At 40.2% G+C, this 233546-nt stretch overlaps 2 protein-coding genes and 1 long non-coding RNA gene across 8 annotated transcripts; 2 read left to right on the top strand and 1 right to left on the bottom strand.

The window, feature by feature from the left end:
* Window positions 1-37665: 37665 nt before the first annotated feature.
* RASA2 (RAS p21 protein activator 2) lies at window positions 37666-180364 on the top strand. 6 transcript variants are annotated; one of them, XM_032347149.1, is made up of 26 exons: window positions 37666-37834; window positions 62300-62417; window positions 69290-69393; window positions 80618-80712; window positions 90622-90698; window positions 119166-119249; window positions 121720-121792; window positions 125121-125197; window positions 126192-126293; window positions 134378-134534; window positions 134877-135025; window positions 136997-137111; window positions 137566-137640; window positions 138338-138461; window positions 140889-140995; window positions 146055-146138; window positions 146739-146816; window positions 151800-151873; window positions 152404-152510; window positions 154866-154877; window positions 163159-163241; window positions 164132-164340; window positions 165250-165353; window positions 165671-165860; window positions 172047-172139; window positions 179442-180364. In XM_032347149.1, exons 1-26 carry the CDS (start codon window positions 37702-37704, stop codon window positions 179455-179457), a joined length of 2640 nt encoding a protein of 879 aa, XP_032203040.1. In that variant the 5' UTR covers window positions 37666-37701; the 3' UTR covers window positions 179458-180364. The 6 variants fall into 6 exon arrangements, with proteins under 6 accessions (XP_032203040.1, XP_032203051.1, XP_032203046.1 ...); XM_032347160.1 differs by lacking the exon at window positions 154866-154877 and having other exon boundaries at window positions 179442-180363; XM_032347155.1 differs by lacking the exon at window positions 154866-154877 and having other exon boundaries at window positions 152404-152513; window positions 179442-180363.
* A 6524-nt stretch (window positions 180365-186888) lies between these two features.
* Window positions 186889-232751, top strand: LOC116593196. The gene is made up of 11 exons (XM_032347132.1): window positions 186889-186934; window positions 191323-191551; window positions 193347-193499; window positions 196862-197010; window positions 199768-199908; window positions 200306-200451; window positions 206480-206575; window positions 215846-215981; window positions 220869-220975; window positions 232015-232127; window positions 232585-232751. Exons 2-11 carry the CDS (start codon window positions 191372-191374, stop codon window positions 232594-232596), a joined length of 1233 nt encoding a protein of 410 aa, XP_032203023.1. The 5' UTR covers window positions 186889-186934; window positions 191323-191371; the 3' UTR covers window positions 232597-232751.
* LOC116593202 lies at window positions 212153-221602 on the bottom strand. The gene is made up of 5 exons (XR_004286816.1): window positions 221551-221602; window positions 219522-219679; window positions 213577-213647; window positions 213250-213437; window positions 212153-212718 (listed from the first exon to the last, which is right to left on the bottom strand). It is a non-coding gene; the product is annotated as an uncharacterized LOC116593202 (long non-coding RNA).
* Window positions 232752-233546: the final 795 nt, after the last annotated feature.

Below are 233546 nucleotides of genomic sequence, written 5' to 3'. Positions count from 1 at the left end.
ATCTGTCGTGTAGACTCTGGCCATGGATGATTTTAAGCCACCAGCGTGATGTCACTGAACGTGGAGTTGGGAAGGGAGACATCCGGTCAGCTCATGAGAGCTAGCACGAGCCTGCCCTGGTGGCTCACCTGGGGGATCTTGGCAAGAGTGGTTTCCATGTGGTGGTGCAGTGCAAGCTGGGCGTCAGAGGCAGGAGTGCAGGGGGAGACGGTGAGTGTGAATTCTGGCTTCAAGAAGCTTCATGAAGGGGGCACCTGGGTGGCTCAGTCAGTTAAGCGTCTGACTTGGGCTCGGGTCCTGGTCTCGGGGTCCTGGGGTTGGCCCTGAGTCAGGCTCCCACTAAGCAGGGAGTCTGCTTGTCCCTCTCCCTCTCAGTCTGCCCCTTCCCCTGCTTGGGTTCTTTCTGTCTCTCAAATAAATTTAAAAAGAAGAAGAAAAAGATGCTTAGCTATAAAGGAGAGAAGAAAGAAAAAGGTAGTAAGTAGAACCTAAGGTTTGGAGACCAGGTCCACCATATGGGAGACAACAAAGGGTGAGGAGGCACGGGGTTTGAGGGTATCGGCAAGAGACTTGGTTAGAGCCAACAATTATAAAGCCTGGGTTTAATTTAAGGAAATCCAGACTTCAGTGTCTGATGGACATACACAAATGGAGGAGGCCTTCAAAGCTCTTTCACAACTACTTGCCTATTTGTCCCTCACCATTGTCGTGTTGTGGTGGCAGTGACGACTGGCTTCTTCATTTAAAAGCTGTGGACACAGCATGGAGAAGTCAAGGGGCTCAGAGACTGGACCAACACTGGTCAGTTCTCAGGACCCATGTTTGACCACTGCCCACGGACTCCACATTGACTAAGGGGTACTCTGGGAGAAGGGGGACAGGAACAAGGACAACTGTTGGGCTTTCCTAAAAATTAGCATTTATTAGCTTGAGACTCTAACACCCTCAGAATGCCCTAGGTCATCCTTTGTTTTGGTCAGTGTGTCATCTCGTGGCAATTAGTAGCAGCAGACTTTGTGCTATTGAGACTCACTTTATTGTGCTTTGCAGATACTACATTTTCTTTCTTTCTTTCCTTCTTTTTCTTTTTTTTTTTTTTTTTTTTATTTGAAGGTTTGTGGCAACCCTGCATTGAGCAAATCTACTGGTATCTCTATGGCACGTTTTGGTAATTCCTGCAATATTTTAAACTTCCTCATTATTATATTTGTTATGGTCATTGGTGATCAGTCACTATAACTTGCTGAAAGCTCAGCTGAGGGTTAGCGTGTTTTGGCAATGAAGTATTTTTTAAGGAAAGTATGTACATTGGTTTTTTAGACATAACACTGTTGCACACTTAGACTCCACTCTAGTGTAAACATACTTTTACACGCACTGAAAAACCAAAGAATCCATTTGACCTGTTTTGTTGTGATATTCGCTCTATTGTGGTGGTCTGGAACCAAACCCACGATATCTCCGAGGGGGGTTCTGTATTACCAGGCCCTGTTCTCAGCATCTAATGAATATTAACTCACTTAATCTTGGTGTCAGTGCTAAGACAGACATCGATATGATCATCCCCATCAACACTTAATGTGGTTATCTCTGGCTGTAGAGTGCCACAAAACTTAGCGGCTCAAAACAGCCGTGTACCAGTATTATTGTCTCATGTGGTTTTGGGGTTTGACTGGGATGTGTTGAGCGTGCATCCCATGCAGGTGTAGACAGATGGCAGCCGGGTGGTGTCATCTAAAGCCTTGACCACACGGGGCATCCAGGCAGCCTAGCTCAGCCGAGATTCAGGGGTAGAGGAATGGACTACACTTCTCAGTGGGAGGGGTAGCAGGCACCTCCAGGCACAGGAGAGTCAGAAGACTTACCCAAGTTTAGACAGCTGGGATGTGGAGAAGCAGAGCTCATCCCAGACAGCTGAGTTCCAGATTCTGCTAAGAGAGGCAGAAGGGACCGAACCCCAGTGGTGCAGCACATGCTCTCAGGGCAAAGCTGTGGTGGTTAGGAACACAGCTTTATTCATGGTAGAACCAGAGTGTTCCTGGAGCAAGTCCTGAAGGAGCTGAAGAGAGGAAGAAATTCTAAAAATACTTAAATAAAGGAGGTGGGTACACGTTGAGTCAAATTTCAAGGACTATCTACACAAGGGTCTTTTTATGTTGGGGGTACAGTTAGGGTCTTGTGAGGCCTAAGACAAATGGAAGACTTTATGTATCTACTTGCCTTTACCCAATCATGAAAGAATAGAAATATAAGTGTGGTGGGGATGAGGGTTGCATTGTTTTTTTTTCTTTTCTTATAAGTAATCAAAATCTGAAACTTTCAGCCAGCTCCTCCAAAGGGTCAGATATGGAGGGAGACTATGCCTAGGACCATGGAGTTAGAATCTGAGGTGTAGACTGGCCTGGGAAAGGATCTCCAGGCTCCTTCTGTGCCCCTTGCTGTATCATGTCATAGCCCCGAAAGTCCGGGTCATCGCTAACTTTGACACATCATGGCCCCGCTAATGGAAGAACATCTTCCATTATGAAGGACATCTAAAGGAAATGAAATCTCCAATTTAAAAAGTTTACTCCCTTCACGGGAGCATTGGGGTATTGCCACAGAGAAGCTGACTCACCTCTGAGTGGCCAGTTTCTCTCCCCACATCTAGCCCCCGGAGACCCTGCGTAGCTCCAGCACTGTTAATTTCTAGCTTCTCAGTTTTACTGGACTAAAAGGCCAGGCCCCACCCATCGACGGGAACACGCTCCCTGTGCGGGTAAATGTGGTTAGTGGAAAGAGCAGCAGGCCATTTCCCAGGTCAGACCCCATCATTTCTGACGTTTCTCTTCCTAAAGAGAATTTCAGGACTGCTATTTTTGTCACTGTGGTGGGAACCTGCCTCCTCTGCCATGGCTCATGTTGACCGTGGCAACATTCCAGCCACTGGGAACTCCTCGCCATTCAACAGCATCCCCACACCTAAGCAAGAAGGAACCCCTGCTGGCCCTCCTGCAGAGGCTCCCCCCCAATTCTGCCCCAAGGCTGAGTCTACAAGGCCAACAGTGCCATCCCCACCTAGAGTCTGTGCCACTCTAATACTCGGGACCACCCAGAGAATTCTCGGCCCACTTGCAGGGTCTGCTCAGGCCTCTTCCTTGCCAGTGTCACTCCTCTTGTTCCCAGGAACAGGCAGAGAGCAGGGCTTTTGGGGACATGGACAGAGTTTGTGATGCACAGGTGTGTGCCTGAGGCCCCCAGCAGTAGGGGAGGGAGCAGAGTGGAGAGTAAGAAGGAATGAGGGGAGGACCTGGGCCCAGATCTTCTTGTGCTCTCGTGCTCCGTGCCCCCCACCCCCAGTCAGGAGTACTTGAGCCCGAAAATTCTCAGTCCAAACTTGGCCTCCCAGATGGTTATGAAGGTGTGTCTACCAAAGAAAGAGAATATAGCGTATTTAATTAAGAGCTAGTCACCTGATTTCTAACTTTGTTTAGACATATACCCTTGAACAGCACAACTATGTGAGTCCACTTATATGCAGATATTTAAAAATAAATACAGGATAGTATTGTGAATATATTTTCTCTTCCTTACGGTTTTCTTAACATTTTTCTACCTTACTTTGTTATAAGAATACAGTATATAATACATGCACAACATACGTGTTAATCGACTTTCTGTCATTGGTCACACTTCCGGTCAACGTAGGCTATTAGTTGCTAAGCTTCTGGGGAGTCAAGTTATATGCAGATTTTTAACTGGGCGGGGGCTCAGCACCCCAATCCCAGCATTACTCAAGGGTCAACTGCATAGCCCTCCATCTGAACACTTGCCTTCAACCCTGCAAAAGTTTGGGGGGCTGGCACCACTCCCCAGAGTGTCTGGTTTTTCATCACACTATGTAGAGTTCCTGTTCTGGGCAGTTTTGAAACGTTCATCCCTCCACTCTGCCCCCATCCAGACATGATGGTGTCTCAGTGTGTGGTTCCAAAGCCTCTTCTAAAGTTTCTTCCCAGAGATGTTTTGTGAGACAGACCCTCAGATGCCAGCTTGCCTTCGCCTCAGTCCCCCCACAGCTCTCTGGCCACACCCATTTCCAATCCCACATCTGCTCTCAGACGGCAAGCTCCTCCAAGAGTCCAGATCTTACTTATTTAGCTACACTTCCAGCACCAGCACAGCAGTCCCAAACATGAGTCATCTTCTGAGAGTAGTGATTCTCCCTTCCAGGGTGATGAACCATCCCAGTGTGTCTGGGAAGGAGGGTTTTCCCAAGATGTGGGACTTTCAGTGCTCAGACCGGGTCAGTGTTGGGGAAACCGGGATGACTGATCACCCTGATGGGGAAGAGGTTCTCCAGAACGGGAAGGGGCATCAGTAGCCACAACAGAAGTAGAAGTGGCCAGTTTTAGTTTGAAACAACTTGTGGGATTGTCAGCTTTCTACCGCCTCCTCCTGAGCAGTGAGGAACCATCTAGGCCACACAGGAAGCTGGCCAGGCTGTGCAAGTCTGGGTTGTGAGAATGGAGGGGACAACCGTGGGATCCAATCTCCAGAGTCCTACTAAAAGGCTTTAATTATTTCACAGAAACTCCCTCTACTCTCATTTCTGTGAAGAACCTCGGGGGGAGCTTCTAGCTGCCCACACAGGGCATTTGCCCTGTGAGACATTTATAGTGTCCACCTTGAAAATAAATGATGGTCTGTCCCAGGCCCCCCAACCAACTCCCATCTGTCCTGCTAACTATGGTGGACAGCTCTGGTTTCCCCTGCTGAATCCTTTTCTATTTTGATGGGGAAAACACTTGAATTTCCTTTAGAAATCTCCTCTCACTGCCTTTCTTCAGCCCTACCTTCAGATGGATGGATCAGGTTGGGGGTGGCTGGGGGTGGGAAACACGTGCCCTCGTATTAGTCTACGGTATTTCTACATCTTGGCACAAGAACAAGGAAAGGGCCAGGACCTTCTCAACTGCCATAAACAGAGCAGTTGGCCTTAAGCAAAACTGGATGTAAGGGCTCAAGAAAAGTTATATTGTCTCTTTCCTTTCCTGCTCCTTCTATCTCTTCCTTTTCTCTCTGCTCTGCTTTATTCTCTACTGGCTTTTGTCTCAGACTGGTTCTCTCCAGTTGATGGCAAAGATGTTTATGCTGGGTAGAATAAAACCCCCACTGCCCGTAAAATCTTCAAAGAGAAGAGAGATGCATCTAGTAATAACCTCCTCCAAACCGCAGAGTCTGAATTCAAACCCAGAACATCCAACATCATCGCTGACACACATAATCTCTACTAATGTAGGTTATACAGCTCCCCCCAGGACATGCTGAAGAGAATTCAATCAAAATGACCACAAAACACACGACATTCAGCCAAAATTAACTGAGCCAGACACCATGCCCAATGCTTTCTTCCGAACAAGAACCAGGAAAGAAGGTATCGTTTTCACCGTTCGAGAGAGCCAGAAAGGCGCAAGCCCAAGGACTTGACTGCGCAGGGTGATGAGAACCTATGTAGGAAATGAAGACCCAGTTTACTGAAAGACCCTCCAGCTTGGACAGTGACTGGCTGCCCCTTGGACTATCCCCCTGCCCTTTCCCTACCCACCCCCCATGCTGCTCCAGGGACACCGAGCCTTCAATCCACCACTTATATTGGATCCCTCATCGACTTTTACAGATGAATGCAAACACACAAGAATTGGTGAGCCCAGCAGTATGGACATTTATGAGGACCTTTCTACTTCAATTTCCAGGAACTCTCTTGGTTAACACAAATGACTGCTCGGTACTTCATAAAAGGGGAAAGCAGACTAATGCATTTGTATATGCTTATGCATTATGTATGTATTGAAAGAGCTAGCACATGCCCATGGTAAAAGAACTTTTTTTTTTTTTTCCCAAATAGAATGAAAGGACACACAGAGAAAAGTAAGTTTCCCTCCCACTCTGACCCCAGGTTTTCTCTCTGGATGCATGCACTGTTCCCAGTTCTGGGTAGTCCTCCGCAGACATCCATGCATATCCAAGCATATAATTTGTATATTAGCTATGTATATAGAATATGAACTTATATATTTTTATTTCCTTCATTTTTTGCACAAATGAGAGCACAGTACACATAGCATTCAGTACTTTATTTAGCTTAACAATATATCATGGAGAGGCTTCTGGGGAAGGGGGGAACATATGGATCTATCTGTCCTATTCTTTTAATGCCTGGATAGCACTCCATTGTATGTCTCTAACCACTGTCCTACTCATAGACATTTGTTTCCAATCTTCTCTTTGTTCATGCATTTTAGGCTAATTTTTATAACAAAGATGAAAACAAACAGGGAAAGAGCTTTCTGCTTATTTCTCATCCAGAAAATCCAATGAACAGAAGCCTCACTCTGTTCTAAGGTTCCTAGTAGCTTGGATGAACATTAACTCAAATTCTGAGCTTTCACAAGCAAAAGCCGTGAGAATCATTTTGCTCTGTATTAAATGCAAACTAAGCAGAAATGCTTCTATCTTCAGGGTCTTTTGTCATTTAGACAAAAATGGGATATGGGAAGGAAACAAGAGAAGAACCTAAAATGGGTGGATGACAGTTGGAACAACAAGGCCCCTTCATGCCGCCTTTCTTTGTTCTCTCTGTACTCCCCGCCATCTCTGCTTCTCCCTGGCTGCAAGCATGACGCTGGCCGGCCCCACAGGACCTTACTGGCAGTGTCCCTCAGACACTAACTGCCATACCTGGGTGCTAATTGCCAATTTCTGGAAAAGGATATCTGATTCCTGCTTTCCCCCACCCCTTATTGAAGACATTGGTTCCCCTTGGTCAGTTTAGTCCAGATCCAATTAACTCTGGTTAAATGGACCCAGCCCTTTTAGGAGATGGCTGCAGAAGCCTCACTCTGAGGGCAGAGCTGACTTTTGGAGGAGGCAAGGGTGGTCTGGGAGAGGTCCTCCAGTGCCCACCACGTGGTCCCACAGGGACTACAGCTGCTTTGTCAGTAACTGCTTCAGCAGGAGCCTCAAAACCTGTCATGATGGCTTCCAAACTTTGCTATCCCAAATCTCCCATGACAGATGTACCTAGACGGTTGTAAAAAGGTCTCCTGGCTTCGAGGCAGCATTTCACATGTATGACATGTGGGTGTGGGTGTGGGTGACATGGCACGTGGCAGCATAAAGGGTGTGATTTGGGTAAGTACTTGTAAAGGATGTCTCACTCCCCCTCCACCCCCAACACACACTACACATTAAAAAATAAAGTTGTTTGGGGACGCCTTGGTGTCCCTTGGTGGTTCAGTCAGTTAAGCAACCTGCCTTTGGTTTGCGTCATCATCCCAGGGTCCTGGGATCTAGTCCCGCATTGGTCCCTGAGCCTGGTTCTCCTTCTATCTCTACCTGCCACTCTGCCTGCTTGAGCTCTCTCTCTCTCTCTCTCTGACAAAGAAATAAACAAAAATCTAAAAAAAAAAAAAAAAAAAGTCAACTTGTTTTGACAATGCTTTCATCTCAGCCTGCCAATTTGCAAACATGTTCTTAAGAAACGTTATAAACTTGTTTATGCAAAACTTGTTTTTGAATGCATTCTTTTGGGGAAAAGATGTGTTAAAAAAGAAAGAAAGAAAGAAAACCTGTTTATATCTGGAAAGCGAGTAATGTAAACAAGCTGTCAGTATTTGAGAAAAGGCGGATGGAGGCCAGGGTGGGCTCTATCCCTGCATTGTGCCTGCTGTAACCTCCAACCCCCTGGTAGAAGTTTTAGCATGAAAACCCAGCCTTCCCTCCCCTGGACAAGCAGCAATCTCCTGGCTTCTCTCTCAAGAACATTGAACGGGACTGTACACCCACGGTGGAGGGGACGCCAACCTTTGCACCGTGGAGAGGGAAAAACCTTGCCAGCAGAGGTCACTGACGCTCCAGCTTGGGATTTAGCAGCGGCCCAGTCAGGAAAGCCTGTCCCAGGAAAGCTGTGCCCACCCCTCTTCTTGCTCCTGTCCATTAACTTGCTCCCTGCTTAGCCTATTGAAGGAAATAACCATCGGTGTTGCAATGACAAAGTGTGTGCATACTATCCACAGTTTTCTTCAGTAGTACCTACCCTTTCACATCCCTAAACTGTGAGAGTCTTCAGTTTGATATTAAGGTAATTCTCCGAGTAAGACGGGCAATAATCTGAGACACAGAACATCGGGTTCTGCGACAACCTTGGATTGTACCTGACCAGGTGTAGCTCATTCCATAAACTAGTTATATCTGCTTTTTGCCTGGAGTACTGGGAAGTGACCCCGCCACACATAAACATACACACACACACACACACACACACACACACACACACACTGGCTTGAGGTAACGTGGAAAGCCCCCTATAATGTAGGGATGGATGCTGTGGTATGGCATGGAGTAGTGCGACCCCGTGAGAAGGGTGAAAAGAGAAGGTGCCTGTGGACTGCCTACAAAGAATGAGAAGCATTTAAGAGCCATCTATGGGCCCAGAGCTCACCGCTGCCAAGAGCTGCATCCATCGGACCAACTTGCCAGCATTCCGTAGTGGTAAGAGATGCTAGGAGCGGTCAACTGTCCATTAAGGATGGAGGGGAAGAACTGCATCGTAGGATGGGGGAGAGAGAAGTAGAGAAGTAGGACCCCTAAACCACTGCATTGCCGTATGACAGCGCCCACCTCATATATACTGGTGGGGCTAAGATGCTCCCAGCCTCAGAGAAGGAGTGAGAAGACCAGCTTCTCAGGCCATTGGGGTGTGTAGCCAGTTCTCCACCCAGGCGGCCAGGTGATTGCACCCACAGCACCGGGGGACGGATACGTGATGGCCCTGGAAAATCAGAAGGAGGTACATGGGCATGGTTGCGGCTGCGAGCTCCAAACGAAGGGAAGGAAGCTGCCCATTTGTCTAGGAAGAGTTCCGAGGTAGAAGCATGTGACCTAGGCCTCAGCCAATCAGTTGCAGGTCTGCAATCACAGTGACTGGCTCGGCAACGTGCATGTGACCCACTCAGAGCCAATGAGACTTCAGACTCCTGGGCTTCCTCTAAGAGAGGTATCTTTCTTGCCGGGTTCTACCTGGTGCTGAAAAGGTAGTGCGGAAACACTGCCGCCTTTTTATTTATTTATTTATTTGTTTGTTTATTTATTTTAAGATTTTATTTATTTACTTATTTTTAATTAATTTATTTATGTGAGATAGAGAGCATGGAGGGAGAGGAAGAGAGAGAAGCAGACTCCCTGTGGAGCATGGAGGCGAGTTGGGGCTCTGTCCCAGCACCCCCCGATCAAGATTATATTTATTTATTTGAGAGAGAGAGAGAGAGAATGAGCAGTGCAGGAGGGGCAAAGGGAAAAGGAGAGAGAAGCAGACCCCGGAGCGAGCAGGGAGCCAGAGCTAGGGCTTGATCCCAAAGGCAGACACTCAACTGACTAAGCCAGCTAGGCATCCTTATACTGCCTTCTTCCTGTCATTAGAAGAAAAGACCTGAGCTTTGTGGAGCCACCTTGCAGCTCCTGAGTTTGTAAATGATACACTGGAAGAACCTTGAGGTGGAGAGAAATTGAGCGCTGATGGCATTGGTTGAGCCCTGAATCCAGACATACCTGAAGTTAATTTTACTCCTGGGTGTTCTGCGAGCCAACAAATTCCCCCTTGTGCTCATTGGAACTGCACCGCTGTGCCTCCTGGGGTGGGAGAGATGAGGTAAGTTTCTTTGAGCCACCACTGACATCTGATACCCTTAGGATTCTTTGTATTGAGTTTGACCTTGTATTGAGGTTGAGGTAAACCCAACTGGCCAAGACAAGCTGCTCTGGCTTAAAAAGCCCCCTGAAGATATTACACAGCCATCAAAAAGAAAGAGAGAGAGAGAGAGAGAGGGAGGGAGAAAGAAAGAAAAGAAAAGAGAAAAAAGAAAAAGATATCTTGCCATTTGCAATGACATGGATGGAACTAGAGGGTATTATGCTAAGCGAAATAAATCAGAAAGTTCTGAGCTCACTGATATGTGGAATTTAAGAAACAAAACAGAGGATCATAGGGGAAGAGAGGGAAAAATAAAACAAGATGAAACCAGAGAGGGAGACAAATCATAAGAGACTCTTAATCACAACAAACAAGCAGGGTTGCTGGAGGGATAGGGTAACTGGGTGATGGACATTAAGGAGGGCCTGTGATGTAATGAGCACCAGGTGTTATATAAAACTGATGAATCACAGACCTGTATGGCTGAAACCAATAAGACATTCTATATTAATTAATTGAATTTAAAAAAAATTTTTTTAAAGTCTCCTGAAGCTTGTCCTTTACGAACATCCAGACCATTCTGAATCTTTGTGAACATTCCTGACCGCAAAGTGGGAGCCAACAACTTCAAAGAATGAATCTGAACTCTAATATCAACACAGAGATGCCAGCATTCCTATCACATATCACCTACAGAAAACAACACACATTTGAAGCATCTCATTGACACTAAAGTTAAAACTTCAACCCTAGGTTTAGAAGAGCTTCTGTCAAGGGAGAGATGAGAAACTAGTTGGATTGTTCCCATAATTACTAATTTAAAGGTGTGAAGTATTGCTGGTTTTCCCTTTATGCAAAGTTCTATCTTTATTCCTTTCTTTAAGTGATGGTAAAATAATATCTAGAGTCGGCAGAGGTGAGGGGGCTGCCTGGCTCCATCAGAAGACGTTGCTGCTCTGGGTCATCAGTTTGAGTCCCACTTTCGGTGCAGAGATTACTTAAATAAGTAAACTTTAAGAAGAATTATCTAGGGCCATTTCTGCTTTTGTTCCTTTTTAGTGTTTTCTGTTTGGTTGGTTCGTTGGTTTTCTGCTGAGGCTAAACATACCTGCAGTACAGTGCACAAATCTTAAGTGTACACCTTGATGGCTTTAGAATATGGGAAACAAGTGATCTGTTCTCTTTGGGTCCATGTCCTCATCTGTCAGGTGACTTTTATGAGGCAGCAATTCTCAGAGATTTCTTCCAAGCCAATAGCTCCCGTTCTGGATGTTGTCATGAAATAGTGCCTGTGTCCCTGTTTCACTGCGCTTTTTTCCACACACCTAATGCCATGGCTCTGCATGGTTGGCTCCAGATCATGGCTGTTTCCCCAGGAGTGCCTCTGACACTGCCTCCAGCAGAGCCCAGCTTGGGAGCAGGAGGCTCCCTGTGACCAAAGGGTCCACAGCCCACAGTCCGGCTGTGGGAACTGTCATCATAGGGAACACAGCACCTGGCTGAGGGGAGTCAGGGAAGCCATCACGGCTGCACCAGTAAATGAGCACATGGCAAGGGATTAAGAGTTATTTACTGGATGGTTGGAGGAGTGGATGGATCTCCATTCCAAATCCTTTAGGGAGACAAAAGAACTAAACAAAGAAGAAAGCCAGTTCTGAGGCTGTTGTCTTTACAAGAAAGAGGATTCCCTAGCCATCCAGCCTGATGCGTATTGCTCAAATCAATTTCCAGTTTCACTGTAGTGTAACTGCGCAACCAAACTGCTTGGAAATCCTCTGGAGTCTAGCATCTTGCTTTAAGCCATAAGGAAACCAGAGCATTTATAAATTGTTTGCCGAAGGGCTTGTGTTATGCCTGATAATGTTAGCTCGGCTGGGAAAAACCATGTGTATCAGTTAAGACACTTTGGACAGAAATCCATAGAAAAACCAACTTAACAAGATGTCCCAAAGTGGGCAGTTGCAAAGCTCAGTTATATCAACAAGGACTTAGGCCTTTATTCACGTCTGTCAGCCGCCTATGGTACCGACACTCACAGAAGATGGCCAGAGCAGCAGGCCCTCACACAAATCTGAAAGCAGGAAGAAGAGGCAGCCTGGCGGCACTTTCTCTCTACCTCTCAGCAGCCCACAGTCCACAGGTATCCAGACCAATCCCTGGCAAGGAGGAAAGGCATGACTGTGATAAAAGTGATCCTCTGGGATTGATTCGTGGTCACTGATTTTAACTGTACAAAATCAGGGCTCTTTGAGCATGGAAGGAGAAGACATGAATTGTGGGTGGGCAACCAGCACATTTTCTATAGTATGTGGCCCCATGGGCAGTCATTGGCGATCATCCAGGCCAATCCAAATTCAACTAAGTAAATTATTTTTTAACTTTAAATAATCCACTTCCACAGTAAAATTTGGATGATAGCCATTGACCAGGCAACCAAGGGCTCTGCATGAAAAGCTCTAGTGGCTTCTAGAGGCTGTTGGTGACAATGAAGGCCTTCTTGCTCTGTTTACCACAGATTCTCTCCAGCTAATGTAGAGACTTGATAAGTGTGTCGGCCTCTTCCTGGGTAAAGGTCAGGGCTCTAGGAGAAAGCAGCTCATTGTGTGGCCTAGCAGAACAGTCATCACTTGTTCCTTCTTAGTGAAACTCAGCAGTCTGGGACCAGAACTGAGTACCCTTCCACTTCCCTCACTAGCTCCACCTCAAGAGCACACCCACACGAGCCTGGATAAATGGCCCTGTGATGGAGGCCTGTGGGGGTGGGCAATGACCCTGGGAGGGCCAGAGGTTGAGGGCAAGGGGTGATTTCCCAGGAAGTACCAAAAATGAGGTACCTAAGAGGCTCATGGACTAACAACCAGCCTTTTATTCCCACCCGTTCTCTGCAGTTGTGCAGGCAGGACCACGGCTACCCTGGAATGCAGTGTATATGTGTGTGTGCACATGCGTGCGAATGTTAGGGAGATCAGGATTGGTGTGTGGGCATGAGTAGGAGAGAAGTGGAAGGACCTGAGGTCCAGAGAGTGAGTTGTACCTTTTGTGATGAACTCACTGCCAGGGATCACCCTGAATCCACACAGTGCCACTCTTTTCCCTCTCTCCCAGGTTTGGGAGGAATGCATGGGACCCACTGGTGGATGCTGGATCATTATCTCCGTCATGGGCTCTCTTGGCCTCTTTTCTACCTTCTTCAGTGCTCTCTTGGCCTCTTTTCTACCTTCTTCAGTGTTCCGCTGTCTCTCTCATCCTTTCTCTTTGTGTCCTCATTTGCCTACAATACTTCCCCCAAGCCCACTTCCCCCAAAAACATGATATATGTTCCAGTAGAGGCACTCAAGATCATTTCAGAGACACGTAGACAAACATTTTTATGGATATGCGTTTATTTTACTTGTCGTTACAAAACAGAATTGTTGTATATTGGCCCTGAGAATTCCATTGGTTCTTGAGTTCTTCCAGGAAAGAATGTTGAACTCCCCCTAGAGGTTGGAGGAAAACCAGGCCCTGATGGAAGGAATTCAATGGCATCTTGGAACCTAAAAGCCTATGATTTCGCTATTAAAAAATCGTATCTTTGGCCTCCTAATCCAGTGCTTCTCTCTCCATATTATACATTTGTTAAATGTGCCTGTCTCATCTAGAACACTTTCTTTTTTCCTAATAACAAAAATCTTCTTGTAAATTACTCAGTGGAAAAAGCTGCTTTCTGAAGGACATGTAGGGAGCTGGTGATTTCTGGTTCTTCCCTGATTTCTCATTCAACTTTTGTCTGAGTCTCCTAACAAATCTCTAAATGTCTTTCTTTTAATTTCCTCATCCAGGAAATGACAGGATATTACTGATATTTTAATGAGTTCTTAGTTAAGAATCTCAAAGGTAATAACTATCTGTAGCCTGGTTTCAAAGAACGTTTAATTGAAATTAAATTCCAATGTCCCCAATAAAAATCTCCATCATATACAAGATTACATAGCTCACGCTTCTATGACAATCTTTTTTATAAATTCCTCTTTTCTCATTGCAGACTCAATGTAACTGAGACATCTAGTGTCCAATCCTAAGAAAAACAAATTTCTTACTGATTCTGGTTTTAAGGAATTCACAAGCTCTGTTCCACGGTACTTGTGAGTAGAACTATGAATTTCTCCACCATCCCCCATCCCCCCACCCCCCGCCTTAATTTCAGAAAGCTTCATGGTGCTTTCTGGGCTTAACCCTCTTCCAAGTGAAAATTATATTCATATCACAGATGCTCACAAAAGGTTTCCCCAATTGAATGTGCTTGTTAAAACAGGATTGCCATTCACATGGATAAAATCCAACCCTGAATCCTATCCCACCTCCTCCAACTTTTAAAGCAATTGCCCCAGATAGAAAATGCCTCTTTAACAAACACCCAAAGCACAGAATTTGGAGAGCGCCCAGGTTGGCAAACACAGCTGTGCTGGGAGAGTGGTGTGTGCCCAATGAGGGCATGCAAACTTCATGCCCTGTTCTCTGTACCTGGCCCTGAGTATCTCTTCCATTTGGTTGTTCCTTAACCATACTCTTTTATAATAATTACTCTTTATTAGTAGTACATTATTAGTAATCTAGTTAAGTGAAAAAAAGAACGAAAATGAAAATGCTTCTCTTCTTCAACAGCATTTGAATCTAAGGTCATGCCATGTTTTCTGGATTTCTAGTCACTAAGTATGTACAAATAAACTGAAGATATTTTACTTGTTGTGTACGTATACAAAATATATAAAATATAAAATATCTTATACATACATATACACATAATTATTTTATAATATAAATACATAACATATATATGTATACAAATAACATTAATTTTATCACATAATGAATAATATTTTCATATCACAATAACTTTTAAAAGTGAAATATATCTTAAATGTGACACCAAAAGCAAAAGCAACAACAAAAAATAGGTACATTGGACATCATCAAAATGAAAAATCTTGCACTTCAAAGGACATTACCAAGAAGATGAAAAGAGAATCCTCAGAATGGTGCAAAATATTTAAAAATCATACATCTGATATAGGACATATCTAGAATATATAAAGTGCAATTCCAACTCAATAAAAAGACACATAACCCAACTTTTAAATAGACAAATGATCTGTGGGGACATTTTTCCAAAGAAAAGATACAAATGGCTAACAAGCCCATGAAAAGATGCTCAACACCACTAATCATCAGGGAAACGTAAATCAAAACCACAATGATACCATTTCACATCCACTAGAATGGCTATAATAAAAAAAAACAGATAGTAATAAGGTAAGGGAGCATGTAGAGAAATTGGACTCAACTTCAGCAGTGTAGAAATACGCCCCACTGGTGGGAAAGTAAAATGATGCAACCTTTTTTGAAAGTCTGGCAGTTCCTCAAAATATTAAACATAGATTTACTATGGGACCCAGCAATTCCACTCCTAAGTATCTACTCAAGAGAAATGAAAGTGTACGTCTCCACACACACTTGTACACCAAAAAGTAGAAACAACCCAAATGCCCATCAACTGATGAAAGGATAAATAAAATGTGGGGTAACCACACTGCAGAATATTGTTCAGCCAAATGAACGAAGTAAGGATGCATGCTAGCACAGGGATGAACCCGGAAAACACTATGCCAGGTGAAAGAAATCAGACACAGAAGATCACATATTGCATGATGACATTTATATCAAGTGTCTGGAGTGTGCAAATTTTGTTTTTATTAACATATAATGTATTATTTGTTTCAGGGGTACAGGTCTGTGATTCATTAGTCTTACGCAATTCACAGCACTCATCATAGCACATACCCTCCCCAATGTCCATCACCCAGCCACCCCATCCCTCCCACCGCCCCCCATCCAGTAACCCTGTTTGTTTCCTGAGATTGAGAGTCTCTTATGGTTTGTCTCCCTCTCTGGTTTCCTCTTGCTTCATTTTTCCTTCCCTTCCTCTATGATCCTCTTCTTGATTTTCAAATTTCTCATATCAGTGAGATCATATAATTATATTCCTTTGATTGACTTATTTCGCTTAGCATAATAGCCTCTAGTTCCATCCACATCATTGCAAATGGCAAGATTTCATTTTTTGGTGGCTGCATAGTATTCGTGTGTGTGTGTGTGTGTGTGTGTGTGTGTGTGTGTGTGTGTATACCACATCTTCTTTATCCATTCATCTGCTGATGGACATCTAGGCTCTTTCCATAGTTTGGCTATTGTGGACATTGCTGCTATAAACATTGGGGTGGTAAATCTTTAAGAATAGAAAGTAGATTAGCGATTGGTTAGAGCTGCTTGGGAGGAAATGGAGAGTCACTCCTAACAGACATGAAGTTTCCTTTTGGGTTAAAGAAAACAGTATAAAATTGATGGTGATAGTGGCTGTAGAACTGTGACACTAAAAAGCATTGAATGACACACTTTAAGTAAGTGAGTTGTATGGTATGTGAATTAGATCCCAATAAAACTGTTATTAAAAAGTTAATTATAGTGGCGCCTGGGTGGTTCAGTGGGTTAAAGCATCTGCCTTGGGCTCAGGTCATGATCCCAGTGTCTTGGGACCGAGCCCTGCATCAGGCTGTCTGCTCCACAGAGAGCCTACTTCCTCCTCTCTCTTGCTCTGCCTGTCTCTCTGCCTACTTGTGATCTCAGTCTTTCAAATAAATAAATAAAATCTTTTTAAAAAGTTAATTATAAGTAGTAACACATTTTAAATAATCAGTAAAATTATTTTTAAATGCTCAGTAATCCACACCCTGAACACCTTTATAACTTTAATTTCTACCCATCTTGCAAAGGTTAAATCGGCCTCCCTGAATGTCTCTACAAAGGAATTTGTAGGGATTACCGCTGAAGTTAATCCTAGATTGTGGCTCATCTGTGAAAATAAAACTCATTCATTCTAGAAAAAAGAAACCAAGTTCTATACTGGGAAGGGTGGAAAGGCCTCAGAAATAAATCAACCAATCACATTAAGTAGATAAAGGATGTAAGAAAGGGGAATAAATTATAATCCAAATAATGATCATGGCCAAGCCATGAATAACTTCTCTGAGCCCTGCTGCCTCTGGTTATAGGAATGATAACCCTGCATACAGATTTCATACCAGGTCGCTACGGGGCTGTTGCAAAGGCCAGAGGATTACCTGCCAAAAATGGTGACTTCCTGCCCCAGTTTGCCAAGCCCCCCAGTTTTGAAACCAAAGTAGTCTCCAGAAAACCTAAATGAGTTGGATGTCTTACTACTGATTGAGTTTTAAGGTCCAAAGTAGATTTTGGAGCACAGAAAGAAATACACACAGTAACATGTGTCTGAATCAATATTCAGTTCATTTTTTTTTAATTAACATATAATGTATTATTAGCCCCAGGGGTACAGGTCTGTAAATCGTCAGGCTTACACACTTCACTGCACTCACCATAGCACATACCCTCCCCAATGTCCATAACCCCACCACCCTCTCCCTACTCCCTTCCCCTGGGCAACCTTAAGTTTGTTTTGTGAGATTAAGAGTCTCTTACAGTTTGTCTCCCTCCCGATCCCATCTTGTTTGTGTGTGTGTTTTTTTTAAGATTTTATTTATTTTGATAGAGAGAGACAACGAGAGAGGGAATACAATACAAGTAAGGGGAGTGGGAGAGGGAGAAGCAGGCTTCCTGCCAAGCAGGGAGCCCGATGCAGGGCTTGATCCCGGAATCATGATCTGAGCCAAAGGCAGATGCTTAATGACTAAGCCACCCAGGTCCCCCTGTTAATTTAAGTTTAAGTTAGAAAAATGTCAACTTAAAGTCATTTATAAACACAGTTGTTTTATTCATAAATATATATGTTCAAAAGTGTAAAAATAGGAATAATCATTTTCTCTCATCCTTGAACTAATGTTCTGTTAACTTATAAATTTAAAAGTTTATATTCCTCTGTCAAGTGACTATATAAATTGACCTAACTAAATACCCTTAGATATTTAAATCAACATTTACAAATTTAATGTCAGATCCTCTCAGGCATTTCAGTTATCCCATAAAACAGTTATAAATTCAACAAACAAGGGGCGCCTGGGTGACTCAGTCAGTTAAGAATCTGACTCTTGGGACGCCTGGGTGGCTCAGTTGGTTAAGCAGCTGCCTTCGGCTCAGGTCATGATCCCAGTGTCCTGGGATCGAGTCCCACATCGGGCTCCTTGCTCAGCGGGGAGCCTGCTTCTCCCTCTGCCTCTGCCTGCCATTCTGTCTGCCTGTGCTCGCTCTCTCCCCCTCTCTCTCTCTGATAAATAAATAAAATCTTAAAAAAAAAAAAAAAAAAGAATCTGACTCTTGGTTTTGGCTCAGGTCTTGATCTCAGGATTGTGAGATCGAGCCCCACATCAGGCCCTGTGCTTAGCGTGTAGTCTGCTTAAGATTCTCTCTCTCGGGGCGCCTGGGTGACTCAGTTGGTTGGACGACTGCCTTCGGCTCAGGTCATGATCCTGGAGTCCCGGGATCAAGTCCCACATCGGGCTCCCAGCTCCATGGGGAGTCTGCTTCTCCCTCTGACCTTCTCCTCGCTCATGTTCTCTCTCACTGTCTCTCTCTCAAATAAATAAATAAAATCTTTAAAAAAAAAAAAAAAGATTCTCTCTCTCCCTCTCACTCTGCCCCTCCCCCCAAACACTCCTCCTTCTCTCTCAAATAAATAAATCTTTAAAAAAATTCAACAGCCAAAATCTTGCTAAATCCAAACAATAATCAAAACTAAAAGGCAACCTATAGAATGGGAAAAGGTATTTGCAAATGACATATCAGACAAAGGGTTAGTATCCAAAATATATAAAGAACTTATACAACTCAATACCCCCCAAACAAGTAACCCAATTAAAAAAATGGGTAGAGGACATGAACAGACATTTCCTCAAAGAAGACATACAGATGGCCAATGGATACAGGAAAAGATGTTCATCATCACTTACCATCAGAGAAATGCAAATCAAAACTACAAGGACATTAAAAAAAACTACAAGGAGATATCACCTCACACCTATCAGAATGGCTAACATCAACAAGACAAGACACAACGGGTGTTGGTGAGGTTGTGGAGAAAAAGGGACACTCATAAACTGTTGATGGGAATGCAAACTGGTACAGCCACTCTGGACAACAGTATGGAGGTTCCCCAAAAAGTTAAAAATAGAACTACCTTATGCAATTGCACTACTGGATATTCACCTGAAGAATATAAAAATACTAAATTCAAAGGGATACAAGCCCCCCTGTGTTTATAGCAGCATGATTTACAGTACCCAAGATATGGAATCATTCCGAGTGTCCATCAGTTGATGACTGGATAAAGATGATGTGGGAGATATATACAATGGAACATTATTCAGCCATGAAAAAGAATGAAATCTTGCCATTTGCAATCACATGGGTGGAGCTAGAGAGTATTTTGCTAAGTGAAATAAGTCAGAGAAAGGCAAATACCATATAATTTCATTCACATGTGGAAGTTAAGAAACAAAACAAATGAGCAAAGGGGGAAAAAGAGAGAAATCGAGAAACAGACTCAATTATGGAGAACAGACTGATGGTTACCAGAAAGAGGTTGGTGGCGCGGGATAGGTGAAACAGGTGATAAGGATTAGGGAGTGCAGTTGTAATCAGCAGGTGAGGTATGGAAGTGTTGAATCACTACATTGTTCACCTGAAACTGAAATAACACTGTGTGTTAATTAATTGGAATTAAAATAAAACTTTAAAAAATGAATAAAAAATAATTTGCTAGAAAAAAACTTGCTAAATCCACCAAAAAGTAATAAATATATTAAATAAAACTTACTGATGTAGTAAATTAAATTCACTTAACTTTCAAATTCTGTTTACAAACTTAATTATGTTATCTGAGTTTCTAATTAAAATCTCTTTTAATTTAGCCAATAGAATAAATAACAAACATATACTATAATGATGATTATACAGCTTATATTTTCTTTAAGATTTTATCTTTTATTTGAAAGAAAGGGAGGGAGAGCTCAGAGGGAAAGGGAGAAGCAGACTACTTGCTGAGCAGGGAGCCCAATGCAGGACTCAATCCCAGGACCCTGAGTTCATGACCTGAGCCGAAGGCAGATGCTTAACTGACTGAGCTTCCCAGATACCCCTATACAACCACTTATATTTAACTCTAGTGTCCAATAGTATAAACTGTTGGTGGGAATGATTTAATTTATCATGCCCAAACTTCTCTCTATCTTCCTGCACAGGCAGTTTATCCAACCAGAGTTGCAGAGCTGTCGTCTCAAATGGGATGATGAACCCAGGACCCGAGATGCCTTCCACTGAGATGCTGACTCAGCACCTGTTAATACTCTGAGTCTCCTTTTAGAGTATGCAACTGTTTAAGTCTATGAATTCCTTTCCCCAATTTTTGCCTTAATCTCTTACATAATTTTGAATTTTGTGATTTGAATTAAAGAGATTCTGAATCCTATTTATACTCAACCAACCTGTTCTCCTCCTAGTTTACATTGAAGAGATTTTATTCCCCTCTCTAGTACCCGCCTTAATTGTCTTGTTTTCAAGTATTTTGAAACTTCTTGATGAACAGTATTACAGGAGATACCCTTTAGAACATTAAAGTGCTTTGCAATATAAGGAAACAGACTTATAAATCTACTGTCATTATTATTTGGTCAACATTGATTGGCTCCTCTATATCAATTCTTTTTTTTTTTTTTTTTAAGATTTTATTTGTTTATTTGACAGACAGAGATCCAAGTAGGCAGAGAGGCAGGCAGAGAGAGAGGAGGAAGCAGGCTCCCCACTGAGCAGAGAACCTGATGCGGGGCTCGATCCCAGGACCCCGAGATCATGACCTGAGCCGAAGGCAGAGGCATTAACCCACTGAGCCACCCAGGCGACCCTCAATTCTTTTTTTTTAAAGGGGACAAATTTATTTATTTTTAAAGTTTTTATTTATTTATCTGAAAGAGAGATAGAGAGAGATCACAAGCAGGCAGAACGGCAGGGAGAGGGAGAAGCAGGGAGCCTGATGCAGGGCTCAATCCCAGGACCCTAGGATCATGACCTGACCCAAAGGCAGCCACTTAATCAACTGAGACACCCAGGCACCCCACCTCTATATCAATTCTTAATAAATACTTGTTGAGTAAGATATAAGGGGGTAAATCAAAATTCTATTCATTGTATTTTGAGAAATGGCTAGATGATTCTAACAGTTCATCTGGAAGAAAAAAATAAAGAGGAATAGGTAAGAAAAATTTCATAGGGAATAGTAATGAGGGAGTCTACGATATTAAAATTTATTAAATAGTTATTGTGGTCAAATATATGTGGTATTGGCATAGTAATTGACAGGATGTTTAAAGGAACAGAAATGTAGGGTGCCTGGATGGCTCAGTCAGTTGGGCACACCACTCTTGATTTCGACTCAGATTATGAACTCAGGGTTGTGAAATCAAGTCTTGTGTTGGGCTCTGCATTGAATGTGGGACCTGCTTAAGATTCTTTCTCCCTCTCTCTCTGCCCCTCCCCACTGTGTGCATTCTCTCTCTCTCTCTCTCTCTCTCTCAAAGAAAAAAAAATTAAAAATAAAAAAGGGAATAGAAATGAAAGTCATAAAATTGGTAATTACATATAAGATTCTGTAGTTTACAACAAAAGAAGGACAACAAACCAATGAAAAGTAAATGGTCTATTACACAAATGGTATTGAAATTATTGCCTATCTGGGGGAAATGTGAAGTTTGGTTCCAACCATATGCTAAAGTAAATTTCAATAATACTAAAGAGTACAATGGAAAAAATAAAATTAGACAAATAAAATAAAAAAAATTGTACCTTTATCTGATATTTAAACAGAAAAGATATTTCAGCCCCAAAATGATGACAACAATTATCACAAAGAATGATATTGAGGATGGATCCATAAATATTGACAGTTTCTATGTGATAAAAATACTACAGACGAGACAACACACACACACACACACACACACACCATGGAAATATTAGTACAGCACATATAGACACCCAATGGCACAGATCTCTTGTATGTAAATATTTCCTAGAATCAACAAGACGAAACATGCTCCCCTTCCCATCCCTCCAAATAAAAGGATCATATAGAGGTTCCATTTCTGATACAGAACCAGGAGACAGGAAAGGAAAGAAAAGACAAAATATCGAATACCAAAACACAGAACTTTTTTATTTTTTTAAAAAGATTTTATTTATTTATTTGACAGACAGAGATCACAAGTAGGCAGAGAGGCGGCAGAGAGTGGAGAGGGGAAGCAGGCTCCCCGCTGAAAAGAGAGCTCAATGTGGGACTCGATCCCAGGACCCTGAGACCATGACCTAAGCAGAAGGCAGAGGCTTTAACCCACTGAGCCACCCAGGCGCCCCCCAAACATAGAACTTTAAAAAAGTTTGGGAATCTGTCCACAAGTAGAGTGACACAAGCTGACAACTCCACTTTAAAAGTGGCAAAATAAAGTCACTGACAAGAGACCAGGGCTACTCAACATCATTTGAGTCAATAAGTATTTCTCCTAAAATGGACAAAGAGGCCATATGCGTTTGACATACAGTGTTTAAAAACATGTGTCCCTATGAAGCATAATTAGTAACATCTTTGGTCAGGATCTGTTAACCATATGTCATTCTTTTCCAGCATAATAACAGATGTTTACAATAATGACTGAGGTATTGCATGTTCTTGAAATTTCTGTCCAGTAATCTATCAATGAAAGTGTTGCCACACCGTCACTGTCTAATGTACTTTCTATCACAAATATTTGTGTCTGTGAATGACTCATGCGTAGCACACAAGGTGATTTTATTAATTGCTCCATTCCCGACTGCACTTGTGTAATAAATATTTGACTACAGTTTATTACAGATTTCTTTATCCGAAGTGTAGAGAGTGGGATTAAACACAGCTACTATTTAAGAGAGAAGAGGTAAGAAAACAATAAGTTTGGCTGATGAAATGAAGCCAAATTTAAAAAGGCAAAAAATCGTAAAATGCCTGAAAGGATCCCGGATCAGCCCAAGCTAGGTAGGACGACCAGATGTTTGCTTGAAAAGAGCGTTAACTTGGGTAAAAGCTGGATGTTCTGTGTTCCCCCAACAGGTGGCGCTGCACCAGCGTTCTGCCTCGGGACCACGAGCTGGGGAAAGAAGGCCGCCCCAACCGCCTAGACCACTTCCTGGAGCTGAGATCACGGGATCCAGTCCTCGGCTGTGTTTGATTGTGGCCTTCAAGAACCTCACCCTCAAAAAACAGAACCCAGGAGCCCACACAAAGAGGCACTTAGTAAAGTGTACTTGACGAGGATGATTCTAATCATTCTTCCTAGAGGTAAATTCATGTACGCATTCACTCATTTACTCAGTAAATATTTACTGGGTGCCTATCATAGGTTGGGCCCCAAGTTCGGAGCTAGAGATATAATAGGAAGGAGATACGTGGACCCTCTTCTTTTGGGTATTATGATCTCGCGAACGAACAGACATTACGAAATGCTGACATTAATGATTTCTTACAGAGTGATCCAAAGGAAAAGTACAAGCCATATAAAGATACAGACGTTAGGACGAGATGAATCAAGGCAGAAAGAGTGCATCGATAGGAACTAAGCTCTGTACAGAATAAGACAGGAATTGTCTAAAATGTGAGAAAGCTACCCTGTGCATATCTATTAAGTTATGGGGCATATCTGTGACCCTCTGAAAATCACCCTTGCTGTGGTAATCAACAGACAATAACCAACAGACAGAGAAGAGGTGCCCCGTTACACTCTCATGAAATGTTACACTTAAGCCGGAGTATAGGATGGGTTCCATCCTTTCTCTCCAAATCTCTTTCTGTCCTCTAGTCCCTCATCCTCAAAATGCAGTGATTTTCATCAGAGGCTGCTTATAACCTATAACTTCAGTTTCCCAAATATGGTTTTCTTGATGGCAGTTCCCTTCTCATGAAGCAGTCAGAAACTCTAGCTCTCTCAAAGCTGACATTAGTCTTTCTCACTCTGTTACTCAAGGATCTCCATGACATGCTGTAAATTCCTGAATCCCACTCCCCACTGGTCCTGGTACAAATCCAGTGGGCAAGGAAGTATAACTACCATCCCTGGATTACACATTGCATATCTCTCTTTCCTGCCTCTGTTCCACACTTTTCCTCCATGCCATTCCAGGCCCTGCAGTGGCTTCCTCTCTTGTCAATAAATGATGCCTTCCTTAAAATCACCAACTTTTAGGTATTAAAAATCTTTTTCAAAAACAAACAAACAGGGCGCCTGGGTGGCTCAGTGGGTTAAGCCGCTGCCTTCGGCTCAGGTCATGATCCCAGGGTCCTGGGATCGAGTCCCGCATCGGGCTCTCTGCTCAGCAGGGAGCCTGCTTCCTCCTCTCTCTCTCTGCCTACTTGTAATCTCTCTCTGTCAAATAAATAAATAAAATCTTTAAAAAAAATAAAAAACAAACAAACAGAAACAAAACAAAAAAACATTGATGTGGTGCCTGGGTGGCTCAGTAGTTAAGCATCTGCTTTTAGCTCAGGTCATGATCCCGAGGTCCTGGGTTCAGGCCTCACATCAGGCTCCTTGTTTAGCAGGAAAACTCCTTTGCCCTCTCCCACTCCCCCTGCTTGTGTTCCCTCTCTCACTGTCTCTCTCTCTCTCTCTCTGTCAAATAAATAAATAAAATCTTTAAAAAAATAAAAATAAAAAAATGAACATTGATGATATAAATAGTGGCTTGTTCCTAACATTTTGTTAGGCAAAATAAAAAACCGATAACCCTACATTGGTCCTCACATTAAAAACATTTTATTATTTTTTTATTTTATTATCTTTTTAAATTTTATTTTTATTTTTATTTTATTATCTTTTGACTGTAGAGTCGGAGAAACACAACCCTACAAAGAAGTCTCCCTTTGCAAGGCCTGGCCTGACTCCATGTGAGAGAAAATGGGAGGACTGTCTTAGGCCTGAGGGCCCTGTGAGTTCAGGCCAAGAGACACTGCAGATAGCAAAGAGCCCTTTCTCCTCTCTGTTAAGATTTGCCCTCAGAATTCTGGTTTCCTCTCTGAGGACCTAGGTCTTCTTCCAGCCATTCACTGGACAGACGCGGTCTACCCACAGGGCTGCGGTCTCAGCCTTGTAGGCCTCAATGGAACGACCACATTAGAACATGACACGTGGTAGGAAAAATTATTAATGTATATAATGGTGCTAATAGAGTTTTGAAGTACCCAAATATGCTGCTTTCTCTTGTATATTCTTCTGTTGACCTCCCTCTACCTCCATACTTCCAGAGGTTTCCAGTTGCCTTAGGGAGGCTTAGGATTGTTGCAGGAGGAATGGAAAGAAAAAGAAAAAAAGAAAGGAAAAGGTAAGTATCAGCTTCCAAATAAGATTTTTGAGATTTTCGTCATCTTAAAAGCTAGACTTTGTAAAAGAGAAACAATGTTCTAGATTCTCTTCTCTCTCTTGTTAACATACCAAAAGCCAAACTGATCATAGAGTTTTATGAGGGAAGTCCTGGAGTAAACAGGAAGAGAAAGAGAAACACCCACCCTATCAGTTCTAGGGGACTATCTAGGAAAAAAGGGAGACGGTGGTAGCCAAGGCCTCAGAGGTGAGCCTAATCTCCCTTATTTTGATTCCACCCAAGGCAAGGTTTGTGAAGTAGGTGGAGGGAAGGTGGAGGGTTTCTGAAGACTTCATCTTTGGAACTCTGGAGGGCCTGGCCTTCCAGGTTGGCTGACACCACCCTGGGAGTGGCTGGCTCAGCGTTTACCTCAGCGTGATTCGGCAGGGAGTGAAGTAGGATATAATTTCCTGGGGTGTCTCCAGGACCAGTATGGCATAAATTGGACCAAGGAGTTCCCATCTGCCCCAGAGAAGAGGCCTGGAAAGTCACTGAGTTGAGAGACAATAGGCCTCCACACAGAGGCCAAGGAAAAGGTGAATCAGCGGTTAAGGCTGGGGGTGGACACCCTAGGCAGGAGCCAGATGGAGGATGTGGGGTCTGCAGCAGCAGCCAGAGCAGAGGCTGAGTCATAGGACTGATGATCCCATCTTTTTTCTGTCCCTGCAGGGTCTATTAGCCACAACTCCACCAAAAATCCAGACAGTGTCTTGAAAAGCCAGTAAAGAAGGGTGCTGATACTGAAGAGACTAAGCACGTTTTATATCAAGAGAAGGACCATTTACCTAATATGTCTGTTTAAATTGTGTGCCAGAAGATTCTTCTCTCTCTTCAGTGGTTGCAGGCTCATAAGGAAGACAAGAACTATTTTAGAGAAATGAAAATGCTGCATCTTCTTTGCACATTTGTGAGGAGGGTGAAAAAAATCTGCAACCCTTCACACATATGAGTGTTGCCAGCTTTTCCCGTCCTCCTCCCCGTTGCTAAATTTGGTGCTGCTTCGCTGCTCAGTTCCTCCCATCCACCCACACCCAACTGTGGAGAAGAGCTTGGAGGGTCCAGACCAGATCTTTGGGACTTTCACTGCAGAATCAGGGGGATGGAAGGGAGAATAGAAGTGGTATCAGCCACGCGGGTAGATCGCAAGGAGGAAAAAGAAAAGGCAAACTCCTCTTGCAAGAGGCCATGGAGAGTGGGGGAGCATGGATGTGTTAGGATGAATTGTGCAGGAGAGGGAGATGGAGAGAGAGAAGGGGAGGGTGGGAGAGCACACTATTTGGGAGAAAAATGGTGAGGAATGGAATGGTTGGATATTAGAGAAGAATAAAGGGGTTTTGGTAAGAGCTGCTCTGGACTGCATCCTTTTCATATTCCTTGAGATTAGAAGTAGAATTCCTCTCAGGATTTGCTCTATTTGAGCCCCATCCACAGGGTGGGCAGTTTTGACAAGCTTACAGACATGTGAGCCTGCCATCGGACAGCAGTGTAGTTGTACAGAGCAGGGGTTCTCACCTGGGCAGATGGTGCCGCCCAGATGCCATTCAGTAAAGTCTGGAAACATCTTTGATGATCACAACTGAGGATGCAGTTGGCCAGACATGATGCCAAACATCCTACAATGCACAGGACAGTCCCCGATGGTGAAGAATGGTCCCAGCCAAAATGTCAACAGTACCACAGGTGAGAAAACCTGATGCAGAAAGGTAGAGGAAAGGGCAGTTTTTTCCCAACATCTTCTCTTCACAGATATGAATTCTTTTTGCCATTTTAAACATTTTTTTTAAGTTTGTAATATTAATTCTTGACCAGCACCGAATACATACAGTAATATTAACCAAATCATAGATTTGGGGTTCCTAAAAACCTGTAAGTTAAGAGAATTCCTCTTGAAGAACGCCAGACCCTATAGAAAAATAAAGTTGAGTATTTGGGGGTTTCTACAAAATTCATGAAAAGCCTTAATACATATTTTAATTCTCAATATAAAATACATAAAATTAGGGACACCTGGGTGGTTCAATCAGTTAATCAGCTGCCTTTGGCTTGGCGCATGATCCCAGGGTCCTGGGATTGAGCCCTGCATCAGGCTCCCTGCTCACCAGAGAAACTGCTTCTCCCTCTCTGTCTGCCTGTTGCTCCCCCTGCTTGTACTCTCTGTTTCTCTGTGTCAAATAAATAAATAAAATCTTAAAAAAAAGAAGAAGAAGAAAAAGAACTCAGAGATAGGACACGTGCCAGAGGGAGATTGTCACCAGGCCTGGTCCAATAAAAATGCCACCCAAAGTAACTGCCTTTAAATAACCCCACCACTTAGGTGGAGACCCGACTCCTTCCTCTGGTAGCAGCAAATGGCATGTAGGGCCGACAAGTGATGAGCAGTGTCCATCAGGTGATTTATGAGTGAATAAGTTGGACTATAAGAAGATGGGTTCATATTATCAGCACATAATGTGCAAAAGTCAGACTTGTCACAGCTAAGATCACGCCTTTGGCTTCACTAACTGACAAATGGTACCTTAAAAAATAGGCGACCATTTTTTTTTTTTTTCTTTCACAAGGAGCCTGGAGGAATGCAGTTCAAAGCTGGTGGAGAGGCTCAAAGATTTCAGGGATAAGAATTCTCTCGGTCTTTTTGTCATAGTCACAAGACAGCAGCTGCATTTCCGGGCATTGTGTCCCTGTTCAATGAAAAAAGAAGGCAGAGAGCCACAAGGAGAAGGTGTGGCAACAGGCTCACTTATCCTTGTACCGAGAAAAGCAAAAGCCTTCTGGAAGCACAAAGAGGACACCCTCTCATGTCTTACTGGGGTCATGTAACCAACCCCTAGCTGCCAGGGTGGCCAGAAAGGCAATACATAGCTCTACTGACTTTATATCCATTGAGTTAACCATAATATAAAACTCTCTTCTTTATTCCAACCAGCATCTTAGATTAGTCGGAGGCCCAATGGAAAGTTATGAGAACCAGAGCTAAGAATTGATTTTAACAAGAGATTCTGAATCCAAGGGCACCTGGGTGGCTCAGTCGGTTAAGTGTCTACCTTCAGCTAAAGTCATGATCCCAGGGTCCTGGCATGGAGTCCTGCATTGGCCTCCCTGCTCCTTGGGAAGCCTGCTTCTCCCTCTCCCACTCTCCTTGCTTGTGTTCCCTCTCTTGCTGTGTCTCTCTCTGTCAAATAAATAAATAAAATCTTAAAAAAAAAAAGAAAGAAAGAAAGACTGGTTCTGAATCCAAGCAATGCTACTTCGGGTCCTAGCTGGGGAGGTGGCCATCCTTACCAGCTACATGGACACCGGAAGCATTTTGGGAGCTCTGCAGGACAATGTTCTTGGCTTGGGCCTTAACATTGCACAGCAGGCACCATAAAGTGATGAAAGTCTCTCAAGCTACTTCCTGGATAGACACAGTGACAAAAGGAAGTTAGGGCAGGAAAGGAAAAACATAACAAACCCAGCAACCTCCACTCTACTAATGGTGAGTCTCACTGACCCCTTTGGCACTCTTGGAAATAAATAATTGGGGAGAAGTTGAATTACTTGGGCAAATGGAAGGTGGATGCAAGATCAAGAACTTTGAGTTAATGATGTTAATAGGACTTCATGTGTAGTCATAGACTGATATGCCTGCCTGGAGATTAGATCGTAATGGCAAAAATGAAAAAACTTGGGACTTTGAAATCAAAGTTTTGTTGCTTCTACAATAACCCACCAAAAATTGAAGAGGTTTCAGTCTAGCCCACTACAAGACAATAGTTCCCAACCCATGAACTTTTGCTCTCCTGGCTATCTCTGCCAAAAATGAGCTGCTTGTGACATACACAGCCCCAGCCCAGGGAGAGGATTGCAAACCCCCAGGCCCTGCCTCCTTCCCTTTCTCCTTCCTCATCTGGCTTCTGAGATGGTGCCTTTTCCCTGCACCTAAGCTTTCTGCAAAGCCGGGGCTCAGCCCAGTATGGTTATGTGGTCTGCTCTGGTTTCCCTTGTGGGTTTTAGATTCAGAATTCTGAGCTCATTTGTTAGCAGCTTCTCTGAATAGGCCATCTCATCCATTTGCTCATTTGTTCATTCATTCAGTCATCGTTCATCAAACATTCAGTTAGTGCCTTCTGTGTTCTTCTGTGTAGTGCACAGTCAAAAACAAATTACTGTCCAGTCTGTAAGAATCTTAGGCTCTCTAGGCACCTCATGAAAGTAGAAGCATATGGTATTTATCATTTTGTGACTGGCTTATTTCACATAGGATAATACCCTCAAGGTCCAGCTATGGTGGACCATTGGTCAGAATTGCCTTCCTTTTTGGGGGCACCTGGGTGGCTCAGTTGGTTAATTTTCTGACTCTTGATTTTGGCTCAGGTCTTGATCTCAAAGTCATGCACTTGAGCCATGTATCGAACTCCATGGTTAGTGGGCAGTCTGCCTGAGAGTCTTTCTCTCTCCATGTTCCCCTCCCCCTCCCCCTACTCACAAGCTCTGTCTCTCAAATAAATAAATAAAATCTTAAAAAAAAATGAATTACCTTCTTTTTAAGGCTGAATAATATTTCATTATATGTATATACCACATTTTGCTTATCCATTCATCTACAATAGACACTTGGGTTTCTTCCATATTATTACTGTTGTGAATAATGCTACTATGAACATGGGTATAAAATCTCTTCAAGACCCTTCTTTCAAAAAGGAAAAAAAAAAAAAAAAAAAAAGGACCCTGCTTTCAATATGGAAAACAGTATGGAGGTTTCTCAAAAAGTTTAAAATAGAGCTATCCTACGACCCAGTAATCGCACTACTGGGTATTTACCCTAAAGATATGAATGTAGTGATCTGAAGGGGCACATGCACCCCAGTGTTTATAGCAGCAATGTCCACAGTAGCCAAACTATGGAAAGAATAGATGAATGGTTAAAGAAGATGTGATATATATATATATATATATATATATATATATATATATATATATATAATGGAATACTACTCAGCCATCAAAAACTGAAATCTTGGGGCGCCTGGGTGGCTCAGTGGATTAAGCCTCTGCCTTCAGCTCAGGTCATGGTCTCAGGGTCCTGGGATCAAGCTCCCGCATCAGCCTCCCTGCTCAGTGGGGAGCCTGCTTCCTCCCTCTCTCTCTGCCTGCCTCTCTACCTACTTGTGATCTCTCTCTCTCTGTCAAATAAATAAATAAAATCTTAAAAAAAAATGAAATCTTGGCATTTGCAATGACATGGATGGAACAAAAGTCTATTATGCTAAGTGAAGTAAATCAATCCGAGAAAGACAATTATCATATGATCTCACTGATATGAGGAATTTGAGAAACAAGAAGAGGATCATTAGGGAATGGAGGGAAAAATGAAAGAAGGTGAAACCAGAGAGGGTGACAAGCCAAACTGAAGGTTGCTGGAGTGGAGGGGGATGGGAGGGATGGGGTGGCTGGATGATGGACACTGGAGAGGGTATGTGCTATGGTGAGTGCTGTGAATTGTGTAAGAATGATGAATCACAGACCTGTACCCCTGAAACAAATAATACATTATATGTTAATTAAAGAAATTTTCAAAAGACCCTGCTTTTTGTTCTTTCAGGGTACATATCTAGAATCAGAATTGCTGGATCATATAGTAATCCTATGTTTGATTTTTTTTTAAACCTATAAGAGCTTCCTTTTTATAGACAAAATAAACTGAAATGGTTTAAGTCATTTTCTCACAGTTTTTCTGTTACTTGCAGCCCAAAGACTCCTAACTGGTTTGATGGGGGATAAGGTGCGGAGGGAACCTTTGGCAAAGGGAAAAGTCAGAGAGTACTCTAGATCTGTGGAGAACCACCTGGCAAATTTAGGGAACCACAAAGAGCTCAGCATATCAGTACATGAAGTGCAAGAATGTATCTCTTGCCCCTGTTGTTGAAAAGACAGAATGTATCCTAGCTAGTTTAAGAAGCAAAGAAATGCATTAGAGGTACTGAGCAAGTTAGAATCTCTCCAAGGGTCAAAGAGTCAAGCTGGAACATTTTTGATCCAAGAACAATACCCAAGTTACACAACTGGTCAACGCACACACACACACACACACACACATACACGCATGCCACAGTTTACACAGGATACGGTGGCCCGGGCCTTCACCTCTGCTGCTTGAGATCTTTCTGCTGTGCCTTGCTGTCTTTCTGTCCTCTGAATTTAAGTCTCTCTTGGCTGTAGCTCCCTGGGGGAAACTGTGTCACATGTATGCATCCTTGTTTCCAGAGAGACTTTGAACTTGAGAAAGCTGGACACATTGTTCTGAGGCTCGTTCAAATTCAGTAGACAAGAGTGCTGTGATTGACTGACTGCGTGTGCCATGGGTATGAGAAAGGGAGATCTAGGAGCTTGTTATGGACTGAATGTCTGTGCCCCCACCCCCAATTCTTATCTTGAAGCCCTAAAGCCCCATCGTGGCTATACTTGGAGACAGGACCTTAAAGGAAATAATTAAGGTTAAATGAGATCATAAGAGTGAGGCCCCCAATCATTGTAAGAAGAAATACCAGAGAGTTCATCTCTCTCTCCACGTGAACACATCAAAGAAAAGCCATGTGAGGGCATAGCAAGAAGAACCATCTGAAAGCCAGGAAGAGAGCTCTTGCAAGAAACTGAATTGACCAGAACCTTGAGACTTCTAGCCTCCAGAACTGTGAGAAAATACATGTCTGTTGTTTAAGCCAGCCAGCCTGTGGTATTTTGTTATGGCAGCTCAAGCTATCCACAGAATCATAGCACATGTCTCATGTGGTCGCCATCAAGGCCAGAAAATCTCCACTTCATTAAAGGTTTTTAGGTAAGAAAATGCTGATTTGCATTCTTGAAAGAACTCTGGTGGCAAAGTGGGGAGTGGTGGGGATAGGAAGAGTCAGGAAGTGGACAGCCTACTTAGGTGTGTCTTAGTAACTCAAGGGAAAGATGATGAGAAGCTAAGAGTGGCAGTGGAGATGGGGAAGAAGATCAGTCTGAAAGACATTAAAGGGGCAGAATCTACAGGACTTAGTTATTGAACCTGAAAGACAAGGAGGAAGAGGAAAGTGAAATAACTGGCCAGTTTCTGGCTTGGGCACTTGGGATAGGTGAAGGTACAACTCAACCAGGTGAATTATGGAGGGAGGAACACATGTGGGTAGAAAAATAAGTTCACTTTTACAAAAATCTCAATGATCACTCCACAAGATACTTATTAATGATACGGGAACATAGTGACTTTACAGGGGACAAATCTGACAGATATCATGCTAACCAAGGAATCAAAGTTAACATCACCAGTAATAGGATAGGTGGTCACCATGAGTTTCCTGATAAGATGTACTAAGAAGAACTGAGCTTAGAGACATTATTGAATAAAAGAGGAATAACAACAAAAACACCCATAAACAAAAATATCAAGCTACATGAGGAGCCTGGCACATGGCACTATTAGTTCCTGTGTTTTGTTGGGGGTGGGGAGATACTTTTCAGAGAAGGTCCCCTTGGGCATGCCTTGTCGCATCTCTCTTTTTATTGATGTTTCCCTAGCCTGAGCTTTGCTTCAAGAAGGGGCTTTGGACCAGTCCCGTAGTCAACTCCTTTCTAGTTCCACCTGATTTCCTTTCTTCTTCCTCAGAATTTAGAAGAACATGAAAGCATCATCTACGCAACCACCACCCCACTGGGCTCACATGGTCCCGGGGAGGGTACTGAAAATTGACGTCAATCTCCAACTTGCCATGAGTACAGCCACGTGGGTGTACAGCACCAGTCTCCTTCGCTGACCACTGTGTGCCAGCCAGGTGAGAGAGAGAGTTCTTGGCCTTGGGAGACCATAGCTATGTCTTCAGGGCATGAAAAGCAGCAGCGCCATGACCTCAGGTACTCTGTCTTGGTTTTTACCAACTGGCTGGAGCATGTCTCCAGAGTCCACAGAGAAATGACAGATCTGCCCACACAAGTATAGACATTTCTCAAGCACAGAGTAGCCCATGAAACAAGTACATGATTGCCCAACTTTTCCAATGTTCTTCTCAGATCTATTGATTCATGCATCTAAATTGACAAGAAAAGTACAGTGAAAGTGAAGTGGATATGCCATCAAGTTCAAAATGAGGGAGGCCAAGAGTCTGAAGTCAGACTGGCCTAAAGGCATAGACTATCCCATGTTCCAAAATTCAGACCTATAGTGTCCTCCTCCAGAGCTAAGCAAATGTGAAAATATTTTTAGTGCAAGAGCTGGAAGTTTTAAGATAAAGACTTGTCCATATTTTTCGACACATCCTTGTTATAGCCCTGTTTGATCTTAAGGTAAAATGTTAACTTTGAATATTTTGCAAAATACCCTATATATTTAACTTCTCACCTCACCTTCCTCTACTCCAACTTTATCCAAAAGAAAAGTATAAATTGGATTGAGGGGCTGCTTGTACAATGCAGCAGAGTGCAGAAGGTGTAATATACAAGCAGTACTCTAAAAGGCATGAAGAAATCAAGTTCTCAATGACCAAAAAGACTTCCCTTCCCACCCATCCACCAGAAATAGTTATGCTTCATGAGTGTACAGACCTCTGAAAATGATCTACATTTAAATATTTTAAAGTAAGCATATTTCTCCTCCTTGACTCGCCAGAAAGAAGACAATTAGTAACTCAGGATCAGGAGATAAGCCCTCACATTGCCATGTTATAGGTTGGTGCACGCTGATTCAAAACAATGCTGTATAACTGACAAGTTCTGAAATTAGTTTCTAGTTGCAGGACAGTCTTATTAGGAGGCAAGGCAGTTTCCCTACCTCAGCCACCATGAAGCAAGCCAGCTTATGGGTGAAAATGACAATGGGTTAAAAGCTGGTGAAGAAATAGGAAAAGACAGAGTAGTGAATGGTTGCTTGTCAGAATGGAGGGGGTAGAGATAGGAGTGATGGCCTTTAAACACATTCATTAATAATTTGAGGAAGGAAATGAAGTGCAAGTTTGTGTATGATGCAATATTGTTCCAGTTGCAAAACACAATGAAGAAATGGGAGGAACTCTAGATGAATTTAAAACACAGTGTAAGGGCAATGAAGGGAGGGAGGTGGGATGGGCTTCTCGTAATTGTACTGTGAGTAAATTTTATTGGTTTTTACAAAACGTTATTTCCTGAATATTTTACATTAAGGAAACACAGATTCTGCTAAAGATCTCTGCAGAGCAGGCCAGTATCAGTAAAGAATAGTAATATCCTTAAATGTTTATTCAGAATTAGAATAATTAGGAATGATTTTGGATGGAGGAAAAATGGAGTTTCTGGGTCTCAGTGAAACAATATGATAATTCTGAAACCTACCACAGAAAGACTGGGGAAAAAAGACTATAGGAGGAGTGTTATTTCATTTAAAATTGCCTTCATACCTTTATTAACAATTTAGTAATGGAATTATGGACTTGGGATTTAGCTAGTGAAAAAGAAAGGAAATGAAACCCTGGTATGGACATTGATATTTTATTTTAGTTTTTGGATATTGATATACTTTTTTTTTTATTTATTTGACAGAGAGAGAGAGAGGAGATGGTAGGAGAGAGAAAGCATAAGCAGAGGGAGCAGCAGGTAGAGGGAGAAGCAGACTCCCTGCTGAGCAAGGAGCCTGGTGTGGGGTTCCATTCTAGGACCCTGGAATCATGCCCTGAACTAAGGCGGTCTCCTAACCCACTGAGCCACCTAGGCATCTCTTAGATATTGATATTTTAAAGAAAGGAACAAATCTTTAAACACCAGCTTTTAACTTCAAATTTGAGGCTCCTATTAAAGTTTCCCATTCCAATTTTAATCATTTGGACAAGTAAGAGACTGAGTGATAGATAGAAAATAGAATTTTCAAAACAGGAAAGCTTCAAGTCTGCCGATTGGAGAAAGTACATGGACTAATATGATTCAATCCATTCATTCAACAGATATTTATTGTGGGAGTTAGAAATGAATTTCGGAGAAGAGATAAACAAGTACACAGATACATACTACTAGGCAGAAAATGATTAATGCCACGAAAAGGTACAAATAGGAACCTCCGTCTGTGAGAGAAAAAGACACATGGATGAGGCAGCATTTGGAAGGGCAGGAAGAAGGTCACTCCTAGAGGGCTAGTGGGTAAAGTGGCTCAGTGTGGCTGGAGTTACAAGGGGTTAGGTAGGCTGCGCCCAGTCTCAACCCTGAGCCCTTGCCTAAGAAATCTGAGCTCTGTCTTTTGGTTGTTTATAGCACTCTTTGAGACATATAGTGTAGCTTGCTTGCTAGCTGAAGGGATGAATGAAGCCACTGGAGTTTTTTTTGAGCAGGCCAAGTGACAAACTCCGATTTTTGCTTTAGGAAGATTAATTTAAGTGGCATGTGTAGGAGGAATGAGAGAGAGGAGAGATCTATTATAAGAGTTCCAGTCCAGGGGCAGCTGGGTGGCTCAGTTGTTAAGTGTTTGCCTTGGGCTCAGGTCATGATCCCTGGGTCCTGGGATCAAGCCCCACATCAGGCTCCCTGCTCAGCAGGAAGCCTGCTTCTCCCTCTCCCACACACCCCTGCTTCTGTGTTCTCTCTCTCGCTATGTCTTCAAATAAATAAATAAAATCTTTAAAAAAAAAAAAAAAAAAGAGTTCCAGTCCAGAGCATGAGTTGACTGACATTTACTGTGTTAATCCTACTACGTGCCCATGACTCTACCAGACACTTCATACACATACTCTTGGTAATTATTTCATCCTGACACTAAACCTTTGAAGAAGGAAGAAGTATAGCATTTCCATTTTATTGTTAAGAAACAGGTTTAGAAATGTTGAAGAATTTGCCCAATGCCACACACGTAAGAGTGGTAGAACTAGGCTCCAGTGCAAGTCTGTCTGCTTCATAAGCTCATGCCTTTTTAAAAACAAACAACAAACCCACATGTTAACACTATTCAAGTAAGGATGTACGTAAGTCAGTACAATGACAGGGAATGAAATGGAAAGAAGAAAGAGAAACGATTTTGGCAGAATCAGAATTATGCGGCAGCTGAAAACAGTATAAGGACAAGAGATGAAGAAAATAAAAGAGTCAGAGTCTAACCCGGATAACAGACGAGGGCTATGAACTCAGATTTGCAAAGGAAGACAGGGAGTTCAGTTTGGGACTTCTTGTTCGACATGACAGCAAAACCTCCAAATAAGAGGAGATAGGTTCACTTTCTCCAACAAATGTAATAGTCTCCGAGAGGGCCCCCACAGCACACATGGAAACAGCAGTGTCACTCCTCAGCGACAGAAACAGACTAAGGCCATTCTTTCTGGTTGCCCATACTTTGCACAAATGACTTCTCCTCTTTGGCACATGTGTGCCTTTCCCTTCTGACCTTCAGGTCACTCCTCAGTGCATTTCCCAGGAAGGCCTTCCAAGTCTCTCCAGTTTCCTCATCTTAGGGCTTTTCTCTAGTGCCTCTGTCCTTTTCCTGTATCTCTCCCAGACTGAGCCGCTGGATTGCTGGAGCTCTCTCTGAGGCTATCATTAAGTCTGACCCTCAAAAAATATTTGTTGACAGAGGGAATGATTCCTATTGTAGCCCTGGAAAACAACTACCCTGCCCTATTAAGTCACAGTTTCTTTCCTCTTAGGGAAGTGCAGTTAACAACCTCAAGACCAGGAAATCATCTTCCTCATCTCATACCAGGGTATTATTCATGCAGTTTACTCAGTGTAAAGAGTTCCTTGAAATAAAGCTAACAGCTAGTCAAAGATTTACGAATGTCCTAGTGTCAATCAACTCTTTAGCAAGCCCACTGATGGGGGCGCGGGAAGGGATGGGACCCGATCCTTCTATGCGCTTTCTGTCTCCAAAATACACAAGTGGTGGTTAGAGCTTCAGAATTCTTCCGTGGGAGGATCTCCCATGCTGCTCTCCTGTTGTAATTGCGGGCTAGTATCCTTTTTTTGAACCAGCTTTTGTACTCAAAAGCGAAGATTTGTGTGTGTGGCGGTGTGGCTTTCGGGTAGGGAGCACGCGGATGTTATTAGGGAAATCTCTAGTACACCTCTTGGTTCTTTTTGAATAAGGTAGTTTTGAGGCGCTCTCAACTGTCAAATTCCACTCTGTTATCTTTCCACAGGGAGTTCCCTCGAGCGTTAGAAGCTGTGGTAGTCCGCTTGTGGTGGGGAGCCTAATTCCCAGAAGGATTTGGGGATCTCGAGAGGGCTGGGGTTTTCCCTCATGGGGTTTCAGGGCTGCTCTGAGCCACAACTTGGAGCCGCACTTGGCTAGCGCCTGGGCTTTTATGGGGGCAAAGAGCAGGAAAGCCAGCGCTTGGATTCGCGCCCGAGCGGCCCCGCTTCGGGGAGACTGAAAGTGGGGGTGGGGGGCGGGCGGCGACTGCAGGGACCCGGGTGGGGCGGGGGCGGGACAGGGGCGGGGCGGGGCGAGCCAGGCTGCGGACCGGGGGCGGGGCCAGGCGCGCGGCTCGCCCCAGCCTAGGCCGCCGCTGGGCTCCGCCTCGCGGGCTACGCAGGCGGCGGGGCTGCGGCACGGGCCGGGCGGCACCATGGCGGCGGCGGCGCCTGCTGCTGCGGCGGCTTCCTCCGAGGCGCCGGCGGCGGCTGCGACGGCTGAGCCCGAGGCCGGGGATGAGGACAGTCGAGAAGTCCGAGTGCTGCAGAGCCTGCGGGGCAAGATCTGTAAGCCGGGGCCGGGCTGAGAGGACCCACCCGGCGGCCGGCGGGGGCCGCCGCGGGGCTGAGGGGGCGGCGGGCGCGCGGGGGTGGCGGCGCCGAGCCGGACTCGGATGGCGCGGCTGAGAGGGGACCTGGGCAGACGGGGGCTGGGGCCCGTACCGGGGCCGGCGAGGCGCGCGGGGAGGGCCGGCACGGCTGAGGTTGGAAGGGGGGTGTGTTGGGGGAGTCGTCGCCTCGACGGGGCGGCGTGGGCTGGGGCTGCTCTTGTCGGAGGGAGTGGAAAGCCGGGAATTTGCGTGGAGGGGGGCCCCAGGGGCGCCGGGAGCAGCGCCGGCCTGAGGGGCTCGGCTTCGGGGCGCGGCCTGGACGTGGGGACGCCCCAGCGGGGGGCTGGGGATGGGGGCCGGGGGCGTGAGCCGGGGGCGTGGGGAAGTTTCCGGCAGCCCTGGGACGAAGGCCTCCGGGCGGCACGGGCGCCGGGGAGCGGCCCCGAGGTGGGAGCGGAGCGGTAATTACGGGAGGCGCGGCCGGAGGAGGAGGAGGAGGAGGAGGGCGGGGAAGTGGGGCTGGCCCGAGGGGAGGGGGCTGCCTGCTTCCTGGGCTCACGAGCCTGTTCGAGGTTGAAAAAGGCGCCCTGAGCTGGAGGAAACAGGCCGTCCTGGGACTCTGGCGACCGCAGCTCCGGGTGTTCGCGAGTGAGCGCGCTGGGAGGGGCTCGGGGCCGGACACCTGTACTCGCCCCACCTCGCTGCGGCGGGGACTTGGATTGAGAGACAATGTGACTGACAGGGACTTAAGACAGGATGTAGTGGCTTCCTGTGTGCAGGTCTCAAAACACAGCCATCCAGCCCGCACTTAACCCACTTAATTCCTTTCTTTCTCTTGCATTTAATTGTTACTTTTGTGAGCGAGCCATATTAGTTGACTTAATATAGAATTTTTGCTCAGAAGCTCCGAGCGTTACAATAGACCATTTGAATTCAGTCATTTGGGTATTTGTTTTTAAAAAAGTGACTCTGAGAGTCAGAGTTAAAATTTTTTCACAGTAGTTTATTCAGGGGAAACGCCTTTTCATTTTCTATTCTTTTCTTCTTCTTTTTCTTTTTTCTTTTTCTTTTCTTTTTTTTTTTTTTTTTGCTATTTGTAAGATATATCAGTAAAACTAATTTTTTTGTCAAAAATCACCTTCTTAAAAATTCAGTATCTCAGAATGGAAATATGCTTCATCTTTCCGACAAATAGCCCTTAGTAAGAGGAGTAGTTTTTTACTTTTTTTTTTTTTAAAGATTTTATTTTATTTTTTTATTTATTTGAGAGAGAGACAGGGAGAGAGAGCATGAGTGAGGAGAAGGGCAGAGAGAGAAGCAGACTCCCCGTGGAGCTGGGAGCCCGATATGGGACTCGATCCCGGGACTCCGAGACCATGACCTGAGCCGAAGGCAGTTGTCCAACCAACTGAGCCACCCAGGCGTCCCAGTTTTTTACTTTATAAGAAGAAAATCGAAGTGCAGTAAAATGGCTAACAGTGCTCTTTGTTGCACATGATGTAAAATTTTCCTCTTCCTGAAAAATATTATTAATTGAGCTTGGATTCTCCCCCTTTCCTCTTTTCAAGTTGCTCCCCTCTTCAAGTACTGAGATTTTATTAAATCTCAGAGGCAGGCGTGTTAAATTTTCTCATCTTTTTGTTCCCAGAAGTAGTCCTAGGCAACTTGAGATCTTGAGTTTAGTTCTCAAACCTGGAAGATGACATCAGAGAAATAGATCTGGTCCATATCTATGTTCCCAGTATTAAAATTACTTTCTAGGGTATAAAATCTTTTCAAAATTCAGATTAAGTCTTATATTTAATATTTATTTATATCTTATTTAACATTTGGGAAAATTGTAAATGGTTTGACTTGATCTAATTTTCCAAATTTTACCACTTTTTCATTTTACTGTCATGATGCTAGGCAATATCCACTGGAGCCTCTGGTTTATCGAGCTGCAGGTTATACTATGGAACTACATACACACATCTTGGAATTGAGAGTTAGGGTTGGGCTGTTTCCAGAAGGATTTAGCTGCCCTGCACCTTCACCTGCTCCATAGCAGAGATATCACAACAGCAGATACCACTGTGAGTGAAACTCAGACATACAAGTACAGAAACACAGCTTTGTCTCTGTGCTTTATAAAAGCCCCACTACCCAGATTTGGGGATTGATCGTCCAGTTGCTGGGAATGGTATTACCGCTTTAACCATAGTTGAGGTATCCTATTTGTTATTTCAGGTCATTTCTTCTTTTGGAATTGCTTGGCTTAAAGCTCAGGTCACTGAATATCTGCTTTTTAGAAAAAAATGTATTAGGATACTTATATAAATGAAGCTTCTCCCCACCTCCCTCTCCATTTCTTTGCCCTTCTTTTAGCTGGTATAATCCACAGTTGGTTGATCTTCGGAACCCTGTGAAGAGATGCTGTTTTCTGTTTCCCTGAAACTGACATATGGGTTTTACAGGGTGGGGGCTGGAGGAGTCATCAGCAGGTGCTAAAGTCACAGATATGGGATGGTGGTGATCCTGACAGTGAAGATACTAAGCAACTTGAGGGTGTGGGTAACCACGTCAGCTTTCCTTTTCACCATGTTGGGAGACCTCAAGAGGAAAGCCTAGTAGTACCCACTAGACTGGAGATGTGCTGGCAGATTTCAGACTGCTGTTTGAGAGCCTCTAATCTGGAGAGTTAGAGTTCAGTAGGATTCAAAGTGAGCCTCAAAGGAACATCCTTTTTCCTAGACCTGGATAGGACCCACCAACTCCAGATGCTACCACAAAAAGTGAGGATGGATTAGATTTATGTATCTTTAAAGTTGTAGAGATAATAGTCTACAGTCTTCTTTAGGGGTTTCATTCCAGTATTTTCTCATATCCTTCACAAGTGAAATAACCAGATTGACAGATTGGAAACCCATTTTGTGGTCAGTCAACTAACATTAGCAAATCCAGTGTTGCTGATAGTATTTTGTCTTCTGTGCTGATCCTCAATTCCCAGAGGTCATTTGGTGCCCTCGAAAACCACGGTCATTTCAAATGGTCAGCTTCCCTAATATTCAAGAGGCAGGGATGGTTTTTGAAGTCCCAGAGTTGTCATATGAACCCTTGATAAAGGAAATTAAGGTACTACAGACTCCATCCTTTAGTGTGAGCTGCCATGCAGTCAGTGGCAGGTATGCTTACATGTACCTGAAGCACTTTTGCATTGCCCACCTCCCAAGCTAGAGAGAGGGATTGGAGCTTTCTTCTTTGTGCTTTTCAAGCTTCGTGCTGTTATTTTATGTCTTTCTGGTTATCACTTTTTGTTAAGTTTGCTTTCATCTAATTAAATCAGCTGGTAATCAGAATGTAAGAATGTTGCTGAAAGAGCCCATGCCACCTTCTTCGTGGGTTTACCTACTCAAGGGAGACCAGAATCTAAGGATTGGTCTCCTCAGATTGGTAAGGGAGCCAAATCTGAGGATTTATGTGAGTATTGAGATGTGTAGTACAGTGTGAGACCTGTGGCATCATGATGTGATCCAGAACTTACTTGGTATCCTCAGTCTCTCTAGACCAAATGATGTAGAGCTCTTAGGCAAAGTAGGATCTTTGGGGTCTGGTTAAGTGCTTGAGTTTAGAAGCTTGGTCAGGTTAGTCACCTGGATTTGAATCTTCTCTTAATTCCCAATTGTTAACCTTTTTGTGCCTCTGTATTCTTTTTTTTTCTTTTTAAGATTTTATTTATTTATTTTAGAGAGAGTGTGCATGTTCTGAAACCAAGAATCAGATGCTTAACTGAGCCACCCCTGCACCCCGTACCTTTGTATTTTTGTGTGTATAATGGGTATAATAAAATTACTTATCTCACAGAATTGATTGGAGAATTAAATAAATCTACTCCTCCAGTCATTTCTCCCCTTCTGCCCAGGATCTTGGTCAGACATGGACAATCTCTTGGGAAGGAATAAATAGGAGTAAAAATTAATCTTTATCTGATGTTCTTGTCAATGCTTACTGGCATTTTCTGGTGTACAAAGCTGATTAAAATCAGAAGGATTGTATTCTGTTTCCTACATTGTTATTATTCATGTGATTTTAGACTGCTCACTTTCCTTTTGAGCTTATCTTCCTCATCTATTTTATTTTATTTTATTTATTTATTTGACAGAGATCACAAGTAGGCGGAGAGGCAGGCAGAGAGAAAGAGGGGGAAGCAGGCTCCCTGCGGAGCAGAGAGCCCGATGCATCCCAGGACTCTGGGATCATGACCTGAGCCGAAGGCAGAGCTTTAACCCACTGAGCCACCCAGGTTCCCCTATCTTCCTCAATTTTAAAATGGGAATAAGGCTTCATCACTAGCCATTTTGTACATGTCCCCCTGCCTGGAATTGTCTTTCTCCTTTCCTCAACCCTGTACTTATGTCAGGAACTCCTACACATCCTTCAAAAGCCTGCTGCATGTGATCTCCTGACCAAAGCTGCCTTTGGGGCAGGGCATCACCACCCCCATCCCTGGAGAGAAAGTGTTAGGCCCTAGTATCACTGGGGAGTTGTAATTCTTTGTCCTTACTCTAGCACATTTTATAGAAATTGTTCATTTATTTTCTCCCATTAGACTGCAAGCTCTTCCAGGGTGGAATTCATTCTTTTTTTTTTTTTCTTTTAACTATCCCATTGTCAGCATAATGCCTGGGACATAATAGGCCTTTAGAAAAATGCCCTATTTCTCATTATGTTATCCTGAGGAGGATTTGAAATACTAGATGTGAAACTGTTTCGTAAATTTTACAGATAAACTAGAAGATAATAGTATTGTTGAAAGAAAACTATATGGGTTTGTGACAGGAAGTTCATTCCTTTCAAAATTACAGTGCCAATTGAGCTTATGTTTGAACTGATGCCAAAGTTGCCTCATTAGGAAAAGGATTAATTTTTTTAAATGCTGTGAGTGCTTATTATTAGGAGATTTGAATATTGTTACCTGACTGTACTCCATGAATATTGCTACTAATTGTTCCTGAGCATGGAAAAGAAAAATCTTATAATCATACCTGATACAGTAAGTGTTTTTGTCTGTCATGAAAGGTTTGAATTTTTTGGTAGTAAGATAAAAATCAAGACATTTTATTGATGACGCAATAGAATTGAGGGAGAGATGAAAAAGTTTATTCATGCTAAGAATTTATTACTATCAGATATTTGAAATTAGATAAGTTATTTAATAAATTAATAGAGGGAAAGCTGCTAAAAGGTTTGTTCATGCTAAGAATTCATTATTCTCAAAAATTTGAAATGAGATGATGAGTTATTTAGGATTGAGGAAGAATCCATCTTTCAGATGGATAGAAATGAGAGAAAAGGGTTCTTTGTAAAAGTTCACAGAGCAGTCTGCTAATCATTTCTCTGAGGAAGACAGGAGGTAAACCTCAATAAATTCATAGAGGTTTTTTTTTGAACTCTTTGAATAGCTTCTAAGAGACTGTGGAACTAATGTAGCTGAAATAAAATTATCATTTTATCCTTTAATCTTAAATACCAATCCTATTTCCTTTTTAATGTGCATTATGAAATTATTTGACAATAATACCAGATTATATCTTTTATTTACTAATAAAGTTCTGTTCTCTTTTAAGACCTGCTAACAGTTTTGTGTAGTCATCAATGTAAATTAAGACACGTCATGTATATTAAAAAATTTTTATGATTTGTCCTTAGTTTTGTATATTATTTCAGTCATCAAAAATTAGTAGCTAAAATAATATGCTTTATAACGTTTTACCAGTGTACATGCAAACATCAATGAACAGTAATTGACAAATTTGTTATTGTGGACTTGGTGCTAGGAATATCATTAATGACAGAATGAGTTTGGGCAGATTCATTAGCTTTGCTGACTCCCTCTTTTTTCACTTGTAAAATGAGAGTGGTCTTTAGCATCCATTCTAGCATTAAGTCTTAGTTGCTTTTTAAATTGAACCATTTGCTTTAAAACATTACATGAGATATTTTTATTTTAATGCTTAAATGTTTTTATATGCCTGTTTTGTATAAGATGCACTGTTTGAAATGTTTTTGTGAGACTTATTAATGAAGGTTGTTTGAATCTTAAATTTTTTCTGTGACTATTAATTTAGTCAGCAGTACATAATAGCTAATGTCTGTTCCCTCTGGGCTGTGAATTGAGCCTAGGCTGTGAATGGGATGAAAAAGCCCTTACTAGTTTATCCTAAAGTCTATCCTAAATAATGATTGGCTTTAGAGAATTATTGAGGTTTAGAGCTGGAAGGTGGGGAACAAATTGCATCCACTCATTTTACAAACGAAGAACTTGACACTCGGCTATTCGAAGTGTTACACAGTAAATGCTTGTGCCTGTGGAGCCCTAATCCATTACTATCAAAGTTCTTTCTGAAATGCTAGGTAGAATGAATTCGTCTTTAGTATGAATGTTGCAGATGTACTACATTTAATATATGAAGCAGTTGTATTGCCTCTGTAGTAATATATCCAGAAGTAGTATTACATTTTCATTCTGCTATCTACACACTCTCATTTGTTCCTTTTTTTTTTTTTTTTAAGATTTTATTTATGTATTTGTCAGAGAGAGAAAGAGAGAGCAGACAGAGGGAGAAGCAGGCTCCCCGCTCAGCGAGGAGTCCCATACAGGACTCGATCCCAGGACCCCGTGATCATGACCTGAGCGGGAGGCAGATGCTTAACCAACTGAGCCACCCAGGTGTCCTTTTTAAGGACTTTGTGAAGTGGTTAGGATTAGTGATGAAACTGTGCTTGTGGCCTAAATGGAGATTGAGCCTGGTTGTTTACCTGTTTGTGTAATTCTTGCTATAACTCAGCTGTTTTCAGTCCTGACTGCCTATCAGTGTCACCCGTGAACTTAAAAAATTCTGGTGCCCAGGCTGTACTACCTACTGAATCAGAATTTCTCTGGTGGTACTTGGACATCTCTGGGTTTGAAATATTCCATAGGGAGTGATAATGGATCCCGAGGATGGAGAACTGCTTTTGTCAGTTGAACAGACTAGCCACAACTACTTGAGTAGTTTAGCAACCTGACCATTTTATTTATTTATTCATTTATTTATTCATTCATCCATTCATAAGAGAGAGAGCAAAAGAGGGTGCGTGAGCATCGGAGTGGGGAGGGATGGGGGTAGAGAGAGAGAGGGAGAGAGAGAACTTTAAGCAGGTGTCATGTGGGGCTCAATCTCACACCCTGAAATTATGACCTGAGCTGAAATCAAGAGTCAGACACCCAGCTGAGCCACCCAGGAGCCCCTGTGACCATTTAAATAGTACCAGCAGAAAGTGTGGTGTGATCACAGGGAGGTTTTAATTAATTTAGTTTTAAAAAGATTTATTTACTTATTTGTTTGATTAGGTAATACAAATACCTGGAATATAATACCTGGTACAAAACTGTGAAAAGGTGCTAAGGAGTATACATTTAAAATTAAGTTTACTTATTTCTGTTGCCCCTAGCTATTCCCTTTCCACAAGCAAGCAGTATTAGTTTCTTATGTATGCTTACAGAGATCATTTAAGCATTTATAAATATAAATGTATGAGTATTAGTCTCTCTCACCAACATGTAAATTGTAGCAAAATATACGTTGTTTGCATCTTTTTTTTTTTTTATATACTTAGTGATAGTAGCTTGAAGATTTGTGGTATCTGTCTATATGGGGAGCTGCCTTTTTGTTTTGTTTTGTTTTTTTTAACAGTTGGCTTAATAGTGCATCATCTGGATATACCACAGTTTATTTGACCAGTCCCCTATTGATGGACATGTAGGTATTTGCAGTTTTTGCTATTACAAACAGTACTGCAATAAATAACCTTGTTGTTAATGTCATTTTTAAAAAAGGTTTCATTTTATTTATTTATTTGAGAGAGGCACAGCAAGAGTGGGAACACAAGCAGGAGGAATGGGAGAGGGAGAAGTAGGCTTTCCATTAAGCAGGGAGCCTGATGCGGCGTTCGATCCCAGGACCCCGGCACCGTGACCTGAGCCAAAGTCAGATGCTTAACAACTGAGCCACTCAGGCACCCCCTGTTATGTCATTTTTTATATGAGTGTATGTGTCTGTCTGTAGGGTAAATTCCTCAATGTTAAATTGATGAATTGGTATGCGTATTTTTATTTTGGAAAGACACTGCCAAATTGCTTTCCACAGAAACTAGCAATTTTTGCTCTCACTAGCAACGAATGAATGATTCTTTCTTTGCTCACATAGTGTGTATTTTAAAATGTCTTGATCTTTACTGGTCTAATGCAAAGGAACATTTGACTTGTAGTTTTAATTTGCACTTCTAAATGAGTTTGAGGATCTCTTCATATTATTTTTAAATTTTTTTTAAAAGATTTTATTTATTAATTTGACAGAGAGAGAGATATCACAAGTAGGCAGAAAGGGAGGGAGCAGGAAGCAGGTTCTCTGCTGAGCAGAGAGCACTATGCTGGTCTCGATTCCAGGACCCTGAGATCATGACCTGAGCCGAAGGCAGAGGCTTAATCCGCTGAGCCATCCAGGTGCCCTCTCTTCATATTTTTAAGGGCAATTTTTATTTCCATTTTTTGGGTGAACTTGTTTATTTTGTTTGTCCTTTTTTTCTGTTTGATCCGTTAGTCTTCTTACTGATTTTTGGGAATGCTTTATGCAGTAAGGAAGCTAGTTATTTTTTTAGTAGAAAGATGTTTAAAAATTTAGATGCTTTGGCTGATGTCTGCATTTATTCTTGAGAAGTTGGTTGTGAGATCCAGTGAAGGGAGTCAGTTTGTTGGTTTCATCTGCTTATATAATTTCTGATGTTAGAAGAGAGATGGAAAAAGAACTTTTTGAGGAAAGATAAGTGAGGATTTATAAACAGGGGTTAAGAGACAAATAGCAGATTGTAAGAGGATATTTACAGTAAATCCTGTTGACAAAAATAAAACACTGGCATGTCACATATTCTGTGTCAGGTACTGTTTTAAAGCCCTTTAAGCATATCAAATTATTTATTTATTTTAAAAGATTTTATTTATTTATTTGAGAGTGAAAGAGTGAGAGAGAGAGCACAAGACCTGGAGAGAGTCAGAGGGAGAGTGTGAGGGAGAAGCAGACTCCTTGCTGAGCAGGGAGGCTGATTTGGGGCTGGGATCATGACCTGATCGAAAGGCAGATGCTTAGCCAACTGAGCCACCCAGGTGCCCTGGCAAATTAAGTAATGTAATCCTTATGGTAACTCTATAACATTTATTATCCACATTTTACAGGTGGGGAGCTGAGGCACAAGATAGCTAAACTAAGTAACTTGACCAAGATCAGACAGTTAGTGAGTGGTGGAGCTGTAATTCAAACTGAGCAAACTGGCTCCAGGGTCCATCCTGTTGCTCCTAATCTATATGCTGTACTGCCTCTGTATTTGTTAGTGTCCAGAATATATAAAAAGTTCATGAAGATTTTTGAAAGGAAAAGGGCATTAGGAAAATAAAATATATGGACAGACATTTCACAGAAAGAGATAAAAAAAAAAGGCCAGTAAAAATAAGAAAATACTGGTCAGATTTAATAAAAATTAATCAGGGAAATGCAAATTTTTAAAAGCTGTCAGTTTGTGAAAAGAGAAAAGCTTGTTAATTTCAGTATTTGGTGGGGGTTTGGGGATATATGTAACTTTGCTCACTGTTACTTAAATGTGTAAAGCAGTTTTGGAGAGCATTTTGGCAAGATGTTAAAAAATGTAAATGTTTATTCCCCATGCATTTCTACTGCATGTCTACCCTACAGAAACACTTGGATATTTGCAAAAGAGGTATATATAAAGGTTTATAATGTTGCCTTGTTGGTGAAACAATTAGAGACAACTTAAGTGTGCATTGTAGGGAAATGTAGTAATATGTTAATACAAATATTCCATAGCAGCAAAAAAGAATGAGGGTTTTCCAGAGTATGAAAGGAAAGAATGTCAAGATGTATCATTGAGTAAAAGGAGCAAGCTGTTAGAATGGTCTGTTTTATCTTTTTTTATGTGTGTTTGGGAAAACGCACAGAAAGATGTTTGAAAGGAGATAAAACATTCGTTACCTCAGTGGTGAACAAAGTGAATCAGCTTTGCTTATAATGGTTTAATTTTCTATAGAGTATTTGTGTATTACTATGTTATGAAAAATGACTTCATATAAAAGAATTTCATACAATTTTAGTCCAAGTTCTTTTGCTCTACTGTTGAAAATTATTCCTGTCTACAAAAATAAGGGTAGCCAAATGTTAGGCTTGATAACATTTTGAATGTCCCTGAAAGTAAGATCAACTTTTTGTCTTTTTTTTTTTTTGTAACCTTTTATTTTTATAGAATTTCTAGCAAAAATTTTAAGTGAAATCCCATATACTTTGCCTATTTTCACCAATTGTTTGTATTTGAAAAGTGACTTTTTAAAAAATTCAATGTTTTGTTTCAGAGGAATGAGGTAAAAAGAATAATTTTGATCCTTTAAAATATAACATTTGTGTGAGTGGTACAGAACCTCTTAGTTTGAATTTGAACAATTTTATTTTTATTTATGTATTTTTTAAAGACTTTATTTATATATTTGTCAGAGAGGGTGGGCACAAGGAGGCAGAGTGGCAGGCAGAGGCAGAGAGAGAAGCAGGCTCCCTGCTGAGCAAGGAGCCCGATGTGAGACTCGATCCCAGGACTTTGGGATCATGACCCAAGCTGAAGGCAATGGCTTAACCTGCTGAGCCACCCAGGTGTCCCTGAATTTGAACAATTTTATATAAAATATTCTTAGTGGATAGGGGAAGTGAACTAATTTTTTTGAATATATTTCCTTTTTGCGAGTACTGTGTCATACTTTGCAAATTATTTCATTTAATCTAAATTCATGAAAAAGATTGTATGCCAACAAAAAGATTTTTTTGCTCAGGGTTTAAAAAGGCAGAGCCAGGTTTTCAGAAGATCTGTAAGTTACCGAGGTCACTATCCGTTTGTCTACCAGTTTGCCTGTCAGATGGTATATTCAAAAGAACTGATGAGTGTATTTCTGTTGTCAGAAAGTTGGTAATTATCCCTAAATTGGTTATGGATATTCAATAAAATTAGAATGTTGGGATGCTATGAAATTTGACCTTTAATACTGTTTAGGTGATTTACAAAAAATGTTACTTTTCTGTCTGCCTGACTATGCTCATATGCTTTCTGTGCTTGTAAATGGTTCTCCTGGAACACATAACATGCATATACTTGTACATGCACATTTGTAGGTACAACTTATTTGTATCTGGGTGCTACTTTTTTTTTTTTTTTTTTTTTTTTTTTTTTTTTTTTTTAGTACTGGATCATAGTGAGTCCTGTTTTGCATTTGGGCCCCCAGGATGCCATTATCAGAAGGAGCCACCATGTCCCATATGTGTCATATCTATTTGCCTTTAGTTTTACCACCACCTGGCTTTTCATTTGCTTGCCATACTGGGTTCTGTTGGTCAGCTTCGGAGACTTGCTAAGTTTCACGTAGCTGTAGGAACCATTGGCCTCTCAGGAGAGATTCCTACCACATGTGCTTCAAAGTTTGGTTTGCTACTTGAGAAAGGGGCTGTAGGGAGCTTAGGAATCAGCACACGTTCAAAAGTGAAACCTGAAGTGGGCAAGACAAACCACAGGAAGATCCTGCCCGCAACTTGGTGACGTATCTGTATACCCATGGACACTTCCTGGCAATACCTTGCGAAACTTGCCTTTTTATGTACAGCAGTTTCCTAACTTCTTGTTCTTGACTAAACTTCAGTGAGAGGTGATTAATATGATAGCAATATAGATAACTATGATTTATGATAATTATCGTGCATATGACTTGTGTAAAGCAAGAGGCTCCTGATTATATTCTGTAGACTTTTGCACTGAGGAGTTGCATCTTACCTACTAGGGCATTTTTGAGGAGTTGCCCTGGAGTTTATGCTTTAACTTTGTATGCTTTCTCAAGAATTGTACTTAAAGGGGCGCCTGGGTGGCTCAGTCAGTTGAGCGTCCAGTTATTGATTTCCGCTCAGGTCATGATCTCAGGTCATGGGATCCAACACTGCATTGGGCTCCGTGCTCAACAGGGAGTCTGCTTGGGATTCTCTTCCTTTGCCCCTCCACCTCACCTCTCTCTCTGTCTCTAAAATAAATAAAATAGTCTTAAAAAGAAAAAAAAGAATTGTACTTATATATTGTTGATGTTTTATAGCCTCAACGCAAGTTCTTTGCTTACAGCATCTATGCTGACCCTCTAAACTCTGCGGGATTCCTGGAGCCCTTTGCCCAATCAGGTGCTTGCTAGTGGCATTACCTTGCTTTAGGCATGCTGATGATTACACGGTGCTTTATTTTTACGATGGAATAGGAGTTCAGTATTACTGAAACTATTATTCCTGATTTCTTTAACCTTCCAGGTTCCATGTTAATATTATAGTGCCTGTTGTTAAGCAGAACCAGGTTTCTGTTAGGGATTATGCAGCGTGTCGGTTTTTTATGATTTATCAGTTGAATGAGATTAAAGATCTCAGGTTATATATATATTTTAAAGATAATTTATCATTTACTGGGAGTGAGAAAAATTGCTGACAGTCTAGTTATCTGAGTTAATTTATGCATTGAAAAGCCCTACTGTACTGAGTAGGAGATATTCTAGCAGTCACCATTGCCTGTTGGTACCGTTTCTCATCCTGTGCCAGAATAATATCACAAATTTATAACTTCTCAGTGGTACTTTCAAGGTGACAGCTAAGGAGGGAAATAGCAGCTTCGTAACCATGTTCTCCTCTGCAGTTTTTAGGCATCTTCCCCACTTTTTGTTACCATACACCTAGGGCAATCTGACATACTTTGAAGAGGGTGAGGAGACTCCTGGGAAGGTCAGATGTGATTATGGCAGTTCTTCTCATTTAAGATTTCTTTATCCTATACAAAGTATTGATTAGATGTATAGAAGTCAAATGAATGCTAAATGATAATGTAGCATGTTGAAAGTATTTTTTTTTCTGCAGCTTTTCTAGTAATCACCTAACCTCTCTGAGCCTCAGTTTCCTCTTCTGTAAGTTGGGAATTACAGTCTTTCTAATCTTTCAGAGGGGTTGTGAAACAATTGGATGACTTAGTGTACTGCATGGCGATGGTACTGTTACGTATGGGCTGTAACATAAGTAGTAGTGGTACTGGGTAAAGTATACTTTCATAGTTTTGTTGATGAACAATTTAATTATGTCCACCTTTTATCTTCTTGCAGAAATAAAAACTGAACTTTGTAAGAAAATTTGAAAGACCTTACAGTGTGTTAATATACAGGATTATCTTATTATGCATAATTAAATAACATATTTATTTATTTGAGAGAGAGAGACACGGCGAGAGAGGGAACACAAGCAGGGGGAGCAGGAAAGGGAGCTGCAAGCCTCACGCCGAGCAGGAAGCCTGATGCAGGGCTTGATCCCAGGACCCCGAGATCATGACCTGAGCAGGAGGCAGATGCCCAGCTGACTGAACCACCCAGGCACCCCTAGCATAGCACATTTTAATTTTATACTAAACTTGTCAACAGTGAGACTATATATTTTCAAGTGTATTTTGGATTCATTTTCCTTCATTTTTTTTGTTATGAATATAAATGATAAAGTTTGCATATTTTTTTCATTTCCCCTTTGGAAGTTCTAATCCACTGTTCAGCTTGCTGTTCCTGTTTAGAACACCATATTCTGAGGCACTCAGGGCAAATTCTGTCAATTCTATCTCTGTAGTATTTCTTCCAGCTTTCTTTTCCTCCCATTGCTCTTTCAGTACCTTAGTTTAGGTCCTGTATCCCTGAAGCATTGGATCCAACCACACAGAAACTTTTAGTGACACTTGTGTCTACTGAAGAAAGTTAAAACTTTTTAGCTTGGCATTTCAGATTCTGTTGATTCCACCCTTTCTTTACAGTAGTCTTATCTCTTCTTTTTTTTAATTTAATTTTATTTTTTTTTTTAAAGATTTTATTTATTTATTTGACAGAGAGAAATCACAAGTAGATGGAGAGGCAGGCAGAGAGAGAGAGAGGGAAGCAGGCTCCCTGCTGAGCAGAGAGCCCGATGCGGGGCTCGATCCCAGGACCCTGAGATCATGACCTGAGCTGAAGGCAGAGGCTTAACCCACTGAGCCACCCAGGCGCCCCGTCTTATCTCTTCTTATTCCCCTTTTATCTCCCTTTATGCTTTAGTCACTTTTTACTATTCACTGCCTCCTTGGAGGTGCTTCCCTTTTCCCACCTTCGGAACTTGCTTGCATTGTGTCTTACTCCTGGAATGTCATCACTCTACCCCCAATTTCTATATTTTGAAAAAAAAAAAAATCATTCGGAGGAAGTTACTTTGAAGATCGTGAAATAATGTATATGAAGGCCCTTTAAAAACATCTGCCATATATAATGTATATATTTATTCAGTAAATGATAACTGTTATGAGTCAGCTTTATTCTCACCCCAAATAATCTTTATCTTTGGATCATCTAATTTAGGACCCTGGTTTGCAGTTTCTCTTAGGGGTTAATCTCACTAAGATCTGTCTTGGTTCTTAACTTTGTATCCTTTGAAGTTTATTTGGCCTTCAGGGCACGTTAGGATAATTTCAGAAAGGAATAGGTGTCTGTTCCTCTAAGCACTGTTATATTCAGAAAGACGTTAAAAGTGAAAAGGAGGGTCACCTGGGTGGCTCAGTGGGTTAAGCCTCTTCCTTTGGCTTGGGTCATGATCTCAGGGTCCTGGGTCAAGCCCCACATCGGGATCTCTACTCGGCAGGGAGCCTGCTTCCCCCTCTCTCTGCCTGCCTCTCTGCCTACTTGTGATCTGCCTGTTAAATTAAAAAAAAAAAAAAAGTGAAAAGGAAAGATTGGGCTTTGGAATTTTATTTCTATTAAATCACCTTAATAGCCATGTAACATTTTTTTTTAAATTTATAAAAGATAACAGTAATGCTTCTAAAGGTCATTGTACACATTGAATAAGATATATGAGAAGATATTTAGCACTGTCTTGACTACTTCATAAATATTTGTCTTCTTTTCTTTCTTATCTGAGCATTGTCCTCCTCTGGGACACACACAAACACACGTACAAACTTAACAGTATAAATGCATGCACACACTGCCATCCCCAACCCCCAAGTAAGCACATATGTGCAAACTCACATACATGTCTAGAAGCGTATGCACCAGAATCTCTACCCCCAGCCTGGTATTTGGAATTCTAGTCCTATGTAAAATTTGTATGGTAGAATCTGCATACTGTCTAGTGACCTTTGCATAGAACCATTGATCCTGTAAACAGAGAGTTGGCCATCTTTGGTTTTTTTTTTGTTAATCTACGTTATCTTATCGGTTTTGATTCCCAGTGGTGTTTATCTTCTTGGTTTAAATTGTTTACTTTTGGCCAATAACTGAAAGCACTGTTTTCTCTAAAACACTTAACTTTTCTCCCTCTTTGTTTAGATATTTGTGTAGAAGTTACTTTCTCAGTGGAACCTTCTGGGCTACGTCCCCCCCCCCCCCCCCCCCCCCCCTGCCTCCATTTCTGTGGTGATTCGTTCCTGCCTAACAATTACTAACATATCATCTTTACTCATTTATTGTCCATTTGTGTTGGCTTGCTGAGAACTCAGCGTTGTCTGTTTTTCTCACTGTTCTATCTCTGGTGTCTTAGGGTAGGTACTCAGTAAATATTTGAATGTGTGAATTTCAGGATTGGTTTGTTTTCAGTATGATCTTTCTGTTAACACTAAAGATTTTTACAGTTAGTGCTCTTGATAACTATATATAGGAAACTTTTTTTAACCTTTGGTACAGTTGACTTAGATCAATTTACATCAAGTGGAAAAAAAAATATATATGCTGGTTTATAATTTGTGATGTGATATTAGAACTTCCTCTTTGTCCATGCTAAAATTCCACACACGTACATGCTCAAACTTATTCAGTAGATACTTCATTGTCTATTACAAGCTAAGCGTGCTAAGAACCGGTGCCTTCCCTTAATAAGTTTGTAATTCAGTGTAGGAAAGTATAGCAGTCTCCTTTGCTGGATCCTTCTCATCTCTGCTAACTCAAAATAGTTGGAGAACTTTAAGGCTGACTTTAAATCTCTTTTCTTTCATATCCATATTTACTCTCCTTTTGATCTTGTATAGTCTGGTGGTTTTATAAATAGTATGCACTTGCTGATGATTCTCTGATTTTACTCCAGCTAGGTAGGACTTCTTTGTCCTCTTGACATCTGCACTTGGATGTGTAATCAGCTTCTCAGACTTAGGATGCCTAATACAAACTCTTGCTCTCCCTCTCCCAGCAGGAGGCTCCTCCTTCTGGGAATGACATCTCTATTCATTCAGCTGCATAGGCTGAAACTCTTAAGAAGTCTTCCTTAACCCCATTTTCCATCATACCCACATCCAGAATATCAGAAATCCTGTTGGCTCCATCTTCAAAAATATGCCCAGTTCACCACTTCTCTTCATGCCAGGATTGCTCACTTGCTCTAAGTTATCTCTAATCAAGGTCACTACAGTAGTTTTCTGTCTACTTTCCTACTTCTCCCCTTCCCCCTCTGCAGTTTTTCTTCTGAAACAGAAGTTAGATCATGCCATTCTTCTGTTTAAAATCTTTCAGTAGCTTTCCATGTCACTCAGAAAAACCCAAGGTTTTCCTATTTAACCTGCTTCCTTCCTCAGCCCTACCTCATCTCTTACTGTTTCCTACCTCGTCCCACTATTGTTTTACAGCCATTCTGGCCTCCTTGCTATTTCTTCAGTGTCAGATGTCTTTTCTAGTCCCTTTGTATGTTTTATTCGTTCTGCCTGTTCCCTTTTTTCTCCAGATATCTATCTGCATGGCTCATTCTCTCATTGACATCTTTCAGGTATCTGCTCAAATATCTTAACAGAAAGGTCTTCCTTGATTCCCTATATAAAATAACATTGCTGTCCTCCTTTTCTTTACCCTCTGGATCTGGCACTCCCTAACTCTCTTACCCTACTTTGTTTTCTTCCAAGGCAATAAATTTACATACTTACTGAAGAGTTATGATGTTTGTATCCCCTGTCTAGATTGTATAACAGGTCCATGTGGGCAGAGACCTACTTTTATTCATTGTTACATCTCTTGGATTTAAAGATGTGCCTGGCATGTTGTAGGCACTTAATTTTATTTGTTGAATGAAATGCAGTAAGTGCAATACAATATGATCATTATAGTCAAAGTACACGTAAGATGCAATAAAGAATAAAGAGTGACATGACTACCTAAGAATTGAGGGTAAATTCTACAAAAATGCCTTTAAGCAGAGCTTTTTGGAGGGAAAAAAAAAAAAAACAGGTAAGAGTGTTTCGTACAATGAAAATAGCACTGCAGATGTACAGAGGCATGAGAGAACACAGCGTTCAAGGAACCAAAAGTGTAGTACTGTTGGAGTATAACTTGTGGGGTAAAGATTAAATAAGCAGATGAGGCCAAACGTGTAGTAGACAGTACCAAACCATGACGGGTCTTTAGATCTTTATCCTGTGAGATAGGTAGTATAAAGTCATTGAAGACTTGAGAAAGGGGGAATATATGTTTACATGTTAAAAAGGTAAGTGGCAACAGTGTGAAGGATGGGGACCAAAGCTAAACTCAGCATTTACTTAACATATTTGTGATGTTGCAAGGTGTATCTGATGGAGAGAAACAGTTACTTCCATGTGAATGGGCAAGAGGCTATTTTATTTTATGATTGGACAAAACCACTAATGTATAGTGTGAAAGTTCAGTTCTTGGCATGTTTGCAGTACATCTGTTAGGGCGAAGAAATACCGGTGGATGATTAGTTTATCAGTTATAATTTCAACAAGAAATGGTGTTGTTACAGTGTAAAAGATAATGTGTTTGAAGGCCATCCTCCTTTCTTCAATAAGGAGCAGTTGTTTTGTCAATAATACACCTCCTGATCTTGATTCATTGTTAAAGGAAATAGTGACAGTTATAAATATAATCAGATTTGTACGGTTTGCTGTAGGGCCAACACAGCAGCTATCTTTGTAGGACAAATACCTGCCTTTGCATATTGTAGTACTGGCATGCACAGAACTCTTAAAACGAGGGAAAACTAAAAATACTTCCTTTTTTCATTTCCATTATTTCAATTGTCTTGCTCTAGTATCGTATCTTAGCAATATATTGAATGTCTTAAATCCTTAATAATCTTATTGCTTTAGGGTCAAGATCTGTTGTGTAAATTTAAGGATGAGATGGAGGTACCCAACATGGGCTACATGGTGTCAGTATTGAGAATTTGGCACTCTCAAATTCATGAATGTGGTACTATATTATTGAGCATGTTTTTAAAAAACACATCCAAATACTGCAGTAGGAAATGATGAAATGTTTTCAGAGGCAGATACAACAATACAGAGAGTTAAGATCCATTTGTCTCCTTTTCCCAAATCAAAGCTTTCGCTTTTTTAGTGTGTTGTGCTATTCAGTTCATCTAATGGAACAATAAAGGTAGTTTTCTGTGAGGCATTGCTTTATAATTTCTGAGTCCATGTTTGATCCAGATTGGCACATGTAGCTGAAAGATTTACCGAACTCTGATGACCAGTAATGTGAGATGGATTTTCTAATTTGTTAGAGATAAAGGGTAAGAAAACAAACCAGTCAGGATTAGGTTACTGAATCAACTGTAGCTAGTTCAAGCAGAAAGAGATTTAGTAAAAGATTTTAGGGGTGCCTGGGTGGATCAGTTGGTTAACCATTCAACTCTTGATCTCAGCTCAGGTCTTGATCTCAGGTTTGTGAGTTCAAGCCCCATGTTGGGCTCCACACTGGGCATGGAATAAATAATTTTTTAAATTATTATTATTTTTATTATTATTATTATTTTTAATTTTGTTTATTCACTTGACAGACAGAGGTCACAAGTAGGCAGAGAGGCAGGCAGAGAGGAAGGGAAGCAGGCTCCCTGCTGAGTAGAGATCTCGATGTTGGGCTCGATCCCAGGACCCCAAGATCATGACCTGAGCCAGAGTTAGAGACTTTAACCCACTGAGCCAGTCAGGCGTCCTGGAGCCACTTTAAAAAGGTTTTCTGGAGGGTTTGGGAGGGAGTCGCCTGATTGGCTCAGTCGGTTAATCGTCTGCCTTCAGCTCAGGTAATGATCCCCGGGTCCTGGGATCAAGCCCTGCATTGGGCTTCTTGTTCAGCGAGAAACCTGTTTCTACCTGTCCTTCTGCCTGCTGCTTCCCCTGCTTGTGCTCTTTCTCTCTGTCTATCTCTGTCAAATAAATAAAAATCTTTAAAAAAAAAAAAAAGGTTTTTTTTTTAAAGTGGTCTATAGAATTGTTAGAAATTCTTACTGAAGAAACAGATTCTAATGTGAACTTTCATGAGTGAAATTTTAAAGGTACATTGCAGCTGAGCTACCAAGGGAGTTACTATCTCTTTTAGGATCAGAAGGGTACCTGCAGAATTGGAAAGCTGTAAGTTTTAGCTGCTTGTCTGAGAACCTTGCCACCTCTGCTGTGATCAGGAACCTGCCGCTATTAGGAAACAGCCATCAGCATGCAGCCATCTTCATCAGTAAGCTGTCGTTACTATTGCTGCCTCTAGAGCCAAGCCACATCTGCCACAACCTCTATGGCAGAACGGATGTCTTGTTGATATCCATGAAACCTATGACTGGATAGAAGGACTTAAGAAAATGCTACTGGGGCGCCTGGGTGTCTCAGTGGGTTAAGCCTCTGCCTTTGGCTCAGGTCATGATCTCAGGGTCCTGGGGTGGAGTCCGGCATCAGGCTCTCTGCACAGAGGAGGCTGCTTCCCTCTCTCTCTCTGCCTGACTCTCTGCCTACTTGTGATCTCTGACTGTCGAATAAATAAAGAAAAATCTTTAAAATAAAAAGAAATCTAAAAAAAGAAAACGCTAATGAATAAAACTTGTCTGACATCTCCATGGCGGTGCTTAATAGTAGCAGCAGCTTCAGTACAGCCTCCCTTCTCTTCTACTCTCCATATTTCTAGCGAGTGCATCTGACTGGTGGAATTTAAATCATATCCATAACCCTAACTAGAAGAAAGACTGGAGAATGTAGTTTTTAGCTTTCTAGTTTTTGTGGTACAGGAAGTCATATACCAAAGCATGTTGAAATGGATGATGACCACTGACTAACCATATCTACCACAGATACAGATCCTGATTCTCCTTAAGACTAGCCATTATCAAATGGTCTGTATAGATAAATTGAGAAAGATTACAAATAATACTGTCAAATATTATGGAGAAACCTTTAAGTACTTGTTTCTCACTATATTTTTATTGTTTATAATGACATTAAAAATGTCTAAAATTTGTGCTCCACCTATGTGATGAATATAGTGGTCTGTGGATGCCAGAATTTCTTCACATTTAAAGTGTTGGTAGCAGATGAAAAGTCTGAAAAAACCGTTAGAATGAGTCATTTAAACTGAGGAAAGGTTGGTGTTATCAAACACTGAAGTACGATCAAGTAAGGTAGGAATTGACAGCAGTCTTTGATTTGGTGGTACTTAATATTGTTATCATTCTAGGGGAGCCTAGGTGGCTCAGTCAGTTAAGCGTCCAATTCTTGGTTTTGGCTCAGGTCATGAATTTGGGGTGGTGGTATCCAACCCGGCCTCAGGCTCCACGTTCAGCACAGAGTCTGCTTGAGATTCTTTCTCCCTTTGCCCCTCCCCCTGCTTGCATGCGTGCTCTCTCCCTCAAATAAATAAAATACTAAAAAAAAATTATTAGTGTTCTTGAAGGTTCTAGTAAAGAACTAGAATCAGATGCTGAATTGTAGGTTCAGGCTGTGAGTAGGAAGGAAAGGATTGGAGCAGAGGTTATAGAATAAGTTTTCAAGGAGCAGTAGTTGTATTTCCTTCCTTCCTCCTTCCCTCCCTTCCTTCCATTAGAACATAGGGGAGGCTCTATGCAAATACCACATATGAGACAAGTACAGCCTTTCAAAGTTCCTCACTTTTGTCTCTGTGTAGCTTGATGTAAAGTGTGCACTATTAAGGTAATCACTTTCTGCTTAGAGATATAATGGGTGCACCATTTTTTATTAGTTCTCTAACTGTTTATTATTTCACCTTCAATTATTTTTGTATTGAGTGGCAGTTAACTATTTTGATTTACGTTTTTTATACAGTGCCAGTTAATTACTATAGTTTAAAGTGTTGGTAGCTGACTTTATCAGCATATTTGTATGATTAGTGAACTGGGCACTGATTAGATGAATTCACTTTCAGTGTAGTTTTTTTAAACATAGCCTAGTGACAGGTATTCAATGAGTACAGATCATGAAAACTTTTACAGGAAATAATGTTGAGTGTGTTTCATATATTACAGAGACCTTATGTTTTTACTTATTCTAAGTAAATATCTGATAATGGCAGATTCATTGGGTTCTGCACACAAAATAATCCCTGTTATATCCCCCTTAAAAAGGTGGGTGGTAGAATAGGTATATATTTATACAATGTGGTTTTCTCACGCTGCACTTAATGTGAATGAAATGAGAACATGTTCAAGGGCAGTGATTTAGTGTTCCACATTCCCTCATTAGATATAGAGCATGTTTATTATGATTTAATTCTTAATTTGTTTACATTCTAGGCCCTTTATGGTGACCTAGTGGGATTTTGGGTTTTTTAAAAAAACACAACACTTTGGATTATACAGAGAAGAGACATCAAAGAAAAAAGACGTAAAGGAGAAGAAGGTTGAGAGTAATGAAAACTGAGTTTGTGGACAGTGTTGTGGAATGAGAGTGAGGGAATCAGATTTGGATAAGAGAAAGGGACATGTCTTTTAGGGAGAGGAGAATGATGGATATAAATTCAAATAAATATTAGTTTTTCCTGTTTGGAAACTGGTTTATTTGTAAAGGCCAACCCATATTGTCAACTTTTGAGTCATTTGAAAGATTCCTGATTTTGACTTGAGTTGAATATAGTATGTTTATTCTTTTTAAGTGGTAACTTGATTTTTTAAAAATGTCTCAATGACAAACTTAATGAGTGTCTTGTCTTTCACTGACTTTCTCGTTGTAATAAAAATTGGTTTATTGAGTTTTTCATAGGTGCTTCTCAAGTTTCTGTTATGCTTTGTTAAAATACATTGGTTTAAATGGCCTTTAGTTTTAAAGTTGATAAGCAGACAAAGACCCAAGTTTATCTAGCCCCAATTGTCCTCAGTAAAGCTGTGCTTAAGTGATTTGTCTGAAGCCATTTAGCCACTTAGTAATAGAGGTAAAGCAGGAATGTTAGTTTGATTCTTAGGACAATGCTTATGCCAACTGCCTTGCTTTCCTAATTGAGTACACTGGAGTCTGAATTCAGCACACATTTTTCTGTGTGCTTTTGGCCCATGAGCATCTCATAAGAACTTCAAAACTAGACTTACTAGCTTCCTTAATGGTCATTCAAGAAATATTTCTCAAGTGTCTGTTGTATGACAGTCACTATTTCAGATTTTGATGATTAACAAGTTCTTAGGCCTCAAGAATGAGAAATGCAGAAAATAAATATGCAGAAATAACTAGTTTTGTATAGTTATAAATGCTGTCAAGAAAACAGAAATAGAGTATGGCAGCAGGATTATCTGCTTGAGACAGAAAATCAGGGAAGGTTTCTATGAGGAAGTGACACTTAAGCTGAGACCTGTGGTAAGCAGAGCCAGCCATGTCAAGTTTTAGGGTTAGAGCATTTCAAGCAGAAGCCCTAAGCTTGAATGAACTTGGCATGGTGATGAATGGAAAGAGGGTGAACACTGAGGAGAGTGGGAAGGAAAGAGGTTGAACACTGAGGAGAGTGGGAAGAAAAGAGGTTAGAGAGGAGAGGACAGTGGTGCATTGTAGACCATGAAAACAGGAATTTAGGGACGCCTGGGTGGCTCAGTTGGTTAAGCAGCTGCCTTTGGCTCAGGTCATGATCCCAGCGTCCTGGGATCGAGTCCCACATCGGGCTCCTTGCTTGGCAGGGAGCCTGCTTCTCCCTCTGCCTCTGCCTGCCACTCTGTCTGCCTGTGCTTGCTCTCACTTCTCTCTCTATGACAAATAAATAAAAAAAAAAAAAAAAAAAAAAAAAAACAAAAACAAAAAAAAAAACCCAGGAATTTAGAAATGGGATTATATCTAAGTGAAATGGAATGGTTTTGGAGCAGGGGACTGAATGCCCTGAAGAATATGTTTAGATGGTCACTCTGGTGGAGAGTGGGTTGTAGGGGGATACCAGTGAAGGCAGGGAGAAGTGGTTGGATTTGGGATATATTTTGGAGTTTTGCTGGATTTACTGGATGGGGGAGGTTTGGGGAGGATGATGAGAAAAAGAAAGATAATGGTAGCCTGGGGGAAGAGCATGTTTTAGGGGAGGAAATCAGATGGTTTGTCTAGGACTTGTTAAATTTGAGATGCCTACTGGATATCCAAGGAGGCAGTTGGATATTCATGTCTAGTGTTGAGGAGAAGAGATTAGGCCTGGAAGTGCAGACCTAAGAGGCATCAGCATTAACACCATACTGAAGGAGTTTGCACAGGGAAAGAAGAGAAGATGGTCCGGAACTGAGCTGTGAAGCATTGCAACATTTAGAGGTGAGGAGGGAAAGAAGTAGGCAGAGGGCCAGGGATATAGGAGGAATGCCAGAAATACTGTATTGTGGGAGCCAAGAAAAGGGCATTTTGAAGAAGGGATGTTAGTGTTCACTTTTACTTAAATAGGGCCTCCAGATCATCAGGTATGATGAGGACAGAGAAATGGTCATTGGATTTGGCAACATGGAAAGCATTGGCATCCCTTGCTAGAGCATTTGCCATGTCATCATAGAGTTAGAAGCTGACTGGGGAGAGGGTTGAAGAATGGATGGAAGGTGAGAAATTAGAGACAGTGTGTCTAGAGATTATTGCTTTTAAGAAGATTGGCTATGAAAGGGAGTCTAGAAATGGAATGATGCCATAAGGGAGGAGGAGTCAAGGGAGTTTTTTCCTTTCTGTGCTTTTTTTAAAATTGGGAAATAGTGAAAGCTTATTTATGTGCTAATGGGAGTGATCTACTAGTGAGGAAAATTAATGATGATAAAGGAAAGGGATTAATTGTGGAGTCAGTCCTTGAGGTGGCTGGTGATTGGGCTGGAGAGCACAAGGGGTGGGGCATTGCCCTTTCTCGAAGCAGGGAAACTATGATGTAATATGACCTCACACTCCCCTTTACACACAGCTCTTCAGTCTCACTGAACCAAGTTTATCACCTTTTTTCTCTAATCAATGGGGTTTTTGTGTGTGTGTATGTGCTGTATCTTCCATGTTTTTTTGGATCGAATTCATCCTATATAAGGTTTAGCATGAAGCATTTGGTGGTACTTAACACCAATTTCAATTTTTCTGTCAACAGGTGAAGCAAAAAATTTATTGCCATATCTTGGACCCAACAAAATGAGAGATTGTTTCTGCACCATAAATTTGGATCAGGAAGAAGTTTATCGTACCCAGGTTGTTGAAAAGTCTTTAAGGTTTGTAAAAAATTGATAAATTGTCTTTCATAGATATGTATTGATTAATAAATTTTATACATTTTCCAGATTGTCCTCCTACACTCTTGGGGAAATGCAGGCTGGTGCAGCCACTCTGGAAAACAGTATGGAGGTTCCTCAAAAAGTTGAAAATAAGCTACCCTGTGACCCAGCATTTGCACTACTGGGTATTTACCCTAGAGATACAAATGCAGTGATCTGAAATGGGCACATGTACCCCAGTGTTTATAGCAGCAATGTCCACAGTAGCCAAACTGTGGAAAGAGCCTGGATGTCCATCAACAGATGAATGGGTAAAGAAGATATGTGTGTGTGTGTGTGTGTGTGTGTGTGTGTGTGTGTGTGTGTGTATTTAATGGAATACTATGCAGCCATCAAAAATATGAAATCTTGGGGCGCCTGGGTGGCTCAGTGGGTTAAAGCTGCTGCCTTCGGCTCAGGTCATGATCCTAGGGTCCTGGGATCGAGCCCCACATCGGGCTCTCTGCTCAGCAGGGTGCCTGCTTCCCTTACTCTCTCTCTGCCTGCCTCTCTGCCTACTTGTGATCTCTAGCTGTCAAATAAATAAATAAAATCTTTAAAAAAAAATGAAATCTTGCCATTTGCAGCAATGTGGGTAGAACTAGAGGGTTTTATGCTTGGTGAAATAAGTCAGTCGGAGAAAGAGAATTATCACATGATCCACTGATATGAGGAATTTGAGGGGGGGATGGGAGGTTTTGGGGTGTAGGGAGGAAAAAATAAAATGGGGCCGGGGAGGGAGACAAACCTTAAGAGACACTTAAAGTCAGGAAACAAACTGAGACTGCTGGAGGGAAGGGGGCTAGGAGGGATGGGATGACTGGATGATGGACATTGGGGAGGGTATGTGCTATGGTAAGTGCTGTGAATTGTCTAAGACTGATGATTCACAGACCTGTACCCCTGAAAGAAATAATGCATTATGTGTTAATAAAAAAAACCTTTTTTTAAAGTGCCTAGGGGCACTTGGCTGGCTCAGTCAGTAGAGCATGTGACTCTTGATCTCTGGATCAAGAGTTCAGACCCACTAGGCATGGAGCCTACTTTAAAATAAAATAGAATGGGGTGCCTGGGTGGCTCAGTGGGTTAAAGCCTCTGCCTTTGGCTCAGATCGTGATCCCAGGGTTCTGGGATCAAATGCCACATTGGGTTCTCTGCTGAACAGGGAGCCTTCTTCCACCTCTCTCTGCCTGCCTCTCTGCCTACTTGTGATCTCTGTCTGTCAAATAAATAAATCAAATCTTTAAAAAAAAACAAAACTATTCTGACTCTTAAGACAGTTCTTACATTTAGTCAATTAATATCTATAAAACAGAGAACCTACTATATGCCAAGAGCTTGTTGGCTGCTTTTTATTCATACATCCATGAGAGCAAGATAGATGCAGTGCTTGCTTTCATTTGGCTTTCCATTGCCTCAAAATATATAACTCAAAATAACACTTCCTTTTAATTGTTGCTAATTCTATCCCTTGGATTTCTGGAGAAACCTCAAACGATATTTGACATGACATCGTTCAAGTTTTTGAAAACAACTATCATATATACCTCAGTTTGTTCTCTAGGCTAAATTTTGCCTGTTCATTTGAACTTTTCTTAGAGTACATCATTGTTTTATTTCTCTTGAGAATAAATTATTTCTTACAGTTATACAAATCATTGAAGTAGGGCATTGTAAGGAAATGAATTCTTGGGAAAATTTCTCATCTTTTGAAAGTGTAATAGCATTCAGTATCCTAGTAAATTCTAATTCATAAAATTGGAGTGTGCCACCTCCCTGTAGTAGTGTTTGTGGACATAATTCCAGCACAGACCTGTGCTGGCAGGATGTGGTCTTGGTCAGAGATAAGAGTCAAAACAAGGGAGTGGGGAGTTGTTGGAATGAACATGTGGTGGATGAAGTACTGAGTGTCATGACTCCTTTAAATTGCGTTTTGGGAATTTATTTTCTGATGCTCTTTTTCTCATAATCTTTTTTCATTACACTTCCCTTCTTTTCTTCCCCCTCTGGAGCTTTTCCCTTTGTGTCTTTATTATCAGTGTTTGTAATTTTGAATGTCTATAGTGTTCTTCAGAGGAAAGACATTGTATAAAGCTGAAAATACTTTAATAGGCCCCCAAAATTTGAAGTAGTACACTTAACATCTTTGGTCATAAATCACCTGTCCCTGTTTTTTAGAGTTCTATTGTTATTTATATGTTATACATGATGAAACTGAGTCACCAAAAGTTTGAATAATTTGTGCATATAATATTGGAAGTTAGGAGCAAAGCAGAGATTGGAACCTGAAACTGTCTCAGTCTCAATTTGTTACTCAGTGTACACTGATACCATATCACACAAAAATCAGTGATAAAGCTAGTACTTGTCCATAAACTGAATACATATGGTAGTTTCTAATATGTAGCTTTGTAAATTAGTGACTAAAATTAGCTTTTTCTTTTTTAAACCCTTGCTTTTCTAGATATTTGTGTTGGGAAAAGATAGTGAAAATAATAATCCTTACCCATCTTAAGTTATTTTTTTAGATACTTAGCAACTTGGAAGATATTTTAAGGTTAATCATGGTTATCTTAGGTTATAGTTAGATAGGTGCTTCTTGGATTCTCAGTTTCCCCTAGCACTTTTCCTTGCAGAATAAGGTGAAAGAGTATGCCTTGCTAACCTGGCTTTCATGTCAGTGTTTTCTTCCCTTAATGCGATAAGCTGTCAAGTCAAGAGTCAGTAGATACCATTTAGATATTAATGGGTTCTGGATATTACAGTTTTTATAGGTAGTCCGGATATAGAGTTTTCATAATGGGTAAGGAAGGGTAACATATGGGATCTATAGTTTTAAATTTTTACCTCAAATCCTTTTAAAAAGTGAGTGGTATATAAACAAACTGAGAAACAGCAATACTGCTTATGCCCAGTGCTTTTCTTCCCCATGCCAAGAATTTCCTTAGGAGTCATATGCATGATCATACGTCAGTGATAGCAATATAGAATGTTGTTTTTAAAGCTGTGTAAGTCTTGTCATTGCTCCTTACCAGTCTACTGAAAAGTTTTCTTCAGGGGAGTTGATCAGTTAATTAATAATTATTTAAAGATGTGGGCGCCCAGTTGTGGGGGAATAAGTTGTCCACATTGTGGTGATGTAGTGATCCAGATGACTTAGTGAATAATTCTGTAGTGTTCTCACTTGGTTTTAGAATCTGTTTTTTTTTTTTTTTAAAGATTTTATTTATTTATTTGAGAGAGAGACAGTGAGAGAGAACATGAGCGAGGAGAAGGTCAAAGAGAGAAGCAGACTCCCTGTGGAGCTGGGAGCCCTATGCGGGACTCGATCCCGGGACTCCGGGATCATGACCTGAGCCGAAGGCAGTCGTCCAACCAACTGAGCCACCCAGGCGTCCCTAGAATCTGTTTTTAAAATAATATTTGAGGGGCACCTTGGTGGCTCAATGGGTTAAAGCCTCTGTCTTCGGCTCAGATTGTGGTCCCGGGGTTCTGGGATCGAGCCCTGTGTTGGGCTCTCTGCTCAGAGGGGAGCCTGCTTCCCCCACTCTCTCTCTGCCTGCCTCTCTGCCTACTTGTGATCTCTATCAAATAAATAGAAAAAATAAAATAAAATAATATTTGAAGCATATCTGGGTGGTGGTCAGTTAGGTGTCAGACTCTTGGTTTTGGCTCAGGTTGTGGCCTTAGAGTGGTAAGATGGAGCCCAGTGGCCAGCTCCATGCTCAGCCTGGAGTCTGCTTAACACCATCTTTCCCTCTCCCTCTGCCTCTCCCAAATAAATAAATAAGTTAAAAAAAAAATAATATGTGAATATGTACATGTGTTGTATAAAGGAAATTCTCTATTTTCTAATTGTTTTATAAAATGATGCAAAGGAGAAAAATACTTAAACATGCCATGTCTTTGCTTAATAGTTGTTTTTGTGTCAATATTTATGTTGAGATTAATTAGGGGTCTCTGGTTATTTTGATAGATCAACTTTTTTTTAAAGGTTTTATTTATTTATTTATTAGAGTGCACGTGGGAAGAGAGTTGGGGAGAGAATCTGGAATAGATTCCGTGCTGATCATGGAGCCTGGAGCCCTGTGCTTGGGCTCTATCCTATGACCCTAGATCGTGACCTGAGCCAAAACTGAGAGTCGTGGGATGCTTAACCCGCTCAGTCACTCAAGTGCCCCATTGACTGACCAGCTTTTCAAAGTTTATTTTGATTACATCTGAAGTAAAAAATACATTGACAAGAGTTGATCAGGCATTAGAAACAACTAAAAAGCTCTGTTAACTGTTTTCTGGATAAGATTAGAAATAACTTCTGAAGGATATTTTTCTTTGCATTTCAGCTTGTTTTTAAGTTGAGACATCCTAAAGAGATTGCATTTTATGGTGACATTTTCAAAGTATCCTTTAGTTCTTTAAAAATTCTCAGGAAAAAGGTGCTGTTAACAAAAGATGTTTACTACCACTTTAGAGATTCATGTCTTCATAGAATCTAAACATCAAAGTACATTCTTAAACATCTAAAAATGACTTGTTTCGGGACACCTGGGTGGCTCAGTGGGTTAAGCCGCTGCCTTCGGCTCAGGTCATGATCCTGGGGTTCTCGGATCGAGTCCCGCATCGGGCTCCTTGCTCAGCAGGGAGCCTGCCTCTCTCTCCGCCTCTGCCTGCTTCTTTGCCTGCTTGTGTGCTTTCTCTCTCTCTTTCTGACAAATAAACCTTAAAAAAAAAAAAAAAAAACAAAAAAAAAACTTAAAAATGACTTGTTTCATAGGAAAAAATCTTAGCTTGGGCATAGGCAAGAATTTCTTAACTCTGGATATAGAAATCACTAGTCATAAAAGAGGAAAATTGATAAACTGGATTTCCTCAGAATCAGAGCCTTTTGCTCTTCAACAGACACTGTCAAGAAAATGGAAACAGCAAGACACAGCTAGGAGAAAATATTCTGGACAAAGGACTTGCATATAGAATTTATTTAAAAACAAAAATAAAACCAATAAGAAGAAAGATAGCCAATTTTAAAAAGTGGCAGGAAAAATGAACAGATATTTCCCAAAAGAATATATATACAAATGACCAGCAAGCACATGAAAAAATACTCATCTTCATCAGTCATCAAGGAAATGCAGTTTAAAATCATTTCTGTCATTATAGATTCTTGAACATAATGTATCATGATCGAAATCAGATCACTGGTTCCTGTGACAGTATAGAGGTGATTTCACAAGGGAACTGTCTGGGGAGATGTTCTTTATCTTGATTGGAGTAGAGATTACACAAATGTAAAAATTTATATCACATTGAGTAAAATGGCTAATTTTAAAGACTTTCAGTAGCAGAAGTTGACGATGATATGGAATAATTGCAGCTCTCCTGCACTGCTGGTAAAAGCATAAATGGTACACATTTGTTTGGTGTACAAATGTTGGAAAATAGTTCGACAGTTTCTTATAAATTAAAAATTCACCTACCTTTTATTTTTTAAAGATGTTATTTATTTGAGAGAGCGAGAGAAAGAGCACTAGCAGGGTGAGGGGTGGGGGCGGCAGAGGGAGAAGCAGGCTCTCTGCTGAGCAGGGAGCCTCACCTGGGACTCTGGGATCGTGACTGAGCTGAACGCAGACACTGAACCAGTGTCACCTGACACTGTCGTCTGAGCCACCCAGGCGTCCCTCACCTACCTTTTAACTTAGCAATTCTACTCTTTTAGTTATCTACCCAAAAGAATTGAAAACATATATTCAGAAAAAGCCTTGTATAAACCTATTTATAGCAGCTTTATATTTAATACCCCAAACCAGAAACATGACTACTAGGAGAAGAGATTGTAGAATATTCATGAATAGAATGTTATGCAGCAGTTAAAACAAATTAACTATTTATATACACAACAAAATGGAAAAGTCTCACGGTTGTTAAGCTGAGTAAAGAAGCTAGGCACAAGAGTACCTACTATTAAAGAGATCTATATAGTAGAAATGAGATCGCTAGTTGCCTATGGCGGGCATGGCAGGGTAACTGTAGAGTAGTATAAGGGAACTTTATGGGGGATAGAACTGTTACTATATCTTGATTGGGATAGAAGCAACACAGGCTTATAAATTTATCAAATCGTTAAACTCGGTACTTCATTTTTTTTATGATTTTATTTATTTATTTTAGAGAGCACACACATGAGTAAGCAAGGGGAGAGGCAAAGGCAGAGAGATTCTCAAGTAGGCTCCATACCCAGCTCCTAAGCCTGATGCAGACTGATCTCATGACCTGGAGATCATGATGTGAGCATAAACCAAGACTGATGCTCAACTGACTGAGCTACCCAGGCACCCCAGTCATTTAAATTAGATTTTATTGCATGTATTTTATACCTTAATAAAGTTGATTTTTTAAAAAAAACCTGTGTTTTTAAGACTTGTTTTAATTTCTTAGAAATATTTTAAAATAATGCTTTATATAACATTACCCATTTGTGTTATATATTATTGGGATTAATGTAGCTATACGTATTTCTGAGATAGTGATGGTGTGAATGACACTGTTCTGAGCTCTCATTTGTGTCCACTTTAGGTGAATATGACCCCAGGTAATAATTGGTCTTCTGTACTTAGGACTCCTGAAAAACTATTCAGAGCTTAACTTGGCAGTTGAGGTCCTCTCAGAGTTCACCTTAGTTTGTACAGGATTTAGTTGAAACAGCCTAGAGAATAATTGTGGAGCTTTTGAAACTTTTCTCTATGGTGTTTTAGTCTGTGATTTATTTCATTGAAAATACTTTATGAAGAAACTGTCAGATTTAAATTTAATGAGCTTTCTTCTTTTCTCTCTAGCCCATTTTTCAGTGAAGAATTTTACTTTGAGATTCCAAGAACTTTCCAGTATTTGTCTTTCTATGTTTATGATAAGAATGTTTTACAAAGAGATCTTCGTATAGGTATGTACTATTCACAATTATCTTTAATCACAGCATTGGTGTTTATATTCATTTTTTCACTAAGTATAAAGTGTTGAAAACAGAATAGTACATGCTCAACATTTCTGATCCTTTTCTCTAGTGTTCAAGTTCATTTGTGAATCTTATTTTTAATTTGTATGCTCAGATGCAGTAACACTTTTGAAGTGTCTTGACTGATCTCTCCCGATCATGGTGTCATATTCATGTTTCCAAAATTTCCTGATGGGGAATTTTCCATAGTACTCTTTACTCTTGTTCATTAGTTTGTTGTTTAATATCTGGACTCTCTAGTTGAACACGATATTTATGAAGGTAGAGATTATTGCTCACAGAGTGCCGTACATTTCATAGATGTTTGGTAAGTATTTGCTGAATGCTTCAAAGAGTGTTTTTACCAAAGATCACAGTGTTTGATCCCCCAAAGAACATTTATTTTTTAAGGTTTTCTGATCGAAGTAATAAATCGCTTTAATCTAGACATGTGTTCTTCTCTCTGGCTGTGTTGGTGACCATTAACTCTGTTTCTTAAATAACTGTCTAAGGCTGGGATGTGATCTGTGGGCGTGTAGTAGAACAAAAGGAAATGGACATGTATGTGTCACATTCATGGTCTTGCTCCAGTGTCTAGATTTTAATAAAATGTGGTAGAGGTCTATAATTTACTTGCCTTATCCTCTCACTTTTTAGTATCACGAATTTTGTCATCTCTCTCTGTCTCCTGATTTGAAATATATTTAGGTCTTCCACAGTTTAAATGATTAAGCTTTATTTGACTTTGTCCTCTTAACTACCACCTAATTTGTTTCCGCTTTTGCTCCTGAACTCCTTAAGAGGTAGTTTGTTTCCTTCTTCTGCTTACTGCTTCTTTCTTTTTAAATCATCGAAATCTTGCTTATACATTTTTCTGACAAGCCGTTTTTAAGTTTGTCAGAATCATTTTATTTTATTTTATTTTTTAAGTATTTTATTTGTTTATTTGATAGACAGAGATCACAAGCAGGGAGAGAGGGAAGCAGAAGGGACAAGGGAAGCAGGCTCCCAGCTGAGCAGAGAGCCTGATGCTGGGCTCAATCCCAGAACCCTGGGATCCTGACCTGAGCGGAAGTCATAGGCCTTAACCCACTGAGCCACCCAGGCGCCCCTGTCAGAATCATTTTTGAGGAAATCAAATAACCTTTAAAACAGTATATATTTTTTTAATTCTTAAACTATTAGAAGTTCTTAGTGACTAGTAGTGACTGTGTACAGAAATAACTACAGTTAACAGAAATAACTACAGTTAATAATTTTTGTATTTCTTTCCATTCTTTATCATTTGTATTATTACATTGTACTATTCAGTCTTTTTTCATCTAATGATCCTATTCCCCAGTCATAGTAGTTTTAAAAAATATTTGTTAAATAATAGCCTTTGAAAAGAAATGTATTCTTTGAGCTACTTCTTTGTTGGTGAACAATTATGTTTTGAGATTTTTGGTACTCTTAATGGTGTTGCTATGAACATCCTTCTTGCATACACTTTTGCATGTCTCTTTTTCTTAGAATAAATTCCTAGAAGTAAAAATACTGAGTTAAAGGGTATGAATAATTTTTAACATTTCTTCTCTATTTTTTACGTTGGCCCCCCAGAAATACTTTGCTAATTTAAATTCCCCCCAAACATGACAAGGGCATAACCATTTTGCCATACCCTGATTATTCTTGGATGTTAGCATTGAAAAATTTTTTTTGCAATTTGATAGGTGAAAAATAGTATTTTCTAACTTGTCTTTTTCTGATTATCAGTGAACTTGAGGAATTTTTTCATATGTTTATTAGTCTTTTACATTTTTCTTCTATGAACTAGTTTTTCATTCTTATGTCCATTTTTCATGTGGGTAGATTTTGTTGTATTGCATACTTATTTGTTAAATATGTTAACTTTTCTCAGCTGTATACATAACAAGTATTTTTTCTTTGTCACAAAAGGCATTTTTGGTAGTGTTGAATCTTTATCTGCCTCTCTGTCAATTTTGACTCTTTTGATTGCTTATTCAACTTGTTGAAAGCCAAGGAAAATACAATTTAATAACTTTGTATTTTCCTAGTTCTGTTTCTTCTTTTGACATTTTATTTATATGCAGACTCTTGTCTCTTTAGAAAACCCTCAATTATGAATCACCCCTGAGGCCCCATCCTCAAGTCAATTAAACAACCATTTACAAACACTTCTGTGTGGCATATAAAGGATGGGAATACTAAAATGAATAAGACTCACGTTATTCCCAGGCTATCAAAGAGGCACACTTATAGTGTAATTCTGATCTGTTATAATTGCATCTGTGCTAGAGGTCTGAACAGTACTTGGGAGCACAGAGAACAGGTAATCTTGTTTGGTGGTGGATTAACAGACTACTTATCCTTAGGAAAAGGAAGAAATTTCCAGGGAAAAGGGATTAGCAGAATTAGAGGAGAAAAACGGTGGTGGTGTATCTGCTGGAATATATAATATTACTTAGGAAGAGGGCAGTAGAACTGAAGCAGGGAATATAAACTGGAGACAATTTGTGATGGACCCTAAAGGTTGTCTAAGGATAGTAGGGCTGAGCCTTTTAAGAATGAGAAACCTCGGGGCGCCTGGGTGGCTCAGTGGGTTAAGCCGCTGCCTTCGGCTCGGGTCATGATCCCAGGGTCCTGGGATCGAGCCCCGCATCGGGCTCTCTGCTCAGCAGGGAGCCTGCTTCCCTCCTCTCTCTCTCTGCCTGCCTCTCTGCCTACTTGTGATCTCTCTCTGTCGAATAAATAAATAAAATCTTTAAAAAAAAAAAAAAGAATGAGAAACCTCTTAAAAATTATATGTAACTACATATACATGAATAGTTTTGTGGTTTAACAAGTTCTGTGTCATACAATGGTGACTGCCAGAGTCCAAACTCAGTGTCTGTAGATAACGTATGTCAAATGTATATATTTGTAATTACATATAACTATATATATTGTTTTAAACTATATATACATACACTTTATGTATGTAATCTGTAGTTTATGGTTGAGAGAGATTAGAGTCAGGGAGGATATTATCAAATGAGATGCAAAGGGCAATAGCAGTTTGAATGCAAATGAAGGAATATACTTCAGTGGAGGAGCTGCAGGTATGCTTTAGGGACTAAGAAGGGGAAGGAGAAAGGAAAGAGTTAAAAATAGTCTTGTTTCTATGGCTGTCATTAACTGGGATAAAAAAAAAATAACACAGGACCATTCAGCTTTGAGTGGGGGGTGAGAAGAGGAGAGGATGACTTTGATATCAAACAAGTTAAACTTGTATTACCTGGGGAACATCTTGGTGGACATGTTGGTTGACTGTTGGAAATACAGATCTGAGGCTTAGAGAGAAGAGCAGGAGAGGTGAATTTGAGAGTGGTCAGCATCAAGTGATACTTGAAACCTCTGCTGGAATGAATGAAATTGCCCTGGGAGCAGATAAGGAAAATGAGGCTTCAGTGGAGGCTGATAAAGTTTATTAGAAGGGTAGGAAGGGAGGAGAGATTCTTATCTCAGAAGGCCAGGAGACTTTTTGATGTCAACGGCTAGAGAGAGAGCAGGATAAGGATCGGGTAAAGGCTCTTGGTGATTGTGAGCGACCCTTGAGAGTGTGTCTCTCTGATTATCATGTCTTCTTAAGAAAATGTTTTGTAATTTTCATTGTTTGCATATCATGTTATAGTCATCAATACAGTATTTGTTGAAAAGGCCTTTTGTTGAGATTTATTGTTTTGATTTCCAAAAATTCCCCTGTGCTTTGCTTTTGGTTTTTAAAGTAAAAGTCAGTCGTACTTTAAATAAAAACATTTTTAAGTAAGAATCAATTCTTTTTTTAAAATATTGCATTTATTATTTGAGAGAGAGAAAGAGAGCACAAGAAGGGAGGTGGGGGAAAGGGGCAGAGACAGAGAGAGCAGCAGATTCCCTGCTGACCTGAGCTGAAGGCAACTGTTTAACTGACTGAGCCTCTAAGTAAAAATCTGTTTTTTGTGGAGTGGTAGCAGAAATCCATAATTTGGTGTGAGAACTTTTGTTTGGAAATAAGTTTACTTTCATTAAGAGAGAAAATATCTACATTTAATAGTTTTTTTTTCCCCTTTTACACATGGGAAATTCAACGTAAACTCCATTTGTATGTACCCTTTAAAGTTGAAAAATGGTTTTCATTTATGAATTTTTATGTTTTTGTAGTTTAACGTTTTCTTTTGTCATTAACTCATAAAGTTGGGTTGTTGCTTTTTTAAAAAAAAATCTGAGCTATTGAAAATTGGGTTCAATCAATTATTTTTAACTCTTGGTTGCCAAATTGTAGATTAAACAGTGCCGTATTATTTTCTGAAAGTGAAATTTGAACTTGAGAGAACATTTTTCAAACTTAAGAAGATCTGAGAATGTATGCTGGTCAAATACAGTTTTAAATGTTCATCATCATTAGCCATCAGGGAAATTGAAATCAAAACCACACTGAGATACCACCTTATACCAGTTCGAATGGCCAAAATTAACAGGATAGGAAACAACAAGTGTTGGAGAGGATGTGGAGAAAGGGAACCCTCTTACACTGTTGGTGGGAATGCAGCTTGGTGCAGCCACTTTGGAAAACAGTGTGGAGATTCCTTAAAAGATTAAAAATAGAGCTACCCGGGCGCCTGGGTGGCTCGGTGGGTTGGGCCTCTGCCTTCGGCTCAGGTCATGATCTCAGGGTCCTGGGATCGAGCCCCGCATCGGGCTCTCTGCTCGGCGGGGAGCCTGCTTCCCCCTCTCTCTCTCTGCCTACTTGTGATCTCTCTGTCTGTCAAATAAATAAATAAAATTTAAAAAAATATAGAGCTACCCTATGACCCTGCAGTTGCACTACTGGGTATTTATCCCAAAGCTATAGATGTAGTGAAAAGAAGGGCCATATGTACCCCAGTGTTCATAGCAGCAATGTCCACAATCACCAAACTGCAAAGAACCAAGATGCCCTTCAGAAGATGAATAGATAAAGAAGATCTGGTCCATATATACAATGGAATATTACGGAGCCATCAGAAAGGATGAATACCCAACGTTTGTATCAGCATGGATGGGACTGGAGGAGATTATGCTGAGTGAAATAAGCAGAGAAAGTCAGTTATCATATGGTTTCACTTACTTTTGGAGCATAAGGAATAACATGGAGGATGTTAGGAGAAGGAAAGGAAAAGTGAATTGGGATAAATCAGAGGGGGAGACAAACCATGAGAGACTGAACTCTGAGAAACAAACTGAGGGTTTTGGAGGGAAGGGTGGTGGGGCAATGGGTGAGCCTAGTGGTGGGTGTTAAGGAGGGCATGTAGTGCATGGAGCAGTGGTGTGGTGTGTAAACAATGAATCTTGAAACACTGAATAAAATGAAATAAAATAAAAATACATAGTTTTTAAAAAGATTTTATTTATTTATTTGACAGAGATCACAAGTAGGCAGAGAGGCAGGCAGAGAGAGAAGGGGAAGCAGACTTCCTGCTGAGCAGAAAGCCCGATGGGGGGCTTGATCCCAGGACCCTGAGATCATCACCTGAGTCGAAGGCAGAGGCTTAACCCACTGAGCCACCCAGGCGGCTTGTTTTTAATTTTTTTTTAAGGTTTTTTATTTATTTCACAGAGAGAGAGAGGTCACAAGTAGGCAGAGAAGCAGGCAGAGACAGAGAGAGGGGGAAGTAGGCTCTCTGCTGAGCAGGGAGCCCGACGTGGGGCTCAATCTCAGGACCCTGGGATCATGACCTGAGCCGAAGGCAGAGGCTTTAACCCACTGAGCCACCCAGGCGCCCCTTGTTTTTAATTTTTAATTGAATAATATATGAATTTTTTTCTTTTTGTTGTGGTATTACAGATAATCCTAATTAATTTTGACTACTGACTCCCTCCCCTTCCTAGAAGTAATAATATGGGGCATAATATTTTATATGAGGCATCTTCATATGCCAGGTAGTTAGTGCAAAAACCCGATTAAATAGATGAGTTAAAAACTTGAGACCTAGGAACTATGGTCAACATAGTTGACCATAAATTATGTATTTAAACTAAGACCTAGGAATGTAACAATATGGGGCATAAAATTTTATATGAGGCATCTTCATATGCCAGGTAGTTAGTGCAAAAACCCGATTAAATAGATCAGTTAAAAACTTAAGACCTAGGAACTGTGCAATAAAAAAGAAAGGAAATGGGGCACCTGTGTGGTTAAGTGGGTTAAGCCTCTGCCTTCGGCTCGGGTCATGGTCCCAGGGTCCCGGGATGGAGCCCTGCACCAGGCTCTCTGCTCAGCGGGGAGCCTGCTTCTCCCTCTCTCTCTGCCTGCCTCTCTGCCTACTTGTGATCTCTTTCTCTTTGTCAAATAAATAAATAAAATCTTTAAAAAAAAAAAAATAAAAGATAGGATGTTGCAAAAATACCGAATGACATATTGTCCTTAGGTATAGTGTCTTCTCTTGAAAGAAAAAGAGAAGAGAAAAACTTTATATGTGAATGTATTTCCATTTCCAGTGAGACTAATAATGTGAAAATTAAAACATATATTTTACCTTATATGTATTTTCTAGGTATTTTAGTTTAAGAGAGACACACTCTCTCAGATAACTAAACTGTGGTTATCTTAGTAGACTTTGGCAACTTTTTTCTTTACCCTTGGTTCATAACAGTATAAGAGAATAAATTACTGGGGTATCAGACCTGAATTCCATTCATGACTCTGTCATTTACTAGCTGTGTGACCTTAAAACCGTAGCTTACCTTCTTAGGCCTGGTTTATCTATAAAAATAAAGCTGAGTTTAAGATTGCTCAGGTCTTTTCCAACTCCTTAATTTGTAAATTTTGCTGGCATTTAGCTCTGAAGTCAAACTTAATTGTTTAAAAATTGCCTAAGACTGCACTTTCATATCCGTTTGCATAGGGTCAGTATCAGTTATCTATTGCTACATAACAAACCATTCCAGTATTTGATGGCTTAATACATCAGCCATTTATTTGGCCATGATCCTGAGGGTTGTCACTTTGGGCTGAGCTCGGCTGGTCTCACCTGGGGTCACCGATGTACAGTTATCTGGGAGATTGACTGGACTGAATGGCCTGCCTCCTGTGTCTCATGGCTGGTACTGGCTATTATCTGGGTCTTCCTTTCCACAAGATATTGGTGTTTTAAGAGGCTGAACCCTACTGCACAGGTGTTTATTAAGATTCTGCTTGCATCACATTTGCTGATGTCCCATTTGGCAAAAGCAAATGACATGGTCAAACCCAGAGTCTGTGGTAGAGGGGACCACACAGTGGCATAGACCAAGGAAGTATGATTTATTGGAGACCATTGATATACTGGACTGCTACCACAGAGAACAAAAGGTATCTACCTAAACTCTATTCCCGAGTCATCAGAGTTTTGCTGTTGACTGAACTGCTATTGTTGACTATCTGCCAGACTTTGTCTTCTGGTCCTTTTTTATCCTGTATAGGCAGTCACAGTTGTCACTGCTTTTATCTGCTCTTTCAGCCATTTCTACTAATGTCCACATAGAACAGGACTGTTAAGATTTGCCAGTTGGTGATCTGTATCAGGATGAAATTTCCAAGGATATGTTGTGTCTAAAAATGGGGCCCAAATATAACACAGCTTTTACAGATGGCAAAAAAATTCTGCTTAGAAGTGGTGCTGGAAAGCTGAGAATACTTTTTTTGTTTTTAACTTAGAGACCAAGAGAGATGGTTTCTGTGCCCACAGTTCCTTCATTTCTTACGGTGTTTCCTCTCCATGTCTTATTTTAAGGAACCAATACAGCATCTGGTGTGTGTATGTGTATGTATTTATGTTCCGTTTAAGCTCTTGCTGTCTGTGAGTTTGTCAGGACAGTGGGGAAATGAAAGAGTACCTTTAAATTGTTGGGTAGTTTGTTCCTGGGAGGTTTTGTTGCTGTTGTTGTGTTTGTTTTTTTTGTTTTGTTTGTTGTTTATTTTTAGTGGTTGATTTCATAGCCACTAAATAATGATTTAACTTTGTTCAAAATAGTAAACACTAAACTATCTTTGGGACCATCAGAGGCACAAAATTCAGGCAGCTAATCAGAGAAGGGTTTCCCTCTGAGAAGACAAGAACCATTCAACTCTTTCATGATAGTGAGTACCGTGGATGCATGAGATCTGAAATAGGAGGAAGAAGGTCCTTGGCTTCTGGGAATTTTTGCCCATGAACTAAGGGAGTATTCTCTTTTGGGAAAGGCATCTGTGACAGAGAAGATGTATATCCAGTGATATGAATTGTGAGTCATAAATTGAATAGATAGATTCCTACTCTAGGTTTTAGAGGCATGACTGGTGAAGTATACTTTGGGGGAGTCTGGAAATCACATCAACATTTAAAGCACTGTGCCATTGTGATTAGTTGTTGAAATGAGTAAATGAATCAGTCAAACCAGTAAACTTTCACATAAACTTTTTAATTTTATTTTATTTTATTTATTTATTTATTTATTTATTTATTTATTTATTTATTTGACAGAGAGAGATCACAAGCAGGCAGAGAAGCAGGCAGGGGTGGGGCAGGCTCCCTGCTGAGCAGAGAGCCCAATGTGGGGCTCAATCCCAGGACCCTGAGACCATGACCTGAGCTGAAGGCAGAGGCTTAACCCACTGAGCCACCCAGGCGCCCCCCAAATAAACTTTTTTAAAAACCCTGTTTTTTAAGTTGGGAGCTTGCTTTGTTGATACTTTTAATATCAGCACATATACACACATGTATATTTGTGTATATAGTCATAAATTATGTATAAATTTAAAAATCCTGAAAATTGTAGGATAGGGCTCTTAACCAGGAATCTGCCAGTTAGTTTCTGGATGGTGAGTAAACTCTTAAAATTATGTGCCAGATAACATCTGTGCATTTTTTCTGGGGAGAGAACACAAACAATGCATAGATACCAAGATTCTTAATGGGAAAGAACTTCAGCTATGGGATTTATAGATCTGTTTCTGTAGGTACATGTGTGAGTATATATGTATCGAACTGTTACACATTGCCTTAATGTTTATACCTGAAGTGAAATCAGTGGTAAATGGAACTGCTTGAAAGAATTATATTAATCATGATTTATTGTGATATGAGATATTTAATACTTTGTCATATTCTATATTCTAAGCCATTCCTGGTATTGTATTGATTTGTCAGGGATTTGATAAAATCTGTAGGTAAAATTATCAAGAGATTTGTACAGTTTGACTCTTAACCTAAATAGTATAAAGAATATTTTGGTGTTGCAGTTAGTACCTAAATCGGCTTTTAGTTTATATTTGGTACTGGAAGAATTTCTGTTTTCCCATCATTTTGTATCTTAAATTTAACCAAACAAAGGCTGAAGTATATTATTTTCATGATGCCATTTCTTAACAAAATTTGAATGAATTATAATTCCATATATTCACAAGAAGATTTTGGCCTTTACATTAGATTACATCCAGTATATTTTAAAGGAATTTGGAAAGATTTGTGCTTATTGTGAGGCCAGTTTATTAATTTTAAAAATTTTATGTGTTTTAAGCTTTATGTGTTACTAGATCTAGTTTACGATTTTTCAGTTGTTCTCTTTTGGGTTGTATATTAATACAGTTGCCTCTCTAAAAAAAATATTTGTAGCTGTGTATTTTAATGTTTTCCTTAAAATTACATGTATATAGATAATGTTTGTAGTTTGAGTTCCAGGTCATGAAACGAAAGATAAGCTTATCAAAATTTTAATGTGGTTAAATTTTTTTGACAACAATTTTTTATTGAGGTGTAATTCACTTGCCATAAAACTCACTCTCTTAACATACAATGCACACATCGTATATATTCACAGATTTGGGGAACCATCACCACTGCCTAATTCCAGAATAGAATTTTAAAGGTTTTTCTGGGTTTGTTTTCTTGTCCTGTCTTTCCTTTCCACTTGATACACAAAAAGTTGGTATATCTTGACAGAAAATTTGTTACTGTCCTAAAAGTTTTCAAATGTGGAACTAAAAGACCAAGATAGAAGAGAAAGGAAATGAAGTATAATTAGGGCCCTTAAAGCAAAAATTCTTATTTTATAGAAGAAAGCGTACTTTGACTTTGACATACATCTTTTGTTGAAGCTTTGGTGTAGAATCTTGAAATAAATTGTCAGTCATATGCAAAATCTATGTCAGTTTCTTAAAACTTGAATTGAGGAAGGAAATGCTTTGTACCAACATGGCAAATACTTTATTATAATAAGAACATTTCTGTTTCTTCCTCTCATACAACTTTGTTCATTGTACTGTATCTTTCTCTGAGAGGTGGAAACTCTTTCGGGAACTGCCCTGATTTTTTGTGTGTGTGTGTGTGTGTGTGTGTGTGTGTGTGTATTGAAGCAGCGTTGATAGTGTTTTGATAAAAGCAGATTTTAAAATTACTGTTTTAATCTTCCATAATTTTCAAGCCATTTTTCAGTATTGTTAGTGATGTATGATACTGTTTTTCTTTTAATTGAAACTTGTGAACTCTTTTTTTAAATTTTTTAAGATTTTATTTATTTATTTGACAGACAGAGATCATAAGTAGACAGAGAGGCAGGCAGAGAGAAAGGGAAGCAGGCTCCCCGCTGAGCAGACAGCCTGATGCAGGGCTCGATCCAGGACCCTGGGATCATGACCCGTGCTGAAGACAGAGGCTTTAACCCACTGAGCCACCCAGGCGCCCCTTATGAACTCTTATTAAATGGAGATATGTCTCCCTAAATATACGGTTTATTCATTGTGTTAACTGGTTGGGAGGATTAGTTTGCACTATCATTGTATATTGCTTTTTACATGGGATGTATTGTGGGTGAGAATGTGAATCTGAATAAGTACTCAAAAATGCAGTTGCTTGTAAATATAACTAAGTTTTTGTCAAATCCCCAGTGACCCAGAAAAGGGTCTGCCAAGGGAAAGGGGGAAATGAAGCACTTTTTCATTCCTTAGAATATAAAAAACTCCTTGACCAAAAATCTGTCGCAGAGTTTTGAGACCCATTAAAACAAAAGTTTAATGAGGAAAAAAAAATACTTTATAAAAATGGATTTTTTCTAGTCAATAGGTACAAATTATTTTAAAATATTATCTGTAGAGTATTATACATTATAGTGCTAATGATGATACAAAATATGTTTTCCTTATATTTTTTCCCTGTAGGAAAAGTAGCCATCAAAAAAGAAGATTTGTGTAACCACAGTGGCAAAGAAACCTGGTTTTCACTACAGCCTGTTGATTCCAATTCGGAGGTTCAGGTAAATATTAAGGCTTAGCTGATGTGAGAGACTGTCAGCATACAGAAAGTAAGTGGAAAACAAACTATACTAGTTTCTGTAGACAGTGCTTGTTATACATTAGTTTAAATTCTGGGAACAAATATTATAGACCTTTAGGTAAAATGTAACTGGAAAGAAATGCCTTGTCACATGAATTAAAAAACAATGCACATTGTGGGTGGGTGTCTGAGTTTGGGGAGGTTATACTGGGGGGACATTTCCTGTTTTAGTTCTTTTGTTTGAGTCGCAGTGACAGATTATTAATTTTTTTTAAGATGGGAAAATTTTTTAGAGAAAAAATGTGTTTTATTAATTCTGACTTTGAGGAGAGTCCTAGAAGTCTGTGATTTCATCTCTTCTAACCAGGATGCTCTATTTACTCTTTTAATAAACTAGTCTTGGGAAAATGTTATTCATTCAAACCATGCTTGAGCCCACCTTGCAGAGCCTTTCATTCTTACACCCACTCTTCCTGTTCCTCACCTTTCTATTTGAAAAGATGTCATTACTCTTTTTAAAGCTCTTCTTTCCTCTTGCCAAAATAAGAGGTCTTACAGATCTATATGTGAATAAAGATGTATGTTTAGCCAAGTAGCTTAACTTTTTGTTTGTTTTTGAAAGTCTGAGTTGCTCTTAGAAATTGTTATTTCTATCTAAAAGGAGTCCTTTTTTTTTTCCCCCAAGATTTTATTTATTTATTTATTTGACAGGCGGAAATCACAAGTGAGCAGAAGCAGGCAGGTGTGGGGGGGGAGGCAGGCTCCCTGCTGAGCAGAGAGCCCCGCTTGGGGCTCAATCCCAGGACCCAGGGATCATGACCTGAGCAGAAAGCAGAGGCTGTAACCCACTGAACCACCCAGGCACCCCTAAAGGGAATCCTTTTTTTGGTAACTGTTTATTTATAAAATACGGTAAGGATTGTGAAACCATTGTGAAACCTGAAGACGACATACTGCAAGCAGAATTCTTCCTCTCAAAGAAGTTATAATTTGCCACTGTGACTCAAACAGAAGTTTAAGACAAGAAAAAAGTGCTGCATATACACCCACAGATATTTGCAAATAAAGTGCCTGTGTCTCTGTGTCCTCCTAATGTCTCAAGCATTCTCTTTAATTAAATTCTCAAAAACTTAAGTATTTGTATATAAAACCCCTTCTTAAGTACAAAGTACAATTGAAACTTTTACTGTTTTTTGTTCACTGGACCTCATTTTAATGTTCTTTTCTTCCCATTTGGCAATAACTGAAATTCAGATCACACTTAGCCACTATTGTGTACAACCCAGGTGAGAGGCAGTTTGACAAAATAGAAAAACTTTTACACTAGAAGTAAAAAAATTTAGGTCCTAATTTTCATATGTGGTTACTTCACTGACCTTGAATTTTAGTTGTATAGAATGGAAATGAAAGTTGCAACGTTGACTTGTATGATTGAGAGAATTGAGTGAAATATCTTTAACAGCAGTTGTGAAAGCTGTCAGTTGCTACACATATGTAAAATACCTGTCTAATGGCAGTCGCTCAGGTGGTCCTTTCCATTTCCATAAAATAACTTTACCCAAAGGCAGATAGGAAAGTTTTAAAGTAGCAGTTTTCCTTTTTAATTATTTTAACAGAAAGCAAGATAAGGAGGTTACTGGGTGACTCAGTCATTGGGCGTCTGCCTTCGGTTCAGGTCATGATTCCAGAGTCCTGGGATCAAGCCCCACATTGGGCTCCCTGTGCACCAGGAGGCCAGCTTCTCCCTCTCCCACTGTCCCTGCCTTTGTTCCCTCTTCTGCTGTGTCTGTTTGTCAAATAAATAAAATCTTAAAAAAAAAAAAAAAAGTAAAATAAGAAAAGGCTTTAAGAATTTGGTATAAAATGAAATTTGAGGATTATTTTAAGATGTAGTTTATTGAAGTTCCAATAAAAATATAAACATAAACTTGCTAAAAGATTTAAGGCCCCCAACTCTCAAAAAGTAGAAATCTCTCTAGAATATTCTGTGTAATTCTTGGAGATGGTATTAGAGATTAGTATTGGATGATAAGCTTTTATTTAGTGATGTATATAAAGCTCATCTCTGAAACATAAAAATTCTGGAAATAACACTTGATTGTAGAGATAATGTCAGCATTTTTTATTTGATATAAGTGATTTTCGTGACCATGAGTTATTAACCTTTACATGTCTTTTGCTTAAATGATAATTAGTAAGTTTGAATTCTTTAAAAATAAATTTTAGGAGGAAGAGTACTTCAGTGGGTGGGAGGGATACAGAACACCTTTCAAGTTAATATGGTACTATTGGAAATGTTGTTCAGCCCCAAAACTGATCTAGAAATACCACATTAACTTTGTGAGCCTAGAAAAGGTAGACTAAGCAGCCTATGATTCATACACATCCTGCTTTTTAATAAATTTGTTCACTTGGATAAAGTTTATAAAATTTTACAAAAATATGGAAAGAATAGCAGTTGGTGGAGCCATAGTAGAAAGCTATGGAAAGAATTGAGTTCAGTAGGAATTCCACCTAATAATTACTATTAGTGATTAAACGGTATATATGAAGCACAGTATTACGTACTTAATGTACATTTTTTCATTTAATCTTCAGAAAAGCGTTATGAGGTGTAGGTAGCATTACCCCATTTTATAAATACAGAAAATGGATTGAAAGAGGTTAAATGACATCTCCAAAATCAGAGCTTTTAGGTGATGAAGTTGTGGTTTCAATAGTGATCTAGTCTGAGTCTAAAATTCCTAACCACAGTGCTTTACTGCTTTTCACTCTTGTAATTTTGGTCGTGAAAAGGCTTCAGCATATTATTAGGAGGGGACACGTCGAGTATAAGGAACAGAAGCCTACTCAAATTAGCTCCAAGAAAAAGGGAGGGGCATTTGAAAGTTCCTGGGGAACTTGTTGGGGTATAATTGCAAGAACTTCAGTATGCTCAGTAAGAGCTGACATTTACTGAGGAGCTGCCTTTGAGGTGGAGGTCAGGTATTTATTACAACAATAAACTAGATACAGTTCACAGAGTCAAAATTGTTTATAAGAAGATTGTAATTTCTCATAAAGTATCCTGAAATATTGGGTGGTTTGTTTGTTTCTGCTTGATCACTACATAAAATAGTTGACTTGCATTTGGGACCAAATAAAAAATATATATTGTATTTTTACACTGTGGACTTCAACTCAGTGCAGCCTTAGATACTGCAAGGGGCACCTGGGAACTGAGATCCCCTGATTGATTTCTTCCCACTTGTTTGCTCACTGTGCTCATTGAGTAGAAGTACTCACTGTTTAAATAGTGTTTTTTCCTCTCTCTCATTTTGTAAAATGAATAATTAATATTTTCTCTCTGTTTTGTCCTGTCATTTTAATATTATTCACTTTGCAAAATGAAAAGGAAAAAACATTAATGATGATATTCCCTTGTATTTTTGTACATCTGATGAGATTATGTCTTTCTCGCTTCTACTTCTCTTTAATCTCTTGTTGACAGCTAAAAAAAATGCCCACATCAGTCTTTGAGTTTACATGACCATACAGCCCCTCACTTTCTGAGGTCTAATTTAGTTTTCTGCCACAATTTAGAGAATTTGACCCAACTAGGGTCAGATGTCTGCTGCATTCTAATTGGTATGATGGGGGCGAAGCGGGGGGTAAGGTCACTGTAGTGCAGTCTGTTCTGGGGCTTTGGGAGGCATGATCCCTAAGAAGGCGGTTTAAGTAAAGGAAATGATTGGCATATCTACTTCAGAAGGGAAAAAGATGTTTCATTTCCTAGCTCTACTACTAATTGTCATTTGTATCTAAAACAGTTGCTAACCTATTGTTGTCTGAGGCATGAGAACTTCAGTGTATAGGATTCCCTTCAGTTCTGAAGTTGTAGGGAAGTAACATGCAGAAACGTAATTTAGCCTTGAATTGAAAAGATCCCAATAGTAGGAAAAAACGGGTTTTATACCAAAACAGTTGAAAGTTACAAAGAACACTAAACCTCTTAACTTGGACTGTTTCCCAGATCCTTTATTATTGCTGTTAATAATGTCAGTTATTTTCAGTTTTCTTTCCAGACATTCAAGACATTATCAATATTTCATGAGTGCATTTTCCTACACTTCTTTTTCTGTTCTTTTTTTGTTTTTGTTTTGTGGTTATTCCCTGTATATTGAAACATTCTCTTCTGAACCCACTCTGATCTGCCTTCATACCCCACAATGAGCCAGAGGGAGAGCACAAAGGGCTCTCATTAATGTTACCCATTAGATTGTGTTAATAAGTCTGGTGGACATTTTTCAGTCCTCCTCATACATGATCTTTCAGTAGCTTTTCATAATGTTGACCATTCCTTTTTGAAGCAGTCTTTTCCTTAATTTCTGGTTGTGGTTACTGTCCTACTTCACTTGGTGTTCTTTCTACTATTCTTTGCCACACAAATGAAGTTAATTTGGATTGTGTTGGTGCCTCTATTTATACATCCTCTTTTGGCTTCAGTTATCTGCAACCATGCTGTTAGCTGTGTAGTGCTGGAACTCACAACAAACATGAAATATTTTTCCTTTCTTTAGTTCTTAAGTACTGTGATAAAGAGCATGCCTTCACATAAGACTGATCAAACCACATCTCTTATATGGAGAGTTGGTACTCTTATTAGGGCTGTATGTCTCACATAACTTGTACAAGCAGTAAATCTAGATATGCTATCAGTCATGTCTTCGAATTACCTCGTTACCAACAAGCTTATCTTGAACTTCTGGATCATGCTGTAAGTTATTGATTGTTTTATGGTTACTGTTTCTTTTAGTATATCCTCTCCCCTACCTATTTAAACAAGTGTTAAAAATAACATGCAGTGATTATACCTAATAATACATACATCTGTTTTTTTTAACATGCCTGATTAAAATATAATGAATGTAAAGGTGTAATTCATTGTTTCATGAAGAAACTTCATTTGTAAATTTGTAAACATGAAATAACAAAGGAGCCATTCTAGATTGTGATAAGTTAAGTCTTCACAGAGGAAAAACAGATTTGTCCGTAAATAAGAGAGATTAAGTAAATCCTTTATTTTGTTTTTTATCTGCTAGTCAGTTGTGTCCAAAATGATCTTATAGCTAATTACTATATATGAAAATATGTGGAAATTACAAAGTTGGGATTCCCCCCCCATGAAGAAAATTTCTCACCAGTCGAAATAATACTGAGTTCTTTTATGTGGAATGGTTATTATAATTCAGTGTTTTGTGATAAAAACTTAAAAAAAAAAAAGCCTAGACCGAAGTGTGTGCATTGGGTTTTTCCCAGATACCTATAATATACCTGAATTTCCCAAACTGTATGCAGAAATTCATATGATATCTTCTATATGGTACCATTAAAATGATCACAGATTTTTCTGTGTGAACTTTTAAAAAGTATTTGAAGTAAAGCTAGCATATTATGAAACCTTCAGACAGTGCCAGAGTAATATAAGTTCCTAAATATGCTGTCTAGTATAAATTAATGTGATATAATTGCATGTATCAACCTAATGTAGTCATTGCTATAAAAGGCATGTAGTATTATAATAGTTCCCAAAAATTTGGTTTAAATAAAACGTTTAGAATACAGTGCCAAGTAATTTGGTCTTCCAATATTTCCCGACATATGAAAGTAACTTTCATCATTGAACCTCCCTTAAGAGATTGGATAATAAGAAAGCAGTTGTGGGGTGATGGATGTTGGGGAGGGTATGTAGCTGTGGTGAGTGCTGTGAATTGTGTAAAACTGATGGCTCACAGACCTGTACCCTTGAAACAAACAATACATTGTATGTTAATTTAAAAAAAGGAAGCAGTTGTGGACCAAATCACATTGCATGTATATCATCAAGCATAGTTCTTGTCAGAATCTTGTAGTTGCTTCGTTATAGCTAATGTCTCCTTTTTTTCTAGTTGCTTTTAAGATTTTCTTTTAATCTTTTGCTTTTACTAGTTTTACTATGCTCTGCCTACTTACGGTTTTCTTAATGTTTTTTCCTGTGGGTGTTCCTAGGGGCTCTTAAATCTCTACCTTGATGTCTTTCTTTGGTTTTGGAAAATTCCGGGCAATTATTTCTTTATTTTTTTTTCCTTCACTATTTTTTCTGTCTTCTCTTTTGAGACTCCCATTACATGAATAATAGACCATTTTCCTATGTTTCTTATGTCTCTTATGCTCTCTCCCTATCTGTGCTTCTTTGTGGATATTTGCCACTGACTAATCTCCCATTTCACCAATTCTTATTTTGGCTATGGCTCATTCATTGTTAAATACATCTTCATTTTGGTTATTTTGTTGCCCAGTTCTAAACTTTTCATTCGATAAACTTCTTCATGTTTTTTGCTGGGTTTTTCATTTTGTTGTCTACCTTAAAAAAATGTAAGCATCTATTTTAACTGCCTCTTGTCAGTTAACTCCAGCATCTGCATCTCCTGCTTTTTGTTGGTTTTTGTTTTGTTTGGTGTATGGTCTTGTATGGCATGCTTCATAATTTTTGATGGAATGCTAGACATTTAAAAATATGAAATATTTTAGAGATAATTTGAAGCTGTGGATGACAAGGTCTTTTTTTCCTTCTGAGAAGATTCACTTACTATCTACAGGTGATCACCTCAATCTAGTTAGAGATTCAGCTGATTTTAGGCCAAGTTTTAGTTTTTGTAAAGGCTGGTCAGTGTTGTTCACACTTACTCCTTAGGCATAGTCTTTCAGAGATTGCAGCAGAAAGCCTGCCTTTTTGCCAGTGGCACTCTACCTTGGTGGACCCTGGACTCCAATTTTTATATCCCAGCGTCATTAGACTGTAGACTGTTTTATTTAAGTTCTTCAGCCTTTCAAGCCACTGCTGAAGTTAGGGAGTCTTATGCAACAAGCTTCTTCAGATGCTCCACCAGCAACATCTACTTATATCTCATTGGCCGGAATTGTATGATATGACTGTCCCTGGTCACTATCACCTGGCTTCAGAGGAGACTAGGAAATGTTTTGCTGAACTCAAAACTACCCTGTCCAAAAAACAAAAACAACCCCCAGAAAAACGAAAACCACCAAACTTGTTTTGCTACAATCCATATCTATAAAATGGTAACAGATATAAATGAAACTAAACTTTTGTGTGAATGTATTAAGGAATTCTAAATATTTTTTCCTAAAATGTTGATAGATTTGGGCTTCTAACACTAAGAAGTAACTTTAAATAATTTTTTAAAGTTTTGTTTTGTTTTGTTTTGTTTTTGCTAAATACCAGGACACATTGGTAGTAGAAATTTTAAAAATCTGGGTGAGCAAAAAATTCTGAAATCCTACCAACCAAAGTTAACTTCTAGCAATATTTTAGTAGATGACCTTATAGTAAATTTATATAGTAATATATATAGTACATTTTATTTTTACAGATTAACATTATATTATACAACCTGATTTGTATCTACTTTTACTAAGTATTATGTATATATTCCCATGTTTAAAGTATACGGTGAGGTAGTGTTTTACAGTTTAGAAATTATAATTTCCTTGATTTTAGTTCGTAGTGCTTTTTCATTTTAGTGTCCCACCCTAATAATAAATGTCTTGTATCCTGTCTGCACTCTTTTCTTGACCCAGTTAAATATACAGTTACGTTATTGTTGACTAATACCAAAGGAAAGGTCTTTTTAACAGCCAGTAGGAATAATGAACATAGTAGGTAGGCTGTGACTCAGTGATATTGATTCCTGGTAGAATCCCATTAAGTAGATGCTTTTTTTTTTCTTTTAATTTCTAGACTTTGCTTGATACAGTGCTATGATTTTTAGTTGTGCATGAAATTATTATACTTCTACTCTGTTTTAACAGTTTCTGTTGTTTTAGAAATAGAATAGATACTAGACATTTCCTGAGACACAGTTGGGAATGCCCTGTTAGCATTAAAATTTCTACCATACCAATACTATACCATACCAATTTCCACCATACAGTTTCTACCATAAAATGCATACATGTTAAAATAGTAAAACTGCTTTGAGATTCAAATGTTGATGCAGTTGGCTAGGCTCATTCACTAGGCAAGTGACAGCATAGATGATTCAAAAATCTAGTTGAGAAATATGAAAAATTACTACATATGGACTTCTTCTGGGTCACTCTTAAATAGCAGGGGTCTTTTTTTTTTTTTTTTAAGATTTTAGCTATTTATTTGACAGAGAGAAATCACAAGTAGCCAGAGAGGCAGGCAGAGGGAGAGGGGGAAGCAGGCCTCCCTGCTTAGCAGAGAGCCCGATATTGACCCTGACACCATGACCTGAGCCGAAGGCAGAGGTTTAACCCACTGAGCCACTCTGGTGCCCTAGGGGTAGTGAGTTTTAAAGCAGGATTAATGAAAGACCTATTTCATAAATTTTATATGATTTTATAAATATTTGTGCCTGGATTTTTTTTTTTAAGATTTTTATTTATTTATTTGACAGAGATCACAAGTAGACAGAGAGGCAGGCAGAGAGAGAGAGAGGGAAGCAGGTTCCCTGCTGAGCAGAGAGCCCGATGCCGGACTCCATCCTAGGACCTTGAGATCATGACCTGAGCCAAAGGCAGCGGCTTAACCCACTGAGCCACCCAGGCGCCCTGTGCCTGGATTTTTAGTGGAAAATTTGCTTGATTTAGTTCCAGTTCCACCTAACTGCCAGTTTTGCTCCTACTGTTGCCTTTGTTTCTTTAGAGTTTAGCTTTCTCATGCAGACTTTTGCATTGAGATCCATCAGTCAGTGTTTATTGCTCATCACTTAGTATCCGTCTAACCTTGAGCTTTGTAGTTAGCAGACCTCAGATTCACTCTCACGGAGTAAACACCCATAAAATAGTGAGGCTGATTCAAGTTAGATGCCTGTGAAAGAATGTCTAAAAGGGGTTGTTCCAAAGAGGAACAGTAGCTTGATAATGAACTTTCTTACCTCTGATGAAATTACTTAACGTCATCAGCCCCTAGACATCACAGCCCTGAAATCTCCGCCGTGGCAATTTGTCTTGTCAGCTGGGTGGAGGTAATCCAGGACTGATCTTAACCACTTTAGAATTGCTCATAACCAGTTTAGAATTGCTCATTGCCAGTGGCTGGGTGGAAACCTCAAGCTCTCTATTATATAGTTTCTAAACCTTTGTTTCATGAGTTTATAGTTTACTTTAAATTTATACTATTGAATTTTTTAAAAATCCATTTATTAATAGTTATTGAAGAAAGCACTTACTTATTTTCAGTATCCCATTTTTTCAGTAATGCTTTTGGTTGTATATTGTTATCTTTATTTATTGTCTCCTGAACTAGACTGTGAGCTTCTTGTAAGGAGTGATTGTGTCTTATATATCTGTTGATTCCTGGCCAGTCCTACAGTGCCTGCTAAAATATTATAGATACTCCATGAATCTTTAATTTTCAGAAAACTGTTGACAAATTAAATCTTACTAGCTTTAACCCAGTTTTATTGTTTTAGAATTGTATTTCTCTTGACCTTTAATGATATTGCCTCTGTTCTTATTGATGGTGTATCTTTTCTGGAAAAAACATTCTACATTTTATAATCTGCTAAATCTTCTTAAAACATAAGTACTGTCTTTTTTTTTTTTTTTTAAGCCATGGTAATTGAGATTCATAAATATTCTTTGAACTGGGCTTTAAATTCTTTGATTGGAGTACCATGTCTGATATGAGCATTTGACTTCTAGATCTACATTGTTGGTTATTAGTCATTTAACAAGTACTTTATGTGGGCAAAGCCATGTGCTAGGGATCACTAAAATATAATTAGTGAACAACTAGATATTATTGGTACCATTGGAAAAAGTACTTACCTTTAGTATTTGGTCAGTAAAATAGACCGTTTTGTTTTTTTTTTTCTCATTTTAGGGTAAAGTTCACCTTGAATTAAAACTGAATGAGCTGATAACAGAAAATGGAACTGTGTGCCAGCAGCTTGTTGTACAGTAAGCATATTTCTTTTACCAAAATCAGTTGGAAGTAATTCTGCATCATGTATGCTTTGAATCTTAAGACAACACCTTATTTTATATACTTCAGAAACTTTTTTTGAGAAATGAAATTCTGCTGTGTCATTCCTTTATTAAGTTGATTTCCAGTTTGTCTTCTCATAGCCACTCAGGCTGTGATAGGTCATTAATTCGTTCAATTTTATGTATTGAATGTGGGTTAAATGATAGAGATAGGCAGTAGGCTGTTACAGGATCCTGGGTAAGCATAGCTTATGCTCTGGCAGAATGGAGTTGGAAAGCCTTCCTGGTGGTGGGCCTCTCAAGATACTGAAATTTTAATCACAGAGCTGAGCATTAGGAACCCTGAGACTTAAACTAAATGGCTACCTTGGGATGTACCAGTACTGATTCTTACCTACTTTAAAATACCTCTTTTGCCCTCAAGTCATTTTTTGTGTCTCAGACTTTAATCTTCTAACTTCTCTGGAAGTACAAATTTCCAAGCCAAATCCTCTGCTTTTCTTGTCCATCCAGACTTTTCTTGTGTTATCAGCAAACTACTGGATGTCCCTGACTTCTTCTGAATGCTTTTTCTTTGTCTTAACTGATGATCTGAGTATCCCCTGAGTTACTATTTCCTCTACTGCCTTCTCAGTTAGAGGCTGTTTCCTACCGTGCCCACTTAGCTTAGGGTGGGGTAAGTGTTCCTCTCCTATTGCTGCTCCAGTCTCTAATTTCTTATCCTTATTATGAACACCCCAGCTCCTTTGAGGCATTTTCCCTCTCTCTCTCCTTCTCTCCTTCTTTCTTCCCCTCTCTTTACTTATTTATATGTATTATATATCTAATATTACTTTTTTAGAACTCTATTTAAAAAGGTTGCATATATGCAACATGATCCTTATTAATGTATTAGTGTATTTCCCAAGAATAAGGATATTCTTTTAAATAACTCTAGTACAGTTATCAAATTCAGGAACCTTAACATCATTACACTAAAGGTATAATGTACTTTTATATTCTAATACTTTATATTTTTATATTCTAATACTTTAATCTACAGTTATTATATTTACTTTTGTCAACTGTCCCAGTAATATCCTTTAAGATAGTTTTTTTCTCTGCAGGAAAGGATCCAGTCTAAGGTGTATTACATTTAGTTTATGTGTCTCTTTAATCTCCTTAACCCGTAATAATTTTTAGCTTTTCTTTGTGTTTCATGTTATTGAGATTTTTGAAGAATACGGCCAGTTTTGTGGGTTTTTTTTTAATGTTTCTCAGTTTGGATTTACTTACTAAAAACAGCTCAAGATTTGTTTGTAGTATTTTTCCCCCAGACTGAGAGCATGTAGTCAAAGTGTTTGAATTAGTCCCTTCTACCACTCCCTCCTTGCTCACTTTGGTTATATGATAACATTTGAAATAGTTGGTTTGTTTGGTCTGTTTACAGTCAGTTTAATGGGGTTTAAACCTCAGACAGGGTCTCGGAAAGGTTGGGGAGGGGAGTAGCCCCAGGCCACGCTGCCAGGGAAGGAGGGGGCAGAAACCAAACAGGAGCCTTCTCAATCCACGATCTGCATCACTATGTCTTCTGCTCCCCTACCAGCTTTTTAAAAATTGGTTTGTCCCTCCCATCCTTGCTATTTACTTTTATTTTTTTAATATGTAGAATATTAGCATAACTTCAGAAGTCAAAACTCTAGTAGAGACATTAGTCAGAGATATGTATAGTCCTCTCTCCCTACACTCAGCACCAGGAAACCATGACCTGATTTTAGCCCTATAGTTTTGCCTTTTCCAAAATGTCATATGAACAGATTCATGTAATATGTAGGCTTTTGCAGATGGCTTCTTTCACTTACGATAATGCTTTTGAGATTCATCTGCATTGCTGCACATATCCGTAGTTACCTTTTTTAAGGCATTACTTCTTGTCATAACTTGGTATAAGACACTGTTATATGACAAAACAATGCATGAAACCCAAATTCATACAGAAGTAGTAGAATCTGGATTTGAACTCTGACAGTTTGATTTTTTTAAACTTTTCTTCTGAGATAATCATAGGAATTGCAAAGTAGGGAGGGGTCCTGTGTACTTTTCACTCAGTATACCTTATATAACTTATATAAGTTATATCTTATATAACTATAATAAAATTTAAAAACCAGGAAATTGACATTGTGCAGTGTCCAACATATTGTATGTCTTTTATCGTATTTGTAGATTTGTGGTAACTGCCTCAATCAAGATACAGAACTGTTCTGTCACCATAAAGATCTCCCTTATGCTACCATACTATTATAGTCACACCCACTCCTTCCCTCACTACCATCTGTAACCTTTGGCAACCTCTGATCTATTTCCAGATCTATAATTTTGTCATTTCAAGAACATTATGTAAATGGAGTCTTACCATATATGACCTTTTGAGATAGGCTTTTTTCAATCAGATCCATCCAGTCATGTGTAATTTCTTACAGATAGAATATAGTTGGGTGTCACTTTCTAAAATCCATTCTGCCAATCTCTTTTATTTAGTGAATTTATAGCATTTACTTTTAATGTAATTATGGACATGTTAAGCTTAAATCTGGCATTTTTTGGTCTGTTTTCTGTTCTCTACTTTTTTTTTTTTTTAAAGATTTTATTTGTTTATTTGACAGACAGAGATTATAAGTAGGCAGAGAGGGGAGGGGATGCAGACTCCCGGCTGAGCAGAGAGCCCAATATGGGGCTCGATCCCAAGACCCTGGGATCATGACCTGAGCAGAAGGCCGAGGCTTTAACCCATTGAGCCACGCAGGCGCCCCTGTTCTCTACTTTTTTCCTGTTTTCTTTTTCCTCTGGGTTCCCTGAATATATTTTTAGAATTCCATTTAGATTTTTGTGTACTGTTTTTCTATCTGTAGCATATCTCTTTGAATAGTTTTTCTAGGTGTGATTTCTTGGTGTTTTAGGTATTGCATTGTACATGTATAACTATTAAAGTCTACTGGTATTGCCATTTTTTAGAATAAAGTGTAGAAACCTTACCTTCTTTTAAATCCCTTTACCCTCTACCTTTGTAATGTAATTGTCTTATATATTTTCCCTTTGTACATTGAGATCCACATCAGTGTTAAAATTTTTGCTTCAGCAATCTAATATAGTTTTAAAAAATTAGAAAAGAAGGGAAAACTAAGTTCATTGTATTTACCCATATTTTTGCTCTTTCCATATTCATTTTTTGCTTACTGTTATTTTTGGATTCCTTCTTTGATCACTGTCTTTATGTTTAGAGAATCTCCTTTTACCAGTAGTTCTTTTAGGGTAGGTCCATAAGTGATATACATACTCTTTTAATTTTCCTTTTTCAAATTTTCCTTTTCCAAGACATTTTAGAATATCTTGATTTCTTTATTCCTGAAGGATATTTTCAGTGGATACAGAATTCTTTACTAACAGCTCTTTTTTTTTTTAGCACATGAAAAATATGTCACTTCCTTTTGGTCTTTATGGTTTTTTAATTCACGGTAGTTATTGTCCTATGCAGGTAATATGCTTTTTCTCCCTGGCTGCTTTCAAGAGTTTGTCTTTGTCTTTGGTCTTCTATGTGTTTCAGTTGGACTGTAAAGTATTTTGGCATAGATTTCTTTGGGTTTATCCTGTTTGATGTTTGATCAGCTTCTTGAATCTGTTTGTCTTTTGCCAATTTGGGGTATTTTGGGCCATTATTTCTTCTAATATTCTATCAGCTCTGCCATCTTTCTCCTCTCCTCTTGAGATTTAAATGCCATTAATGTTAGATCTTCTATTATAATCCCACAGGTCCTGAGGCTCTGTTCTTTTTTTTCTTTTCTATCTTTTTTTTTTTTCTCCAGTCTGTTTTCTCTGTTCATGTTGGGTAATTTCTGTTGTTCTGTCTTTTAGGCTCACTGATATTTCCTCTGTCCCCTCCATTCTGCTGTTGAGCCCATCTATCAAGTTTGTTATTTGGTTTTAAATGTCAGAATTTCCATTTAGTTCTTCTTCATATATTTTATATCTGAGGACTTTCTATTTTTTTTCCTGATACTTTTATTTCCATTTATTTCAGATGTTTTTGTAAATGCTCATTGAATCATTTTTATGATGGCTGCTTTTAAATATTTGCCAGATAATTCCAGCATCCATGTTGTCTCAATGTTGTCATCTGCTGATTTTGTTTGTTTTTTGGTTTTGGTTTTTTCCATTTAAAGCTGAAGATTGGTATTTTGGTATGATAAGTGGTTTTCAGTTTTACTCTGGACATTTTGCATATTATGTTATGAGACTCTGGATCTTATTTAAGTATTCTGTTTTAGCCAGACTCCTTGACACTCTCCTAGTAAATGGAGAGGAGTTGCCTATTCATTACTGTTAGGTGCAGATAGAAATCCAGGTTCCTGGGGCAGCTGGGTGGCTCAGTGGATTCAAGCCTCTGCCTTCAGCTCTGGTCATGATCTCAGGGTCCTGGGATCGAGCCCGGCATCGGGTTCTCTGCTCAGCAGGGATCCTGCCTCGCCCACTCTCTCTCTCCCTGCCTCTCTGCCTACTTGTGATTTCTGTCTGTCAAATAAATAAATAAAATCTTTAAAAAAAAAAAAAATCCAAGTTCCTGACTCAGCCTCTGCTGATACCCCTGGAGGAGAAGTGAGAAGAGTTCCTTATTACTGCTGAATGGGAGTGGTAGTTTAGGCTCCCCTTAGTCCTTTCATGTGGCCACTCTGCCCGGCATGGGGAGGAGGGCCTCATTACTGCTCCATTGTGGCCTCCACTGACATGATGGTTGAGAGGATTTAGTAGTTAACCCTGTAGGTGGTGAAGGTCTTGCCTTCCTACTAAGCCTTCTCTGACATCACCCCAGCATGAAGGGAGAGGAGTGCATCATTGCTACCAGGTGGGGATGAAAATGGTCTCTGCTGACACTATTGGGGGAAAGGGCCCATTAGAGCTTGTTAAAGACAGAAGTCTAGGCTCTCTCCTCAGCATTTGGTCTTTGTTGATGGGGGTTTGGGTGGAGCCACAGTATTTTTAATGGTGTTTGATTAGAGTAAGAGGTTTTTTATTTTTTAAAAATGGTTTCTCTCTTGGTAAGCTGCCCAGTTCCTAGTCCTTTGGCTAGAGAGAGCTAGCTGGCTTTTTCTTAGGACACTTTTTGTCTGTGCCCACTGGTGGTGTTCCAGGTTGGTGGCTTCTAGCAAGCAGTCTAAGATACATAAAGTACAAAAAAAAAAAAAAACCAGGGAATTCACTCCCATATCTTCCCTTGGGTCCCAAGATCTCTTAACTGGTTTGCTTCTCTTCACTCCTCAGAGTTTTCTTATGTTTGTTATATATTTAATGCCCAAGATTTTTAGCTATGCCTAATGGGGGAGGACTAGAAAGGCATGCATCTACTCCATCTCAACTTGGACCTGGAAACCAGTTTTTTTCTTCACAAGTAGTACTCCATTTGTTTACCTATTCACCAGTTGATGGATATGTGAATTATTTCCAGTTTGAGGCTGTTATAAGAAAGCTGCTCTAAATGTTCACAAATAGGTCTTTTTATGGGCATATGGTGGTCTGTATTTTTTCCTTCCTTCTTTTCTTTTTCACTTAAACCCCCATGATCCATACTTACAGGCCTGTAGTAGCAGAGCTCCAGTAGCAATTTTGTGGAATTTATTGTTGATTTCTCAATTTTTAGAAGTATTTTGGAGTCCATGGTACTCTCTCTTCTTCAGTAATGCTGCAGGTGTAGTTTTTTTTTGTTTTTTTTTTAAGATTTTATTTTTTTATTTGACAGAGATCACAGGTAGGCAGAGAGGCAGGCAGAGAGACAGAGGGAAGCAGGCTTCTCACTGAGCAGAGAGCCTGACGATCCCAGGACCCTGAGATCATGACCTGAACCAAAGGCAGAGGCTTAACCCACTAAGCCACCCAGGCGCCCCTGCAGGTGTAGTTTTATGTGTTGTTTTCTCTGTGTCGTTTGCTAAACTTACAGTTGGGAGGTAATGTGTGGGAAGGTTCATATCCTAGCAGTTGCTACTATCTTCAAGACCTAGAAGCTCCCCACTGCAGCATTTCTTAAATTTCAGTAAGACTTCTGTCTATCGATCTTTACCACATTCTTACCTGCTTTTATTTTTCACTTCCCTCCAGGTTGTTTTCCATGATCTATCACTGTAATCATTTTTTTCTTACAGGTTCTCTAACTTCCTTGTTCTTTTCTTTATCTGTCTTCTTTATCTGGAACAATCCTAGTATGAAGGAACTCATTCTCTTCCTTTGCATTCAGTCTATAACCGATTATTGATATAGAATGTCACACAGACTGATTTTACTTTGAACGCATGATCACAGACCTTTCGTGGGTACCTAAAACTTCCTGGAGTTTTACTGTGCTTCTCTAGTAACACCTATGAGATCCTCCATCACTTTAGACTATAAATTGGTCACATTTTCCTGATTCTAAATCTGCAAACCAGTATTGGCATCCATCTTTTTGTCCTTATGTTATAGTAGAAGAGATGCCCCCTTTCTTTCTGAGAGTGAATTCTGAGTTCTTTTCTCCTACCTAAGGACTTTCCTTCTTCAGTTATTCCTTCTTCTGTTTCATCAGCTTCACCTTCTCTTTTAGATTGTTCTCATCAACATGTAAGACATGTGCTAGTTGGGGGGAGGAGTCAAGATGGCGGAGAAGTAGCAGGCTGAGACTACTTCAGCTAGCAGGAGATCAGCTAGATAGCTTATCTAAAGAGTGCAAACACCTACAAATCCATCGGCAGATTGAAGAGAAGAAGAACAGCAATTCTAGAAAGAGAAAAACAACCACTTTCTGAAAGGTAGGACTGGCAGAGAAGTGAATCCAAAGCAACGGGAAGATAGACCCCAGGGGGAGGGGCCAGCTCCCAGCAAGCGGCGAGCAACGGAGCACAAAATCAGGACTTTAAAAGTCTGTTCCGCTGAGGGACATTGCTCCAGAGGCTAAACCGGGGTGAAGCCCACGCGGGGTCAGCATGGCCTCAGGTCCTGCAGGGTCACAGAAGGATCGGGGGTGTCTGTCGCAGAGCTTACAGGTATTAGAACGGGGAAGCCGGCTACAGAGACAGAGCTGACAGTGAGCTCACAGCTCAGGTTTACCTTGAACCGGTCACAGGCTCGGTGAGCTCGGAGCACGGCCGGAGGTCAGGCAGACGGGAGTTACTGGGTGCTGTTCTCTGAGGGCGCACTGAGGAGTGGGGCCCCGGGCTCTCGGCTCCTCCGGCCCAGAGACCAGGAGGCCGCCATTTGTATTCCCATCCTCTGGAACTCTACGGAAAGCGCTCAGGGAACAAAAGCTCCTGAAAGCAAACCCGAGCGGATTATTCAGCCCAGCCACTGGTAAGGGCGGTGCAGTTCCGCCTGGAGCAAAGACACTTGAGAATCACTACAACAGGCCCCTCCCCCAGAAGATCAACAAGAAATCCATCCAAGACCAAGTTCATCTATCAAGGAGTGCAGTTTCAATACCAAGGAGAGCAGCAGAATTCCAGAGGAGGAGAATGCAAAGCACGGAATTCAGGGCTTTCTCCCTATGATTCTTTAGTCTTGTAGTTAATTTAATTTTTTTTCTTTTTCATTTTTTTTTTTAAAGATTTTATTTATTTATCAGAGAGATAGAGGGGGAGAGAGCGAGCACAGGCAAACAGAATGGCAGGCAGAGGCAGAGGGAGAAGCAGGCTCCCTGCTGAGCAAGGAGCCCGATGTGAGACTCGATCCCAGGACGCTGGGATCATGACCTGAGCCGAAGGCAGCTGCTTAACCAACTGAGCCACCCAGGCGTCCCATCTTTTTCATTATTTTTTTTTTTCTCTTCTTTTGCTAAAATTTTTTTTTAACTTTTAGCCTTTTCTTTTTTAACGTTTTTTAACTAGTTTATCTAATATATGTATATATTTTTTTCTTTTTTATATTTTTCTTTATTCATTTTCTTTTTTCTTCTTCTTCTTCTTCTTCTTCTTTCTTTCTTTCTTTCTGAACCTCTTTTTATCCCCTTTCTCCCCCCTCATGATTTGGGATCTCTTCTGATTTGGCTTAAGCATATTTTCCTGGGGTTGATGCCACCCTTTTAGTATTTTACTTGCTCCTTCATATACTCTTATCTGGACAGAATGACAAGGCGGAAAAATTCACCACAAAAAAAAGAACAGGAGGCAGTACCGAAGGCTAGGGACCTAATCAGTACAGATATTGGTAATATGTCAGATCTAGAGTTCAGAATGACAATTCTCAAGGTTCTAGCTGGGCTCGAAAAAGGCATGGAAGATACCAGAGAAACCCTCTTGGGAGATAAAACAGCCCTTTCTGGAGAAATAAAAGAACTAAAATATAACCAAGTTGAAATCAAAAAAGCTATTAATGAGGTGCAATCAAAAATGGAGGCTCTCACTGCTAGGATAAATGAGGCAGAAGGAAGAATTAGCGATATAGAAGACCAAATGACAGAGAATAAAGAAGCTGAGCAAAAGAGGGACAAACAGCTACTGGACCACGAGGGGAGAATTCGAGAGATAAGTGACACCATAAGACAAAACAACATTAGAATAATTGGGATTCCAGAAGAAGAAGAAAGAGGGGAGCAGAAGGTATACTGCAGAGAATTATTGGGGAGAATTTCTTCAATATGGCAAAGGGAACAAGCATCAAAATTCAGGAGGTGCAGAGAATGCCCCTCAAGATCAATAAGAATAGGCCCACACCCCGTCACCTAATAGTAAAATTTACAAGTCTTAGTGACAAAGAGAAAATCTTGAAAGCAGCCCGGGAAAAGAAGTCTGTAACATACAATGGTAAAAATATTAGATTGGCAGCAGACTTGTCCACAGAGACCTGGCAGGCCAGAAAGAGCTGGCATGATATATTCAGAGCACTAAACAAGAAAAACATGCAGCCAAGAATACTATATCCAGTTAGGCTGTCATTGAAAGTAGAAGGAGAGATTAAAAGCTTCCAGGACAAACAAAAACTGAAAGAATTTGCAACCACCAAACCCAACTCTACAGGAAATATTGAAAGGGGTCCTCTAAGCAAAGAGAGAGCCTACAAGTGGCAGATCAGAAAGGAACAGAGACAATATACAGTACAGTCACCTTACAGGCAATACAATGGCACTAAATTCATATCTCTCAATAGTTACCCTGAATGTTAGTGGGCTAAATGCCCCAGTCAAAAGACACAGGGTATCAGAATGGATAAAAAAACAAAACCCATCTATATATTGCCTACAAGAAACTCATTTTAAGCCCGAAGACACCTCCAGATTTAAAGTGAGGGGGTGGGAAAGAATTTACCATGCTAATGGACATCAGAAGAAAGCAGGGGTGGCAATCCTTATCTCAGATCAATTAGGTTTTAAGCCAAAGACTATAATAAGAGATGAGGAAGGACACTATATCATACTCAAAGGGTCTGTCCAACAAGAAGATCTAACAATTTTAAATATCTATGCCCCCAACGTGGGAGCAGCCAACTATATAAATCAATTAATAACAAAATCGAAGAAACACATCAACAATAATACAGTAATAGTAGGGGACTTTAACACTCCTCTCACTGAAATGGACAGATCATCCAAGCAAAAGATCAACAAGGAAATAAAGGCCTTAAATGACACACTGGACCAGATGGACATCACAGATATATTCAGAACATTTCATCCCAAAGCAGCAGAATGCACATTCTTCTCTAGTGCACATGGAACATTCTCCAGAATAGATCACATCCTCGGTCCTAAACCAGGACTCAACCGGTATCAAAAGATTGGGATCATTCCCTGTATATTTTCAGACCACAGTACTCTGAAGCTAGAACTCAACCACAAGAGGAAGTTTGGAAAGAACCCAAATACATGGAGACTAAACCAGCATCCTTCTAAAGAATGAATGGGTCAACCAGGAAATTAAAGAAGAATTGAAAAAGTTCATGGAAACAAATGATAATGAAAACACAACGGTTCAAAATCTGTGGGACACAACAAAGGCAGTCCTGAGAGGAAAACATATAGCAGTACAGGCCTTTCTCAAGAAACAAGAAAGGTCTCAGGTACACAACCTAACCCTACACCTAAAGGAGCTGGAGAAAGAACAAGAAAGAAACCCTAAACCCAGCAGGAGAAGAGAAATCATAAAGATCAGAGCAGAAATCAATGAACTAGAAACCAAAAAAACAATAGAACAAATCAACGAAACTAGGAGCTGGTTCTTTGAAAGAATTAATAAAATTAATAAACCCCTGGCCAGACTTATCAAAAAGAAAAGAGAAAGGACCCAAATAAATAAAATCATGAATGAAAGAGGAGAGATCACAACTAACACCAAAGAAATACAAACAATTATAAGAACATACTATGAGCAACTCTGCGCCAACAAATTTGACAATCTGGAAGAAATGGATGCATTCCTAGAAACATATAAACTACCACAACTGAACCAGGAAGAAATAGAAAGCCTGAACAGACCCATAACCAGTAAGGAGATTGAAACAGTCATTAAAAATCTCCAAACAAACAAAAGCCCAGGGCCAGACGGCTTCCAGGGGAATTCTACCAAACATTTAAAGAAGAACTAATTCCTATTCTCCTGAAACTGTTCCAAAAAATAGAAATGGAAGGAAAACTTCCAAACTCATTTTATGAGGCCAGCATCACCTTGATCCCAAAACCAGACAAGGATCCCATCAAAAAGAGCTATAGACCAATATCCTTGATGAACACAGATGTGAAAATTCTCACCAAAATACTAGCCAATAGGATTCAACTGTACATTAAAAGGATTATTCACCATGACCAAGTGGGATTTATTCCAGGTCTGCAAGGTTGGTTCAACATCCGCAAATCAATCAATGTGATACAACACATCAATAAAAGAAAGAACAAGAACCATATGATACTCTCAATAGATGCTGAAAAAACATTTGACAAAGTACAGCATCCCTTCCTGATCAAAACTCTTCAAAGTGTAGGGATAGAGGGCACATATCTCAATATTATCAAAGCCATTTATGAAAAACCCACCACAAATATCATTCTCAACGGAGAAAAACTGAAAGCTTTTCCGCTAAGGTCAGGAACATGGCAGGGATGTCCATTATCACCACTGCTATTCAACATAGTACTAGAAGTACTAGCCTCAGCAATCAGACAACAAAAGGAAATTAAAGGCATCCAAATCAGCAAAGAAGAAGTCAAACTATCACTCTTTGCAGATGATATGATACTATATGTGGAAAACCCAAAAGACTCCACTCCAAAACTGCTAGAGCTTGTACAGGAATTCAGTAAAGTGTCAGGATATAAAATCAATGCACAGAAATCAGTTGCATTTCTCTACACCAACAACGAGACAGAAGAAAGAGAAATTAAGGAGTCAATTCCATTTACAATTGCACCCCAAACCGTAAGATACCTAGGAATAAACCTAACCAAAGAGGCACGGAATCTATACTCAGAAAACTATAAAGTACTCATGAAAGAAATTGAGGAAGACACAAAGAAATGGAAAAATGTTCCATGCTCCTGGACCGGAAGAATAAACATTGTGAAAATGTCTATGATACCTAAAGCAATCTACACATTCAATGCAATTCCTATCAAAGTACCATCCATCTTTTTCAAAGAAATGGAACAAATAATCCTAAAATTTATATGGAACCAGAAAAGACCTCGAATAGCCAAAGGGATATTGAAAAAGAAAGCCAAGTTGGTGGCATCACAATTCCGGACTTCAAGCTCTATTACAAAGCTGTCATTATCAAGACAGCATGGTACTGGCACAAAAACAGACACATAGATCAATGGAGCAGAATAGAAAGCCCAGAAATAGACCTTCAACTCTATGGTCAACTAATCTTCGACAAAGCAGGAAAGAATGTCCAATGGAAAAAAGCCTCTTCAATAAATGGTGTTGGGAAAATTGGACAGCCACATGCAGAAAAATGAAATTGGACCATTTCCTTACACCACACACGAAAATAGACTCAAAATGGATGAAGGACCTCAATGTGAGAAAGGAATCCATCAAAATCCTTGAGGAGAACACAGGCAGCAACCTCTTCGACCTCAGCCTCAGCAACATCTTCCTAGGAACATCGCCAAAGGCAAGGGAAGCAAGGGCAAAAATGAACTATTGGGATTTCATCAAGATCAAAAGCTTTTGCACAGCAAAGGAAACAGTTAATAAAACCAAAAGACAACTGACAGAATGGGAGAAGATATTTGCAAACGACATATCAGATAAAGGACTAGTGTCCAGAATCTATAAAGAACTTAGCAAACTCAACACCCAAAGAACAAATAATCCAATCAAGAAATGGGCAGAGGACATGAACAGACATTTCTGCAAAGAAGACATCCAGATGGCCAACAGACACATGAAAAAGTGCTCCATATCACTTAGCATCAGGGAAATACAAATCAAAACCACAATGAGATATCACCTCACACCAGTCAGAATGGCTAAAATTAACAAGTCAGGAAATGACAGATGCGGAGAAAGGGGAACCCTCCTACACTGTTGGTGGGAATGCAAGCTGGTGCAACCACTCTGGAAAACAGCATGGAGGTTCCTCAAAATGTTGAAAATAGAACTGCCCTATGACCCAGCAATTGCACTACTGGGTATTTACCCTAAAGATACAAACGTAGAGATCCGAAGGGGCACATGCACCCAAATGTTTATAGCAGCGATGTCCGCAATAGCCAAACTATGGAAAGAACCTAGATGTCCATCAACCGATGAATGGATCAAGAAGATGTGGTATAGATACACAATGGAATACTAAGCAGCCATCAAAAGAAATGAAATCTTGCCATTTGCGACAACGTGGATGGAACTAGAGCGTATCATGCTTAGCGAAATAAGTCAGGCGGAGAAAGACAACTATCATATGATCTCCCTGATATGAGGAAGTGGTGATGCAACATGGGGGTTTAAGGGGGTAGGAGGAGAATAAATGAAACAAGATGGGATTGGGAGGGAGACAAACCATAAGTGACTCTTAATCTCACAAAACAAGCTGAGGGTGCTGAGGGGAGGGGGGTTGGGCGAAGGGGGGTGGGGTTATGGACATTGGGGAGGGTATGTGCTATGGTGAGTGCTGTGAAGTGTGTAAGCCAGATGATTCACAGACCTGTACCCCGGGGGATAAAAATATATTATATGTTTATATAAAAAAAAAAAAGACATGTGCTAGTATCTCCTATCCTAAAAGGCATGCCTCCCCAGACCTCATCTCCACCTGACTCTCCGAGCTACCATCCCCATTTCTCTATTCTCCTTTGAAGGCAGATTTCTCAAAGTAAAATTGTCTGATAGGTACAGGGTTGTTTGTCTGTGTGTGTACTAGCTCTATTCACACAGAAGGCCTAGAAGCAATGTCAGCCCAGGAGCAGTGAACATAGCATCCTTACCTTGGTTCTTATTTTTATTTTTAAAAGATTTTATTTGTTTGATAGAGAGATCACATGTAGGCAGAGAGGCAGGTAGAGAGAGAGAGAGGGAAGTAGGCTCCCCGTTGAGCAGAGAGCCTGATGCGGGATTCGATCTCAGGACTCTGAGATCATGACCTGAGCTGAAGGCAGAGGCTTTAACCTACTGAGCCACCCAGGCGCCCTTTACCTGGGTTTTTAAATATCATTTTCCAGGCAGTATAGTCCAGTAGATATTTTTGTGATGATGAAAGTATTTTATAACTTAACTGTCCAGTATGGTAGCCACTAATATGTGGCTATTGAAAACTGCATTTTTTTGGCAACTAAAGAATGGAATTTTTAATTTCGTCCAGTTTTAATTAATTTAGATTTAAATAGCCACATGTTGGCAAATGGCTGCAATACTAGAGCTATTCCAGTTAAAAGAAATCTGAATTTTTTTAAGCATTGGCTGATTCAGGACTTGAACATGGAAAAATACAAGATGAGCTCAGAGCATCTGTAGAGTCAGAAAGTAAGAAAGTGCTAATAATAATAATGATGATGATAATAATGCATGCAGAAAAGACATTGAAGCCAGCTTGAAAGACCTCCAAGTAACTAAACTGGGACAATTTCAGCATCATAATAAATAATGAAAATTACAGAAGAAATCCATGAGGCAGTGCTATAGAATAAAAATCCATGAGCCAAAGCTGATATATAAATAAATAAACACATTGGGGAGAAAGGATTACTTTTTCTTTAGTAGAATTATAATTAATGAATGTAGGACAGATCATGGAAATAAAAAATCAACATTGGCATACTACAGTAATATTGCATCTTTGGATGCTAAATAAGTGGGCATACGTATGAAGGCAAACAGCATATTTGCATAGTCTCAAAGAATCTCCCCGTAGATGTCTGATAGATATAAACTTACCTGTGTGACCCAAGTTAATATCTTTTGTAATGAGACATCCAGCCTCCTAGTATGATGCATTGAGAAGGACACCAATATGCATAACTTCAGATCATCATGAGGAAACATCAAATTCAAATGAAGGAGTATTCTACAAAAGAACTGTCTAGTACTGACAAGATCATGGGACGAAGAAGAAAAACTAAGGAAGTGTTTTAGGATGAAAGAGACTAGGAGGACATGACAGCTGAATGCAATGTGAGATCCTTTATTGCATCCTGGATGAGAGAAAGGACATTGGCAAAATTTGAGTAAAGTCCAGAAGATTAATATTATCATTAACATTGTATCAGTGTTGTTTTCCTGTTCCTGTAGTTTTACTCTAGTTAAACAAAATGTTAATTTTGCAAGTTTTTGAAAGTCAGAAATTATTTCAAAATAAGAAGTTAAGAAAATTGTCCATACCTGTGCATTTAACTCAGGTCTTTTTCTGAACACTGCCCTCATACGTCCACCTATCTTTTTTGGCAGTTCTGCTTTGATGTCTCACATCATTGCAAATTTAACACCTTTGAAACTGAAGCATTGACTGTCATACCTGTACAGCTTCTCCCCATAGCCTTAGCAGTTGGAACCACCATGGACCTAATTACCCAAGCCAGAAATCTGAGAATCATTTAAAATCTTTTCTTCTCTCTGCCCCACACACATTGGATCCCTTTCTTATTGATGATATGAAATATTTCTTGAATTTTCTGATTTTTAATATCTAATGACATCTTTCTTCAAACCAGCAACCATTTGTTACCTTGTTTATTTCAGTAGTCTTAGCTGGCCTTCTACTCTGCAGTCCTTTCACTCCATAGCAACCCAGAGCAGTCTTTTAAAACTTAAATTAGGCCATGTCATTCCCCTGCTGAAACACTTAGTGATTCCTATTTCATTTAGGATAAGACAAGCCCTTTATATATTTGTTTGTTTGTTTGTTTGTAGGTTATTTATTTATTTATTTATTTGACAGAGAGATCACAAGTAGGCAGAGAGGCAGGCAGAGAGAGAGAGGGAAGCAGGCTCCCTGCTGAGATAGCCCAATGCAGGACTTGATCTTAGGACCCTGAGATCATGACCTGAGCTGAAGGCAGCAGCTTAACCCACTGAGCCACCCAGGCACCCCAAGACAAGCCCTTTAACTTGGCCCATAAGGTCACCCATGTTCTGGCACTGCCTCTCTCAGATTTCATCTTGTGGTACGCTTCCTCTTGTTCATATGTTCACCAGCCTTCTCTCAATTCCTCAAATGTGACATATACTCTTCCTGTTCAGAGATCCAGATCTGTGCTTTTTGCCTGGCATGCCTATTCTTCTTCTAGCTTGTTCCTTCTCATCCTTGAAGTTTTAGCTTAAATATCACTTATTTTAAAATAGGGCACCCTGTTCTTTTTTCTTCATAGCACCTTGCCACTATTTGTAATTACTGTTTTATTTTCATTGCTTGTCATCTGTTATTTCAAGTAGACTCTAAGCTCCATGAGAGTAGGAACATATTTGTCTTATTTACCTCATCACCCCCAGAGCCTGGCACTAATAGGTGCTAAATAATTCTTTGAAACAACTAAATGAAGAAAGAAGGTAACATTTGTCTTCTTAAAGTATGAGTAGAAAGTAGCTTGCCTAGAAGAAGTGAGATTTTATTTTTTTCCGGAAGGAAAAAACAATACAGGCAAAAGTGTGGAAGAAGAAACATGGTGAAAGAGGGAGAGAGAATAATTAAAAACAGTCTGCTGTTGCTGAGCATATGAAGCTCAAAGATGGGTGAGATAGACTGAAGCCAGATCTTGGAGTCTCTTAGGTACCAAATGAACTTACAAAGCTTACAAGAGCACATGGAACTCTTGAAAGATTTTAGACAATAGAGTAATATGGACAAATTTACATTTTAGATCAGATTTGTGACAGCAATTAAGTGTAGAAACTGGGAGGTGAATTTGAAGGGTGTTAGGGTGATCCAAGTAAGAGATGATGGATTCTGACCCAAACAGTTGTTACAGAAATGATAGGATAAATGAAGAAATATTTAAAGAGTAGATTCACTAAAACTTACAGAGTAGATATAGAAAGTGAGGAAGTAGTAATGAATCTTAAGTGTGGCTCCTAGATTTCCAGATTGTGTTACTGGGCGGATGGTGATGTTTACAACAAAGAGGAAATTCTAGAGGAGGAGCTTCTTTAATAAGAGATGGTAATGAGTTGAGTTTAAGCTGCTCTTGAACATCTGGGTAGGGATTTCCATCAGGCATTTGGATATAAAAATCTTAAACTCTGTGGTGAGAACTCAAATAGAAATACAAAGTTGATGGTAGTTGTAGCCATAAGAATAGATATGATAAAAACAGCCTTAGAGGGAGGTTATATAGTGCAAAGAGACCAGCTGGCTGAGAACAGATCCAGCAGTAGAAGTAGAATAGCAGGAGAGGAAGACACGAGGGAGACAAGAGATATGACGAAAATTAGTAGAGTGTAGGCCAAGGAAGCGAAGAAAGAGGATGTCTTTAAGGAAGGAGGGAGTGATAGGAAGAATTTCATGCAGCCAAGAAAGCTAGTAGGAAGAGCCCTGAAAATAAGGATAGCATTTGACACTTAGGAGGAGTTTAACAAAGAGAGTTTAATGAGGAGAGTTTCCATAGAATGATGAACATAGAAAAAGTAGATTTCAATAGGGTGAGGAGTGAAAGGGAGGTCAAACATTTGGAAAGACATGGGGTACCTGGGTAGCTCAGTGCGTTAAGCCTCTGCCTTTGGCCCAGGTCATATTCTCAGGGTCCTGGGATCAAGCCCAGCATTGGGCTCTCTGCTCAGCAGGGAGCCCGCTTCCCCCTCTCTCTCTCTGCCTGCCTCTCTGCCTACTTGTGATCTCCGTCAAATAAATAAATAAAATCTTTAAAAAAAATAAATTTGGAAAGAGAAACAGAAAAATTAAATAGGTACTGGGTGACATGAAGTCCAGGCAGTGCTTTTTATATTAGAGAAACAGGCTGAGAGAAAAAACCTGGTGGGGAGGGGTGGGTGAAGAGAGAAAAAAAACAAGTTGAATAAATGGTTGTTTGTTGCTAGTATATAGAAATTTTTTTAAAAAATTGTTTGTATTCTGTAACCTTGTTACATTCACTGATTTGTTCTACTAGTTTGTTTATAGATACCATTTTCTGTAGGTGATTGTGTCAACTGGATAGACAGTTTTACTTCTTTCTTTTTAGTCTGATACCTCTTATTTCTGTTTCTTGCCTGATCGCACAGGCTAGAACCTCTAGTACTATATTGAATAGAAGGTGTGAGAACAAACGTCTTTGTCTTATTCCTTATTTTAGAGGGAAAGCATTCATTTTACCATTAAGTGTCATGTTAGCTGTTTATCAGATTGAGAAAGTTCCCTTCTGTTCCTGGTTTGCTGAGAATGTTTGTATCAAGAATGTGTATTCACATTATCTTACTCCTTTTCTGTTTTCATCTGTTCATATGGGGAATTTTGTTGATTGAATTTTGAAGTTAAACCAACCTCCACTTGGTCATGTAATTTTATCACTGTTATATTTTTTTGGCTTTGATTTGCTAAAATTTTGTTCAGGTTTTTATGTATCTGTGTTTATGAAGGATGTTGGTCTGTAGTTTTCTTGTAATGTCTTTGTCTGGTTTTGGAATTGGGAATAATGACCTCGTTGAATGAATTGGGAAGTATTCTGATCCCCCCCCCCCCCGGTTTTCCGGGGTTGTATATAATTAATATAACTTGGTTTTTACATGAATAGTGTAAGAATTCACCAGCGAAGTCTTCTGGGCCTGAAGTGTTTTTGTTTTTTGGTGGGAATGTCTTTAACCAGGAATTTAGTTTTTTAAGTAGATACATAACTATTTAGATTGTTTTTTAATGATTTTTTTTTTTTTAAGATTTTATTTATTTATCTGACAGAGATCACAAGTAGGCAGAGAGGCAGAAAGAGAGACAGAGAGGAGGAAGCAGACTCTCACCAAGCAGAGAGCCTGATGCGGGGCTCGATCCCAGGACCCTGAGATCATGACCTGCGCTGAAAGCAGAGGCCTAACCCTCTGCGCCACCCAGGCACCCCCTTAAATGATTTTTGGTAATTTGTATCTTTTAAGAAATTTGACCGTTTAATCTGAATTGTCCGGGTGTTTGGTATAAAGTTCTTCAAGTTACTCCTTTTTATTCTTTTAATATCTGTAGAGTTTGTAGTGGTGTCATATCACTCATTCCTAATGTTGGTAATATGTGTCTGTACTCTATTTTTCCTATTCAGTCTAGCTAAAGTTTATCAATTTTAATGACCTTCTTAAAGAATTACCTTTTGATTTCATTGATTCCTGTATCTTTTGTTTTCTGTTTCAGTTCCCATTCTGTTTTTGTTTACTTCAGGTTTAATTTGCTTTTCTAAGTTTCTTGTGATGGAGGCTAAAGACAGTGACTGAAAACCTTTCTTTTTTCTTCATACAGGTTTTTACTGCTATCTATTTTCTTCTGAGTCCTGCTTTAACTGCCTCCTTCCAATTTTGATTTGCTGGGTTTTCATTTTAATGTAATTCAAAATATTTTATAGCTTTTCTATTCTTCAACCCATGGAATGAATGAAAAAATATATATATATATATATTTATATTTATGTAGTTATTTTGCTTCCAAGTATTTGAGAATTTTCCTGATACCTTCTTGCTTTTTTTCTTTTTTTAAAGATTTTATTTATTTGACACAGAGAGAGAAATCACAAGTAGGCAGAGAGGCAGGCAGAGGGAGAGAGAGGAGGAAGCAGGCTCCCCACGGAGCAGAGAGCCCAACATGGGGCTCCATCCCAGGACCCTGGGATCATGACCTGAATCGAAGGCAGAGGCTTTAACCCACTGAGCCACCCAGGCGCCCCTACCTTCTTGCTTTTGATTTCTAATTTAATTCTGTTGTCCACATATTTTCTATGGTCTTTGCCAAGACTTGCTTTTTGGCCACAAAGTGTTATTTAATCTTGGTACATGTTCTGTGTGCATTTGAAGTGTTTGTTCTCTTCTTTAGATAGAGAAAGTATTTTTTTTAAAGATTTTATTTATTTATTTAAGAGAAAGTGAGTGAGAGAGAGTGAGCCCATCAGCAGGGGCACAAGGAGAGGGAGAAGCAGATTCCCCACAGAGCAAGGAGCTCTATCCCAGGGATAGATATGGGGCTCTATCCCAGGACCCAGGGATCATGACCTGAGCCAAAGGTAGACACTTAACCAACTGAACCGCCCACATGTCCCTAGATAGAGTATTTTTAATAAATGTTAATTATATCAGGTAGGTCGACAGTCTTACTTAACTTTCATTCTTGCTTTATAAGTTATTGAGAGGAGTGTTGCTATCTCTATTTGTGAATTTGTCTGTTTCTTCTTTTTTTTTTTTTTTTAAGTTTTTATTTATTTATTTGACAGGCAGAGATCACAAGTAGGCAGAGAGGCAGGCAGAGAGAGAGAGGAGGAAGCAGGCCCTGCGCTGAGCAGAGCCTGGTGCGGGGCTCGATCCCAGGACTCTGGGATCCTGACCTGAGCCGAAGGCAGAGGCTTTAACCCACTGCGCCACCCAGGCGCCCCTGTCTGTTTCTTCTTGAGTTCTGTCAGTTTTTGCTTCATTTGTTTTATAGCTCTAATGTTATGAGCTTAACATTTAGGATTGTTATAACTTCTTAATAAATTGAATTCTCCAGTATTATAAAATGACCCTCTTTGTCCCTGAAAATATTCTTTGTTGTGAAATCTGCTTTGTTTGATATTAATATAGCCTCTCTGGCTGGCAGGCTGGCTTGCTTTGCTTTCTTTTTCTTTCTTCCTTTTGACTACTTTTCTGTTTATTTCCTTCCTTCCTTCTTCCATGTTTCTAATTTAAATTTAATATTACAAGATTTTAATCTAACTTTGACTTTATACTGTATCTCTTTCCTCTTACATTGGAAATCTTAATCCCTAACAACATTAACATAATTATTATCATTATCTTACAAAATATAGCATATAGATTTGAAATAATAATGCCGGTATTACCACTGGCAGGGAGGTTACTGAATGAAATTTAAAAGGTCTTACTGTATTTGTTCTAAGGATGCAAAGTCAAATAGTATGCTCTTGTCTCTTGAAGTAGTTCTCTTATTGGTTTCTCAGAATTGTTTATTATTTTTAAGGATTGCTTAAGTTTAATTTTACTTTTGAAATATACAAGTTTCTTATGTTTCCACAGTCAGAACTCAGTTGAAGTATGTTTGGAGAGGTATTACATTCATTCCCAGCCATCTACCCTCCATATTAGAGTAATTAGAGAATAGAGATTTACCTTACTCTTTTTCACAATTACATAGAATTCCACCATTTAGATTTACTATGAGTAACTTGACCAGACCTTATGGATGAGCATTTGGGTTATTGTCCATAGAATTAGCTTTCTTTTGATTTGTATTAGTATGTATTTTTCCATTCTTTTAACCAGAACCTCTGCTTTTTAATTGGTGTGTTTAGCCATTTACATACATGTTTATTGTTCTGTCTTTATGTTTATCTTTTCTTCTGCCATATCAAATCTTTTGTTAATCCCATTCAGTGTGTTTTTTCATGTCAGATGTGTTTTTCATCTCCAGAAGTTCCAACTTCTTATGTTTTCTGTATCTCTATAGAGAGATACAATTTATGAACATGAATACATGAACATATGAGTATAGATTTTAAAATCTATTATTTTTAAATTCTTGCATAATTAACACAGTGTTATATTGGTTTCAGTTATACAATACAGTGATTCATCAGTTCTGTACATTGTTCATTGCCTATCATGATAAGTGTACTCTTAATCCGGTTTACCTATTTCCCCCATCCTCCCGCCCACCTCCCCTCTGGTAACCATCAGTTTGTTGTCTAGTTAAGAGTCTGGTGGTGTTTTTTTTTTTTTTTTTTAAAGATGTTATTTATTTATTTGTCAGAGAGAGTGAGCACAGGCAGACAGAGTGGCAGGCAGAGGCAGAGGGAGAAGCAGGCTCCCCGCTGAGCAGGGAGCCCGATGTGGGACTCGATCCCAGGACGCTGGGATCATGACCCGAGCCGAAGGCAGCCACTTAACCAACTGAGCCACCCAGGCATCCCAAGAGTCTGGTGTTTTTTATTCTTTGTTTGATTTGTTTCTTAAATTCTTTTTTTTTTTTTTTTTAAGATTTTATTTATTTATTTGACAGAGAGAGATCACAAGTAGGCAGAGAGGCAGGCAGAGAGAGAGAGAGGAGGAAGCAGTCTCCCCGCTGAGCAGAGAGCCCAATGCGGGACTCGATCCCAGGACCCTGAGATCATGACCTGAGCCAAAGGCAGCGGCTTAACCCACTGAGCCACCCAGGCGCCCCTGTTTCTTAAATTCTTAATGTGAGTGAAATCATATGGTATTTGTCTTTCACTGACTTTTTCCTTAGTGTAATATCCTCTACATGGATCCATCCATGTTGTTGCAAATGGCAAGATTTTATACTCTTTTATGGATTAGTAATATTCTGTATGTACATACTACCTCTTTATCCATCCGTCTATTAATGGACACATGGGTTGCTTCCATAATTTGGTTATTGTAAATAATACTGCAGTAAACAGGGGTGCCTTGGTGGCTTAGTTGTTAAGCATCTGCCTTTGGCTCAGGTCATGATCCCAGGGTTCTGGGATCGAGCCCTGCAATGGGCTCCTTGCTCAGCAGGAAGCCTGCTTCTCCTTCTCCCACTCCCCCTGCTTGTGTTCCCTCTCTCTCCGTCTCTCTCTCTCTGTCAAATAAATAAATAAAATCTTAAAAAAAAAAACTGCAGTAAACATAAGGAGTGCATATATCTTTTCAAATTAGTGTTTTCATATTTTTGGGGTAAATGTTCAGTAGTAGAATTACTGAATCACATGGTAATTCTATTTTTGTATTTTTGAGGAAGCTCCATCCTATTTTTCCTGGTGGCTACACCAGTGTGCATTCTCACTAACAGTACAGGAGGGTTCCTTTTTCTCCATATCCTTGCTAGTGCTTCTTGTTTTTTGTGTTTTTTATGCACAGGTGGTATCTCAGTGTGGTTTTCATTTGTATTTCCTTGATGATGAGTAATTTTAAGCATCTTCTCGTGTCTATTGGCCGTCTGCATGTCTTCTTTGGAGAAATGTCTGTGCGTGTCTTCTGCCCATTTTTAGATTCGATTACTTGTTTTTTGGGTGTTGAGTTGTGTAAATTCTTTATGTATTTTGGATACTAACCCTTTATTGGACATATCATTTGCAAATACCTTCTCCTGTTCAGTAGATTGTCTTTTAGTTTTGTTAGTTCCTTCCTTTGCTGTGCTTTTTATTTTGATACAGTCCTAATATTTTACTTTTGCTTTTGTTTCCATTACCTGAGGAAACTTATCTAGAAAACTGTTGCTGCAGCCAGTGTCAGAGAAATTACTGCCTATGCTCTCTTCTAGAATTTTTATGGCCTCAGGTGTCACATTTAGATTCTTAATCCATTTTGAGATTTTTTTTTATGGTATAAGAAAAAGTGGTCCAGTTTCATTCTTTGTCATGTATCTGTCCAGTTTTCTCAACACGTTTGTTGAAGAGACTGTCTTTTTCCCATTTCATATCCTTGCTTCCTTTGTCGAAGATTAATCATATAATAATGGGTTTATTTCTGGGCTCTCTGTTCTGTTCCATTAATCTGTATGACTTTTTTTTCTGCCAGTACCCTACTGTTTTGATTACTATGGATACATAGTGTATCTTGAAATCTGGGATTGCAGTACTTCAGTACTTTGTTTTCAAGATTGATTTGGCTAGGGGCACCTGGGTGGCCTCTTCCACTGACTCAGATCATGATCTCAGGGTCCTGGGATCGAGCCCCTCATTGGGCTGTCAGCTCTGCAGGATGCCTGCTTCCCCCTCTCTCTCTGCCTGCCTCTCTGCCTACTTGTGATCTTTCTCTCTGTCAAATAAATAAAATCTTTATTTAAAAAAAAAAAAAGTGTAATGTGTAAGCCTGATGATTCACAGACCTGTACCCCTGGGGCAAATAATACATTATGTGTGAATTTTTAAAAAAAGATTATTTTGGCTATTCAGAGTCTTTTGTGGTTCCATACAAATTTTAGGATTGTTTATTCTAGTTCTGTGAACAAGGCTGTTGTTGTTTTGAAAGGGATTGCATTAAATGTGTACCTTGCTTTGAGTAGTATGGATTTTAGCAATATTTGTTCTCCCAATCCATGAGCATGAAATACCTTTCCATGTGTTTCTGTCATCTTCACTTTCTTTCATCAGTGTATTATAATTAACAGAGTACAGATCTTCCACTTCTTTGGCTATGTTTATTACTAGGCATTTTATTATTTTGGACACAATTATAAATGGGATTTTTTTCTTAATTTCTCTATTCTATTTAATTATTAATGTATAGAAATGCAATGAATTTCTGTATATTGATTTTGTATTGTGAAACCTTACTGAAATCATTTAGGAGTTCTAGTTTTTTGGTGGAGTTTTTAGGGTTTTCTATATACAGTAGTGTGTCATCTACAAATAGTGAAAGTTTTACTTCTTCCTTACCATTTGGATGTCTTTTATTTTTGTTTTCTGATTGCTGTGGCTAGGACTTCCAGTACTGTGTTGAATAAAAGTGATGAGAGTGGACATTCTTGTTTTATTTCTGATCTTACAGGGAAAACTCTTGTTTTTTTCCTATTAAGGATGTTGTTAGCTGTGGGTTTTTCATAGAAGGCATTCATTATGTTGAGGTATGTTCCCTCTAAACTTATTTTAATGAGGGTTTTTATCATGAATGGATGTCCTACTTTGTTCAGTGCTTTTTCTGTATCTGTTGAAATGACCGTGTGGTTTTCATCCTTTCTCTTGTTGATGTGATATATCGCATAGATTGATTTGTGAATATTGAACCACCCTTGCATTCTGGGAATAAATCCCACTCAATCACAATGAATGATTTTTTAAAACATATTATTGGATTTGATTTGCTAATTTTTTGTTGAGTATTTCTGCCTCTACTTTCATCAGAAATTTTAGCTTGTAGTTCCCTTTTTTTGTAGTGTCTTTATCTAGTGTTGGTATCAGGGTAATGCTGGCCTCATAGAATGAATTTAGAAGCCTTCCTGTCTCTTGTATTTTTTGTAATAGTTTGAAAAGAATAGATATTAACTCATCTTTACAAATGTTTGATAGAATTCACCAGTGACACCGTCTGGTCCTAGACTTTTATTTGTTGGGAAGGTTTTGATTATTGATTGGATTTCATTGCTGGTAATTATCTGTTCACATTTTCCATTTTTTCCTAATTCAGTTTTGGAAACTTGGATATTTCTAGGAATTTGTCTATTTTCGGTTGTCCGGCACATAAATTTTTCATACTGTTCTCTAATTATCCTTTTTATTTCTGTGGTGTCAGTTGTTATTTCTCCTCTTTCGTTTCTGATTTTGTTTTCAAGTCCTCTCTTGCTCTGTTTCCCCCTCTCCCCCTCTGGGGATTCTGGCTAAAGGATTATCAATTTTGTTGATATTTTCAAAGAACCAGCTTCTGGTTTCATTGATATGTTTTATTTTTTAAGTTTCTATTTCATTTATTTCTCCTCTGATCTTTATTTCCTTCCTCTTACTGGTTTCTTGAGTGCTGCTTTTTCTGGCTCATTTATGTGCAAGATTAGGTTGTTTATTTGGGATTTTTATTGTTTCTTGAGATATCATTATGGCTCATTTTTTTTTATTCTTTGTGTTCTTGGTTATTTTCTATTTGATCCTAGGCATTATGAAGTTTCTGGATATTTTTATATTTTTATCAGTATACTTGAGGACCCAGTTAAGTAACTTAGAAACAGTTTCATTCTTTCGTGGTTTGCTTTTAAACTTTGATGGATGGAATAAGAACAGCTTTTAGTCTTGGACTTACGTTTTCTCAGTCCTGAGGCAGCATCTATAAATTACCAGGTTTCATAATATGGCTGGTAGGACCTTGTGCTATTTGTGCGCTTCAAGAATTGTTCCTTCTGCCTTTTTTTTTTTTTAAGATTTTATTTATGTATTTGCGAGAGAGAGAAGCAAGAGAGCATGAGTGGGGGGAGAGGGAGAAGCAGACTCCCCACTGAGCAGAAAGCCCTGATGCGGGGCTTAATCCTAGGACCTCAGGATTACAATCCAAGCTAAAGGCCTTCTGCTGTTTTCAGATGATTCTTTCTCTAGTCTCAGTTTCCTTACATACACATGCTTATCAACACTCTGCTAATGACTCCAGAGGGATTCTTGTAGCTCTCTGGAATTTTCTTTTTGTGCAGCTCTTCTTTTCTCTGGTACTCTGCCTTTGAAACTCTAGTTCCCAACTAACAATTCTCCCTCTAGCAATATGGTGGGAGAGTTAGGGGCTTACTTCATTTCTTCTGCCCTCAGAGATCAGTGTATTGCACTGCCAGTTTTTGTTCTTTTTTCCCCCCAGTTATTTCAGGCAGGGAGGTAATTCTGTTCCCTCTTATTCCATCTTAGCTGTACATAGATATTAACACTTGTCTTCTAGTGTAAAAACAAACCTCAAGGAAGAGATTCAGGCCATTCTGTATTTTAAACAAGTTTGGACTAAATTTATTTTCCTTTGCAATTTCTAGAAAATGTATTAATATCAAATGTCATAGTTAAACAAAATGTAAGATCATTTGGTATACTAAGCTCATTTTCAACATTTGTTTTCTGTTCATCCATGGTTTATGGTATGAATTTGCTTGATTCACTGATTAGAAGAATAGTTTAATCTAGGTAATTAGAAAAATATTTCATGACATGCAGTAAATAACATAATTTGTATTTAATAGTCTTAAGTTTGTCAGAAAGCAATTTTTTAAAAGATTTTATTTATTTATTTGACACAGAGAGAGAGAGAGAAAGATCACAAGTAGGTAGAAACAGGCAGACAGGGGAGGGGAAAGAGCAGAGAGCCTGATGTGGGGCTCGATCGCAGGACCCTGAGATCATGACCCGAGCCGAAGGCAAAGGCTTTAACCCACTGATCCACCCAGGTGCACCCCCCCCTTTTTTTTAACTTTTTTTTTTTTTTTTTGTAAGATTATATATTTATTTATTTATTTATTTGACAGAGAGAGAGAGAGAGAGAGAGATCACAAGTAGGCAGAGAGGCAGGCAGAGACAGAGAGAGGGCGAAGCAGGCTCCCGGCTGAGCAGAGAGCCTGATAGTGGGGCTCCATCCCAGGACTCTGGGATCATGACCTGAGCTGAAGGCAGAGGCTTTAACCCACTGAGCCACCCAGGCGCCCCTGTCAGAAAACAATTTTAAAACTGTCTTATATTTAAAAATTAAGACCACTTCTGATGATTTCTGTAGATTCATACTTTTGGCTTATGGGCATCATTGTTTGGCTTTGTGGAATATTCTTATAGAAATCTTGGTGTAATGAACTGCATTTCTCTCAGGTTTTTTATAACTCATAAAATTACAGTGGCTTTCTGGGGCACTTGGGTGGCTCAGTTGGTTAAGCGGCTGCCTTCAGCTCAGGTCATGATCCCAGAGTCCTGGGATCGAGCCCCACATCAGGATCCCTGCTCAGCAGAGAGCCTGCTTCTCCTCCTTCCTCTGCCTGCTGCTCTGCCTACTTGTGGTCTCTCTCTCTCTCTCTCTAATAAGTGAATAAAATCTTAAAAAAAAAATTATAGTGGCTTTCTGTAATTCAGATTTCTTAATTAATACATACATGAGATAAATTTGGTATTACAAGGAGAGTAATACAATAAATTCAGGCGCAATAGGGAATGTGGAAAGACACTGGACTTGAGAAACAGTTAAGAAAGTAGAAGTTGGGTCTTGGCCCACTTTGTACTAGTTGTATTACCTTTAGCCTTTTTTTTGTTCCTGTGTTACATAATCTTTTTTGGTCCTTACTTTCTTCTTTAAGGTGTTTTTTCTCAAAGGCAGTTGTGGGAGTTAGATACATTTTGTGAAAATACATTGTAAACTACAAGTGCTGTGTAAAAAACCAAGTATCATTTTGAGATTCAGCCTAAGGATTATAAATTTCAAACAGTATGTAGTTGGAAAATTTGACTGTACCTGAGCCTAACATTTTAATAACCAGAAGTATTATCTTGGCCTGTGCTTTCTTTGGTTAGTTTCAGAAATTTTTTAAATTTGATTTTTGATATGCAGTTTAATAGACATGAGTCATATTATCATTTCTTTCTTTGCTTGGCAGCACGGCATATACACTTCACCCACATATATGATCTGTGGGTTGTGGAGAGAAATAAGGATGTTGCTCAGTAGCCCACGTATTTCAACAAAGAATACTCTTCAGTAACTCTCATGAGTTTCTCTTAAACATTAGGAAAGGCAGACCCTTAAATGTTAAACTAAATATGTGAACTCAATATTGAGTGAGAAAATGTGAGGAGCAGACCATTAAGTTAAATTCTATGTCCTCTGTAAATACCAGGGACTTTACCTGTAGAGCTGAGTAGAAGACCTTGGTTTTTAAGTTCTGAAACATTTCTTGTAGAATGATACAGGAGCTGTTACTGAGACTCAAAATAAAAGGCTACAGAATTGTGGGAGGCTTGCCCTCTATTTATGAATCAGATTTTAAGTGGAAACCACAGTCGTTTCCTTGTTTCTCATTCATGCTTTAGCAGAGGATGTGATGCCATAGATCTAGCTTGGTTTGTAGTTTCTCCTTTAAGGTTCACACCACATTCTTTTCCTGTTTAGAAGCCACAGCAGTTTTAATATATTATCAAACCACAGAATGTACCTTGCTGGATATTTACTTGGGGAATGTGTGCTACATATTATTTGGTAGAGCCAATACTGATCGTGGCAGTCTAGTTTAAGTCATATTTCGGAAATACAGCATAAGTAGATAAAAGTGCACAATATAGATAGATGGATGTGGGGTAGGTGTGATATATAGGCATACATCTGCACACTTGTGGAAAACAATTTTAACCCTTTGATTATATTAATTTTATATTTTAAAATAATGCTTTATATTGTTTAACTTGAATATATGTTAATTTTGTTTTTTCTTTCTTAGCATCATGGCATGCCATGGGTTGCCTCTCATAAATGGACAAAGCTGTGACCCTTATGCAACAGTTTCTCTAGTGGGCCCTTCTAGGTAATGTTTTGTTTTGTTTTTTAAGTTTTTATTTAAATTCCAGTTAGTTAACATACACTATAATACTAGTTTCAGGTGTATAATACAGTGATCCAACATTTTCATACAACACCCAGTGCTCATCACATGTGCACTCCTTAATCCCCATCCCCTATTTCTCCCACCCCCCATTTCTCCCATGCCCCCACCCACCTCCCTGCCGGTAATCATTAGTTTGTTATCTGTAGTTAAGAGTCAGTGTTTCTTGATTTGCCTCTCTTTTTTTTTCCCCCATGCTCATTTGTTTCTGAAATTCCACATATGAGTGAAATCATATGGTATCTGTCTTTCTCTGACTGGCTTATTTCACTTAGCCTAATACTCTCTAACTCCATCCGTGTCATTGGTAGGTAGTGTTTATTGAATTATTATTAGATTTTTTTAAACTCTAAACACATAATTTCAAACATGCCTTTATTTTCCATAAGTACACTGATTTTAATCCAGAAATGTAAACATCTCTGGATCTGAAGACTTAGTATGTATATGGGCTTAAATGATTTCCTTCTTCGACAGTAGATGCTTCATTACATTGAAATGATCACTGGTTGGCTTCTATTTGTAACCTGGAGTTAGGAATTCAGAGTAGGAGAGCAAATTATTATTAGATTTTTATGTTTTAAAATGTGACTTTAAGAATTACAAGATTAAGATTTTAAGAATAAATGCTAAATGGCTATTTATGACACAAAGTTAATGAATGCTTTGAAAGAAACATTTTTAGTGAGTTCTGTTATACATTTGCAAACAACCAAGTCCTATTCTTTTTTTTTTTATTTTTTATAAACATGTGTTTTTATCCCCAGGGGTACAGGTCTGTGAATCACCAGGTTTACACACTTCACAGCACTCACCAAAGCACATACCCTCCCCAATGCCAAGTCCTATTCTTACAGAAAGAAAGTAGATGCCATTTCAGATATGCTGGACTCTTAGACTGTGGGGAGCAATGTTAGTTTTATAGTAGTTAAAATGTTCTTTAAAACATAAATTTGACCTTCCTCACTCATCATTGGCCTTCCTACCTTCAAATGTCTTAGATTTTATATGGGTAAATCCTGTTTTAAGAAATGCTAGCTCAGATTCCCAAGGCAGTTTCCATATTTTTATCTGGAAAACTGCTAGGAACTAAAAATGCCTTTTCTGCTCATGGCATCTGTGCTCTGCAGAGAGATTCCAAGCTGTAGACAGCCTGCTGAAGTACCAGAACATGGTAAAGTGCACCATATCATTGATTTAAATTATTTCTAATGATTTATGGAAAAACCTATAGCAATTTATATATTTTGTATTTTTTAACTTCATTATGATTTCTTCCAGCGCCTGACTAGTCTGAAATTTGCCTACAACTTTGAAGGTTTAAAATCAGGAAACAAAGAGCAAATATTTGCTTTATACCAAACTCATACATACATACACAGACACATACCCCTTCTCCCCAACTTCAGGCTCTCTAGGTATTCTTTTTTTAAAATTTATTTTTATTAATTTTTCTTAATTCCAAAATAGTCAGCATACAGTGTTACATTAGTTTCAGGTGTACAATAGAAGTATTTTTTATTTTTTAGAAAATCACCAGTAAGTCACTTTGAAAAAATGTATTAATACATGTATATAAAGTACCTAGTGCCATGACTAGTACTTACTGTGTGCTCAAACAGTATTGCACTGTTAGCACTATAGATGCTTCTAAAGTTGAAAGCAGATACTCAGTCCTTTAACATTCATGTTATCAGAGGGATTAGTTCTAGATGTTAAGAATGTTTAACCTAATTGAGCTATTTTTTTGTTTCCATTTATAATCTGTAGCTAAAGACAAATTCTTTAGTGTAATCATTTAGTAACATACAAGTGGAAACCATTTGCTTGTGAATTCCGTTTTAAGAGTCATTATTAGTATTGATAGTGTACTATCATCACATAAGATGTTAAAATTGGGAGAGGGTGGGGAAAGACTGCATGGGATTTCTGTGTACATTTCTTTGCAATCTTCTCTAATTATTTCATAAGAAAAAGTTTTTTTAAAAAGCCATATTGTAAGCCCAAGAAATAAATTTAGTTAAGAATGCTTTTTGTGTTCCTCAGGTATTTTTCAGCATAGATAAAGGTACTCTGAATCTCACTGTCTTCCTTTTACCATTCTGATACAAAATAAGCTTGTATATGTAAAATAAGCTCGATAGTCAGCCTAGTGTAGCCATAGAGAGAAAATACAATCTGGTCATATATCGCATATACAAACTTGTATTTTCTTTGATTTGGGTCTTTAGAAACATGTCAGATTTTTTCCCCAAGTAATATTTAAAACTATAGTTTTCCTTGAGTCATCTTAACAGCTAAAGGGAAGTCAGGCTCCCTGGTTGGAAATAGCATGTTTTATAATTGTGTACCATTAAGTTCTACAAGGTAAAACTCTACCACATTGGAACAGGAATGACCAAAAGAAGACAAAAGTAAAGAAGAAAACAAGCAATCCGCAGTTTAATGAAATCTTTTATTTTGAGGTAACTTTTTATTTTATATAAATGTTGACATTGAATATTTAATATTGAATGCTGGTTTACTTCTTTTTTTGAACTATAGCCATAGTAATCAATTAATCAGCTAATGCAACTAAGCATTTTTATTCCAAGAACAGTAGAACCATGATATAATGTGGTAGAGGACCAGTATATAAAACAAATAAAGGCAGAACTACAATCGATTTGGGGATAGGAAGGACTAGGGCCACACCTACTCTCTATTCATCCCTATTACCACATCCTCCTTCACACACCCTCCCACCTTATCCAGCCCCCCACCTGACACACAGTGGCCACTGAACTCTTATACTGAGTACTACTGTTTGAAAATCACTAGTAAAGTAAGTATGACATCAGTTGGTTGGAGTTCTTGTCCCAGTTGATGTGGAATAAATCACTAAATGTGAGGTTTAAGTTTATCTTGTGAAAAGATAATTTTGTAAGAGAAAACACTAGCTACCTACCTGACAGAGTTTTTAGGAGGCTCAAATGTGAGAATGCGTTGAGACCATAAAGTGCTATAAGATTAAAGCCTTATTATTAAGTTCTTTTTAGCTAATTGCCTCTATAGACAAATGCTTGTTTTCATAGAGATCTTCAACTGCCTTGAAGTTGCCCCAAAATATAGTGCTTTGGAGTTCTTTACTGTGGAGCATTTGTTAAAGAAATCCTTTTTCATATTATTTGAAAACTACAGGGAAGAAAAAGATCTCTGATTTCTAAAAGATTGTGTTCTAACCATAGAACATGTCGCAAGTGAGATTAGTTAGCATGTAGGAAGATTTGGGGAAAAGTTCCATTGTGTGCTTTTTCCTCTTTTGTATGTGTGTTTTTCTTGATAATTCCAAGTGGAGAGGAGTGAGAGCACATCTAGCCATGCCTCCTTACTATATAAAGAAAAATAGGTTGAGGAAAATACCAAAATTGAAGTAGGAAGAATTGTGGGGGTAGAGGCAAGGGAGAAAGAAAAATAAAAGAAAAAGCACCAGTATGAGACTTTTCCATTTCCTGGCTAAGGACTTCGGTGGTTATATATTTATCAGTGGCTATTAAATCTAGCCTGCAGAAAACATGGGGCAACTTGGAGCAAGCAGATGGCCTTTTGAAAGGCAAGGTCTGACCTGCTTGCTGTATTCAGGTGTACATATGAAGCCTTAAAATATTTATTCAAAAAGCCCTTTGTTGAGCAGATTATAAAGATGAGATTCAATCTCTGTCTTCGAGCTAAAGCAAGAGACACAAAGCACATATATGCATGCATACACACAGCAGCAAAATTCAGTAGATACAGGGAAGGTTAGATGAGTTTTCCAGCTGAGTTAAGTTAGGGAGGAGTATTAGAGAGAAAGAACATTTTGAGCATAGACAAAGAGACAGAAAAGCAGTAAGTTACATCCAAAGAATAGCAAATAGTGATTTAACTGGAAGGGTTCTATAAGAGAATAATTGGAGCAAAGCTTAAAAGCTAGACTAGGACCAACTATGAAAGGCCTTGACTACCTGTGGCTAACATGCTTACAGAGTAGCTGTTGAATGTTTTTGAGCCTGGAAGTGGTAAGAGTAATGCAGTGTTTCAGGAAGAATTAACCGTGATCTGTGGGCCAATAGCTGAGAAAGAACAGAAATAAGAGAGAGACTCATAGTTTAGGTGGGGTTTTTTGTTGTTGGTTTTTTTTGTTGTTATTTTTTTAAAAAGGAAGGTGGAAGGGCTTCTGATCCAAGAGAGTAACATGGGAAAAGAGAGGAAGTGACAGATGAGAAAGAAGCTGTAGAGGGGAGGATAACAAATTGATTATAGAAGAAAAGACAAAGGGAAAAGTCAGTTGTCCTCATGGTTTCAAATCTGGAATAAGGGAAAAGTTAAGGAAAACACAAATGGTTCAGTTGGGGACATAATGAACTTGAGGTCTGATGTGAAAACGCCTCAGTAGGGAGTTCATGACAAACATAAGATGGCTGATGGCTGTAGATAAGCACTCAAGATTTGCTTGCCAGAGAGTCAAGGAAGCCAGGGGAATAGAGGCATACAACATAGGAGAAAAGTGAGGAAGCTCAGTTCTGCCACTTACAAAGTATTCAGCTTTGAGCATGTCTTAATTTCTGTCCTTTAACTTCCTCATTTTCAAGATGAGGATAATAAATCTAGCCCTGCCTGCTTCAAAACAGCATTCTGATGAACAAAGAAGATAATGGATGTGAAAGCACTTTGTAAACTGTATAGCCCTTTGCAGCTCTTAGAGCAACATAAAAGTTAAAACCGCGGAGAAAACCAGTATTTATAGGTTCTGAAGAAGAAGAAGTCCCACAGGAAGAAGCAGAGAACAGGAGGTTGCCTGGGTAGTGCATGGGTAAATTCAAAACAATGTTTCTGGGAAAGGAGGTATGGTTGTACTCACTTGTTCTGGGCTCAAGGAAGATGAGAACTAAGGACTCATCATCAGACCTGGTGACTAAGAGAGGAGTTTGGGGAGGGTGATCTGTGAGGAAACCAGATCTTAAGGAGTCACTGTAGTGACTGGGTGTGAGGAAGTGGCGGCTACAAGGATGGATTACAGTTTTGAGATATTTGTCTGTGAAAGGAAGGAGATAAATAGGAAGACCATAATTTAAGTATAGAATTTTTCTTAGACTTGAGTGAGGTGAATAAGCTGGTAAAAAGCTTTAATTAAAATAGATGAAATGTTTTTGTTTTGTTTTGGTGCTGAAACCTGGGAATAGATCAAATGTTTACTGCATGCTTACTGTATGTCATGCATGGGTGGAATAGTCTTGGAGAAGAGGAGGATCATCTCATCTCTTGTTCAGAATAAATGAAAACTCATAAGTAGAAGGACCATGTGAGAAGAATAAGTTCAGGTGGATGGTAGCAGAGGAAGTCCCTGCCAGTTGCCTTGGTATTTTTGGTAAAAATGTGAGAAGGAAGTGTAAGGATAGAATTGATATCTTGAGAAATGTAGGAAAGTCTTCAAACAGTTCTTCGCATGTGCAGCTTCGCCAAAATAGAACGCTTTCACTCTTTGAGCCACTATGAGATTACATATGAGTCATAGAACCTAGTGTTGCTGTAGATTGAGTTGATAAGGAAGGGCATGGAGGCAAAATTGCCTTTGGTGTTTTTGTACTGCCTTACTCTTACCTCCCTGCTACTTCCATAACTATTTTTATCTTTAGCTTTGGGAGAACTATTGCCTAAGCATTTTCCTCTGTTTATAATAAACACAATTGAACATTTTAGAGATGATAGTTTTTTAAGTTCATGTAGGAAAAAATATTTTAAAATTTTTTGTAAACTAAAATGTTTTGTTCACAGGTAACCAGATCCAGTAGTTACACAAGAAAGTCTCAGTTCCAGGTAGAAGAGGAGGACATTGAAAAGCTAGAAATTAGGTATTTGTCTTAGAGTTTTAAAGATCTGCTTTTTTTGGTGCCAAAAGAAAATCCTAAATCCAAAATAGAAAAACCATAAAAAGAAAATAGGTAAACCAAGCTTAATAGACTTCTCTTTAGCAAGATGGTTGATGAAACTTAGAGAAACAGGCATCTTATTTAAATTCATACTATCTTTTCAAAATCCGTTTTCTTTGCAGAAGTAGTCAAGGTATATTTATTTAATACCAAAGATGACCTGATTTTCACCTGTTTTATTATATTTTTAATTTTCACAAATTTAATTGCTCTTTAAATTTCTTAATCTAACATAATGGATGCAAAGAATATATAGAAAAGTAATTATATATTAGCCAATTTAGAAATAATTTTTTTATTCTTCTTAACATATCTGCTGTCTAACAGAAATTTCAGTGAGGTAAGAAGTCTTGTAAGATAATTCAACAGGTGCATGTGTTTGAAGTTTGTGCTATTTAGGTCTTAAATCTCTGCTGTTTGGGAGGGCAAAGTTCTGTAAGTGCATGTACAGGTGTGGTGTTAACAGTGTGTTCATCTAAAGGGTGTATTAGTCACATGTTTGGAATGATCAGGTAATGTATTTTTTTAAAATCACCTATCTTTACATATTAACTGGCTCTAATTGAGAAAGAAACTGTAGTCTTGTGTTGGTTTCTTTTCTCAAATTCAACAAGGTTAACTCCAGTTCTTACTGCTACAGGTTAAAATAAAGCCTAGACTTTGAAACTAAGAAACTTAAGTGCTTTCTTTTAGACTATTTAAAATAGTTATACTCTGTGCTTATAAAATAAAAGCTACTGCAATATTTTCTTTTCTTAGTTTAGTTAGTGAGGTATATGACAACGCTAACATCTCTTACTTTTAAGCATGTAAAATTAATGCTTTAATGCAATCAAAGTGATTTGAAGCTACCTGTTGGCGTGTATGCTCTTAAACATTGTTCGCAAAAAATAAAGTTTAATTTTTAAATTTTCAGAATCGACTTGTGGAATAATGGAAACCTGGTCCAAGATATTTTCCTGGGTGAGATTAAGGTTCCTGTGAATGTGTTAAGAAATGATTCTTCTCATCAAGCCTGGTAAGAAGACAAACATTGTAGTGAACTCTACAGTAGGTCATCCCCTTTAATAAAATGGACAAGCAAATAAATGCTTACTATATGCATATTTTTAAAATTTGAGATAGAATAAGCCAGAAGTCATTAACTTTAATTGATTTGGTTATTAATTTATTTTTGCAGAAATAAAAGTACATTCATAGTTTTATGACTTGACCTCTAGTACTGAGATGTAAGAACTGAATTATCTAGGAATATTGTTCTGTTCAAAAATGAAATCTTAACTCTAAGGAGAAAATGAAAATCATTTAAAACATTGAGTAGGAGTTGCCCATGTGAGAAGATGCTTGGTCACAGATCAGCATCTGCAGTCCAGAAGCCTTATTAATGGTGATAGGAACTGTGGATGTTTGAAAACAGAGGATTTTTGATAGGGAATCAACTGTTAATGGGCTTTAACCAGTAATTTTTTTCCTTTACCACACCCCGCTGAAATGCACTGTGAATGGCCCTGATGTTATTTTAAATGTCTAGGGTCAGTGCGCCTTGGTGGTTCAATTGGTTGAGCATCCATCCAGCTCATGATTTCAGCTGAGGTTATGATCTCAGGATTGTGAAATCAAGCCCCACATTGGGCTCTATGCTCAGCTGGGAATCTGCTTGAGATTCTACCCCTACTCCCACTCCTGAGTAAATAAATGTGTGTCTAGGGTTCAGATGTTGAGCCGATTCAGTAAATACTTTCTTGAGGTGCTCTGGTGGCTCAGTAATAGTTACTTTATTATTTTACCTATTCATGTCTTTAACAGTGACATTAAACTGATGGTAGATAAAACATACTGTTCATACATTAAACTGGTGTTATTTTCCTTAGCAGAATTGATGCAGAACTATCATTTTTTTCTGCTGAGAGCACTTATAAGCACGCCTGTCCTGCCCCTTCCAGTAGGTTGCCCAGCAGCCCTCATGCTAGACTTGGGTTTCCACTGAGCATAAATAAACAGGCCTTTCTCTTTGCCTCTAAGGCCTGCTATTTAGAACTCAGTTTCAGTGCCTAGAAGAGGAGTTGGAATTGTTGGAATTAAGTGTTTATTTTTTTTTTTTTAAGATTTTATTTATTTATTTGACAGGCAGAGAGGCAGGCAGAGGGAGGGGGAAGCAGGCTCCCTGCTGAGCAGAGAGCTGGATGTGGGGCTCGATCCCAGGACCCTGGGATCATGACCTGAGCCAAAGGCAGAGGCCTTAACCCACTGAGCCACCCAGGTACCCGGGAATTAAGTGTTTAGAGGTTTCTTACTGTGGGCATCAATCTCATTTGTCTTTAAAAGAGCCTCCCTTGGGCACCTTGATCAGTCAGTTAAGTGTCTGCCTTTGTCTCAGGTCATGGTCCCAGGGTCTTGGGATCGAGCCCTAAATTCCCGTTACCAGACCAGCAGGAAGCCAGCTTCTTCCTCTGCCCTTCTTTCTCCCTCTGCACCTCACCCTGCTTGTTCTCACTTGCTTGCTCTCCCTTGCTGTCTCTTGCTATCTCTCTCTCTCTTTCTCAAATAAATAAATCTTTAAGAAAAGTTTATACAACAGGGAATAGAAACATCTCCTAATTCATTTATACTTCCATAGGTAGAAGGGAGTATACAAATGTGAATGCCATTTTCTTTTAAGTCAGAAATTAAATTCTTGGGCTCCTTTGTCATTTGTAGAGTTGTAGCATCCCCTTGTGGGATTGATGGTAATTGCATGAAAGCACAGGAAAAGCTTGCTTTACCTTCAGAATTTAAGGCATATTCTTTCTAATCTTGGTAGTAGGAAAGAGAATAATTATCAGTAATGTAATCCTGTTGTTTGAAAAGTTTCAGTTTGCTTTCCTTTTTCACGTGATTTCAATTAATATTTGTCTATTATAGTCTTTTCCAGAAAACGGTTTTTAATGGTTCCAATTTAATTTTTTTCTCAGATTACAACATGATCCAGTCATTCCCCCTTTCCTTTCTTGGCTTTTCAGTTCCTTAGCAATGACATATGTTCTTTATTATGAAACTTCTGTCAGGTGTTAGGAGTAGCTTGTTAGTGTTGATAGTCACTCATTTTAACTTTAACCTTATAGATAGTAGAATTTTATATGATTTTCTTAATCGATAATATACCCACACGGTTCACAGTTCAAAAGATAAAAATCTTTGTCTTGTCCTAGTCCCTCAGCTAATCATTTTCCCTCTTCTGAGGCAGTCACTGTTTTGACTTTCTGGCAATATTTTATGGAATATAGTCAAATGTGTATATATCCTTTTCCCTACTTTACACAAACAGGCACATACTGTATCCTGGTCTGTGCCTTGCTTTTCTCACTTACCAGTGTAGTATAACTTCAGTAAATATTTGTGGAACCTTGATGGTGGTTAAGAGTGGAGTCTGGAACCAAATTGCCTTGGTTCAAATCTTAACCTTTGCCGTAACTACCTTTGTGACCTTGAGCAGGTTACTCTACCCCTTGGCTTTGCCTTTCTCTGGCTATAAAATGGGAGCAGTACAAATTAGTACCTGCCTCCCAGAGTTGTTAGAGGATGAAATGCATTCATCCTCATCAATGAGACAAGCTGCAAGTGCATTGACCATGGATATAGCTCATGGCTCTCATCATTACAGTGATCGCTACTGTCATCACCATTCCTCCACCATTCCTCCACACAGAATTTCTGCATCCTTTTTGTCATGCCAGTGTTCCATTGTTTACAATGTTCGAGAATCTCACAGGCAGTCTAGTTCAATCTTATTTCACCAGTTCCTATCATTATCTTAATGTGCGCAAAACCTTTGTGTGATTGTACAAATTGGCACAATTTTCCCAAATATTCAACATGTAAAAGTGGATATTAAGAAAAGGTAGTAGAAGGACACTTGGGTGGCTCACTTAATTAAGCATCTGCCTTCTGCTCAGGTCATGATCCCAGGGTCTGGGATTGGAATTGAGTCCTACATCAGACTGCTTGCTCAACAGAGTCTACTTCTCCCTCTGCCTGCCGCTCTCCCTGCTTGTGCACACGCTCTCTCTCTCTGTCTCTCTGACAAATAAATAAAATCTTTAAAAAAAAAAAAAAAAGACAGTAGATTCACATAGTAGATCAAACAAATGATTGGGGTTTTAAACATAAGCACTTTATGCATATTTAAAAATATATTAATATTTTACTTGAGATGAGTTGGTTGTGTAGTTTGCTAATTTTGCCACCTATCTTTAATCTCCCATCTTAAGTAAAAATCCATTTATAATGCTTACTTTCATGGAACCAGAAACAGCATTCAAGTGTTAGTAGAGCTGCCTCTGAACAGTTACTCTCCAGCTTCTGAACATTACTTCATTATGTTTGTTTTCAGCATTATGAATAAATAATTGTCGTTTTTACCTGCCTACTTCAATTATGCACACCTTGTGGTTAAAATTTTTCAAATGCTAGATTTTTTTTTTCCCCTATTAAGGAGCTGTCACAACAGCTGAATCTTGAGAGCATCAGGCTTACTTTTATGCCTCTCCAATTGTGAATTAAAAAAATATATGTAAAGCAACTGAATTCCACTTTCAGTTAATAATTTCTCTTTTTCCTTTTTCTTATTCTTTCAAACTAAAATGCTTTACTCAAAAACTGAAAAAAATATATTTGATTTGATTTTTTCTTTTAAATCCCTTGACCTTGTATACATGGCCATGTATCTTCATTTAACAAATCTCGAGAGTTTACTCTTTACCTCTAATTCATACAGATTACTTTGTCCACAGGGGATCCTTCAGGGTTTAAACGGTCTTTGTAAATAATGTTATAAAATAACAAATCATGTTTATGTAGTTACATTAATAAGTACATTTATCTATAGTTATTTCTATATTTAAGTGGTAATAGTTATGTATAAATCTTACATAAATAACAGCTGCATAGTGTTTACTGTGTACCTGGCACTCTTCTAAGTGCTTTACTTATATAACCTCCTTAGAGTTGTTGTAAGGATTCAATCAGATAGTATTGTTACACCTTATATAGAGTAATAATAAGGTAAGGACATAAGCGCAGAGAGATTAAGCGGTTTGCCCAGGGTCATACAGCTGAGATTTGGACCAAATACTCTGACTTCAAAGTTTATGTTCTTAACCAATTACTATAATAAATTTACCTTAATGTACATTTATTTTTTAAACATTTTGTTTTCTTATTTGAGAGAGACAGAGCACAAGTGGAGGAAAGGGACAGAGGGAGAAGCAAACTCCCTGCCGACCAGGGAGCTGATGTGGGACTCCATCCCAGTTCCCAGGACCCTGGAATCCTGATTTGAGTGAAGGCAGGCACTTGACCAAATGAGCCACCTAGCTGCCCCATAAATATTTTTTATGTGTTTAAAACTCAAAAATCTTCGGGGTGCTTGGATGGCCCAGTCAGTTAAGGGTCCAACTCCTGATTTTGGCTCAAATCATGATCTCAGTGCTGTGAGATGATGCCATCTAAGATTCTGTATTCAGTGTGAAATCTGTTTAAGATTCTCCTTCTCTCCCTGTCCCTTTGCCCATGCTGCCCATTAGTGCACACATGCTCTCGTTTTTAAATAAATTAATTAAAAATGTTTTTTAAAAACCCTCAAAAATATTCTCTGTTTTAAGCTGAAATCAAAGACTTGAGTGTCCCTTGCTTTATAAAATATTGTTAAAAGTTGAAGGAGCATGGGGGAGGTTGTAAGTTGAGGATATTTTGAAATTTTATATTTTTGCAAGTAGACACAGATGAGATCCTGTGCCCAGAAGGATTTCTTACCCTTCCAAAGAACCCCAGGGAAACAAGCTTAAAAAGCGAGGCAGGAGTGAGGCCTTCTGAGGTTCCTGGGCATTCTAAAGGAGTGGTACATAATAATTAGTAACTGGTGTAGCATTGCCCTAATTCCTCTACACAGAACATCCCATGTTAGGATTATAGATCTGTTTTGCTGGTAATTTGTAATTTGTGAGAGTAACAGAAGGACAAGACATACTCCTTCCTCCAGTAATTTGGAGATAAGGGAATTAAAGTTGCCTTCTGAATAAAATTCCTATAGAACAAACCAAAACAAAATCTGTAAATCTGAGTAGAATATGGGAACACTGTTTAAGATTTAAAATGGGTTAGTGCATCTTAGGAATGCAGAACCAAGTTGTAACTATAATACAAGTATTTCTATTTTTATATCCCATATATGGAAAACACTAGTTAAAATGGAAGAGGAATATTGGAACAATAAGAAAGGATCCTAGAGAGGCAAACGTGGGTAGGAACTACCCATTTAAATACAATCAAGAGGGAAGGAGATTCTGCTCTAGAAGCATGACTACTACCTTCATAAAACTGTTATCTTAGCTGAGAATTAAGACCACCTCAGTCTCTGTGTTGTATCTCTGTCTCACTATAGTCCCTCTGATAATATGGCATTCCAAATAGCTTACCAGTACGTTAAAAAATATATTAGTCAAGCAGATGAAAGAATTGCATTAACACGTTAAAAAAAAAGTGTATTAGTTGCAGCAAGGAAAATAGATGAAGTGCCACGCAAACCAGTGATAGTTGTTGAGGCTGAGTAGTAAGTGCTGGGGGAGGTGCTGAGTTGAGGGTACTCTTTATTAATATAACCACTCTTCACCCTACTTTTGTGAATGAACATTTGTTTGCATAATAAAATGTGTTGGTCACAAAAAAGTCCAGGTATTTTAACTGCTTGGCTGTTGTATTTCTTTTCACAAATTTAGAAATTGGCTTTCTGCTTTAAAGATACCAGTCTCTATGCTCAGTCATTGCAGTTAGGTTTGCTTTTAGATAAAACTAGGTATCTGAATTTGCATATCTACAAAACATTTACTAGATTGTGGAACTTGACCAAAGTAATGTCCTTTTCTGGATGTTTGGTGATCAGCGAACTAGACTTTTCCCTTAAAGGTACTTCTGGGTCACTTTGCTAGTAGGCTTATATGCAGTTATTTTCTCAGGCAAATCTTTAAAACATTATTTCTCAAATCAGAGAATAGAAATTCTGAAGGCTGGGGGTGCCTGGGTGGCTCAGTGGGTTAAGCCTTTGCCTACAGCTCAGGTCATGATCTCAGGTCCTGGGATCAAGCCCCGCACCAGGCTCTCTGCTCAGCAGGGAGCTTGCTTCCCTCTCTCTCTCTGCCTGCTTGTGATCTCTGTCAAATAAATAAATAAAATCTTAAAAAAAAAAAAATCTGAAGGCTGGTGTTTCAAGATAGAGATTCTGCTTTCTTAGATAGTGATATAATTTCTTCTCCCATTATTGTCATCCCTTCATCTTTTTAAATTTTGCTTGGTTGATTATGTAGTTCCCTTTTATATCTTTAATTAGATCTTTCTCAAAACTAATAAATATTCCATTAAATCCCCCCTGCCTTCTGTTTTTAAAGTGGTGTAATGGAGAGGCCATAGGTGATAAATATCAAAAGTAAATATCAACACTAATGACACTACTTTATAAAAAGTATTCCAGGTAGTAAGTAAAGGAGGAATGATAGAATTCTAAAACTATCATTTTGGGATGCCTCGGTGGCTCAGGTCATGATCCCAGGGTCCTGGGATCGCGTACCATATCGTGCTCTTTGCTCAGCAGAGTCTGCTTCTCCCTCTGCCTCCCGTTCACCCTGTATGTGCTCCCTCTCCCTGACAAAAAACTAAAGTCTTCAAAAAAAAATACCTATTGTTTTATAACCTGTGAAAGTTAATGACTCTAGGTGGTGCTTATCAGTGACTGCTAATATCACAAAAAGAGAAACAGACATTAGTGCCTCTTTGTGGTACTGTACAACACTATCAGTGAAATGTTCTTACCAGCATATCAAATTTGAATATAACCAAGCCTCTAGATCTAACTGCCAATATACAGAAAGTACAGAGAAGACAGAACATGCTAAGTGACGTCATGGAGATAGAGATAGATTTAGCATAATCCCAGATGTAGAAAATTCAATTCTAGCTACCTGATTTCTTAGGGAATAGAGAGAATCTGTAGGTTAAGTATCTTGGTTAAGATACCTTGATACTTAAGTATCAACCAGTTAAAATCTATGGACCTTGGATATAAACAAATTGTAGAAAAGTATTCATGATAAAGTTTGGGAGAGTTTGAATACAGACTGGATAATGATGATTTTTAAAAGTTATTATGTAGTTATATAACCTGGAAATTGCTTTAAAATAATGCAGGAATGGGATGGGAGGAGTGAGTACAGGTATGGCTTAAACAAGAATAGCCTTGAGTTGATGATTCCTAAAGCTAGGTGATAGGTGCATGGGGATTGAAAAGATGTACTGTCCTCTTTACTTTTGTATGTATTATTAAATTTTCATGATAAAAATTCTTTAAAAATAACAGATTCTGATTTTCGTCCTACAAACTCCTCTTAATTTCTAAACATTTTTCTTGGAAAATTTTAAAGCTATCTTTGTTTGTACATATATTTTATGCCTTGTATTTACCTAAAAAATTTTCATATAAATCTGATTTTTGCAAATAAAAATATTTTGAGTATGGTTACATTGTTTCTCCTTTAATAATATAAATATTATTTATAAACCTTCAATCACTAACTTTTTTAAAAAGTAAGTTTAGACTTTTACATATATAAGATTTACTTTAAAACAAGATCACTTATGCCTTCTTGTGGTATTTCTTACCTATTGCAGCTAAATATGTGTTTCTTAAATTTAGTGAGATGTTATTTTTTATTATACATTGGATTTTAAATATTTTACTTTTATTATCTTTTCCTAAATCTGCAAGCTAATCAAACTCATTCAGCCCCTTTGAGATCTTATTTTTTACTTTTAGTTTACTTTAATTTTTACTTTTTGCTTCCCAGATAAAAGTCTGTTTATAGCTTTCTAGTTCAATACATAACTGATATTATGCCTCTGAAGATTGATGGTTGGCTACTTATAAAGTGTCCTAACCTTAAATACTAAGTTGACTTTTTTGGTTTGGGTTTTGTTTTTTGTTTTTTGTTTTTTGTTTTTGCAGCTTAACTGTTTATTTACCTCACCAACTTGGATGCTCATTATCATCTCATGTAGTCAGTTGTATTTTTACTTTAGGTACTTGTTACAACCAAGGGACAATGGAAATAAGTCATCTAAAACTGATGATCTGGGGTCTCTTCGATTAAATATATGTTATACAGAAGACTATGTGCTTCCATCAGAGTACTATGGTCCTTTGAAAACGTTGCTGCTAAAATCACCAGATGTTCAGGTACTTAAAAATCTTAGGGTATGATTTAATATGAAATGGCTAATATAATTCTGTAAATGATGTAGAAAATATTTCAGAGTATCAAGGTTTATTAAAATGGGGTGTGTGTGTGTGTGTGTGTGTGTGTGTGTGTGTGTGTAAAATTTATCTGGACCACAGTACTGTGATTCCAGGACATGCTTAAAATTTTCATCTCTGAGAAAAGTTTTAAAAAATTAAGTATTGTTCTGTTCAACAGTAGTAGTCAGTAAATATGCTTGAATTATTTATACAGGCTAGTGATTGGACATTTAGTCATATTTCCTTGATTTTGTGCTTGTTTTTTGCCTTTCTATATTCTAGCCGATATCTGCCTCAGCTGCTTACATTTTGGGTGAAATTTGTCGAGATAAAAATGATGCTGTTTTGCCCCTTGTACGACTGCTGCTGCACCATGATAAACTTGTTCCTTTTGCCACTGCAGTGGCTGAATTAGACTTGAAGGATACACAGTAAGAGTTATATTAAAATGTTAATTATGTGTGTTGAGATTGGATTTTAGTTTGCCAAATTTTTTGTAATTTCACTTCTTTTGTGTTGACCAGCCTTACTGAATAGGATTCTGAAAAGAACTGCTTAGCAAGAGATAAAAGGCAGTTCTTTAAGTTAGCAAACAGAATCCACCAACAGCAACATTAACAGTTAATGAAGGGTTTTTTTTATTCAGTGTCAATATTTCCTGTTACTCATCTTTGCTGCTGCTTGTAGTGATTCACGTGTCACAGATTAAGTACTAGGTCAGAAGTTGGGCTGGGTTTTTTTCCTTACCCATTATGTATCACCCCTATATACATATATGTGATACCATGAAAAGCAGTCAGGTGGCTTTCCAGTCCTGTCATAGCACTGTTTCATACACATACAAACATTCTACTTTTGTAGTTCATTAATATCATTTGCCTTTTTTTTTTTTTTTTAACTTACTATTTTAGATAAATAGTTTTGGTAAGTTTGAAAGGCCTAATGGCAGCAAGTTTTTTTTTTTTCTTTAATTTAAATTCACTTAATTAACATATAATATATTATTGGTTTCAGAGGTAGAGGTCAGTGATTCATCAGTCTTACATAACACCAGTACTCATTACATCATGTGCTCTCTTTAATGTCCATCACCCAGTTACCCCATTCTCTCCACTCCCTCCCCTCCAGCAACCCTCAGTTTGTTTCCTATGATTAAGAGTCTCTGATGGGGGGGACGCCTGGGTGGCTCAGTTGGTTAAGCAGTTGCCTTCGGCTCAGGTCATGATCCCAGCATCCTGGGATCGAGTCCCACATCGGGCTCCTTGCTTGGCAGGAGCCTCTGTCTCGGCCTGCCACTCTGTCTGCCTGTGCTCGCTCTTTCCCTCTCTCTCTCTGACAAATAAATAAAATCTTAAAAAAAAAAAAGTCTCTCTAATGGTTTGTTTTCCTCTCTGATTTTGCCTTTTTTTCCCCCTCTCTTTCCCTCTTATCCTCTGTTTTGTTTACTAAATTCTACAAATGAATGCAGTCATAATGGTAATTGTCTTTCTCTTATTTTGCTTAGCATAAAACCCTCTGGTTTCATTCATGTCATTGCAAATGGCAAAATTTCATTCTTTTTGATAACTGAGTAGTATTTCCGTGTGTGTGTATGTATGTGTGTTTATATACACGCCACATCTTCTTTATCCATTCATCTTTGATGGACCTCTGAGGTCTTCCCATAGCTTGGCTATTGTGGACATTGCTGCTATAAACATTGGGATGCACGTGCTCCTTCTTTTCACTACATTTATGTCTTTGGAATAAATACCCAGTAGTGTAATTGCTGGGTCATAGGGTAGCACTATTTTCAACTTTTTGAGGAACCTCCATACTGTTTTCCAGAGTGCCTGCACCAGCTTGCATTCCCACCAACAGTGTAAGAGGGTTTCCCTTTCTCTGCATCCTCCCCGACATCTGTTGTTTCTTGAGTTGTTAATTTTAGCCATTCTGACTGGTGTGGGGTGGTATCTCGTGGTGGTTTTGATTTGTATTTCCCTGATGCCGAGTGATGTTGAGCATTTTTTCATGTGTCTCTTGGCCATCTATAGGTCTTCTTCATCTTATATCTTGGCAGCAAGATTTTTAAATGGATGGTAAAGGGGCGCCTGGGTGGCTCAGTGGGTAAAGCCTCTGCCTTCAGTTCAGGTCATGATCCCAGGGTCCTGGGATTGAGCCCCGCATCAGGCTCTCTGCTCAGCGGGCAGCCTGCTTCCTCCTCTCTCTCTGCCTGCCTCTCAGCCTACTTGTGGTCTCTGTCTGTCAAATAAATAAATAAAATCTTTAAAAAAAAAATAAATAAATGGATGGCAAAATTTACTAAAATTGTATATATAGCCAAAGTCATATATCTCATGTTATGGATTTCACAGCGTCTGTTTACTGCTCTTGGTTTCATCTTATTTCTGTTTGTATTTCAGAGATGCAAACACAATTTTTAGAGGAAATTCCTTGGCTACCCGATGTCTGGATGAGATGATGAAAATAGTGGGAGGGCACTACCTGAAAGTCACATTAAAACCTATTCTAGATGAGGTATGGGCTATACCTCTGATAATTGAAGTCTCTGTGGCCTCATGATATAGCCTCTCTTTCATCAAGTGACCTAGTGATAGGGATGATACACCTGTTCATGTAATACTGAAAGAATAAGGCTGAACCTTTCAGATGTACCTTTCCATCAGTGGATTTTTACTGAAAGGGCATGTTTAGTATAATCTACATAATTTTGGGGGGGTGTTACTGATTTCTTTTCTTTTTCTTTCTTTTTTTTTTTTAATTGTTGTTACTGGATTTCAGTTTTAACTAGAGTTTCAAATACATGAGAAATTTGATAGTTCTTTTGCAGTATGTATATATTGTCTCTGGATTGGAGATATAAACTTTGTTATGGTTTTAATTTTTATAATTGTATTAGGAAAATAGTTATTTTCATTTTACCAAATTATTTATAAAAGAGCATTAAATGAAAAATTAATCTGTCTTCCAGATATGTGAATCCTCAAAGTCCTGTGAAATCGATCCTATTAAATTGAAAGAGGGAGATAATGTAGAAAATAATAAGGTAAGTCCTTGTTATCTTTATAACTGCCTTAAAATGGGCTTTCTGCCAAACATAATCTTCCATAATACTATATGTTGGATGTAGTGCTTTTTATTCTTTACTTAATGCTTATACTATTAGCATTTCCTGTGTCTAGTTTTTAGAATGTTGTTATTTCGTCATGGGGCTTTACTTTATTTTTATTCTTGATTATCTCTCTTTGGCTCTGGTAACAATAATGGAATAAGGCTGTATCTAGTTGCAGCCTCCATTCTAGCCATTCCTTTGGAGTTAGACTGACCAAGCTAAGTGGCACAATGACTTGGTCAACCAACATTTTAGTCGTGTCCGGGAAAACAGTGACTGTTGTAGAGTCACAGGTTTTCATTGCACTGAATGAAATTGCCACAGTGTCCGTGTGCCTGCATATCTGAGTTATTTCCCTGATTTCCCTTTAGATCATTTTATTCTCTGTTGCTTCCTGTGAAATTTATTCCATACGTTCACCAGTTATATTTGGCTAATCTCATTCGAATTTGTTAAACATAATCAAGATATAAATTGTCCTTTAACTGAGTGAATTTAGAGAAGGGAAGCAGAGCGTTAGTATACTGGATAGTAACTGCCTACTCTCATTTTCACTGCATTGTTTTCCATAAAGGCTATGGAAAATGTATAAGAGTTAAAATCCTGATGTTTACCTTGTTAAATCCTACAGGAGAATCTGCGCTACTATGTAGACAAGTTATTCAGTACAATTGTAAAATCAAGTATGAGCTGCCCCACTGTAATGTGTGATACCTTTTATTCTCTAAGGCAAATGGCTACTCAGAGATTTCCTAGTAAGTGCCTTGTTTACTAAAACATGCCATTTCTTTTTCTGTATTTGATTTTTTTTTAATAGATTTACTCTGGATTTGGCTTATATGAAATGTTTAAAGTTTATAGGTACAGTCTTCTTTGCAAAATAGTTACAGCTTTTTTATGAAACATCCTGTTTAATTTCCTTACCATCTCAAAACATACATTGTTTATTTCAGTGTAATGACAACTTATTACAAAGAGCAAATAAAAAAATCACCATTATTCTTAAGAAAGGTAAACATTTATATTAGGTACTTTTGAGATTGTTAAATATAATAACACCTCTGTTATTTTTACCTTTTTCACATCATTTAAATAATGTGAATTTTTAGTTCAATACAGCTGGCTGGATTTGACAGTTTGAGAATGCTAAGGTTTTAGAAAATGCTAAGGACATTTTTACAGACATGGTTCAAGACATTAGAGACATCTCTGTTGCAATAGACATAGAATTTTGAGGACATATATCAGTCAATACATGCTTTAATTTGGTAAAGTAGCAGTGTCAAGGCTTTGATTAGAAACATAAAAATAAGAGTTGCTGTCTCTGATTATCAGTATTTGGAATTATTCTAATTACATGCATCTCTGATAAGTAAATAAACTTGCTATAACTGTCTTTCCAGATCTGCCTATTGTAATAAGGGGGAAGGGGAGGAAGTAAGGTGACTACTTAAATTAATAGTCTTACCCAGATGTGTGAGACTATAAGTGTACTTCTGTAACCATCTGAAGAATTTATTTTGTTCTTCTAAATGTGATACATAGTGTGTGCATTTATCAGCCTCTTGAATAAATTTACCAGGTGCTAAAGTCATAGGGCTGAGTTGTCTAACTAACATGTATAAATTCAGACCTAGATGCCTTTGCTAATTCTACTAAAGACATAAACAGTAAACTTCAAATAAGTATACTAAATCTAGTCTTTTTATTTTTTAAATACTTTATTTATTTGACAGAGAGAGATCACAAGTAGACAGAGAGGCAGGCAGAGAGGAAGGGAGAAGCAGGCTCCCCACTAAGCAGAGAGCCTGATGGGGGTCTCAATCCCACGACCCTAAGATCATGACCTAAGCTGAAACAGAGGCCCAACCCACTGAGCCACCCAGGTGCCCCTAACTCTAGTCTTTACAACACAAGTAAAGGGAGCAGAGATGTTAATACAACACTGAAGTTACGTTTTTAAATAGTGAGTTAAATCATGACAAGCACATTGAGTATTTAGTGAGTGAACACACAGTGCTAGCTTGCATTATCTCCTACTCCTACTCTAACGCTCACACCACCTCATGAGGTGTGAGGTACTGCTCTGCTTAGGTAAATAATGAAACTGAGGTTTAAAAATGTTATATAACTTTCTTGAGGTCCAAGACATGGCCAGTAGACAAGAAGGGTCTCCAACCTGGGTTTGGCCTCTTCCAAAGTATATTGCTAGTCATTGGACTCTGTACTACCCAGTGATCTTGGCCTTAAAAAATATTTTTACTTCTGCTTATAGAAATGATCTAAATTACTTTTTATGCCTTTTTATAAAAGTGTGTCTCTTTTACTTTTTTGTTGGATTAAATATTAATATATTTTCATATCTTCGGTGGACTACAGTAGTGATAGTTTTGTTGTCATAAAATATTTTCATACTTTCTCATTTCTGTTACCGTGGGAAGATGAATAGAGAGTAGGGAGGAGACAGTGGGCAGCAGGTATTATTGAAGAACTACAAGTTAAATGGCTTGCACATTGAGTGACTTTTGTAAGAGTTAAAACTCAAACCAAACCCAAACTTTTTTTCCCCTTTACTGCCTGCTTCTCTGTCTTCTGATGTTAAGTATTGACTCCACTTTGAAACAAAAGCAGTAGGTGAATGACAAAAACCCCAAGTTGTCTTAAGTTCATCTTCATTTTTATGTGGAATATTGATCGCTTTTTTAAAGGAAAGATTCCTGTTAGTTGTTTTTATTGCATTGTCTTTGATATTATCAAGAGGGGAAAATTGAAGCAATATTCTAAAACTGAAAATAACCTATCCTGGTCTTAAAGGATTCAGTATCACCACTAGGTGGTGCTAGATGCTACTTTATTTTTGTTGAAATTTCAGGAGTCTCTCCTTGCAGATGAGGAAAGAGGTCTTTTTCCTAATTAAGATATTTCTGAAAACCTGGTAGCTTTTTTGCCTTCCTTTTTAAAATTTTTTTTATTATTCCTTTCAGATTTTTTTTAGTCATAGGATTTTTTTTCCTTTAATTTAGTCATAATCATTACTATCATTTCATCAGCCCAGTCTCCACTAGACAAATTATATTGATCTCCTATTTAGCTTACATGTTTTTCAATATTTTTCATTTTGTCATCTTTGTTTTTTAATTCAGTGTTTTTGTGCATGACATTTCACCATTTTTTTCCTGCAGATGACCCTCATGTTCAGTATTCTGCAGTGAGCAGCTTTGTATTTCTTCGTTTCTTTGCTGTAGCCGTAGTATCACCTCATACTTTTCATTTGCGACCTCATCATCCAGTAAGTGTTGTTCTTCTCAAAGCTTTATTCCATTTTTATTTATTTTTATTAAAATTTTAAAAATATAAGAGGCCAGTTTCACTTAGCTGTTTTCTTATAACTGGTACTTAAATTTACTGGGCATTTTCCTTGGCTATGTCAATCTTTCAGATAAGGCTGAAAATTCCAGTTTTTGTTGCTGTTAAAAGATATTGTGCAAGAGTAATAAGATGTTGATAGTTGTTGAAGCTTGATGGTAGGTATGAAGAGGATCCATTGTATTTACCCTCCACTATTGTGTGTGTTTGTAAATTTCCATAATACTAGAGTTGTTTTTGTTTTTGTTTTTTCATGAGTTACAGGTTTAGTTTAATCTCACAGGTATTTTTATATCTCACAGAAGTTTGAAGAGGCTCATTTCTGAAAGGTGTAGAAACCTTGATTGGAACATAATTTGGTATCTCCACATTTTTTACTTTTTATTCACCTGATACTATAAATATAAGAGATATAAAACTTTAAAAATGTTCTAGAGTCCTGTTTAGTTGTTTATATCTGAATCTACTGCATAGATGTACATGTTTCTTAAAACTCCTTTTTTTACTCTTTCTTTCCTCCTAATATGGAGTATTTTTGCTGATTCTTTAACTTTTTTGTTTTAAATATTTTATAATCTTATCTAATTGCTATCCTTGCTGATTGGTGTAACACATAATAATAATAATAATAATAGCCAACATTTACTTAGGGCTTTTTAGTAGGCCTTATTCTAAGTACTTTGTGTGTTTTAACTTACTTGGTCCTCCCTGTGAGGTATTCTGTTATCATCCCCATTTGCAGATAAGAATAACACAATTCAGCAGTTTCTCTGTGGTCACACAACTGGTCACATATGATTTGATCTCACTCATTTTGAACTGGTTAAACTGGAATGCTGTCTCCTTCAGTCTTCTCAATCTTTGAGCTCACCCCTGTTCTTTCCGGCCTCTTGGGCAGTAAAGTGTTCAGACATCTGTAATGTTTCCATCACAGTGCTCAGTGCTAGAAATGCAGTGATGAGGAAGACACTCTTTGCCCTTAGGAAACTTACATAGGGTAGAAAGGACACATGGGTTTTGGAGTTAAACTGGGCTTTGAAGGCCACTCCTCTTCACAGCTGCATTACATTGCCACTCATTTCACTTTGAGAACTGTGTAGAACCATGCTACTTTTGCAGCAGTATATCCTTTCTTGCCAAAGGACAGTCTGTGAATAGCTGCAGCAGAGAGTGGGACAATGTCCTTTTGATCACAGGACTCTCCTTTCTTATGGCTATGTTACTGAAGCTGTGCAGAATTCTGGGTCTGAAAAAGCTTAGTAACAGCATTTTAGATATAAACAGAACTACCTCTGAGCTTGTGACCCTGCCTTGTATTCAGACTTGGATTTGTATATTTCCATAACAGATGTTGCAATAAAGTCCTTCTAGCCACAGACTTCATATTTTAGGTCACTTTTCCAATCAGTATGCTAGAAGGACTAGTTTATACTGTGTCGTATAACCTTATTATTTGCTTTTAAGTGTAAACTTAACCCCCTTTTCAAGAACTTTTCATTCTAATTGGGAAAATCAGACAAATATGAGATACATCATCTAAAAGTAGTACCTGATTTTTACCAAGTTAAGGCATACTATGGAAATTGAAAGCAGGGAGTAATCCCAGGAACCTAGGAGTAATGGGATTATCAAGACCAGTATTGAAAGGTAGGGTGGTTTTCGAGGAGAACTGATTAACGGTTATTGGATGTTACATTTAGACATTCTTTGAATTTTGAGAAACCAGTTCTTTTTTTTTTAAGGTTTTATTTATTTATTTGACAGACAGAGATCACAAGTAGGCAGAGAGACAGGCAGAGAGAGAGGGGGAAGCAGGCTCCCCACAGAGCAGAGAGCCTGATGTGGGGCTCGATCCCAGGACTCTGGGATCATGACCTGAGCTGAAGGCAGAGGCTTTAACCCATTGAGCCACCCAGGTGCCTCGAGAAACCAGTTTTAATAGAGCACCAGAAAATCAGATTACAGAAGATTAAAAAATAAATCAGTAAATGTAGTTTTTACCCAGGAAATGTATCAAAATTGAGCTTGCCCTATTGCTAATAAAAGGTGTAGATAAATTCAAACAAGTACATGCGTGTACATACACACGAGTGAATAATCTTTTTATTTTTTTTTTATTTTTTTTTTTTTTAAGATTTTATTTATTTATCAGAGAGAGAGAGGGGGAGAGAGCGAGCACAGGCAGACAGAATGGCAGGCAGAGGCAGAGGGAGAAGCAGGCTTCCTGCCGAGCAAGGAGCCCGATGTGGGACTCGATCCCAGGACGCTGGGATCATGACCTGAGCCGAAGGCAGCTGCTTAACCAACTGAGCCACCCAGGCGTCCCGTGAATAATCTTTTTAAAATGCTGATTTTTTAAATATGGGTTATGTTAACATGACATGGTAGACTACTCTTTTTTTTTTAAGATTTTATTTATTTATTTGACAGACAGAGATCACAAGCAGGCAGAGAGACAGGCAGAGAGAGAGAGAGAGAAGCAGGCTTCCTGCTGAGCAGAGAGCCCTATATGGGGCTCGATCCCAGGACCCTGAGATCATGACCTGAGCCGAAGGCAGAGGCTCAACCCACTGAGCCACCCAGGCGCCCCGGTACACTACTCTTTTGAGAAGTTTCATGGTGGGGGAGAAAAAAGGATTGAACCATTTTTCTCATCATACCCCTCATTCTCTCATTGATAGTGTTCCTTCAGGACTCGGTCAAGGCAGACTTCTCTAATGTCTAGTCTGGGTTTGGTTCCTCTCTTGTGTATACCTATAGCATCCTGTGGCTTTCTGTGTCTTGACATTTGTCATACTATTCTATAATCTGTTTACAGTCTCTGAATGTGGAGTATCAATACCCAAGAGCAAGGGTTGAATCTGTTTCAAGTTTGCGAATCCCAGGCACAATACACAGTTTCTAGGATAAGTAGACACTTGGTGAATGTTTGGTAAGTGAAAGATAGTAGCTCAGAGAGGGAGCTGGTCAAATGATGAGTCTTCTCCAAAATGGGAAAATTGATATGTAGTTTAAGCAGAAGAGAAGAAACCAACAGAAAGGGAGAAATTGAAGAGAGAAGAGGGCTTGCTAATAACCAGATCAGTATCCTGGAGGATTTAGATTGTTTGAAAAGAAAAAATGACGGATGTAAACTTTAGGAAAAGAGTAATTCCTCCTTTCAGATATGGTGAACCCTATGAAGTTGTTTTATGTTTGTAGATCAAAAGTAGTCAAATAATAGTGATTCCATATGGTTCAACCTAATATAAGGAAAAGAGGATAAGATAGTTGTTTTGAGGTGGAAGTCAACATTTTAGTTGAATTTAATAAAAGTTATAAGGCATCTACTAGATGTCTGTGTCAGGCTGTGTGCGAGGTACCAGATGTCTAAGGTACTGGACAGCCGTAAAAAATTAAGATGGCAGATGGTAGCAGGGGAAGAATTTAGAACAGCTTGTATGTGGAGTACACCAGGGAATCAGTAGTAGCTAAATGATATGATTGTCACATAGTAGTAAGGGCTGTGTTAATGTAAACAAATGTCTGATGTGCACTTATTGTATAAAATGCGCTTTGCTCTTTTTAGTTCAGGGAAATCATAACCTAAAACAATGATCTTAAAACCAAATTTGAACAGGGAAGTTGGTGAAATTCAGTTCAAATTCATTTTATTAGCCATTGTTAAGAACCTTGGTGTGCCTCAAAGGCAGAGAATTGTAGGGATTTTTTTTTTTTTTTTTTAGATTTTATTTATTTATTTGACAGAGGGAGAGAGATCACAAGTAGGCAGAGCAGCAGGCAGAGAGAGGAGGGGAAGCAGGCTCCCCATCGAGCAGAGAGCCCACAGACAGCCTGATGCAGGGCTCCATCCCAGGACCCTGAGATCAGGACCTGAGCGGAAGGCAGAAGCTTAACTCACTGAGCCACCCAGGTGCCCTGTAGGGATCTTTTATACATATGATGGAATTCTGGATGTTCTAGCTAAAATATTTCTGAATAAATTTAAATTAGTGTGTAACTATTTCATAAATATATCATAATGATCATATCCCCGATATTCCTTTTTTTCCAGATTGCCTTATATCCTGGTCATCTCTTCTCCTTCACATTCACTGTCATTTTCAATGTGGGGTTACTAAAATATTAAGGAATGTAACCAAAAACTAAACTAAAGCAATTTCTTTATCTAAAGTTTCTTAAGTCTGTGTTTTGGTGGAAGATACTGTTTATTTGAATCTCCAAAATAAAGAAATTCTATATGTGATAGGAGAATTGGTTATACAAATATATGGATTGTGGAAACTCATTGGGTTATGTACATTTAAAATCTGTTCATTTCATTATATGTAAATTATACCTCAATTTAAAAAAAAAAAAAGGGAGCAAGGACTCATCAGGGGAACTGCTTAGTCCATTTTATTTATATTTAGATTTTTTTGGTAGGCAGGCCCAAAAAATACCTTGGATAACAGACCCAAATAGTTACCTTCTGCTAAGATCCTACACGAACCAGGTAACTTCTCATTTCTTAAGTTTAGTTAGGTCTTTGCTTCCATGATGAAAATAATTGATTGTATAAGCTGTATCAGTTATTGAATAGGGTTAGAGGTGGATTGAGTACAGAAAATTTGGAAACTGCCATTTTAAATTACAAGGTAGAAGAGGTAGATGTGATTCAAAAGTGAATATAGTTTGTTAGGTAATCCAAGCTGCCCTACTGTACAAAACAACATATGTAGTATCAATTAAAGTGCGGCTTTCAGAAGTAACACATTGTTGAATACAGTTACTTTGGGTGGAATTATAAATGACATCTGGCTTCTTCAAGTCTCTTAAATTCCTTAGTCTGGTGAGTTCTGCCCATCATAAACTAGAGTTTGAATGAACATTTTTGAATCACTGTATTAAAGTAATGTAGCCTATTCACTCTCTTCTACCTCTTACACAAATTCTGTTTCTTAAAAATTTAACAGAAATTCTGTCTTTTTTAAATTCTTTAGGATCCACAGACAGTTAGAACATTAACCCTCATCTCAAAAACCATTCAAACTTTGGGAAGCTGGGGGAGTCTGTCCAAAAGCAAGGTAAGTCTTTATATCTTTTGCTTTGTATTCACACTTCTAAATCTTGTTATACCTTAGGATCCCTTCTCTCTCACTTATTCCCTTCCAAATTAAAAAACAAAGCAAAACCAAAAATATGCATATACATATGCAGTAGTCATCTTCTAGATAGCTCTTGTCTCTTAGTTACCTGTTATGATGTTTTATTTGAACAAATACATCTAACTAAAGATATTTGCATAAAATATAGTCAATCTTTTAATTTTTTTGTTTTGGAAAATGTTACTTTCATTTAAAAATGTAATTTACATTAACCTAAAATGGGATTATTATTTATATCAAAATCAAAAATGAATTAGCAAGCATTTAAATTTGTAAAATAATAGAATAAACTGAGCAGAGGAGAGAGTCTGGTGAACAGATCTAAGAACTGTCTATGAATCTGTGCCATAATCATCTAACAGTTGTTGAAAGAAATCCTACTCCAAAGCCTATAATTCTCTTGAAATACATGAGTGAATCCTTTAAGGCCTTAATCCTCAGCTTAGAAATGCAGTTCATTATAATCTTAGTTCTCTATTTAACATATATAAATTCTGTGTGGTTTTTTTTTTCTCCTAGTCAAGTTTCAAAGAGACATTCATGTGTGAATTTTTCAAAATGTTTCAAGAAGAAGGATATATTATAGCAGTTAAAAAGGTATGATTGTTTTACTCTGGAAAATTAACATTTCTTATCATATAGCATTGGGGAAATGTTAGCATTTCATGTTACTCCTAGAAGTCAAGTCTCAGTTTTTAAAAAGTAATGTTTAAATTGTACATCGGATACAAAGAAGCTGTCTTTTTCTTCCTTTCTTCTACCATACAAAACTGTGGGATTTTTAGCTGTAGAAATACCTAAATGTTCAACAACAGCTGCTGTTTGCCATTGTCTTAGTAACACAGGTGACAAATAGCTAGAGTAAGGGTTTCTTGACAGCAGCAGTATGGACAATTGGGTCAGATAATTTTTGATTGGGGCCCCTCACAATCAAAAATTATCCTTGTACGTTATAGGATGTTTAGCAGCATCCTTGGCCTCTACCAATTAGATGCCAGTAGGATGCCTCAAGTTTTGATAACCAAAAATGTCTGTAAACACTGCCAGGTGTTCCCTGAGGAATAAAATTGTTTTCTGATTAAGGACCTCTGGTCTAAGGAGGGTAAAGTCTTAGAATGGTCCCTGATACGTAGTGGGTACTTGTCATAGTAAAAAAATACATGAATTATTGAATAGTTTATAAACTATATAAGCTGTAGTAGTAACTTGAGGAAAGTTACTGTAAATTAAAATGTATTGTAAATGCACAAAAGACCACAGTATATAATAGCCTAACACAAGGCCTATAACATACAAAAATTGCTATACTTAGAAATCAGGAATGTTTTGAAAAGATCTTTAATATCTTGTGTCTTTAATTCTGAATCATTCTAAACAAAATGTAGTTTTATTATAAAATGCTAAAATTCGTAAAGTTACTTTGAAGTACACCTAAATTTAGCTTGAAGAAATACTGTATTGTATTTTATCATAATTCTGATTTAATGAATCAAAATTAGCAAGGCCAAATTTTAAAGATTTTACTCAATTTCTGTATCATGACTGATTCACAGTTAACTGCCAAGAGTATATTTTTGTTGAAGTATATATCTGTACTTTTTGTGTGTGTGCTTAGAATTCTTACAGGAATTCAATAAATGGAAAAGGGTGATTTTTTTTAAAAGCCAGTTGGAATATTTTTCATTTAGAATAGTGCAATTTCAACTAAAATCTTTTTAGGCAACCACTGAAGGCTTTTGAGGAGAAAGACTTTAAAAAGAATAGGCAAGGGAAAAGCTGCCCTTTTATTTGTAGGACATTGTTGAAACATTTGTGGGACAGTGTAGGCAGACTTTTATTGGCAAGATTATAATGTACTATCTTTTGTTTGAGGGTTGTTTTGCCATTTTTTTTATGACCTAGGCTATGGGAGCTGCTGATTTTTTTTTTTTTTTCCTATCAGAATGTGTAGAGTTGATAATGTCAGTGAAGGAAATACTTAAGAGTGCCAGGAGTTGAGCCTGTTCCTGATCTGTCCTGTGTCAGCTATTCACATTCTCATGGGCTATCACCATACTACATTTCTTGTTTTAGATGTGGATCTAGACACCTAAACTAGGATAGGATATTTTGTCCTAATCTGAGAGTTTTCTTTATTGTTTGCTAGCTAAGTCTGGATATGTACATTGCTAGAAACTGCAAAAGCCTATGAATTCCAGTTTCTCATTTTGTATTGGTGTACTGTTCCCATAGACTTTAGGAAGGGCAACATGGATAGTTCTATTAACAGAGTGACCATAGAATTTAGTGTCCAAACCTGGGTACTTTAAAGAGTGAAAATGAGTACTATTGATAATGTTGGGACCACAGCTATAGACAGGGATGGCCCTGAGCAAATTGGGACCTATATTCACCCTCCATAAAGTTCATCTTAATTTTTATGTTTTCTTTCCTTTTTTTTTTTTTTTTAAGATTTTATTTATTTATTTGACAGACAGAGAGAGGCAGGCAGAGAGAGGGAGGAGGAAGCAGGCTCCCTGTGAGCAGAGAGCCCAATGTGGGGCTTGATCCCAAGGACCCTGAGATCATGACCTGAGCCGAAGGCAGAGGCTTTAACCCACTGAGCCACCCAGGCGCCCTTCTTTCTTTCACTTTATATAATTGTATTTACCCCATAGTTCCTTATAAATATAACAGATGATAAATCCAGTAATTATAAATAAATGATAAATAATTTTCAAATAAATCAGTGCCTTCAGGCAAACACTAAGAAATAAAATATTCAAGTATGTCTCTTACCCGCCATTAGTGGATGGTCCATCTATAAGAACTGGTCCATCCTGTGTGATAGGACACTTGTTTAGTTCCTTTGTATGCTTTTAAAATATTTTTTTATTATTTTTTAATTAACATACAATGTATTATTTGTTTCAGGGGTACAGGTCTGTGAATCATCGGTCTTACACAGTGCACAACACTTACCATAGCACATACCCTCCCCAGTGTCCATAACCCAGCCACCCCATCCCTACCCCCAGCCCCCCAGCAACCCTCAGTTTGTTTCCTGAGATTAAGAGTCTCTTACGGTTCATCTCTCTCCTGATCCCATCTTCTTTCTTTTTTTTTTCCCTCCTTACCCACCACAACTCCCTGCCCTGCCTCTCAAATTCCTCATATCAGAGAGATCATATGATAATTGTCTTTCTCTGATTGACTTATTTCACTTAGCATAATACCCTCTAGTTCTAAACACATCAAAAAAGTTGCAAATGACAAGATTTCAGGGTTTTGATGGCTGCATAGTATTCCACTGTGTATATATATGTGTGTGTATATACACCACATCTTCTTTATCCATTCATCTGTTGATGGACATCTATGTTCTTTCCATAGTTTGACTATTATGAACATTGCTGCTATAAACATTGGGGTGCATGTGCCTCTTCAGATCACTACATTTGTATCTTTAGGGTAAATACCCAGTAGTACAACTGCTGGGTCATAGGGTAGCTTTATTTTTGACTTTTTGAGGAACCTCTACTGATTTCCAGAGTGGCTGCACCAGTTTGCATTCCCACCAACAGTATAGGAGAGCTTCCCCTTTCTCCACATCCTTGCCAACATCTGTTGTTTCTTGTTAACTTGAGCCATTCTGACTGGCATGAGGTGGTATCACACTGTGGTTTTGATTTGTATTTCCCTGATGCTGAGTGATATGGAGCACTTTTTCATGTGTCTTTTGGCCATCTGGATATCTTTGCAGAAATGTCTGTTGGTTGTGTACTTTTTTTTTTTTTTTTTTAAGATTTTTATTTATTTGGGAGAGAGCAAAGAGAGAGTTGGGGGAGGGGTAGAGGAAGAGAGAGAGAGAATCTTTTTCTTATTTTTTTTTTAAAGATTTTTATTTATTTATTTGACAGACAGAGATCACAAGTAGGTAAAGAGGCAGGCAGAGAGAGAGGAGGAAGCAGGCTCCCTGCCAAGCAGAGAGCCCGATGGGGGGCTCAGTCCCAGGACCCTGGGATCATGACCCGAGTGGAAGGCAGAGGCTTTAACCCACTGAGCCACCCAGGTGCCCCGGAGAGAGAGAATCTTAAGCAGGAGTTCTACCTCACAATTCTGAGATTATGACCTGGGCCAAAATCAAGAGTCAGGCGCTTAACTGACTCAGCCACCCAGGCGCCCCATTTAGTTCCCTTATATACATATACCTATTCTGTATCACCATATATAATATAATGCAAAAGAAACTTTGTTCTTAATCCTGCACTTAACCAAGATTTCTTTCTTAGGTGCTAGAAGGAAACACGTAGTGTAGCTTCTAGTGGGCAGTCTTAAGCCAGTCTTGAGACAATATGACTCCACGTGAATTCTACTTTAGATTAGGTACTTGTGCCTTTGTGCCTCAGTGTCTTCGCTATTTGAATGTACTTTTTTTTTTCTTAGTCCCAAGTGGGACAACATAGAAAAGTATAAAGGAAAAAGCAAGGGCTAGACAAAGAGGCAGTTCATTTATGGGACAAAATAGAATTCCTCTCTAAGAACAAGAATTGTTCCTTGAAATACTAATTTCTCTTTCCTGTGAAGAGACAGCCATGTGCCAGGAAGCTCTTGACCAGTCAAGGTAGCATGTTCATGAAGCTAACTGCTCTTCACAGGTGTGGCTTTCCAATGCTAGAGATGGCTACTCCAAATTTTCTTGAGCCACCATCTTCCCATTCTCCCTAGGAAGTTTATAAATGGTGATTAGATTTCCACTTTCTTCCAGAGAACCCAATTACATTTCAGTCATAATCATGAAGTACTATCTCTCAGGGCTGCAGTCAGTCATACATAATAGAATTCAGCAAAATCTTTCTGTGAAAGGCCAGTGAATAAATATTTTAGGCTTTTCTGGCCACATAGGGTCTTTCCCATATTCTTCTTTGTTTTTGTTCTTGCAGCCCTTTAAAGATAGAAAAACTGTTCTTAACTCACAGGCCTTGCAAAAAAAGCAGGCTGCAGGTTGAATTTGGCCACTAAGCCATAATTTGGTGATTCTGACATATAATATAGGTTCACAGTCCTTTATCTAAAATCTTTGGGACCAGAAATATTTCAGAATTCAGTTTTTCAGTTTTAAAAGATAATAGGTCTGTGCTGTTATACCTATTACACCCCCATGGGGCCCGAGGTAACACACCATAATCAAACACAGAGAGTACAATGTATAAATATTCACACTAAGTAAGATAAATACAGACTATAGATAGCCTTTGATAGTTCAAATTAAGTTGTGCTCCCAGATGAGTTTACTGTCAATCAAAAAGCAAAACAACTCTTTTTATTCAGAACTTTATAGATTTCAGAATGGTAGTTTAAGGACTGTAGATTGAGCTATTTTTTAGGGAAACATATTCTGGGTTTTAAGTGACTTGAGAATAAACTCTTTAGAACACCTATCCAGTGTGTAATTTAGGACTTCCTCTACAATTAAATATGTGTTTTGCTTTATAAGTTATAATTACATGTATTCTTTAAAGAACTTTATATATTGAAGATAAACTGAATTTTTGATGTATGTTATCACAAAGTGTAATTTTTGCCCATTTCTCTATTTAGTTCTTGGATGAAATTTCATCTACTGAAACTAAAGAATCCAGTGGTACGAGTGAGCCTGTGCACCTGAAAGAAGGGTAATTTCATGAATTTAGAGATTAAAGTCATGTCAGTGTAGATGTGATGTGAGTACAAAAAGCATGGGTCTGGAAGTGAGGAAATCTGGGGTTTGTTCTGTATTAGAACTGCTTAAGTAACATCGATTAGGTAGGTCACACTGTCGTATGAACTTTATGCCACATGGGAATGATTCCTTGTTCATGTGGTCCTGGAGTAGTTTTGTAACTGTAATGAGATTATGGATATTAGAATACTTTGAAAAAGTAACAGCACTCTTCAGTCTTGAAGCAGTGTTATCATTGGAAGTTAAAGGGGAACTTCAGTTAAAGTTTGGTCCTTTCAGTTCTGAATAGCACAATTATAAGTATTAAATTAAGACTTTATTCCCTTAGCATGACCAAAATAAATACAGAAGTTATAGATAACAAAGACATTTTCATATACTTAATATGATCTTACATGGCCTTTCATGTCAAAGAACAGTTTTTGTTGTGGATGAACTATTTTAATATTTGTAACTAAATTTTCCTATCTGTTGTTTTGGCAGTGAGATGTATAAAAGAGCTCAGGGAAGAACTCGGATTGGGAAAAAGAATTTCAAGAAACGGTGGTTCTGCTTAACAAGCAGAGAGCTCACCTACCACAAACAGCCAGGTAGTTGTGTTTATGCTTTATTTTGGGGCTTTTTCCTTATTTTCGGTGAAGATGGCTTTTTTTTTCTTTTTTTTTCTTTTTTTTTTTTTTTTTGCTGCTTAGTATAATTCTGGCCAAGCTTTTCACCAATAATTACTGCAGTGTATAGTTTCTCACAGTGATGCACACACATTAAGGATACAGTAAATACCTGGCAGGCGACACCATGTAAATTCCATTTTTTCCCCTCACACATGCTCTGTTTTCTAAAAAATCCTTGGTAAATTCCAGTTACCTAGAACTTGGGAGTTTCTTTTAACTCTCAGAGCCAAATTGGTAAGAATCCGTATCTAATAAATTAGAGTATTTCAGTGATTTGCTGGATAGCATCAGCTAAAAATTCCCGTAGTCATACCATAGATTTTGATTCCTATATAGTTATCAGATTCATTCTAGACTTTTGGCCAAGCTGTCTTCAAGATGGAAATTTTAATGATTTGCCTCCTGAGAAAGCACAGGGGGTTGTTCGGATGAAGAAAGCCATCTTCCTACAGTGTGATTTGAGGGATTTAGAAAGGCACATTTTGTCCCTCAGTGGACTGACACGCTGCTTAAAATGCCCATATTTTAAGTTTATTCCTTTGGGGTAAAGCATGATCCACAGAAGGCCATTAGCTCCTTCTGGTATCTTAACAAGAATATAATAACTACATCATGAATCACATTTAGTAGAATCCCTTACATTCACAATGATCAGGACACAAAGATGTTCCCTTAAAGCAAAAATCATTTAAAAACAGACAAAAAGGTACATATGTATCTTAAATATTTATATATTTATTTACTAATCTTTTGATAATCAAGATCTTTTCTTTGAATATGGATCTATCAATTGGATTTATTACCCTTTGTCTTTCTTGTGCAAATATACCCATAATGCATCAATTTTCTGGTTGATTTCTCCAAAGTGAATCTAGAACTTAAATACTTGAAAAGCAATTCCAATACAGAATCCAACTAGATTTCATGGTAGTCACCCCTAAACTTTTATAGATGTCTCACCCCCATATAAATCAACTTTATTTATATGGGTATGGATCTCCTCTTTTGAAGCTTCTCAAAACACTCACCTGATTTTCAGATAAATAGTAAACCTCTTAATGGGGGGCATTTATTTTGTCACTTTACATATATTTAAATAAGTTATTATAACATGGAAAAATTGCATAAATAGGTTTGGGAACAAACCCAGTGGAGTTGGTAAACAAAACAAGCCTAGCCAACGGAAACAGAAGGAGGCAGTCTTAACAGATAGAAGCCTAGTAACCACAAGCATTCTGCATCCCATGAGCATCATTTGTTATGTTTTACAGTGTACATGGAGAGCCTCAGTTAATCCATTAGCTCTGTTAGGTAAAGATCTGCTAAAGAGAGCTTCTGCTGTAAATTCTGAAATGATAGCAAACACCAGTCATTGGGTGCTTTCAAGAGAATGTAGATTCAACTAAGTAGAATGTTTCAGTGGACATTTTTGAAGAGTAGAGTGAGAAGAAAAATTGTTTCATAATTCTTTATTATGGCTCTACCAAAATGACTGCATATAGCCAAGTGTATTAGTAAGATATAAGAAATCAAAGTCATTTTATTTTTAGGCATCCGGATAATTTGTTATGTAGTCAGATGACAAAAGAACATAAGCTACATACTTCACCTTCCAGGCAAGCATTTTTTAAGCTAAATATATTTTGAGTATTTTAGAAGTCATAGCTTATATTGAACACTATATAAATGCTTTCACATATATAGCAGCTTTAAAAAAGTAGCTGTCATAATATACTAATTATATTGACATTCATAGTACCTTGAAATAAAATATAAATTAGTCATTCTCCATGAATAAATTAGCTGTTTTTTCCTCATTTAAAGTATTTTCTAATCCAAACTAGTATTCTAAAGTCTTTTTTGGCTTTAGAATCAGAATCAAGAATCAGGTGATAGCTCAGGCCTTTTTCCTCCAGAAAAGTGTACATTCAAACTAGACACAAAATTTTGCATGTAATTTCAGTGAGTTTGTAGATCCAAAGTTCTTTAGTGGTTTTTAAGAACCTCTGTTTTAGCTAGTGATCTTATGAGGATAAAATTCTATAGAGTGATTAGGCTGCTCTAAGTATAAAAAAGGCACATTAGAAATTACATTGTTTTCAGGCCTTAAGGAATTTAACCTACTGGAATGACATTGGAGGAATAAGCTCTATTATATGAAGTTTCAGGATTACTTATCAAAGCCTACAGTTTTAAGCATCCATGGTTTTTGTTTTAACTATTTTGATGGATTTTTCCAAAATGTATTACATGCTTCCCTGCCTTCTAAAAAAGAATTCATTGAACGTAAGTTACCATTTTCTAGATGACTTGGGGTTGTCATTGATAATATTACTTATTATGTAGTGCTTTGGTTTAGTGGTGTTTTCAGGGCTGCTTATGGGTATGTGCAGCTGTTTACTCCCCAGCTAAATGCCTTGGACTGCTGTGCTTTTATGTTCCTGTGTTTGCTTTATACAGTTTTTCTCTATCCCCTTTATATGCAGGCTGTTACATTAAATTTCTTGTGCTGTCAGCGAACCATAATGTAACATCTCACACCCACCTTCATCACCCAGCTCAATATTTTACTAAAATATACTGTGAATGAGGATACAGGTATTGTGTTTGTTAAAATTGTACATTAAGATGCTCTTATGTAAGACTTAACGACTTTCCTCTATGGAGGAAATGCATGGGCTTTGGATTCTCTGTTTAAGCAGATGTTTTGCTTACTTCCTGTTTCCTTGCTGTTCCTGGATAGCCAAGACTCCTAGTTAAATCTCTTGCTACATTTGCTGTGTGACTTTGGTGTCTGAAAGCATGTCTCCCAGATTTTCTATAAATGGCTCTAAACCATTGATTGGGTCTTTTGCTCTGCCTCTTACTGGACGCTAGTATTCTGAATCAAGAGGCACCCTTCATGTTCTGGATCTTTTTTAAAGATAGTACTCAGGTGTTTTGCTAAAGGATCAGATACCAAGAGTGAGAGAAAGGCAAGGCAAGGGTAACTCCAAGGATTTGAGCTTACACAACTACAGTGTTGAAGTTGCCTTTTTGAAAACAGACCCATGCGTTCTCTATAGTGAAGGAACTTGTTTAGCCATAACCCAGAGATTTGGTGGGTTTGGTTCCAGACCATAGCAGTAAAGGTAATTAACAGTAAGGTGAATCAAATGAATTTTTTGGCTTCCCGGTGTGTATAAAAATTATCTTTATGCTCTACTGCTATCTATTAAGTGTGTAATAGCATTATGTCTAAAAAAGACAATGTACATACCTTAATTTAAAATACTTTATTGCTAAAAAAAAATGTGAACAATCTTCTGAGTTATCAGCAAGTTGTAATCTTTTTGCTGGTGGAGGGTCTTGACTTGTTATTTGGCTGCTGGCTACTCAGGGTGGTGATTACTGAAGGTTGGGTAGCTGTGGCAATTTCATAAAATAAGACAACTGTGAAATTTGCCACATCAATGACTCTTCTTTCATGAATGATTTTTCAAGAGTATGTGATGCTCTTTGATAGCATTTTACAGACAGTAGAACTTCTTTCAAAATTGGAGTCATTCCTCTCAAACTCTTCCATTGCTTTATCAATTAAGTCTTGGTTTATCATTTCACCAGTCTTCACAGCGTCTTCACAAGAATAGATTCCATTTCAAGAAGCTACTTTCTTTGCTCATCTGTAATAAGACTCCTCATCCATTGAAGTTTTATCTTGAAATTACAGCAGGTCAATCACATCTTCAGGCTCCACTTCTAACTCTAGTTCTCATATTCCTTCCAGCACATCTGTAGTTACTTCCTGCATTGAGGTCTTAAACCTTTCAAAGTTTTCAGTGAGGGCTGGAATCACCTTTCTTCCAAACTCCTGTTAATGTTGATATTTTGACCTCTTCTTACAAATCACAAATGTTCTTAATGGCATCTAGAATGGTAAATCCTTTCCAGAAGGTTACAATTTATGTTGCTCAGATCCATCAGAGGAACCACCATCTGTGGCAGCCATAGCCTTAAGAAATGTTAAGTATTAAGACTTAAAAGTCCGAATTCCTCCTTGATCCATGGGCTACAGAATGGAGTTGTATTAGCAGGCATGAAATTAATCTCATTGTATATCCTCAGCAGAGCACTTGGGTGACCAGGTGCATTGTTAGGAGCCTTAATATTTTGAAAGGAATGTCTTTTCCTGAGCAGTAAGTCTGAAATATATGCTATACTATGTTGTAAACCGATGTGCTATCATCCAGGCTTTGTTCTAGTTAGCAAGGCAGAGTAGATTCAGCATAATTTTTAAGGGCCCTAAGATTTTTAGAATGGTAAATAAGCATTGGCTACATTTGTTCCTAACAAGAGAGCCTGTCTTTTGAGACTTTGAAGCCTTGAAGCCAGGTATTGACTTCTTTCTAGCTGTGAAAGTCCTAGATGACATCTTCTTGCAATGTACATGGAATATCTGTTGTTTAGTCTTGCTACCTTTCTCAGTTATCTTAGCTAGATCTTCTGAATAACTTGCTGCAGCTTCTACATTAGCACTTGCTGCTTCACTCTGTACTTTTGTGTTACGGAGACAGCTTCTTTCCTTCTTTTTCTGCTAGCTTCAAGAGACTGGGAGCAGGGGACAACAGTCGAAAAGACTGCTGCCCTTTCTGCTAGCTTCAAACTTTTCTCATGCAGCCTAGCTTTCGGTGTATCTTGGCTTTCAGCATTCCTTCCTCACTAAGCTTAGTAATTTCTAGCTTTTGATTTAAAGTGAGATGTACAACTCTCCCTTTGACTTGAACACTTTGCCACTTCCAGTCGGCAATGGGAGAAGAATTGGCACAAACAAGCCAGCTGCAAGAGACTGGGAGCAGGGGACAACAGTCGAAAAGACTGCTGCCACAAGCAACTCCACAGTCTCACTTTTATTGGATAGAAACAATAGCCAACAGAAGGACCGATGAAGGTCAAACGTTAGTCACACATCTTGAGGACAAGTAAGGAGGATAAAGTTTATAGTTAACCAAGCACATTCAAAGGACTCATCTAAAAATCAACGGGCGCTTCTGGGAAGAGAAAGGAGCGATAACGGAAAAGGGAAGCAGGCTGTATTTCGTTCCACCTTGAGCTGACCCAGCGTTCCCCGGTGCTCGGCTTCAGGCTTCCCTGAAGCGGGTGGCGTTTTGCCCTGGGCTGGCCGGGCATTCCCGGCTGCCTGGCTTCTGTGAAGAGGCGGAGTTCCGCTCTGAGCGAGCCAGGCATCCCCAGCTGCCCAGCTTTACTGTCGTGTATTGTCCTTCTCCCAAGACCTGTTGCCAGTATATGTTTTTCTTAAGGCCATATCTAAATGTGCTTGGCAACTAGTAAAATCCTCCAGGGGTTATAGTTTAAGTAACAAATTGTTCCAAGGGGCATTGCTTTATCAATTAAGTTTAGATAATATTCTAAGTCTTTGTTTATCATTTCACCAGTCTTCACAAGAATAGATTCCATTGTAGGGTTATTAATTAGCCTGATTACAGTATTGTGTCTCAGAGAACAGGGGAGGACCAAGGAGTAGGGAGACACGTGGGAGAATGGCTGGTTGGTGTAACATTCAGAACACGCATAACATTTATCAGTTGGGTTTGCTGTCTTATATGGGCATAGTCCAAGGCACCCTAGAAGAATTACAATAGTAATATAAAAGATCACTGATTACCATAACAAATACAATAATAACGGGAAGGTTTGAAATATTAGGAGAATTACCAAAATGTGACGCAGACACGAAAAGAGCAAATGCTGCTGGAAAAATGGTACCAGTAGACTTGCTTGATGCAGGATTGCCACAGACCTTCAATTTATAAAAACCATAGTATCTGTGAAGTGCAATAAAGCAACACAATAAAATGAAGTATGTTGGTATTAAACTAATTCTTTCATAGAAAACAGTTAACTTGGAAGAATATAAAAGACAACTCTGAAGGATTTGACCCTCAAAAATGGGAAACATGTTGGAATATATTACTATATACCTTTTCTCTCTCTGAGGCACTCCTAGCCTGTACAGTGTGAGATGGCTGAAATTTAAGGAGGAAGCCACAGTTTTACTGGCTTGAGGTGTTAGAAGATATAGTTCAAGGCTGCCAGAGGAGGTAGAAGTTGAGGAAAAAGAGGATGAGCCTTCCAGTCTGTATATGAACTCCCCAGAAATCCTTGGCTGACTTCTTCAACTGCTTATGCAAGGGAATTTCAAAGAAGCTGCTGAAAAGCAGTAATAGGAAGGATTTAAAATGGTGAACAGAAATTTCAGTTTCTTTTCTACCCAGAAGAAACATTTTGGAATTTTAGAAGGGCTTAATGAACACGCTGGGGTTTTCATTGAAATAGCAAAAAGGCAGTGGCTCAGCAGTAAAGGCTGTTCTAAGATTAAGAATAAAGTATAAAGCCAGGTCTCAGAGTGACCAATTAATATAACTGTTTAAGGTAAGGTAACTGAATCCAGGCTCTACATAATGTCATTTATTATGTCCAGTAAACAATGAAACATTAACAAGTTTGAGCAGAAACAATAAAACAAGACACATAGTCAAGAGAAAAAGTAGTCAGTAGAAGTAGACCCCTATGTAATTTTCATGTTGGAATTGCAGACATGAATTTTAAAGGTATTACAAGTACTTCAGGCACTTAATGTTACAAACAGTCCTGAGTAAAGAAGGATTTCAGTAAAAGAAACATTAGAAACTATCAGAAAGGATGAATACCCAACTTTTGTAGCAACATGGATGGGACTGGAAGAGGTTATGCTGAGTAAAATAAGTCAAGCAGAGAGAGTCAATTATCATATGGTTTCACTTATTTGTGGAGCATAACAAATAACATAGAGGACAAGGGGAGTTAGAGAGGAGAAGGGAGCTGGGGGAAATTGGAAGGGGAGGTGAACCATGAGAGACTATAGATTCTGAAAAACAATCTGAGGGGTTTGAAGTGGCGGGGGTAGGAGGTTGGGGGAACCAGGTGGTGTGTATTAGGGCACGGATTGCATGGAGCACTGGGTGTGGTGCAAAAACAAGGAATACTGTTATGCTGGAAAAAAAAAAACCTACTAAAAGGAATCAAATGGAAATCTAGAAGTGCAGTATTTCAGTTGAAATAGTAAAGAGAAGTTCAGGGAACTTGAATGTAGATTAGTAGAAATTATCCAGTCTGGAAACACAGAGAAAAAAGATGGAGAGAAAAAAAAAAAAGAAAAAGGAAAAAACAATAGAACCTTAGTGGCTTTTGGAACAATATCAGACAGTCTAACATGGTTGGTGTCAGAAGGAGAGTAGAGAAAGCAGAAAAAATACTTAAATAATGGCCTCAAATGTGGTGAAAAGCATTATTTTACAGATCTAAGAAGGTCAGTGAACTCCAAGTGTGATAAATACAATGAAAATCACACTTAGACATACAGTAATTAAACCAGAGAAATACAGAAAATCTCAAAAGCAGAAGAACAGAGGACAAATTGCATACAGGAGAACAACAATACATTTGTTGTATGTTTATCTTAATGTCTGCAGTTAATCAAAGTCTCCATTCAATTAGGAAAAGAATAATAGGATGCTTTCAATATGTTATTTTCCCAGGCATCTCCCTAATGAAGTCATGTGGCTCTGTAAGACTATTTTCTCTTTTTCTTTTGCCTTTTTTACATTATACTTTCATAATTTTCTATCCATTTTGTCAGTTTTGCTGATTTTTTTGCCCAGCGCTATTTCTTACATATTTGCCTTTTCCTGCATTTATTATTTATTTTGCAAGAGTGCTTTCCTCAAGGAATTATTTCAGTAGGCTTATGGCTGATAAATTTTCTGAGTCCATGCATAATTTTTTAAAAGTCTATTTTACCCTTACTCTTGAATGATAGGCTAGATTTAAAATCACTTTCCCTGAGAACTTTGAAGATACTGCTCCGTGGTTTGCTGGTTTCCATTGTTGCTGGTGAAAATTTTGATGTCAGGCTGATTGTGTCTTGATTCTTCTCCCTAGTAACTCTAAGAATTTCTTTAGCCTTCAAGTTCTAATATTTTACTGCCCAGTGTGAGATTATGGACTTTTTCCTTCCATGCTGCTCAGCACTTGTTGGATTCTTTCAGGCTGGAGGGTTTTTTGTTGTTGTTGTTTTTGTTTGTTTGTTTGTTTGTTTTTAATCTCTGGGACATTTTCATGGGTAATTTTCTCCTGAACACCCTGTTCTGTTTCTGGAATTCTTATTAGGTACTAAAACTGATACATCCGTCCATCATGGCTCTTAACTTTTTAAACTTTGTTTCTTTGTCCTTTTGTTTCTTTCTCCTTTTTTACAGTATTTTTGTAGAGTCATCAGTAAAGTCTTCTATTTTAGTAATCACCTTGTAATTCGTTTCAGTTAACACTAGTAACTGTGAAGTTAACTCTTTTGACATATGCCTGGGAGCAATATACTTTCTCTACATATGTTATGTTATAACTTGCCCAGAATGAACAAATAAAGCAGTTCTAGGGTATGTGATTGTGTATTAAACAAATCTAAAGATAGAAATTCCTGCAAAACTACCAAATTCTCTGGAATCTCTGTGGTGCTACTCCATGTAGATCAGTACCCAGAGGTACTTTATTGTATCCCTCATTTCCTCAGATGTTATTCTCTTTGTTTTATCTGTGTCCCTCTTTCAGGGTGCTGGTTTCTCTCATCATTTGGTGATCTTTTTGGTGATTTGTTCATCTTTGTGTTTTTACAGTCTGTTCACCTGCTTGAGTGTTCAGTAGCTCACTGCCAGTGATTGTGAGGGAGGGAGGTACAGGACAAACTGCTGAGGGGCAAGGCTGCTTCTTGTCTTCTGGTGTGGCTGTTTTCCTTCCCTCCCGAGGGATAGCAAATACCTGTGACATGGCACTGCTCTGCAACCCCAGTAGGAACATTACTGCTTAGCCTGGGATATAAACCTCTGTTGACTGCTGCTTAGTACAAGCTAAGGGAGGGGGAGCTCTTCCAGATGCAGCTTACCTGTTAATCATCCTGATGTATGTCTGAGTGTGTGTGTCCTTGTGTCCCCAATACCCAGCTTTCTGTGTCCAGTGACTCTGGCTTGAAGCTCTCTTCTGACTACTCCCACTTCTGCAGATGTCTTTTCCTACACGTAATTTGGGCTGTGGCTTCCTTCAGTTTACTCTCCTCCCCCACTCCCCCACCAATGCCATAAATTTGATCTTGTCTGCCTCCAGGAGACTGCTGATAGTCTTTTCTTATTTTCTTATTCACTTAGGATTTGTATTTGTAGATTTAATGTTGTTTCCTGAGAAAAGTTTTTCCCTAACCATCCAGTTTAAAGTAACTTCCCAGCTACTTTCTATCACCTTAGGTTATTTTCATTATAGCATTTATCTCTACCTAATACTTGTCTTTTGTAAGTCTTTCCAGACCTAAATGCAGACTTCATTAGGGGCCTTATATTTTTTGTTTACTGCTGTATCTCAGGTGGTTAGAAGACTCTCTGGTATATACTAGACATTAAATGTATGATAGTTGAATTAAGTCAATTTATTTTTTCTAAAAAATTATACATCACATCTGCTTGAATTACACAAATTTTAGATTTTATACCAGCAGCTGGACTTAATAGATATTTTAGGTTAACCTCTCTGTTCAAGACCCAAAACATTTCTTAACCAAGTAATTTTCCTTGACCAGAAAGCTGTATATGAACCCATGGACCGGTATGAATGTAAAATTCTTAACTTGCTGCACTTCAAATACAGGTCATTAAACAGTGGGAGGATTAAAGCAAAGCTTCAGTTTTTCTAAGAACATTACAAATGACAAGGAAAAGCCATAATTATATTTGCTTTTAGTTTCTATGACTATATGAGATACAGTATATTCTCAGGTAAATTGTAAATCGAAATGCATCATATCGTCATGCCATATTATAATGGAGTTCCTTTAAAAGGCAAACTCAAATTTCTAAATTAGGTGTAAAGGATTCACTTTACCAAATAAAGTTTTTACTCTTGTTCCCTATATTTCTTAAGAGTAAATTTGGTAGTTCTAGTCATCTGACCACCTAGTATATGATAGTAATAAACAGTTTTTCAAATTAGAATCATTGTTTTCAGGGTTAGTCCTTTAAGTATTAGACTGTTAAAACAGAAAAATCTGCTTAGCAGTCTGATTCACCCATTAACGTGAGAGAACTCCCTCAAAGAAAATTACGTATCTGGGCAAGGTACGTAATTGACCAGGCCTCTACTACTAAGTATGGTATTTTTATAGTTCCCATATAATTGTTACAAAATACAGCATTTTAATTTTCTACATCAAGATCAAATTTATTCTCACATTTTTCCTTAAAAATGTTTTTTTTTCCTTAAAAATGTTTTAAATTTTATATTGAAAAAGGTGAAGAGAAAGTAACTTATAAAAAACAAGCAAAATTCATCAGTTCCTTAAAACAAAGAATACTTTCATGTATATCATTTGGAAATCTTTAGGTTACTTATATTCTTGCTGTGAAGAGGATGGCTTAAACCTTACAGAATTAATCTCTTATAATTCTTATGGAAATCATTTTAATTTTGTTCTACTTCTTTTATTATTTAGGCAAAGATGCAATTTACACAATTCCAGTGAAAAACATTCTTGCTGTAGAAAAACTGGAAGAGAGCTCTTTCAATAAGAAAAATGTAAGTTACATGAATAATCACTTAAACCTTTTTAAATTACACATATTCCTTGATTGAAAATGTTCAAGATTTTGTATTTGCCATTAATCATTAATATTTTCGTCTTTGACTAGAATTTTCTTAAAATTGTCCATTATTTTTCCTGAAACTAATGTAACATTGTGTGTTCACTATACTCAATTAAAAAATTTTTTAAAGAAAATGTTTTAGGGGCGCCTGGGCGGCTCAGTGGGTTAAAGCTTCTGCCTTCGGCTTGGGTCATGATCCCAGGGTACTGGAATCAAGCCCCACATTGGGCTCTCTCTCTCTCTGCCTGCTTCTCTGCCTACTTGTGATCTCTGTCAAATAAATAAATAAAATCTTAAAAAAATAATAATTTTTTTTTATATAAGTAACAAAGTACATTGTTGTTGTTGCTTTATATAGTCTGCCTAGCCTATTAAGTTAAAGGTACTTTTCTCAGTACTTCTCTAATCTGACCTTTCAAATCTTTAGTAATATTATAGTCCTAGCCAATCTGTGCAATCTTATATACTGTATACTCAAACCAATCGGGATGATTTCCCATTTCTCTGTATTCTCCCACTGCTTTGTCCTTACTCATATTTTTTCCTCCATCCACAGTTCCCTTCCTTTATTCCTATTTATATGATAGTCCATTCTTTGGACATGTGTGACTTCTAAAAATTACATTCTGTTGTACTGCTTAGTACCATGTGACTCAGATTGTCCTTGGAACTAATTTACTTGAAAAGTAACTATTTGTAAGATACCAGAGCTGCAGTTACCTAGCCAAGCAAACTGTATTTCTCTTATATACCTTTTTCTGTTTGTACTGTGTTGGTTTTTTAGACTCTGTTTCTAACTTTTTATCTTAATTGCATATGAAGATGTTCCAAGTAATACATATGGAGAAACCACTCTATGTCCAGGCAAATAATTGTGTAGAAGCTAATGAATGGATAGACGTACTCTGCAGGGTGAGCCGATGCAATCAGAACAGGCTCAGCTTTTATCATCCCTCTGCGTATCTCAACGGAAATTGGCTCTGCTGTCTGGAGACTAGTGAAAACGCTCTTGGCTGCAAGCCATGTACTGCGTAAGTTTCTTTCTGATTAAAAAAAGCAGTGTTTTAAGTATGGTGTATCAATAGAATGGAATATTATCAGCCATAAAATGGAATAAAGTATTGATACATGCTGCAACGTGGATGGACCCTGAAAACATACTAAGTGAAAGAAGTCAGAAACAGAGGCCATACTCTATATGATGACTTTGATATAAAGTATTCAGAATAGGTAAATTTATAGACAGTAGATTAGTGGTTGTGATGGCCTGGAGGGAGGGTGGTTTGGGGAGTGCTAATGGATACTGGGTTTCTTCTTGGAGTGATGAAATTGTTTTCAAATAAGTAGTGGTTAACACAAGTCAAAAAAAGTGGGGTTGGCATAAAAAGACTTAATCTCACAAAACGAACTGAGGGTTGCTGGGGGGAGGGGGATGGGAGAGGGTGGTTGGGTGATGGACATTGGGGAGGGTATGTGCTATGGTGAGTGCTGTGAAGTGTGTAAATCTGGTGATTCACAGACCTGTACCCTTGGAGCTAGTAATACATTATATGTTAATAAAAATTTTTTTTAAAATAGTGGGGTTGGTGGGGAGCACCATCGAAGTAGAGGCACAAGCCTGAGCAAGGAAAGACTTCACATTCTCTTACTAATTGTATGGAAAAGCCATTGTACCCTTATGCACTTAAGAAGAAATGTATTGCTTTTGTGATGAAGCTTAGGTGTTACAAAAATGATTTATCTTAGATTGGATTTTGGATTAGATTTCCACTAATGACCTCTCTTGGCCCCATTTTATTAAATTGACAAATGAGACTAGATATCTGAGTTTCCTTCTGCAAAGTTCTGAGGTTTTGTTTTTTAATCTTAAGTCATCAAAAGTTTTTGACATGTTAACAAAATGAAATGTTTCAATGTCTTTAATTTCATTTTTACCATAGAGGGGTCCCTGCAGACATCCAAATAGATATTGATGAAGACAGAGAAACGGAAAGAATTTATTCCCTTTTTACCCTCAGTTTACTTAAGCTGCAGAAAATGGAAGGTAAATATACTATTAGAATATTTTTATATAGCCATGATCCTTCATTACCAATTCCTGAAGTAATTGCATAGTTTTACCAAAATGTTACTTATGTGGACATTGATAAACTCCCAAAGGGGTGTTTTTCGTAGATACTCACGAAGATACTGTTTTTGCATAAATGTGTTCATAATTAATGAAATTAAAGTATGTGGGTTATGTGTGCATTACCAGGGGGAAGTCTTCCTAGCTTGAGACACTCAAATAGTTCTTATTATACTGAAAGTTACGTTTATGGAATTTAGATTTCTGATCAAATATTGTACTGCTCCTTTTAGAGGCTTGTGGAACTATAGCAGTCTACCAAGGACCACAGAAAGAGCCTGATGATTATTCTAACTTTGTAATCGAGGATTCTGTAACAACCTTCAAGACAATTCAGCAAATAAAAAGCATCATAGAGAAGCTAGATGAACCTCATGAAAAGTATAGGAAGAAAAGATCAAGTAGTGCAAAATATGGGAGCAAGTAAGTATTTTTAAGATACTTTAAACATGTTTTTAAACATTGTTTGAGATTCCAGCTACTACTCTTTACTCAAACCTGACAGGCAGGTTCCTTCAGGTTTACCTTCGTCTTTCAAGACCCCGCTCAAAACCTCTCTTGTGCAGAAGCTCCCCAGGCCACTCACCCAGTGATCTTTGTTTTTACAGTTCTGCTGTTGTTTCATTATGTTGGTGCTGTACTTCATCACCACTTTTAAGGTTAAAATTAATTATTTCATTAAATACATAGTAGCTTTTGTTTTTGTTTTGTTTTTACCCTTACTCTTCCAACTTAGTATCTTCCACACTGTCTTATATATACTAGGACAGAAAAAGAATTAGCCAAGTCACATTCTAATTGGTTCTTTGGGTCCATCTCAGATGTAGGTGACTGTTAGAGCGGATGACAGCAGGAGCATCTAACACTTCATCAGGAGCTTAGTCCACCACCAGGCACTGTACCTATTTTACATCATATTCTGTAGAGTATATTTAGAATCTCCACTGAGATGGCTTAACCAATAGGAAAAATTTTATTTTAATTCTTTTTTAAGATTTTATTTATTATTTGAGAAAGAGCATGAGCTGGGGGGAAGGACGGAGGGAGAGGGAGAAGCAGACTCCTCATTAAGCGCAGAGCATGAAGCAGGGCTCAATCCCAAGACCCTGAGATCATGACCCAAGCCAAAGGCAGACCCTTAACCAACTGAGCCACTAAAGCATCCTACAAGAGAAGAGGACATTTCTTAATATCACAAATTAAGTCCTAACTTCTCTAGTCAGTTAGACCAGCAACTCAGTATTGTTATCATAGACCATCTAGACACTTACCTGTCCTCAAAAGGTGATTTCTGTCATCCTCAGCTTTGTCCCTTCATGGTCATGGATGAGCTGAAACAGTTCATGATCTTTTGTGTAGTAGTATCCAGAGGCAGAAAGACATTATTTCCTTCTAAGAGAAAAGAACCTTATCTAAAGTACCTCCAGCTTTCCCTGGAACATAGGGCTGCACAGTATCAACACTAGGATCAGAGTTCCGTTTGCACGAGGTCAATAGGGAGGAGATAGTTCTTAGACCACAATGTACACTGTCTCATTCATCCTCACATCAGCCCCACGTGGTTATATTCCCACTTTACAGCTGGAGAAACTGAGGCTTGGAGATGTTAAGTACTTTGCCCAAGGTTTTACCGCTAATTAGTGAGGGGGCTTTGAATCCTGGCCCCACCGTTTTAAGTGTTCTTAAAATAATGTGATCATTGGGGCACTTAGGTCGCTCAGTCATTTGAGCATCTGACTCTTAGTTTCAGCTCAGGTCATGATCTCAGGGTCGTGAGATTGAACCCCACCCACCCACCCACCCAGGCTCTGCTCTGGGTGAGGAGCCTGCTCGGGATTCTCTCCCCCCTCGCCTGTTCGCTCCCTTTTAAAAATGTGATTATTAATTATATTTGTGATTTATGAACAATAAAAATCAGTTTGACAGATACAAGTGCTCCCTAGATAGAAGGTTCAGTACATTAGAAAGTTTATTGTAACCATCCGAATCCCGTCTTCTCTACAGTAGTATAATTGGTTCTCTTCCCACAGTGCTAATACAGTTTTCTTGAAGTCCCCAGAAATTTCCATTTGAAGTCCTAGCCAGTGCTTGACCACTCTTCTTAAATAGTACCTGTCCCCTGCCCCTGACAGACACACACACCCTACCTTTTCCCACCTTTATTTTTCTCTATTAAAAAGTATCAGTCTTGGGGCACCTCAGTCGATTGGGCATCTGCCTTCCGCTCAGGTCATGGTGCCAGAGTCCCTGGGATCCACCCTGCCTTGGGCTCCCTGCTCACTGGGAAGTCTGCTTCTCCCTCTGCCCTTCACCCTACTAGTACTTTCTCTCTTGCTCTCTCTCTCAAATAAATGAAATCTTTAAAATATATATATATACACATACACACACACAAATATACATATCAGTCTCTCAGGGTGCCAGGGTGGCTCAGTAGGTTGAGTGTCCAGCTCTTGATTTCCAGTTGAATTGAGATCTCAGGGTTGTGTCATCGACCCCCACCTCCATCTCCCCACTCAGTCAGAGTCTGCTTCTCTTGCCCCTCCCCCTGCACACATAGGTGCTCTTGTTCCCTCTCCCTCTCTCTCCCCAACCAGAAGTAAGTAAGTAAATAAATAAATAAATTTTTTTTTTTTAAATCAGTCTCTTGTGCAAAGTAGTTTCCTTGTTTGTTTTACTTTCCCTATAGCAGAAAGTAAGCTCCATGAGAGAAAGGTTTTATCTATTTTGTTTACTGCTATATCCACAGCTCCTAAAATAGTGCCCAGCATTTAATAGGTGATCTATAAATACTTGTTGAATTAATGAAATAAGACTTTGAGAGAGATGCCTGGGTGGTTCAGTCAGTTAAGCGTCTGCCTTCAGCTCAGGTCATGATCCCAGGTTCCTGGGATTGAGTCCCACATCAGGCTCCTTGCTCATCAGGGAGACTAGTGCTCCCTCTGCCTTTGCCTGCCGCTCCCCCGGCTTGTGTGCACATACTCTCTCTCTCTGACAAATAAATAAATAAAATCTTTAAAAAAAAAAAAAAGAAAAGAAAAGACTTGACATGAGAGATTATCAAGGGAAAATTACAAATACTTAATGGATACTGTAAAATAATTTGTTACTTTTTAAAATGCTATATATTGGGGCGCCTGGGTGGCTCAGTTGTTGGGCGTGTGCCTTCGGCTCAGGTCGTGATCCCAGGGTCCTGGGATCAAGCCCTGCATCAGGCTCCCTGCTCAGCAGGAAGCCTGCTTCTCCCTCTCCCACTCCCCCTGCTTGTATTCCCTCTCTCACTGTTTCTTTCTCTATCAAATAAATAAAATCTTTAAATGTTACATATTCTAACTTTTGAAAAATTGTTTTCTTTTATTTTCTAGGGAAAATCCAATTGTAGGAAAAACATCTTAGAGTGTGACCAACTGGTTTAGAGGAACTGGAAAATACTATTTTTGTTGGAGTTTGTCAGTTCATCGTTTATTTTGTTCCTGGTATTTAAGAATGAACATTGGCTTCAGTGTCACCTATATTCACATTGTATTTAATATTTAATAATTGAAAGTAACTGTTTGGGAATCCTGCTATTGATGCATTACTAGAGAGTTTGAAACTCAAGATTCCTTCATATCTTTTATGTCAAAAGCCATGTATCTGCAGCTTCTTTTTAATAGAAAGAATCTTCCTAAAGAAGCTTTGTAACAAAAGGAGAACTCCTCCATAGCAAGAAACCATCTCTTCTTGTAACACTCCATGTTCTGTGGACTTTTCACTACCATTAGTGCCTGCTCTATACTGCCAATGTTATGTTTTACTAGAAAATCCAATCCATGACAATTCACAGCTTTCCATTTAGTTCATCTAGACCCTCCCTCTTCAAAAAGGAAAAAAAGATTTTTCCTTCCATCTGTTAGTCATGACAGATTATAGTAGGGACTTTTAAAAACTGCCAGAGCATCCTTGAAGGTTGGTAGATCCTTTTGCCTATTTAAAGATGTAAACAGAACTCAGGAGGAATCAGGGAACATGTACTGTTGTGTGCATCTTGTTTACATTTGGGATGAGTGATGGCAGATAAAATACAGTGAGACCACTAATTTTTTTTTCATTATTTTAAATATCAGGTACTCGTTTTCTTGATTTGAAAGTTCGAGTTCACATGACTTGTAAGGACATCTCTTCTGAAAAAGAAGACACAGTAGTCAGTGAAAAAAGGTGGTGGGAAAATCACTTGACTTCACCTGTTATTCCATGTTATTATAAGGGTCACCATAAGGACACCCTTCTCCTAGTGTGAGGGTGAGAGCTAACTCAAGAACAGTCACTAGGCGCACTTTAATAATCTGGGCTGCCCCAGATTATACTTTAGATACTCTGTGGTATCTAATCTTTATGATCAGTTGAATGATCAGTGTTTAAGTCTAGAAATAGTGCTTTCTTGAAAATGTTTATATTTCATTGCTGTTTTCTTATTGCCTGCTAGCCAAATGGAGTTTGGGCAAGCAACGTTTGAATCCTCTTTTCCCCTAATAATTTACTTTTATCCTAAAACCCGTAATTGTAAATAAGCAGTCGAAGCAAGTTGCCTCCTTGAAGTTAAGAGGGATACACGTTGCTTCATCAGTATTAAAAAACATGGTACTCTTATTTTGTCATTTAAAATTTAAAATATTTTCTAAATGTGGTACTTTGAACCCTGGAGTATTTACATATTTCTGTTTAAAACTGTGACTTATTAATGTAAGTCTAGCTAGTAGTGCTTTTTTTTTTTGTTTTCCTGAGCATAAGCTATATATCAGGATACACTTTGCCAATTATGTTATTGGTGAGTAATTGTTTTTAAATTATATTGTTACTAGGGAATTTTTTTAAAGACCATTGACACACAATCAAAGTTCGTAAGTGATTATAACTGAGCAATGTATTTCTCTAAATGACTTGTGAAGATGATTCTGTTTTATTTAAGAATTGGTCCTAGTCTCCATTATGGTAGGTTTATTCCTAGCCCACCTTAAAGACAAATAAAATTCATAAATTTTATGAGCTTGTGTGTTCCATAAATTACACTGATTTATAAATGTGAAAGAATTTAACAATTTAATAAATTTCTCATTGCTGAATTTCATTCAGATTGAAAGTTTCTTTTAAGAATCTGAGATGCCTACCTGAAAAGGACATGTGAGCATTGCCAAGTACCGCTTGTTATTCTTTAGTGGCTGTTTTAGTCCTCTGCTCTTTTTCAAGGCAAAATAAATATTTTTTAAGTATTTCTAATACCAAATCCCCAGTCATGATTGCTTTTAAAGATCATGGCATTGTCAAAGGGACCAAGGCTATGTGAACACATAACTCTGAATTTGAATTCACATGACACTTTTAAACAGCCTGTTTGACTGGAACTAATCAACTTAAAAGAGGTAATGTGAAATTAATTTTTTTTGAAAGTCTACTGAAATAAGAGACCGTGTCAGTAGGACCCTAAGATAACCTAGGTACTTGCTTCCAAGGGTGTCATTCCTCTGCTGTTACTTATGAGTACTTTGATCTTTGCTACCAGATCTGCTTTCTCTGCCTTTTCCACACTTGAAGAAAATACATGACAGCTCACTTCACCCTAAAAACCTGAAAACGCTTAGAAGGAGAGAAAAGATGATTTGGAGAAACTCTTTCCGTAAATGCCAGTTCTGGTTCTTAGTTTAGCCATTTCCATCAGTTGCAGTTGTGATCTGTTCCTGTTTGTTGTGGATTTTTTAAGGTTGGTTTTTAAATATTCATTTAATAAAATGATGGCAATAGCAAAGTTTTTTTACCCCCAGGAATATAATTTATCAAATTGAATGATTTTGTTTGCCAAAGAAATATGTTTATAGTGTCATGGGTAATGGTTAAATGTCAAGACTAAATTTTCCTTATTATTAAAAAAAATGATGAATGATATGGCTTTTGTTTGTTTCTGAAACCTAATTTCATTCATTTATCAGAAAGGCTCTTTCATGCCAGATTTTAGAAAACAGGTTTTTTTCCCTTTTTTTTTTTTTTTAAAGTAAAAGCACCTTTAATTTGCTCTAATGGTACATCCTGTAATGACAATGCTACAAAAAGCCTTTTTGGTGTCCTTACAGTATGCTAAAAATACAGGACTCATTCTAGAGTTAAATTACCTGTCTTGACCGATATTATCTGCTTCCATTTTTATTAACTTAGAAATTAATATGTTGCTAGTAAATATTGATTTTTACAGTGTCCAGTTTGAATATGTAAGTTATCAAAACTTAATGTAGTGAATTTGTGTAACCATGTTGTATTGTTGAGAATGTATTTTTATTTAAATTTTATTTTCTTATCAAGAGTATTATAAAAATTAAAAACTTTTGTAACTGTCGCTTGGAAATAACTCAAATAAATTACAAGAAGCCTGTCTATTCTCTGTGAGACCTTACTTTCTTACTGATTTAAGAATTCTTAAAATTATTGTACCTTGCCTGTTAGGAAGGGAATAGCAAACAAGAAGTCTTCAATAACAAAGAAGATCAAAGTCATCTGTTTTAAAAGGGCTCAGGATTCTTTTCTTGCACTTAACTTGGCTGATTTTTGATGGACTGTGGTCCTTACTCATTCATTCAACAGACTTGTTTTAAGGACCTACAGTACGAAGGGACTGTGTGGGATCCCTTCATTCCCAACAGCCATTGTGTGGGAATGTATTCCACCCCTCTCTGGGTAAGTAGTTCAGAGCTGACTTTTTCAGCCTGTGTTAGACTTTTTGAAAAACCCCATTTCTACTTTTCTCAAAAGCAGTTGACATCAGAGCTTCTGGTAACTCAGGTCCTATATTGACTCCTGTACATTACCCTGCCCGGTAGCTTGACCATCAGTGCAGTCCTTCTCGGTGTTAGAATTTGATCATGTTGTGCCATTTTGCTGAATTGTCTAGAGAAGATAAAGTAACAGCACCAAAGACCAGTTTAGTGGGTAACTTGTGCCCCCAAGGAGAGAAGCCAGAATACTTCCCTGTTAGTGCCACAGCAGCCCTCTTAGCATTTCTAAATAAACCTCCATAAAACTTAGCCCTTGTAACTCCAGAAGAGTTTAAGGTTAATAAAGAGGAAGGAATCAGGATCCTGCTTTTATCGAAATAACAGAATCCTACTCAGACTAGCTCATGTATTAGAAGAAAACTGGTCAGGGGCACCAGGGTGGCTCGGTGGGTTAAGCCTCAGTGGGTCATGGTTTCAGGATCCTGAGATTGAGCCCTGCATCGGACTTTCTGCTCAGCGGGGAGCCTGCTAACACCTCTCTCTCTCTGCCTGCCTCTCTGCCTACTTGTGATGACCTCTCTCTGTGTTAAATAAATAAATAAAATCTTTTAAAAAAGAAAACTTGTCAGAAACTTCAAAGACTTCACAGTATATTCTATAATGTAAACAAGCTAGTTCTTTAATGAGAGAGGGCGCTATACTTCGCCCTTCCAAATTGCATGATTCCAAAAGAGGAGACCCCTGAGGCCAAATAAAGTCCCTTTTTGTGTACACTAAAGTAAGAGGGCATAGCTACCACTGCTGGATTCTGATTGCTGACACTGCTACTCCCAAGTCAGTGGCCTTCAGAGAATAACCTTTCTTAGACAGACATGACATGCTTCAACCTCAATCACTGATGTTCAGAGACTTTGGCCTTGTTTCCTCTTAGGCATACTTACCTGAGATTTGGCCACTTCTGTGGCCAAAAGTTTCATTCTTCATCCATTTGACTTCTTAGCTTCGTGATACCATTTGCACCGTATTTTAAGTTTATGCCTATATTTTATGTTAGCCCAGAGGTAGTGTAACCTGTTGACAGTCCTTTGAAGATTTGTTTTGTTTTTTGCCTTGTATTTCAAGTTCTCTTTGTTTCATACTGTCAGAAGCTTTGTGTTTTCCTTGTGTCAGTCTGCTTTTTGACATGGAGTTTAGTCCTCAAATACATAAAGTTTTTGGTCATCAAGGAAGAATTCTGTTGCCTATAGTGAACAACATCGTTTTCCAAATTTAGCATATTTCTCAGCTGAGAACTGAGAAAGCCACACTGCCCATTCAAGAACCACCCATCATTTTAGATGGATTCTCAGTGCAGGATGGAGTGCTTTATCTGTGTGCATGGCAATGACTCCTCTGATAGGCCAAGAGGCCTATCAGAATCTCCCAAAGGAGACAAAGAGCTCAGGGGAGGCAAGGTATATAATTTGAAAAGGCATAGTCAATGTTATAAATTTTACACTTGAAAATACACCTCTTTTCATTATTCGAACTACTGAAAAAGCTCAACAAAATCTTACTGATACAAATGCATAGGAGACTGATTCTCACCCGGAGGCCCTTTTCAAAATGGAGCCTGAGATACTTGTGTTAATGAGGATCACTTTTTTTTTTTTTTAAGATTTTATTTATTTATTTGACAGACAGAGATCACAAGTAGGGAGAGAGAGAGGAGGAGGCAGGCTCCCTGCCAAGCAGAGAGCCCAATACGGGGCGCCATCCCAGGACCCTGGGATCATGACCTGAGCTGAAGGCAGAGGCCTTAACCCACTGAGCCACCCAGGTGCCCAGGATCACGTTTTTAAAGTTTGAGAAACACTGGAATGAGGGCTGATGTATTAAATCCCAAATCCTGAGCCTGAATCTCAGTTCTAAATTCTCCATCGAAATACGTGTCAGGAGTGAGGATACTGCCAAAATCACTGCTTTGCTGGAGCTTACAACCCACAGGGAGAAGGAGGCCTGAATATGTATAAGCTGTCAGATGGTAGTATGATGGGGCACAACAAGGACAGGAGTCAGGGAGTGCCACGCATGGGGCCCAAAGATGTGGGGTGCACTTGGAAATTAGGTCATCAAGGCAGTCCTCCACCAGGAAGGAGAGATTTGAACGAGGAGGTGAGGAAAGGAGTTCGATGGATGTGTGGAGAAAGATCCTCACAGAAGAAATAAAATGCAGGGTGTGCTCAGAGGCAGCAAGGACCTTAGTGTGGCCACAGCAAAATGTGTGAGGGGAATGGTAGGAGCCGGGTGGTAGAGGGTATTGCACAGTGAAATGACATGACCAACTGACCTTCTGTGGGTTGTTGGGACTGCCGAGTTGAGAGAGGTCTCAAGGGAGGTCTAGGAAGAAGTGGGAAAGCCAGTCAACTAATATCCTAATCCTGTGAGGGATGGCAGCGGCTGGGCCCCAGGGTGATAGCACAGAGCATATAAGGAGTGATTAGATTCTGGGTAGAACTGAAGGTATCAATAAGATTTGTTGACACAGGAACGTAGGAGAAAGGAGTCTAGAAAGATCCAGTAGCCTAAGCAACTGGTTACTGAGAAGCGAAAGACTGTAAGAGGCGGTTGGTTTGTGCTTTATCTGTGTGCATGGCAATGACTCCTAGAAAAGATTCATTTAAATTACTTTGTACCTGCATATATTGTATCTAGTTTTGTACAGTTATCATATCTTCCTCAGTAGATTGTAAATGATTCTTCCTGAGAGTGAAGAGGGGCTTATTGTGCCCCACAGCCCCTCGCTCTTAGATGAGGAGACTTAATGCACATTCCATGAATGAATGAATGACAGTGGCTAATGATGGAGGAGCAGTGACGCTGATTGGAAGTCACGACTCAGCTAGAAACTACCTTTATGATCTTGGTCGGCTAACATCTTTAGGTTTGGTTCCCCTATACATGTAAAATGTTTAAGTTTTTGTCTTCAAGAACAAGGTGTTAGGCCCTTGCACTAAGCACTCTGCTAAACACGGGAGCCCTAAGATGAAGCCTTTAGGTTGTGGTCAAGCTAGAGACTGGACCAGAGTGACCTGAGGATCGTTCTATAAGTTCCATATGCAGACAACCCCCAGGGTCCCTCCCACTCACCCCTCCCCAACAGTTTGTGTAGATAATTTAATTCCTTCAGTGGATCTTTCCTGACAGAATGTGCCTTGCTTTCCCCCAGGGTTCCAGGACTATGGACCAATTGAGCAGCATTGACAGACCCTATAGACTGTATTATAATCCTCTTCCTGTCATCCTTGGAGGAATTAATGAAGTCCCAGTCATTAATCAAGTCACTGATTTACAAATGAAACATCCTGGTGTAGGAAAAGAGCCCAGTAGCCAATTCTGCTTAAGCGTTGAATTAATTAAAGAGACCATTAGACTGAGGTGGCTCTATATCATGGCGGCCTATATAAGCAAACCAAAATCTAAGCCTATAAATGCCTCAAGGTTACAAAAGCAAACCCTAAGGACAGCAATGACAACCAGTAGGCTTTAAGCCATAAACCAGTCAATAATGTCCCTTCTTCACTTCCGCTTCTTCCCATATCTCTCCCCAGACTCCTGGTGCAGAGAGCTCCTAGCCACTTCCAGCCTGGCGTTTCTGATTGGAACTGATTTTTGCTCCGATAAACTCTTAACATTTTTCATATGCTGCAGTTTATCTTTTAGCAATTTTTAGACAAAAGGCAGCCTTCAAAGAGCAAAGCTGTACTGACTTGTGACAGTAATTTTTATTCAGATTCAAATAAGGAGCCAAAGGGACTGACAGTTGCATTTTAACGTCACAGAGGGTAGCATTTTGGCTGATCATCAGCCCTTCCAGTTACCAAAAAAGATGAGGCACAGATCCAGGCCTTTTCCCTCTGGCTGGCTTTATGTCTTACAGCAAGCCCTCCCCCTGGCCCACCCATTATTTATTAGGAAGGAGGAGGAAGTTAAAACCTGTAGCCCTTAGTAATGTTATGATCATTCTGAAATTCAACTGGCACTTTTTGGTGGTGGTGTAAAAGAAAATAGCTGGGAGCACCTGGGTGGCTCAGTTGGTTGAGCATTGGACTCTCAATCTCAGCTCAGGCCCTGATCTCAGGGTTGTGAGTCCAAATTCCGCATTGGGCTCCATGCTGGGTGTGGAGCCTACTTTAAAAAACAAAAAACAACTAAAACTAAAGTGCTAAATTTCGAAGTCCTTTGTAACAAGAAAATGAAGCAAATCATTCACTGTCACAGTTAAAGGCCCTATGGAAATTTCCATTTTAACATTTGAATTTGACATTAACATTTATTTTTCTTAAATGCTTATGGAAATAAAAAGACTTGCTCAGTTTAAGAGGGACACAGGGTTGCCTGGGTGGCTCAGTTGGTTAAGTGTCTGCCTTCAGCTCAGGTCATAATCTCAGGTTCCTGCGTTCAAGCCCCACCTCGGGAGAAGCCTACTTCTCCCACTCCCTCTGTCCTCTCCCTGGCCTTATGCGTGCACTCGCATTCTCTCTCTCTCAAATAAATAAGTAAAATCTTTAAAAAGAGGGAGTGATGGAAATGCATAAATTAAGCACTGCTTGAAAGCATTTTATCTACTATATTTGAGAAATATACAAAAACCTTTACAAACAGACCATGAAAATTCAATATGGAAGTAAGTCACATACCCAACAAGTCTTAAATAGCGGTAACTAGAAGTGCCAAGATTCAGTAAACTTTTGTTTTTTCAGCCATCCTTGCAAACGTGGGGAGGGATTCAAGTTTCCATCAAGGGGTGTTTTCTCAAACCCAGACTGAATTTTCCTGCAATTTCCTGCCGTTCCAGTTCAACCAGCCCCATGAGGTAGAGGATAGGGCAAGAGCTTGTCCTTTAGTCCCCTCTGCCCTGGAACCCTTGACTTGTCATTGTAAGGAGACAGAATGGGCTTGGGGAGGGGCCTCCCTGTGCAGGTACCCAGAAGAGCCAAAGAGAAACTCTCCTTTCTTCAGACCTGCTTCCTCTAAGAATAATCCTTTTCAGGGCATCTTCTACACTTTTTCAAATTCCCATGTCATTGGAACTTTATGAGCCAGGGGGAGAGAGTCCAGGCCACCCTTCTAGCCTCACCTGGTTCTGCCTCAGTACAAACCTTCCCTTCCAGCATATCGCTCAAACTCCATACTGCCAACTCGAGGGCCAGGTTCTGCTGCTAGACAGGAGGCTCCAAGCAGACCACAGTTCTGTAAGGGGGGGTGGGCATTGATATGCATTTTATGAGCAATCTCGCGTAATTCTTATAATGATCCTGACATGAAGGGAGAATGTGCTGCCCAGAGAGGCCAAGTGACTGTCCCACTCATCAGTCCAGCCAGTGGAAGCCAGAGCAAGGCTTAAAAGAACTTGGAAGCAGGGGCACCTGGGGGGCTTCTTAGGACAAGCGTCCAACTTTTGGTTTCAGCTCAGGTTATGGTCTCAGGGTCCTGAGATCGAGCCCCAAGTCTCCCAGAGTCTGCTCCAGATTCTTTCTCCCTCTCTGTCTCCCTCCACTCCCGCCCCTTCTCCTGCTTCCTTGCACATGCAAGCGTTTGCTCTCTCTCTCTCACTCTCTCTCTCTCTCAAATAAATAAAATCTTAAAAAAAAAAGAAAAAAGAAAAAAAAAGAACTCGAAAGTCAGCTAATGACTGGCTGAGTGGCAGTAAGCTCTAGCTGCCACCCAGAAGCAAGGAGCAGAATCACAGGACGTAGCCAGGTTCACAAACCAGTCTCCAAATGGGAGGGGCCCAGTGTGGGCATCAAGGACCAAGAAGCTGGATAGAGAAACAGGAAGTGGCAAGGATAGGCCCCTTGGGGTGGTCTGACACCAGACAATCCAGGAGTGCGCTCCTCTGAAGCCCGAAAGGGCCTAGAACTAAGGTAGGCATGGGGAGAGGACTGTGAAGGATAGCCATGGTAAGGATGGCCTGTGAGATGTCAGTGGCTGGGGCCGGGGCCAGAACCCAGAGAATCAGGTGGGCCAAGGTGGCAGCACTAGAGCCTAGAGCCCTTAGGTCAGGTGAGTGCTCCGGGAGCTGCACTGTGCCTCATTTGCTAGGCCCAGACAGTGTACTGTGCTGGAGAGCAGCCCGAGATACCCCTGCCCTCAAGCTGGGAAGCCATCTCCACCCTCATTTCCCCCACACTGCCTGCTCGGCTGCTCAGGGTGGCCACCCGGCAGGCTGCTTGCCCCCCTTCCAGGCCCAGGTCTCAGGCTGACTAGGCTCCCCCCGCATGACGCTGGTTCCTAATAGCCATTTTCTTCCAGGCCTGTGGACACTCTCTTAGGCAGCCAAGGTGGACTAAGTTCCCAGGCTCAAGCCTCAGGTTCCTTCCTCTCTCTGGCTGAGTCCTGAGGTCTGGGCTCAGACACCCTGAACTTCAGACAATCACAGAGAATCCTGGATAAATCCCTCCAGAGTCATCTCCATGGAGTGACCAAATCTGGGTACTTTCCATAAGGTTGTCAACTACAGGCAGACTCTTGACCCCTGAGATAATTCCCCTTTCTGCAGACCTGAGAACCAGCAAAGGGACCTTTCTTATACCTCCCAACTTATCCCCCCTATTTAAGCCCAAACCCCCTGGGGAGGGGTCTCTAGTCAGGTCCTGCAAGTCAGTTCCCAGCTGTGAATTAACATTTTAGGGGGTTTGGGGAGAAAGAGAAGACATTAGACTAGTGGTTCTCAAAGTGAGGGGACAGAAACCCAAATCCTGAGGCCCCGCCCTGACCGAGTCACTCACAGCTAGGAGGCGGCCGGCCCTCTGGTGTCTGGTCAGCGTGTCCTCTGGGGGATTCTGACAGTCTCTATTCAGACGGACAGCACCTGCTTCAGCCATTGGTGAGTGTGGGGGGCTGCAGGCGGCTGTTCTCCCTGACACTGCTGACAAGGGGAAACTAGCCTCCATGTCTGGGTGGAGAAGGCGATTCCTGGAAGCACCTGGTCATCTGCCGAAGCCCTTCTGACTTATCCTAGGTGTTAACATTGAGGGAAAGGCTCAGAGCCGCATCAAAGTGGCGCAGAACCATCTAAGATAAAAAATTCAAGTTCCCCAAATATTATCATTGGGAGTACTTAGGAAGGCTCTACTGTGGTGTCTTTTACACAAATATTGTGAGTCACAATAACTGTGTTTATCTTCTTTTTTCCTTCAGCAAATAAGGAAACATCTGCGGGGGTGCTGATATTTATTTATTTTTGGATGAAGCATGATGATGTTGGAAATGTTTCGTTCAGGATTCTAGAACACTGAAGCTGCCGGCAGTGCCCCGAGGAGGTAACTGGTAAATAATGGAGACCGTCCCTTTTACTCAAGGAGACCTCAGTGTGTTCTTCCTTGTTTAAAGTGACCCCGCTTCAGGCATCTGGCTTCTCAATAAAATGTGAGTTCAGGCCGGTGGGAAAGGAAAGGCAGTCCTAGTGGAGGGCGCCTGGCCTGACAATCCCAAATTAAATTGTTCTTCTGTGCCTCAGTTCCCCCCTGCTTCTCTGCCACGTGGTGAAGCTAAGAAGCCAGGTGCAGCTGCAGACTCTGCGTGTGAGCTCATTAAGCCAGGCCCTTGCTAGGGTGCTTACCGGTAGGACCATAAACCTCCTGCCTCAAAATCCTACTGATCTCCACGGCTCCTGCACTTCATGTGAAAAGAAAAGAGTTGCTTTGTATCCTGTGACAATAGAGCACGAACAGCCCTACTGAAAACCTAACCCAGAGTGTCTGACCCAACAGCATCCCCTGACTCTGTGTTCCTGAGAAAAAGGCTGGATGCAACCAACGTTTGGAGAGAATACTTATTTTTTTTAATTGGATTGGAAGAAACAAGAACATATATCCACACGCAGACTTGCAAGGAAGGCTCATTTCCACTTTACTTGTAATAGCCAAAATATGGTAACAACCCGCATGTCTGTTAACAGGTGAATGGTTAAAAAAAAAAACATGGTTTATCCAAACAATGGAGCACTCACTGCTCAGCCAGATAAAGAGATGAGCTACTAGCACACGGAACACTAGGACTGACTCTCAAAGTAACTGTTCTGCTTGAAATAAGCAGGGCAGAAAGAATATGAGCTGTGTGATTCATTTGTATAGAACTATAGGAAGAGCAGGGGCGCCTGGGTGGCTCAGTCGGTTAAGCATCTGCCTTCAGCTCAGGTCATGATCTTGGGATCCTGGGGTTGAGCCCCATATCAGGCTCCCTGCTCACTGGGGAGCCTGTTTCTCCCTCTTCCCACTGTTTATGCTGTCTCACTCTCTTTCTCTCAAATCAATAAACTCCTAAAACAAAAAAGCAAACTCATCTATAGAGGGCTGGTCATGCGTGTAGGGAGGCCCGCGGGAAGGAGCACAAGGGCACGAGAGAATGCGGGTGCGGCGATGGTTTCATGAGTGGTTTTTCACCAGTTAAAATTCATCGAGTGGTACACGTACAGATGTACAGTTTGTTGTATGACAACAATGCATCAATAAAGTTCCAAAAGAATGGGCTGGCAATTCTATTTCTTGGAGAAACTGGTCCCATTTCTGCTCGAGTCCCTACTCTTCCCAGCTGGGTTAGAAACATGTGGATTTTTGTGGTGAGCTGTTGACCCCAACAGAGAGATGAAAAGTTTTCCAGGGCAACTGGACATAAAGTGACAGGGAAAGAAGAAATGGATCTTCTTTACAGCAACGGTGATATTGGTCATAATCAACGATGAGGCTGAGTGTTTCACAAACATTACCTGATTTAGCGCTCACACAGCCTTATGAGAAGGTACTGTTGAACCCACTTCACAGAGCAGGACATGAGATCTAAGGGAGGCTGGGTAAGTCCCTAAGGTAAGGCAGGAGGTTCAGGGTTTGAATGGGTCTGTAAGACTGTCCCTGCCTGGTGCGATCAGAAGTGAATTTTATTTCATAATTTTTAAGTACTTCTCAAACTTGCTATAGTAAACATGTACTACGATTAACCAGCAGTATTTGAAAGCCTTTAAAATTATTATAGCCACTTTGTAACAATACTTTTAAAATTCTTCTCCGGTAAGAATAATTCTGTTTATTAAGCCTGTCAAGTGTCACCTGATTAATTTCTTATTTATTTTTAAAGATTTTATTTATTCATTTAACGAAGGACCTTAAACTTGAGCATGCCTCAGGATCACTTAGACAGCTTGTTAAAACAGGTCATGGGGGCCAGCCCCAGAGTTTCTGATTCTATTTATTCATTTAACCCCTATTCTGGCAGGCAGTGCTGGAGGAAAAAGAAACAGAAATTGCGGAGTTACTGGAGGCCAAGGTTAATGAACTAACAACCATTCCGACTAAGCCTGCACCTGAACCTCTATTGGAAACACTAGAAACGGGAGGGGCTTAAAGCTCCAGCTTTGGGAGCACCGGGGTGGCTCAGTTGGTTAAGCAACGGCCTTCAGCTCAGGTCATGATCCTGGAGTCCCACATCAGGCTCCCTGCTCGACAGGGAGTCTGCTTCTCCCTCTGACCCTCCCTCTTCTCCTGCTCACTCTCTCTCTTTCTCTCTCTCAAATAAATAAATAAATAAAATCTTAAAAAAAAAAAAAAAAGCTCTCCAGCTTTGGAGTGTTCTGCTAAAGGCTGCTCACCACAGATTTCTAGGAGCTCACTTGCAGTAAAAGAAAAAAATATGTTGGGTTTATGGACTTAAGAGCAGGTGCAAAAGCCCCTAGAGACTCAGGGAGCTGTAAGAGGCTTCTAACAGGATGGGCCACCTGCTGGATGACTCCTGCGGGCATGAGGGACAGGGGAGGCAGTCCTACAGTGCATGCTGTCAAGAAGAATGGAGCAGTTTGGTAATTGGACATCTAATCTTACCTGGAGGGCAGGAGCACTAGAGTCTGTGCAACTGGCAAAGGAGCAGAAGTCACTCCTTTTCATCAGAAGAGGGGGTCATTTAATCACTTTTGTGTTTGGGGAAATGACCAGGTCTGTCTTGTTCCAAACACAGGAGAGGGGAGAGGCTTGTCTCAACATTGCTGACCTGCAGTTAGGAAACCACCATCTGGCTGCCAGCAGGGCTGGTTGTCACATTTTCGGTTCAAAACCCAGAGTCGTTCTCAAAACCCCAAAGAGACTGTGTCTTTATTTCTTACCTCCAGAACCGCTGTTCTCTTCACAACAGTTACTGTGTGCTTCAGAGAGGGGTCAGCAATACAAATTCTAAATAAAACAATCCCAATAAAAAATGTAAAACTGGGGGACACCTGGGTGGCTCAGTTGGTAAAGCGGCTGCCTTCGGCTCAGGTCATGATCCCAGTGTCCTGGAATCGAGTCCCACATCAGGCTCCTTGCTCAGCAGGGAGCCTGCTTCTCCCTCTGCCTCTGCCTGCCACTCTGCCTGTACTCGCTCACTCTCTCTCTCTGACAAATAAATAAATAAAATCTTAAAAAAAAAAAGTAAAACTGGTTCACTGCCTGCTTCTTAAACTTTGGAACTGAATGTCTGCACAGTTTCCAAGGATGCGTCAGTCCAGGGATGGTTGAGTGGCTCAGCCATTTGAGCATCTGACTTTTGGTTTTGGCTCAGGTGGATCTCTGGGTCCTGGGATCGAGCTCCAAGTCAGACTCCCCATTCAGCAGGGAGTCTGCTTGTCACCCTCTCTCTGCTCCCCTCCCCCTGCTCATGCTCTCTGGCTCTCTAAAATAATCAAATCTTAAAAAAAAAAAAAAAAAAAAAAAGATGCATCACTCCAGGAGTTCACGTTTCCATAAACCTCTATTCTACTGGGGGTAATAGAAATCAGAGCAGCTTGGCATTAAATAAATCAGAGTGCTTTTCTTATGTAATGAGAACACGCAGAGGGCAGCCCAAACAGGGTCAGCTGCTCTACGACGCTCTCCGAGACCCCGACTCCTTCTATCCATCTTCTCAGCCATCCAGACTGTGATGTCTGATGATCATGTACCAGATAGCAACTTCACCTTCAGCGCAATGACTGTATTATCCCAAAAGCTTTCTGAGGGGCATCTGGGTGGCTCAGTCAGTTAAGCGTCTGCCTTCAGCTCCGGTCATGATCCCAGGGTCCTGGGATCCAGCTCCACATTGAGCTCCACTTGGGCCTCCCAGCTCGGCGGGGAACCTACTTCTCCCTCTCCCTCTGCCACTCCTCCCTGTTGTTCTCTCTTGCTCCTGCTCTGTCTCTCCTCTCGCTCGTTCACTCTCTCTCAAATAAATAAAACAAAACCTTTAAAAATAAAGAGCTTTCCGAGCAGCCTCATTTATCGGCTTCTGCTTATGGCGCCTGTCAGTGCTATGTCACATGGTCACCCCATACACAAGGAAGCCTGGGGAAGCTTCTTTTCCTCGCCTGGTTTGCCAGTGGCCATGCTGAAATCAAGTTACATCAACAAGGCAGAAGCGGAGAATGGATAGTAGGAAGACTGCCCGCAGCGTGGCCAGCTTTGCCGGAACCCAAAACACATGTTTAACCAGCCCATGTGAGTCACACCTAAAATTATAACAACAGTGAAATGAGTTCCAGGCCTGCCTCTGATTTACAAATGCTCAATGTGTGAGGAACCCAGGCTGTGCTTGTAAACTGGTGCAGATCCCACCCACTGCTCCCGTTACCCCTATAATCCTGGCTGCTGGTCCAGATTGTTACCTCCCAATGCCCATCTTCCCCTTTCTCTGTAAGTAACATTTTTAGCTGTGCACATGTCTGCCTGGAATAAAGACTCTATTTCCCATCATTTTTTGCAGCTAGATATGATCATGTCGATAAGTCTGGCCAGTGGAATCTAAGCACAAGTGCCGTGTGCAATTTTTGGGAAATGTCCTTATATGGAGAGAATGTGCACTTCTGTGTCTACTTCTCCCTCTGAAATGTAGACAAAATGGAGCTCAGAAACCATTTTGGATCATGAGGTAGAACTCACACAGAGGATGGCAAAGTAATAAAGTATTAGGAGCTTGGATTCCTTATGATCGTGAAGCTTCCCTAGCAGCCCTGGCCTGCTTATTCATGAATTTCATTTACATGAAAGGGACATGAACTTCTATATTGTTTTAACCAGGGTTAATGGGTTTCTGTTACTTGCGGCTGAACCCAATCCTCGTGTTCTACTTCCTTGAACTTTCCCACTGTGCGTAGGAAGGATTTCTCGTCTCATCCGTGGTGGTCCATCTAGTTTCTGACACTTACTCTGTCCCTGTCCTCTGGGCAATGGCATTTGTCATCATTCCCAGATCCCTAAGCATGTGTTTGAGTCCCTTTCAGTGACCTGTAAGTGTACTCTCTTGACACCCCTCTGTACTTTTTTTTTTAAGATATTTATTTATTTGAAAGAGAGACAGCAAAAAAGGGACTAGAAGCAGGGGGAGTGGGAGAGGGAAAAGCAGGCTTCATGCTGAGCCGAGTGCCTGTTATGGGGCTCTATCCCAGGGTTCTGGAATCATGACCTGAGCCAAAGCCAGCCTCTTAAGGACTGAGCCACCCAGGTGCCCACCTCCCTCTGTAGTTCTCCTTCACCGCCCCTCTCTGGTTGCATCGGAGGAACACCCATCCAGCAGAGGAGGAGGAGGAGGCTGCACAAGTAGGATTAATCCAGACTCACGGGGGCACACTGGCTAGAAAGTCATGTCTGACCAAATGCAGGATCCCTTCTTGCTCTTCCCTACCTCCTGGATTCATTTTGTGCCACAAAATTTTTTTCCATGAGAGCCGTTTGAGTTTATTTTATTTATTTATTTTTTAAGATTTTATTTATTTATTTGACAGACAGAGATCACAAGTAGGCAGAGAAGCAGGCAGAGAGAGAGAGGGAAGCAGGCTCCCTGCTGAGCAGAGAGCCCGATGCGGGGCTCGATCCCAGGACCCTGAGATCATGACCTGAGCCGAAGGCAGCGGCTTAACCCACTGAGCCACCCAGGCACCTGAGAGCCGTTTGAGTTTAAAAGACAAGCTTAGAAATACAAGTAGCCCTGGAGGAGAATGGACTATTTTCCACTTACAGTTTAATGTGAATTAATTTAATCCAATTTCTTTTTTTTTTTTAAGATTTTATTTATTCATCAGAGAGAGAGAGGGAGAGAGAGCGAGCACAGGCAGACAGAATGGCAGGCAGAGGCAGAGGGAGAAGCAGGCTCCCTGCCGAGCAAGGAGCCCGATGTGGGACTCGATCCCAGGACGCTGGGATCATGACCTGAGCCGAAGGCAGCTGCTTAACCAACTGAGCCACCCAGGCGTCCCCCAATTTCTTTTTTAATTCATTCTTCCTTCAAACATTCATGAAGAGCCTATTTTTTGTCCTTTTTAAAAGAGATTTTATTTATTTCTTTTGAGAGAGAGCACCAAAGAGGGCGCGGTTGCCAGCGGGGGGAGGGGCAGAGGGATAAGGCGAATCTCACCAAGACTACACATTGAGTGAGGAAAGGAAGCAGGGGCTCCATCCCAAGGCCCTGAGACCATGATCTGAGCTGAAATCAAGAGTGGGAGGCTTAACGGGCAGAGCCACCCAGGCGCGCAAGACTATTAATACCCTAAGAGATTGATAATTTATTACTTGACTGTGCTGGATATCATCCCACAGGGTTCTAAAATCAAGGTGTCAGCAGAGTTGGGTTCCTTTGTGGACATTTGGAGAGGACACATTTCCACACCTATTCTGCTTCTAGAGTCTTTGGGAATTCTTTGGTTAGGGTCCCCTTTCTCCATCTTTAAAGCCAACAATGTCTCTGACCACCATGGTGGGGGTGGTGAGTTTTCTGGGTTTTATGTTCCTAGACTCAAGGTATGTAACTTTAATCACATCTACAAAGTCACCTTTGCCTCAAAAAACAACACAGTCACAGGTTCCAGCGTTAGAACATGGATTTCTTTCTTTCTTTTTAAGATTTTTAAAATTTATTTGACAGAGAAAGATCACAAGTGGTCAGAGAGACAGGCAGAGGAAGAAGCAGGCTCCTTGCTGAGCAGAGATCCCGGTGCGGGGCTCCATCCCAGGACCCTGAGATCATGACATGAGCCGAAGTGGGAGGTTTAACCCACTGAGCCACCCAGGCGGCCCTAGAACATGAATTTCTTTAGGGGCCTTTATTCTGTCCCCAAATCCTTAAATTGATGAGCCCCAAAACTACTGACCACGGCCAAATTTCTTAAAATCCTTTTTCCTCCTCCACCCATTTCCAAAGCTGCAACCGCTTTTGCCTGTCCATCCTCACTCAATACTACACCGCCTACCCCCTCCCCCAGCCAAACTGCGTCCCAGGCCCTGCCCTGAGTTGCCCCCTTTATCCCGGCGCCCCCTGCCTCCCGGGCCTGGGAATGGGGGTGGGGACGCGGGAGCAGGAGCGCCCTCTGCGGGCGGGAGTGGCGCGCAGCTACCTTAGGCGACCTCTGCCCTCGTCCCCCCTGCCCCACTGATGGCCAGGCCCACGGGTCCCACACTTCTGTCTCCTCCTAGACCTCGTCCATCGCAGAGCCACTGGCTTTGACGACCTCGCCACGCGGCGAGGACCCCAGGTGCTCTCCATGCCCATGCCCGAGAGCCCGAGCCCGAGCCCACGCCCACCCTCCCGAACCCTGGAAGGGCTTTCCCGCCGCCACCCCCAATTCCCTCCTCCTCCCGCCTCCGCCTCGCCCCCTTACGCCTCCGCCTCCCCTCCGGCGGACCTCTCCAGCCCCGCCCCCGCGCCGTCGCCAAGGTGCAGGGCGCATGCGGGAGGCCGGCCGGCGAGGGACGCGGGGACGCGGGGACGCGGGGACCCGGCGCCGGAGTGAGTGCGGGCGCGGGTCGGCGACCAGGTTGCGGTGTGGGTGGCCGGCGTTCTCTCCGGAGGTACTGAATTGCTGCGGGCAGCGGCAGGTCCGGAGCTCTCTCTAGCCCCCGGGACTCGAGGCGAGCAGCAGGCCCGGGGCAAATGGGCCTCGCTTCCGTCCCGAGAAGGCAGGGCCCTCCGTCCCCTACTCTCTGCTCCGCAGCCCTCACTTCACCGTCCCCAACTCTGCGAGAATCTCAGTTAGCAGAGGATGCGGCACCTCCACTAAATGCGCATTACTGAGAGCCTGGGCCACGCGTTACTGCACCTGGAAATGACGAAGAAACGCTAGTGAGAAAATACCAAGTGAAAAGCTCGAGATTTAAGAGGGCCTTAATAGAGTACTTCCAAAATGTTATGCGTGTGGTTTGTACTCACCCAGAAGAGGCTGGTGAGAAATACTTCATATTGTGAACAGTGATGTTACATAGTACCAACCTTAACTTGGACTGCCTTAACAAAATACCATAGACTGTGACCTAAACAACAAATTCATTTCCTAACACTTCTGGAGACTGGGAAATCCAAGAGCAAGGTGCCAGGAAGCTAGGTTTGGAGACTTTTTTCTTGGCTTGGCAGTGGCAGCCATTTCAAGGGAGACAAACTGGCTCTTTAGTGTCTCCTTCGTTTTTTTCTTTTTTAAAGATTTTATTTATTTATTTGTTTAGAAAGAGTGTGGGAGTGGGGGCAGAGGGAGAGAATGTCAAGCAAACTCCAGGCTGAGCATGGAGCCCGACTTGGAGCTCTGTCTCATGACCCTGAGATCAGGACTCCAGGTGAAATGAAGAGTTGGTTGCCCAACCCACTGAGCCACCCAGGTGCCCCACTCTGTGTCTCTTCTTACAAGGGCGCTAATCCTGTGGTGGGAGACCTGCCTTCATGACCTCATCTAACCCTGCTCACCTCCCAAACACCCTATCAAACAAATACCATCACCCTGGGGGTTGGGCTTCAACATAAGAATTTAGGAGAAAGTTGAAAACATACAGTCAGTATCAGTACCTTCTAGGTGGTATGTCAGAGTGATTAAGAATGTGGACTGTGGAGCCAGGCTGCCTGAATTTGAATCCCAGCTGCTCTGGTTACCAGTGTTTGCCCTTAGGCAAATCACTTCCCTCACTAGGCCTCAGCCTCCCCACCTGAACCATCACTATGTGCCAGGCTCTGTTCCAAGTATCCACAAGGAACTAATTCCTTATTCCTCATAACAGTTCTTTTTTTTTTTAAGATTTTATTTATTTATTCAACAGAGAAAGAGATCACAAGTAGGCAGAGAGGCAGGCAGAGAGGGAGGGGGAAACCAGCTCCCTGCTGAGCAGAGAGCTGGATGTGGGGCTCCATCCTAGGACCCTGAGACCATGACCTGAGCTGAAGGCAGAGGCTTAATCACTGAGCCTCCCAGGCGCCCCCTCATAATAGTTCTTTATCATCGTCATCACCCATCAACATCCCCTTGGTACCCACGAAAAAACTTTACATTTAATTTGCATTAAATCCCCACAAATACCAAAGAGATTATAGTCCCACCATTTTTAAAGATGAAGACCGGGTTCAGGCACATGAAGTGGACTAGTCACAGTCAGTCTGCTAATAATTGATAGACACAGGATTCAAACTGGTTCTTCCTGAAACGAGGCCTCTTAATAATTCTCATAAACTTTTGTCTCTGTGAACCCCGTTCAAAGAACCAACCATTACCTTAAGTTACTGGGACCAAACCAATTCGGAGTTGCTAGCTCCTCAGTGAGTCACAGATACACCAGGTGGAGTTGTCCCACAAAGTAAACTTTATTTGCAGCAAATAATGAGATCACAGGAAATAGCTTTCAAAGCTGGATGAAAGAGAGACAGTCAGTGAGGTGGGGACGAGTTCCTTTTGTTTACAGTTGGGATGAATATTTAGATAGGGAGGCCTTGTCATCCAGTGTAGAGGCGTGCATGAGGTCCCACATGTACATTAAGGAAACACGCCTATACAGACATTGTTTGTTATGTAAATGAGGCTGAGGCCCTTCCTTGGGTGGAGATTTTAGTATTATAATGAGGTAAAGGTCATTGCCAGTCATTCCGGAGGTTACTACCCCCCATCTGAGCGGAAGTGAGTCAGCGCTTTGAGTTCAAACAGTCTGGGTAGTCTGGAAGGTGTTGTCAAGGCCCTTGCCAGTCTCCTGAGGGTGGTTTCAGGTTTCATTTGCCTGACCTACGACCCAACAATCACACTACTAGGTATTTACCCTAAAGATACAAATGTAGTCATCTGAAGGGGCATGTGCTCCCCAATGTTTATAGCAGCAATGTCCACAACAGCCAATCTATGGAAAGAGCCTAGATGTCCATCAACAGAGGAATGAATAAAGAAGATGTGGTGTGTATCTGCATGGAATATTACGGAGCCATCAAAAAACCAAAATCTTGCCATTTTCAACGTTGTGGATGGAACCAGAGGGTATTATGCTAAGTGAAATAAGTCAATCAGAGAAAGACAATTATATGATCTCTGATATCAGGAATTTGAGAGGCAGGGGTGGGGTGGGGGGTAGGGAAGGGAAAAATGAAACAAGATGGGATCTGGAGGGAGACAAACGATAAGAGGCTCTTAGTCTCAGGAAACAAACTGAGGGTTGCTGGTGGGGGTGGTGAGCGGGTAAGGATAGGGTGGTTGGATGATGGAAATTGGGGAGGGTAAGTGCTGGGGTGAGTGCTGTGAAATGTGTAAGACTCATGATTCACAGACCTGTACCCCTGAAGCAAATAATACATTATATGTTAATTTAAAAAAAAAAAAAAGTGGTACTCCGGAAAGAAGAGATCTAGCTGGTGACATTATCACATGGAGGGACCTTTCAAGGCTGCTTAATTGAAGGGACAGATCATTACTGCTGGGTGGCTTCCTGTGGCCAGGAAAATAAGAATCACTTCATAGTACTAATAAAGTTTATTGAGCACTTTTACTATGTGCCAGGCATTGTGCTAAGTGCTTTATAAATTTACCTGCCTTAATCCTGGTGACAACCATAATCCATTTTACAGATGGAGAAATCGAGGCTTCAAAACTCTTCATAGAATACCTAAGTCCAGGGCACCTGGGTGGCTCAGTGGGTTAAAGCCTCTGTGTCGTTCTCGACCCGCAAGAACGACCCGCAGACGAGGTTGAGTGGCAAACTTCTTTATTGTCAGTCTTCTACATATCTTGATCCGGGAACCCCGCTCCTCAAATTAAGCCCCTTATTATAGTATCAGTAGTTACAAATGCCCAATCACCATATCACGCGATTCACCTAAACACCAATCAGAAGGACTACTAGTCACCTTATCCATGAGCATGTGAGATGCTCGTGAGCACCTACGTGACTCCATAGGTTTCTATTGTTCTACAGATCTTGTGCCCTTCCCAAAACTACAAGTTAATCCTATACCCTCCTTGTGACTCCAGGCATTGAACGTGCGTCGTCCATGAGCGCACCCATTATCTTTGGGTTAAACATTCACAGCCCCTCCTCCTCAGGCATATCCATCTACGTGACTCCCAGCTCCTGCTGCATGGCTCCCCACACCTCTGCCTTCGGCTTAGGTCATGATCCCAGGGTCCTGGGATCGAGCCCCGCATCAGGCTCTCTGCTTGGCAGGGAGCCTGCTTCCCTTCCTCTCTCTCTGCCTGCCTCTCTGTCTACTTGTGATCTCTATCAAATAAATAAAATCTTAAAAAAAAAAAAAAAAGAATACCTAAGTCGACCCCAGTGAGTCCAGTGGTGGAGATAAGACTAAAATCCAAGTCTGTTCCCCTTTAAAGCTCACATTCTTAACCCCTGTGGATATGCTGCCTGGCAAGAATTATGTCTATAAAGAGAACTATGCCATTTAAAAATCAATATGTCCTTGGCAATATTTAGTGCACACCATTAATGTTATAACTGAGTTCCAAGGGTATCACACCATTTTATTTTATTTTTTTGAAAGATTTTATTTATTTACTTGCCAGAGAGCGAGAGAACAAGCAGGGGGAGTGGCAGAGAGAGAAGCAGTCTTCCCACTAAGCAGGGAGCCCAATGCGTGACTTGATCCCAGGACCCAGGGATCATGGCCTGAGCCAAAGGCAGATGCCTGACAACTGAGCCACCTAGGTGCTCCTATTGCCCCATTTTAAAGAATCTAAAAGAACATGGATCCATGAAAATAGATACTGGAAACAGAACAGTTTTACTCAATGGTATCTATCTTGATTCCCTACTCCCGTTTTAAGATACCTGAGGCACTTTAAGCAGAGAAGGGTGTCAGCAATATTTGCCAATTTTTAGTGGGGATGTGTGATCTGCTTCTTCAAAAGACATCTGTGTATTGGGTTTCAGGGCAAGGTGCTATTTTCAGAATCCAGGTAGAATCTAACACAGTAAGACAATGCCAAGGGAAAAGGAAGGAAAACAAAAAACTAAAGGAACACCCCTGCCCATCGTTCCAATTCTTCGGAAGTTCCTGAAAACGTATGAAAAGCACTGTGTCCAGACGCAGACAGCTGTGTGTCCAGCCATCAGACAGGACTTGAAAACCAGCATCAACAACGAACAGATTCTTAGGAAAGTGAGTGTGTGGCCTCCTTTGCTTACTCCTCTGGGAAGTGACTGGGGTTTTGCCCCAAGGAACACGGGTCCTCAGTCATCGCTCTGTGTTCCTGCCTGCCTGCCTGTCTGAAGTCCAAAACCTGCTCCTGGCACTGGGGCTCTGCTCCGCACTTCTGCCTCCCTGCTTCTACCTCGAATCTACCCACCCCAATCCTTTGAGCAGCCCTGCCCTTTCTTACACCACACCTGGAGTGGCCAACCAGCCCCTCCCACTCTACCTCTGAAAAGTCCCACACAGAAGACCACTTTGGGCATCTGGCAGGACATCCATGCCCAGCGCTGCACCACCCCACAGGATCCCTCCAAGGGAATGTTTGCTTCCCTCAACAGTAGTGTCCCTGTCGTCAGGCCAGACCCCCGCACTCACCCATCCTTCCCCTCTCACTTGGAGCGAGATCAGCAAACACATAATTCTAACTCCCAAAGTACAGGATTTCAGAAAAAAAAAAATCAGGTGTTATATCTTTTCTGAGATTGACTCTAGGGGTCGATTGGGAGGGGGAAAGAAGAGAGGCCAGCCCTGAAATGAAATGGTCTACTTTTGGGAAGGGGCGCCTGCTAGTCCAGAAGGGGGAGAGGGGGAGGGAGCAGTGCTCGAACCCAAGGACAGACTGACCTGCTCTCCAGCTTTCCTGTGGCCAGCCCAGAAAGACAGTCTGTATTGTAATAATCAAACACCTACTGGTGTCCTAAGATGCTGAGTGCTAACCAAGAGTATAAGTTAAAGTAGTTAGAGATGAGTGCTGAAAAATAATCATTATTCTAAGGAGACTTTGACCCAGATCCATCCTACCCATATTTTTCCTGAAGTTTTTTGAGGGATGGGAGGGTGATTACATTGTACCCCACATAAAAAGAACCTCTGAAAGTCCTTCCTAACCACCATCCCTTTTTGCCAAACTTCCATTTCCCAAGGGAGCTGCCACCTCCCCTCTCCCCGTTCACTCCTTTGGACAGGAGACTTTCTCTCCTAGTCTCCTATCTCCTCTGCCCTCCTAGGTCTTTCTAATTCCTTCTCTTGTAGTTAGTTGCTTCTCTGGACTCCCCCATACATCTCCCTGCTCATCCCAGGGCAAGAGCTTTTCAGAGCCATCTTTTTGTGATAAAATAGTTACAACTTTTTTTTTCTATTGTACATTTTATAATTAGCCTCTACTACTTAATGATAAGAGTTAATCATAAACCTTGTTCAAATTTGTAGTCCCTTCAGCAAACATTTTAAATTAAATGTTTCAAATTTGTAGTCCCTTTCTAAACAGTTTAAATTAAAATCACTATCAGAAATGCAAATAACATCAGGACCCGATGTGTAAATACTGGTGTAAATCATAAGACCATATGGGCTGTTTATGTTGGGGGGGTGATGCTCTGTTTGGGTCTCCATTTTGATGTTGAGCATCACTAAAGTAAGAGTCTCATGAGACAATTATTTTTTTACTGCATAGGATACACTCAGATAATTTCTCTTCCGTTCTATTTCATTAAAGGGAGAAAAAAAGCTGGTTACAACCTACTCAATTGATTTCTGACCCAATAATGAGTAGAAACCTGATGGAAAAATCTGTGCCCTGTAAGACTGCTTTTGCATATGGCAAGAAATTCATAAGTTTGTATTGAATTACCACCCAGTGCATGTGTGATCCAAAGCTAATTGCCTTTTCAAATGTTCTGATACTGTCTGATGACAACACTCTTTCTCTATGCATGGACATCTCTTTATGATTCCCACCTGTACTTTTTTTCTGACACTCCAGTTTATGCTTGTAAGACCTGGAGACTCCCCAACAAGCGTCTTACCCATTTCCTTGGAACCTTTGCTCATGACAATTCGCGATGAGTGTTATATGCTGGGGAAAGAGATCTGTATCTGGAGCCTTCAACTGAGCAACCCAGAGATTGCCAGACTGGTGAGTCATGCGTTTTAGAAGTATTCCTTCAATTAAACTTAAAATTGAATATAACATAATAGCACATATTCCAGCTACAGTTCATTTGGTTGTTGACTGATATGCTCTAAGCTTTTCTTTTTTAAAAAGACAATGTATCTTTTAATGAAACATTTCAAAGTTATGTAAAAGTACAAAAAACAAGGTAAAACTATAATGTTTGGTTAAAAAACACAGTTTTACCTGTTGTTTATTTTATAAAATGCAACATACAGTATGCATTCTTTTCTGTCTCTCTTTGCCTGTACAACATTGTTTTTATGAGTCATCATGTTTTACTTTTGTAGAGCTATAGTTGATGCATTTTCATTGCTATATAGTTTTTTTTTAAGATTTTATTTATTTATTCGAGAGAGGAAGAGAGAACCCAAGCAGGGGAGGGAGAGGGACAAGCAGGCTCTGCACTGAGCATGGAACCTGATGTATGGTTTCATCCCATGACCCTGAGATCATGACCTGAGCTGAAATCAAGAGTGAGACGCTTAACTGACTGAGCCACCCAGATGCCCCTATATCATTTTCTACTATGAATATACCATAATTTCTTTATCCTAATATTCAACAACAACAAAAAACAAACAACCTCATTTTAAAATGGGCAAAGGACTAAGGAAACATTCTCCAAAGAAGGTATACAAATAAATCATAAACACACAAAAGATGTTCAATATTACTAATCTTTAGGGAAATGCAAATCAAAACTGCAATGAGATACTACCTCATGTCAACTAGTATGGCATGAGGTAGTATCTCATATAGTAGTATGGCTACTACTATAAAAAAATAGAACATAATGTGTTGACAGGATATGGACAGCACAGGAAAACCTGTGCACTGTTGATGGGAATATAAATTGGTGTAGCCACTATGGAAAACAGGATTGAAGTTCCTTAAAAAATTAAAAATGGAATTACCATATGATTCAGCAATTCCCACTTCTGGACATCTACCCCAAAGAATTGAAAGCTAGATCTCAAAAAGATATTTGTACACTAATCTTCATGGTAGCATTATTCATAATAGCCAAAGGTGGAAGCAATCCAAATGTCCATTAACAGATGAGTAGAAAACAAAATGTTGGATATACATACAATAGAATATTATTCAGCCTTTAACAGGAAGGAAGTTGTGACACATGCTACATGTGGGAACCTTGAGGAACTTATGCTAAGTAAGATAAGTCAGTCACAAAAGGACAAATACTATATCATTGTATTATAGGAAGTACCTAGAGTAGTTAAGACTCATAGAGAAAGAAAATAAAATGGCGGTTGCTAGATGTTGTGGGGGAGGGGAGAATGGGAGTTATTTTTTAATGGGTACAGAGTCTGAGTTTTACAAGATGAAAAATGTTGTGGAGATGGATGGTGTTGAGGGTTGTACAACAACAGTGAATGTCTTTAATGCCACTGAACTGTACCCCAAAAATGATTACGATGGTAAATTTTATCTGTGTATTTGACCACAATTCAAAATAAATTTTTAAAAAAGGTATCTTTAATGCATAATCAGAATTTGTATTTGTTTTTATTGAAAGTGTCAGTCCAGGGACCCAGTCCATTTAAGCAGGCTGTAGAATGCTGTCCGTGCATGTCAATAGTGATCCTTAGCAGTTCTTTAAAATGTTGCCCTGTTGGTCACCTGGAGGCCATTGAGGAATTCTGTGGTCAATGGCTGTGGTCTTGCCCACATGGGCCTAGTGCCCCAGGAGTGACACTGTAAACCACTGGTTGAGACCGTCGGGACCTGGGTTGAGAGCCCGTTTTGCACAGACCAGTGTTTCTTACCATAGACAGTGATGTCCCACACTGCCTCCTCTGTCAGAAACAACAGCTTGCGAAATCTAACCCAGCACTTAAGTTAGGTGTTTTCTCATAAAAGAGACCTCAAACGCCAGCTCTGTAGTTAAGGCTGCAAGGGCGCTTATATTCTAAGCCAAACTATAATTTGGAGCCCTATCTCTAACCAACATGTCATTGCCTCAGGAAACCCTAAATCCTTCTGACCCCACCAAAGCCTCTTTTCAGTTTAAATTCTGAACTGAAGAAATCCTTAGGTTGCAGTGATTCTCACTGCTAAAAGGTGCCTTTGTGATTTGTAGCTTTAAATCCCTGTCAGGTAGGGATTTAGTTGTCCCTGGGATCCTTTGTTACCACAAGAAATGTCCTTGCCATAGGCCCCTCTGTTCAGGGGACTGAGAGACCTTGACATGGTTCCAAATGTTCATGTGTTGCCCCCAGTCCCATGGCTTCACCATGAGAAACAACTTGTTGCTAAATTTCCATGGTCTAGTTTTTTGGGTTTTTTTTTTTTGTTGTTGTTGTTGTTTTTTAAGATTTTATTTTAGAGAGATTGAGAGAGAGTTTGAGCACAGGAAGGGACAGAGAGAGAAGGAGAGAAGCAGACTCCTTGTTGAGCACAGAGTTTGACATGGGGCTCCATCCCAGGACCCTGAGACCATGGCCCCGAGACCATGACGTGAGCTAAAATCAAGAGTCCAACACTTAACCAACTAAGCCACCCAGGTGCCCCTGTGTGGTGTATTATTGAGGAGGCCTCTAAATCCTAATACCAGTAACAATGAATACTTAGGAGGTAATCTGACTATTATAATTTTTGCCTAGTTATACAAAGGTTGGCATGGCGGTACTTCCCTATTGAAAGGACACAACCCTAGGAGAACAAATCTGTGGGTTAGAATATCAACATCTGTATTGGTCTGCTGGGACTACCATAGCCACAGGTTGCACGGCTTAAACAACAGAAACTCATTTCCTCATAGTTATGAAGGCCTGGAAATCTGAGCTCAAGGTGTCAGCAGAGTTGGTGACTTCTGAGGCTACTCTTCTTGGCTTGTAAATGGCAGCTTTTCCCCTGTATTTTCACGTCTTCCCCTGTGCATATCTGTGTCCAGATTTCCTTCTTATAAGAAAGCCAATCCTACTGGGTTAGGACCCACCCTGAAGACCTTATTTTACCTTAGGTAGCTCTTTGAAGACCCTGTTTCCAAATACAGTCACATTCTGAGGTTAGGACTTCAATGTATGAATGAGGGGGACACAATTCAGCCCCCAATGACAGAGAAAGATAAGCTGCAGTGTATCTCATCTCATCACAAAGCTTGGTGTTGCCCATTTAATTCTTCACATTGCCTTTTAAAGGGCAGTTATTTTATTTTCATGCCACTTTCTCCTTGGGGGAATTAGAAAGTTGTCTTCAAGGCGAACTGTTGAGGTAATGAACATAATGGGCTTTTGCATTACGTGAAAACACAGAGCATGTTGTCTCCCTTACGTGAGCACGGTTTCCCCTCGCGTTCTTAGGCTTCACTTCTGGAGTTGAAGGGGAGTGCCGCCTGCCCCTTTACCAGCCTGGAGCTCACTGACTGCAGGATGGATCTGTGGTCTCTCCGGAGACTCGGGAGGGCTCTGCCATGCAGCCATCTGCGTTCTCTCATCCTCGATTACAGCAGGTGAGGCTGGAATGCGGGCTTCCTTCAGGGCTCTGCCGCTGTTCGGCTGAGGAAGGCAAAGGCAGGGAGGGTGGTGGCCCGGTTCCTTGTGCCTCATCTGGTCATCACTGGAAGCGGATACTCCAAAACCTCCTTAGACCTAATGTTCCTGAGCAAATGTCAGGGTTCTCAAAAAGAGGCTTTATTCATTCATTTTTCCTTTCTTCCTCCCTCTCTCCCGCCCACCCCTCCTTCCTCCTTCCTTACTTTCCTTTTATTCACTTATTCTGTCAACAAATATTTGTCGACAGCCTGTTTGTGCAAGACACTGTGCTCTTCACTAAGGAAGATACAAATACATATAAGGCAATGGCCCTGAGCAAGGAAGCCCTCGGGACAGTAGAGAGGACTATGTGGAACGTGCTCTAGGGTACATGTAATGCAAGGTAGAAAGCCTTGGTGTCCGGCGCCTGGGTGGCTCAGTGGGTTGAGCCTCTGCCTTTGGCTCAGGTCATGATCTCCGGGTTCTGGGATCGAGCCCCGCGTTGGGCTCTCTGCTTAGCTGGGAGCCTGCTTCCCCGTGCCCCCCGCCTGCCTCTCTGCCTACTTGTGATCTCTGTCAAATAAATAAAATAAAATCTTAAAAAAAAAAATAAATAAAGCCTTGGTGTCACAAAAAATGTCCATATAGATTTTAGTGGTGGTTTGGATAAGGGGAACCATGACCCCATTCAGGACAGGCCATTATTCACCAGGAGTGGAGGTGGGAGGGAAGGTGTGGGGTTAGGGAAGAAAAGAGCCCAGCCTTGTGAGGGGAGGGTCAGGGGGTAATAATAATAATAATAATACCAGCTAACTGTTATCGGGTGCTAACTGGGTGCCAAGCACAGTGCACAGTTTATGTCATTGACTCTCCCAATAGCAGAGAGATATGTACCATTACGTATGAATGTAGGATATATAATGACAGGTATGTACCATTTCTATCCCTTGACTCTGTATGAGGAAAGACTCAGGGGGATTAACTGGCTTGTTCAAGGCCACTCTGCTATTAGGGATGGAGCCTGGATCTGAATCCAGCCCCCTCAATCCGAGCCCACTTCTGATCCGTGATACTAGGCTGCCGGGGGGTCTTATAGTGTGCCATCCATAAATAATTTCAACCAGCTTATGTGATGTGGGATTAGGGATTAGGGCCCCGGTGGTGACAAGTCTATCCACAAAAGCTGAGGAGTTTCTCCATGTTTCTGAGCCGCTTGGGGGAGCCTCAGTCAGGGTTTCCTGACACAGGACAGCAGAAGGCCAGTGTCCTCAGGACACCCAGTAGTGACTGAGGATCAGCCTGGGAGTCTTCCAGCTTCCCACACTGCACTGGGCAGAACCAGTCCACCTGCTGAGACCCTTCTGGACTCCAGCTCCTGTGCTGGACCCAGAGACCTACACTGGCAGGAAGACAGAAGGGAGAAAAAAGGAATCCCCAATGTTAGGAAAAAGTTTATTTTATTCACCTGGGAGGGGCAGGGAGCGGGGAAAGGGTGGAAGGAGAGGGAGAGAGTCTCCAGCAGACTTCATGCTGAGCCCAGAGCCCATGCGGGGCTCCATCTCAGGACCCTGAGATCATGACCTGAGCTGAAGGCAGAGGCCCAACCCACTGAGCCACCCCACGCCCCAAAACAGCTTATTTTCATTGTCAGTTGAAATCTGGCTATTCCCGAGACACCATGAGTGTCAGGATTGGGTGGTTGGGAATCACCACTGAGACCTCAGCACTGATAAAACTGTAGGTTCTTGGCCTCTGGGGACTTCCCTCCGGTTTTCTCTGGGAGGTCCTGCAGCCCACCAGGCAGGATTCCCTTCTTTCTCATATGCAGCTGCCTCCCCACACCCACCACAGTAGCTGCCTTCTGTAACTACGTGTTGTTACAGGTAGTAACATGAACTAGTAAATTGAAGAAGTCATTTCTGTTAATACGATGCACCTCATTTGAAAGTTCAGACACTGGGACGCCTGGGTGGCTCAGTTGGTTAAGCGGCTGCCTTCGGCTCAGGTCATGATCCCAGTGTCCTGGGATCGAGTCCCACATCGGGCTCTTTGCTTGGCAGGGAGCCTGCTTCTCCCTCTGCCTCTGTCTGCCTGTGCTTGCTCTTGCTTCTCTCTCTATGAAAAATAAATAAATAAAATCTTAAAAAAAAAGAAGAAAAGAAAGAAAGTTCAGACACTGACATTCCAAATACGCGGAAGATGTCCCTCTACCTCATTGTTGCTCAGTTTCCTGACCTAATGCCTGTACCCAGAGGCTGCGTGGGCGCAATGCCTGTGACTGCTCTTTGCAAAGTCGAAGGACTAGGTGAGAAGGTGAGGGGCAGGACAGGGCCAGAAAGGAGGGCCAAGAGATTGAATTTTCCCAGACCCTGCTCTCTCCTTACACAGCCTCCTGCTGCTGGGGTCTTCCCAGACCCCTTCATCCCTGCCAGCTAGGCAATCTCTCCTGTCTTCCAGATCCAGATCTCGCTCTCTATCTGCTCCCTTGAATGGGTACTTTGAACTGTGCCCTGCTCCCTTCCCCTGGGAAACAGATTCTGGGTTCCCCTTCCTCAACATGCAGGCTACCTCCGCCCCCAGTCACCCAGCTCACCCCCTTAGCCCCTGCCGTGGAAACCCAAAGTAAAGATCCCGTAAAATCTGTTCTGCCATAGGGAGTCCCTTAAAATGAATTATCCAACAAGTGACATAAGTTTTATAAAAGTCACTTATTTGTTGCCATCATTTCTTTTTAGATTTGGAAAGGAAGAAGTTGAGAGTCTTTTCTCAGGCCTGGAGAACAACCAGAGGCTTCAAGCCCTCAGTCTGCGCTACTGTGGTCTGGGGCCACAGAGCGGACCCCGGCTGGGTACCATCATATGCCAGACCGCCATCAGGTGAGACGCACGCCCTGCTCACCTCCCCGCTTCTGTCTTCAGTTACCTAACCAGCTTGGTTACAAAATCCACTAACCCACCCATTCCCCCCAGCTTCTTCTCACTATGTTTGTAGGCTTCTTTTTCTACCCTCTAGTTATTTTTGTTTTCTTTTTCTTGATGATAAGAGAAAGATCCTTTAGTTATACTTGAGAATCAAAGGTATTATGCTATAGGCATGTTTTGGGCGCTATGACATGGTCCCTACGTCTGTTTTTTTATAATGTGGTCTACTATCTATTATGATTATTTACTATTTTATAACCAGGTCTAGTATTCTATGAAGTGAAGACCTCAAAGCCACATTTGCAGAGATTAAAATACCATCAAATGACCAGTGTATTTCACCCCTCTCCAGTGAGCTGCACCTCGACGGCAATTTCTTACAATGTTCCGGAGCTCTGGCTCTCCTCAGACCCATCGCGGAGTATGCAGAGATGCAGGGGAGAGAGCAGCCAGCCACGGCCCCACCAGACCCTGGGAGTCCCCCTCATCAGCTGCAGGGTGAGTGCTGGGGACCTGGACCCTCCACTCTTTGGGCCTACCTAAAAGAAGGAAACTGCTTTGCAATTAAAAGTGACCTTCCTAGGGGCACCTGGGTGGCTCAGTGGGTTAAAGCCTCTGCCTTCGGCTCAGGTCATGATCCCAGGGTCCTGGGATGGAGCCCTGCATTGGGCTCTCTGCTTAGCAGGGAGCCTGCTTCCTTTGTTCTCTCTCTCTGCCTGCCTCTCTACTTGTAATCTCTGTCAAATAAATAAATAAAATCTTAAAAAAAAAAAGTGACCTTCCTAGTGGTCAGTGGAAATTCTTTTTCCTGAGTCTGAATGAGAGCAGAATAATGGGCCCCCAGCAATGTCTTTGTCCTAATCCTCAGAACTGGTGATTACGTTACCTCACGTGGCAAAAGGGACTGTGCACATATGATAACATTAAGGGCCTTGAGACAGGGGTTTATCCTGGATTCTCTGGGTAGGTTCAGTGTCATCACAGCATCTTTGCAAAGAGACTTTTGCAAGAGATGTGACTGTGGAAGGAAAGGTTGGAGTGATGGGAGGAAGGGGCCAGCAGCCAGCCAAGGAATGTAGGTGGCCTCGAGGAGCTGGAAAGGGCAGGGCAAGGAATTCTTCCCCAGAGCCACTAAAAGACACACAGTCCAACAAGGCCTTGACTGTGAGACCCATGTTGGACTTGGGACCTCCAGATCTGTAAGGTCATAGACTTGTACTGTTTTAAGCCATTAAGTTTACAGTCATTTGTTCTAGCTGCAGCGGGGAACTAGTACGGCATGTTAATCACAACTCTTCAGTTCGGAGAGTAAGAACCACCCAGGCAGAATTCAAGGTGAACAGGGGCTTACTGGCTCACATAACTGAGATGTCCACAGCTGTCTTTAGAGATAGCTGAACTGAGGGGGCTCATACGATGTCATCAGGAGACCCCAAATTTGCTGCTTTTGATTCAGCATCCCTCCCAAGTGTGGGCCTTCCATTCCAGTGTGGTCAGCTTTTCTCCAGGCAGGAAAGAGCAGTTGACACGTCTGCCAGCTGTCCCAGGGCTCTAACATCATGACTTATTATCAGCCAGAAAGTGTGAGCCTCTGTCTCCCACTGACTGTGAGTCAGATCCCCCAGGGAGGCTCTTGCTGGCCCTCCCTGGGTCACATACATATCTCAGACCCGTCCTTACAGCACAGGATGTGCTAAGGTGTAATTAGCCAGGACTGATCACATAGCCACGTTGGGGGGGCGGGGGAGCATGCTGGTGGGCAGCCAAACCAGAACCCTGTGATTTGCTAGGGAGCGGAGTGGTGGTCCGTCCAAGAAGCAGGCCAATGAGGAGGACAGATACAGGACAGACAAGAACAACAGGTGCTTACTCCCTTATAGAAGCCTGATCATTTCTTTTAATAGATCCCTAATACACATGTTCATGACCCATTTGAAAGCTGACTACTTTGAATCATTGTTAACAGAAACTATAGCAAGTGGCTAACAGCATAGACTTAGAATCAGGTCTGGGTTCAAATCCTACCCCAGCTGTGCATTAGTTTGGGCAAATTATCAAACTGATCAAACTTTAGCTTCTTCAGCTATAAAATAAACATAACTACCTCAGAGTGTTCAGTGAGGAGGAAGTGGTATAATGTGATGCAGTTAGCATGAAGCCTGGCATGTAGTAAGTACTTGAGGGACATTAATTATCATCGTTACTGTCATCATTATTATCATAACAACCTTTTTCCGGGAGAGTAAACTTGAGGCATGCTGGCGAACACAGTCGCTCTACTTGCTGGAAAAAAATGAAAATAAAGAGCTCGAGGCTAATGTGCAGCATGGGGACCACTGTTAAATATACTGTATTGTATATTTGGAAGTTGCTTGAGGGCGCCTGGCTGGCTCAGTCGGTGGAGTGTGCGACTCTTGATCTCAGGGGTTGTAAATTTCAAGCACTATGTTGGGTGGAGGGATTACTTAAAAAATAAAATCTCAAAAAGAACAAGTTGCCAAGAGAGTAGATCTTAAAAGGTCTTATCACAAGAAACAAAATTTGTGACCATGTGTTGTAATAGGCGTTAACTTACCGTGGTGAACATTTCACTATATATACAAATATCAAGTCATTATGTCATATACCTGAAAATAATAGAATGTTACCTGTTAATTTTATCTCAATTTTAAAAAGGATTCACTGACTTGCACTATTTAAAAAAAGAGCTGAGGGGCGCCTGGGTGGCTCAGTTGGTTAAGCAGCTGCCTTCCGCTCAGGTCATGATCCCAGCGTCCTGGGATTGAGTCCCACATCGGACTCCTTGCTCGGCAGGGAGCCTGCTTCTCCCTCTGCCTCTGCCTGCCATTCTGTCTGCCTGTGCTCTCTCTCTCTCTCACTCTCTCTCTCTGACAAATAAATAAAATCTTAAAAAAAAAAAAGAAATCAAAACCTTAAAAAAAAAAAAAGAGCTGAAGTCAAGGCTACGTTGTGGAAGTGAGTACAAAGAACTTATAACTATGAGAGATTCATAAATACAATAGTTATCCTCCCTTTAGGAACTTTCCTGGTATCAGAATTCTATAGGTTATTTGTTGAATTTGACATTTCAGTAAACCCAATAAATATACAAAGGGAAGCTGGAAAACAATGTTTGCTATCCAAATAATGACTTTCCCTCTTCTAATTTTACAAGACTGGCTCCAGGGTCCTATTTATGAGGTTCTATTTTGTAATTTCAGTACTGAAATAACCAAGTAAATCTGTCTTTTAAGAAAAATAATTGAATGTGTGCGCACACACGCATAATCTCTCTCTCAAATAAATAAATCTTAAAAAAAAAAAAAGAAATGAAAAGAAAAGAAAAAGAATTGGCAATATAAAAGCACTGTCTCAAGGGATTGGTATGGGGCAGGCAGGCCCAGGTGTGAGGTGTGGGATCGGAAAGGCAAAGAAGGGACAGAGCGTGGGGAGGAAACGTGGAGGTCTCCTAGTCTGGTTGTTCTATCTCGGGGGGTTCTGCCCAGAGGAGCATAAGGGCTTGATTTGAAGGGTTCTGGATTTGTTTTCCCAGAGAGCCAAGCAAGCGCGAGGCAGAGCTGACCTCCGGGAGCGCCTGCCCTGTCATCCTTCACCACAGCCCGGAACAGGGTGGAAGCTGCCCCAGATGGGCTGGGCCCTGTGGTCAGTGGTCCGCTCGCAGAACTTCTGTGAAGTTCTCTCATTATTCATTCGCTCGAACCTTGATTTTTAGGGAGGTCAGCTGGTACATTTTAGCTCTTCTGCATCCTTCTGGGTAACTGTATTAGTCTGCGCTGGCTGCCGTAACAAAATAACACGGGCTGGGCGGCTTAAACAGATTCATTTTTCCGCAGTTTTGGGAGCCCCAAGCGCCAGAGTAGAGTGCCTGCGGGGGGTCTGTTCCTGGTGAGAGCTCTCCCCCTGGCCTGCAGAGGGCGCTCTCGTGCCGTGTCTTCACGAGGCCTTTCCCAGGTGTGTCAGCAGAGGGCGAGCGAGCCAGAGCTTTCTAGCGACTCTCCAGTTAGAACACTGACCCTATCTGATCAGGGTCCTCCTACTCTTACGACCAAGTTTAACCTTCATGACTTTCTTAGGGGCCCCATCTCTAACTACGGCCACACTGGGGACCCAACATCGGAATATTTGGGGATTACAAACAGTCCATACCAGTAACGTCCATACCTGCCCAGAGTAAAAGTACTTCGTATTTCGGAGCTGGATGGATAGACCTCTGCTCAGGCACATGTCGTTTTCCCATCTTGATTTCACTTCTTAGCCAGGGGGAGAGTCATAAATGAAAAAAAGAAGCACAGGAGGCAAAATAATAATAATAATAATGGAATATTTCCAGCCCTCTTCTGGTCACGGGTGAGTCTTGAACAGCCCTGCCACCCCCAAAATGTGACTCTTGAGCTGAGGAACTTGACCCGCCATCCACACCAATCTGTGCTCAACCTGCCTGACCCCTGGACCGAGCCTGGCCCCTGTCCTTTGCAGCCCTTGTCATGAAGCAGGGGTACTAGATACTGAATATTGTGTCCTGCCCCCAATTCATATGTTGAAGTTCTAATCCCCAAGATGATGGTTTAGGAGGCGGGGCCTTTGAAAGTCATTCGGTGATGAAGGCAGAGCCCTTCTGAACAGGATTAGTGCTTTCATAAAAGAGAGCCCAGAGAGCTCCCTCACCCTTTCTGCCATGTGAGCTTATGACTGGAAGATGGCCATTCGTGAATCAGGAAGAGGCTCTCACCGCACTCCAGATCCTCTGGTGTCTGAATCTCGAACTTAGCTGGAATGAGTGTTTGTTGTTCAGAAGCCACTTGGCCTATGGTATTCTGTTCTAGCAGCCCAAATGCACTAAGACACAGAGTATGTGAAAACCGAGGCCGGGGGGCGGGGGGATGTATTTGAGGAGGTGTGGATTGTTTTAAAGAAATGTCCAGATTCTGAACTTTCATAAGGACCCAGTACTCCTGGTTAATATCCTGGGTCACAATCATTCTACTTTGCAAAAGAAAGGGACTCTTCTTTTCACATGCAGTATCAGAGCAGACATTGTCTTCCCTGGGGTACAAAAAATGGAGACAATTCAAAATATTAGTGGAAGTGTTAAAGAAAAGGAATGACTCTGATAACTCAGTGACTTGCCGGTTTTTAGCTATCATGGGGCTTCTGATTTTTGGTTTTAAGAAAATTGAAAGAGGGTTTAATTGAGTTATCAAATGACAGATCCTTCTAAATTATTTTTATTTTGATCCACCACTGTGTGATTTAAAAAAAATTTTTTTTTAAAGATTTTATTTATCCATTTGACAGACAGAGATCACAAGTAGGCAGGGAGGCAGGCAGAGAGAGAGGGGGAAGCAGGCTTCCCCCTGAGCAGAGAGCCTGATGCAGGGCTTGATCCCAGGACACTGAGATCATGACCTGAGCTAAAGGCAGAAGCTTAACCCACTGAGCCACCCAGGTGCCCCACCACAATGTGATTTTTTCGCTTATCACACAGGATTTCAAAGAATGTAATAATACCGCTGTGATAAAACGCCTTCTAGGATTACCCAGTTAAATCTGAATTTTAGATGATTATTATAAGTACGTTTCATGCAGTGTTTGGGATATACTTAACTAATTATTCTTTGTTTACTTGACATTTAAATTCAACTTGATATCCTGTATGTGTGGGGGACAAGGCGGGCTAAGTTTGACAACCCTATTCTATCCCCATCTGTATGAACAAGATTTCTCAGCACTCAGAGCTGTAACAGAGGAGAGCACACGAGGCAGAGGCAGCAGCCTGCACGAAGGACCCAAGGCCTATCCACAAGCAGCAGTAACCCTACTGGGCACTAATAGGGATAAGGGCTCTAGGGCTTGTTAGCAATGAAGGAGCAGGAGTTAGGACTTATTTAGGTTTGAGAAGGACCCCTCGATCTGTGTAGCAAACAGACTGGGTGGGGGTGGTAGGCAGGGAGGCCCATTCGGGGGCTCTTGTCATCCAGTGGCAGGTGATGGTGGGAGGTGAGAGGGGTTTACCCAAGTGGCAGAGAAAGTCAAGTTCCACATCTGTCCCATTTCCTGATGCTTGGGATGTGGGGCACATGAGAAAGGAAAGAAAAGGAAAGGTCTAGAATGACTCTAGAATAACATACTCAGATGTTTTAAAAAAATATGCCAAAAATGTGTCTGGTACATTCTTACAAATCTGAGAGATCTGGAGCCACTTTTAATAGAGGGCAGCTGTGGAATGAAGAGCATTTACATGAGGCCTTTAGGACGATACTTGGGGTTTACTTAGTTGAATGTTCTCCTCCTTAAGTCTTTGAAGAGAGAGCAAGATGAAAAAGACAGGACTGAACCGAAGTGAAGGGGATTTGACAATCGGTCGGTGGGATAATCCTCTTACGAGAAACATCTGTCCCAAGTGTACATAAACTGAAGGAAATAATCAATAGTGAAGTGCGTAAAAACCCATTCATACAACTTTGAACAGGCCTCCCCCCTCCCCATCTTTTTCTTTTCCACACAGCCAAACAGAAGGGCAGTTCGGCTTTGAACCAGATTACAGAGTCACCTGGAACTCTAACACAGAAAACTACTTCAGGGAAGGAGAGGAGGAAAAAAGGTATGTGGTTGTGGATTCAACTATCGCTTCGTCTTCCTTCATCTGTAAATCCCTTCCACCTGTCATGGGCTGTTAGTTCCTGCTACTTCAGTAACTACCCCAAACAGAAAAACTCCTGTGGAGAGAAAGAAGACCCAGTGTCATGGTTTCCTATAAACCAAACACAGAGCACCTTAGGCATATCCACCAGAGGGATTTGTCTTCAGCACATTCAGCAAGCCAAAATCAATTCTGGGGTGTGGGCTGATTTGGGAATGTCTCTGCATTAAAGAGACAGCCGGACTTACTAAATTCCGTTTGGAGACTTCTCTCCTACCCTCACTGCTCAGAATCAGAAACAGAGTCTGTCAGAGGCAGTTTTAAGAAATCACCAACTCCAAAATGTCTGAGCAAGATTAAATGAAACAAGAAGCTATCCAAGTGTGTGTGTGTGTGTGTGTGTGTGTGTGTGTGTATATTTTTTTTTAATTTATGTACCTACTCTCTACCCCCAATATGAGACTCGAACTCACGACCCTGAGATCCAGAGTTGCATGCTCCTCTGACTGAGCCAGCTGCGTGCCCCGAGGAGCTCTCCAAGTCTTAAAGGTTCACAGCAAAGTGGTAGGGAAGCTGTCCCCGTTCTCAGCATCCTAGTGGCAAACTGAGGAACTCGCACTCACAGCTCCCTAAATCTCACTCCAGCGGTCCCGTGCTGAGGTTATAAAGAGAGCGCGCTAGATGATCGTTAGTTGTGTCACGAGCATGGTCTTCAGCAAACTCTGTTTAGAGGGTTTAGGCTAACCTAAATTGGTGTTGTTTTGTTTTAGTCCATTTTATTTTTTTCCCTACAATTCGTGTGTGGAAGGTTAAGAGGCCCTTGTAATGTAGCTCTTTACCCTTTGCCATTTTCTTCCTCAATTTTAATCTGTTTTCGTGTGGTGCGGTCTTTTTCCTGCCCTTCAATTAACCTTATCTCTCTGAAATCTCTCTGAATTAGAGAAATACAGATTCCTGTGAGCTAAAAAGCCAACTGAAAATGTAAAGGGAGACAATTTATCAGACCTGACGCTGTTGTCTGGCATAAATACAGTCTTTCCACTGGATAGTGCTAATAGATTTCGGAAAATCTATCAAAAGAGAAAAAAAGGAAAAGAAGAACCAGTTTAGGTTATCATTTGTTTTAGACAGTTACGGTTTGGGGATATTGTCAACCAAAATTTTTTTTAGAGGAGTCGGCAGGGATTCCTCTGGGGTTAAGGATGGTCAGTGTCTCCAAGGCAGGTGGCTGTCCCGGGGACAGTCCTTATAATGGGCCAGATGACACCTGAGGGCAGAAGACTGCTGGGTCACTAATTCTGACTCTGCATCTAGACCTAACAGCAAGTGGTTAACTAAGACAAATGCTGAATGTGTGTGTCCCTCTGTGTGGTTAACTTGCCATTGCAAGAAGCCCAAAAGGTCCAAATCTGTCTGGGAGCTTCAAGGCTTCTCAAGTCTAGAGAAAAGCTCTGGACACTTCTATCTATTGAGTCTCCCTGATTTAAAAAAAGTTTTAAATTAATGAATGGCAAAGAAGGCTAAAGAAATTGGTTAATACTTTAAAGTCTTTATGTTTTGTTTTTAAAATTTTTATTTATTTATTTGACAGACAGAGATCACAAGTAGGCAGAGAGGCAGGCAGAGAGAGAGGGGAAGGGAAGCAGGCTCCCCGCTGAGCAGAGAGCCGGATGTGGGGCTCGATGCCAGGACCCTGGGATCATGACCTGAGCTGAAGGCAGAGGCTTTAACCCACTGGAGCCACCCAGGTGCCCCTAGAGTCTTTATGTTTAAGAAGCTAATGCTTCTCATACATATAAAAACACAGAATGCATGCGTAACTTCAGTAGGCGATGACAGAGTCTGAATGTCGTCTTGAATGACCCCACCTGTGTGCCCCCCCTACCCCAAACCTCCAAACCCCCACGCCCCTGTGTAGGCCCTGGAGGAGTTAAACCCCCATGGAAGGTAGGTAGTTTGAGGGAAAAGTCAAAAAGAGAACAATACAACTGTTCATCCTTCAGCTTTTAAATAAGAGCCATGTTGAGGGCCAGGTCACAATAATACCTTTCAGCCGTTAAAACCTGGCACAAAAACATCAGACTTGCCTCTTTTGGCCTTAAACAACAGAAATACATTGTGTCATAGTCCTGGACCCTGGAAGTCAAGATCAAGATGTTGGCAGGGCTGGTTCCTTCTGGAGGTTCGGAGGGACAGTCTGTTCCTTGCCTCTCTCCTAGCTTCTGGTGGTTTGCTGGCAATCTGGTATTTCCTGGCTTACAGATTCATCACCCTGACCTTTGCTTTCATGTTCCCCAGGCGTTCTCCCTGTATGTGTCTGTGTCCAATTTTGCCCTTTTTATAAGGACATCAGTCATACTGGATCAGGGGCCCAGTCTTATCCAGTATGACCTCATCTTAACTAATCACATGTACAATGACCTTATTTCCAAATAAGGTCACATTCAGAGGGCCTGAGAGGCAGGACTTCAACACAGGAATTTTGGGAGGGAACACAACTGAACTCATAACAAGGGGGCCCAGAGTGTAGTTTATAAACAGGAAGCTCACCTAGGAAAATAAATAGCCGCACAAGGTAGCATCTGCCAACGGCCAAACATGGACCCTAGATTCTGAGAAAGGCATTCTTACCCCCCCGGGATGGAACTGGGAATGGAACTGGAATGAGCTTTAAATGGATGTGTGGAAAGAAAGGACTTATAGGTGGAAGGATTTAAGAGGGGAGAGATGGTTTAACAATGCAAGCCCATAAGCCTACAAAGTTTAGCTGGAACCAGAGGATGTGGGAGGGTAAGCCTGACAAAAAGGGTGGGTCACATTGAGGAAGAGTTTGCAAGTCAGGCAAGAGTTGGCACTTAATCCGATAGACAGTGGGATCCGTTGAAGTCTTCTGTCTCCCCAGCATCCTGTGCCTGGAGTCAATAGGAAAAGCCTGTATCTAATATACATTTATCTTACAGCTTATTGTCAGAGCAGACCATTTTTGTGCTTTCTAGAATTCATAAAGCAGGTAAAACAAACGAAAAAAAAAAAAAACCCAGCTTCCCATACTAAATAATTACTTTCACCGTCATAAGGTGTTTGGTTGTGGGGCGAGTTTGGTCTTTGGTAGAAGAGTTCTACTTGTTTCAAAATAAAGAGTCAGATTGAGCTGATTCATATCAATCTCTTGAGGGTGGAGTCCAGATGGTTTCCATTTGGTCCCAATTGGAAACAGCCAAACTATTTTTATGCTTGTCCCTTTGTGGACAGGAGGCTTTGGCCTGATGTTTGGAAAGTTCACCTCATTATACTGTATGATTCAAAACCCCCATTCAGAAGCCTGACCCCCTTTATTATTCCTCCTCAAATGTATAATTACAAGAACCTGACAATTTTACATTTAGCAGCCAGTGTAAATGCATAGAAGAGGAGAAATATTCCATCTGTACGCCTGCGGAATTTAGACATCTGTTTGTCCCAGCCTGTCCTGCCTCCAAACAGCACTGAACATGAAGATGCATGTGGTGGGTGGTTCTCAGACCGAGCAGCAGCAGAAACACCCAGAAGGCTTATTACAATGCAGATTGCTAGGCCCTGCACCGCAGACTGCTGGATCTGTCGGCGGAGGTGGGGCTGGAAAGCTTGCATTTCTATCAAGTTTCCTAGGGATGTTGATGCTATTAGTCCAGAGTCCACACTTCGAGAACCACTGCTTTAGAACTGAAAGAAAATCAGATTACCTACTCATGTTTGATTTTGCTCAGTGAAGAAAATCAGAGGGCAGAGTGAGGCTCCCAAATGCCTCTTCTCTGCCAGGGAGACCACAGAACAGAGGGGGCCCAGGCCCCTTTCTGCCTCCAGTTTCTTTGTCTCATCCAGATCCAGTCTGACCCATGTCTGAGCCCCCACAGTTCTGTACCAGCAGTCTGTGGGAACTGACCCTGGCCCTGGCGAGTGATTAACAATCAAGGGAGTGATGTCTGGCCGGGCCTATGCCCGTTCACAAGCCTGTGAGGTCCATGAAGAGCCAGAAGATGGCTTACCACTGGAGGTCACTGAGAGGTCATCAGGAATAGTCATCTGCAGAGAAGATAGCTTCCTTGAGCCCCTTTCAGACAGTCCAGCCATGTCACCTCTAGGTCCCAAAAGTTCCCAAAGAACTCAGCAAGGACTCAGGCATGTCCTGTCACCTGGGCCTACTCTGTTTCCTACCCCAAACGCCATGCCATACTTCCTAGAATCGTCTTAATTCTCAAGGATTTAGGACTGGGAGGGCCAGTATGTGACTTAGACATACCCTGGGCACAAGACACAGCCATAAAATGGTCAGTCCACAAGCCTGGGATAAATCAGACCTTTGCTACAGTACCAGTGCCTCCCAAGTGCCAAATTCACTTCCCCAAATAAGGCATTAATTGTTTATAACATAGCCATGGTCCATAGGAATACTATGGCATTAAGGAATGCAAGGGTCCAGTTCAAAAGACAAGATGTAATCTTCAAAACTTTATTAGTTCCAAGTCAGGAAGTTACCGATTATAATCCTAAGAGTATTTTACTTAGGGATTTTGTCCTGGAGTGATAGCCAAATGGTGGAAACCTTTGTGGACAGGTTCCAAGGTCCAAGGTGTGAATCATCCAATGCTAATTACACTTTGCTTCCTTAAGTCCTGCAATCAAGCTAACAGAGTTTCTGTTCTGGTTTATAAATGTCTGGTAATTACACAGGAAATCACACATGTTCCTTGTTGATGGAAAGAAGCTATTTTGAACAAGTGTTTTTATTTTTGAGTATTTATTTGAGAGAGAGTGCATGTGTGCAAGCGTGAGCAGTGGGGAGGGGCAGAAGGAGAGGGAGAAGCAGACTCCCCACTGGGCAGAGAGCTGGAGGACTTAATCCTAGGACCCTGGAATCCTGACCTGAGCCGAAGGCAGACGCTTAACCGACTGAGCCACCCAAGCGCCCTGATAAAGATTTTTTGAAAATTGGCCTTATTAAGAGGGTCCTACCGCAGGTGAACATTTGAGTAGTCCTTAAGCAAAATAAGCTGATGTCCAACAGAATGTGTGATTTCCACCTGTTCTGTGGTCCCAGGACAGGCCAGAAAATGAGGGAAAAGAGGAGGAACCTCCCCAGGGGAACCTCTGGTTCCACAAAATTTTACACTTGAACTTTGAGTGCTGGCCCACACAGGAAATAGAACTCTCTCTGGAAGGTCTGAGAAGAGGTTCCTCAGCTGAGAAAGGGAGGGCATTCTAGGCAAAGGGAACCACATGAGCAAAGGCTCGGGGACTGCAAGTGCCCAGAGTGTTCAGTGTGGGGGGAGTTTGACTTTCACTGCAGAGTGGTCGCTGGGAGAGAGGCAGAGGTGTACCTGAAAAGGCCAGGGGACCCACATGACCCAAACCCATAAATGTTGTTGAGTTAGGCTTTTGCCTGTGCACAAAGTGGGAGCCACGATTCCTCTGAAGCAAGACAGTGACATGATGAGAATGGGGATTTTTGAAAAGAACCTTGGACAGCATTGCAGAATGTATCTTAGCAAGAGGGACATCTGGATGATGGGAGACCAGTGTGGAGGCTACTACAGTAGCTCAGACAAGAGAAAAGGCAGAAAGCAGAGGGCAGTGATAGAAAGATAGTCCAGGTCCAGCTGTATTTAAGGGGGGAAATTTGACAGGTCCAAATAGCCAGTTCAGTGAGGGTAGCAAGAAAGATCCTGAAGTTAGGAACCGTTGGCGGATCTTGGCAATGAACCAGAGAGAAAATGGAAGAAACACAAGGTTGGGCGAGTCCACATGGATTTGTGGAGTGGCTTCTGCGGGAGGTGTACAGTTGTCAGAAACGTGTATCCAATCCTTGGGAGGCAGTCGCGGAAGGGAAGATAGCTTACACAAGCAGGTTCTTCTCCAGCATGCTCTCATTCCAGTGTTTCAGTGACTTATATTATCCAGACATGAAGCTGAAGAGAGACAATGATATTTATTGTGTACTAAGTTCCTCCACAACCATTATTTCACTGCGCTTCCTGGTGGGTCTTCGTAGTGCATCTAGGAAAGGAGTCTCATGATCTCTATTACAGCACTGTGGAAATTTGGGTTCGGAGAAGTTCAGTGACTTTCTGGGGAGCCAAACAGCATTTTTTTAGAGAGAGGTTTTACACCCAGAGATTCTGCTTTCTCTACACCATCTTGCCTCTCAGGCACAACTGGTGTTGCTAGGCCACCACTAAGTTTTTGGAGACAGAGGCGGGTAAGTGAAAGTAGTCACTGTCTGGGTGCCTGAGTGGCTCAGTCAGTTAAGCGTAGGCCTCTTGATTTGGGCCCAGGTCCTGATCTCAGGGTTGTAAGATAGATCACCAGGCTGGACCCCGGGTGGGGCTCTGCTCTGGGTGTGGAGACCACTAAAGCTTCTCTCTGCCCCTCCCCCTGTCTCTCTTCCCCCTCTCTTAAAAGAAAAACAAAAAGTAGGCATTGTCAGTGAGCTTGTTTTTGTTTTGAAGAAATGTGAAGATTAGGTAGAAATAGGTTGGTGTATAGAGCTGGGGGTGGGTCAAGTATTACCAGGGCCCGAGCATGGACTCACCCTTACTCTGAGAAATTTGTTTTCCATTCAGAGAAAATAATTTGGTTCTGTTTGAATTTTGGCTTACGGTCCAAAGCAGGAAGTCCCTGTACTAAGCAGTATCAGTCTTCCTAGCACCCAGCAGAGCACTGTGACTCGCTGAATTCTGTGGGATGGTTTGGACTTGCACTTTCCAAGCTGGTTATTTTTCATGGGCAGAGATGAGATTGTGACCTTACTTACCACCAGCTGGGGGGAGATTTGGGTGGTTTCTCCCTGTGGGGATGCAAGTGACACCAGGTCAATCACAGACCTGCAAGCTCCCTTTGTCTCCATGGCACGTGTTTGTGCCGTGTGGGCTAAATTGGTGGAGTGGCAGGGATAGACTGGCAAAAACCGTGTCCTCCTTGCACACCTTGGCCACTGCCCAGGAATTTGGCCTTTGGCCTTGGCCCCGCTGGCCTCATGTTCCATCACCTTTGCTTTCTGGCAGAAGGGGGGGGGGGGAAGGAAACGAGTGCCATGCACAATCAGTATCCACATCAATAATCATTCTGAGCAGTAAGTTTTCAAAGGCATTTATATTGTAAAGAGATTTTACAGATAGAAAAGACATTCTATTTGTGTTCATGAATGGTCTCAAGGCATTGTTAGGTACACTGTATATGGAAAAATAATGAACAGTGAGATAAAAGTTTCCTCAAAATTCTGTACTCAATTACTCACGGATTCATTCATTTGTTCAATAGTCATTAAATACCCATAATGTGCCAGATACTGTCCTAATCTATTAGCACTGTCAAATTATTCATAACAGCTGTCATTTGCCATCATTCCCATGCCTGGATGTAAGGACAAATACATTTGGACAAGTTAGGTTTATTCCTAGTGAAACTAAATGAGGGGCTAGTTTTCATCCCTCCTAATATGTTTTGAAGGAAAATAAGCCCATGGGGCACCTGGCTGGCTCAGTCAGTTAAGTGTCTGCCTTCGGCTCAGGTCATGATCCCAGAGTTCTGGGACCTGAGCCCCACATCGGGCTCCCTGCTCAGCAGGAAGCCCCCTTTTCCCTCTTCTGCTTCCCTTGCTTGTGTTCTCTCTCTCTCTCTCTTTCTCTCAAATAAATAAATAATCTTTTAAAAAAAAAGGGGGGGGGGAATAAGCCCTATCTATTTTATTCAACCATCCAGCAGATTAGATTTGTAACCAAAGACACCAGTTGAATCTCTTTTTAAAGCATACTTAAAAAAAAGAAAGAAAGAAAGAAAAAACTGGCAAACTAGAATAGCCCAAAGTCTAGATTTATCACCTTTCCCTAAAAAGTGAGCTCTCTTCCATGACTTGAAAACTTACATCATTAGTTACCATTGACTTCTCTCTCTTCTTGCTCTTCCTACACGCTCGTTAGCTTTCACTTCATGTCAGCTTCAGAAGGACAGTTTTGTTTCTTCTGTTCCCTGTTGGGTTCCCAGCACCTAGGACAGTGCCTGGCATAGAACAGAGCTCAGACAGACATGTTGAATGCTGAATGAATTCAAGTACAAAAAAGTTCTGTCCACCCCTTGGGATTAGGTTCTCAAGTCAGCCTATTTAGGCAAAATTAGCATATAGCTCAGTGATTCTTCACAATCCCTTAAACTGCCCACACAAATATTTAGGGATATGGTTTCTAAGTTCCGTGAAATTTCTTGGCAGCTTTGGAACAGATCATTGTTTGTCAGTTACGCCCCAGATGAAGTTGTCAGCTAGGGTTTAGGGGGTTATATTGCATACAAATCATATAACTTTGAATACTTGGAGGCCTTTGAGAAGCCATCTGGCTTTGAGACCAGATTCATATCTCTCACACCTACTGAATGGATGCGCTGGCCATTATGTCCATGGTTGTTTCTCCTTCTCCATCCCCTTCCTGTCTTTTTCTTTGCCAAACTCCTAAACTTGAGCTGGTGTAAATGAAATGTGTACGTATGCCATGCTACAGCACTGACACTGAACTTTATGAAAGCTGAGTAGACCAATGGGGGTGAGTCAGACTCTAGGACTACTGACCTCGGTAGGGAAGTCTACAAAGGCAAGCTGGTTCTTTGTCTTTCAAATTTGCCCTTCCAGAGCTCAAAAAATGTGGCAACTTCGCAGACTCTTTTAAAGAGCTGAGTCCCTGGATAAGGACTATCACTTCCCCAGGTTTGGTGGACAGCTCATTTATCTTCTATTGGGAAATTTCTAAAGACATTTGTTTTCTTCTTTAGCCAAAAAGGCAACAATCTAAATCTTAAGTGAGATTTCCTTTGATACAAAGCAATTTGGGGCTTGCTATTATAAAGAATAGAGTATTTTTAAATTTTTTAATTTTTTTAAAGATTTTATTTATTTATTTGGCAGACAGAGAGAGAGGGAAGCAGACTCCCTGCTAAGCAGAAAGCCCAATGCGGGACTAGATCCCAGAACCCTGAGATCATGACCCGAGCCGAAGGCAGCGGCTCAACCCACTGAGCCACCCAGGCACCCTAAAGTATTTTTTTTAAAGGACTCCTTAGATTGTATGTATCTCCTTCACTTTATTGCCAAATGCATCTACTCACACAAGTCAAAGAAGTACAATCTTAAAAAATAAAACTAACTTAAGTGGTGGTAAATGGGGGAGCTATTGTCTAAAAATAATAAAAACTATTATTTTCTTATAGGAATCAAGAAAAAAATTAAAGATTTGACTGAAGCTGGTCCTTGGTTAGTGAAGTTGTATCTGGCAGATAACGGCATAGACAGAAGAGGAAAAGAAGGAGGAAATGGCTTGTTGGAATTCACTCAAATTTTAACATGGTGAGTAGAAAAGAGGTTTTATTTGTTCGCCTTCTGAAACTGGGTGCTTGGGTTGAATCATAGGGAAAATGACTTAACTGCAGTTTAATAACAAGTGATATTTTTAACTTCGAGAGGGAAGCAGTAACCCACTGTGATCTTGGTACATGATCTTAAGGGAAGGCCTGAGATCATAAAAATGGCATGCATACAATTGTACATGAACCACAGAGGGACTCCAAAGTCCTCACTAGAAGCTCCAATTAATGAAGCTGGCAACTGAGGAAAGGCAGGAATTATGACCTCCAGATATTTCTTCCGTGAAGTCAGCTATGTGACCTAAGGAAGAAAGGCAGTCCACTCAAGAGTCAACACTGTTTAGTTCCTGATCACAAAGTTGTCTCAAGCTACTTAGGCAGAAAGACAGAGCTTTTCTCAAAAGCTGCTGGAAAACAAAATGTTTCCTTGCCATATTTTATGCTGCAACCTTGGACATCTCTTTGTCCAGCTCTCCTGAATCCCACACCCAGTGGGCCAAACAAGTAAGCATTTGCAGCTCTGTAAGAAAGCTTACTCGGTAGAGGGCTCCAGGTTTTCCATCTTAGACAGCAGTACTGAGAGCACCTCAGGGCAATCAAGGGCAACAGAATATAGCTCAGATTCAAGAGTTGAGAGCTTGATCGATAAATGAATAATAAATAAATAAATAATAAATAATAAATCAATAAATAATAAATAACAAATAATAAATAATAAAATATTTATTATTTTAGAAGAAAAAGATTCTTTTTCTAATATATTTGTTTCGGAAAGTTGGGAATTTCCAACTTGGATAGCTTGGCTGCTATTTTATAATAGTTCTATTAATAAACTTCATTTTGTTACCCTTTTAATATATTGCTAGATTTAATATGTTGCTGCTATATTATCCTTTTAGTATACTGCTAACATTTTGTTAAGGGTTTTCATCAGGGATATTTGTCCCTACTTTTCTTGTAATGTTTTCCTTTGGTATTGGGATCAAGGTGATTTTGGCCTGATAGAATGAGTTAGGAAGTGTTCCTCCTTTCCTATTTTATGAAAAAACTTGTGTAGAATTGGGATTATTTTACCTTTAAATATTTGGTAGAATTTACCAGTGAAGACACCTGGATCTGGAGTTTTCTTTATGGGAAGATTTTTAACTACAGATTCACTTTCTTTAATAGATAGAAGTCTATTCTGGTTATTTTGGGAGGGGGGTATTAAGCTTTGGTTGTTTATATCTTTCAAGCAATTTGTTCATTTTGGCTAAGTTTTCAAATTTCTTGTCTTAGAGTTGTTCATAATATTTCTTTCTCATCCTTTTCCTATCTGGAGGATCTGTAGTGATGTCTCCTCTTTTGTGCTTAATATTAATAATTTGTTTTCTCTCTTTTTCCCCAATCAAAATGATTAGAATTTTATCAATTTTATTGATCCTCTCAAAGAACTTGCTTTTGGTGTTCTGTAGTGTTTTAATTTTTTCTATTTCATTGATTTATACCCTTATTTTTATTGTTTCCTTTATTCTGTTTACCTTGGGTTTAATATGCTCTTCTCTTTCTAGTTTATTAAGGTAGAAGCTTAAGTTATTGATTTTAACTTTTCGTTTTTCTCTTTTTTTAAAAAAAGATTTTATTTATTTATTTGACAGAGAGAGATGATAAGCAGGCAGAGAGGCAGTCAGAGAGGCAGGCAGAGAGAGAGGAGGAAACAGGCTCCCTGCTGAGCAGAGAGCCTGATACGGGGCTCGATCCTAGGACCCTGAGATCATGACCTGAGCCGAAGGCAGCGGTTTAACCCACTGAGCCACCCAGGTGCCCCTAACTTTTTGTTTTACTAATGTAAATGGTTATAGTAACACTAAGCACTTTTTCATTGCATCCTGCAAATTTTGATATGTCCTATGTTTTTTAAAGATTTTACTTATTTATTTGTCAGAGAGAGAGAGTACAAGCAGGGGGAGCAGCAGGCAGAGGGAGAAGCAGGCTCTCTGCTGTGCAAGGAGCTGGATTCAGGACTCCATCCCAGGACCCTGGGATCATGACCTGAAGACAGCTGCTTAATCTACTGAGCCACCTAGATGTCCCATGATATGTTGTATTTTTATTGTTATTCAATTCAAACTATTTTCTAATCTCCCCTTTGATTTCTTTGACCTATGGGTTATTTAGAAGAGTGCTATTTAGTTTCCACATATTTGTAAAGTTTTCACATATTTTTCTCTGGTTGCTTTCTAATGAAATTATGCTGTGATTAGAGAATATACTTGTTTTATGGACCAGATTATTATCTATCTTCGTAAATGTTCCACGTGCACTTGAAGAATGTATATTCTGCTATATTTGGATAGAATGTTAAGAAATGTCAGTTAGGTCCAGTTGGTTGGCAGCATTGTTATGGTTTTCTATATCTTTACAAATTTTCTGTTTACTTGCTCTATCAATTATAAAAAAAGGGATAATTGTGACTTTGTATCTCCTTGCAGTTTAATCAATTTTGCTTCATGTATTTTTTAAAAGATTTATTTAATTTATTTTTTAGACAGAAAGAGAGTAGGGGGAGGGGAAGAGGGATAGAGAGAATCTCAAGCAGACTCCCTGAGTGTGGAACCCAATGTGGGGTTCGATCCCAGGACCCCTAGATCATGACCTGAACCAAAATCAAGATCAGATGCTCAACCGACTGAGCTACCTGGGTGCCCCTTGCTGTGTGTGTGTGTATATATACATATATATATATTTTTTTTTTAAGATTTTATTAATTTATTTGAGAGAGAGAGCAAGTGGACACAGAGGGAGAGGGAGAAGCAGAAGCAGAGTCCCTGCTGAGCAGCGGGGCTAACACAGGGCTTGATCCCAGGACCCCGGGACTGTGACCTGAGCTGAAGGCAGATGCTTAACAGGCTAACCCACCCAGGCACCCCTGCTTCATATATTTTTAAGATCTGTTGTTAGGTGCAAATCATTTAAGATTAAATCACTTGAAGAATTGACCCTTACTCTCATTATGAAATCGCCAGTAATATTTTCGTCTTATCTCTGGTAATATTCCCTTCTCTGAAATATACTTTGATGAATATTAATATAGCTACTTGAACTTTCTTTGGATTAACATCAGCATGGTATATCTGTTTCTGTCCTTGTATTTTTAACCTATATATATTTTTACAGTAACTTCTCTATAACTCAGTTTCCTCATTTGCAAAAATGGGGATAATAATCAAAAGAGTGTTATAAGGTTAAATTAGATCAGGTGTGTAACATGCTATATACAGTGCAGAGGGCTCCAGCTAGCACCTTTACACAAATGGGAAAAAGAGCCCCTCCAGCTAGACAAATTAAAAGAGGCACCACCTCTGGCCATTGAGTCAGAGGAGGTAACCCTTTCTAGTCTTCAGGTCACAGAACTTGGCAAACAGAGCTTGGCAGATTTCAGTCCCACTCACACCTTTGGAGGCCGCCTTGGTACTGGGCACAAGTGCTTACACTTGTAGGTGACCCTGATCACATCTAATGCACAGTGAATGCTCCATCAAACCTTAGCTCATGCGAGGCTGTGTGGTCTAGTGATTAAATCCATGGCCTCCGAAATCAGATGTAGAATTGTTGAGCTGTGCAGTTGTTCTTCAGCACTCTCCCTTCTCCTTCTAGAACCCCTGCTTCCTCCTGAAGCATTCCTGCTTTCACCCATCTTATCTGAGGGAATAGGACACAGGCAGACAGTTCAGGAAGCCGAAGCTAGGCAAGTTCTGATTAGATAGGCTATTTCCTTGGGCACAAGACCTTTGAGAGGGAGAGTCTGGCAGAACCATTGAGCCCCACCCTTGAATGCTAGCTGCTGAATCAATAGACAGTGTGTACAGGAAGAATAACCTTGTATTTACTACTGATTTTAACTGAAATTTCACATTCCCAGCACATGGTAAACTCAAAATCGTTTTACTGAAAGCCATAGGATAATTTCTTTTAGAGCAGAGGCAATGTGTTAAATTCCTTTAATCTCTGCAATGGTAGATCATATGCATTAGGTAAGTGTGCACTCAATATAATAACATCACTGGTACTGCACTTTGCAAGATACTTTCATAGGAATTGTTTCATTCTGTTTTTACCACAACCTTATGAAATATGTAAAAGAGCCAGTTTGGGGCCCAATGTTACAGATGAGGAAGATGGGACCCAAGAGGGCACATGGCCTGCCCATGATTACAAGGTTGACAGGAGGTAGAAGCTGACCAGGAGCCCAGGACTTCACCCTGATTCCATGTCTCCTCGTGATGCCAGAAATTCTCTAAGACCAGTTGGTGGGCTGGTGCTAGAGCATGAAGGAATTTTCAATAATCTCAGAGAGATTAGGAAAAAACGATAGATGGAGGGCTCATTTTTCATAAAGCTAAGCTTACTTAGTTTTAAAAGCTATCCTTTATTCTGAGACTATGCCCTTTCTAATTTTGTGTAAAAATATTTGTTCTTTTAAGTGTTGCTAGGTGAGAACTGTTATTTGTTTGATGTACTAAAAGTTGTCAGGCCAGTCACCCCAAGCTTTTTGACATTTTACTGGTGTGCAAAATCCACAAAGACTGGGAAGCCCTGTGCAATACCACACCATATCTTCTGGATAAATAAATGAATGGAAGCTGTGAGGCAACTTAAAGTCTTTATCCCACCAATTGACTTAGGAGAGGTGTCCAAACTAGAGAGATTAAATTGGAGAAGCCTGCATTCAGTTTCAAACTGGGTCAGTGTATCATCGTTGAAAGGGGGCCTCAAGCAAAGTGTTGAGGACCTAAGAAAAGAGATCAGACTCCAAAGTAAGTGGACTGAGTTTCTTTGAGTGACTGTGCTCGGCAAGATGCCATTCTGATTTGTCATTTTCTTTGGCCAGCCTGATCACATACTCTGCTCACTTAAGGGAAATTGACCTCAGAAACAATGTCCTGGGAGAGATGGCTGCTGCTGACATACTTGAAGCACTGAGAGCCAGAAAGACAGGTACAGAGTGTGGTTTGTGTTCCCTTCCACTTGTCCATATCTACTCACCCCTAAATGCTATATTGCTCATAGCTTGCTCTACTTTTTTCATCAAATAACTGGCCTGAGCTATGTGATGACCAGGAGCACTGTCATAAGCCACCTACCCTTATGTCCATTTACTCCATGATTTGCACAGAGTTCAAGAACTTTTCTGATGTCATTGGTTGTCTTTGACCTAAGCACAGTAGTCTCCCCTTATGCATGGGGAACGTGTTCCAAGATCCCCAGTGGATGCCTGAAACTGCAGATAGGACCAAACTGTACATATACTGTGGGTTTTTTTTTTTTCCTATACAAGCATACTTATGAGAGTTTAACTTATAAATGGGCACAGTAAGAGATTAACAATAATAAATAGTAATCTAGAATACTTATGACAGTATACTATAATAAAAATTGGTGAATGTGGTCTCTCTCTCAAAATATCTTACTGCACCATACTCGCTCTTCTTCTTGTGATGATGAACAATGACAAAACCTGCATGAGAGATGAAGGGAGGGGAATGACACCATGGCGCTATGGTACTACTGACCTTCTGATGATTCCGCAGAAGGAAGATCATCTGCTTCCTGACCATGGGTAACAGGAGCTGTGGAAAGAGAAAACACGGATTAGGGGTGGGCTGCTATAAGCAATATTATCTGAGGGACCCTCTCCTATTCTCTATTCTCCCCCGCAACCCAACCTGCAGATATTTTTCCAGACAGCAATTGGAAAACTCAATCAACATCCTTACAAGATTCTGACTCGCTTGCTGGACCGTCAAAGATTGCTTAATTGTGATTGACATCAGGAGAGTATGAATGGTCCCTTATGACCATGTTATCCTTTGAAAATGAGAGAATCACCTATGGAATGAGTTATTTATTTAACATGGGCTAATCCTGCCCTCCTGCTTTCATTAATATGCATGACCAGAATTAACGATAGCCGTTCTCATTGCTGATAGAGAGAAGATGAGGAAGGCGGCATTTCCAATAAAGCTCAGGGTCACCTGGGTGGCTCGGTGGGTTGAGCCTCTGCCTTCAGCTGAGGTCATGTTCTTTCAGGGTCCTGGGATGGAGCCCCGCATTGGGTTCTCTGCTCAGCAGGGAGCCTGCTTCTCCCTCTCTCTGCCTACTTGTGATCTCTCTCCCTCTCTCTGTCAAATAAATAAATAAATAAACAAATGGGGGAGAGACTTATATAAGACTGATAAATCACAAACCCGTACGCTTGAAACCAGTAATATATGTTAATTAATTGAATGTGAATTTTTAAAAAGGCAAGGAAGAGGGACGCCTGGGTGGCTCAGTTGGTTGGACGACTGCCTTCGGCTCAGGTCATGATCCAGGAGTCCCGGGATCGAGTCCCGCATCAGGCTCCCAGCTCCATGGGGAGTCTGCTTCTCCCTCTGACCGTCTCCTCGCTCATGCTCTCTCTCATTGTCTCTCTCTCTCAAACAAATAAATAAAATCTTTAAAAAAAAAAAAGGCAAGGAAGAAATTTTGTCATTATCTGGCAAGTTACATAGAGAGAATTAAGTAGTAAAAGCATTGGATTGGTCTTTATCATTTCTTTGATAAAATGACTTTAGAGACATGGCATAGTTTTAGATTGCATTTTTTTTTCTAACAATGCCAGGTTTGTTTGTTTGTTTTAAGATTTTATTTATTTGACAGACAGAAATCACAAGTAGGCAAGCAGAGAGAGAGGGGAAGTCAGGCTCCCTGCAGAGCAGAGAGCCCAACTCGGGCTCGATCCCAGGACCCTGGGATCATGACCTGAGCCAAAGGCAGAGGGTTTAACCCACTGAGCCACCCAGGGGCCCCCTAACACTGGCAGTTTTAAAGAGAAGAATTATAACATTACTGTCTACTGTGTTGCCATTTTTAAACTAAAACCACTGCATCATCATTTCTTCACAGCCAACGAAATGATCCCAAGATTTTTGAACTATCCCTTTATTTTGGAGAAACAGAACATCTACTTCTAGTCTACTTGAGTTGAATTCAAATGCAATGGAATTACTGCTCTAAAATAAATTTAAATTAGACTTTAAGCTCAATAGGCTGAAAGCAGGTTAGTGATTTCATTTGATTTTCCTTAGCACCGTGGTCACTTTCTCACCATACCCTGTGGTGGAAGACTTTATTAACGGCTGCAGGCAATCTTCAGTCATTACTGTAGTGAGTGCTAATGATGGACAGTCTCAGCTGATTTGACAGAAAATGGTTCTCATCAAGTACTTATTTGGGGCTTGCTTAGTAAATGGTTCAATTTGTGTGAATGGGGAAGATGATTATGAAATACCCACCTGAAAATATAGCTTCTCGTTTAAAAAGCATTTAAAAACAATCTATAGTTCAGAAAAGCATTTCTCCCCCAAATACGGTAGTATAATTCATGAGTAGCTTGAATGCATCCACATTTTGAACCAAAATAATTATGGCATGTTTCTGATGGAACACTTAAGATCATTAGTTTGAACACCAAGAAAGACTCTTCAAAATGGAGTTAGCTGATTGGATTCTACAGGGAAATCTCTTGCCATTTAGCCTTAATGGCATCCTTTTAAACATTAAAAGCAATTAGTAATATCAGTGATTATAGAACTAATGTTCTTCTTTTGACTGCTTATGTGTTCTTATAATTTGCAAGTTAACAGGCTAATTTCTAATCCTGATTCTATTTCTTTCATTAAATCCAAATTAACAGCACAAAGACATTTATTTGTCTACCAAGGAATTCTTAATGAACTACCTTTAATGATGGAAAACACACACATAATGAAAGCTTTCGCAGAAACATCAGCAACGCCACTTTTTTTTTTTTTAAGATTTTATTTATTTATCTGAGAGAAAAAGAGATAGCGACAGAGGTAGCAAGAGAGGGCACGAGTGTGGTGGAGAGGGAGAAGCAGGTTCTCTGCTGAGCAGGGAGCACAATGAGGGGCTCGATCCCAGGACCCTGAGATCATGACCTCAGCCAAAGGCAGATGCTTAAGTGACTGAGCCACACAAGCACCCAGCAACCTCACTTGTTACCAATTAAAAAAAAAAAAAAAAAAAAAGTTTAGCAGAGGGAAAAAGTGCTGTTTACATTTTATAGGGTTGCTTTTTTACTAATTTAAAAGAAAAAACAAACGGAAGACTTCAGGATCAATTCATTTATCCATTCTTATTTATTTATTTCAACATTAATTTATTAAATGCTGTAGAACAAAGCAAAGGGGGTCCGCAGCGATCACTGAGCCAAATGCAAACAGGCTCATTAAATGACCTGGCTTGAAATAGCCATAGGCACTAGCTGACCTATTATAAATAGGCACAGGTCCTAAAATTTAAATAAAGGGACAATTCATAGTTCCTTGCCTCCCCACTCTGCCCTGTAACTGTGGCCCCTCACCACCGCCTCATAGCAGACAGTCCTTTGCTGTCCTGTCCGCCGCTTTTATCTCTTTTATTCTACCTTCGGTGAATTCTTTCACCATCTGTGTTGCCAGCCTCCTCCCAACCAGAGGACCCAATCGGGACACCCCACAAATGCCAGGCCTTGTTTGAGTTGAACAGTGACTCCCTGCTTTCATGGACCTGACTTCCTAGTGGATGACAGACGGTAAACCAACTATATAGAGAAGTGAAATATATATTATTGTATATCATTTGGAGATCATACTTAAGGGAAAAAATAAAGCAAGAAAGGGAGATAAAGCATGTATGTCAGGGGATGGGGAGTTTAGTTGAGGTAGCCAGAGAAGACTGTATTAAGAAAAAACGTTTGAGTAAAGACAGGAAGGTGTGCGGGAGCAAGCCACATAGATATCTGGGAAAAGAGCAGTCCAGGTAAGCAGAGCAGCAGGTGCAAAGGTTTATGGCAGGAGACCAGCTGAAGTGTTCTATTTTTTTGGTAAAGATTTTATTTATTTATTTATTTTAAACAGTATTATTATTTATTTATTTATTTGAAAGACAGAGATCACAAGTGGGCAGAGAGGCGGGCAGAGAGGCATGCAGAGAGAGAGGAGGAAGCAGGCTCCCTGCTGTGCAGAGAGCCCGATGCGGGGCTCGATCCCAGGACCCTGGGATCATGACCTGAGCTGAAGGCAGAGCCTTTAACACACTGAGCCACCCAGGCGCCCCAGGATTTTATTTGACAGAGAGAGATCACAAGTAGGCGAAAAGGCAGGCAGAGAGAGAAAGAGGAGGAAGCAGTTCCCTGCCGAGCAGAGAGTCCGATGCAGGGTTCAATCCCGGGACCCTGAGATCATAACCTGAGCTGAAGGCAGAGGCTTAACCCACTGAGCCACCCAGTCACCCCAGCTAGTGTGTTCTAAAGCCAGCGTGGAAGCCAGTATGGCTGGAGTGGAGTGAGAAAGAATGGGAGGGTCATAGGACAAACAAATTCCAAGAAGCAAGCATGGAGAGCAGGGGGCCTTTCTAGGCAATTATGAGGACCGTGGTTTTTAACTTTACTAAGATGGAAAAGCATTGGAGAATTTTGAGAGGAGACCAGATCTGACCCACATCTTAACAGGATTACTCCAGGTCTAAGTTGAAAACAGATTTGAGAAGAGGGTAAAAGAAGGAAGACCAGTTAGGGAGCTGTCTCTGGAAAAATTAAACAGAGCCTTTCAGCAGACCCAGGACAGGCAGCATGACGGAGTCTGAGGGTGGGATAAACTAAAAAGAGGAGGATTAGGGAAAATTCTACACACTGAACACTTGGGACTCAGCCTTTCCCATTGCCTGAGCCACCTTTGTCTGCCCTGCTTCTGGAGGCTCATAGCCATATAGAAGACTGGGGTGTTCTTTTTATTAATTTATTTACTTTGAGAGAAGCATGCACAAGAGAGCAAGTGTGGAGGGGGGGTGGGCAGAGAGAGAGAGGGAGAGATTATCTCAAGCCAGCTCCAAGCCCAGCACAGAGCCCAACACAGGACTTGATCTCACAACCCTGAGATCATGACCTGAGCCAAAATCAAGAGTCAGATGCTTAACTGTCTGAGCCACCTAGGCGCCTCTGGGGTATTCTTTGATAAACTGAATAGCCCCAGAGAAAGGAACAACAGATGCTGACCCCTGGCCATGCCCTCTTCATTCAAAGAAGCCCAGCAGGGAAGCAAGCCCTGCTCAGACAGAGGAGCTTCCCGTCAGCCATTGATTGTGAACAAAAACCTGAGAATCTCCAGACACCTCACGCAAGTCTTCAACATAGGAAACCAAGCCTGAAACACAGAGACAAAGAGAACTCTGAAGATACAGAGACAATACAGAAAATTTTTTAAAAAATAAAGAAAGAAAGAAAAGAAATTAGTTACAACTTCTCCAGGGAAACAGAAGAGAATGTATCTGTAAAACAACAGGATACTAGGAAAAAAGAATAATTGGAAAAATAAGAAAAAGCTCTTGGCAAATAAAAATGATAGCCAAAATAAAAATTTCAAAACCAACTGTGAAGGATGAAGTCAAGCAAGTCTTTAAAAAATAGAACGAAAAATTGGTGAGACTATATGAGACAGAGTCAATCTGTGAACGCCAGCATTTAACTCAGTTCAGAAAGAGAGACCAGAGAAAAGCAGGGAGAGGCCATTGTCAAATAATTGTCAAATACATCAGGAACTTTCCCTGAACGAACAGACATAAATCTGCATGTTGAAAGAGCGCATTGAGTGCCCAGCAACAGTGAATGATAAATGCTATTTCACCATGGCATTCAGAACACTAGGAACAAAGGGGAGAATCCAACAACTTACAGCTAAATACCGTATATTCTATACGAAGGACTGGGACTCAGAAGGACATCAGATTTCTGACTGGACGCTAGAAACTATGGGAGGCTGACATGACAACTCTGTGAGAGCTCTATACATTTCCAACTCCTAACCAAATATGAGGATGAAATAAAGATGTTTTTAGTGCACAAGAACTCAACCTGTGTGCCTCCTGTTTCCTAGGAAGCTCCCGGAAAACACATTTGAGCAAAATAAGAGTAAACCACAAAGATGAAGAATGGAGAATCCTGAAATCAGGAGAACCAATACAGAAAATTGGAAAGGGAATCCCAGATGATGTTTGAGGGTCAGAATGAGTCCAAATTGGAGCCAGAAAATAGAACACTCCAGAAAGGAGGAACACTGCAATAAAAACTGAATAGAGCATTGGGCATACTTAAGTATTTTGCAAGAAATATGGGTGTATGGCAAAGAAAAGAAATTGGGGGAAATTCTTAGAATAGGTACACAGAAAACAGTGCAAAGGAAAAAGACAATTATTAACTCAGAAGAAAGTCATGTAAGTGGGGCACCTGGCTGGCTCAGTAAGTACAGTGTGTGACTCCTGATCTTGGAGTTGTACATTCAAGCTGGGTATAAAGATTACTTAAAAATAATCTTTAAAAAAAGTTATATAAGAAAGGGAAACACTGTGAACAAAATGTATATGACCATACCAGTCAATACACCAAGTGTTGATTTAACTAAAAATTGTGAAATATCACTATTGGGAGGTTTGGTGAGAGGAAGTGATAGCAGTCAATATATAAAATTTTTACTGGAGGGACTCCTGGGTGGCTCAGTTGTTAACTGTCTGCCTTTGGCTTAGGTCATGGTCCCAGAGTCCTGGGATCAAGCCCTGCTTTGCGGGAAGCCTGCTTCACCCTCTCCCACTCCCCCTTCCTGTGTTCCTTCTGTCACTGTCTCTCTCTGTCAAATAAATAAAGTCTTAAAAATAAATAAATAAAATAAATTTTTACTGGAAATACCAATAATATAAAACACTTTGTTTGAAATAGGCAGTAAATCTCATGAAAAACAGATGAGTGAGTTAAAAGTGGTTGTCTCTGGAAAAGAAGACTGGGGATGTTGAGGCAAAAGGCAAGGGTCTGTCGCTTTTCATTATAAACTTTTTAGCCCTGTTTAATTTTTTAGCTATAAGTATGCATTACTTTGTTTATATTTTAAGAGAATTGAAAACTGGATAGCTTTCTACCATGTGATTTATTGTTATGTAATTCCATGTCAATATCTAAAACCATCTTTTTAAAAAGATTTTATTTGAGAGAGAGAGAGCGAGCGCACTAGTGGGGTAGGGGCAGAGAGACAAGCAGACTCCCCACTGAGTGTGGAGCCTGATTGGGGCTCAATCCCAGGACCCTGAGGTCATGACCTGAGCTAAAGGCAAATGCTTAACCAACTGAGCCACCCAGGGAGCCCAATATCTAATACTATCTTAAGTCACCTTAGCTTCCACCAAGGAGTTGGAGGCCTCACACACTCTATAGAATGTTTATGAATGGCTAGAGTTTCATAAAGAAGTGAAAAAGATGACCAGAAGTATGGTGTTAGGGAACATGACTGTCTTTTGTGGGTGTGGCTGTCGCATAACTCCTCTGAGACCTCCAACAGGCCCCCATACCGCACTACTGGCCCCCTGTCAGGTGGTTTCCAGCCCCCAACACTCCTCACAGCCTGAGCATCTCCCTCCTGTCGCAGTGGTCAAGACTTTGGGCCTTGTTTTCTTTTTGAAATTCCTGTCTTCCTCTACATTTGAACCTGTCTTCGTTTTTTCAACTCTGAGCTTTGTTTTTCTCCCTGACTATGATTTCTTCCTATTTGCTGTTGAATTCTGCCTCAGTTAGAGGTGCTATTTGGCTACCTGGAACAGGACCAGATATAGGGGCTTCATCAGCTAGCAGAGGACTGAGCCGGTGTAGACCCGTCCCGGCATCATGCCTTTCTCTTTCTCCACCATCAGCCTTAGCACATGGTTTATATCCTCACAGCTGTAGGTGGCTGCTTCACTGCAAGCCTCCCGTCTTCATTCCAGACCAGAAGAAGGAAGGGACAAGGAGAAAGTACTGGTACCTCTATGAGGAAGTCTCAGAAATCCCCCAGCACACCTATGCTTATTTCCAGCTGGTCAGAAGCACGTCACATACCCATCCCTAATTTTTAGCTTGGCACATTGCTACCCTAAGAAAAATCTGAGCTCTGTTAGAAAATAAGTTCAGAAAAGATATTAGTCAGGGAATTACAAGTACTTGGCTCAAGCTCCTTTAGATTATGATCAATAGGTCAGCTGGTCTACCCCAGACCTGGCCAAAGGCCTTTGAAGCCAGTAACCCCTCCAGAGTGGCCCAAGTGAGACACCAGGGTCTTTATTAGACATTCCACATGCCCCTCAAGTCACCTAGCAGACCTCCATCTGTATAACTTTCTGCTCTATAAGGAATCACGGAAGACACTGGGGCAAAATTAGACCCAGGAAACATGAGTGCTTCTCAATCTAGGCACAGCCCTGGGAGACTATTGCCTTAAATTTTATTATGGCCCGGCCCCACCCTGAAGTATCAGAGCAATGTTTCCCCCACAACCACGCCTTTTTTGTGTGATGACCCACAGGAATGACCCTTGGACTAGAATGATCACACCAAGTACCAGTAAGTACTGCTCACCGGGGGAAAACATCCAAATAGCGCTTATCTTCCAGGCACATATGTACCACCCAAGTCCTCAGTGACACAGTTTCTGGCCCTTTCTAAGTCCTGGAATTATGAGCTATATTGTCTCACACCCCCAGGTCACTTACCCATTTTCATCCATCTTACCCTCCACTACCCTTTACTGCGCCCAGCCTGATTTTTTTTTCCCACATCCTTACAACCATTTTCATGTTTCAACTTCAACTGACCCTTTGGAGGGTCAGGCAGTACTATTTTTAAATACTTATTTATAGTACATGCAGTACTATATTTAAGGTTCTTATTTTTCCTCTCCACCATATTTCCTACTTACCTTCCTGCTTCTGGCTTCTTCCTGGTGTATCCTGACCCCCAAAAACTACAGCCTGGGGCCCCTGGGGCCCTGCAGGCAGGACCCGGCCATCTGGCTGGATGAGAAACAAGAAGGGGGAGAAGGGCAAGTGCCATGGGAAATAACAGAAGGATGGGTTGACACAGGCTCTGTGAATGGCATGCTAGGTATTTGAGTCTTATTATTCTGATCCCAGTTTTGATGTGTGGGAGTAAGTTTCCCACACACCACCAAGCAATTCCCAAATACTAGCTGGGTGGCCTACAGTTCAACTCCATTCTGACCCTACCTACCAGGAGCTTAGCATCAGATTCCACAGGTTAAGGGCTCAGTCCCACAAGACTGTCCCCTCCCTACCACCACCACGTCGGACATCAATAGCAAGTCCATATTGCTACCTGGGCTTCTGACTGACTGGCCATAAAGCTGAGGTTCTCATGAGCCCCTCCTTGGGTTTGATTAATTGGCTAGAATGGCTATAATGACCCAGGAAACCATGATTGCTGGGTTATCATAAAGGATACAAATCAATAGACAGATGAAGAGATACCGAGGGTGAGGTCTTGAACAAAGCAGCTCTGTCCTCATGGAGTTTGGAGCCCAGCATGGTGGCACGTGGAAGGATTCCAGGCTTCCCAACCTGGAAGCTCTTAGAATCCCATCCTTCAGATTTTTATGGAGGCTTTATTACGTAGGCATGGATGATTAAATCATTGGCCAATGGTGATTGATTTCAACCTCCGGCCCCTTTCCCCTCCCCGGACAATCAGGGTTAGAGAAAGTTCTAACATTCCCTCTATGGTTGGTTCCCCTGGCAACCAGCCCCATCCTTAGGTGCTGTCCAAAAGTCTCCTCATTAACATAAACTCAGGTGTGGTGGAAAGGGGCTTGTTAAGAATTACGAGGCACCCATTTCAACTTTACCGCTCTAAGGCGTTTTAAGGAACTGAGAACAAGGGACCAAATATTATATTTAAGTTTTCTTTTTAAAAAAAAATCCAGTGGAGTTAACATGGAGTGTTCTATTAGCTTCAAGTGTACATTACTCAGTGTTCATCGTGGTAAGTATACTCTAAACCCCATCACCTGTTTTACCCATCCCCCACACACACCTAAGAGACCAAAAGATGCTCCCATTTCTCTTATTGATCAGGAAATTCCAAAGGTGTGGGAACCAGGAACCCTGGACAAAGACCAAATATATATGGGAAATCTGAATAATCCAAATATATATTTCCTAGAAATCACAATATTGCTGGATTGTATTGGAAAATCAATGAGAAATCTTGGTTTCAAGTGCTACAAGACCAACATAAACTGATCTAAGTACACACACACCAAACTGTTGACCCATAATATAACTAGAAGTCCAGGGGTGGTTCTAGCTACAGATCCAGCTGGATTTAGCGGTTCAAGTAACGCTACCTACCTTCCTCTCCTGGAAGTTCTGCTTGTGCTGACTTCATTCTCAGGCAGATAAAGCAATAAAGCAATATAGTCTGCTTGTGCTGACTTTATTCCCACACAGTGGCATTTTGGGCAGCACAGGCCATAAATTTACATTGTACCAGTTTAATCTCAAGAAAGCACCTTTCTCCTGATTTCACAGGACCATCATGAGTCACATGCACACCTGTTAACCAATTGCTGTGTCAGGGAGAGTAAATCCGCTAATTCACCAGATCCGGGTTATGTGCCCATCCACCCCTGGAGCACAGGGGAGTGGAACCCCAAAGTAAACTCAAGATTCTGTTCCAGAAAGAAGCTAAAATAAATGCAAGCTGGACAAGTAAAACCAAGAGAGGTCCAGTGAAGATGAAGAGTCAGTAAAGTATTAGAGGTGATGAATGACAAGATAAGAGTTTCACTTTCAGATGATTAATCTGGAAGTAGATTGCAGGATGGATTTGGGGGGCGGGGAAGTCTGAAGCGATGAAGACCAGTTGGAAGACTTCTACAATTATCCAGGTTAACATGTGAATTTAGGAATGGGAAAGAAAGGACTGGAATGAGAAGTTATTATAGAAATAAATTGTTATGGATCACTCACATCAAGAAGATATAGGCAAAAGGTATTAGGTGAGAGGAAAGTTGCCCAGTTCATAAGAATGTGGGAGAATGCCCCTCTCAGAAGTTAAAACCCAATCTATCAAATGGAGTTGTGAGATATCCTACTGATTTACTACTATGTTCTTCCCCTCTCAGGTAAACTCCCAGTCTTAAAAATTACAGTCACTCCTCAAATATCTTCTGATACCTTCAGATCTATTTGGAAAAATAGCAGGAAATCTAGGATTACCAGTAAAAAGAAGAAGAAGGTATGCTCTTGGATGTCTGTGTCTGTGAGTTGCATCCACCAGGGGAGTTTGTGGATGGACCCTGGGCACTAAATTGGGGTAGGTGCCACCCCCAGCAGATTTTGCACTTGATAAAATCATGAGAATTTTGGTTCTAGGTAACAGTATCCCAAACCATCAGTCCATTCTAATGGATGATTGTATCAAAGGACAAGTAGTAGGAAAAAACATAGTTCCCTCAAAGGTTGGTGCAAACCTTGTCTCCTCTCTTCAACTTTTCCACCCTCCCCTCCCCCCACAATCCTGGTACCTGTTAGCTTATTGTGGATTTGAAATGGTGAATTTACCTGAACTATTTATGAAACATGTGGGATCTATTAGGTGGTAGTGCTTTATATATGTTCACTCTCTATTGTATGAAGTTGAACTTCCTTTTTTCTTTTTATAATTTATGAATGTTGTGTTCATTATTTCACAGGGTAAAAACTGAATATGGACGCTCTATATCTTTATGGATGCTCTCTGTTTCCATGGCCAACTGGACATGTGTAGAAAGATCTTGATTATTCTATAAGAAGAGTTTTCACTGGAGGGGCACCTGGGTGGCTCAGTGGGTTAAGCCTCTGCCTTAGGCTCAGGTATGATCTCAGTGTCCTGGATTTGAGCCCTGTCAGGCTCTCTGCTCAGCGGGAAGCTTGCTTCCTCCTCTCTCTCACTCTCTGCCTGCCTCTCTGCCTCTTGTGATCTCTGTCTGTCAAATAAATAAACAAAATCTTTAAAAAAAATAAGAGTTTTCACTGGAGCCAAGCCCCTTTAATGTTATAAAATTTGAGGACTAATTTATGAAAGTTCAAAGTAGTGTTAACCCTATTATGCTCGTCATTTTCTAAAATGTGGGTTTCCCAGTTGGCCTTAGTGAAAATAAGTAGAATTCTTCTCTGGTGCTTCTTATGTGCATGTGAAATGTAAAAGTTGAAGGAAGTCATGATCTTTATCTAAGAAACATTTTTCTTTCATGAGTATATTTATAGTTGGGAACAATAAGAATATTTGGAGATAACCACTTTCTGAAAGATGACATCCCCCCAAATGGGGATCTTCCACAAATGAGGAAACTTCTAATCACTTTAATCACTGCCCCCTCCACCCCAAATGAAGATGTCTGGTTGACTGATGTATGGATGATAAATTGGATTAGCTGAAAGTTATATGCCATGACAATATGGTGCAGGGATGGAAAGTGTGGACTGGGGAAAGAAATGGGCTGGAATTCTCTGTGGAAAGCTGCTGCTTTCCAGGTGTGTGACATTGGCCAACTCAGTTAACCTCACTGAGCCTCAGTTCTCCCTGATAAGATACAGATAGAATAGCACCCGTCTTGTATGGTGAGCCCTGAGTGAGATGACACATGTCAAGCATTTTTGGACAATATTGTTTCAT

Source organism: Mustela erminea, chromosome 1, assembly GCF_009829155.1.
Source record: "Mustela erminea isolate mMusErm1 chromosome 1, mMusErm1.Pri, whole genome shotgun sequence".
NCBI lineage: Eukaryota > Metazoa > Chordata > Mammalia > Carnivora > Mustelidae > Mustela > Mustela erminea.
Note: the sequence above shows the minus strand (reverse complement) of the source record. Positions and strands in the feature narration are given on the sequence as shown.

Bases quoted from the DNA above. Each gene is read 5' to 3' on its own strand.
- RASA2 (XM_032347149.1), top strand. From the start codon at position 37,702: ATGGCGGCGGCGGCGCCTGCTGCTGCGGCGGCTTCCTCCGAGGCGCCG. The intron at 90,699-119,165 runs GTAAGCATATTT...TTTCTTTCTTAG, and splicing joins TGCCAGCAGCTTGTTGTACA to CATCATGGCATGCCATGGGT. The intron at 140,996-146,054 runs GTAAGTGTTGTT...TAAATTCTTTAG, and splicing joins ATTTGCGACCTCATCATCCA to GATCCACAGACAGTTAGAAC.
- LOC116593196 (XM_032347132.1), top strand. From the start codon at position 191,372: ATGCCAAGGGAAAAGGAAGGAAAACAAAAAACTAAAGGAACACCCCTG. The intron at 200,452-206,479 runs GTGAGTGCTGGG...TTTTCCACACAG, and splicing joins TCCCCCTCATCAGCTGCAGG to CCAAACAGAAGGGCAGTTCG. The intron at 206,576-215,845 runs GTATGTGGTTGT...ATTTTCTTATAG, and splicing joins GAAGGAGAGGAGGAAAAAAG to GAATCAAGAAAAAAATTAAA.